A 286,317-nucleotide genomic window follows, 5' to 3' on the forward strand; every position below is an offset into this window, starting at 1 on the left:
TTGTGCTTCAGTGTATAAACATCTAGAGAACTCTTGCATGTAACGCACCCAGATACCAGAAGGATGTCCACCTCACGACTATATTTGTGCAAAACTGGTATCTTTGTAGAACTAGATGGTATGCGTACTGATCTTCTTTCAACACCTTCATATGGAAAGTAAACAAAGCAAATATGACAAAACAGAAAGCAAATTAATAAAATGAACAAAGAAGTGATTTTTTTTTTCTTTTTTTTTTTGCGGTACGCGGGCCTCTCACTGTTGTGGCCTCTCCCGTTGTGGAGCACAGGCTCTTGGACGCGCAGGCTCAGTGGCCATGGCTCACGGGCCCAGCTGCTCCGCGGCATGTGGGATCTTCCCAGACTGGGGCACGAACTCGTGTCCCCTGCATCGGCAGGTGGACTCTCAACCACTGTGCCACCAGGGAAGCCCAGAAGTGATATTTTTTAAAGACATTTTTATTGCCAAGGTAAACCCACATGTACCAAAATCTGTTTTCAGAATTTACCTTTTCAAAAGAGGGGGGATGACTGAGAATGAGAATGGTTATCCCAGGTTTTAGATGAATGTATAATGTATTTATAATAAGAGAAGAAATATTATGGACATATATATATATACATATATGCAAATATATACAAAAAACTAAAAAAGTGGAAATATTAGCATCATTAGACTATGTTCAGTGATGATATGGTATTGCTATTATAATTGTAATTTTTTGTATGTTTTAAATAGTCAAAGTAAAAATACACTTCTAAGTGAAGATTACTCAGTATTATGGATTTGTCCAAATCCATTTAATCATTCCCGTAATGATGGATGCTGAGGTAGTATCTAGTTCCCAGTTTAAACCCTCGGAGCTTTGGGGAAAAGCTCACTTTTATGAGCTCACATCATCAAGAAGTACAGCATCCCTTCGTTTTCTACACAATCAACTAATTTCAAGTTTGCCCTCTCATGATGCCAGGAGGGAAAGAAGTTCTAATATGTCCCTCAGAGATCTATTCTCACCTGAGTTAGGTTACAGTTTGTGGGTTTTCCAGACCATGGAGGACATGGTGATTACAGAGAGAAGGTCATATTCTTGAGTAAAATACTTTTTTTCTGGAAGAATTCAGCAGACATGTCCACCACCTAGTGCCCATGGTGCTTCCATAGGCAGTGTGGAGCTTGGAAACAATCCTTCACTTAGTGGAGTATAGAAGATAACCACTGCCCACAAGAAAAACAACCTCCATGTGGGTTTCCAAGTGGTTTTTCCTTCCCCCTGCTTTAGTTTTGCCTCTGACAGGATGACCTCCTTATTTATTGTTCTTTAAATTGCTGTGATCTGCATCCAAAGAAAGGAGGACTGGTCAGGTTCAGAATGCTATCTTCTTCCTGCTGAAGCTCAAGCCCTGGTGAGCTTTGCAAAGTTCAGAAGAACCTGAAAATCCTGGAGGGTCCTCTTCCTGTGGATCAGGATTCAAAAAAGTTTGTACCTTTTACTGACAATCTGTGGATGGCAGGAGTTGACCTAAAGGCTTCTTGAGGTTTCTGTATATTGCTGGTGCGGTTGGCTGAGGGCATGAGGTGGTTCTCCAGCTGACTCTGTGTGGTGTGGCCACCAGTCTGTCTCAGTAGGTCCCTTTTTGAGGATCCCGCTCTGCAATCAGAGCCTGGCAGCACTCATCCCACCACTGCAGAAAGTAAGATATGTCCACCTGGCTCACATCCTGTGGTGGTGGTTTTTTGTGCTCAGCTTGAGGCTGAGAATAGTCTTCCAGCTGCAGTACTCCCATGTCAGTCTGTTCTTGGTGATCCTGGCGTTCTTGGTATTGGGGCCAGAAGGGGTACTGAGTATCTGGGTCTCCTCTCATAGTCAGCAGTGCTGGCACATAATTCCCAAGTGTTAGAGTAGAGGGAGAGTTCTCTCCTCTCTGCACAGCCTGCATGCCCTTGTTCATGTGTTCAGTATGTGTATATATGTACATATGTGTGTGGACACGTATATATGTGCATATGCATAAGTATGTGTGTTTATGTATGTATATGTATACATATACATACATACAAACACATAGATTTAGGTCATAGCACATTCAGCAATCAACTATAGATGAAACTCTGGCTAAAAAGGCATATGCTTTAGGATCCACCCTTCAATTTCAACGATGGATCAGGGAACAAGGTCTCTTGATGAGGTTGACATTTTCCTCCTATTAATCAGTGTTTGCACAGGAATACATACCTTGTAAACGTGTATAAATCTGAAGGATTAATAAACACAGATAAGTGTTTATGAGGGTCATTGTGCTGATAGACCTATGAACATGCTTCCTAGTCATGAGCGTTGAATGTATACGGAACCACTATCCCCATAGCTTAGGTAGAAGAAGGTACTAATGAGGGTGCTTTTGTTCCCCTATTTGACTATGCCTGTAGATTTTTTGGGGGTGTTAAAAGTGGGGGAAGGAGAGATGGGCAGGATATCTAGTTGGCAGAGGCCAGGAATGCTGAAAAACACTATACCTGGCATGGACTGCCCCTCCCAAGAAAGAATTGTCTGGCCCAAAATGACAGCAGTGCCAAGCTTTAGAAAACCTAACGAGAGTGTTCTCAAAATAGACATTAATTTTCACATTTTCCCACAGTTTTGCTGCTGGTGATTCTGAATAGATGCACCACTGACAATTTGATTAGAAAATTCTTCCTTTTGCAGGAATGTGACTTGCAATGCCAGGTGTTTACTATCCCAGGCCTTTGTCCTTGATTGCTGTGGTAATCTAGGTTAGTCAAGGTTTTCCAGCAACCACTCGGGGTAACATCGTTTAATGGGTTAGGGATATTTGCTGCCATAGACATAAAACTTACTTGAATTCTCGATTCTGGAATGCCTGTTTGGCTAGTGTTTTCCTGTTTGCAATATCAAAGAATTGGTTCCTCTTGAAGGCTTGAACTAGAATGTTTGATTGAGATCTTGGAACCGATGTGTGGTCTTGTGTGGCTCCTTTTGGTAAGTATTCTAAAAGAGAACGCAGGGACAATAGGGTTTTTAGGACATTTTTGCATTCAAGCTGGAAACTCAAACTTGGGAAGATAGTGCTGACCTCTTACTCCCTCTGAATCCCCCTGAGATGACAGAAGAGGAGGATGTTGCCCTGCTCAGAGCAGCAGGACCAAAAAGTCCAAAGCCTTTCTTGCTCAGAACCCGTCTGTCCCAGCCACTGTGGGACCATGCTTATATTGATGACCTTAGGTTACTCAGAACAGGCTGTAACTGGCTCCAAAACTAAGGATTCTTTGTGGAGAATTTGGGCACAACATGCAGAATTGATTCCCCTCTCAATGGGACCCACTAATGAACTGCATTTGGACTGGTGGGTTCTTACCTTGAGTATAAGGCTGAGGCTGGTTCTGTCCATGGGTTTGGTCTTCCCCTAGGAGGAGCTGAACCCCAATCGGCTCTGTCTTGCTCTGTGGTTTTTAAACCAAATCTGAGTGGGAAAAGACGACGTGAAAGTCATGTAACTCAGTCTGTGTCATTCCAAATATCAATGCAGTTAAACAAAACGAATTGATCAACTGCTCTTGGGATAATATCCCTAAGAGAAAGACGATGTATTATCCTGGGATTGATGCTATTATTAGCATACAATTCAGGATGGTATACAATCTGCTCTCAACTCAAGTTAGCATTTCTTGTATGGTCATCCTCAGGGTATCCAAAATAAATTTCCCTGATTTAAGAAAAACAGTGTAGTTCTCTCGAAGGAAGTCAATCAATCTCTCTCTCTCTCTCTCTCTCTCTCTCTCTCTCTCTCTCTTTCTCTCTCTCTCTCTCCCCCTTGTGTTGTATCAACTTTTCATTAGAATACCATTTCATAATACACAATACATATGGGATTGATCTTAGAAAAGAATTTCTTTATGTAGGGCAGTAGAATTAGCCATAGTCAAGAGCAGGGCTAACTCACCTACACTTTTACTTATTTCATCCCATAGTCAGCAATAGATAATGAAACTCCTAGGGACCCCATATATCTTGCTTTAAAACTATTATCACTAACATAGCCAATTGTATTCTGCTTGTTTCCTCATTACTGGAGTTGACATTGCAAGGTGCTTTCAAAGTATTTCTGAGTGTTTTATTTTGATAATTTGATAATTCATGGTAAGATTAGGGTGTCAGTTATAACCAATATCTGATGTAGTACTCATATCCCAGGCATTGTGCTAAAAGGTTATATCTACTCTTTAAATTAATTAATAAAAATATTTTCCAATAAGAAGTCTTAAGCCCAAGTGGAAACTGGAAACTAATGAGTAAGTTACTGAACACAGTTGCAGAAGCAACCTCATCCTACATTGTTTCCTGGACTTGCCATCCTCCACCTCAGTTCAAATGGGCCTAGTACCTCTCATGCAGCTAATCACTAGATAGTCCCCCAAAGTGCACTTTATTCTGGGATTTGGGAAAACTGTTTCCTACACCTAAAACAAATGCATTAAGAAAAGGGGAACTTTTCTTCTCCCCAGCGTCCCCTCAGACTGATGCCCTTATATATAGTGACTTATTGGAGACTATTTTTTTTTTTTTTTTTTTTGCGGTACGCGGGCCTCTCACTGTTGTGGCCTCTCCCGTTGTGGAGCACAGGCTCCGGACGCGCAGACTCAGCGGCCATGGCACACGAGCCCAGCCTTTCCACGGCTTGTGGGATCCTCCCGGACCGGGGTACGAACCTGTGTCCCCTGCATCGGCAGGCGGACTCTCAACCACTGCGCCACCAGGGAAGCCCCTGGAGACTATTTTTGATAACAAAAATCTGAACTCATTATTCTCCTCTGAAAGCACCTTTTTTATTGACCTTTATTGATTTCAATACTGTTTCAGTTGGTATAATTGTATTATTTACAGCTATCTTTTTGCTGACGAAGAAATCCAGTTTATTTTTATTTTTACATCAGTAGTTCTATTCAAAATGATACAATATGGGATTTTATTTCATACACTCCTGTGTATGAATCACTTTTCAGATATTAGTAAAAAAAAAAACTAGCTTGAGAATTTACATGAGTGCTTACCCCACAGTTTCCTCATAATTATATATTAATCATTATTCTGCAGTATATATTCCAGTACTTGATACCATAGCATTATCATAGTGATCCAATTTCCTATAATCTCTAAATCTCAGAAGTTGATTTAACTATCTCCTATTGGAGAGCCTCAACCAGTATATTCTTTTCTCCAAGAGTGAATGCCCCCAACCAATTGGTAAAAGAAGTAACAGTTTTCTACCATTGGTAAAAGAGGTAATTCTTGTTTTTATTTTGTTTTAAATATTATTTAACAGGAAAAACCTTTAGGAAACATACCCAACATAAGAGAATCACCTGCCAGTGCTAAGCTTGGCCTTTCTCTTTACCTGAACCTGACAGATAATGAAATAGAAACCTGATACTAACCTGAATTTTAGATTCTGGAATGCCAATTTCCTTGGCCAGTTGTTTCCTGTTAGCTTTTTCAGGGTAAGCGTCATGTTCAAACCATGCTTGGAGGATATTCTTTTGACTCTGGTTGTAAATAATCTTGCCTTGCCAGGTTTCTTTTTGTAATAGTATGTCTGATGAAGAGAAAATGGGGAGAATTATGAAGGATATGTTTATGGATTAAAAACTGGGTGAGCATGTATCTTACTTCAGGTTGAAAGTCTGTAAATCCAATGATTATTCTGTATTTTTACTTTAGGGATATACCTAAAGTCATTCTAAATTGGAGACATGGGAATTCCCTGGTGGTCCAGTGGTTTGGGCTCCATGCTCTCACTGCCAAGGGCCTGGGTTCAATCCTTGGTTGGGGAACTAAGATCCCGCAAGCAGCCCGGCGTGGCCAAAAGAAAAAATTGGAGACATACAGGTCAAATATATATATAATAGAAAAAATGACAGTCTGTCATCTCTGAGTTACCAAAGGAAGAAGTTACTAGAAATCCACAAAATTACATGCAAAGAAAATAGGAGTTAGGAAAATAAATGGAAATAAATGAAACAAGTAAAACATTAAAACAAAAACAAGAAAAACATTAAAAGGATAAATTAAATACAATACACAAAACTGATACTTTATGATAAAATACATTTAAATAAATATAAAATGTTAAATTATTAGATATAAACTAAACATAAAATATTATGTATTCCATATATATTTTTCTCCATTTAAAGTGTTAACTTTAAGACTTTTGAAAACCCACATAATGGGACTCACGGCTGTCTCTTAAATTTGAAATTGCATTCTCTCACTTCAAAGCACCCATCAATCCCCTGATACAACTTATCACTGCAAAACAGCCCCTGCTTCAACAACCTATTCCTCTAATCATAATTGGGATTTTACTTTTTATAAACTCTGGAAAATAAACAAAGCATGTGGCATTATCAAAGAAGAGAGCAAAACACAGATGGGAATTTACCACTTGCAGTGCTGTTCAAATCCATCTTGGGAAGAGGTATCCAGATTCTGCAGAGATGAGTGGACAACTAAGCAAGACACAGGATTTATAAAACACCCAGAGCGACCCACCCATTTCTTAAATACCCTCCTATTTAATCCCTTCATTAAATATTTAACACTTTTCAGAAGAGAGTTGAAGTAATCAGGTTAAGAGGAAATACAGATTCTACCAGATTCTAATTTTGCATCTATTATAATATCTCCCCAAATATGACTTAGAATCTGTGCTTTCTACTTTACATAGTACATATGTATGTATCAATATATATTATAATATATGCTTTGTTCTCTATAATTTTTAGTACTCCTGTTTCTTAATTATTTTGGCTTGATGATATTATTTTAATATTAGATCGATATTCCTATTCACTTTTAGGCTCCCTGTTTTCCTTAGCCCTTACTGAAACAAATTTCTTTCCATTATTGTTAGTATGGTTTATGTGTTACCTTGGCTATTCTATATTCCACAGTTATTAAAAAAAACACTGATCTAGGTGTTGCTGTGAAGGTATTCTATAAATTGAATTATATAATCAGTTGGATTTAAGTAAAGGAGATTATCCTCGATAATCTGGGTGGGGCTGATGCAATCAGCGAAAAGTCTTAAGAGCAAATCTGGGTGCATTCCTAAAGGAAAAGAAATCACGCCTATGGACAGCAGCTTCATCTCCTGCCAGAGACTTTCAGCCTGCCCTTCCAAAGGGCCTACCCTAGAAATCTCATTCTTGCCTAGCCAGTCCCCACAATTGTATAAGCCATTTCCATTTAATAAATGTCTTTATTTGTGTATGTGTATGTATGTATGTACACACACAAGTATGTATATAATTTCACAAGTTCCCTGTGTGACTTGAGTTCAGAATGCTACTGATTCTGTTTCTCTGATTGAACACTAAATGATACAGATGTTGGTACTGAAACTGAGCAGGACCCTGTGGGGCTCATTGTCTCAGGTTTTATGGTAATGGGGTTAGTTTCCAGGTTGTCTCTGGCCAGTCATCTTGATTGGCCCATGTTTCGTCTGACTCAGGGTCCTTCCTGGTGGCGCACCCATCTCTCAGTCAAGATGGATTTCAGCGTGAGGGCTTCTGGGAGGTTGGCAGGACACATCGTCTCCTCCCTCCTCCTTTTGGCCCCTCCTGAATTCTGGTTAGTTGCACTTCATTCTTTATCAGGACCTCCTATTGTGAGACAACTCAGGTAAGCGGTTATCATACCTGGCCAAGGCGGGCAGTTTTGGTCAACGGTTCCCTAACAGACGAAAAGTTACAAATACCAGCTATTACCATGTGACCATTTGTATAAATGAGGTTATACTAATTATGAGGATTGCATTATGAATATGTTTGTATAAATATTAACAAAATATTTTGCTTTCCTCCTGCTCTTATTCCCTGATGATCCAATATAAGATGTATTAATAATAGTTAACATTAAATCACCGTATTTAAGGGGCATCAAAAGAGAAGTATTCACATCAGCCAAGGATGTTGCATCCTCTTTGGGGAAAGGATTAGCATGTTTCTCTTGTAGGCATGATAGTTGCACCATATTAGGCAGAAATACCACTTTGTTATTATCTTTATTTGGAAATTATTTATGGTTTCAGGAGATGTGTATGGTTTCCAGGTTGACAAGGTATGGACAGAGCTGGTCAGTTTTGTGTCAGTATGGCTAAGCTACAGACCCTAGTAATTCAAACACTGACCTACTTGGAGTTTCTGTGAAGGTATTTTGTAGATGTGATTAAAGTTCATAATCACTTGACTAAGGGAGATTATCCTATATAATCTGGGTGGGCCTAAGTCAATCATCTGAGAGGCCAGAAGGACCGAGTGAAGGCTTCACTGAGAGGAAGAAATTCTGCCTATTGATAGATGCATCAGCTCTTGCCCAAGAGTTCTAATCTGCCTTACGGATTTTAGACTTGCCAAGGCTTCTTTGCAGTCAGGTAAGCCAGTTCCTTGCAATAAATCTCCACATACACACTGATTCTGCTTCTCTGGTTGAATACAATCATCTGATACAATTATTAAATTATTTACTTTGAAGTGATGACTTTAACAAGAAAAAAATATATATGTGGATTTGTCATGGGGCTAGACCATGGTGATGGAAAAATTTATTGAATCCTGAAAAGATGGCAACTGTAAATTTTGCTGCTGTAAATTTTTTCTGGTAAACGTCAGCTGTGAAAAACTGGAAGGCAGGAAATGCGACAAATATTCTATGCCTTGACTTAAGGACAACAGAATATCTCTGTCAAGACTCATGTGCTCTTGGCTACTATTGCCTTGGGAACAGCTAGAGAGAAATGAGCTCAGAAAGAAATGTGTTCCTTAACAGGAAAAATGGAAGGGGATAGAAAGATTGTATGAACTGCAAGATAACGTGTACAGGCAGACTTTGTATCATTTATATGAGGAAATACGAACTTGGAGACATATTTTCTAACAAAAAGTTTACACAGTTAAAAAAAAGCAAAAATAAAACCTGGGTTGTGGCTTAAAACCTTTGGTTTAAAGCAGTGATTGCATTATAACTTCTACCAATCATTCTTCTATTATTTAAGACAGCATTACTATAAACTGCCACCAGAAAAAAAATGGTATGTGCTTTTGCCACAGACACTGATAAACTCAAGATATTTAAGATGAGAAACAGAAATATTAGGCACAATGAATTGGGGGATGGGCTAATTGCACCTGGAAATAGATATAATTAGATAGGTTAATTCATCTTTAATTGTGTGTGTTTTTCTTTGTTGACATATATGTGTGGGATTACCAGAAAATTCACATGCTTTAACTAAAAGAAACTTAGCTTGGATAAAAACAATATTTTGTGAACTGCACCCCCTCATATTATATCCAGATGGTAAAACCCTCAAAGAGGTATAGCCTCTATAGCCCTACAAATGAGGCCAAGCAACATAGAAGACATCCAAGTATCTGGTGTAAGGACTTCATCTAGGATCAGACATTGACCTAACTAGGGGGAAAAGCATTCTCAGCTAAAGGGAGCTCTTCCTCAAAACATCCCCCCATCTGAATCTTGCTGTTGCTACGTTTCAATGGGTGCAGTGTCCCTCCTCTTCTTCCATATCATGGCAGGATATTACATTGATCCAGTCCATGTTCCAACTAGCTCATAGCATGGGCTTTTGTTCTTTGATATTTTGATGAGGAAGAGTTATATCTGGATCTTTCAGCTGCTTTGAGTGTGAATGGAGGTGTTGGGCTTTGAGTCCTAACTGTGTTTGGAAAAATCTTTCATACTGTGCCTGGTGGAGAAGGGTAAGATTATTCTGTGTACTTTAGGGGTAGAAGCCAATAATTTTGACCAAATAGATGGACTGCAATATAAATAAATAAATAAATAAATAAATAAAAAAAAATTTAAAAAGTCATTTCTTTTTTTTAAAATTTTATTTATTGATTGATTGATTTTTGGCTGTGTTGGGTCTTCGTTGCTCTGTGCGGGCCTTCTCTAGTTGCGGTGAGCGGGGGCTACACTTTGTTGCGGTGCGTGGGCTTCTTATTACTGTGGCTTCTCTTGCTGCAGAGCACGGGCTCTAGGCACATGGGCTTCAGTAATTGCAGCATGTGGGCTCAGTAGCTGTGGCTCACAGGCTCTAGAGTGCAGGCTCAGTATTTGTGGCTCATGGGCTTAGTTGCTCCGTGGCATGTGGAATCTTCGTGGACCAGGGATCGAACCCGTGTCCCCTGCATTGGCAGGTGGATTCTTAACCAGTGTGCCACCAGGAAAGTCCCGTGCAATATATTTTATTTATTTAAATAAATTTTATTTATTTATTTTGGCTGCGTTGGATCCTCGTTGCTGCCCACGGGCTTTCTATAGTTGCGGGAGCAGGGGCTTCCCACTGCGGTGGCTTCTCTTGTTGTGGAGCACGGGCTCCAGGCACGCCGGCTCAGTAGTTGTGGCTCACGGGCTTAGTTGCCCCGCGGCATGTGGGATCTTCCCGGACCAGGGCTTGAACCCATGTCCCCTGCATTGGCAGGCGGATTCTTAACCACTGCGCCACCAGGGAAGCCCCCGTGCAATATATTTTATAGGGACTGAATATTTCATGGCACCAGCCCAATCAGGCCATGTCTTCCAAAAGGCTTATACTTTCCAAATTGTTGATTTCAGTCTTTGCCTTGTGATTTCTTTCAGCCAGTGAAATATGAATGGATTTAATGAGGCAGCCTGTGCCATCTCTGAGCAGAATCCTCCATCTTTGGGGCCATCATTCTCTTCTCACTACCATGCGCCTTCTTGGTCCTAGATAATGATACCATTAACCTGAATCCCAGAAGGATGAGTGAGAAATAGGTGAGTCATTAGTGTTTAAGGTCACGTATTACAATGACATAATTGAGACTAAGGTGATGGATATACAAATTTGCTTTTTGTATCTTTAAGTTCTATGACCAGAGTTGTCTTTTTTTTTTAAAAAACAATTATCTGAACATTTCCAGAAACCCATTTGTTATAACTTTGTTTAATAGCCTCCCCCAACCCTGTTTTTTTCAACTGCAGTAAATTTTTGTGAAATTTAGAAGGGCATGAAATCCATTTTCTAAATGAAGAATTCCAAGGGACTTGTCCTTGTGTCAGGTGTGAAGCCTAAGGAGGTACCGTACATAGGACAGGACCCACCATGATGAAAATCATGGGAAGTGTTTGCTCATGTGGTCATCTGATGTGCAGAAAATGAAGGAATCTCTTGGATTTAGGGGATAGAGACTTGGGATGTTGCCTACGTGTGGGAGAAAAGAGTGAATCTGTCCAAGTGTTTCCTTAATCCTGGAGAAGATGTTTATTTGTACTTTAGGAAGAAAGTAAAACAATGACTTTTCTGGATTTAGTTACCTAGATTCTAATCTATTTGTTTATTAAAAAGTGAAGACCAGGGCTTCCCTGGTGGCGCAGTGGTAGGGAGTCCGCCTGCCGGCACAGGGGATGCGGGTTTGTGCCCCAGTCCGGGAGGATCCTGCATGCCGCGGAGCGGCTAGGCCCGTGGGCCATGGCCGCTGGGCCTGCGCGTCCGGGGCCTGTGCTCCGCGGCGGGAGAGGCCACAGCAGTGAGAGGCCCGCGTCCCGCAAAAACAAAAAACAAAACAAAACAAAAAATATCTCAGAAACATCCATTCATTTCGAAGTTATTCACTTTCTTTTCTTTTTTTGAATTTTATTTTATTTAATTTTTAAAAAACAGCAGGTTCTTATTAGTTATCCATTTTATACATATTGGTATATATATGTCAATCCCAATCTCCCAATTCATCACACCCTCCCCCCTGCGCCACTTTCCCCGCTAGGTGTCCATACATTTGTTCTCTGCATCTGTGTCTCAATTTCTGCCCTGCACACTGGTTCATCTGTACCATTTTTCTAGGTTCCACATGTATGTGTTAATATACGGTATTTGTTTTTCTCTTTCTGACTTACTTCATTCTGTATGGCAGTCTCTAGATCCATCCACGTCTCTACAAATGACCCAATTTCGTTCCTTTTTATGGCTGAGTGATATTCCATTGTATATATTTACTGCATCTTCTTTATCCATTCATCTGTCGATGGGCACTTAGGTTGCTTCCATGTCCTGGCTATTGTAAATAGAGCCACAGTGAACATTGGGGTGCATGTGTCTTTTTGAATTATGGTTTTCTCTGGGTATATGCCCAGTAGTTGGATTGCTGGATCATATGGTAATTCTATTTTTAGTTTTTTAAGGAACCTCCATACTGTTCTCCATAGTGGCTGTATCAATTTACATTCCCACCAACAGTGCAAGAGGGTTCCCTTTTCTCCATACCCTCTCCAGCATTTGTTGTTTGTAGATTTTCTGATGATGCCCATTCTAACTGGTGTGAGGTGATACCTCATTGTAGTTTTGATTTGCATTTCTCTAATAATTAGTGATGTTGAGCAGCTTTTCATGTGCTTCTTGGCTATCTGTATGTCTTCTTTGGAGAAATGTCTATTCAGGTCTTCTGCCCATTTTTGGATTGGGTTGTTTGTTTTTTTAATATCGAGCTGCATGAGTTGTTTATATATTTTGGAGATTAATCCTTTGTCCGTTGATTAGTTTGCAAATATTTTCTCCCATTCGGAGGGTTGTCTTTTCATCTTATTTGTAGTTTCCCTTACTGTGCAAAAACTTTTAAGTTTCATTAGGTCCCATTGTTTATTTTTGTTTTTATTTCCATTTCTCTAGGGGGTGGGTCAAAAAAGATCTTGCTGTGATTTATGTCTAAGAGTGTTCTTCCTATGTTTTCCTCTAAGAGTTTTATAGTGTCCAGTCTTACATTTAGGTCTCTAATCCATTTTGAGTTTATTTTTGTGTATGGTGTTAGGGAGTGTTCTAATTTCATTCTTTTACATGTAGCTGTCCAGTTCTCCCAGCACCACTTATTGAAGAGACTTTCTTTTCTCCATTGTATATCCTTGCCTCCTTTTTCATAGATTAGTTGGCCACAGGTGCGTGGGTTTATCTCTGGGCTTTCTATCCTGTTCCATTGATCTATATTTCTGTTTTTGTGCCAGTACCATATTGTCTTGATTACTGTAGCTTTGTAGTATAGTCTGAAGTCAGGGAGCCTGATTCCTCCAGCTCCATTGTTTTTTTTTTTTTTTAACATCTTTATTGGAGTATAATTGCTTTACAATGGTGTGTTAGTTTCTGCTGTATAACAAAATGAATCAGTTATACATATACAAATGTCCCCATATCTCTTCCCTCTTGCGTCTCCCTACCTCCCACCCTCCCTAGCCCACCCCTCTAGTGGTCAGAATGCACCAAGCTGATCTCCCTGTGCTATGCGGCTGCTTCCTACTAGCTATCTATTTTACATTTGGTAGTGTATATATGTCCATGCCACTCTCTCACTTTGTCACAGCTTACCCTTCCCCCTTCCCATATCCTCAAGTCATTTTCTAGTAGGTCTGTGTCTTTATTCCCTCTTACCCCTAGGTTCTTCATGACCACTTTTTTTTTTTCTTTTTTAGATTCCATATATATGTGTTAGCATATGGTATTTGTTTTTCTCTTTCTGACTTACTTCACTCTGTTTGACAGTCTCTAGGTCCATCCACCTCACTACAAATAACTCAATTTCATTTCTTTTTATGGCTAAGTAATATTGCATTGTATATATGTGCCACATCTTCTTTATCCATTCATCTGTCGATGGACACTTAGGTTGCTTCCATCTCCTGGCTATTGTAAATAGAGCCACAGTGAACATTGTGGTATATGACTCTTTTTGAATTATGGTTTTCTCAGGGTATATACCCAATAGCGGGATTGCTGGGTCATATGGTAGCTCTATTTGTAGTTTCTTGAGGACCCTCCATACCATTCTCCATAGTGGCTGTATCAATTTACATTCCCACCAACAGTGCAGGAGGGTTCCCTTTTCTCCACACCTTCTCCAGCATTTATTGTTTGTACATTTTTTGATGATGGCCATTATGACCGGTGCGAGATGATATCTCATTGTAGTTTTGATTTGCATTTCTCTAATGATTAATGATGTTGAGCTTCTTTCATGTTGGCAATCTGTATATCTTCTTTGGAGAAATGTCTGTTTAGGTCTTCTGCCCATTTTTGGATTGGGTTGTTTGTTTTTTTTGATATTGAGCTGCATGAGCTGCTTGTAAATTTTGGAGATTAATCCTTTGTCAGTTGCTTCATTTGCAAATATTTTTATTGATCTTTGCTATTGTTTCCTTCATTTCTTTTTCATTTATTTCTGATCTGATCTTTATGATTTCTTTCCTTCTGCTAAGTTTGAGTTTTTTTTGTTCTTCTTTCTCTAATTGCTTTAGGTGCAAGGTTAGGTTGTTTATTTGAGATGTTTCTTGTTTCTTAAGATAGGATTGTATTGCTATAAACTTCCCTCTTAGAACTGCTTTTGCTGCATCCCATAGGTTTTTTTTTTTTTTTTTTTTTTTGCAGTACGCGGGCCTCTCACTGTTGTGGCCTCTCCCATTGCGGAGCACAGTCTCTGGATGTGCAGGCTCAGCGCCCATGGCTCACGGGCCTAGCCACTCCGCAGCATGTGGGACCTTCCTGGACCAGGGCACGAACCTGTGTCCCCTGCATCGGCAGGAGGACTCTCCACCACTGCACCACCAGGGAAGCCCTCTTTCACCATCTTGAAGCTACTTGATTTGTGACCCGTGATGTGTTCAATTCTGGAGAATGTTCCATGGGCACTTGAGAAGAAAGTGTAATCTGCTGTTTTTGGATGGAATGTCCTATAAATATCAATTAAATCTATCTGGTCTATTGTGTCATTTAAAGCTTGTGTTTCCTTATTAATTTTCTGTTTGGATGATCTGTCCATTGGTGTAAGTGAGGTGTTAAAATCCCCCACTATTACTGTGTTACTGTCAATTTCCTCTTTTATAGCTGTTAGCAGTTGCCTTAGGTATTGAGGTGCTCCTATGTTGGGTACATATATATTTATAATTGTTATATCTTCTTCTTGGATTGATCCTTTGATCATTATGTAGTGTCCCTCCTTGTCTCTTCTAACATTCTTTATTTTAAAGTCTATTTTATCTGATATGAGTATTGCTACTCCAGCTTTCTTTTTTTCTGGTACGCGAGCCTCTTACTGTTGTGGCCTCTCCTGTTGCAGAGCACAGGCTCCGGACGCGCAGGCTCAGCGGCCATGGCTCACGGGCCCAGCCGCTCCACGGCATGTGGGGTCTTCCCAGACCAGGGAACGAACCTGTGTCCCCTGCATTGGCAGGCAGACTCTCAATCACTGTGCCACCAGGGAAGCCCCTGCAGCTTTCTTTTGATTTGCATTTGCATTGAATATCTTTTTACATCCCCTCACTTTCAGTCTGTATGTGTCCCTAGGTCTGAAGTGGGTCTCTTTTAGACAGCATATGTATGGGTCTTGTTTTTGTATCCATTCAGTGAGCCTGTGTTTTTTGGTTGGAGTATTTAATCCATTTATGTTTAAGGTAATTATTGATACGTATGTTCCTATTACCATTTTCTTAATTGTTTTGTGTTTGTTTTTGTAGGTCTTTTTCTTCCCTTGTGTTTCCCACTTAGAGAAGTTCCTTTAGCATTTATTTTAGAGCTGGTTTGGTGGTGGTGAATTCTCTTAGCTTTTGCTTGTCTGTAAAGCTCTTGATTTCTCTATCAAATGTGAATGAGATCCTTGCAGCGTAGAGTAATCTTGGTTGTAGGTTCTTCCCTTTCATCACTTTAAATATGTCATGGCACTCCCTTCTGGCTTGTAGAGTTTCTGCTGAGAAATCAGCTGTTAACCTTATGGGAGTTCCCTTCTATGTTATTTGTCGTTTTTCCCTTGCTGCTTTCAATTTTTCCTTTGTGTTTAATTTTTGTCAATTTGATTACCATGTGTCTCGTTGTATTTCTCCTTGGGTTTATCCTGTATGGGACTCTCTGTGCTTCCTGGACTTGGGTGGCTGTTTCCTTTCCCATGTTAGGTAACTTTTCGACTATAATCTCTTCAAATATTTTCTCGGGTCCTTTCTCTCTTCTCCTTGTGGACCCCTATAATGTGAATGTTGTTGTGTTTAATGTTGTCCCAGAGGTCTCTTAGGCTGTCTTCATTTCTTTTCATTCTTTTTTCTTTATTCTGTTCTGCCACAGTGAATTCCACCATTCTGTCTTCCAGGTCACTTATCCATTCTTATGCCTCAGTTATTCTCCTATTGATTCCTTCTAGTGCATTTTTCATTTCAGTTATTGTATTATTCATCTCTGTTTGTTTGTTCTTTAATTCTTGTAGGTGTTTGTTAAACATTTCTTGCATCTTCTCGATCTTTGCCTCCATTCTTTTTCCGAGGTCCTGGATCATCTTCACTATGATTATTCTGAATTATTTTTCTGGAAGGTTGACTATGAAGGTTGTTCATTTAGTTGTTTTTCTGGGGTTTCATCTTGCTCCTTCATCTGGTACAAAGTCCTTTGCCTTTTCATTTTGTCTGTCTTTCTGTGAATGTGGTTTTCCTTCCACAGGCTGCAGAATTGTAGTTCTTCTTGCTTTTGCTGTCTGCACTCTGATGGATGAGGCTATCTAAGAGACTTGTGCAAGTTTCCTGATGGGAGGGACTGGTGGTGGATAGAGGTGGCTGTTGCTCTGGTTGGCAGAGCTCAGTAAAACTTTAATCCAGTTGTCTGCTGATGGGTGGGACTGGGTTCCCTCCCTGTTGGTTGTTTGACCTGAGGTGACCCAACAGTGGAGCCTACCCAGGCTCTTTCGTGGGACCAATGGCAGACTCTGGGATGGCTCACACCAAGGAGTACTTCCCAGAACCTCTCCCACCAGTGTCCCCGTCCTCACAGTGAGACACAGCCACTCCCCGCCTCTGCAGGAGACCCTCCAACACCAGCAGTGAGGTCTGGTTCAGTCTCCTGTGGGGTCACTGCTCCTTCCCCTGGGTCCTGATGCGCACACTACTTTGTGTGTGCCCTCCAAGAGTGGAGTCTCTGTTTCTCCCAGTCCTGTCAAAGTCCTGCCATCAAATCCTACTAGCCTTCTAAGTCTGATTCTCTAGGAATTCCTCCTCCCATTGCCTGACCCCCAGGTTGGGAAGCCTGACGTGGGGCTCAGAACCTTCACTCCAGTGGGTGGACTTCTGTGGTATAAGTGTTCTCCAGTCCGTGAGTCACCCACCCGGCAGTTATGGGATATGATTTTATTGTGATTGCGCCCCTCCTACTGTCTCATTGTGGCTTCTCCTTTGTCTTTGGATGTGGGGTATCTTTTCTGGTGAGTTCCAGCGTCTTCCTGTGGATGATTGTTCAGCAGTTAGTTGTGATTTTGGTGCTCTCACCAGAGGGAGTACATTCACTTTCTTTGTTCAGTCAAATGGAAAATGACATCAGTATAAGGAACATCACTTTATTTATTGGCCAACAGATACTATATATGATTCTATATAAGTATTAATTATAAACTTGGAAAGTATTGCCCTAAAAGAATATGAAAATATAATATTTTATCAATCACTAATGTAATATTGGTGTTAATAAAACATTTTAAATTCCAAATTAAGTTTCTATTAATATTTTAATAGTACTACATATTTATTATATTTATAAAATAGATTTTATGATTAGAGAAATAATAATTATTTCATAATCCAGTATCAATATTATAAGCCCAGAGGATATAATGTTAAGAAAATTGAAATTTACTGTATGTTTACCATTAGAACATTAAATTATAATTCATGTTTAACTTTTGTTAATTATTTACTCATTAAAATTATAATTATTATATCATTTAAATCTACCCTTCTATTCTTCTAATGCTTTAACATCATTCTGGTTTTCCAAGATCTTCATGCTACTTTCCTCTTGATAAAAATCAACATACCACTGAATTCTGCTGTTCTAAAATCTGAGGCCTCTTGCTGTCTGGGTGCTTCAGGAAGACATGTAAGTAGGTTTTAATATATTAATTATATTTTATTCAAAAAATTATCACTTTAAAAAATTGAAGTATAGTTGATTTACAATGTTGTGTTAGTTTCAGGTGTGCAGCACAGTGATTCAGTTTTATATATATATTTTATATATGTAAATGTAGGGAATGAGAATGTAGATGTTCATCAGGGTTACAGTAGGTTATATATATTTTATATATATATTATATATATATTTTTTCAGATTGTTTTCCCTTATAGGTTATTGCAACATACTGAGGATAGTTCCCTGTGCTATGCAGTAGGTCCTTGTTGGTTACCCATTTTATATATAGGAATGTGTATATGTTAATACCAAACTCCTAATTTATCCTTCCCTATATTTTATTTCTGACATTCAAATTAAGAAGTTCAAATAAAATGTGAAATCCCCAAGAACAGAGACTTTAATACAGTGAAACTGAGTACACGTGAAATATATTTCTTCTTATTCAGTCCTGGGGTCCTTTTCAGAACTGTTTCATATGCATACAATCATGACACACTAGCAACATTTTCCCAGGAATAAATTGGTTAAGCTGCCATGGCTGGGATGCTAATGACCTGGAAGACAATTTCAGATCCTTGGGTAATATTACTTTAGGCTAAAACCTAGAAAACTTGACATATGTAGCCAAAACCTTCGTAATGGTATTTAGACCTTAAGATTTCCTTTACTACCAACTTTTATGTCAGATCACATATTCTTATCTCTAACCTTGTATTCATTATAGCACACACTTCACATTGAGAAATAATCAAGTGTAGCACTTTCTTAATATTCCTAAGGATATAACACATTATGTATATGAATATGAATATAGATGCATGTATATTTATTTACAGAACACTTATATATCCTGATAATATTCTTGTTATTTTGTCTAAGAAAAATACCACTTGCCTTTCTGAAACCTGATGTGTCCTAAATATTCTATCAGTTGGAAGGAATACAAAACAAATAGTCTATCCAAATAATCAACCTTCGATTCTAAACTCTCTCCTCTTTTCTAATTTTATTTTTCTTAATTATTCACACATCTTCCATTTTACTGAGGAAGTACAAAAGTGTCATTAAAGAGAAGTCTGTCTGGAGAATTCCCTGGCAATCCAGTGATTAGGACTCAGTGCTTCCACTGCCGTGGAACGTTCAATCCCTAGTCAGGGAACTAAGATCCCACAAGCTGCTCGGCACAGCCAAAAAAAAAAAAAAAAAAAGGCTGTCGCTGAAACTCAGATTCCAGATTTTGTTTTAAGGTTCCATGGTTAGTACAATTATTTATTTAACAGAAAAAAGGTTTTTTTGTGCGTTTTTAGAACAAACCATGAAATCATGCTGAATAGCTTTCAGTTTACTATGGAATGTATATTCATTTGCTACATGCCTTTCCCCCACAAGATCCAATTCTAAGACATCCCTAAGTTGGAGTCAACCATAATTCAAAATTCATAAACTTATGCCTATTACATCAAGAGGAATAAAAACCACAGTTATAAGAAAGACAAAATTGCAAATAGGATAAAAAAGAGAATGGTGGACATAGTGCCCAGAACAGTGTGCTGAGAGACAGATTTTTGCTGGGAGGTAATTTGCCTGGACCCGAGTTGGGCTTGTCCTGGACACCATGAAGTCACCCAGGCACATTCGACATTGAGGGACACTTCAGGTAAATCAATACTCAGCAATGTGTCCAGGGGTCAGATCTCATCTTGGGTCATGTCAGGGGAGCAGAGGGCCAGGGCCAGCCTATATGGGAAACCCGTTTAGGTGCGGGCTGCATCAGGAAGCCTCTAGGCAGAGACATCCTAGAACATCACCTAGGATGAAAATGCATCAACTGATGGAGACCCCATATACTTGGGTTAGTTGGGGACATATCTGCCAAACTCAAAAGCATTCATGATTCAATGTGATCAAAGAAAAACTTCAGTTGTATGATCAGGCAAAATGTCATGATACAACTAAAAACTAACAATGCTTCTTTGGCTGTGGGGGGAGGGTGCTTTCTTTGGTTTACTATTCCCACCCCCACCCCAAATAATAACCGTGTGACAAAAAATAATAAATTGTTGACTGAAATAATCAACAAACAATCTATAAAAGGAATAGAAAAGAGTTTTATTTGAGCCAAACTGAGGACTATAATCTGGGAGATACAGATTCCAGAAGCACTTGAATTGTGCTCTGCTGGACTACAGAATGGGGGAGGCTTATAAAGGCAAAACTCACAAAACTACGTAAGTTGTTTGTCAAGAATTAGGACTGAAGCTGGCAAGAAGTAAGGGTGCTTGTCAAGTAAGGATTGGTTGGGGTCTGAAATAGTTGTATACGTACAAGTGAGGACCTTGAGACCACAAGGTTGCAGCCGGCAGCTGCTAGCAGATATTGTTTTGAGAACGGCTGGTGGTGTCCTTGAATTCATCCAGTTCAGAAATTTCGAGTTCTCAGTGATGCAGGAACTTGTCTGAAACTACATCCACAATGGCCACCTGGCTCTAGTTTGGACGCCTGAACCACACTTACTCCATTCTGATTTTTGAATGCATTCTTTTCTTTAATGGTTAAAGCAGATGTACTGTACATGTTCGATGGGCCACAAAACAAGCTACTCTAGTTAGCATAAAGTTCAAGTTAAATCATGTGAAAGACAGAATGACTTCCCCATACCTCAATATGTGAAAATTTTTTCCATCAAAACCAAATAAGAGACACTTTGAAATTTTATTTTTTAAAGTAGAATTGATAGTAGTCTCACTCACCCGTGGCCAAGGTCAGAGACATGCACTACTGCATGCTTTATGCTCTTCTCCACAAGACCAGGAAGTGGTCTGTATTCTGTTAATTTGAACAACAAAATACATTTATTCCTAGATTCCACCACCTCATTCAGATCAGCCATTCTGAAGGACCTCAGGTCGTTGGGAAGGGGGCCTGCTATAGCCCAGCTGGTGTAGATGGTTGTCTCTGCCTGTGACATGGATGACCTGGGCACCGACAGTGCTGTGAGGTTTGAAGGGCAGCTGGCTGCACACAACCTTGCTTACGTCTCATGGCAGTCTGCAGTGGCGAGTGGAAAATGATCCCGAGAGAGGTAGGGGTTCCCAAGGCCCAGTCATGGCAGGCTGGTCTTCAGCGGGGGCTTGTGCCTCCTGGACCATGTGCCCTTGCTCTGTCCTGGTGGAAGGCAGAGTTCTAAACAGTCTGTGAACATCAGCTCCAACTGTCACTGGGTTGGCCAATCAGTGGCTGAGGATGGAGATGGCCACTGGGAAGTGGGGGAGGGTCGACAGCTTGGCTGAGGTCCTTTCCATTCCCAAGACAAGACTTGGGGTGGCGAGGGAGAGGTGAAGGGCATTAGAACAGAGATGGGAATCAGCGGGCCTAAAAAAATATTTTCATCATCATAATTTGGCCTTGGGCTGGCTGGGTTTGGAGGGTGAAGAATCTCAAGGTTGAATCTGAGTTCAGAGTCCTTCTTATGCATCACAGTGACTCTGTTTCACCTACATTCTCATTCACTAAAGTGTGCACCCTGAAAGGCTGGTTTTGAGAGATGTTCATCAGGGTTACGGTGGGTCGGCAGTGGGTGGGGGGCATGGAATAGGGTGACGTAGGAAAAAAATTGTGAAACTGGGTGAAACCTCCCATTCCATATTGGTAATATGGAGTAATATGGTAATATGGAGTAATATGGAGTAATATGGTAATACGGTAATCTTTGTGCAGAGCTGTATTCTGAGGCTGAAGGATGAAGGTGGCTGAATCCACAGAGCAGGTCTCCTCCATGCTGTTTATACACTAAACACAGGATGGATAGATGGGTACGGAAGGAAGTAAGGCTTGGACTCTAAAAGTTTTCACAGACTACTTTCTTTTTGAACCAAAAATAACTTAGTTAACTATATTAGTCTTATAACTAGAGTCAATCCAGTTCTTGGGACACAGAAGTAAACATTGTCTTTCAAATCTCTCTAGTCGTCGTAAGGCCACTCACGATAAACTCTCACTAGTTACGGGACATTGATAAATATCCATCACCAAAATACTGTCCTTACACAGTCTAGCTATAGAGGAAAAGAAAACAAGGCACTCACCAAATTTACTCCCTAATGAAATCCATTTTTGAAGCACCATCTTAGAAATTATAATTCTCAAGCTTCAACTTGAGCAAATGTACAGTTACTTAGCAACAGTGGTGAAAACAATGGTAAGAAAGTCCAAAATTGCATCAAAAGAGAGAAGAAAATGTGTCTCTAGACTAAATAGTACTGACAAAAATATTCTCTCTGTGCTGCCCAGAAAGCAGATAATATGAGGACAAATTACCCGTATAATTCATATTTTATATAATGAACATTTACAAAACTCTACCCTATACGTTATAATCGTATTAATTCTCCATTTGAGACATTGTGTGATCACTTAAATAATAGCAGGAAAGCAAAGAAAAATTATTTCAGAAGAAAGACAAAGTTCTTGCTGTGTTTCTGATTACTTTAGTGGCCTTGTTAACAAGAACAAAGATACTGTCATTATACCACCTACAAATAGAGTGCCAAGAGAACACTTAATTTTGAGACTCATGTTGAGGAATCTATGGTTTTAGAGTACTGAGGATCACAATCCTATCAAGTTCCCACATGGAGCAGTGGGTGTTCTGCAGGTCACCAATGGCTGGAAGTGAGACAGAAACATCTCCACACTCTGAACTTGAAAAGAGGCTCAAACTCAAATGTGGTGACATCAGATGGTGCCACAAATTAGTGAATGTGAGTGTTCAGGGCAGCGCAGTGGTGGGGGAATCACTCACTGACATTTATCTGCTATCATTTTAGAGAAGTCCCCAAGTGTTTTATTCTAATACTACCTAAGGTATCCACTCACATTTGTTTCAATAGTAAGCTTCAAATGTACAGAAAGTATCTCCTAGGGGACTAGTTGGGATCACGTATACAGAAAGTATCTCCTACGGGACTAGTTTTGTCCATGTACAGAACATATCTCCTAGGGGACTAGTTGGGATCACATGTGTTAGTGAATTTCCCAACATTTCTCTACCTCTCATGCTGAGCCAGAAATGCCCCCTCCACCCCTGAAGTTCTTGCCTCACCCCAGGGGCAGTTCTTGCCATGTGCACTCAAAGCTTCCTGCTGAACCTCTCTCCTACCATGTCCCCATTGATGGCTGAATCTGCCCCTGAAGAGTGCGCTCCTGTGCTTCCCACCTGCACACACCTGGCCCCAGCTGATTTATTCTCCGTCCCTCCTCCTGAGTGAATGATGCTTACCATTTCCCTCCAGGAAAGATCCTCATACTCTCAACACTTTGAAGCAGTCTATAAGGCAAACACAGTTTAAACACAGGCAAAATGTTTTTGAGTGTGGGAAGTGAATAGGATTTGGTGGTAGAGGTCCCAGATTCAATGCCAGGTATGTCATTAGCTTAGTTTGTGATGATAAAAAGAGCAGCTTACACGAGGGTTTACCATGTGCCAAGAGTTTTACATAACTTCATCTTATTTAACCTGTACAACAACCCTCAGCTAAGCTAAGAGTTGAGAAAGTCGAGGGGATGAAGAGTTACAAGAATATGTCCTGAGTACCCAGCTAGGAAGGTGCAGAGGTGAGACTGGTCCCCAGTCTGGTTTTAGAGCCTGAGCTGTACACCAACTGTGAATACTGTGTGATCTGGAGCTTGTTTGAACCTCGGTTTCCTCACCTCTGCGTACAATACAATTCCCTTTCTCGAAGATAGCCATGAGGGGTTATATGGCGCTTTGTGCTTCGTTGAGTTGTTCGCCCACAAACATTAGTTACCACACTCAGGGAAGACCTGGTGACTGCTGGTACTTTCCTGCCTCCTCGCTAGGGACTCTCCAAGCCAGTGAAACCGTCTAGGTCCCCAAGGTCCTGTGATTTTTCCTTTACCACAAAAGCACCCAAGCTCTTTGCTGCTCAACTGTGGTTTAGGAGTCCAGTGGCCACCCCACCATGACTTTTTCCTTAGCATCTCTGTCCTCTTTTCCCACAACCTTGGGATTCCCAGCCATCTCCATGACCTACATTAATGTGGAGTCATAGAACTCACTGTTAGGGGTGGACCTCAAAGAGGCTGGCCCATCACCTGTACATGAAGGTGGGGCAGTCTGTAAGACAAAGCCAGGGTTCCTCAGGGGATGTGTGGGCAGCGGGAAACAGCAGGGTCCCAGGTAAGGCTCTAAGGAGGCATCTGCAGGTGTGTGGGTCCTGCACTGGGAGGCCCAGAACGGCCTTACTCTGAAGTTTAGACAGATTTGAGGTCTCAGGTCTTCTCACTGGATTCACTTTTTTCATTTCTTACTCAATTCCCCAGGGCCTTAATGAATGCCTCACATGTGCCAGACAGGAGAGAGGGCTCAGCAGGAGTAAGATATCTGTCTTAACAACCTTTACAATTCAGAGGAAAATGCAGACAAGGAACAAACATGGAAGTAAAATGATTTCAGGGAGGATGAGTGCTATGAGGCCATGTCTAGGGCAGAGGAGTAGAGAGGGATGCAGTAAGCACAGTCACTAGCCCTTGGTGGTTGGGAAATGGCACCTTAAGAAGACAGGAGCAGAACTGGTTTCTATATGGAGGAGGCAGCCACCCACCTGTCTGGGGAAGGGCGTTCTTGGCAGAGGAAATAGCCAGTGCAAGGCTCTGAGAAAAAATTGACCTTGACGTATTAACGGAACATTAGGAAGCCCTCCCCTGATGGAAGGCACAGTTGTAAACTGTCCATGGACATCGGTTCTAACTGTCACTGGGTTGGCTAGGCAGCCACTGAGAGGATGCAGGTGACAACCCTGGAGGAGCAGGATTGGCACCTTGACCTCTGAGGTCCTTTCCAACCCCAGGTCCAGACTTGTGGTGAGGACAGGTGGTGAAGGACAAAGAAAAGAGAAGGGGATCAGGGTCCTGAAAAAAATCTTTGTTACAGTCATATTCTTGCCATGGGCTGGCCTGGCTGAAAAGTGCTGGGTTTGACCTGTGAACTGGGTAGGGGCCCAACTGGGGCACATTTCAGAGTTAGGATTAAGGTTATGTCTTAAGGATCGTCCTGGGGAGTTTAGCTTGAGCCTTAGGATTAAATCTAAGTTCAGTGTCCTTCTTACGTATTTGGATAACGCTATTTCTTCTACACCAAACTTAACTGAAACGTGTTTTTTGAAAGGCTGGTTGGAGATGTTAATCAGGGTTATGGTGCTGCTAGGGGGTGGGTGGAGAACATTGCCTCCTGAGAGTGAGAAACTGGGCTGCCTCTGGAGGAAAGCACCCACTCTGGGCTGCTAATCCAGGGCCAGAGCTCCATTCTGAGGGGGAAGGGGGAAGGTGGCACAGCTCACAGGGGCCATTAGTACAAAACTATACATGATGACAACATGGTGGATCAGCTCTACCCCAATAAAAAGTAAAAAAACCCAAACAAAACTACATGTGATAAATGCTGAAGAAAGGGATGCTGGGCCATATAAAACGTTTCACGACCTACTTTTTCTTAAATCAAAAATCAGTTTTGTTAAACATATTAGTGCTGTAACTAGAGTAACTCAGCTCTTGTTACATTGAAATAAACTTTGCCTTCTACATCTTTCTAGTTGTGAGTCCACTCATGTAAAATCCTCCCTCAGTGTTCACGTTACGGGGCCCTGTTAAACAGAAACAACCAAAATTTTGCCCTTACTTAAATACTAGCAATAAAAATAGAAGAGAAAAAGAGCTAAATCATTTTAGAAAAAAGAAAATTCTGTGTTTCTGATGATTTTAGTGGTCTTTTGGTAGCCACAAAATACTGTCATTATACCACCTACAAATAGAATAACAAGGAAGGACATCCAAGAGTCACATGGAAATAATCTACAGTTACGGAGCATTATCTAAGAATTACAATCCTATTAAGTTCCCACATGAAGCAGTTAGTGGTCTGTGGAAAGCTCTGCAGGTCACCGATGGCCGAGAATGAGGCAGGAACAACTCCACACTCTGAACTTGAAAAGAGGCACATACTCAAATGATGGTGATACCAGATGGTGACACGGGTTGGTGGATGTCAGGGCTAGGAGCGAGGCAGAGCGAGCACTCACTAGGCTTCAGCTGTTATGTTGCAGAGAAGCACACACGTTTATTTCCAGTGTTATACTACTGACTTTACTACCCTCTCACATTTATTCCCATAGTTCCCTCCAAAAGGTTTTGCCCAGTTCCAGAAAGAATCCCCACTGTGGTTCTAATTAGGATTGCATTTGCTAATTCTGCTCCCATTGTTTCTTCCCCACTCACAGTGAGCCTGAAATGACCCCCTTTACCCTTGGTTTCCCTTGTTCTTGTGATCTGAACTCAAGGCTGAACCCCTTTCCCACCTGTGCCCACTGATGTTTGGATCTGCCTCTGGAAAGATGTGCTCTTACGCTTCCAAGCTGCACAGACCTGGCCCAAGCATGCACATGCTCACAATCTCTGGGGGCCCTCCTCCTGAGTAAATGACCATTTCCCTCCATGAGAGGTCCTCTCACCCTAAACATTTTGATGCAGTTCGCCAGCCCGTAAAAGTTTAAACGATAAGCAAATGGGACTTAATCAAACTTACAAGCTTTTGCACAGCATAGGAAACCAAAACCAAAATAAGACAACCTATGGAATGGGAGAAAATATTTGCAAATGATGTGACTGACAAGGGCTTAATTTCCAAACTACATAAACAGCTCATATAGCTCAATATCAAACAAACAACCGAATCAAAAAATGGGCATAAGCTCTAAATAGACATTTCTCCAAAGAAGACATCCAGATGGCCAAAAGGCATGTGAAAAGATGCTCAACATCGCTCATTGTTAGAGAAATACAAATCAAAACTACTTTGAGCTATCACCTCACACTGGTCAGAATGGCCATCATAAAATGTTTACAAATAATAAATCCTGGAGAGGATGTGGAGAAAAGCAAGCCCTCTTACACTGTTGGTGGGAATGTAAGTTGGTGCAGCCACTATGGAAAACAGTATGGAGGTTTCTCAAAAAACTAAAAATAGAGTTGCCATATGATCCAGCAATCCCACTCCTGGGCATATATCCAGACAAAACTGTAATTCAAAAAGATACATGCACCCCTATGTTTATAGCAGCACTATTCACAATAGCCGACATGGAAACAATGTAAATGTCCATTGACAGATGAATGGGTAAAGAAGATGTGGTACCTATATACAGTGGAATATTATTGAGCCATAGAAAAGAATGAAATAATGCTATTTGCAGCAACATGGATGGATCTAGAGATGATCATACTAAGTGAAGTAAGCCAGACAAAGACAAATATCATATAACATCACTTATATGTGGAATCTAAAAAAATGATACAAATGAACTTATTTACAGAACAGAAATAGACTCACAGACACAGAAAACAAACTTATGGTTACCAAAAGAGAAAGGAGGGGGAGGGATAAATTAGGAGTTTGGGATTAACAGATACACACTACTATATATAAAATACATAAACAACAAGGTCCTACTGTATAGCACAGGGAACCGTACTCAATATCTCGTAATAACCTATAATGGAAAAGAATCTGAAGAGAATATATATCTATATCTGAATCACCTTGTTATACACTGGAAACTAACACGACATTGTAAATCAGCTGTACTTCAATTAAAAAAAATAATTGGGAAAAAAAAAGCGTAAACAGAGGCAAAACAGCTTTTCAGAGAGTGGAAGATGAATGGGATTTGGGGATGGAAGTCCCAGATTCAATGCCAGTTATGAATGTGATGATAAAAGTAGCAACTTATTTTACCATGTGCTAAGAGTTTTGCCTAAATTCATCTCATTTAACCTGCATGTCTCTGTGTTAGAGTTGAGGGATTCCAGGGAACGGGTTTAAGTTTCTGAGCTGATAACCACCTCTCAGTGTTTCATAATTTGGAGCTTGTTTGAACCTGTTTCCTCATCTCTGTATGTAACCCTTGCACTAGAGGGGAGCCATCAGGGGGGCTTACAGGTGATGAAGTAGAAGACAGCATGGAGCTCTGATGAAGGTCTGTGCTTTGTGACTTCTCGCCTCGCAGATATTAGTCATGACTCCCAGGAGGACCTGGGTGTTAAACGCTTGCAGGTCCCTCCTCGCTAGGGACTGACTGTCCGAACCAGTGAAGTAATCTGGGCCCCTGAGGCCCAGTGGCTTTTCCTTTACCACAAAGGCACCCCAGCTCTTTCCTGCTCAACCCTGCGGTACAGGAGGCAGTGGCCACCCCACCATGTCTCTTTCCTTAATACCACCTCCCTGTTTCCCTGCAACCTGGAGCTTCCCCTGCCCTCCACATGGACCGTGTGAATGCACAGTCTTTGGCCTGAAACCCACTCGTGAGAGAGGAGCAGTTTCTGGGACATAAGCTTTGTTCCTCTGGGAACATTCAGGTAGTGGGAGCAGCTGGGTCCCAGGTCAGGCTCCAAGGAGGTTCTGTACTGGAGGCCCAGAATGGCCTTACTCTGATGTTTGGGCAGATCTGAGATCTCATGGGTCTTCCCACTGGACTCATTAATTTCTTGCTCAGTTTCTCAGATCCTTAATGAGCTCCTGTCATGTGCCAGACAGGAGAGGACTCAGCGGAAGTAAGATAATCTCTCTGTCCTATTGGCTGTTTATAGTGCAGAGGGTGATGCAGAAAGTAGACGTGAATAAACATGGAAATAAAACGATTTCAGGAAGGATGACTGCTAGGAGGCAGTAAATAGGGCAAAGGAATAGAGAGGGGCAGATGAAATGCCATCACTAAGCTACAGTGGCTGGGAAAGGCCACCTTAAGAAGACAGGATCAGAATTGGTACCTAAATGAAAGATGGAGCACCCACCTATCACTGGAAAGGTGCTTCTGACAGAGGGAATGACACAAGTGAGCTTGAGATGCTAATGGAACAGAAGGATGGCCAGTGGCTGTTAGGAGGGGCTTGGGCATGTACATGCCTGGAGCAGGCCATGCACCACCTTGCGGGGGGGGGGGTCATGGAAGCATGGATTTGAGTCTCAGTGTGACTTGGAGGCATTGATGGGCTTTCAGCAGGGTGGTCTCATGGTCTCATTTAGGGTTTTATTTATTTATTTATTTAATTTATTTATTTTTGGCTGTATTGGGTCTTCATTGTGGTATGCAGGCTTCTCACTGTGGTGGCTTCTCTTGTTGCGGAGCCCGGGCTCTAGGCATGTGGGCTTCAGTAGTTGTGGCATGTGGCCTCAGTAGTTGTGGCTCGTGGGCTCTAGAGTGCAGGCTCAGTAGTTGTGGCACATGGGCTTAGTTGCTGCACGGCATGTGGGATCTTCCTGGACCAGGGCTTGAACCAGTGTCCCCTGCATTGGTGGGCGGGTTCTTAAGCACTGTGCCACCAGGGAAGCCCTCATTTAGGGTGTCTAAATGTTCCACTGACTGCACAGTTGTGAAGGTGAGAAAGCTCAGGGAGGGAGTGGTGAGGGTTGACTCTGGCTTCTGAGGTCCTTCCCAATCCCAAATCCAGGCTTATGATGGGGCGGAGTGGTATAGCACACAGGACAGGGACAGGCAAGGGAATCAGGGGTCCCAAAAAAACCTTGTCACCTTCATAATTTTGTCTGGGGCAGGGCTGGGTGAAGAGTGGCTGGGTTTGACCTGTGAACTCAGTCAGCCCTCCCTTTCCCCCGAGGGCAGCTTTCAGGGTCAAGGTTAAGGTTGCTTGTAGTCAACACCCTAAGGAGTTTAGGTTGTGGAGGTTAAAGCAGCTGTGGCTTCAGTGTTAAATGTGATTCACTTTCACATCAGGTACAACACAATCCTAAACATTATAAACCTATCAGGTCTGTTTTTCTGACTGCAGTGAAGCTTTCCCAGTTTGGAGACATTTCATATGAAATTTAAGGGCATCAATTATTTCATATTCCTCAGTTCAGTTAGTATGCAGTTGGTTTCTTTTTTCTTCAAGAGTTTTTAAGTAAGTATTTAACTCAGTCACAACAGTCATAGTCTTCAAAACTCCCTTTGATTTGTCATCCATGTGGTCTCTGTTTTCTGGTGAACTTGTTACATCAAACTGCAAGCTCCCACCATCCATGTATCTTTTCCAGGAGCAGAAGCCCAATCCTCCTTCTTCCCTGAAGTTCACCCAGAAGCTTGATCTGGCTTTTTAAAAAAAGTTTTGTAATATCTTTTTATTCTGTATAGTAAATGTGCTCACTCTTTTCACTCATTCAGCTTCTCTTGAAAACAGTGTTAGGCTTCCTTGAAGATGAGACTTTTCCTTATAGAGATACCTGAATTTCTTCTTCATTTGCCTGATGGATTTTGAAGGATGTAACAGGAGCAACGACTTGCATTTTGTGTGTCCTCTGCTGTGCCTTGTTAAGGACCAGATTTTTCTGGTAATGCCAGCCATTAGCTCAACTTGTTTTACATTTTGAGATTTGTCCTCTTTTGGTAGTTTTTGGAATGTCCACTTTACACCTAAGAAAAGGGTTAGATGTTTCTAGGTCTTTATTCATGGCTTCTAATTTTCTTATTACTGATACTGTGGTCTCCCAAAGGGGTTCCTCCGAAGTTGACTCATGCCCTTCAAATTCATTTTCAATTAGGCAAAGCGTAAAGATATGTTGTCTTTCCTCCAGAGGGGCAGAGTCTCCAGTGTCTAGTTTGTCTCTATTTGAATGAAGAAGTCAGACCTTGATAATTCCGACCATGACCATCTCGACTGCCATCAAATACAGCAATGAGCGGAGAGCTAGGCCTGGTCTGAGGTCCCCTGATAGTGTCGCCACTGCCCAGCTCCACATCTCCTGGACCAGCAGGACACACAGCATCACAGATACTGCAGCACTACCTCATGTCCAGAACGCTGCTGCTCACAACAGACTTCAGAGAATGTTGAGAGCATTGTGTCTGGAACCACACCAGTGCCTGGCAACCAGGCAGACCTCAGCTGAGCTGAGGGAGAGGGACAAATACAGTAATCCCTGGCCAATGCTCTTTTTTCAAACAGCTTTATTTAGGTACATTTTACAGATAAGAAATTTGCCCCTACCAAATGTATGATTCAATGATTTAAGTAAATTTACTGACTGGTGCAACAATCAGCATTAATATGCTTTAGAACCTTTCAATCACTGCACTAAGAACCCTCATGTCCAATATTTCCTGACACTTGTTCTTCATCTCCTTTCATTTCTTTTTTTAAAAAAATTAATTAATTAATTTATTGGCTGCGTTGGGTCTTCGTTGCTGCATGTGAGCTTTCTCTAGTTGCGGCAAGTGGGGGCTACTCTTTGTTGTGGTGAGCGGGCTTCTCATTGCGGTGGCTTCTCTTGTGGAGCACAGGCTCTAGGCACGTGGGCTTCAGTAGTTGTGGTGCATGGGCTCAGTAGTTGTGGCTTGTGGGCTCTAGAGCACAGGCTTAGTAGTTGTGGTGCACGGACTTAGTTGCTCTGCAGCATGTGGGATCTTCCTGGACCAGGGCTCGAACCCGTGTGCCCTGCATTGGCAGGCGGATTCTTTTTTTTAAAAAATAAATTTATTTATTTATTTATTTTGGCTGTGTTGGGTCTTTGTGGCTGTGCGCGGGCTTTCTCTAGTTGCGGCGAGTGGGGGCTACTCTTCCTTGTGGTGTGCGGGTTTCTCATTGCGGTGGCTTCTCTTGTTATGGAGCACGGGCTCTAGGTGCGCGGGCTTCAGTAGTTGTGGCTTGCAGGCTCTAGAGCTCAGGCTCAGTAGTTGTGGCGCACGGGCTTAGTTGCTCCGCGGCACATGGGATCTTCCTGGAGCAGGGCTCGAACCCCTGTCCCTTAACTGGCAGGCGGATCCTTTTTTTTTTTTTGTGGTACGCGGGCCTCTCATTGTTGTGGCCTCTCCCTCTGCGGAGCACAGGCTCCAGATGCACAGGCTCAGTGGCCATGGCTCACGGGCCCAGCCGCTCCGCGGCATGTGGGATCTTTCCGGACCAGGACACGAACCCGTGTCCCCTGCATCGGTAGGCGGACTCTCAACCACTGCGCCACCAGGGAAGCCCGGCAGGCGGATTCTTAACCACTGTGCCACCAGGGAAGGCCCTGGCAGGTGGATTCTTAACCACTGCACCATCAGGGAAGCCCCTCCTTTCATTTCTGATCCTGTCCCTCCTTGGGAGAGGGGGCTTCAGGCTGAGGTGGGAATGAGGGAGGTGGGAGCACAGTCAGGACCTGGCCCAGGACAGATCACAAACTCAAGCTCTCTTGCCATCCCCTAGTGCCCGTTGTTTCCACACTCACCATCTCCACGCAGAAATATGCTTTGTCTTTACATGGGACATGGCTTTGTTTGGAGCCAGGGCTGGTCACAGCACTCAAGCCAGGAGCCTGATCTGGCTGCTTGGACTGAGCTGGTTCCAGGCAGGGGAGGTGGAAATCCACGTGCACCCAACAGCTTAGCCAAGGGTGAGTGACCCTGCACCAAGGACACAGCTGCACCATCACACCGTGAATGAGAGTGCTGTGGACACTAGCCTGGCTCACACTCCCCCCTATTCCAAAGATGAGCAAACATAGGCAGGCCCTGGTTGTGGGAGGTGGCAGCGTGGACTCTACCCTCTGCTGCACGGGGGGGACGCTGGTGGCAGAGTGCGGCTGCCCCTGTGCAGTCTGAATGTGGGGCTTTCAGGGTCCTGGGCTGCTGGGGACCTACCTGCCAGCCCCTGGCTTCTCCCCTCACTGGGTATCCTGACTTCAGACAATGCATATAACATTTTCCTGGAGACCTTTTCCTAGCAAGGCAAAATATATATAGATGAAGTCCAATTTTTTACATTAAAAAAAACCTTTGTACTCTTTGTATTGTATTTAAGCAACCTTGCCAACCCCAGGATCACTAAGATTTTTGCTTATTTTTTTAAAGATAAATTTATTTATTCATTTATTTTTGGCTGCAGTGGGTCTGCATTGCTGCGCACGGGCTTCCTCTAGTTGCGGCGAGCGGTGGCTACTCTTCGTTGCAGTGCACGGGCTTCTCCCTGAGGTGGCTTCTCTTGTTGAGGAGCATGGGCTCTAGACATGCGGGCTTCAGTAGTTGTAACATGTGGGCTCAGTAGTTGTGGCTTGCGGGCTCTAGAGTGCAGGCTCAGTAGGTGTGGCGCTTGGGCTTAGTTGCTCCGCGGCATGTGGGATCCTCCCGGACCAGGGCTCGAGCCTGTGTCCTCTGCATTGACAGGCGGATTCTTAACCACTGTGCCACCAGGGAAGCCCTGCTTATGTTTTCTCCTAGAATTTTATAGATTAAGCTCGTAAAATTGGTCTATGACGCAACATAATTTTTGTATGTGGTGTGAGATTAAGGGTAGAGGTTTACACATATATTTTATTATTTCAATACCATTTGTTGAAAGATTATCCTTTCCCCATCAAATGGCCTTCGGACCTTGGTGGAAAATCAGTTTATATGTATGAGTCTATTTCTGCACTCACTAATCTGTCCCATTGATCTGTTTGTCTATCTGTACACCAATTGCATGGTTTTGGTCACTGTGGCTTTATATTACGTCTTGAAATCATGTGGTTTAAGTCCTCTGACTTTGTTCTTCCTTTTCAAAACTGGATATTATTCATCGGCATTTCTCAACCTTGTCTCTATTGGCATTTTTATATAGGATCATTCTCTGTGGGAGGCATCTTAGACAGTGTAGGATGTTTAGCGGTTTCTCTACCCACTAGATGTCAGTGGCATCCTTCCCCACCATGACAATCAACATGTCTCCAGGATGTCAGCATCATGGCAGAGTAAGATGTCACTCGTTTTTGTCACCGCCTCCCCCCTAACAACAAAGATTTGGCATTCATCCACAGACAACTTGCCTTTGTGGGATCTGTGGGATCCAGCACCATATGCCAAGTGACCCAGGAGGCGTCTCACCCACCTGTGCATTGGGTAATAGGCACACACACCTTAGTCCTGGTCATGGACCCTGCAGTGGCCTGTGAACCAGCTCCAGCCCTTCTGTGATTCAGACCAGGGAGCCTCTAAAAGACATTGAAAAGAGAGCCTTTGTGGAAGTCTGAGTTTCCAGAGGAGAAGTTCCAGCACACGGTTGGAGGGGAAACAAGTTTGGATGCATTGGAGTGGATAAGAGGAATAGCTTGACTCTGCCTACATCTTTCCTTCCCCAGAACAGCACAGCTTAGGGCCACGAGAAAGTTTCTTGGCCTGTGATCTCCCGCGGAGGAACACAGGACACTGCCGAAGGGTCCTCTTTCACCTCATCAAGAAGGCTGAATATGGGCTACGTGACTGGGGGTGGAAGAGGCTGGGAGAGTGGCAGAGAGGACTCTCAGAGGGCATTAAGGGATGCGGATCGTACCAACTGCATCGCAGACTCCGTCAAGAAGACAGCTCATGAGCTGCTGTGAATGCCTCACCCGCGGATACCCCCAACTGGCCCATGGCACCCCCAGCGCTCTGCGTGCCTTGCCCACACACACTCTGAAGAGCAGTTTCAGGTTTACAGAAAAATTGAGCACAAAGAGTTCTTATAAAGATGCAATTTATAACATATAGTTTCTTCTATAATTAACATCTTGCGTTAGTGCTGCACGTTTCCTACAATTGATGAACAAATATTGATACATGATCAATAATGAGTCCAGGGACTTCCCTGGTGGCGCAGTGGTTAAGAATCTGCCTGCCAATGGAGGGGACATGTGTTCGATCCCTGGTCCGGGAAGATCCCATGTGCCATGGAATAACTAAGCCCGTGCACCACAACTACTGAGCCTGCGCTCTAGAGCCCGTGTGCCACAACTACTGAGCCCGCATGCCGCAACTACTGAAGCCCGCGTGCCTAGAGCCTGTGCTCCGCAACAAGAGAAGCCACCGCAATGAGAAGCCTGCGCACCGCAACAAAGCATAGCCCCTGCTCGCCGCAACTGGAGGAAGCCCGCGTGCAGCAACAAAGACCCAACACAGCCAAAAATAAATAAATAAATAAAATGGTTAACTTAAAAAGAAGAAATAATGAGTCCACTACCCACCCCCACCCCATACTTGCTCTGTGGTCTGTCTCTGGTTTCACAGAGCCACTCTCCTCTATTGCCTGTTGTTCAGTGTCTTGCAAACCATTATGTGCTATATTTTGTCTTCTTTTTTTTCTTGGTAGAAGGGAAAATATGTTCCCTATTATTCCATCATGGCCAGAAGCTAACCTCCTATTTATGTACAGTAAATCCCCTACATACGAACCTTCACGTTGCAAACTTTCAAAGATGCTAACCTGTGTTCGCATGTCCAACCACGTAAGTTAGTTCATGTGTCTGTAAGATTACTATGAGACAAAAAATGTTTTCTTTCTTTTTTTTTTTTTTGCGGTATGCGGGCCTCCCACTGCTGTGGCCTCTCCCGTTGTGGAGCACAGGCTCTGGATGCACTGGCTCCGGACGCACAGGCCCAGCGGCCATGGCTCACGGGCCCAGCCGCTCCGCGGCACGCGGGATCCTCCCGGACCGGGGCACGAACCCGCGTCCCCTGCATCAGCAGGCGGACTCCCAACCACTGCGCCACCAGGGAAGCCCTTTTTGTATTTTTTAAGATGTATTATTTGTGTGAAAAGTGTTTTAAACCTATTGCAGTGCAGTACTATATACCCAATGTTAGTTGGATACCTAGGCTAACTTTGTTGGACTTCCAAACAAATTGGACTTACGAACGCGCTCTTGGAACAGAACGCGTTCGCATGTAAGGGACTTACTGTACTTAGCTTTGAAACAGTGAAACAGAATTATTTTGAGTTAATGTTTTGAAGTCTACCACTAGGTGGCAATGTTATACAGCTGAGATGCTTTTCAGAATCAGCAGAGCCCAAAGCATTTCTAGGTTCTTTTAATACGGTATAGCACAGGGAACTCTACTTAATGCACTGTAGTGTCCTAAATGGAGGGGATATATGTATAGGTATGGCTGATTCATTTTGCTGTGCAGTAGAAGCTAACACAACATTGTAAAGCAACTATACTCTACCTCAGAGGGCTCCTGTCTTTGCAGGGGTGGGAGACACAGATGTGGACCCCTAATGACAGCACAAGGCAACGTGCTTTGTAACCCTGTCAGGGGGAGTCTGAGAAGCTTCACAGAGTAGCTGACCATCCATCAGTGTTCAAAAGATGTGTAAGCTTTCCACTTGAGAAAGGGGCAAATAACTGTCTATCCCCAACAGTGCAAATGTGACATAAAGTAGAAGGAGAGAGGTGCTCAGAATATCATGACAAGATCAGGGAACACTGAGTGAATCCATGAGAAGAGTGGCAGGAAGCAAGAATTAAAAATGGGCTTGGGGCCACTTTGTGAAGCGCTAAATTTACTACAATAAGAATTTGGACTATACCTTTTAGCCGGTGGAGATTAAATGACAATTTTCGATTAAGTGATTGATATGAGTAAAAGGGTGTTTTAGACTAGAGTCTCCAAACTCTTTTGAATGAACAGACTTTATAATAAAATATTGGTTTAGTAAACATCCAATATATTTATATCTAGTTATTTATGAATTATACCTATGTCATACATTCCATGCAATTGTATAGATTACAAAATATACACAAAACTGTGACACTTGTGCTAATAATGAAATTGCATTGGCAACTTAGAAATTTTTGCAGATAATGTCAGGTCTGATTAGATCACTGTTTTCTGCCATAATGAGGCTAATTTAAGTGGAATCGAAGACATTTTAGTCTTGGCGTTCTCTTGTTCACTTCAGAAAATGCGAACATCTTGGTGAACGTCCACTATTTCTTTGAGCCTGGCACACTGCACATGCAGCACGACCATCTTATATATAAACTGAGCAAGATTACTCTCCCAAGTAAATATTAAAGGTCTAATTTCTGTCTTATTTATTAGTATAAAACAAATGCTAATGGAGATATACTATTTTATTTGCTCCCCATGGACCATTCTATGCACGCTGGGATTCATGTGCCCTTTCATAGGCATTCTGGGTTGGGTGGCTAAGACTGCAGCATGAAGAGATAACAGAGTGTAGGCAGGAGCCCAGCACACAGACACCATACCTGACCTTGTCTGTTGATAATGAATTAGACTCAATTAAGACTGAGATAAATAGTTACAGTCCAGTTAAAAAAATATATGTATTTCATTTCGACCTCTTGTAAATGAACAAAGCAAAGACATTAAAAAGAGCAATTATGGGGACTTTCCTGGTGGTCCAGTGGTTAAGACACCACGCTGCCAATGCAGGGGGCCCGGGTTCCATCCCTGGTCAGGGAACTAGATCCCGCACGCTGCAACGCAGATCCCACGTGCGGCAAGACGCGGCGCAGCCAAATCAGTCAATCAATGGATCAATCTTTTTTTTAAAAAAAGAGCAATTATGTTCTAAACAGTTCTGGTATCACAAGTGAAGATGGATTAGAATTATCTCAGAAAGAAAACTTTGGGACTGATTCTCAGGCCAACACCTGAGAAAGGACAAGGTGCTTTAGCTATGAGGACACAGCTAGAAGTTGGCAGTCTTCAACCCAGAAGAGGGCCTTTACCAGAACCCAACCACTGGGGCACCCTGATCTTAGACTTCCAGCTTCTAGAACTGTGGGAAATGAATTTCTGTTAGCGATAAGCCACTCAGTCTGTGGTATTGTTGTTGTAGCAGCTCAAAAGGAGTAGGACAAAGAACAAAGATAAACTGGAGTATTTGACCTGTGTTATCTGCCACTGCGTTGTAGAAGATGCCTGAGAAGACTTGAGTTGGCACCCGTCTCTCCATTTCTTTGCCATCCACTAGTCCTTCAGGTGAATGTGGCTTCTTAACTCAAGATACTGAGTTTTCCAAGTGTAGCAAGGAGTATCACACGTTCTGCTTCACTTTTTTCTTTTTTAATGAAGGTTTTATTTATTTATTTATTTGGCTGTGTTGGGTCTTCATTGCTGTGCATGGGCTTTCTCTAGTTGTGGAAAGTGGGGGCTACTCTTTGTTGCGGTGTGCGGGCTTCTAATTGTGGTGGCTTCTCTTGTTGTGGAGCATGGGCTTTAGGCACGTGGGCTTCAGTAGTTGTGGCACGCGGACTCAGTAGTTGTGGCTCATGGGCTCTAGAGTGCATGCTCAGTAGTTGTAGTGCATGGGCTTAGTTGCTCTGCGGCACGTGGGATCTTCCTGGATCAGGGATCGAATCTGTGTCCCCCTGCATTGGCAGGCAGACTCTTAACCACTGCACCACCAGGGAAATCCTCTGCTCCATTTCTGCAGATACCTTTCTTGTATGAATTTATAAACTACTGTTGGTAAATTGCATCAACTACATGGAAGATATTACATAAATTCAGAGAAGTTTCATCTCAATATCATGTGAAATATTAAAATAGATGTCTTTAAAGTAATGATTATAAATAATTTATACCTAGACAATTTGCAGCTAATTTTCCCCTTCCAAATTGCATTTTGACCTTGTTAATTTGTTGATTGGAAAATTGCAACACTCTATGACATAAATCACAGCAAGATCCTTTTTGACCCACCCCCTAGAGAAATGGAAATAAAAACAAAAATAAACAAATGGGACCTAATGAAACTTAACAACTTTTGCATAGCAAAGGAAACCATAAACAAGACGAAAAGACAACCCTCAGAAGGGGAGAAAATATTTGCAAGTGAAGCAACTGACAAAGGATTAATCTCCAAAATATACAAGCAGCTCATGCAGCTCAATATCAAAAAAAACAAACAACCCAATCCAAAAATGGGCAGAAGATCTCAATAGACATTTCTCCAAAGAAGATATACAGATTGCCAACAAACCCATGAAAGGATGCTCAACATCACTAATCATTAGAGAAATGCAAATCAAAACTACAATGAGGTATCACCTCACACTGGTCAGAATGGCCATCATCAAAAAATGTACAGGGCTTCCCTGGTGGCGCAGTGGTTGAGAGTCCGCCTGCTGTTTCAGGGGACACGGGTTCGTACCCTGGTCTGGGAAGATCCCACATGCTGCGGAGCGGCTAGGCCCGTGAGCCATGGCCGCTGAGCCTGCGTGTCCGGAGCCTGTGCTCCGCAACGGGAGAGGCCACAACAGTGAGAGGCCCACGTACTGCAAAAAAAAAAAAAAAAAAAAAAGTACAAATAATAAATGCTGGAGAGGTTGTGGAGAGAAGGGAACCCTCTCGCACTGTTGGTGGGAATGTAAATTGTTACAGCCACTATGGAGAACAGTATGGAGTTTCTTTAAAAAACTAAAAATGGAACTACCATCTCACCCAGCAATCCCACTACTGGGCATATACCTTGAGAAAACCATAATGCAGAAAGAGTGATGTACCACAATGTTCATTGCAGCACTATTCACAATAACCAGGACATGGAAGCACCCTAGGTGTCCATTGACAGATGAATGGATAAAGAAGATGTGGCACATATATACAACAGAATATTACTCAGCCATAAAAAGAAACGAAATTGAGTTATTTGTAGTGAGGTGGATGGACCTAGAGTCTGTCGTACAGAGTGAAGTAAGTCAGAAAGAGAAAAACGAATACCGTATGCTAACACATATATATGAAATTAAAAAAAAAAAAGAGGTTCTGATGAACCTAGGGGCAGGACAGGAATAAAGATGCAGATGTAGAGAATGGACTTGAGGACATGGGGGAGGGGGAAGGGTAAACTGGGACAAAGTGAGAGAATAGCATTGACATATATACACTACCAAATGTAAAATAGATAGCTGGTGGGAAGAAGCTACATAGCACAGGGAGATCAGCTCGGTGCTTTGTGTGCACCTAGAGGGGTGGGATAGGGAGGGTGGGAGGCAGACGCAAGAGGGAGGGAATATGGGGATATATGTATACATATAGCTGATTCACTTTGTTATATAGCAGAAACTAACACAACATTGTAAAGCAACTACACTCCAATAAAGATGTTAAAAAAAAAGCCAAAAGTAAATAAATAAAAAATAAATAAATTTCTTTTTAAAAAAATTTATTTATTTAATTTATTTATTTTTGGCTGAGTTGGGTCTTTGTTGCTGCGTGCAGGCTTTCTCTAGTTGCAGTGAGCGAGGGCCACTCTTCGTTGTGGTGCGCGGGCTTCTCATTATGGTGGCTTCTCTTGTTGCAGAGCATGGGCTCTAGACGTGCGGGCCTCAGTAGTTGTGGCTCACGGGCTCTAGAGCACAGGCTCAGTAGTTGTGGCGCTCGGGCCTAGTTGCTCCACAGCATGTGGGATCTTCCCGGACCAGGGCTTGAACCTGTGTCCTCTGCATTGGTAGGCGGATTCTTAATCGCTGTGCCACCAGGGAAGCCCCTAAAATAAATAAATTTCTACCAAAAAAAAATTGCATTCCACTTTTTACTTCTGAGTATGATGGTGATCTCAACAGTTCAGTGGGATACTTCAGAATTCACAGTTCTTGAATTCTGTCTTCCAGATAAAATCGCAAGTGTGGTTTTTCTCAGTGTGAGATATCAGAATAGGGGCTAGTCTTTAGGCGGATACCTTCTGAAAGCTGAAACAGGATAGAGCTACGTGTGTACCAAATCTAACGGGAGACTTTTGGAAGCAGATCCCGGAGTAAACCTGATGTGAGTTGAATGTTTTTATTGGGGCACTGATTCCTTACTTGGTCTTCAGGCCTCTGCTACTTGAGTATTTCATGTTCCCACAGTGTTCTCCGTGTAGGAGCTCCACTGGTTTTTGCAGGGGCAGGATGGCCTGATGAGCTGAGCATTCTCTCTTCACTTCAGTGAACCTTTGTGAATTGTCCTGCCCTGTCACTTCCTGTCTCATTATTCAACTGTATTTTCTCCATAGCACTTAGCAGTATTTGAAGTCATCTTACTCACTCAAGCTATGTGTATTTTCTCTCTCCTCTCACTAAAGTATAAAACTGCATGAGAAAACAAACAAACAAACAAAAAACTGCATGAGGTCAGGGGCTGTGTTTTCCTTCTTTATCATCCTGTCACCAGTGCCAAGACAGGGCCTGGCACAAATTGAGTGATCGATACAAAACCATTGGTTATGTGAATGCATGAATGTGGGTAATAGTACCTGATGTCATGTACATTGTCATCATCAATATAAAAAAGCATTTATTCAAGTAGTACCTATGGTTAACAATACATTATTGTGCATGTACGTTAAAATATGTTAAGAGGGTAGATCTCCTAACCCCCTAAATTGATAACAAACAAATAAACAAGAAACTCACAAAAGAACACAAAGAAAATTTGGAAGGTGAAAGATATGTTTAAAGCCTTGGTTGTAGTATCACAGGTGTAAGTATATGTCTGAGCTTATCAAGATATAAATATTAATGAAGTGATGTTTTTGTATATTAATTATATCTCAATAAAGACTAAGAAAAGAATCATTTATTAAGCAGGACCACAGTGTTGCAAAATCCCAGTGGGCTCTGTGTGTGTGTCTAGGGTCAGGCCTTGCACAAAAGAGGCTGAAGCCAAGAAAGACCTGATTAAATATAAACTTGTTACCAACGTTGCTCATGGATAATGTCAGTGGTTTCCTCCATATTTGAAGTCATCTCATAATGAAAATCTCTGGATAGTTCAGTAAATAAACCCCTTTGGGTAAATACTCCCATGGAGCCGCCTTAAACTGAATACAAACCTTGCTCTATAATAAACAGCTTTGGAGGCAAAGAGCTTTGAATCTTTCGATTCTCTAAGATTCATAATCAGAGTAAGAAACTTTTTTTTCATAGAAACAAGGATATACACAAAGTAAAATTTTTTTTTATCAAATTGGGATTAAGTGTTATCTAACGCTAATTTGGAGAGTTAGTTAAATTTAATTGACTGATACGGGTAGGATAGAATGGTAGTAATTATTGGACACGGTATTTAAATTTCATGACTTGAATTTCTTATGGCTTCTTTCCACGTGAGAATTACCTTTGCAAATACGACATAATAGAAAGGTTTTCAGAAACCTTTTACTTGCGTTTTCTCTCTGAGTGTGTTGATGTTGAATTCAGGCATTGGTGACTTAGAAGGGCATAATGAGAAGATGAATGTGCCTCAAACTTAGAAGTTTCTCCAGCTGCTGACTTTGTTCTTTCCCTCAGGCTGAATGAGGTGAATATAGAATATCTTACCGTTGAATAATTCTGATTGTTTTTAGGCAAGAATTTTTCTGATGTTATAAAAATTGTGATCTAAAAGGAACCTTAAACTTCAGTTCATTCTTTTGATGTATTTTGCCCAAAGCATGGTGCCAGGACCTGTTATCTCAAATAGACAAAAAATATCTTTCTAATTCACTCCTACATTGAAAGATCCTCATGGATTGAAATTACTGTGATGTATCAAAAGTTAATATGTTTTGGAAATAAAATAAAATCACATGTCAGGAAAGGAATAATGATAACAACGGACCAGCTTATTATGAAGCTTAAAATGAAAATGCTTTATTGGCAACACTATTGGACTTTGGAAGGATTGGGAATATGTGTCAAAACCAGAGAAGCCACAGTGCTGGTGTCCTTATTCATTCTTATTGATGTAGCTTGTTTGCCCCATGTTTAAGGCCAATCTTTTGGAATCAGTAGCAATATTTGGTTTAATTGTGTGTCTTGTTTCTTTGTTGTTGTTGATATGTAATTAACATACCATAAAATTTATCTTTTAAAAAAATTTATTTATTTATTTGGTTGCACCGGGTCTTAGTTGTTGTGGCTCATGGGCTCCTTAGTTGCAGCTCATGGGTTCCTTAGCTGCAGCTTGCTGGCTCCTTAGTTGTGGCACGTGGGCTCCTTAGTTGCGGCTCATTGGCTCCTTAGCTGTGGCAGGCGGGCTCCTTAGTTGCAGCTTTCAGGCCTCTTAGTTGTGGCACTCAGCCTCCTTAATTGTGGCATGTGAACTCTTAGTTGCAGCATGCATGTGGGATCTAGTTCCCTGACCAGGGATGGAAGCCGGGCCCTCTGCATTGAGAGTGTGGAGTCTTAACTACTGCACCACCAGGGAAGTTCCACAATTTATCATTTTAAAGTGTACATTTCAGTGGTTTTGAGTACATTGATAAGGTTGTGCCACTATCATGACTAACTCCAGAATATTTCATTAATCCAGAAAAGATGAAACTACTAATGTACTTTCTGTCTCTATGGATTTGCTTATTCTGGATATTTCACATAAAATGATATATAATGTGTGCTCTTTTGTGTCTGACTACTTTCATTTAGCAAAAACTTTTCAAGATTCAGCAGCAAGTATCAGTACTTCAATCCCTTTCATTGAATTGTATTCCACTGTATAGGTAGTTATACCACATTTTATTTATCCATAAGTTGATGACCATTTGCTTTGTTTCCGTTTCTTGGCTATTATGAATAATGCTGCTGTGAACATTTGTGCACAAGTTTTTGTGTGAACATTTGTTTTCATTTCTCTTGAGTATATTCTCCTAGGAGTGGAATTGCTGTCATATGGTAGCTTCAGGTAACCTTCTGAGGAATAGACAAACTGTTTCCCACAACAGCTGTGCAATTTTTCATCCCCATCAGCAATATATAAGGATCCAATTTCCCCACATCCTTGTCAACACTTGTGATTTCCCATTAAAAAATATATATATATCCATTTTAATGGGTATGAAGGGGTATTTCATTATGGTTTTGATTTTTATTTCGCTAATGAATGATGAGCACTCATGCTTATTTGCCCTATCTATCTATCTGCTTATCTATTTATCTATCTATCCATCCTACCTATGTATCTATCTAGAGAAATGTCTATTTGAACATTTTCCCATTTTTTGTTTGGTTTATTTGTCCTTCATTATGAATTATAAGAGTTCTTTATATATTCTGGATACTATATCCTTATTAGATATATGATTTGTGGATATTTTCTACTGTGGGTTGTATTTCATGATGGTGTCTTTTGCTCCATCTGGCAATAGGAATGCAGACTGTTGGTTTCCAAGGCTACTGTTGAGATGGGCAGTGGAGGATGGTACTAGGGCAAGTTAAAACACCACAAAATAAGCTTTCATGACTGCTTTCATGACTATTTAGCCATTTTTCTTTTTTTTTTATAGATTTATTTATTTTTATTTTTGGCTGTGTTGGGTCTTCATTACAGTGCATGGGCTTCTCATTGCAGTGCATGGACTTCTAACTGCAGTAACTTCTCTTGTTGTGGAGCACAGGCTCTAGGTGCGTGGGCTTCAGTAGTTGTGGCTTATGGGCTCTAGAGCACAGGCTCAGTAGTTGTGGCACACAGGCTTAGTTGCTCCGTGGCATGTGGAATCTTCCTAGACCAGGGCTTGAACCCGTGTCCCCTGCATTGGCGAGTGGATTCTTTTTTTTTTTTTTTTTTTTTGCGGTCCACTGGCGTCTCACTGCTGTGGCCTCTCCCGTTGCAGAGCACAGGCTCCGGACGCGCAGGCCCAGCGACCATGGCTCACGGGCCCAACCGCTCCGCAACATGTGGGATCTTCCCGGACCGGGGCACGAACCCGTGTCCCCTGCATCGGCAGGCGGACTCTCAACCACTGTGCCACCAGGGAAGCCCACGAGTGGATTCTTAACCACTGTGCCACCAAGGAAGTCCTTAGCCATTTTTCTTGAACAAATGCTCTTTGGGTTACTACAATTTTTTGGTTAGTATCCATAGGTCTGAAAAAGTTGATTCTGACAAATTTTTCCAGTTTTTTTCATTACTTTTACGAAGGGATACATTTTCAGAGGCTCTCATTCTGACATTTTCACTGATATCACCTCAATTGCATGACTTGTATTACAGTGGGATGACTGCTTTGCCTTTGGTTTTTTCATACACACTTGTCCAGTCATATGGATGCCATGGAAAGATTGACTCAGGCTTCTTCTAAGTCCATCACCATGGAACTCCTCGTTGAATATCATCCTCTTAAACTTTTATGATTTATAAATTTTGGGAGCTATAAACAGCCTTAGAGATTGGCTAGTGGATTGATCCTTTTGTTTCACACACGAGAAAACACATGAGCACCCCTTGTAAAGAGAAGGGAATTGCCTGGCTTCTTCCTCTAGTTGGTAGTTGAGTCTAGAGGAGAACTGAAGTCTTTAAACTGCAGGATAGAGCTATAACAGAAATACTCAGTAAAATCCTTGTTTGCAATTCTCCTGAGTCTTATCACCCAGTCTTCTCTACATTATTTCCCTTTTGTGTGGGCATTCGGCCCAGTCCCTGGGAGACTTTGAAAATAATGAGATACCATAAGGCCCATGCATAGCCCCACAGCTATTCTCATGGACTTGGTTTTAACCTTGGTATTATTTGGGGATTATAAAAATTCTTAGTCACCAAGAAGCAGCCAGCAGTTTGAGCTATGTGAAACCTGTGTGATAGGGGATACATTTCTGTCTAAATTTCCCTGTTCATTACTGCATCAAATAACCTCAAGAATGGCTTCTGTATAGTCAAAGAGAAAACACTGGTTTCAAAATAAAAGTTTTGGGCTGAAGTGTAGATATATGAATGTACATTGAAAGCACTTGTTTTTAAGGTCCTTAAAGCCTTAATACTGATTGGTGTTTATATTAGTTTGCTAGGTTGGCCATACAAAGTACCACAGACTGGATGGCTTAAGCAATAGAAATTTATTTTCTCACAGTCTTGGAGGCTAAAAATCTGAGATCAGTGTGTCTGCAAGATTGGTTTCTTCCAAGACTTCTCTCCTTGACTTGTACATGACTTTCTTCTCCCTGTGTCTTCACATTGCTTTCCCTCTGTAACTTCTTATTATAATAAGGACACCCATCACATTGGATTAGGGACCACCATAATGACTTCAACTTAATTATCTCTTTAAAAACCCTATCTCCAAATAGAGTCACCTTCTGAGATACTGGGGATTAGGACTATGAATTTGAAATCTATGAATCATTTTCTTTCCAAAAAAAAAAAGAATAGGGTACTAGCAAACAACATACTCACCATTCTTAAACTGAAAAAACCAAAAAAAAAAAAAAAAAAAAAAAAGGAAAAAAATGGAGGAGAATATCCAAGGACTGTGGGGACAGCTGCACATATGTAATGGGAGTAACGGATAGAAAAGAAAATGAGAAAGGAGTAGAAGAAATATTTGAAGTAATAATGCTGACAATATTTCAAATTAATGACAGGCACCAAATGACAGAATCAACAAGCCCAGATAGCACCAAGCAGGATAAATATCAAAAAGTTTATACCTGTTCATATCATATTCAAACGACAGAAAATCAAAGTCAGGAGGATGGGGGACTAATCTATAGAGGAAGCTGTATAAGGATTACATCGGACTCCTTGTTCAGAAACCATGCACACAAGAAGAGAATGTAGTGAAATTGTTTAAAGTGTTAAAAAAAATATCCACCAACCTAGAATTTTGTATCTAGACAAATCATCCTTCAAAAGTGAAAGAGAAATATGGACTTTCTCAGATAAAGAAAGCTGATGAAAATTGTTGACAGTAGACCTGCCTTACAAGAAATGTTAAAGGGAAGTTCTGAGAAGGAAAATGATGTAGGTCAGGCACTCAGATGTACATAAGGAAAGGGATTGGATCAGGGAAGGAATATATGAGGGTGAAATAGGATCTTTTATTTTTGTTATTCTTAATTGATCCAATAGATAAATAGCTGTTCAAGTAATAGCAACATATTGGGCGATTGTAGATAGGGATAAGTGAAGTGATAGCAGTGTTATAAGGGATGGGAGGGGGAATTGAGAATATTCTGTTACAAGATACCTGCAGTACTCATGAAGTGGTATAGTGTTACTTGAAAGTGGATTTGGATTAGTTGTAAATGAATACTGTAAATTTTATGGCAACCAGAAAAAAAATTTTAAAAAGAAGTATAATATGTTAGGAGGGCAGAGAAAATGGAATCATATAAAATGCTCAATTAAAACCAGAGAGGCAGGGGCTTCCCTGGTGGTGCAGTGGTTGAGAATCCGCCTGCCAATGCAGGGGACACGGGTTTGATCCCTGGTCCGGGAAGATCCCACATGCTGTGGAGCAACTAAGCCTGTGCACCACAACTACTGAGCCTGTGGTCTAGAGCCCGTGTGCCGCAACTACTGAAGCCTGCGCACCTAGAGCCCGTGCTCCGCAATGAGAAGCCACCGCAGTGAGAAGCCTGCGCACTGCAACAGAGTAGCCCCTGCTTGCCGTAACTAGAGAAAGACTGCGTGCAGCAGTGAAGACCCAACACAGCCAAAAATAAGTAAATAAAATAAGTAAATAAATTAAAAAAAACCCCAAAAAACAAGAGGGGCAGAAAAAGAGGGGAAGATTAAAACAAAGGAGCAATAAAAAGTGCAACAAATAGAAATATGGTAGATTTTAATCCACCTATATCAATAATCACTTTAAATGTGAATGGTCTATATATACCAATTAAAATAACAGGAATTGTCAAAGTGGATAAAAAAACAAGGCCCATCTACCTATTGTCTATAAGTAAGCCCTTTAAAATATAAAGATGCAGATAAATGAAGAGTAAAGGGGTATAGAAAGTTATACCATCTTAACATCAATCAAAACAAAACTGGAATAACTATGTTACTTTTAGGCAAAGCAGACTTCAGAACAAGGAAAGTTATCAGGGATAAAAAGAGGTATTACATAATTAAAACAGGGTTGATTCTCCAAGAAGTCATTAACAATCCTTAATATGCATGTTCGTAACAATAGAGCATCAGAATACATGAAGTAAAAAATGGATAAAACTGATCACTACTGATCTCATGGACAATAAAAGGATAATAAAGGAATATTATATATAACTCTATGCCCACAAATTTGATAACTTAGATAAAATGGACCAATTGGACAGAAACTACTGAAACTCAAAAAGAAATAGATAGTCTGAATAGGACTATATATATTAAGGATTTTGAATTACTAATAAATAAAATTCCAAAAATGAAAGCAATAGTTCTAAATGATTTCACTGGTGAATTTTACCAAACATTTAAAGAAGAAATGACACCAATTCTCTGCAACCTCATCCAGGAAATAGAAGCAGAGGGAATACTTTCTAACATATCCTGTGAAGGTAGCATTACACTAATCCCCCAAACCAGGTAACAACATTATAAGAAAGGAAAACCAGAGACCAGTATCACTTCTGAACAAACATGCAAAAGTCCTCAACAAAATATTAACAAATTGAATCCAACAATGAATAAAAAATTATACATCATGACCAAGTAGGATTTGTCCCAAATATGCATGGTTAAAATCCCCAAAATTTACAACACAAAAGCTGGTGAGAATGAAGACAACAGAAACTCTCATTCATTGCTAGTATGAATGCAAAATGGTACAATCACTTTGGAAGACAATTTGACAGTTTCTTACAAAGTTAAACGTTATCTTACCATATAATCCAGCAATCAAACTCCTTGGCATTTACCCGAATGAAAACTCCATAAACACACACACAAAACCTGCACAGAAATGTTTATGGCAGTTTTATTCATAATTACCAAAGCTGGAGGCAATCAAGATGTTCACCAATAGGAAAGGGATAAACGTTGGCACATCCATACAATGGAATCCGTATTATTCAGTGACAAGAAGAAATGAACTATCAAATCGCAAAAAGTTACGGAAGACTCCTAAATGCATATTGCTATGTGAAAGAAGGCAGTCTGAAAAGGATACATATTTTATTATCCACTATTTGTCACTGTGGAAAACTACAGAGACACAAAAAACTATAGAGACAGTAGAAAGATTAGTGGTTACAGGGGTTGGGGGGAAGGGAGGAAAGATGAAGCACAAGGGATTTTTAAAAATTTATTTTTGGTTGCATTGGGTCTTCGTTGCTGTGCGCAGGCTTTCTCTAGTTGAGGCGAGCAGGGGCTGCTCTTCGTTGTGGTGCACAGGTTTCTCATTGCGATGGCTTCTCTTGTTGTGGAGCACGGGCTCTAGGTGCGTGGGTTTCAGTAGCTGTGGTGCACGGGCTCAGTAGTTGTGGCTTGTGGGCTGTAGAGTGCAGGCTCAGTAGTTGTGGCACACGGGCTTAGTTGCTCTGTGGCATGTGGGATCTTCCTGGACCAGGGATTGAACCCGTGTCCCCCTGCATTGGCAGGCGGATTTTTAACCACTGCACCACCTAAGTGTGGGAGGGGAGTATATGGGGACTTTGTATTATCTGGTGGATTTTTCTGCAAATCTAAAACTGCTCTAGAAGTAAAGTCTATTAATTATAAAAAAAACCAAAAATGCATAAAAATATGTCTGATTTCAATTTGCCTATAAAGTACTCAGAAATCCTTTTCATTGAAACAAATTTCAGTTTTGAAATAATCACGTTGTCCAAAAGATGGTGCCAAAGACTTACAAAGATATCTTTTTTTGGTTATGCAAAAGAGAGTTAAATAATGAAATAGAATTAATAGAATAAAAAACCAGAAGGTCCTAACATGAGTCAGCATGCATGACACTTATTTACATCTTGCCAACGACTTTTAGCCTCCTGCTTTAGGACTCAGATCCATTGCCTTTGCTCTTTGGTGCTGCTTCCTTGCTGTATACGAAGGTGAATTTGCCCTGACAATGCACAGCAGTGACTTGCACTCCATAGGGACCGGCAGGAAGCTGGGCTAGCACAAATACATTTGGACCTGATTTTAAACATGTATATGTCAAATTTAAATGAGAGTTTTGCAAATTTATAAGTTTTTTTCAGTGTGTAACATTTTCAGATATAAATTTAAAGACACTTTTTACTTATTACTATCAGGTCTTCCATTGACAATAGCCTTTAAGACTTCATTCTTGAATTTCTCTCTTCGTAGGACCCTAAGTCAAGGAGCCTATAATCTGTGACTAAGTATAAATGCACCAATACAATTCATTCTTCAAGGTATTTCTTGGTGAATAATCTTTCAAGGAGAGAATCTCTTTGTTAAGGTGATAATAATATCACACGTAAACCAAGGTTCTTTTTTGTTATATTGCCTTTTTATATTTTCAAAACATCTTTATTTTTTGTTGGTTATACAAGTGTAAAAAAATGGTGTAAAAATACACTTATCTATTGTCCTTATTATTGTTTGGATTTTACAAATTGCATTTTAATGATGTCACACAGTGTCTTCTTCTGTCTACTCTTTTTCCAGAATATTAATAATTATATTGAGAAGCTTGATTTGATTTAGGTTTGATATTATTGGCAAAAGTATTTTTTAAATGGTGTTATGTATTTTTGTCATCAGGTACAAGGTGTCTGGTTGTCTTCTCTTTGGGACTGCTTGAAGTCATTCATGACCATTGCCTGTCTTCGTTAGGAGTTTGCAAATGTTCCTATTCAATCATTTCCTCTTCCTATAGTACTTGGAGTGATTCCATAGAGAGAAAAATTTCCTAATAAAGTATCTGGTGGGCTTCCCTGGTGGCGCAGTGGTTGAGAGTCCACCTGCCAATGCAGGGGACACGGGTTCGATCTCTGGTCCGGGGAGATCCCACATGCTATGGAGCAACTAAGCCCATGCGCCACAACTACTGAACCTGCGCTCTAGAGCCTGGGAGCCACAACTACTGAGCCTGCATGCCACAACTACTGGAGCCTGTGTGCCTAGAACCCGTGCTCCGCAACAAGAGAAGCAACCACAATGAGAAGCCCGCGCACCGCAACGAAGAGTAGCTCCCACTCGCCATACCTAGATAAAGCTCGTGTGCAGCAACGAAGACCCAACACAGCCAAAAAAAAAAAAGAAGATAACCAGCAAGGACCTACTGTATAGCACAGGGAACTCTGCTCAATATTATATAACAACCTAAATGGGAAAAGAATTTGAAAAAGAATAGATACATGTATATGTAAAACTGAATCACTTTGCTGTACACCTGAAACAATCACAACATTGTTAATCAACTATACTCCAATATAAAATAAAAAGTTAAAAAAAGAAAAAAAAAGAAAAGCAGATTCAATATTTAATTTATTTGCTTTATTTACCAGTTTTCAGAAAAAAGAGTTGATTCCTTAGCATTTTTTAAAGGTGACTAATGAAGGTTTTACTTTTTTCTGTTTTAGTAACATTTCAAACTCATGAATTTTTAACATTTTTGGAGTGTTTTTATTCTTTGCAGTTTAACATATCTGATGTATTTTTATTTTTATCAGTACTTTGGTCAATTGGAGCCTCTTCAAATTGACTCCTCTGTTCTTGTGATATAACCTCAATATAGAAATCCCTCCTTATCCATGGGGAATACATTCCAAGGCCGCCAGTGTTTACTTGAAAACACGAATAGTACCAAACTCTCTGTATATATATGAAATGGAGCAGGACCCTATGGTCCTTCCCCCCACCCCCATGTGCTCCGCTTGCCTTTTGTCTGTGGAAAAACTTTAGCCAAAGAATAAGTTTAATCAGAGAAGTGGGAAAATGCAGAAACAAAGGAAAACAGTCTAACAAAGCTAAATAATAATACTTTAGTCATTAAGCACATTTAAGGACCTTTAGTTCCTCCTCAAGGGCTATAGATAATATTCTGAGCCACATCCTGGGACCTGTCCTGTAGATACTGACACCCCCACCAGGTGGAAGAGGTTAACTACATGATGACCAGACTGTAGCCATGACATAAGCTGCCACAATTCTGAGAATTGGCCTCAAGAAAATGGGAACAAACCGACCCTGGAACTGAAGATTAATAGTATCAATACTTAAAACAATCAAGATGACGCTGGTCAGACCCCTGCATGACCAATTTCAAGATGATTGTCAGAGCTGACTGTGATGTTTCTGCATGTAGCCCCCTCCCTCAACCTATAAATGCTCTTGCCCACTGGTTGTAGTTGGGGGGAATTGGCCTTTGGACAGGAACCTGCCCTTCCCCCACCAGTTGCTGGCATCCAAAATAAAGCAAACTTTCCTTTCCACCAAACTTGCCTCTTTATTGGCTTTTGAGTGGCGAGCAGCCAGACCCCCACTTTTGGTCACGTATATTATACTATGTTTTTTCCTATACATACATACCTATGATAAAGTTTAATTGATTAATTAGGCACAGTAAGAGATTAACAACAATAACTAATAAATAGAACAATTACAACAATATAGTGTAATAAAGTTATGTGAATATGGTTTCTCTCTCAAAATATCTTTTTTTCCTTTTTATTATTTATTTATTTATGGCTGTGTTGGGTCTTCGTTGCTGCACGCCGGCTTTCTCTAGGTGCGGGGAGCGGTGGTTACTCTTCATTGCGGTTCATGGACTTCTCATTGCAGTGGCTTCTTTTGTTGCAGAGCACGGGCTCTAGCATGTGCACAGGCTTCAGTAGTTGTGACATGCAGGCTCAGTAGTTGTTGTTCGCGGGCTCTAGAGCGCAGGTTTGGTAGTTGTGGTGCACGGACTTATTTGCTCTGCAGCATGTGGGATCTTCCCGGACCAGGGCTCGAACTCGTGTCCCCTGCATTGGCAGGCGGATTTTTTTTTTTTTTTTTTGCAGTACGCGGACCTCTCACTGTTGTGGCCTCTCCCGTTGCGGAGCACAGGCTCCGGACGCGCAGGCTCAGCGGCCATGGCTCACGGGCCTAGCCGATCTGCGGCATGTGGGATCCCCCAGGACGGGTGCACGAACCCGCGTCCCCTGTATCGGCAGGCGGAATCTCAACCACTGCGCTACCAGGGAAGCCCGGCAGGCGGATTCTTAAGCACTGCGCTGCCAGGGAAGTCCCTCAGAATATCTTATTGTACAAATTTAATGCCTTTTCCATCTTAACTAAGCACTTATCACACACTGTGGCCATAACTTTTGCAGTTTGAGGTGCGACTGCAAAACTAGCACGAATTTCTTTTTCCTCTTCACAGTTTCACAGATATAAGATTCATTCTTACCGTAGATCTTAGCAACCTCAGCATAGGATTTTTTTCTTTCCTCATTAACTTGAGACACCTTTTCACTTAAAGGAAGCACTTTGCAGCATCTCTTTGGCATATCTGAATTGCCAGCACCACTACCTATTGCGCTTTTGGGCCATTATTAAGTAAAATACGGGTTATTTGAACACAAGCAATACTGGGGCAGTCGATCTGATAACCCAGATGGCTACTAAGTGACCAGCATAGGGGAGAATATGCTGGACAGTGGGGGTGGATTCACATTCCAGGTAGGATGGAGCGGGATGGTGCGATATTTCGTCATGCTACTCAGAACGTTGCACAATTTAAAACTTATGAATTGTTTATTTCTGGAATTTTCCATTTAATATTTTTGGACTATGGTTGACCATGGGAGTAACTGAAATCACAGAAAGTGACACCTTGGAGAAGGGGGGACAACTGCAGTGTTAGAAATCTTTTTTGCTTGCAGCTATGACAAAAGATTATCTAGTTTTGTATATTTCCTGCCCTGACCTGTAATTAGTAATTTTTTCCAAGATGCTTTAATTTTTAAATTAAAAAATAACACTTACTTACATTTAGAGAGCAAAACCTGGGTGCTAGAGGTGTTTAGTCCTACCGGCTTGATCTTTGTCTCCAGATTTTTTCAATGGACAGCTCTTAAATTTGACAACAATCATGACCCAGTTTTTCATTGATGCCTTTATAGTAGTGGCATGATATGAGTTATATATTCTTTTCATTGATGTCAGTGGTTTATGTCAATTTAGGGAAAAATTAATAAGAATTTACATAAATGCGATTGGTCAAGACCATTTTAGCCTAAGGAAAGATCATGAACAAAAGCACGGTCTGTAAACGAAGAATCCCATGTGGATAGAATTGTTTGTACAGGTAGGACAGTGGTGGATGTTAGAGCTAGGAAAGTCTGTTGGCGCCAGGTTGAGAGATGGGAGGAAGTGCCAGATGCTGCTAAGTTGCTCAGCATAGAGCATCATATCTTAAATTACGGAATCAAAGACTTGTTAATACATCCCAAAGAATATGAAAGGAGTAAATAATATGATATGGTAGCGTTACAATGAGACAAACTTAGGTTTGAATCTTAGCTTTGCCACTTACTGGACAAGCTAGAGCTTAACTTTATGGAAGTGATGGTGAACCACGTGAAAACATTTGACTAAACAAAAGTTGACGGTGTTCCCAACTACCTATCACAAACTTACATCTTTTTACCTGGACTTCATATGTGCCCACGGGCACAACACTACCACTTCAGCAAAGGGAACTAAAAGGGGGAAAAATCAGGGTAGAAAGAGACAGCAGTCATTTAATTATGAATAAAATATCTTACATTTGCAAATTGTACAACATTGGACCACGCGGACACATTGCTAGAATTCTCTCAAATAAGGGCCCCTGAAAGCTCAGTCTTATTCGTTTTGTGGTAAATCAATTTTGAGCATGAGGAAAGTAGAAGAAAGCGGAATTCTGTCTGAGTTGGTTTTTGTGAGGGCAGCAGAAATCCCGGAGCATTCGAGGAAGCCTTTGGAAATAGGGTACTTCCTCCGGAGGCACAAGAAAGTTTCTACCAGGCTGCCTGGCCCTGTGTTGCCTCTCAATTTCGCAAAAATAAAGAAAAGAAATCCCATGAATTTTCTTACCTTAGAGCTAAACCTGTCAAGAGAAAATCTTTGTGAATGTTATTCTATATGCTGATGTATACAAAAAAAGGTTCACTTTAGATCTGACCTTGATTGAATTTTGTTAAGTATGGCTTATCTTTTCTCTTAACTCTTTTTGTAGTGACTGAGCTAAGATGTACCTATATTTGTGCTCAGTGCTTTGGGCTTCACAGACAAGATGACCCGAGAGATCATAAGAATTTGAGAGTAAGAAGAAGCCAAGACATCTTTAATACAATACCCTCATTTCATAGATGAGGATACTAAGGCCCCCAAGAAATTGACAATCTTATTTATTTAAGAGGACTAAAAAAAAACTTGAAATAATTAAATATCAATATACAAGAGTATAGGATCCAATACTCTATTTTATGTGGATTATATATGCTCTAGGAATCCAAAGAGAGGAGAGATCCATTGTGGTAGAAGTAGATGGAGAGAGCTAAGAGCCTTGACATTTGCTGAGTATATAAAGTTTGCAAGAGGCTTTATCAGTGTGACCTTGAGTCTGATATTTGCTCAGGAGATTTAAGAATAGGAGGAAAGTGGTTCACAGAACTGGGGAGGCTCAAAAGCAGAAATTGTGGCTTGTCTGGAAGATGGTGGTAGGAGCACTGGGAAGCACATTTGGAGAGAAAAGAAACAAATGAGTGAGAATGAAAATGTCATGAATATGGACCTTGATATCCAGTAGAGGCTAGCAACCACTGGATGGACAAGTTAAATTTGTATTTTAGAAAGAATAGCCCAGCAGTTATAAAATCATACTGCAGCCACTGATAGCCACCCTTGAAAAGCTCCCAGTTCTGCAATATGAGAGTTAGTTATTGACTGTCTTTTAACCATGCTTGAAAATTGGAGGAATCTTTTAAAGATTTCTATGGTTTAGTATCTTTGAAATTACATGCCATGTGACAGAGTAACTTGAATATATTTTAATTAACAAAAACAGCATGTAGATTCACTCTCAAGAATAATAGCCTAGCATGTATTGAGCGTCTTCTATGTGCCAGACACTGTGCTAAGGTTTCTACTTCCATTTTCACATTTTACAGATGTGGGAAGTGAAGCTTAGGGAGGATACTGCTCATTTCGAGTTACACAGCTAGTATGTGCTGTGGCCTTCATCTGAATTAACATCTCCCTAATCTCAAAGCCCAATGCTCTTAAACCTATGTAATAGTACTCCAATCCCCATTTATTCTGAATTATTTAGGAAAGTCATGGTTACTAGTCTTCAGATGATTTGAGACAATCACATTATTTAGTTTAGTCTCTAATTAGTGCCATTTACAATTTTTCTGATATTCCTCTGGAAAGTACATTACTATTCTAGAGGTCATCCATATTTCTTTAAAAATAATCATTGGCCCAGTTCACATGCGTTAGAAATTTACATCACTACCTAGTGTTATATTTGTGGCAGGACTTTATGATTTTCAGATTAAATAGGTTAGAATATAATGCTTCTGCCATTTGTCCATCCACCTGCCCATCCATCCATCCATCCGTCCACCCAACATTTGTTGAGTGCCTGACGTGAGTTAGGCACTGACTGGTACCTGCATTGTCACTTCTTTTTGCACTGTTGTTTTCACTAGCTAATAAAACAAAAAATCTTCAAATCTCTGTAACTTCCTGCTCACATCCCAGATCTGTGAATCTCCTCTTAAGCTGTGACTCTTTCTATCTCTTAAGACCTCCTTGGTGTCTTTTACTGGATCCTTTGCATTTAGTTGGCTAGGTAGTGAAGAGTGAGAGTGTAGAGGATTGAGCACCTAGTACTTAACATCTGAGCCCAGAAATGGCACACATCACTTTGGTTCACATTCCATCACATGGTCCCTAGCTGGGCCACCTCTTCCCACCAACTTTGCACTATGAATGAGGAACGTGGATCTCTGTTGGTCAGCCCATTACCTCTGTTCAATTGCTGTCAGTGCTAAAGAATGTCTATGGAAATGTTTAGTAAATTGTGAAGTTGTTTTCAATATTTTACATTGTTATTTCACAAATATGAATGAATTACAATGGAAAACAAAATAAATTTATTGAGACTGACTTGACACGTGGTGAAAAGAATATCTTTTGTACCATCTAATCCTTCTTCTTCTTCTTCGTCTTCTTTTTTTTTTTTTTTTTTTTGCTGAGCCGTGGGGCATGTGGGTTCTCATTTGCCCAACCAGGGATTGAACCCATGCCCCCTGCAGTGGAAGTGTGGAGTCTTAACCACTGGACTGCCAGGGAAGTCCCTAATCTTTCTTCAGTCTTGTTAGATTATCAGCATTGTCTGGGCTCCCTGTCTATGGCCAAGTTCCACTGAAGGCCACCCTTGCAGAGATGGGGAGAGGGGAGGTATATGACCCTTGTCACATTCCTCTTATTTATTCTATTTTGAAAGGAACCAAAGGGGCTGTGATATGTAATTTAAATGTCCATGTTTTAGAAGCTGCAATTTGTTTCTTTGGGAATCAGGGTTCTTGTACTTTCACTCTTGTTTTTAGAGATGAAACGATGGTTTCTTCTAGCTTTAATATTCTCCAATTACATTAAATGTATAAAATGGGTATGTTAATCCCCAGAAGTTTTTTCTGCCTTAAGTAAAATAGGTAAATTGGGAATATAGATTTTTTTTGGGTGGTAGCTTGGGCAGCATTCTGATGTTGTACCTTCTTCTAGATCAACTTCCTGCCTTGCCCTGCATTTTCAGTGGAAGTTGATTGGAGAAAATAATGATCTCCTTTTAACTCTTTTTTTTTTAAAAAAAATTATTTATTTCTTTTTGGCTGCCTTGGGTCTTCGTTGCTGTGCGTGGGCTTTCTCCAGTTGTGGCGAGCGGGGGCTACTCTTCGTTGCGGTACGCGGGCCTCCGACTGTGGTGGCCTCTCTTGTTGCAGAGCATGGACTCTAGGTGCGCGGGCTTCAGTAGCTGTGGCAAGTGGGCTCAGTAGTTGTGGCACAAGGGCTTCGTTGCTCCACGGCAACGAAGATGTGGGATCTTTCCAGACCAGGGCTCGAACCCATGTCCCCTGCATTGGCAGTCAGATTCCTAACCACTGAACCACCAGAGAAGCCCCCTGTTATCTCTTTAGGTTAGTGGCATGTCCATTTCAGGTGCCATTTCAGTTAATGGGTTTAATCATGTACTGGACACTAAGATTCCTTGACCTGTGGGCTCTGAAGTGATAAGGTGAGAAGCATTGATGGTGTGGATAATAAGATTGAAAATAAAGAAGAAAAAAATTAATTTGACTTCATGGCCTTGGAGAAAACACTTGACTTTATTATTAAAATGATCAAATACCAAATGTTGGTTATCAGAGTACCATGAACAAGATCACCTAACAGATCTTGTCCTTATCCCCAGAGAACTTACATCTCAGAGATCATAAAAACAGACTAATTTAACTATTGTATTAATTGACATTTAAAATAATATGCTAATTGCATAAAATAATTTTAAATACAAAATTTAAATGATTATACTATAACTAGTAGACAGGAACGTTCACTGATCAGCTTTTGACACTCTAATTTAAATCTTAATATAAAAATTTTGTTTGGATGGTTCAGAAATGTAACCAGAGCTTTCAATCATTTCTCCCTGTGTTAATATATTTATGCACATTTTAAGAACAAGTCACAAACACTTTATGTTTTGAGAATTATTATCCTTTTAGATTGTCAGCACCTGGTAACAGCATGTTGATTGGTCATTTGTCTCTCAAATACTAAAAAAAAACCCTATATATATGTATCAGTTTTAATTGTATATAACAGTTTGTTGTAGCACACTGTTAATGTATGTTTTCCTCAAACTCTAGGGGCTCTCTTATACTTTCAGCCAATGTGAGCTAGCCCATATTTTTCTCTATTTTTATGTTCTAGAACCATGAGTGGTACAGTGCTCTTAGCTTATGAGTGCCCTACTACTCTATACAGATGATGTAGTTTTTCTAGCTGATGTTGTTAAGAGCTATTTACTACATAGTGACCTTCTTTCTGCAATTTATTTTGTGTCCTCATGGACATTTTTGACAGACAAAGGCTGGCAAAGCTGTGTAGGTGATAGAAGCAAACTTGCCTCAAGGGGACAAAGGATGTTATCACAAACATTTAGTAGAATGTAATGACCAGAATTTAGCGACTAATGGAAATAAACATCACTGCAATGTAGAGGGATTAGGTCACAATTTGGACAGGCACCGGGAGGAATCTGTGGAAAGAGGCATGACTTGATTCCAGGGAACTTGGATTGGCTTTGCTAGGGGTCCACACTAGGAATGCATGTCCACAGGACATAAGCACCATGGTGGGGCTAGCGCTGGAGCTGGGGCTGAATTTGAAAGACGTGCTAAACCTATGGGGGACAGCTCAGCATAGCCCAGAACCCATTCTGGCTCCTCTTCTTCAATCTTTGTAAAGAAGGAAACGTGTCCCTCCAGGAGTCCTGTAATGAGCATGTTTACAGGCAAGAATTGAGTGACAACAGTCCCCTTCTCCCCAACAAGAAGAGCTGAGAGTGATGATTTTACAGTATTTCCTCTCATCAAAGTAACACAGGCTTGTCTCTCGCTTCCTGACACAGAAAATTGCATTTTGTCACCCATTTGTCAGTTCTTAGAGATTTGAAGATAATTAAAGAATATTATAGCAGGTGACAGCTGTTGCCGAATGCCGTGTTGCTAGTTCTTCTGCTTGTTGGATGCCCATGAATCTTGGATGATGATAGCTTGGTGCTCCAGGTTTAATTAGCTGGTTGTTTTGAATCTGTCTGGGCTCTCAGGTGTGGGGTTAGCAGGCTTGCAGCTTGTTGAATCTGAGCTGTGCTCATCACTGACTGGGGGACCTGGGTCTGACCAACTCACGAAAGGGCCACATAGGGGTGTCCTGACCTTTATCAGACAAAGGCACCAAAGGGATAAGGTGCTTTCTAGGAAAGGCTACACAACAGCATCAAATGCTGATTGGTTTCCCGGTGTTCTTGCATCAAAGCATGCTTTAGATTTTGAAATTTATTTTCTGATTAAATCTCCTTAAGGCCATCTCTTTTATTATAAAGCACAGCAATCATAATCCCTTTGGATTTATTTCTAGGTTAATTTACCAAAAGTTCCCTGACATGCAAGAGAGAGCTAAATGGTCTCGACTCTGGCTTTTGGTAGTATAGAAAATTTCCTTTCTTTTCCTGGAGGATTTGAATGCTATTACACTACCTCAGAGAAACTACAAACACTGCTGGAAGCTCCGTGCTTCCTTTCTTTTTCACTCTCTCTAGATAGGAATGAGTTTCTATGTGTTTCAACAATTTGTTTATTAAAAAAGTATATTTAAAAAATCTCACATGATTTTAAGTTTACATCCCCAAATCATTATTTGTTTTTAAGCTCATCTCAAAACACAAGAGTAGTTTCAGGAAAATTTAAAACATCCTTAACTTATGCAAAAAGTTCTTTCCCAACAAAATACTCTGAATCATTAAAATGAACACAGTAGAAGTGCATCAATTTCTAACTTAGAACAATAGTGAAGGGTTCTGCTTGTGGAATCTATAGATAGTCCCTCAGACCGGACACATTCTTTCACCCCTTTTCTTACACTACATTATGCCCTTTCCTTGAATCCCTTCTCCCTTCTGTACACAGATCAAACTCTGCTCATTTTTTAGCTCATGGCACAGAGGCCACCTCTTCTTTGAAGACTCTTCTGAATCTACTGAGCAGGTCTCAGCCCTCTTCCCTTGGTTCTGCTTCCTGTGTTCTTTGCATGCATGTACACTCAGAATAGAAGCCATCTATGCACCTTACCATGTACATTAACATGACTTTATTATCCCACCGTCTTTGACTTTAGTATTTCATGAGACTCTTTCCCTGGAGGATACAAGCTGTAAATAAGTTTACTTTTCATTCCAAGGACTCCCAGAGAGTTCCATCAACTCATTAATAGAAAGCATCCATGGACAGTTTACACTAGACTCTTTGAATCCCTGCCTCGAAAGTCTTGCATTGCTATGTCCTTAACTATTACTAATCCTAAACTCTTATGTCATGATTCCTGCCCAGTCGTAATCAAGCCTCCACATTGTAAGACCTGCTTTAAACCAGACTTCAAAATTTCAATAAATATACCGACTTTGTCCTTCCCTCTCCAGGACATTATTAAGACCCTGCTGACCTAGTGTCCTCCCTTACCATGGTAAGAAATTAACTGTGCTTTGTTTTGTTAGTAGATGCTTTGGTGATAGTTTGGGGAACCAGGATTTGACAACATCATTGTCCAAGTTACCGTGTCTTCTACTTGATTGTGCCTCTCTTTTCCCGGTTTACCATGAGCTCTTTACCTCCTGCCCTGCCCCACCTATCATGGGGTCTTCTGTCAAACTCAGAGCATGAGAAAGAAATACGCGTCTTTTGGAAAAATGGACTTAGTGAAATAGAGAGGAAGTTAATGTCCTGACATACAAAAAACATCTTGCTTGACCAGACTCAGACTTCTCTGGTGCTTTTCCAAGTCCTCCTCAGACTGAGTTTTAATGATCTCCATGTTCTGGCTTCAATTCACCCATCTATCTGTATTTCCCACACATTTTCTACTCCGACAGAGCATTTCTTCTCATTGATCCATGCTCCTATGCACCTGCACATATTCATGTATTCTCTTCCCTGTGCCAGGAATGCCTTTGTCTCTACCTGATGCTAAACCTTGTCCCAAATTTAAGGCTGAATTAGGTCTAAATTCTCAATGTACTCTTTTCTAACTTCTTCACTATACCGTATTCTCTCTTTTCACTTTTATAGTACTTGTTTAGGCAGCACCTCACTATTTTTTCATTATTCTCCCATAACTGATGTTTATTCAGTTATTTTTGATAATTTCAATTCAGGCATGAGATCCTGTATTTATCCATTCACTTTTTATTCAACTAATGTTTATGGAAACCCACTATGGCAAGGTACTGTGACAGGTACTTGGGATGCAGCAACGATTAAGACAGAGTGACCTTATGCATTCTTTTTGGATCCCCAGTTTCCTTATCACAGGACCAAGTAAGACATCAATGCATGATTAATTCTTTCTGATAGTTGCAATCCCTCCAGGCCTTCTTCATATTCATCAAAGCATTCGTAGACCCATAGAGAGGCTGGATCAATATTTTGTACACAGTTTTATTGCATATTTTATCAACCTTGCTAAAAAGAAACTTACTGTAGAGAAACCTAACATCAGTTCTCAGCGACTACTATAATTGCTGACACATTTTGATTATCTGGAATAATAAGAAACAGAACAAAAAAGGTGAAATTAAATCAACCTAAAATGTATAAGCTGTTACGGGACTGTGAAAGTTGGCTGCTGAGGGGTGCAGAGAGCACCAGGAATGGGCAGGGGGTAATTAGTAGGACAAACCCAAGGCTGTGTTGCCTTCAATGAAGTGGCTAAGTCTCCAGAATATTGTCCTTGAGGGAACGACTGAAGAGAAGAGTATTGTGAAACTGAGGATAGTCATCAGTTAGATCCACTAAACGTGTAAGCTGCCGTCACTGATCAAGCTGGCTTTAATCGTTGCCACAAAAAGCTTGCATGTCCTCCAAGCCTCATGTAGCTTAAATAATAAGATGCTTGCCCCAGTTGTTTTTTGGGAACTTGGAGTCAGCTGTGTCCAGTTTGAGCTCGAGATGGTTAAGACTAGTTGGGACCACCAACCCTCCAACTGGGCATTCGTGAGTGTCTGATTGGTGACCTTTTAACATCAGAGGGCCCAAAACTCCACCCTCAGAGCATGCTAACTCTGCTATTTTCTGAACACGTGTCCCATGAAGAAACACGTAGCTTAGTTGTGCCTGCACAGGAGTACCTCATCTTTTTCTCATTTCCAATCACCATTCCCCACATTCTCCACACCTCAGCTATATCCCATAAATATCCCGAGCCCCTCACCTTGGTGGTGGGGGGGCAGATTTGAGATTTGTTCTCCCATCTACTCGCTTGGCTGCCTTGTGAGAAAACCTTTTCTCTGCTGCAAAGTTCGGCATCTCAGCACTCAGCTTGCTGCGAGCAGGGCAAACAAACCTGGTTTGGTAACACCAGCCAGCAATGGCGTTCCACAGGGTGCCTTCTCGGGATTTCTAGGTGGTGGAAATAGTTGTAGTGAGTGGATGGTGCAGATTTCCCACCGGTATGTCTTCTCTGAAACAGTGCCTGATGGTACACATGTAAATTCTAGGCCCTGGGAGACGGGAGCAGACAAGAGTGTAGTGGGAGCTGGCTGGGTATGTTGTTGGAAATCTATCCATTTGAGAGCAGGAAGGGAGGAAGAATCTAGACCCTCTTGGGACAGATTATCAGTCAGGAAAAGAAGGCAGAGCTGTATTTCTTAGAAGTTGATTTGGAGGGAATGAAGGGAATGCTCAGTAATCAGGCTGTGTCCAAGGCTTTCCTGTCCTGGGGAAGCAAGACTACCTGCAACCTCACAGGCATGGTGCGCCTGCGTTTATTTCCACATATACAGCCAGGCTTGGCAGAAGTGGCTCCATCTCTGAGTCGGGCGGGGGTAGAGCTGCGTGTCAAGGGTTCTTCATACCCGGGGCAGTGCTGAAGGAAGTCGACGGACCTGGGGTTAGCTGGCACTGACCTTTGGAGCAACAGTTTAGTACCTTTCTATTTTTTTTCTCCTTTGACACTACTACAGTAGCTTATGTTATTTTGTCTTTCTTTGTCTCACATAGAAGGTAGAGGAATTCATTAGTCGTGAAATGACTCAAAGCAAGAAACAAAGATCAAATATGAAGGAAAGCAAGGTGAATAAATACAAATACATTGGATAGCCAATTCTTGAACATTCGAGGCAAAAAAGTCACGGGAATTAGTTTGAAAATGAAGTGGCAAACTGATGAAAGATCAGGTGGTTTCACCAGAATTTGGATTAGTCTCCGTGTGTGTACTCCCCCTCCCCTGCAACTTAGAAACAGAGTATTTAATTTAAGGAAAAATAATACATAGTGGAGATCAATATACAGTCATTGAAGCAGAAATTGTTGGAGGAAAACAGTGCAAATTGGAGTATTCAGAAGAAAATCAGTATTACAATTCTACTATCATTGTATATGAACCTATTAAAACATAATTGGCAACTTTCATCTACTAGAAATTGTTCTCTCTTACAAACAGGTATTGGCACAAATTCAGACACGTTAACTATGTTCCAAGTAGTGTTAATGTATTTTTTCTCATATCCCCAATTACTACAGCATATTCACTTTGATTTAAAAACCCAGAACACAGCTTAATTCTAACAAATAATTTAATTTAAGAAAACTATTTATTGAATCCTACTAAATTGTATTTTTTCCATAGAGTACTGCCATATAAAGTTGAATTATCAAACTTAGCTTCCTATTATATCTAGCCTTTTGCTTCTAGGACTTTTCTACTCTTTTATCTGAAAGAAACAATCCCACCTCAATTTTTTTATTGAACATATTTTACCTATAACTGATCAGAACACAGTCACCCTAGAAGCAGATTTATTTAGAGGACAGATACTAATCCAGTTACTGAGAAATTAAACTGTTGAATCAGTATTTTTTTTGGCTGCACCGCGCATCTTGTGGGATCTTAGTTGCCTGACTAGGGCCCTCGGCAGTAAGAGTGTGGAGTTCTAACCATGGACCACCGGGGAACTCCCTGATGAATCAGTTTTTAATCCTGATAAACTCTTTAACACATGTCGGCAGTGTCTGTAATTTTTTTTCTTGAGGTCGTTCATATTGTCAATATCTGCGCTATCTGTTTTCTCTTAGTGGAGATAGACTCTGATGAGGTGAAATATAAGGTGTTCCTGGAGAGACTACGCTCTAGTTACAAAGCAGAAGAATGGTCACCGCAAGCCCTTCCTTCTATTTTTGGCAGATGGCTGTGAGATCTCATAAACAGTAAGAACTACCTGTGACTTGATTTCTCCAGCTCTTAAAACGGGTATAACATGTATCAAGATCCATCTTGTGCTGATAGAAACCTGCAGACAATATGCAAGATTTAATTGACAATTTCTGTAGAAATTGTTCCCAAGTTTTGATGAAGATATTCTATTTCAAAATTTTATCCTTTTCTCAGATAATAAAACTGTGATCCTTAAGTGAGCTTCAATACAAAGCTTATTTTTATAAGATAAACTCCCACATAGCCTACATTTAATATAACTTTAAAAATAAAACTTTGTTCAAGTGAATAATTTTCTGTGGAAATCATGAAAAAGAGGCTTTTCAAAATGACTACTAAAATAATTATTACCTTTTGAGCTAATATAATCATAGTGCTACTATGGTATAAAATGAAAAAAAATTGTGGCAAAAGCAATAATCATTTGTGCTTCCAATAATCGATCTAACAAAGATTTTACTAATGGAACAAAATGATTTAGAAAGTAGCTGCTTTAATATCAATCTCATTATTATTGCCATTGTTATAACAATAGTACATGCATTAACTAATAAATATGGCACATGATAGGTGGAGGAGACATTCTCTGGATGATGCAAAATGACTCTTCCAACACCCTTGGGTCATAATCACAGGCAGGCATAGTCTAGCTTTTAACTATCAGAGGATAACATGGGCTCCCTTTTGAATTGGTTAGTGGCATGGTATTTGGAGAGTGAAAGAAGAGCATGGATGACTACTTGGTTAGTTTTAGAATGGATTCATCCACTTGGAAGGGGAATGGATTAGGTGACTTGAAGAAAAAAAATCCCTTCAGATGTTGATATTCTATCATTCTAGCCTTTTTGGAAAGTAATTCATAGATTTGATCCCGGTACCTCAGGACTTTATATGCTATAGTAGACACAGAGATATGTACACATAAGATTGTTCACCCAGCGAACCTAATACATTTTCATCAATGCCTTTGTGGTTATGATGCTGCTTTTAAAAATACCAGCAAGTAAAAAGCAAGACTTATTCTATCTTGGTCTGTTGCCACAGTCCATGTGTACTGCGAACATGGCTGCTGTTGTTACTGTCAGTGTCAGCTGGCGTGGGAAGGCCTAGACGCTCTGCCTTGGAGGTGAGAGACAGGAAAGGAGAAGCCAGGACATTGGCCGTGGCACAAGTAATAGTCATAAACTCCCTGATCACTCTCTGCTAGTTTTGATTAAACTGAGTGTTGATAGATTGATTCAGGTTCCTTCTAAACTTTCAGGACATCTGCTGCCGCCAAATGTTAGTGTCTCAGAGGCATTATGCAGTAATAGAAAATGGAAAACTGAAACTCTTCTTATTTCATATCCGGGAAGAGCAAGTAGATTTTATCTTTAACTTTTGTGCCTCCTACCTCTAAAACGTCATTAAGTGCTATCTCGAAAAGGGCTTTTATTTATTTCCCACCATTATTAGAATACAGTGTAGAATCATTTACCAATAGGCCAAGGTCATTAATTTTAAAAAGTTCTACGCCTCCTTATTTCTTAAAATCGCTAACTGCCAGCACTGTAGACTGGGAGAATGGAAAGAGAGAGGATTTTAAAGGAAGGTGGATGCTGTTCAGACTCCATGTCTACTGCTTACTAAATGTGGGACCTTGATAGAGTTAGTCTTTCTGACTCCTGTTTCCTCACCTATAAAATAAGGATACTACAACGTAGTTTATGGTGTTGTTATACTTGACATACAGGCAGTAGTAAATAAATGGTATGGAATGTGGGATTTGTTGTAGGGATTTGACCTTAGACAATTGAGAGATTGCATTGAAGAGTTTATATACAGCTCTTGCTTCTGTGTGGGACGCTGCAGCTTTAAGTCAGCAGGACTGGCAATTGGGAAGAAAGATGGACAAGAAGTAGGGGAGAGTAAGCACAAACTGGAAACTAGAGGGATGGCCTGGAGCCCTCAGAGATGAAATGGAACCCACAGGGGTGTCTCACTGCTTCCAGGCCTCCCACTTCGATGAGATGGATGACTTGCTGGGGCAGCTGGCACCCTTCAGCACAGAGCTAAAGAGGCACCTAGTACAGGAGTGGGAGGGGCTGGAGGAGCCGTGGCCTGGTTGTTGCTTCATTCCAAGGTGAGCCAGCAGATTAGTGACAATGTGTGTGAGCTGCAGTCGTGCCTGGTGCCTTACAGTAGCCTTCTGACTATGAAACGAATGTAGTGGCTGTTTCCTTCCACCTTCAAATCTCATGTAAAATGTCTCTTGTGGCCCACATGAGTCTAGAACTATATAGGGAAGGGCATTCTGGCAGACACAGTTCCAGTGAGCCGAGTTGACACAAAACAAAGCCACCATAGTATCTGTTGTTATTAAGAATTCTTCCCAGAAATTCTCTTAATCACTCAGCTCATTCTAATACCTTGTATGCAGTTACCATTCCAATTTCTCATAGTACTCAGAACGCCCACAGTGCAATCTCTGCCCTTCAATTTATCTCTCTATCAGTGGTTCTCAACCAAGGTGATTTCGCCCTGAGGGGACATTGGCAATGTCTGGAGACAATTTGGGGCTGCCATGACAGGTGAAGAGTGCTGCTGGCATCTAGTTGGTAGAGATCAGGGTTGCTAAGTGTCCAATAATGCACAAAGAGGCCGTCCCATAACAAAGAATTATCCAGGTCAAAACGTCAATCGTGCTGAGATTGAGAAAGCCTGGTGTGCAGTTCCCTTCTCATCTGTCCCTAATATGTCTCAGGAAGAAATTACTCACTTCTAAAGTCAGTTCCTTCACCTTTGCTTTTTTTATTGCCATCGACTCTTCAAGAACCCCCTTCAGTCTCTTCTCTCTCTGTTTTTAACCTCACAGACTTAACAGATTTAACAGATTAAAACAATCACATTTGCTTTTCCCCTTAGCTCTTGGAAATTACCATGCATTTACCACCTCCTTCTTTAATTAGCGAACCCTCTAACTGAAGGATCCATGTTGGTTACTCATTTCCTCCGTACCTCTAGCCACCTGGTACCTCTCAGCAAAACTCTTTTAAGTTAGTAATGAGCTTATTCTGGCCAAATTTGTGGATTTTTTAAAAAGCAAAATTAATTGACTTTGCAGTTCATTTCGTTTCATTTCCTATATATACTGTCCTTAAATTCTCTCTCTTATCCCCCACTGAAATCATCATGTCAATATCATAACAAAACATCTGTAGTCAACATCTCCAATGACTTCCAGGCTGGTAAGTACCATGGACACTTCTCATCCTCTTCTTACTTACCTTCTTAGCAGTACTTGACGCTTTTTTTTTTTTTGGCCACGTGGCACGTGGGATCTTAGTTTCCCAGCCCCGGATCGAACCCATGCCCCCTGCAGTGGAAGCGCAAAGTCTTAACCACTGGACCACCAGGGAAGTCCCAGTACTTGACACTTTTGATCATTCCTTTTTTGAAGCGCTTTCTTCACTTGACTCAGCAGAAGTCCACACTGTCCTGGTTTTTCTCCTATCACACTCCTTCTCAGTCTCCTCTGCTGCTCTCTTCTCCTCTTCTTGACCTTATAATTTTGGAGGCTCCCATGACTCACTTTTGAAACCTCTTCTATTTTGTATCTACAGTCCCTTCCTGATGACTTCCTCCAGCTTCGTGGCTTTAGATATTATCTGTATATTGATGACCCCAAATTTATTTTATTTTATCAAAAAATTTTTTTTGTTGAAGTGTAGTTGATTTACAATGTTGTGCCAATCTCTGCTCTACAGCAAAGTGACTCCGTTATACACATACAGGCATTCTTTTTTAAAAAATTTTTATTCATTTATTTTTATTTTTGGCTGAGTTGGGTCTTTTTTTTTTAAAGGTCTTTATTGGAGTATCATTGCTTTACAATGGTGTGTTACTTTCTGCTTTATAACAAAGTGCATCAGCTATACATATACATATATCCCCATATCTCCTCCCTCTTGCCTCTCCCTCCCTCCCACCCTGCCTCCCACCCCTCTAGGTGGTCACAAAGCACCGAGCTGATCTCCCTGTGCTATGCGACTGCTTCCCACTAGCTATCTATTTTACATTTGGTAGTATATATATGTCCATGCCACTCTCTCACTTCATCCCAGCTTACCCTTCCCCCTCCCCGTGTCCTCAAGTCCATTCTCTAGATCTGCTTCTTTATTCCTGTCCTGCCCCTAGGTTCTTCAGAACCATTTTTTTTAATATTCCATATATATGTGTTAGCATACGGTATTTGTTTTTCTCTTTCTGACTTTTCACTCTGTGTGATAGTCTCTAGGTCAATCCACCTCACTACAAATAACTCAACTTCATTTCTTTTTATGGCTGAGTAATATTCTATTGTATATATGTGCCACATCTTCTTTATCCATTCATCTGTCGATGGACGCTTAGGTTGTTTCCATGTCCTGGCTATTGTAAACAGAGCTGCAATGAACATTTTGGTACATGACTCTTTTTGAATTATGGTTTTCTCAGGGTATATGCCCAGTAGTGGGATTGCTGGGTCATATGGTAGTTCTATTTTTAGTTTTTTGAGGAACCTCCATACTGTTCTCCATAGTGGCTGTATCAATTTACATTCCCACCAACAGTGCAAGAGGGTTTCCTTTTCTCCACACCTTCTCCAGTATTTATTGTTTGTAGATTTTTTGATGATGGACGTTCTGACTGGCGTGAGGTGATACCTCCTTGTAGTTTTGATTTGCATTTCTCTACTGATTAGTGAAGTTGAGCGTCCTTTCATGTGTTTGTTGGCAATCTGTCTATCTTCTTTGGAGAAACATCTATTTAGGTCTTCTGCCCATTTTTGGATTGGGTTGTTTGTTTTTTTGACATTGAGCTGCATGAGCTGCTTGTATATTTTGGAGATTAATCCTTTGTCAGTTGCTTCATTTGCAAATATTTTCTCCCATTCTGAGTGTTGTCTTTCTGTCTTGTTTATGGTTTCCTTTGCTGTGCAAAAGCTTTTAAGTTTCATTAGGCCCCATTTGTTTCTTTTTGTTTTTATTTCCATTTCTGAGGCAGGCTTTCTCTAGCTGCGGCGAGCGGGGGCTAGTCTTTGTTGCGGTGCGCAGGCTTCTAATTGCAGTAGCTTCTCTTGTTGTGGAGCATGGGCTCTAGGCACACGGGCTTCAGTAGTTGTGGTATGTGGGCTTCAGTAGTTGTGGCTTGCAGGCTCTAGAGCACAGGCTCAGTAGTTGTGGCGCATGGGCTTATTTGCTCCACAGCAGTGGGATCTTCCTGGACCAGGGCCCGAACCTGTTTCCCCTGCATTGACAGGCGGATTCTTAACCACTGCACCACCAGGGAAGCCCTACATTCTTTTTTAATATTCTTTTCCATTATGGTTTATCACAGGATATTCAATATCGTTCCCTGTGCTATACATTAGGACCTTGTTGTTTATCCATTTTGTATGTAATAGTTTGCATCTACCAACCCCAAACTCCCAGTCCATCCCTCTCCCTTTCTCCCTCCCCCTTGGCAACCACAAGTCTGTTCTCTATGTCTATGAGTCTGTTTCTGTTTTGTAGATTGGTTCATTTGTGCCATATTTTAGATTCCACATATAAGTGATATCATACGGTATTTGTCTTTCTCTTTCTGACTTACTTCACTTAGTATGATAATCTCTATTTGCATCATGTTGCTGCAAATGGCATTATTTCATTCTTTTTTATGGTTGAGTAGTATTCCATTGTATATATGTACCACGTCTTCTTTATCCATTCCTCTGTCGATGGACATTTAGGTTGTTTCCATGTCTTAGCTATTGTGAACAGTGCTGCTATGAACATAGGGGTGCATGTATCTTTTTGAATTATAGTTTTGTCTGGGTATATTCCCAAGAGTGGGATTGCTGGATCATACGGTAATTTTATTTTTAGTTTTCTGAGGAATCTCCTTACTGTTTTCCATAGTGGCTGTACCAATTTACATTCCCACTAACAGTGTAGGAGGGTTCCATTTTCTCCACATCCTCTCCAGCATTTGTTAATTGTAGACTTTTTAATGATGGCCCTTCTGACTGGTGTGAGGTGGTACCTCATTGTAGTTTTTTGTTTGTTTGTTTGTTTTGTTTTTTGGGGTACGTGGGCCTCTCACTGTCGTGGCCTCTCCCGTCACAGAGCACGGGCTCCGGACGCGCAGGCTCAGCGGCCATGGCTCACGGGCCCAGCCGCTCTGCGGCATGTGGGATCTTCCCGGACCGGGGCACGAACCTGTGTCCCCTGCATCGGCAGGCGGACTCTCAACCACTGTGCCACCAGGGAAGCCCCTCATTGTAGTTTTTAAAATTAATTAATTAATTTTGGCCGCATTGGGTCTTTGTTGCTTCATGCGGGCTTTCTCTAGTTGAGGCGAGCAGGGGCTGCTCTTCATTGCGGAGCGCCGGCTTCTCATTGCGGTGACTTCTCTAGTTTCAGAGCACGGGCTCTAGGCACGTGGGCTTCAGTAGTTGTGGCACGTGGCCTCAGTAGTTGTGGCTTATGGGCTCTAGAGCGCAGGCTCAGTAGTTGTGGCGCATGGGCTTAATTGCTCCACAGCATGTGGGATCTTCCTGGACCAGGGCTTGAACCCATGTCCCCTGCATCGGCAGGCGGATTCTTTTTTTTTTTTTGTGGTATGTGGACCTCTCACTGTTCTGGCCTCTCCTGTTGCGGAGCACAGGCTCCGGACGCGCAGGCTCAGCGGCCATGGCTCACGGGCCCAGCTGCTCTGCAGCATGTGGGATCTTCCCGGACCGGGGCACGAACCCGTGTCCCCTGCATCGGCAGGCGGACTCTCAACCACTGTCCCACCAGGGAAGCCCCTCTTTGTAGTTTTGATTTGCATTTCTCTAATAATTAGTGATGCTGAACATTTTTTCACGTGCCTACTTGCCATTTGTATGTTTTCTTTGGAGAAATGTCTATTAAGGTCTTCTGCCCATTTTTCAATGGGTTATTTGTTTTTTTGTTGTTGAGTTGTATGAGTTGTTTGTATATTTTGGATGACCCCAAACTTATAGCTGTAGTCTGGACCTAGGTGCTGATCTCTGGAGTCCTATATTCAATTACCTTCCCAGAATCTCCACTTGCTTTTCCCAATGGAAATATCAACCTATTATGCTAAAAACTGGGCTCCTGGTATTTTCCTACATCTCAGGAAATGTCAACTTTATCCTTCCAGTTACCGAGACCCAATGCTTTGGAATAATCCTCAACCCTCTCTCTCACAAAGTGTATACACTCAGTCAGAAAATATCATCGTTTCTGTCTTCAGCATACATTTAGAATCCAACCACTTTTCATCGCTTGTAGTGGTAGACCGCCACATGTACTTCGCAGATCAATGCACCATTATCTCTCACCCAGATTGTCCAGTCCCCCAACTGTGCTCCCCTTCACTCATGCTTAATCCCTTCCCCACTAACGAAAGGTTCTCCAGCCAGACTGCTGGACTTCTTTCCAGAGTATGCTTTTGTAACAGTGAGTCTCCTAATTTTAACATCTTTTGCAATCTGGGCAGTCTGGGAATTTCCCAGATCAACAAGTCCTGTTCCTTTTGGCTTAGTGATTCTTTCCTCAATATGTCTCTTTCCTCTAGCATTTTAGTACAAGCAGCAAGGAGAAGCCAGACTGTATCTCAAGGCTATGCTTGGGAATCTCCTCAGCTAATATCTGAATTCATCGCTTATAAGTTCTTGTTTCCCACAGAACTGTAGGTCACAATTCAGTGAATTTCTCTGCCGCTGTATAACAAGGATTGCCTTTCTTCCATTTTCCACTAGGATGTTTCTCATTTCCTTTTGAGACCCTTGAGCAGCACCTTTAATGTTCACATTCTACCAGTATTCTGTTTGTGACAATATACTTATTCTCCAAGATGATACAGGTTTCCTCTTTTGTGCTTCTTCCTTCTTCCTGAGCTCACAGCAGCATTGTCCTTAATGCTTATATTTCTGTCAGTAGTTTGTTTAAAGCAATTTAGGTTTTATCTATCATGTGCCTCAAAATTCTTCTATCCTTTGTCCATTACCAACTCCGAAGCCACTTCCACATTTTTAGGTATTTGTTACAGCAGTACCCCACTCCTTGGTACCAAAATCAGTACTGGTTTCCCTTGGCTGCTGTAACAAGTTACCACAATCTTGGTGGCTTAAAATAACAGAAATTTATTCTCTTGTAGTTCTGGAGGCCAGGAGTCAGAAATAAGTATCACTGGGTCAAAATCAAGGTGTGGGCAGGGTTGTTCTCACCCTGGAGGCCCTAGGGGAGAATAATTTCCTTGTCTCTTCCAACTCCTAGTGGATTCTGGGCAATCCTTGGCTTGTGGCTGCATCACACTAGTCCTCAAGGCCAGGATCTTCAAATCTCTCGCTGCTCTGTCTTTACACTGCCTTCTCCTCTCTGTGTGTTGAATCTCCCTCTGCCTCCCTTTTCCTTGGGTAAGGCCAATTAGCAAACACAGATGATCTATGATATCTACCGACCCAGCTTTTAAACTCTCATGCCCATTGTTTCGGTGGAGTTGAGTTCAGACTGTCTCTCTTCCCTATTTCAATAGCCTTGAATAAAGCCTTCCTTACCTGCTTAACTTTGTCTGATGCAATTTTTGCCTTGACAGTGGTTTCAGATACTAAACATCACCCTTTAATCATTTCCATCAAGACTCTCCAATATGAATGCAAATGTGACATTACTTTTAGAGAAACTTATTAAATAACACTTTATTTTCATCCCCCCTAAATTATGGCATGTTAATGCTAAGAAAAGCATGAGAGAATATGACTCTTGATCCCCTCTTGCTGGATATGTCCTCTTTTACCATCTCATTTTTATAAATTCCCTGATCAGTAACCTCGTTATGCTTATTTTTCCTCATTTTCAGCTGTTAAATGGTAATTAGAAAAAGATAAATATGTGACTTCCATGCAGATATAAAATGAATAATTATTAAAGATTTTATTTAACTCGTGAATCAATGAGGAAATCAAGTAGATGTTTAACAGTTCAAAAGAAAATCCTGGCTTCTCCACAGTGACGGAGGGAGGTCAATTAACTCTCTATGGACAGTGCAGATTTGTATAACTATAGATAAGAATTATTTTTCACTGCTATCAGTTATCTATAATTTAAAGAGATATAGAATAGCTGCCATAGAATCATAAACAGATAATATGGAGACATGCTATAGATAACACATAGTTTTTCCTTTGAAGCACAAAATTTTCCCTCCAGAGCCTTGATTCATTTTCCACTGTTGACAGAGCTGCAGTATGAAAGTGCTGGAGAACTGTGAAAATTTCTCAGCATTAGGGTTTGGATAACTGTTTTATTCATAACAAGAAAGGGATACAAGGTTAGAGTATTTTCAACAGAAGCAGCCAATGAGCCTGAGAAAGGATTTAGTGAAAGGACTGTTACATTAAAGGAGAATGAAGTTCAGACTCTCAAGATGGAAGGGAGCGTCAGCTTTTGTGCTACTGATACGTAAGGAAGGAGAAACATCAATTTGATCAGAGTGCACAAGATTTTTTTATATTTGAAATGGAACTGGCCTGATGGATAGCCCCTGAGCCCTTTGAACCTCTGAAGTATGATTTTGCTTACAGACACCTAGGACCAAGATAATTGAGCCAGACAGTCCTGGGATGAGTCTGCAAAAGCCTGGGCAGAAGGTATGCTCGAAAGGGAAATTCAGTGGGCATGAGATGAAAGGGTGTTAAAGTGTTTGGTGGTTCATCATGACCCCAAAAGTCCTCAATGCCAAGTTTCATCAGCCCTGAGTGATCTTTGCTCTCACTTTGGTGTGCAACGTCATGTGGCATAAAGTAGTCATTGTTAAATGTCCTGCATCTTAGGGACAATAGGAACAATATGCAAATTAACCATGGGTAATGTTCCTGCCCATATACAATTATGGGTATTTAAAATTTTTAGATGCAAATTAAACCCAAAGTTCCTTGCAAATAGTGCCAGTTTTCCTCCAAATAACATGTTGCAGAGATAGAATAATTTACCATAAGCGCCTGTACCAGCAACAGTAGCTTGGCACATATATAGATGCTATTCAATCAGTGTGTGTGGTATTGACTGATTTGAAAAGCATCCAAGAACAGTTTCCATTTTTCTATGATAAAAAAAATTTGATGCTCAGTTATTGAAAAAGAAGTGCTGACTTCAAACAGAGTGGTTTGGCGTTGTGCTACTAACGTGCATACTAACTATACCTTCACTTTTCCATCGTGTTCGTATATGTTAAATGTTGTTTACATCCTCTCCTTACAGGGGAACCAAAACATAGAACACAGGAACACAGCAGCAGCATAAATGTAAATAAACATGCGTTATTTCATGAAAAAAAAATCCAGCCTGGGGAAACCTCTCCGCATGCTGTAGATGTTGGGTTACCTGGAACCTCATAGTCTCCAGATGTGTTTGTAATCATATGTATAATGTGCCTTGATTGCTAAGTAATAGGCCTATTGAAATGGGCAACATGGAAATAAAACACACTGACCTCTGATTATAGAGACTCTATGAACTACTTCTTATAAACCACAAGTGTATACAGAACGGTGGTTTCAAAGTTGATCTACTGTAGCAGTTTCTGCTCTTTCTTCTCTTCCTCTTCCTTCATGTGGACGTAAGTAGTTTGTGGAGAGTGGAATAGGAGATAACACAATACAAAATTAAAAAAAAACAAACTAATACAATGTGAAATATTGAAAGAGAATATTCTAAACATGCAAGTGATTACTTATCTGAATTTGAACCACAGTGAATAAACAAATCCTTCAGAAAATAGGAACACATTAGGGTACATTTTGAAACCAAGACTGGAAGATTGTATATCAAATTATGCTCATGGTCTTTGGGTGGTAGCTGTTTTCTTTAAAATAATTTATTGTAATCTACTTTATAAAACTTAATTAAAAACTTACTTTTATTTATTTATTTATTTTTTGGCTTTAATTTTTATGATTTTTAAAAACTTCTTTATTGGAGTATAATTGCTTTACAATGGTGTGTTAGTTTCTGCTGTATAACAAAGTGAATCAGCTATACATATACATATCTCCCCATATCTCCTCCCTCTTGCGTCTCCCTCCCACCCTCCCTATCCCACCCTTCTAGGTGGACACAAAGCACCAAGCTCATATTCCTGTGCTATGTGGCTGCTTCCCACTAGCTATCTATTTTGCATTTGGTAGTATATATATGTCCATGCCACTCTCACTTCGTCCCAGCTTCTCCATCCCCTTCCCCCTGTCCTCACGTCCATTCTCTACATCTGCGTCTTTATTCCTGTCCTGCCCCTAGGTTTTTCAGAACCTTTTTTTTTTTCTTTTTTAGATTCCATATATATGTGTTAGCATACGGTATTTGTTTTTCTCTTTCTGACTTACTTCACTCTGTTTGACAGTCTCTAGGTCCATCCACCTCACTACAAATAACTCAATTTCGTTTCTTTTTATGGCTGGGTAATATTCCATTGTATATATGTGCCACATCTTCTTTATCCATTCATCTGTCGAGGGACACTTAGGTTGCGTCCATGTCCTGGCTATTGTAAATAGAGCTGCAGTGAACATTGTGGTACATGACTCTTTTTGAATTATGAGTTTCTCAGGGTATATGCCCAGTAGTGGGATTGCTGGGTAGTATGGTAGTTCTATTTTTAGTTTTTTGAGGAACCTCCATACTGTTCTCCATAGTGGCTGTATCAATTTACAGTCCCACCAACAGTGCAAGAGGGTTCCCGTCTCTCCACACCCTCTCCAGCATTTATTATTTGTAGATTTTTTGATGATGGCCATTCTGACCGGTGTGAGGTGATACCTCCTTGTAGTTTTGATTTGCATTTCTCTAATGATTAGTGATGTTGAGCATCCTTTCATGTGTTTGTTGGCCATCTGTATATCTTCTGCCCATTTTTGGATTGGGTTGTTTTTATGATATTGAGCTGGATGAACTGCCTGTATATTTTGGAGATTAATCCTTTGTCAGTTGCTTCATTTGCAAATATTTTCTCCCATTCTGAGGGTTGTCTTTCTGTCTTGTTTATGGTTTTCTTTGCTGTACAAAAGCTTTTAAATTTCATTAGGTCCCATTTGTTTACTTTTGTTTTTATTTCCATTTCTCTAGGAGGTGGGTGTAAAAGGATCTTGCTGTGATTTATGTCATAGAGTGTTCTACCTATGTTTTCCTCTAAGAGAAAAACTTACTTTTATCTTTGTTAAGACGGACATTTAAAAATTTTCATAATGAGGCACAAAAGTTACAGAAGGCTTTTGAAATCTGTGCTGAAGTATCATTTCCAGTTTTGCTTTCATAATACATTTATATATTATATAATCATAAATATGTATGATATATATGAGTTTTAATACTTTTTATTCTATTGAGTGACTTAAAAATATTTTTATACCTTTATTACTTAATATATTGATGTTTTGTGATATCTTAAAAAATATTCCAATGTAGTATTTTAGATTTATAGTTTAATTCCAAATAAATTATACATACATCCATGGAATATATATGTTTATAAATATAGAATATGTATATATAATTGGAAGATATTCATACATGCATATTTGTGTATAGAGAATCATGTGTATGTATATATATAAAATCACTTTCTTCTTCTGTTATATATATAAAATCACTTTCTTCTTCTGTTATTAGGCATTAGTTTGATTTAAATATATTTATTATTAAGAGTAATGTTATATAAACAGAGTGATGTGACTTTATATTCTTCTTCTTCAATATACAGTTTCTTTTCACTTATTCAAGTATGTAATACTTTTCAGATAATCATCTGAATTTTTACTTCATAAAGGATGCATTCTACCTTAATTGATTCTTAAGCAACCAAAAATCCTTGAACACTTTCTGAATAAGTAATCTATCTATCCCATTATCATCTCAAAAGAAACCAGTAATACTTCTCCCACATATTCTATTATTGTCAGTTTTTATTAATCATACTCTAGACCATTTGGAAATTCTCATTTATCTGTTATTTTAAAATTAAATTCATTGCATTCTTTTTCTCAGCTTTTTATCAAGTTGATACAGAGCTCAGCTATGTGCCTCTCTAGTTTCTGCTAGAAAGTATAAGAGGATGACAGCAAGAAGAGTTGGTTTATTTATTGCAGGATCTTTAGGAGAGCATATTATGAAAGGCAGAAAACACAGCAACCAGAACTCTGGTTTCTAAGCCAAACTCTGTCAGATGGAAAGCCCTTGTACACAGCAAGAGATGTATCTGATGAATCAGCAGCTGAGCTGAAATGAGGCTTGAATAGACCAACTACTTGAGGTAACTCTTTATTAGCCCTCCCTGTTAAGAAATGATAATATGGGACATCTAGCTGTCGAGAAGTCTCTAGACCACTTCAGAAACTCCCTTCCCATATTCAGTGACTCATCCTAAATATAGGCTTGCCTTCTATCTAGTTGAGATGAGAAAAGAAAAGGAGGTTCTTATAGCTTTGACTTCAGTAGGTTATAAAAAAGGATATCAATAGGTTATCCTAGTAGGAAGTCTCCAGTTCCCTGAAAATCTATAAGAAATAACATTTAAATTCATTGAATTTATCTACCCCGTATAGAACATTGAGTTTAATGAGCCATTAGTCTTGTTTTGGAAATAAAGGAATATCTCTCCCTTACAAAGCTTTTGTAGAAAACTGTTTTCCTATGTGTCCACATATGAAAATCCAGATTTGAGATTCAAATAGAAGTGTTTCTTCCCTGGATACCCAGAGACTCACCGCCTTTTACAGTGTAACTCTGAAAGTTTCTGCTTCCTTCCTGAAGGCAGCACTCTTGTCTGAGCAGAACACATGTTGGCAACTGACGGACACCTTAAAGACTCCCTTGACATATTTGACAGAAAAATCATACCAGCCCTTTGGTAGAGAGAAGGGGAAAGTCATTCTAGCAAGAGAATGACAGCTATTTTGATCAAGGGGTTTGGTGTTTGATCTCTGCATGTATCTGCTTGGATCTGAAGAGGAGAAAGTGTATGATGAGAATGTTGGGAAAGCAAAGGTCCCAGGATTGTAGACAGACTTCTTCAGATATTAGTAAACTAATTTTTACTGAAAATTAGAATAGTGTAATCATAAAGAAATAAATCCCCAGGCAAGAAACATGTCTCTTTCCAAGATTTTTGTGTTCAGCTGAGCCACAATTAACTCTGAGGTGTCCAATATTGAGGAGTGAGGGTCTTTTCCTCTTAGAGTTAGTTATACTGATAGTTTATTTAAATTTTTAATCTAATTGTGGGTTATAGAATTTGGGGAGAATGGGTAGTCTTCCATACTAGGGAAAATATTTTGCAATATCCCCAAAGAGCAGATATATCACCAAACTTAACTGAGGAACTTGGAAATGTAGAAGAATATCTAAGCAAACATGAGATCCAACACAAGACAGAAAAACTGCCTTTATCTGCCAAGGAAATTAGGTGAGGTCATCTTAAATCCTTGACAGAAAGATGTTCTTGTGGGTAAAGCTAGAGAAAAAGCCTATTCACAAAAAAAGGCCATGCCATGCAGTATTATTTAGCTCTCCTTGTCTGGTGGAATATTTGAATTTATCATGTTGAATTTTCCCTTATCTAATATGAACAATTATAATAAAATTTCCAAGGAGGAGCTCTGAGTCCAAATATCATTGTTTAATAAGTCTTTGTCCAATAACAAGTAAATTATCACTGTATTTAATGTTATATCAGTTTGAGTTTTAAAAAGCAATCTGAGGGCTTCCCTGGTGGCGCAGTGGTTGAGAGTCCGCCTGCTGATGTGGGGGACGCGGGTTCGTGCCCCGATCTGGGGGGATCCTGCATGCTGCGGGGCGGCTGGGCCTGTGAGCCATGGCGGCTGGGCCTGTGCATCCGGAGCCTGTGCTCTGTGGTGGGAGAGGCCACGGCAGTGAGAGGCCTGCTTACTGCAAAAAAAAAAAAAAAAAAAGCAATCTGAAAGTTCCTTTAATTGAAGAAGTATATGCAGATCCATTTCTTCCAGTCTCACTGTGGAAAACAAAATCTAGAAGCATATTGTACAAGATTCAGAATTTGCATAATTTTCATTAGCAAGTAGTTTGCAAGTTTCCAAGAAGGAAGGGGGATGTATTTTCAGTGTGTCCTCCACAGAGAGTTTCATCAAGATAATAAGTAGTTGATTTAATTTTTAATGTATTCAATTTTTAATTTTGTAAAATATAAATTTATTTATTTATTTATTTTTGGCTGTGTTGGGTCATTGCTGCACGCGGGCTTTCTGTAGTTGCAGTGAGTGGGGGCTACTCTTTGTTGCAGTGCACAGGCTTCTCATTGCGGTGGCTTCTCTTGTTGCGGAGCGCGGACTCTAGGCACCCGGGCTTCAGTAGTTGCAGCACGCGGGCTCAGTAGTTGCGGCACATGGGCTGTAGAGGCATGGGCTTCAGTAGTTGTGGTGCATGGGCTCAGTAGTTGTGGTGTGTGGGCTCTAGGGTGCGTGGGCTTAAGTAGTTATGGTGCACGGGCTCACTAGTTGTGGCTCGTGGGCTCTAGAGTGCCGGCTCAGTAGTTGTGGTGCATGGGCTTAGTTGCTTTGTGGCACGTGGGATCTTCCTGGACCAGGGCTCAAACCCGTGTCCCCTGCACTGGCAAGTGGATTCCTTTTTTTAAAAAATTTAATTTAATTTACTTTATACAGCATGTTCTTATTATACAAATTAGTGTATATATGTCAATCCCAATCTCCCAATTCATCCCACCCCCCCGCCCCCCACTTTCCCCCCTTGGTGTCCATACGTTTGTTCTCTACATCTGTGTCTCTATTTGGCAGGCAGATTCTTAACCACTGCATCACCAGGGAAGTCCTTGATGTTTAATTTTTAATGGTATTTTCAAATTTGATGTTAAAAATTTAGAAGTGTTACTTAAAAAAAATTGAAATATAGTTGATGTATAATATTATGTTACAGGTGTACAATAGAGTGATTCACAATTTTTAAAGGTTATACTCCATTTATAGTTATTATAAAATATTTGCTATATTCCCTGTTTTGTACAATATATCCCTGTAGCTTATTTTATACCTAATAGCTTGTACCTCTTAATCCCTTACCCCTGTATTGCGCCTCCCCACTTCCCTCTCCCCACTGGTAACCACTAGTTTGTTCTCTGTATCTCTGAGAGTCTTCTTCTTTTTTGTTATATTCACTAGTTTGTTGTATTTTTTAGATTCCACATATGTGATACCATACAGTATTTGTCTTTCTCTGTCTGACTTATTTCACTTAGCGTAATGCCCTCCAAGTCCATCCATGTTGCTGCAAATGGCAAAATGTTATTCTTTTTTTACGGCTGAGTAGTATTCCATTGTGTGTGTGTGTGTGCGTGCGTGTGTGTGTGTATATATCTCTTTATATATCACATCTTCTTTATCCATTCATCTGTTAATGGACATAAAATTGTTACTTTTATTTATTAAAAAATTTTTTATTATTATTTTTCAGTGTTGTGCTGAAAACGTGATTGTTGGTTGAATAATGAATGGGGAATGGGGACAAAAGAGGACATGGAGATAAGACTCTTTCAAGAGATTTGGCTGAGTGGAGAACAGGTGGACAAAAAAGCAAGCCCTTTTTTTTTTTTTTTTTTGAATTTTTGAATTTTATTTAATTTATTTTTTATACAGAATTGTTACTTTTAATATGATGTCTTCAAATGGCGATGACATTGGGTGGAGAATAGACTTAGCATAGGAAACATTTATTAATCAATTACTATTTTAATAATAATAAGATGAATAGCATTGAGGTCATCCACTGGAGTGAAAAAAGTTAACTTATTAATAAAAAATAAACAAATGGGGCTTTCCTGGTGGCGCAGTGGTTGAGAGTCCGCCTGCCGATGCAGGGAACACGAGTTCGTGCACTGGTCTGGGAAGATCCCACATGCCGAGGAGCGACTAGGCCTGTGAGCCATGGCCGCTGAGCCTGCGCATCCGGAGCCTGTGCTCCGCAACGGGAGAGGCCACAACAGTGAGAGGCCCGCATACCGCCAAAAAAAAAAAAAAAAAGGAAACTTGCTTGGCAAACAATATGATTTGAGTTGGAAGACTATTTTCTTATGTTAGAAATCAATAAACTAGTTCTGTCCAGTAGAACTTTCTACAATGATGGAAATATTCTATAATACAGTGGCTACTGAATACTTAAAATGAGAATGGTATGACTGAAGAAGTGAATTTTATTTTTCACTTTTAATTAATATAAATTTGAATTTAAATAGCCACATATGGCTGCCATATTAGAGAACACAGCTATGGACGGTGAAAATTAAGACACTAAAAGAAGGTTGGATCATTAGATGTTTAGAAGATTATTTACAAATTGCCATTAGAAAATGCCAGAGTGCATTAATGAGAGTACAAATAAGGCTGAGAAATGATGACATTCTTTTTTTCTTTTTAAAACATCTTAGCATAGAATCTGTATGGTATTTCATGATTATCAAATCTCAGACCATCAACCAAGAAACATGCTATACAAACATTTTATTTTTATTTTAAATTAATTAATTAATTTAAAATTTTGGACAGTCATAGAAATGGTATCAGTGTCTCGCCCAATGTCCTCTTTCCAATTCTGGCTTATTCTTTTTGGACCATGTTAATGTCAGAATCTTTCTCTTGTCATTCTTTGAACCCTCAGAGTCTGACAGAAGGTCTATCACGTAGGGGCTGGAATTTGTATATACCGAATTTATATATACTGAATAGTTGAAAGTGTGTTAGTTGTCTGTGCGTTGCCCAGTCTATGGTTCTTCAAGGCAAGCCCCTCAACATCTGTCTCTAGCACAGTGAATGGTACAGAGCAGGTAGCAGTAAATGCTTGTGAACTGACTGCTAGACTTTGTACCTGTTTATTCCTTTAATTCTTATCTAGAAAAGCTAAATGGAAATTATATGTATGATACGAATATGAATATATATAAAAATGCTTTCACTTTTGTGTGAGCCAGAAAAGTTCAGTTGGAATCTCTCCCCTCTGTTGACTTCCCGGCTTAGTCTTCTGCATGTTAAATGCTAAATTTATTGCTAAGAGCTATGAGTCTTATGCGCTTGGAAGAAAAGTGGATTTTCTGGAATGAATACATAAAGTCTAAGGAAATGCATACCTTTAAAAATGTGACTTGCAAGTTGCCTCCAGTTAGAAGGAAAAGCAGCCTTGCCCATCATTGAATTGACCCTTTATAGTGAAGCAGCATCTGCTTGGTCATCTTTTCCTTAGTCCTTGGCATACCTCTCACTAGAAAGGGCTTTCTCTTCTTTTCTTATTATATTTTTTGAGGTGGTGGCATGGACCGGCAGAACTCTCAGAAAGAGGTTGCTGGCTTTAGCCTTGTAGAAATGAGCAGCGAGGGTGGCCCAGTACACTGAGATGTGCCAACGGAATGTTGTCTCAGGGCTCTAGTTATGTGGGGGATCCTCACCTTGTGTGTCACGCAAAATTCCCTCATGCCCTCTTGGGGCTCTTGGGGGGCATTCTACTCTAGAATCTGAAATAACAGGACGACCTTCTTGTGAAAGGAAGGGAGGACAGTGACTGTCGAGCGGCTGCTCAGCTTCCTTGCGGGTTGCACTCATTTTAACCAAGTTGAACTTTGGTTGGTTTTTTCATAAGTAATTCTTTGAAGAATTTGAGAGCTATGGTTCTTCTGTGTGCTGAATGCAATCCAGAGTGGTTTGATTTAAAGAGAATGTCAGGGACTTCCCTGGTAGTGCAGTGGTTAAGAATCCGCCTGCCAATGCAGGAGACCCGGGTTCGAGCCCTGGTCCAGGAAGATCCCACATGCCACGGAGCAGCTAAGCGCGTGCGCCACAACTACTGAGCCTGTGCTCTAGAGCTCACGAGCCACGACTATAGAGCCTGTGTGCCACAACTACTGAAGCCTGCATGCCTAGAGCCCGTGCTCCACAAGAGAAGCCACCACAGTGAGAAGCCCGCGCACTGCAATGAAGAGTAGCCCTGGGGCTTCCCTGGTGGCACAGTGGTTGGGAGTCCGCCTGCCGATGCAGGGGACGCGGGTTCGTGCCCCGGTCCGGGAGGATCCCACGTGCCGCGGAGCGGTTGGGCCCGTGAGCCATGGCCGCTGAGTCTGCGCGTCCAGAGCCTGTGCTCTGCAACGGAAGGGGCCACAGCAGTGAGAGGCCCACGGACAGACAAAAAAAAAAAAAAAAAAAAAAGAGTAGCCCTGCTTGCTGCAACTAGAGAAAGCCTGCGCACAGCAATGAAGACCCAATGCAACCAAAAATAAATAAATACATTTATTAAAAAAATAAAGAGAATGTCAATGGTTGGTCATTTCCTAAGAATCAAAGGTGCTTTATCCCTGTGCTTTATGTGTTCTGGTGGCCATAGAAAGCATAGGTTGTTCTAGAATCACTTGCCCTGAGAGAAGCCAGCTGCTGTACCAGGAGGACACTCAAGCAGAGTACAGGAGGTGAGGTACTAGACTTCCTGCAAACAACTAGTAGCACTTACCATCCATGTTAGCGAGTCACCTTGGAATTGGTTCTCCAGCCCCATTTAAGCCTTCATATTATTGTAGTCCTGGCCAACAAGTCATCTGCAACCTTATGAGGGACCCTGTGTCAGAAATACCCATTCAGGTTGTTCTGAATACCTTACCCACTAAAATTGTAGATTTTCCACTTCTTGTCATGTTGAAGTAAGCGGTACTAGATTTGTCTTCTTGCTGTAAAGAATTTAAAAACTGGAAAAACGTATGAAATAACAGTTTTCATAAATTGGGCAATAGGCAGTGAAGGACTGTAATCCAGGGAAATGGAAAATAAATGATGTGAACACTACAGTTGATCTGGCTACAATCACCTGGAAATCCTTAGTGGACCATGGCATAGGAAAGGCTAACCCAGGCAGAGTTCAGCATTCTCACTGAGTTGAGAAGACAGAGATTAGAGTTTTGGGAGAATGAAGTGGGTGGAATTTGCAGGGCAGAGTACTAGAGAAGAGGGAATCCTATAGAAAATGGTTCCAGAAATCAGAAGAGGAGTCCTCTTGAATCTGTTGCTGAGTACTATGTAGGATGAATATGTATATGTAGGATGAAACTCCATGAGGCAACACAAAGAACAACAACTTTAGAACTCACGCAGTGCTGGGAGACAAGTTCCATCCAGCCAGAGTAGAGAAATCTCTTTGAAACCTGGGTGATTATTCAATAGAGATGGCTGAAAGGTTAGGCCTTAATAGTGAGGCTAACTTAGTCCTAGAATAAAGGCTAATTCAGCCCTAATAAAGCTTAAAAATAGACTGATCTGAAAGTTACTCAACTGCTTGCCCAAATTTCATCGCTCAATCTGACACTCAACAACATATCACTTAAAATCTAATAAAAAATTATGAAACATGCAAAGAAATGTATACATATTAAAATCAATATATAATCATATTATCCATAATAAAATGTACAGTTATATATATTTTATATAGGTGTGTATATAAACATATATACATACATGTATATGTGTGTATATATATTTTATATATAAAACATTATGGTTAACTAAGAGAAAATTAGGCAATAGATATGTACTTAGAAATAGCAGAGGTGATGAAATTAGCTCAAGGGCTTTAAAACAGTTATTTTATTTATTTATTTATTTATTATTTTTGAGTGTGTTGGGTCTTCGTTTCTGTGTGAGGGCTTTCTCTAGTTGCAGCAAATGGGGGCCACTCTTCATCGCGGTGCACGGGCCTCTCACTGTCGCAGCCTCTCTTGTTGCGGAACACAGGCTCCAGACGCGCAGGCTCAGTAGTTGTGGCTCACGGGTCTAGTTGCTCCGTGGCATGTGGGATCTTCCCAGACCAGGGCTCGAACCCATGTCCCCTGCATTGGCAGGCAGATTCTCAACCACTGCACCACCAGGGAAGCCCTAAAACAGTTATTTTAAATCATTATGTTTAAAATCTTCCCTTTAGACATAATTAGGAAAGGAATGGAAGATATAAAAATAAACCATGAACTGATGAACATAAAAAGACAGTATACAAAATGAAAATTTTACTGGATGGAACCAAGAGCAGCCATTGAAAAGGGAAAGATCAGTGAACCTGAAGATATACAAAAAGAAATTGTATAAAATGAAGCACAGAGAAAAGTAAACACATAAGAAAAGAACAGTGATTGGTCTTAGTGATTTGTGGGACAATATCAAATGTTCTAAATTACATTTAATTGCTGTTGTGGAAAATATGGAATCAGAAAAATTTCTAAACAAACAATGACAGAAAAATTTCCAAAATTAATGAACTCTATAAACCCACAGATCTAAAAGTTTTCAATGAACCCAGCCAAGCTAGGTAAATACAGAAAAAGAAAACAAATGGAGCCACATCATAATAAAATTTCTGGAAACCAGTGCTTAAAAAAATGTCTTAAAAGCAATCAGAAATAAAAGATACATCACATATTGGGCAGAGAAGATAAGAATAATTTCAGATGTCTACTCAATAACTATATAAGTCAAAGGACAATGGAATTGTTAACTTAGAATGTTAAGTTGGCCAAAAGTAAAAAATGAAGGCAAAATCCTTTTTAAAGACAAATATGTATAGGATTTGTCACCAGCAGACCTGTACTACAAGGAATATTAAAGGAAGTTCTTCAAGTATAATAGAAACAAGAGCAGACGGAGAACTGTATCCACACAAAGATGCCAAAAAAAATGAGTGAAATTGATGCACAAAATGATGGTGATTCCTCACTAACAGTGACAGAAGCGGAAACTAAAACAACTGATTCTACTTTTATCAGTGAAGTATTGTGATATACATTTACTCTAATTGAGTAAAGCACAAAATAGGTACCCACGAAAACGAAACAACAACAAAAAGAGTAAGCATGCACTCACTGAATTCAGACAGCATGAGGAGAGTGAAAAGTGACTGGAGGGCTTCCCTGGTGGCGCAGTGGTTGAGAGTCTGCCTGCCGATGCAGGGGACACGGGTTCGTGCCCCGGTCCGGGAAGATCCCACATGCCGCGGAGCGGCTGGGCCCGTGAGCCATGGCCGCTGAGCCTGCGCGTCCGGAGCCTGTGCTCCGCAACGGGAGAGGCCACAGCAGTGAGAGGCCCGCGTACCACAAAAAAAAAAAAAAAAAAAAAATGACTGGAGAGAGAGCCTACCTACAGGACACTCCTTCTGCCAGTTCAGTCTACTCATCTACTCAAAGTATTTGCTGAAAAATGACAAAGCTTGGAAAGTTTCAGAAATAAATGGGATATCTGAGTTTTTACTCCCCCCCGAGATGAGACATTTTCAGGAGAATTCAGTTGCTACTATGCTCTCTCTACAGGGTATGTGGTATGCGGTATCTATGTATGCTTTGACTTTTTCTTACTCCTTTGGTTCAATATCTCTTTTAATTTTTTATTTAAAAAATTTAAAATTGAGATATACTTGACATATAACATTGTGTAAGTTTGAGTACCACGTGTTGATTTGATACATTTATGTATAGCAATGTGATCACTACCACAACATTAGCTAACATCCCTATCACATCACATAATTACCATTTCTTTTTTTGTGGTGAGAACAATTGAGATCTAGTCTCTCAGAAACTATGAAGTTTATGATACAGTATAGTTGACTCTAATCTCCATGCTGTGCATTAAATCTCCAGGATTTATTCATCTACTAGTTGCAAGTTTGTACCCTCAAACAACTCTCCCCAATCCCCCCACCCCCTAACCCCCACAACCCAGCTGCTGGAAACCACCATCTTACTCTCTGTTTTTAACAAGGTCGGCTTTTTAAAATTCCACATCTAAGTGATATCATACAGTGTTTATCTTTTTCTGTCTGACTTACGCATAATGCCCTCACATTCCATCCATGTTGTCAAAAATGGCAGGAAATCTTGCTTGTGTAAACTGTGTCCATCAAGCTCCTTCTGTGATTGGTTTTCACACTGTGTCTTGCTGTTGTTTGTAAGTATTTCCCCTGTCCTGTCTGGACAGGATACGTCCATGTTGTCCAAGAGCCCTTCAGAGCTCTTTAATTAATTAACAAGATTCATAAATCTTTTCAGAGTTGCCTAGCAACATAGCACTCACTCAGCTCTCCACTGACCTGGGCAAGAGGTGGCAAGGGCAGGAAGGAGCTAGCCCACATACAAGGTCCTTTCCCTCTTGATCAGCACCGCTTATTAAGGGCAACTACTTTTTTTTAATATAAATTCATTTATTTTATTTTTATTTATTTTTGGCTGTGCTGGGTCTTCATTGCTGCGCGCGAGCTTTCTCTAGTTTCTCTAGCAGCAAGCTGGGGCTACACTTTGTTGCAGTGCACAGGCTTCTTATTGTGGTGGCTTCTCTTGTTAAGGAGCACGGGCTCTAGGTGCGTGGGTTTCAGTAGCTGCAGCATGTGGGCTCAGTAGTTGTGGCTCCCGGGCTCTAGAGTGCTGGCTCAGTAGTTGTGGCACACGGGCTTAGTTGCTCAGCGGCATGTGGGATCTTCCCAGACCGGGGCCCAAACCCGTGTCCCCTGCGGTGGCAGGCGGATTCTTAACCACTGTGACACCAGGGAAGCCCTAAGAGCAACTAATTTTCGAGGAAAGATGAATATGAATTAGGAATACTGGCTTAACTATCTCTCTAGGAAGAGAAAATCCATTTTGATAAGAAGCCTGTATTTATAAATACTAAATTGAAATATTTGGTGGTAGTTCTAGATGTGATATTTTCCTGGTGATTTCTAAAGACCACAACAGGTATTTAATAAGCTTCAATCATTCCAGACACTTTCCCACAAGCTACGTGGAGAATATGAATCAGGCGAGTCTGCTGGGCACAGCTCTTGTTCTGGGGGTGAGCTTCAGAATGAGATTATTATTGCAAACAGAGAGGAAGGAGTGGAAAAGAGCTGCAACTGGAAATGATAGTTTCTTGAATAGGCTAATCCAAGGTGCATGATGTCGCACATATGCAGTCAAGCGTTAAATGTTTAGATTTCCCTACTGTGTAAACACGAAGGAAAATCTCTTTATGTGGTAGCAATGATGCCGTGATGTCTCGTTTTGTGACATAACAAACCCACTGGGCTGACACACTCATGGCTTCAAGCACTCCTCCTCTGTTTGCAGGCGCCTCTCAGCTCCCAGCTCAGAGCTTACAGTTGATCAGAGAACGGCAGCACAAAGCCCCTGGGTGGTAGCTCCTTGTCCAGCCACTAACTAATGATGTCCAAAACCAACCTTGTTACCTCTTCCCCCAGTGCGGCGGCTCCTGTTTCCGGTCACAGGGGTCACAGAAGTCTCCTTTGATCTCTCTGTTTCCTCTTGCCCCACCTCCTGCCTTTTGTTTTACAATGTGCCTTACCCAAGGAACGCTTCCCATTCCTACTTCTATCCCCCAAGGCATAAGTAGTGTCCTTACACTTGGATTATTACATCCACGCACACCACTGGTGTGTGTTTGTGTGTGTTTGAGGTGTCTCCATCTAGGCTCTTGTGGGTAGACTCTGAAATGCCCTTTGCTTTTCCTACCTAGCTTAGGCGTAGGTAGGAAGTGCTAGGCACAGCAGATATACAATACCATGAATTAAATAAACTGCCATGGAAATATGAAGACCTGCTCAAAGCAACTCAGAATATTTAAGAAAAAAAATTATATGAGAGAGAGAATTGCTGTTAATACAGATCTTAGAAAAGGTGCTCTTTGCCTAGTTTGGTCCACCCTGGGTACCCGTATCTCACTTTATCATAGATAACATCCACTGTCTATTTTAAAAAGCATGGATGAAGTTTTTAATGCAAGATTTTATGATGATGTTGAAATAATTTCTTTAGAGTTTGTGAACCTTCTTACAATACTAATCATAGTAATAATTATCATGTGTAGAGAATTTATTCTGAATCTACTTATACTTAAAGTTAACTTGATGAATGATTAAAAAAATTTGTCGGGACTCCCTGGTGGTCCAGTGGTTAAGGCTCCGCGCTCCCAATGCAGGGGGCCCGGGTTCAATCCCTGCTCAGGGAACTAGACCCCACATGCATGCCACAACTAAGAGTTCCAATGCTGCAACTAAAGATCCCACATGCTGCAACTAAAAGATCCCAAATGCCTCAGTGAAGATCCCGCGCGCCACAACTAAGACCCGGCGCAGCCAAATAAATAAATATTTTAAAAAAATTTGTTTATACCAATGTCTTTGCTGATCTATAATATGGATCACAAAATGCTGATCCTTTACTTGTTAGCTCAGGAAACGTTTCAGTTTGGCTTGGCCCTGCTTCTGTCTTCCTCTTCTAAAGACTCTTTTCTTGCATTAAGAGGCAGAAAGCGTAGCTTACTGGTGGATTCAGATGGAGAACGTATGCTACATTGTGCTGCTTTGCTACTCTCCCTGTGACTCTACTAGCTGAAGGATGCTGCTTTTTTGTATCACGTTATAGCCACAACTATGCACAACAAATTTATTGGTGGAGAAATTTTACTTAACATTTATGGAGAATTATTTAAAGCAATCACAGCCTTAGATTAGTTGATTCACTGTAATACTGTTCACAGTATTTTGTAATGACTATCAGTGATGTGGTGTGGCTTTGAGAGGTGTGTTTAGAGTTCTGTCCAAGTTGCAGCTTGAGATGTAGGGGTGAAGGATCAAGGTTTAGAGGAGTCAGAATGGCTACTTCTTATTTTTTGTTTTTAGGAAGGCAGATTTGGATACCTGTGTCTCTGAGTCCTCCCCAGTAAAGGTTTTCCGTGACAGCATCTCTGTTCATTTCATTTTCTTTAAGGAGGAAGGTGGAGGAGTCACAGAGTCTCAATTCCTTAAAATTGAGGACAACATAAAACATAAGGAATGGAAATATTTTCTCAGAGGTGGAGAGAATATCTTTGAAGAGTGAGGGAGTGCTCTTCTGACTCAATGTGTACCGGGAGACATTTTCTCCTACCCAACTTGCCACAAAATTCTCCTTCTCACTTAACCGTTAACCGTTTATCAGCTGATGGTGGGATTGTAAGTCTAAACCTATTTTATACTCCTGCAAGCTATGCAAAGCATTGCACAAGTACAGGTGGTCATTTTTAAAAGAAAAAGGAGTTAATAGAATTCTTGACTCCCATTAACATATTTTATACATTTATTTATTTATTTTTGGCTGCATTGGGTCTTCATTGCTGTGCGCAGGCTTTCTCTAGTTGCGGCGAGCGGGGGCTACTCTTCGTTGTGGTGCGCAGGCTTCTCCTTGCAGTGGCTTCTCTTGTTGTGGAGCACGGGCTCTAGGTGCACAGGCTTCAGTAGTTGTGGTGCACGGGCTTAGTTGCTCTGTGGCATGTGGGATCTTCCCGGACCAGGGATTGAATCCATGTGCCCTGCATAACCACTGCGCCACCAGGGAAGCCCCCATTAACATATTTTAATGCTCTACCTTTAGTCAATAGGTTTTCCTTAAGGTTGACTCAAATCCTTCTTGCTGGAATAGAAAACAATTATCACTGGTCATAGATTAGAGAAGTGCCAACCAGCATATATATCTGTGACTATATATATGATGTATACATTTTAGGCTGATTAATCCTCCTTTTTTCAGCCCTCCATTGCCACTTCAGAAACTCGTGTTAATCTTTCTTATAAATAACATCTTGCGCTTAACACCATGTCTTTCTTTAAGTTATCCGCATATCACACCCGTTGTTGGGCTGTGAATTGGAAGAGAGTCTGAGTCATGAAGTCATTCTGAGCTTGCGTTTCTCAGAACTCCCCAGGTTTTTCCATTCTTTGTGTCTAAAGCCATTTCCCCATCTCTTATGTTATATCTGTACAGCTTTTTTTCTTCCTAAAGAGATTACATCCACATCTGTTTCTATTAAACACCATTCTGCTTATCTCTCCTTTTCTCCAAATTGTCAAGGGCGCTTCTTTCTTCTTAATTCTATGTCCTAGCCCCATCTCTGTGGAGATTTATCTAATACCTGCACTGAGGAAATATCTTATTAAAATGTAAATAGATTGTCAACATCCCAAACACATTCGAATCATCCAAATTTGGCTATTTATTTGTTGGGTTCATGTTTCTATTTCTTAAAAAAAGTATTTAAAAATAAATAACAACTTTAATTAAATGTGGTTATTACATGGTAGGGGGCGGGCAAGACATTTGGAAGTTAATGTATAATTGTTATTATGGAATAGTTATCTGAACAATAAGATTAAAAATTTATATTCCTTTCCTTACATTTTAAGGAAAAGAGCCTTTCATATTTGTTTGAGAAAAAAAATGTTTTAAATTTTCACACCTGAGCATTTTGTCCTTTTTCATTGCTTTAAAGGACTCTGAATCCGGTTTTGACACATGCAGAATAGAAGTGTGTCTTCTCTCCCGACTCCACTCTTGTGATGCATGTCTTCTATTAATAGCGATAAAATTTTGGAAGTGAGAACTTGAGACTTGGCTCAAATTGCTTCAGAAATATGGCTGGTGAAACTCCAGTATTTAGTTTATATGACAATTTTCAAGGCAGCACAAAATTAATCAAGTGATATGACTCCAAACACTGTGAGTGTTAATTAATGGATGGTCTACAAAAATAATTTGGAGATAAAAAGGCTATACAATGGAAAAGTATTAGTATAGTGATGACTGCTATACTAATAAAAGTCATATAGAAACTATTTTTATAGCCATCTTTTGCTCTTTCCAGTGCTTTCATTCTCCTTATCTAAGAGCTCATGTCATACTGTACTTGAATCTCCAGTTATCCAGGACTTGGCTTCCTCTGCTTTGGAACCTGTGCAGAAGATGAGTAGTGACTGTAGAAGGGGCTGGTTGGAACCAGGGCTGAGGATGAGGACGCTGGCAAGCTGCCACTCAAGAGAAGATGCACGGAGTCTTGCAGATTAGAAACAGACTACAGCAGGAGGTAAAAATGTGAAATAATTTACATATATATGTGTGTGCGCATGCACACAGTCACACAGACAGACACACACACATACAAAACCAGTGAATAAAGCAGAGTATTCTCTGAAGAAAACGAGAAATAGAACATCCCAGAAGTCAACAAAGACACAATTTGTTCACTCATTTGCTCTCTCATTCCTTCATTCTTTCAGTATTTATGTAACCCCTACTCAACGCTCTGCACCGAAGAAGACATTATGGGAACAAAATGACCAAATATCTTTAAGACACTAGAATTAATTGGAGGTACTAATTCCATATGTATAAGATTAAATCATAATAAAAAGAAGCCAAGGGTTTAATGTCTTTAAAATGCTGCAGGACACTACTGGGTCCATGGAAAAAGCTCACTCATTTCTGAAGGAGTTTTTCTTTGTGGATTAGCTTGTCTATAAAATGAAAAAAGGCAAACACACAAAGTGAGACCGTGGGTGATTGTTCCTCTTAGGACCACGTCTAGTAACATTCCCAGAATTGAATCTCCTGGGATCAATCACTAGAGACATAGGCGAAGGCAGTGAAATAATGGAGTAATTTGTATATTAACTTCTTTCCAGCTACCAGAGAAATGCAGCAAACCAGTTTGTGTTTGATATGTAAAATACATGATTGAGAATAGTAAAAGGGAAATGAAGCATTACATGGATTTCACTAGCTCACAGAAAATGAACTTCTCAGTTCCTGTTTACCTGCTGTATCCGTTTGTTTCTCCAAACTTGCTGCATCTCTGTAGATTGTTTAAAAGGTTAGCGGCCATGACCCCGATATGACAAAGAGATACCCAAGGATGTGGATGCCAGCAGTGCATGAATGCACATAGCAGGAAAATATTTAGGCTTTAAAGGTGGAAACACCAAGACAGTGTATTAGAGTAAAATGTTTCCACTAGTTCAACTGAGGGAGAGTTTGACAGCTTTTTTTCTCAGACTAATGAGAGGAAGGATGTTTTCTTTATGTGGATGGGGTGGTTATAAATGAATATAATGTCTCCCCAAAATGAGCATCATTTTGAGCATCATGTATTCCATTCACACCAGGGGAACTGATTTATAATTACCTTAATGGAGCCTGGAATTGAGATAAATGGATGTTCACATCCCATTTTCTTCTTAGGACATGAGTACATTGGGCACATACCACCAACAACTACTGTACAGGGTACAAGTGAGGTTTGCTTATTTCAGCTTGCTTGTAATGGATGTGCATTTCTAGGCCACTGATTCCAGCACAGCAGTGTTCATGGCAAACAGTGTATAAAGGGGGATTTAAATACAGGACAGCCAGCATAACTGGATGGACTCTGCCTTGGTCTGCTTGGGTGGATAACTGTAAATGAAGCCTGGGCATCTCCAGGTAGCGTCCTGGCTAATGAAAAATACACTTGTGTTTGGATTTACTGATATCCAGGTACATTAAGCCAAACATATACTGAACTGGCACACAGAAAAACACATCTCTTATGAACAGCAAGAGAAGGAGTGACTAAAATGTCTGCTTTAGTTCTGAATTCTGTTTCCAATTTTATTATGAGGGAGTCTGTTAGCAAAAAGATAAGATTTAAGATTGAGATCTTCCAAGTAACGTTAATTACCTATCTATCAGAGCGTATCATCTACGAGGTGCTGTTAGCGGTTTGACTGAGTTGTAGGAGCATATACTTTACTTATCTTTCTGGGTTGGTTACGTGCAGCCATGGTGGTATTTGGACTGTTGACACATGATTTGTAAGAGGATTTAGTTTTCATTAAACTGCAACATGAGTACTGAAATGGAAATCTAATCTTAAAACTAGTACAGGACAATTTGCAAAAACATCTTAAAACATGAGTATGGGGAATCTTGAAACGTTAGGAAGAATACTTTTCCTGGTATCAGGAAAAAACACTGTAGGAAAAGCAGGGTCATTAGTAGCTGATTTGCTGAGCCAAATCAGGCTTCGTGACATGTTTATGGTGATCCAAAGAGTGTTATTTGCTAAGGGTGCAAATCCTATCCTTGTATTGAACTCTGAAGCCAGTGCTGGAATATAAAATAGATATCTTATTCTTTAGTCCTGGAAGGAAAATTCGGTATTTTTAGGTATTATTGATTCTAGCCTCTATATTGAGTTTATAAAGAAATCAAGGACCTGAGAGTCTGCAGCCTGTTGTTGCAGGGTCACTCAGGGCAAGTTGGTTCTTAAGGTATTTAGAAACCAGTTAGATACACACACATACACATGTGCACACACACATGAATATATGCATATACATATATGTGTGTATATACATATGTGTATATGTATGCACGTGTGTATGTTGTGTGTGTGTGTGTGTGTATGTAGTGCTTTGAATGAAGTAAAAAAGCCCTGGAGTTATGGCTTCAAAGGCAGTCTCTGTGCTTTAGCCCACAGACATTGTGCAATCTTGGGCAAGCTCGCTTGCCTCGGGATATCATCTAGTTGTGAGGAACCTGAACTCAGTCTCTGATATCTTCTCTGCTAACAGTGTAGGGCCACCGTACCTTGTCCATGGGCATCTTCCACATCCGTGTGTACACTCACTCCTTGGAGACCTCAAGGCTTTCCAACACCACATGTAAACTGACAATTCCCAACTTCTGCCCCAAATTCTAGGTCTTCTTGACGTTTCTACTTGGATGGCAAATAGACATCTTAACCTTTCGGTCAGAAACTGAATCCATCCTCCACAAACAAACAAACAAATACCTAGTCCCCCAAACCTGCTCTTTCAACAGGCTTCTCATTTTAGCATATGGAGATCCCATCCTTCCAGTTTCAGTGCTGTAAGCCTTGCTGCCCTGCTTGTCTCCTCTCCCTCACAGCACACATGCAATCCATTAGCAACCCAATTAGCTCTATTTTTCCAACTACATCAAGAATCTGACCCCTTCTCAGTACCTCTTCCATTAACACCTCAGTGTGAGTACCCTCATCTGTTTCCAGAATTACTCCCACTGGCTCCTGATTTTTCTCCCTCCTTCCTCGCTTACCAGCCACCTAGTATCTATTCTGATCATAGCATACAGATGCGTTTAAAACACAGCTGGGTATGAGGGGCTGTTCCCTCTTCTGACTTTGCAAATCCTAGAACTTTTGGACTCTATTACCTTTTTTTCCTTCTTACAAATGTAAATTCTTTTCTGAGAATTTAATCTCTTAAAGCACTTTGTGAAATGCATCCAATAATAACCAACTCATGCTTTTAACATTCTGTTTTCCAATTACTTTCTGTAGAGCTACAATATGATGAGGTACATGAATTGTCTCAAAAACTGTGAGACATGATTGTTTACCAAATAATTTGCTATTTCATAATATGGCTTGCCATCTTTCCAGTTTGTAATATAATTTTCCTTACTGCTTATTCTCTAAACCAAGGCTCTACTAAGATTTAGATTTTAAGGATTTTAGCGGTGACCCCTGAAGAACCAGATGAAAAGCTAAGCAATCCCCAAATTCCAATGGCCTAAAAGAGCAAGCATTTATTTTTCATTCACACAAACTCCCACTGCAAGTTTGGGACGCTCCAGAGCGACTGGCCTCCATGTCACGGCTCAGCCTGGCACCTTCACAAGCCCTGTAGGCAGCAAAAACTGTTGGAAAGATGAGCTTCAGAAATTAAGTTCTTCCACCAAGAAGTTACACAAACAAGCTCCCAAACCAAACCCAGACAGCTGGTTCTAATTTCTAAGGCTTGGAGAATAAGGTATCAGAGAATGTCTGCCTCAGAAATCAACTGTTTTCACTTTATTTTGATAATCACAAATGAGTGTAAAGCCATATGAATTGACTTTTTATCTTCCTGCCTAATATCAAAGTGATTTTCTTGAAAAAAAATTCTTTTTGCCTCATTTTTGGGTCTGAGACTCTAAAGACAGAATAGCCAGCATGCTATGAACAGGTAAGGTTTTCAGTAAAACTTCAATAATCCTCTTAGAGGGAAAATGTGCTAGGTTATTATGGTTTGAACTCTACTCCAAGGTAATTCATGCCAGTTGTTAGCAGAACCTAAAAGTAAAACTACTGTCGGCCCCTCACCCGAACCCCTAGGCTGTTACTGCTGCAGTGTCTTTCTCCATTCTTACCTTTGTTTTGCTTTTTTTGAAAGGAAACAGCATCTATTTTTAGCTGCCAACTACCTCACCTCTCTTATCTTCTTAATGTCCTGCTGTCCTTTTGTTATTCCAACAAAGACTAACTGTGGTTTCTATAAGAACTTTAGTTACATTTGATACCAGAAAGCAGCCATGTCCCTCTCAATGTATGTATTTATACATAGTTGATCTAGCATTACCTGCAAACAAGTTATTTTGCCGTTAGTGAAATGTTTAAATCCAGGTGTTAGTCAAGGGAACTCTCTTTGCCAGGAAAAGAGGAACTGGCCGGAGCGACCAACCCCTTTAAAAATCTCTGTATTCCCTTTGATTTTATTCCTACTTGTATTGGGTTGGCCCAAAAGTTCATTCAGGTTTTTCTGTATCTTATGGAAAAACCCGAACGAACTTTTGGGCCAACCCAATACATTTGTAGTACAGAGGAGGAAAAATCAACACAAATGAAAGTGACTTGGTTTTGGACTGGTTCTCAATTCTATAAAAATAATGGATTTCTCCTATATTTACATGTTATTTACGTGTAGTGGTACAGAGTTCACAAGTTGTTTCAGATTGGTAACATCGACAAAGCTGGAATTAAAAATTGTGTTATCTGGCTTTCTTTTGTGCTATTTCCCCAAGCAATTTCCTAGATAATACAAAGTGAAGAGCATTATCTTTTTTTATCATGATCTGGTATTTATTTTGTCTCATTAAATAAATAGCTGTATTTGAGGCTAAGTGGTGCCGTTGGTTCCCCGCATGTCTGTAGCTACTTGAGGTTCCTTTTGTGTCCCTGCCCATGGGGCATCACACATGGATTCATCTGTGGACTCTTCAAATATACTCCCAACATTAAAGAGGAGGGATTCTTTGTACAAGTAACTCTTTATGAATTGGTAAATTTTCCATTATTCTCAATTGGTGGGAAATGCTTTAGCACCTTGGATAGTGAGTGTTCTTGTGGTTTCAGGATTTTACTCATCTGACTTCCTGCTAAGTTCAAGCATCAACTGGTCTTTCTTACCTTTCTCTTTTGCTGATCATACTCGCAGATTTGTTGTTTTTTGCCTTTTCCAGACTGTTTATATATATATATATGTATATATATATATATATTTTAAACTGGGAGAGAAGAATGTTATCTTTTTTTTTTACAGCAGGTTCTTATTATTCATCAGTCTTATACACATCAGTGTATACATGTCAATCCCACTCGCCCAATTCATCACACCACCACCCCCACACCCCCACAGCTTTCCCCCCTTGGTGTCCATACATTTGTTCTCTATATCTGTGTCTCAATTTCTGCCCTGCAAACTGGTTCATCTGTACCATTTTTCTAGGTTCCACATATATGCGTTAATATACGATATTTGTTTTTCTCTTTCTGACTTACTTCACTCTGTATGACAGTCTCTAGGTGCATCCATGTCTCTACAAATGACCCAATTTCGTTCCTTTTTATGGCTGAATAATATTCCATCGTATATATGTGCCACATCTTCTTTATCCATTCAGCTGTCGATGGGCATTTAGGTTGATTCCATGTCCTGGCTATTGTAAATAGTGCTGCAATGAACATTGGGGTGCATGCATCTTTTTGAATTATGGTTTTCTCTGGGTATATGCCCAGTAGTGGGATTGCTGGACCATATGGTAATTCTAATTTTAGTTTTTTAATGAACCTCCTTACTGTTCTCCATAGTGCTTGTAGCAATTTACATTCCCACCAACAGTGCAAGAGGGTTCCTTTTTCACCACACACTTTCCAGCACTTATTCTTTCTAGATTTTTTTTGATAATGGCCATTCTGACTGGCGTGAGGTGGTAACCTCATTGTAGTTTTGATTTGCATTTCTCTAATAATTAGTGATGTTGAGCAGTTTTTCATGTGCTTCTTGGCCATCTGTATGTCTTCTTTGGAGAAATGTCTATTTAGGTCTTCTGCCCATTTTTGGATTGGGTTGTTTGTTTTTTTAATATTGAGCTGCATGAGCCGTTTATATATTTAGGAGATTAATCCTTTGTCCGTTGATTCACTTGCGAATATTTTCTCCCATTCTGAGGGCTGTCTCTTCGTCTTGTTTATGGTTTCCTTTGCTGTGCAAAAGCTTTTAAGTTTCATTAGGTTCCATCTGTTTATTTTTGTTTTTATTTCCATTACTCTAGGAGGTGGATCAAAAACGATCTTGCTGTGATTTACGTCAGAGAGTGTTCTTCCTATGTTTTCCTCTAGGAGTTTTACAATGTCCGGTCTTACATTTAGGTCTCTAATCCATTTTGAGTTTATTTTTGTGTATGGTGTTAAGGAGTGTTCTAATTTCATTCTTTTACATGTAGCTGTCCAGTTTTCCCGGCACCACTTATTGAAGAGACTGTCTTTTCTCCATTGTATATCTTTGCCTACTTTGTCATAGATTAGTTGACCATAGATGCGTGGGTTTATCTCTGGGCTTTCTATCTTGTTCCATTGAGCTATGTTTCTGTTTTTGTGCCAGTACCATATTGTCTTGATTACTGTAGCTTTGTAGTATAGTCTGAAGTCAGGGAGTCTGATTCCTCCAGCTCCGTTTTTTTCCCTCAAGACTCCTTGGCTATTCGGGGTCTTTTGTGTCTCCATACAAATTTTAAGATTTTTTGTTCTAGTTCCGTAAAAAATGCCATTGGTAATTTGGTAGGGATTGCATTGAATCTGTAGATTGCTTTGGGTAGTATAGTCATTTTCACAATATTTATTTTTCCAATCCAAGAACATGGTATATCTCTCCATCTGTTGGTATCATCTTTAATTTCTTTCATCAGTGTCTTATAGTTTTCTGCATACAGGTCTTTTGTCTCCCTAGGTAGGTTTATTCCTAGGTATTTTATTCTTTTTGTTGCAGTGGTAAATGGGAGTGTTTCCTTAATTCCTCTTTCAGATATTTCATCATTAGTATATAGGAATGCAAGAGATTTCTGTGCAATAGTTTTGTGTCCTGCAACTTTACCTAATTCATTGATTAGCTCTAGTAGTTTTCTGGTGGCATCTTTAGGATTCTTTATGTATAGTATCATGTCATCTGCATACAGTGACAGTTTTACTTCTTCTTTTCCAGTTTGTATTCCTTTTATTTCTTTTTCTTCTCTGATTGCCAAGGCTAGAACTTCCAAAACTATGTTGAATAATAGTGGTGAGAGTGGACATCCTTGTCTTGTTCCTGATCTTAGAGGAAATGCTTTCAGTTTTTCACCATTGAGAATGATGTTTGCTGTGGGTTTGTTGTATATGGCCCTATTATATTGAGGTAGGTTCCCTCTATGCCCATTTTCTGGAGAGTTTTTATCATACATAGGTGTTGAATTTTGTCAAAAGCTTTTTCTGCCTCTATTGAGATGATCATGTGGTTTTTCTTCTTCAGTTTGTTAATATGGTGTATCACATTGATTGATTTGTGTATACTGAAGAATCCTTGCATTCCTGGGATAAATCCCACTTGATCATGGTGTATGATCCTTTTAAAGTGTTGTTGGATTCTGTTTGCTAGTATTTTGTTGAGGATTCTTGCATCTATATTCATCAGTGATATTGGTCTGTAATTTTCTTTTTTTGTAGTATCTTTGTCTGGTTTTGGTATCAGGGTGATGGTGGCCTCATAGAATGAGTTTGGGAGTGTTCCTTCCTCCACAATTTTTTGGAAGAGTTTGAGAAGGATGGGTGTTAGCTCTCCTCTAAATGTTTGATAGAAGTCGCTTGTGAAGCCATCTGGTCCTGGACTTTTGTTTGTTGGAAGATTTTTAATCACAGTTTCAATTTCATGATTTGTGATTGGTCTGTTCATATTTTCTATTTCTTCCTGGTTCAGTCTTGGAAGGTTATATCTTTCTAAGAAGTTGTCCATTTCTTCCAGGTTGTCCATTTTATTGGCATAGAGTTGCTTGTAGTAGTCTCTTAGGATGCTTTGTATTTCTGTGGTGTCTGTTGTAACTTCTCCTTTTTCATTTCTAATTTTATCAATTTGAGTCCTCTCCCTCTTTTTCTTGATGAGCCTTGGCTAATGGTTTATCAATTTTGTTTATATTCTCAAAGAACCAGCTTTTAGTTTTATTGATCTTTGCTATTGTTTTCTTTGTTTCTATGTCATTTATTTCTGCTCTGATCTTTATGATTTCTTTCCTTCTGCTAACTTTGGGTTTTGTTTGTTCTTCTTTCTCTAGTTCCTGTAGGTGTAAGGTTAGATTATTTATTTGAGATTTTTCTTGTTTTTTGAGGTAGGCTTATATAGCTATAAACTTCCCTCTTAGAACTGCTTTTGCTACATCCCATAGGTTTTGGATTGTCGTGTTTTCATTGTCATTGGTCTCTAGGTATTTCTTGATTTCCTCTTTGATTTCTTCAGTGAACTCTTGGTTATTTAGTAACATAGTGTTTAGCCTCCATGTGTTTGTGTTTTTTACATTTTTTCCCCTATAATTCATTTCTAATCTCATAGTGTTGTGGTCAGAAAAGTTGCTTGATATGGTTTCAATTTTCTTAAATTTACTGAGGCTTGATTTATGACCCAAGATGTGATCTATCCTGGAGAATGTTCCGTGCACACTTGAGAAGGAAGTGTAATCTGCTGTTTATGGGTGGAATGTCCTATAAATATCAATTAAATCTATCTGGTGTGTCATTTAAAGCTTCTGTTTTCTTATCTATTTTCATTTTGGATGATCTGTCCATTGGTGTAAGTGAGGTGTTAAAGTCCCCCACTATTATTGTGTTACTGTCAATTTCCTCTTTTACAGCTGTTAGCAGTTGCCTTATGTTTTGAGGTGCTCCTATGTTGGGTGCATATATATTTATAATTGTTATATCTTCTTCTTGGATTGATCCCTTGATCATTATGTAGTGTCCTTCCTTGTCTCTTGTAACATTCTTTATTTTAAAGTCTATTTTATCTGATATGAGTATTGCTACTCCAGCTTTCTTTTGATTTCCATTTGCGTGGAATATCTTTTTCCATCCCCTCACTTTCAGTGTGAATGTGTCCCTGGGTCTGAAGTGGGTCTCTTGTAGACAGCATATATATGGGTCTTGTGTTTGTATCCATTCAGCCAGTGTCTGTTTTTTGGTTGGAGCATTTAATCCATTCACGCTTAAGGTAATTATTGATATGTATGTTCCTATGACCATTTTCTTAGTTGTTTTGGGTTTGTTTTTGTAGTTCCTTTTCTTCTCTTGTGTTTCCCACTTAGAGAAGTTCCTTTAGCATTTGTTGTAGAGCTGGTTTGGTGGTGCTGAATTCTCTTAGCTTTTGCTTGTCTCTAAAGCTTTTGATTTCCCTGTCGAATGTGAATGAGATCCTTGCTGGGTAGAGTAATCTTGGTTGTAGGTTCTTCCCTTTCATCACTTTAAGTATATCATGCCACTCCCTTCTGGCTTGTAAAGTTTCTGCTGAGAAATCAGCTGTTAACCTTATGGGAGTTCCCTTGTATGTTATTTGTCATTTTTCCCTTGCTGCTTTCAATAATTTTTCTTTGTCTTTAATTTTTGCCAATTTGATTACTATGTGTCTGGGCGTGCTTCTCCTTGGGTTTATCCTGTATGGAACTGGCTGCGCTTCCTGGACTCGGGTGGCTATTTCCTTTCCCGTGTTAGGGAAATTTTTGACTATAATCTCTTCATATGTTTTCTCAGGTCCTTCCTCTCTCTCTTCTCCTCTGGGACCCCTATAATGTGAATGTTGTTGCATTTAATGTTGTCCCAGAGGTCTCTTAGGCTGTGTTCATTTCTTTTCATTCTTTTTTCTTTATTCTGTTCTGTAGCAGTGAATTCCACCATTCTGTCTTCCAGGTCACTTATCCATTCTTCTGCCTCAGTTATTCTGCTATTGATTTCTTCTAGTGTAGTTTTCATTTCAATTATTGTACTGTTCATCTCTGTTTGTTTGTTCTTTAATTCTTGTAGGTCTTTGTTAAACATTTCTTGCATCGTCTCGATCTTTGCCTCCATTCTTTTTTCGAGGTCCTGGATCATCTTCACTATCATTATTCTGAATTCTTTTTCTGGAAGGTTGCCTATCTCCACTTCATTTAGTTTTTTTGGGGGGTTTTATCTTGTTCCTTCATCTGGTACATAGCCCTCTGCCTTTTCATCTTGTCTATCTTTCTGTGAATGTGGTTTTTATTCCACAGGCTTCAGGATTGTAGTTCTTCTTGCTTCCACTGTCTGTCCTCTGGTGGATGAGGCTATCTAAGAGGCTTGTGCAGGTTTCCTGACGGGAGGGACTGGTGGTGGGTAGAGCTGGGTGTTGCTCTGGTGGGCAGAGCTCAGTAAAACTTTAATCCGCTTGACTGCTGATGGGTGGGGCTGGGTTCCCTCCCAGTTGGTTGTTTGGCCTGAGGCAACCCAACACTGAAGCCTACCTGGGCTCTTTGGTGGGGCTAATGGCAGACTCTGGGAAGGCTCACTCCAAGGAGTATTTCCCAGAACTTCTGCTGCCAGTGTCCTCGTCCCCACGGTGAGCCAGAGCCACCCCCGCCTCCGCAGGAGACCTGCCAACACTAGCAGGTAGGTCTGGTTCAGTCTCCCCTGGGTTCACTGCTCCTTCCCCTGGGTCCTGGTGTGCACACTACTTTGTGTGTGCCCTCCAAGAATGGAGTCTCTGGTTCCCCCAGTCCTGTCAAAGTCCTGCCATCAAATCCCACTAGCCTTCTAAGTCTGATTCTCTAGGAATTCCTCCTCCCATTGCTGAACCCCCAGGTTGGGAAGCGTGATGTGGGGCTCAGAACCTTCACTCCAGTGGGTGGACTTCTGTGGTATAAGTGTTCTCCAGTCTGTGAGTCACCCACCCAGCAGTTATGGGATTTGATTTTACTGTGATTGTGCCCCTGCCACCGTTTCATTGTGGCTTCTCCTTTGTCTTTGGATGTGGGGTATCTTATTTGGTGAGTTCCAGTGTCTTCCTGTCAATGATTGTTCAGCAGCTAGTTTTGATTCTGGTGTTCTCACAAGAGGGAGTGAAAGCACTTCCTTCTACTTAGCCATCTTGGTTCAGCAAACCATACTTGCAGTTTTAAAATTAATAATTTGACAGAACTGACCAAAAGCCACTACTTATTCACACTAGAAGGATTGAATTATTAATTTTTTTATTGTATCAAATAGAGGTAGGAGTCAGTTCTCTAAGAAGGACAATCCTTGAAATTCAGGTTAATTTATTTTGAAACTTTTCCACCAGGTAATTCTGTACTCTTGGGCAATTTACTTTACCTTTGTGTATATATATCTTTATTAGATGCATGGAGTGTTATACCACACAATACTTAATAATGCATAAACAATATATTCAATTTTATTTTCACTTCTATGGAAAAGGTATCATATAATCTTAAGATAATCCTATGATTAATATCTTTTCTAAGGCAAGGTCAAAAAGAAGCTTGTAGGTGATCCCATGAGTGGCCATTCTGCGAGGTGTAAGAACAAAGCCAAACACTTCTGGTGTCAGTTTCCTTGTACCTGTGCTAGAGAATCTGCTCAAATGATAACATTTTCTGGAAAAAAAACATCAATTAGGATTCAAGGTTAAATATACCATTCATTAGAAAATTGGACCTCAAGTTTTAATTTTAAAACTTACTTAAAGGATATGTGCAAAATATATTAGTTCAGAATTAAAAAGATGTTGTTATGACTTCTATTCCCAGGAATGATGTAATAGACACAGCAGGCAAGTGTGTCCATTGCAAAAAGAAATGCCTAATAAAATAAAAAAATTTTTTGAAAATATCAGAGAGCTGTGGAGGCACAGGTATTAGATGAACCAAAATTCCATGGAGGAGAGAAAGTAGCAGAGGTGAGGTAGTGATCTCCAGCTTTTTTTTTTTTCCTAATTTGGGGGAGGGGCATTTCCTGATTCTGGGTGTGAACTGGGAGCTTACACAGACAGAAATCCTATCTTGGGGGAGAGAATAAACAACAAAGATTTTCCTGGTCATGCAGGGCTGATATAACAATAACAATGTCAGGCATTTTTTCCATGGAAAATTTGCACTGATTCTTGTATATAATGGCAGCTAGGGGTCTTGGTCAAAATGTTTTGAGAGGTAGAATGAAACATCCTGCAGCCTTGAGGTATGTAGGGAATAAAGATCCATCTGGGAGAAAACACAAAATTGGTCTTTCCAGTAAGATTTTTGGGGGCAGATTTTGAAACTAGTAGAGGTGGGAGGTAGAGGGCTGGACTGGAAACTCTGAAGGCAGAGATGGGTCTCTCACAGAGCTTTCCAGGGCTGAGGAAACAGAGACCCTTCAGGCTAGCAAGTGGTATTTATTAGTTTCATTGAGCATTTTGATTCCTAGAGAAAGGACTTCTATCATTATAATTCTACTTAAAGCATACCTTAAAATATTTGATTGCATGTGCATAGTGAGACTAATTTTATAGAGAACTTCCACATTATTTCTTTTGTTTGAGCCCTTCTAACCTTGTCTGATATGTAGTTCTGGGGTAATTATGCTGATTCCGTACAGGAGGAACCTGGGGTTCAGACAGTTTAAGAGGGAGGCTCAGTAATAAGAATGAGAGCTGGGCTAGAATGCAGGTGTTTTGACTGCTCATCCAGTGGCCATACATTATAGACATCTAGGCAACTATTTTAACCGGTTACTCAGGAACTCTTAGCTGTACTTTATATATATATATATATATTTTGTTTGTTTGTTTGTTTGTTTGTTTGTTTTAGCTTTTGGCTGCACTGCGTGGTATGTGGGATCTTAGTTCCCCAACCAGGAATTGAACCCGTGCCCCCTGAAGTGGAAGCACAGAGTCTTAACCACTGGGCCACCAGGGAAGTCCCTCTTAGCTGTACTTTAAATTTCATTGTGCAAATGGACCATTTTTGAATAACTGGTATTTACAAAAGTTGATCCTTCACCGGCAGTTACAACAAACAAACTGTTCAGAGCCACTGGGATCAATATTATTCTCCCTTGGAACTTGGATTAAATAAACTGGTATTGAAGATGAGAAGGTAAAAAGCATGGGGGCATGAATTTTGGTTTCAGGATACCAATTACAGCCAGAGTTTCACAGTGAATTATTTATATTTCTGTCACCTGAGGACTTCCAGAGGGCAATTGGGTTAATTCACATACTGTAATTCTCCAATTCTAATAAACTGTGGAGAGTTCTTAATTGGTAATTAGAAAATGATTATACCTTTTCAGTAAAAGCCACATTTCTTTGACTATATTGATGTGATTATGCAATTACATTTCAAATTAGCTTGAATAATGTTCAACACAGGAATCCTAATTCCGGTCTGATCTGCCAGGTAACTTTGGCATGGGCAGATTTATGGGTGTCCTGAAGCATAAGCACACTGTTCCTCGTCCCCACGGTGAGCCAGAGCCACCCCTGGCTGGTTGAGTGGTTTCTCAACTCATTCTAGTGTTCTTTGCAACACGTGGGGTGGCAGCAGGGGTTTAATTTCACTGTTCAGTCTTAATTTTGTACATAATTCCCTTTTAATTATGACTTAAGTCTTTAATTTTTATGGAAACCAAGTGGCTCTATTTCAATATTATTTTCTTTTACTTAATAAGAACATACTAAGAGGGAAGAGATATGGGAACATATGTATATGTATAACTGATTCACTTTGTTATAAAGCAGAAACTAACACACCATGGTAGAGCAATTATACTCCAATAAAGATGTAAAAAAAAAAGAACATACTGTAGTTAATCAAGAAATACCTCTAATGTACATTTACAATGATCAGACCAAGAAGGAGAATTTATTAATAATAATAATAATAACAATAATAAATTGGTTATTCCAAAATGTAACAATCCACATAAATACAGCTCTGGAGAGTTGATAAAGAGTAGAGATTTGATAGAGTTCAAACAGTAGCACTTTTGAGAATCTAAGAGGATGAGAACCCAAATGGGGACATTGGGATAGTAAGTTTTAGCGTTGCCCAGGTTAAACTGGGATATGTGGTAACCCTAATCATGGTTATGTCTATGTATGTGTAATATATGGCTTTGTGCTACATAGACCTACTTGTACCTAAGTGAAAAAATCAACATATATGCCTTTCTGTATATGCATTCGCTTCAGTGGCTACTCTGTGCCAGGTACACTGGGAAATGGATATACTGAGTTCAATGAGACTCAGCCCCAGGGCTTGCAGAAACCGTATCTTGTGAACGTGGTAAATCCTGAGGGAGAGGTACAGATGACTGAGGTGGAGGAGCGTGTGTGTGCTGGGGGCAGATGCCGTCAACGGCTGTACTTCTCCAGCCAGCTCCACTACATCCCTGCCTTAGTCTTTGATGCTGATGTTTCAAACTGGTATAAACACCTCACACTGGCGTTTGAATTCGTTTGTTTCTAACATTGTATGGGCGTATCAGGAAAATGCCTCTAGTTTTCAAAAGGACGGGACTGGGCATGTATGATTCATTTAAAGCTGCACTGTCCACTACAGTAGCCACATGTGGCTATTTAATTTAAATTAGTGAAAATTAAATCAGATTAAAAGTTCTGTTCCTCAGGTGTACTAGTCACATCTCAAGTGCTCAGAAGCTGAATGTGGCTGACGGACACCAAATTGAACAACACCACGTGGAACATTTTCTTCATCTTAGAAGTTTCTCTAGGAGAGCACTGATTTGACGAATCCCACACCTCTAAATGCACATAGTAATTTCCTTTCCCCTTTTATAGCAGCATGTTTAGACCATTGCACATTCTGCCAAGAGTCTGTGAAATGCTTTCATTCACTCATTTACTGATATAGCACATATTCATTAAGTACCCAATATGTGCCAGACACAGGAATGAAGAAGATAGAAAAAGGACATGCATGTTATTCTCATTTAATTAAAACAATTTAGGTATTGTTAGGTATTGTTAAAACAATTTAGGTATTCCAATGATTAAGCCTTCTAACTGGGAAGCAAATTAATTAATGTTCAGCTTCCTAACATGGCACAATTGGGAAGTAACAAATACAGCATAAAATATGGGCAAGGAATGTAAAATAGGAAAGTATAGTGATCAGTGATGTCAGAGCACCTCTACCATTGCTTATTGATTTTCTTCTTTCATTTTCTGAAAAACTATTATTTAATAACATCAAAACTCAAGAAGATGACTGAAGGTTATAAAAAAGTGTACCTGAGAGTAACTTTCAAATGAGGTAAGTAGGCAGACCCAGAAAATTCACAAGAACATTTGAGCAACATAGCAATTAATGGATTATAAGCCATACAAGATAACATCTGCAAAGACACAGCAAATTATGGTTTATGCAGGCTTTTAAAATTAGTGATAAAGAAATATAATCACGTACAATTACCCTTTCAGACTCTGATGTCAACTTTTACATTCAGTGTACTAAAAAGGCAAAACAAAACCTGGCTGTATTTGAAGAGGTAGTTAGTTTGATCCTGTGGTGAGAAGAGATTATGGTTCCAAAATAGCCTGCCCGTCTGGAGGATTTACCTAGGATTTAAGGGCATTAGTGTGGAAAGCTAGGGTTAAACAGTAGAATGAGTTGCCTAGGGAAGGTTAATCTACTTCCTGTTTCTCAAGGTCACTTTGCTGAGAATAAGAGTGGAATTGGACTGAGGGTTGTTTGTAAGATGGCATGAGAAGGGAACAGGGTCTGATATGTCAGCCATTTCCCCCAAACTCCATGTGAGATCAATATACCTTTGATTTAAAAACCCTCGCCATCTCTTCTCAAAGCCAAGTTATCTACAGTATTGATTTCCCAGGTATTGTCAGGTTGGTTTCCTGAGACCATGTCTTCTGTGAGTTGCCTCAAAGCTTCTCCTTCTCTGCTGTTAGCGGGGACTTCCATGCCATTAAATGCAATGATACTTCTTTAGTCTACACCTCCCTCCATCTTCAGGGAACACCTGCCACTTAAAGCAATTTCCTCACTTAAAGCAATCTCTCCTTCTGGCATCCATGGCACCACACCAGTTTGACAACTTCCCATTTTATTCTAGCTCCACAGCTATCATCTTGATTGGAGACACCAACAACTTTGGGCTACTGCCTCCTCCCTGCTCCACCCAGTTGTCACTCTTGTTGTAAATTATAAATTTATAATATAAATTTGTTCATAGCATTTTCCACTAAGAGCCTCTGGTGACTTGCCATTGCATTTAATTAATTAATTAATTAATTTTTGGCTGCGTGCGGGCTTTCTCTAGTTGCGACAAGCGGGGGCTACTCTTCGTTGCAGTGCACGGGCTTCTCATTATGGTGGTTTCTCATTGTGGAGCACGGGCTCTAGGTGCCCGGGCTTCAGTAGTTGTGGCACGTGGGCTCAGTAGTTGTGGCTCACAGGCTCTAGAGTGCAGGCTAGTTGTGGCACCGGGCTTAATTGCTCCGCTGCATGTGGGGTCTTCCCAGACCAGCACTTGAACCCGTGTCCCCTGCATTGCCACGCAGATTCTTAACTACTGTGCCACCAGGGAAGCCCTCTATTCTGTTTAACTGGAATATTTTTCTATCTTTGTGCCATGCCACATTGTCATAATTAATATAGTTTTATAATGAGTCTTAATAACTAGTAATGTGAACACTTCAACTTTGTTTTCAAAATTGTCTTAGGTATCTGTGGACTTTTAATTCACATACATATTTTAATATCAACTTTTCAATTTCCACAATATAAAAATACAGCTGGGATTTTCCTTTGGATTGTGTTGAATGAATATATCAGTTTAGAAGGAATTATTATCTCTATAATATATTGTCTTGAAATTCATAGACATTTGTCCTGTTTGTTTAGCTCTTTTATATTTTCTCTCAATAATGTCTTTAGTTTTCTGTGAAGAAGTGTTGTATGTATTCTGTTAGGGTAATCCTTAAGTATTCTTTATGCTTTTGTAACTATCACTTAAAAAACTCATTTTCTACCTCTTCCCGGTAGATAATAATGAAACGTTTTCATTCTGACTTTAATGAGCAATTTTGCTAGGTTTGCTTATTCATTTTAATAGTTTTTCTGTGGAATGTTTTTGGATATGCCAGATGAACAACTGTGTGGTCTGTGACCAATCATAGGGATATTTACTTTTCCATTCTTTATGCTTTGGTAGTTCTTTTACTTACCCACATGCGTAGCCAAGGACCTAAACTATTACAATGTGGAAGAGAAGAGGTGATAGAGGGTGTTTTGTCATGTTCCTGATCTTAGGAGGTGAGGTTTCAATATTTTACCGTTAAGTATGATGTTTGCTGTAGGTATTTTGTAGATGAGCCTCAACATCAAACTAATGTTAGATTCTTTTATTTCTAGTTTGCTAAGTTTCTGTAATGAACTTTTTCAAGTGCTTTTTCTGGCATCTATTGAAAAGACCTTTTTTTTTTTTCTTTTCTTCTTCCAGTGTGGTGAATTGTTTGGCTTTTCTTTCTCCCTCCCTCCCTCCTTTTCTTCTTTCTTTCTTTCTTCCTTCCTTTCTCTTTCCTCCCTCCCTCCCACCCTCTGTTTCTTCCTCTCCCTCTCCCTTCCTTCCTTCTTTCCTTCCTCCCTCCCTTCCTCCCTTCCTCCCTCCCTCCCTCCCTCTCTCTTTCTCTTTCTTTCAACTGTGGGAACAACGTTGCATTCATGGATTGTGATGCATTCCTGGATCCAATTCAATGGATTGTGATGTATTTATTACCTTTTTAATATATCGATGGCTTATATTGAAATCAGTTTTGCAACTATGCTCATGATGGTTATTAGTCTGTAATTCACTTTTCTTGCAATGTCCTTTCATAAATTGGGGGTATATGTCCTTATTTTGGATTAAAAAAATCCTTCTGACCTGTGTATCACATGAACTATCAAATGCCTGAAGGAAAAGGGGCCCAGAATGTTAAGTTCACTTCTCTGGGCTTCATTCCTCTCCAGTAATGTGTTCCTTGAGTCCTGGCTGCTTTGGTAGCTCTCTGATATCTTCAACCTGAAGTTTTCTGTATTTTATTCATCTTTTAAAGATTTTCTTGGTGAGAGGTTCATTTTGCCACAGGCTGGCCTACCATGGGAAGTGAAAGCCTCCCTCATTTTTAACCCCCATCTCCAGTTCTTGCTATTTTTCACAAAGGGCAGACAAATCAAGAATTTTTCAGCTTGTGTGTTACAAGTATTCATTAGAGACTTGTAGACTGCTGTCTGTGCTCACCTTCTCATGGTTGAATGCTTTAGGAATGAAGAAGAATATTTACTGAGACAAATGCTTCTGTCAGCTTGACAATGCTCTTTTCAAACTGGGTGCCTCTCAAAGCAAGCTCTGCATGGTTCATTACCCCTTTGCTGCCCTACCCTCATCTTTAAAGATTTGCTTTAGATGATGCTAGTCTGCAGAGGTTTCTGTTTTCTGGTATATACAAGTTTTAGTTGTTTTAGAAGTCTTAGAAAAGTTAAGAAACATGTTCTTCATAGTGAAGAATGCTTATTTTAATCTTGATTAGAATCTCTTATAAACCTGCCCTGGAGGGATTTCTTTGGGTAAAATCTGGTTAGATGTTAAATCAGGCAGAAAGGCACACACACATACAAACTAATTCTAAAAGGTGAAATCAAATTTTAACAAATAATATTTTCACAGGGAATGATGTCAGCAAGATGGCAGAATAGGAGTCTCCTGTTTGTATCCCTACTCAGCAATAATAAGTTGGCAGCCATCTTGGACAGAAGTACCTTAGTGGGGGATTTGGGATCCAGGTAGGAGATTGTTAAATCCTATTGGAGCCCAAGCCCAGTGAGGGCTGTTTTGAGAAGGCAGATCCATGCCCAGGCTGCTGAATTGCCAACTGTGGTCCCAGCTAGACCCAGAAACAGCTCCTTCCCCTGTGGATATTATATCTCGTTTTGGCCGTGGTCCTGCCACCAGCACAATTTGTTACAGAATCCAGCAGGAGTGATGCCTGCCTGTGCCTCAGGTATACACTAATGGAACAGAATTGACAGCTCAGAAATAAACCCACATGTACACAGTTAATTCATAACTGACAAGGGAGCCAAGAATACTCAATGGAGGAAGGATAGTCTCTTCAATAAATGGTGTTGGGAAAACTGGACAGCTACATGTAAAAGAATGATATTAGAACACTTCTTAACACCATACACAAAAATAAACTCCAAATGGATTAAAGACCTAAATGTAAGACCAGACACTATAAAACTCTCAGGGGGCTTCCCTGGTGGCGCAATGGTTAAGAATCTACCTGCCAATGCAGGGGACACGGGTTCAAGCCCTGGTCTGGGAAGATCCCACATGCCGCGGAGCAACTAAGCCCGTGTGCCACAACTACTGAGACTGTGCTCTAGAGCCCACGAGCCACAACCACTGAGTCCACATGCCACAACTACTGAAGCCCATGTGCCGAGAGCCCGTGCTGTGCAACAAGAGAAGCCACCGCAATGAGAAGCCCACACACCGCAACAAAGAGTAGCCCCTGCTCACCGCAACGAGAGAAAAGCCCATACGCAACAATGAAGACCCAGCGCAGTCAAATATAATATAAATAAAAATTTTTAAAAAAGAAATACTTAAAAAAATAAACAAAAAACAAACTCTTAGAGGAAAACATAGGAAAAACACTCTTTGACATAAACCACAGCAGGATCCTTTTTTGACCCACCTCCTAGAGTAATGAAAATAAAAACAAAAATAAATAAATGGGACCTAATGAAACAAAAGCTTTTGCATAGCAAAGAAAATCATAAACACGATGAAAAGAAAACCCTCAGAATGGGAGAAAATATTTGTAAATGAAACAATGGACACAGGGTTAATCTCCAAAATATACAAACAGCTCACGGAGCTCAATATCAAAAAACAAACAACTCAATTAAAAAATGGGCAGAAGGGCTTCCCTGGTGGCGCAGTGGTTGAGAGTCCGCCTGCCAATGCAGGGAACACGGGTTCGTGCCCCGGTCCGGGAAGATCCCACATGCTGCGGAGTGGCTAGGCCTGTGAGCCATGGCCGCTGAGCCTGTGTGTCCAGAGCCTGTGGTCCGCAACGGGAGAGGCCACAACAGTGAGAGGCCCGCGTATGGCAAAAAAAAAAAAAAAAGGCAGAAGACCTAAATAGACATTTCACCAAAGAAGAGATACAGATGGCCAAGAGGCACATGAAAAGATGCTCAACACCACTAATTACTAGAGAAATGCAAATCAAAACTACAATGAGGTTACCACCTCACGCCGTTCAGAATGGCCATTATCAAAAAATCTAGAAAGAATAAATGCTGGAAAGGGTGTGGTGAAAAAGGAACCCTCCTGCACTGTTGGTGGGAATGTAAATTGATACAACCACTATGGAAGTTCCTTAAATGACTAAAAATAGAATTACCATATGATCCAGCAATCCCACTACTGGACATATACCCAGAGAAAACCATAATTCAAAAAGACGCATGCACCCCATTGTTCATTGCAGCACTATTTACAATAGCCAGGACATGGAAGCAACCTAAATGCCCATCGACAGGCAAATGGATAAAGAAGATGTGGTACGTATATACAATGGACCATTACTCAGCCATAAAAAGGAACGAAATTGGGTCATTTGTTGAGACGTGGATGGATCTAGAAACTGTCACACAGAGTGAGGTCAGAAAGAGAAAAACAAATATCGTATACTAACGCATATATGTGGAACCTAGAAAAATGGTACAGATGAACTGGTTTGCAGGGCAGAAATTGAGACACTGATTTAGAGAACAAATGTGTGGACAACAAGGGGGGAAAGAGGCAGGGGGTGGGAGTGGTGATGTGATGAATTGGGTGATTGGGATCGACATGTATACACTGCTGTGTATAAAATGGATGACTAATAAGAACCTGCTGTGTAAAAAAATAAAATAAAATTCAGAAGTTCAAAAAAAAATCAAAAAAAAAAAAAAAGAGACATGTACCACAATGTTCATTGCAGCACTATTTACAGTAACCAGGACATGGAAGCAACCTGAATGTGCATCCACAGATGAATGGATAGAGAAGATGTGCCACATATATACAATGGAATATTACTCAGCCATAAAAAAAAATGAGATTGGGTTATTTGTGGTGAGGTGGATGGACCTAGAGTCTGTCAGACAGAGTGAAGTAAGTCAGAAAGAGAAAAACAAATACTGTATGCTAACACATATATATGGAATCTTAAAAAATGGTAGTGATGAACCTAGTGGCAGGGCAGGAATAAAGACATAGACATAGAGAGTGGACTTGAGGACATGGAGGAGGGGGAAGGGGAAGCTGGGGTGAAGTGAGATAGCATCGACATATATACACTGCCAAATGTAAAATAGATAGCTAGTGGGAAGCAGCCGCATAGCACAGGGAGATCAGCTCCGTGCTTTGCGTTGACCTAGAGGGGTGGGATAGGGAGTGTGGGAGGGAGGCTCACAAGGGAGGGCATATGGGGATATATGTATGCATATGACTGATTCACTTTGTTGTACAATAGAAACTAACACAGCATTGTGAAGCAATCATACTCCAATAAAGATCTATTAAAAAAAACATTTTAAAGTAAATTGTATTACATTTAAAAAAATAAATAAAACACAGGTTGGCTTTTTGTAGTTTTCACTGAGGCTCAAATCAGGAATGTAGGAAATGTAATTTAATGCATAAATGTATCCCTTAATCTCTCATCTTTGATACTTGAGTTTAAATCTCAGAATCGAACTTCAGTTATTGAATGATAATCAGCCTTTCTGGCTTTTCCTTACTGTCAACTTCTACTTTCTATTGACATTTTAATCTGTTGCTTTACTGAAGGCCTTTTCAATAAGTGTGAGTATCCTTCATAAGCAAAATTGCCAGATTTAGAAAATAAAAATAAAGTGTAAGTATATCTTATGCAATATTTGAGAGCTACTTATATTAAAAATCTGTTGTTTATCTAAGATTCAGACTTAATGGGGCATCCTGTATTTAGCTGGCAATCCTATTCTTAGGGCAAGAAAAAAATAAAGTTGAAATTGCATTTTTCATAAGTAGTCAGAAAACAAGGAGACAGATATTCTGGCTGAGAATTTGGTGTTTTCTATAGATTTTCTTTGTCCATGTCCTCGCTCACACTTTTGTGAGCTACTCTTCATGATAATCTGTACTAATGATAGTACAGATTAAACAGATGATAATCTGTTTAATTTGTGGAAGAATTTTGTCAATGTGAGAATTTAAACATGTTCAATTTATAAGACTTCTTTTCTCTTTTTTTTTCCAAATGAACAAATCAAAAATTTATTCTAGACTGTTGCTCATACACTGCCACATTCCTTCTGTGTGGTCTGGACCAATCTATAGCTAACAAGTGACCAAATAGAGTTGCATGATAAGACAGACTTCTTTTCTCTATTTGAATACCCCAATTATAGGCCAAATCCAAATTTTTTTTTTTTTTTTTTTTTTTTTGTGGTACACGGGCCTCTCACTGTTGTGGCCTCTCCCGTTGCGGAGCACAGGCTCCGGATGCGCAGGCTCAGCGGCCAGCTCCGTGGCATGTGGGATCTTCCCAGACCAGGGCACGAACCCGTGTCCCCTGCATCGGCAGGCAGACTCTCAACCACTGCGCCACCAGGGAAGCACCCTAAAATCCAAAATTTTACATAGTATTTGGTATATATTTTATGAGGATTAAATACATCATTTATGTCAGACGTTACATTCCAACCTGAAGATTCAGATTTCCTGAATGGATATCTGCACAGGCCTTCTGACCAAGTCCAGAGATCAGTATTCATTAGGGAGAAGTTCAATGGCATAGAAGAAAGGGCACTGAGAATTAGGATATTTATATCCTGATCTTGGCATTGCCCCTGGGAAAGTAGCATCAATCTTGTGTCTCTGTTTCTCAATCTGTTAAACGAGGCAATTGGACTACATCTGCATTTCACAAAGTGCTCTAAGAACTGTCTTTGTAACAGTGCTTCTGGGGTCAGGAAAATTGTTAAAAAAACTGAATACTCCATGGGGTATTCAAACTATAATATTAAAGTTTATATATATAATACCTAATATATGTAATATATCATAACATTAGATATTACATATGTTATATGATGCATATAAAATCTAATATTATAATATTAAAGTTTATATATAATATTTATTATATATTATATTAAATATATATTCTATTAATATTATAAATTTATAAAAGTATACATTTTAGCAACCACGAAGCTCTGAGAAGCATGTGGGGTCAAAAGAACAACAAACCACAGACAATACAAAGTTTGCATTCTGCAAACTTTTTGACTACAAAGCCTCTTCTGAGAAAGCTGTTAGCATCATATGGGCCACCTGGAGGATACTGGATTTGATGAGTATAATATCCTCTTCAGCTCCAACATGCTATAGATATCCTTAGAAAGATCTGGCTTTGGTGAAATGCAATAATGGCTCATCTTTCAGGAAGCTGAGGTGCTTTGGCTCAAACTGTGCAAACAGTGAGGAGACCTGGAATATTCACAGTACGCAGTGACAATAGGGAGGCTGGTGAGCCTCTATTTTAAAATTTTTAATTAAAAAATTTTTTAAAAAATTAATTTATTTTTGGCTGTGTTGGGTCTTTGTTGCTGTGCATGGGCTTTTTCTAGTTGTGGCGAGCGGGGCCTACTCTTCGTTGCGGTGCGCGGGCTTCTCGTTGTGGTCGCTTCTCTTGTAGAGCACAGGCTCTAGGCGCGAGGGCTTCAGTAGTTGTGGCTCACGGTCCTTTTGTTTTATTTATAGACAACATCGACACCATCGCCAGCATCTTCTTTGGCTTTTAGGAAGGCTGCATTTATTCAGGTGTAATCTTCCCTTTTCAATTTTATTTTGATTTGATTTGATTTGATTTGACGAGGGTGTTGTAATGGGAAGTTTTGTGTTAAAACAGAGAGAGAACACAATTTAAGTTTTCTGAAGGAGTAGTGCCTCCCTTTTTTCACCTCTCAACTCCTGGTCTGTTCTCCTTTGAGTGCTCTCTTAATGCCTCGCTGGGGCCTCAGAAATTAAAATGTCACTTTTTTTTTTTTTTTTTTTTTTTTTTTGTGGTACGCGGGCCTCTCACCGTCGTGGCCTCTCCCATTGCGGAGCACAGGCTCCGGACGCGCAGGCTCAGCGGCCACGGCTCACGGGCCCAGCCGCTCCGCGGCACGCGGGATCCTCCCGGACCGGGGCACGAACCCGTGTCCCCTGCATCGGCAGGCGGACTCCCAACCGCTGCGCCACCAGGGAAGCCCAAAATGTCACTTTTATTACTATTATTCTGATTTTCTAATTTGGGATATTTTCTCAATTCATATTTATGTCACATATGAGTTTAAAAAACTGAGCTCTTTATTTTATAGTCAAAATCTTAAGTCTTCTGGCTTTTGGCAGAAAATCATCAGCTTTTTAAGTTACTCATGTGGCTTCTGAGAAATGGGGCTGCTGTGATTGATGTCTCGGCCGCAAAATACCTAGTCTGTTTAAAACATGGTAGAGAGATGAGGAAGCACGTGTGTCCACATTGTCTTATGAGCTGAATTAGATCTCCTAAAATTCACATGTTTAAGTCTTAACCGTACCTAAGAATGTGACTGTATTTGGAGATGGGGTTTTAAAAGAGGCAATTAAGTTAAAATGAGGTCATTAGGATGGGTCCTAACCCAATATAAGAAGCAGAAATTAGGACAGAGGCACATATAGAGGGAAGACCATGTGAGGACACAGGGAGAAGGTGGCCATCTACAAGCCAAGGAGAGGGGCCTCAGAAGAAATCAACCCTGCTGACACCTTGATCTCAGACTTCTAGCCTCCAGAATTGTGAGAAAAACTGCTTTGTTGAAGCCACCAAGCCTGTGGTATTTGTTAATGCAGCCTGAGGAGGCTAAAACACACAGGTATCCCTGGAAGCAGACTCTCACCACTTCCCATACACAGGTGAGATTGTTGCCTGGAAAATGTAATACTTTTGGTCAGAGAAATGTTCACCTGGTTTCTCAACTCCTATGCTGATGTAATAATATTGGCAATATCTTTAGCACGTTTCCTAGAGGGGATGATCAATGAATAAGTAACTTGATAAAGAAATAGCATCCAAATAAACGGGTGTTTCTTTTCACAGACGCCTTCCACTGCCCATGGGAACAGTTCTTCTCATCCCTTTTCTGACAAAGGAATATCATAGAGACAAAATTGAAAAATACTTCCCCATGTGAAGGAGCTTTGGTTCAGCTGCAGAGCTAAACTCACATCTGCACTAAATTGGAATTGGCTGTGAATGATTACAAATGAAAATCTGTTGTTGCTGAAGGATCTTATTTGCAACAAAAGACAAGAACAGGTATTTCGTAGTGTCACTGTGTTCTAGTATGTGGTCTTTATACCTGGGCTCCCGATTGCTTTCCTGTGCCTTGTTAAATTTATTGCTTTTCTGGACCTTGTACAAGAAAAATTGCTTTAAAAAACGATAAGCTCTGGGCAGTATGACAAACTCCTGTATATACTTTTACCTTTTCTTCTGAACTCATTGAATTTGTGCATTAAAAAATTACCATTATTTGTTAAAAATTATATTAAAAATTACCATTCTCCTCCCTTTTGCCTAAACATATTTAGTCTCTTATTTGAATTACCTTTATATCTTTGTTTCAGAATTTAACTTGAACTTATATTAAACCTTTAATCAAATACAGAAATGATTCTTTCCCCTTGACTTAATGTTACAAAGTACTTGTCTTAGCATATAGGAATTGCACACATAATTGTAGTTTTATCTAGATCTCAGTCTTTGGCTCCATTCTTATTTCTGTATCTATCCATCCAGGAACAAAGAAAATGCAACATACAATGCAGTATTAGAACTTCAAAGGAAAACAAAATGCATGTTTACAGGTAAAGAATCCTCCAAAAATTCTAGGGTTCGGTAAAAATTCTCTTCCAAACCTCTTAGCAAGCCCAGTGAGAAAGAAAACACATTTGTTTTCAAATTGTAAGTAAGGAAAAAAAATGTTTTTTAACCGTATGACCTTAGGCAAATTAAGTAATCACCCTGTGCCTCCGTTTCTTCATAAGCTTAATAAGAATGATAGAAGTAACTTCGTTATATAGGCATGTTATGAGGATTAAATCAAATGTGCCAGTATTAGCAAAGCATTTAGAACAGTGGCTGGCACAAGGTAAGCACTATTTGAGTGTTTTAAAAATAAAACAATAAAATAAATGCTAAGGAAAATTCTCAAGGAATGTAAAGTTTCACCCAGTACCTAATTTTAAAGGATAGTTCTCGTTGGGAGCTTTGCCTTATCAACAGGAGAGTAAGAGAGACAAGGTAAAAATGTTCACTTATGACTTCTTTGTCGCAAACACGTTTGTGGGATTTGTGGAATGTTTTCTTGACTCATCCCTCAGTAGGTGCTGAGGACAGAACGTTGAAATCAGGGAAAGCAATTTTGCAGCAGGCCAGGATAATATGTTCTGAACATGCAATGTTCTGATGATCGGGCTTTAGCTCTAGATTATAAAGAAATGGATGGACGCATTTGCTTCCAACAACCATTTATAAATATCTCTTTTCTGGGCTTCCCTGGTGGCGCAGTGGTTTAGAGTCTGCCTGCCGATGCAGGGGACATGGGTTCGTGCCCCGGTCCGGGAAGATCCCACATGCCGCGGAGCGGCTAGGCCCGTGAGCCATGGCCGCTGAGCCTGCGCGTCCGGGGCCTGTGCTCCACAACGGAAGAGGCCACAACAGTGAGCGGCCCGCGTACCGCCAAAAAAAAAAAAAAAATCTTCTCTTCTCTGGGCATTTTACAAGTTGTGCAGTGGAAGCATGGCGTTACAGTCTCTGCTAGGGCTTCACATGAAAACACTGTGTCCTGCTGATAAAGCCAGGGATTCAGTGTAGCAGTTGCTGGTCAATAGCAGACACACCTGCTTTCATATCACTGGCTATGCCAGTGGCTGGCTTGTGACCTCGGGCAAGTTATTCCACTTCTTAGGATCCTTGGTTTCACAAGATGAGCCATTGCAATCTCAAAATAGTGCTTTGAGAATGAAGGAGATTATGCACGTGTAGCATGGACACTGTGACTGATTGCATAGGAGTGATGACAGGGGGGACTCTGACTTCTCTTAGTTTGGTGACTGTGTTGGGCCTCAGGCTCCTCATCTGCAAATGGGAAAAGTAATAGCACCTTTCTCACACAGCTGTTGCAAGGTTTAAATGCAAGAGCAAAACACGGTGATTGGCATATATTAAGGGTTTCATAAAGGTTACCTGTTATGCTTTACTCAATCTTATACTAAATACTGCACATACTATAGTCTAATTGAAATTATACTAGGTAAAAATGACGTGTTTTGGGAACAGAGTTTTAGAAAAGAATTTTCAACATTGTTTTCACAAACAAAATGCAAGTTAATTATGTAAACCTTTATTATTATAGAAGCAGTACTTCTATAAGAAATGCCATGCAAACAAAAATATAAAATAAAAACATACATTCCCACGGCACAGACATTACCGCAGTAACACTCTAGTAACACTCCACCTACATTTTCCCTAAGAATATATGGGAGTAATATTATGTGTCTATCTATATTTTTAAGACATTTTTGTGCAGTTTTAGGGTCACAGAAAATTAAGATATAGAGACTTCCCATACGCCCCCTCTCCCAACACAGGCATAGCCTACCTCACTATCAAGATCCCCCACCAGAGTGTGTACATATGTTACAACTGATGAACCTATATTGACACATCATTATCAACCAAAGTCCATAGTTTACATTAGAGTTCGTTCTGGGTGTTGTACATTCTATGTGTTTAGACAACTGTATAATGACGTATCCACCATGACAGTATGATAGAGAGCATATGATAGAGAGCATTTTCACTTCCCTAATAAACCTCTATAGTATTTTTAACCATAGTGATCATACTGTACACATTGTTTTATGATATGCTTTTTTCAGTTAACTATCTTGGTCTCTACAGATGAGTAAATTTTATCTCACCTAATATCTGAAACATAATATCATAATATCACAAATATCTGAAACATAAACTATAAACTATTTCCAAGTGTTCCAGTTATATTTTTTATAGCTGGTTTGTACAAATCACTATCCAATCCAGAACCACGTAAGTGCTTGTGTTTCAATAATTGTTTTTTTTTTGCCATGAAAATTTCTTTTTTTTTTTAAACATCTTTATTGGAGTATAATTGCTTTACAATGGTGTGTTAGTTTCTGCTTTATAACAAAGTGAATCAGTTATACATATACATATGTTCCCATATCTCTTCCCTCTTGCGTCTCCCTCCCTCCCACCCTCCCTATCCCACCCCTCTAGGTGGTAACAAAGCACCGAGCTGATCTCCCTGTGCTATGCGGCTGCTTCCCACTAGCTATCTATTTTACGTTTGGTAGTGTATATATGTCCATTCAATAATTTTTTATTTGTGTTTTGAACAGCTCTATTTCAGTCTAATTTATATACAGTAAAATGCAAAGGTCTTAAGTGTACAGTTCAGTGAGCTTTGACACCCCTATAAACCTATGAAGCCAATGTGGGAATAAAGATATAGAATATTTCATCACCTTCAAAGCTTCTGAGTACCCTGTTTCAGTCCATTGCTCCCCAAGAGGCAAGTACTCTTCTGATATCTCTCATTGTAAGTTATTTTTTGATTGTTTTTGAACTTTATGTAAATGGAATGATTTGGTATTTATTCCTTATGAGTCTGGATTCTTTCACTAAACATAATGTTTTTGAAATACATCCACGTTGTGGGAATTAATAGTCCATCCTTTTTTAATTGCCAAGTAGAAATACTTCACATCAATAGACCGTGGTTTGTTTATCCATTCTCTTGTTGTGGTGGATTCAATAATGGCCCCCAAATTCTGTGACATTCCTCCCACTGAGAACTGAGGTCTGTGTCTCCATCCTTGAATCTGGGTTCTGTGCTTGTTGACAATAGAAACTGGAAGCTTCTACTGCCTGTTTCTTGGGGCACTTACTCTTGGAATACGATGACCATACTGTGCAAAAGCGCATGCAGCAGTATGGAGAGGCCCAGGCAGAGAGGGACTGCAGCCTCCAGCAGTATTCAATTATTAAAACAATTGTTTTTTTTAGCTCGATAATTTGAATTTTATTTATTTTAAGTTTACAGATCCGTCATAAAATCCACTATCTCTAAACTCATTCGATTTATCTTTTTCTTTCAATTATTTAACATATTTATAACAATTGTTTTAAAGTCTTTGTCTGTAGATTTCAGAGTCATTAGTAAGTCTTTAAAAAAATTATTTATTTTTATTTGGTCGTGCCAGGTCTTAGTTGCGGCAGGTGGGCTCCTTAGTTGTGGCATACGAACTCTTAGTTGCGGCATGCATGTGGTATCTAGTTCCCTGACCAGGGATTGAACCTGGGTCCCCTGCATTGGGAGTGCGGAGTCTTAACCACTGTGCCACCAGGGAAGTCCCAGTAAGTCTTTCTTTATTGAATTTCCTTCTCTTGATTATGGGTCAATTCACCTGCTTCTTTACGTGTCTTATAAACTTTTATTGTATACCAGTCATTAAAGAACAGTCATAAGTGAAATATGATGATTTTACTTCTTTTCTCTATTCTCAGAGAGTGCAAGAACTTCCTTCAACCAGGCAGCCAATACCAGGTCTATTCTTTATTTTTTTTTGCGGTACGCGGGCCTCTCACTGTTGTGGCCTCTCCCGTTGCAGAGCACAGGCTCCGGACGCGCAGGCTCAGCGGCCATGGCTCACGGCAGCCGCTCCGCGGCACGTGGGATCTTCCTGGACCAGGGCACGAACCCGTGTCCCCTGCTTCGGCAGGCGGACTCTCAACCACTGCGCCACCAGGAAAGCCCCCGGGTCTATTCTTTTAGATTCCACTTACTTCAATCTGGGTCAGAGCTGGATTACAATTGCAGTTAGTTTTAGTTTATAGCTGATTCAATTATAATTTAGGAGATCTCACTTTGTCCTTCAGCTCAACCACCAACTTACTTTATTTATTATTAATTAATTAATTTTAATTAACATTTTATTGTAGTAACATTATATAAATTTATATGTACAACATTGTATATATTATAACATTATGTTTCACATGTACAACATTATATTTCTACTTCTGTATACACTATAGTGTGCTCACCACCCCAAATTTTTAATTTAATTTTTTTATTGAAATATAGTTGATTTACAATATAGTGTTAATTTCTGCTGTACAGCAAAGTGATTCAGTTATACATATATATATATATTCTTTTTTCAATATTCTTTTCCATTATGGTTTATCATAAGATATTGAATACAGCTCTCTGTGCTCTACAGTAGGACCTTGTTGTTAACCTCCCACTCCATCCCTCCTCCAACCCCTTCCCCCTTGGCAACCACAAGCCTGTTCTCTATGTCCGTGAATCTGTTTCTGTTTCATTGATAGGTTCATTTGTGTCATATTTTAGATTCCACATATAAGTGATATCATATGTCTTTCTCTTTCTGACTTACTTCACTTAGTATGATAATCTCTAGTTGTATCAATGTTGCTGCAAAAGGCATTATTTCATTCTTTTTTATGGCTGAGTAGTATTCCATTGTAAATATGTACCACATCTTTATCCATTCATCTGTCGATGGACATTTAGGTTGTTTCCATGTCTTAGCTATTGTGAATAGTGCTGCTATGAACATAGGGGTGCATGTATCTTTTTGAATTAGAGTTTTGTCTGGATATATGCCCAGGAATGGAATTGCTGGATCATATGGTAATTCTATTTTTAGTTTTCTGAGGAATCTTCATACTGTTTTTCATAGTGGCTGCACCAACTTACATTCCCACCAACAGTGTAGGATGGTTCCCTTTTCTCCACATCCTCTGCAGTATTTGTTATTTGTAGAGTTTTTAATGATGGCTATTCTGACTGGTATGAGGTGGTACCTCATTGTAGTTTTGATTTGCATTTCTTTAATAATGTTGAGCATCTTTTCATGTGCCTATTGGCCATTTGTATTTCTTCTTTGGAGAAATATCTATTTAGGTCTTCTGCCCATTTTTTGATTGGGTTGTTTGCTTTGTTGTTGCTGAGTTGTATGAGCTGTTTGTATATTTTGGAAATTAAGCCCTTTTTGGTCGCATCATTTGCAAATATTTTCTCCCCTTCAGTTGGTTGTCTTTTCATTTTGTTTATGGTTTCCTTTGCTGGGTGAAAGCTTGTAAGTTTGGTTAGGTCCCATTTGTTTATTTTTGTTTTTATTTCTATTGCCTTGGGAGACTGACCTAAGAAACAATTGGTATGATTTATGTCAGAGAATGTTTTGCCTATGTTCTCTTCTAGGAGCTTTATGGTGTCAGGTCTTATGTTTAAGTCTTTAAGCCATTTTGAATTTATTTTTGTGTATGGTGAGATGGTGTGTTCTAACCTCATTGGTTTACATGAGGCTGTCCAACTTTCCTGACACTACTTGCTGAAGAGACTTTTTCCCATTGTATATTCTTGCCTCCTTTGTTGAAGATTAATTGACTGTAGGTGTGTGGGTTTATTTCTGGGCTCTCTATTCTGTTCCATTGATCCATATGTCTGTTTTTGTGCCAATACCATGCTGTTTTGATTACTGTAGCTTTGTAGTATTATCTGAAGTCTGGGAGAGTTATGCCTCCTGCTTTGTTCTTTTTTCCTCAGGATTGCTTTGGCAATTCTGGGTCTTTTATGGTTCCATATAAATTTTAAGATTATTTGTTCTAGTTCTGTGAAAAATGTCATGGGTAATTTGATAGGGATTACATTAAATCTGTAGATTGCTTTCAGTAGTGTGGTCATTTTAACAATATTGATTCTTCAAATCCAAGAGCATGGGATATCTTTCCATTTCTTTGAGTCATCTTCATTTTCCTTTATTAATGTTTTATAGTTCTCAGCAAATAAGTCTTTCACCTCCTTGGTCAGGTTTATTCCTAAGTATTTTATTTTGGGGGATGTGATTTTAAAAGGTATTTTCTTTACATTCCCTTTCTTATATTTCATTGTTAGTGTAAAGAAATGCAACTGATTTCTGAATGTTAATCTTGTATCCTGCTACCTTGCTGAATTCATTTTTCAGTTCTAGTAGTTTTTGTGTGGAGTCTGGGGTTTTCTATATATAGTATCATGTCATCTGCATATAATGACAATTTTACCTCTTCCCTTCCAATTTATTTATTTATTTATTGGCTGCGCCAGGTCTCTGTTGCAGCACGCAGAATCTTCGTGGCAGCATGTGGACTTCTTAGTTGCGGCATGTGGGATCTTTAGTTGTGACATGTGGACTTCTCAGTTGTGGCATGTGGATTTCCTACTTGTGGCATGCATGTGGGATCCAGCTCCCTGATCAGGGATCGAACCTGGGCCTCCTGGACTGGGAGCATGGTGTCCCATCCACTGGACCACCAGGGAAGTCCCCCCTTCCAATTTAAATACCTTTTATTTCTTTTTCTTGTCTGACTGTTGTACTTGTCTGACTCCAGTACTTTTGTGTACACTATAGTGTGCTCACCACCAAAAATCCATCCATCAACATGCAGTTGATTCCCTTCACCCATTTCACCCACCCCACCCTTCCCCTCTGGTAACCACAACTCTGTGTGGTTGTTATTTTTTGGTTTGTTGGTTTGGTTTGGTTTGTTCATTTATTTCTTTTTGCAGTGACATGGATGGACCTAGAGACTGTCATACTGAGTGAAGTAAGTGAGACAGAGAAAGACAAATATCATATGATATTACTTATATGTGGAATCTAAAAAAACAGTACAAATGAACTTATTTACAAAACAGAAATAGAGTCACAGATGGAGAAAACAAAGTTATGGTTACCAAGGGGGAACGGGGGGGAGGGATAAATTGGGAGATTGGGATTGACATACACACTACTATATATAAAATAGAGAACTAATAAGGACCTACTATATAGCACAGGGAACTCTACTCAGTACTCTGTAATGACCTATATGGGAACAGAATCTAAAAAAGAGTGGATATATGTGTATGTATAACTGATTCACTTTGCTGTACAGCAGAAACTAACACAACATTGTAAATCAACTATACTCCAATAAAAATTAATAATAAAAACTTTAATTTTTTTATAGCCCACATATGAGTGAAATCATATTATATTTGTCTTTCTCCATCTGACTTATTTCACTTAACCTAATACCTTTAAGGTCCAGCCATGTTGTCACAAATGGCAGAATCTCATCTTTTTTTTTTTTTTTTTTTGTGGCTGAGGCGTATTCCATTGTATATATATGTATCACATCTTCTTTATCCATTCATTCATTGATAGACACTTAGGTTGTATGCTTACCATAAAGCTCCTAGAAGCAGTACGCTCTTTGACATGGGTCTTAGCAATATGTTTTTTGCATGTCTCCTCAGTCAAGGGAAACAAAATAAAAAATAAACAAGTGAGATCTAATCAAACGAAAAAGCTTCTGCACAGCAAAGGAAACCATTGACAAGGTGAAAAGACAACCTACTGAATGGGAGAATATATTTGCAAATCATATCTCAGATAAGGGGTTAGTATTCTAAAATATGTAAAGAACTCATACAATACGATGACAAAAAACCAAACAATCCAATTAAAAAATGGGCAGAGGAGCTGAACAAACACTTTTTCAAAGAAAACGTGCAGATGGCCAACAGGCACATGAAAAGATGTTCAACATCACTAATTATAAAGGAAATGCAAATCAAAACCACAAAGAGATATCACCTCACACCCCTTAGGATGGCTATCATCAAAAAGGAAAGAAATGACAAGTGTTGGAGAGGATGTGGAAAAAAGGAAACCCTCCTACCCTGTTGGTGGGAATGTAAATTGGTGTAGCCACTATGGAAAACAGTATGGAGAGTCCTCAAAAAATTAAGGATAGAAGTATCATTGGTCCAGCTATTGTACTTCTGAATATTTATCCAAAGAATATGAAAACTCCTATTTGATAAGATATGTGCACTCCTATGTTAATCACAGCATTATTTACAATAGCCAAGATAGGGAAACCCCCGATGTTCTTTACTACTGTTGCTACAACTAAGGGACAAATTAATCCTTTTGATTTTCCCAAGTTTGAACTTGAAAGCGTTTGATTTTTAGCTTAGTTGCTTATGATTTACTTACGGATTCAAGTTTTACAGAGTCCTGGGATCTGAGCACCATGAAATGGCCAAAAAATTTTCTGTCTTTTAGCTAGCCCTGTCCTCATAATTATTTCTGCTACTTTCTCAGAAAAATTCCTAGCGTGTGGGAGATTGGAGATATGTTGGCCTGAACAGTTCTTTTTGTATTTGAGCTATCATAGATTCTGTCTTTTGCCTGTCCTCACTGTTAAAACCTGCTGGTTTCTCCTAATCCCTCTCCCTTCCATCTCTGGCAAGTTTGCTTGGAATTTGCAAAGTCAGATTGGAATTTGCTGCTAAGTGTGGAAGCATCTGCGGCTCTTTGCTTGTCTTTCTGTAACATAGTTCATTAAACCTTCTTTGCTTTTTTGTCACGGCTCTTTGATAGCTTTATAGAAAAGTAATTTTGTTTTTCTTGTTGTTACCATGGAGATGATGGTCTTTTGCACTGTTCTACATCCTAATCAGAAACAGAACTCCGTCAACAACTTTAAAGCTTTTTTTCTTTTCTTTTTTTTACATTTATTGTGCACTTTATTTCTATTATTATTACATTGTAATATATAATGAAATAATTATACAATTCACCATAATGCAGAATCAGTGGGAGCCCTGAGCTTGTTTTCCTGCTACTAGATGGTCCCATCTGGGGGCGATGGGAGACAGTGATACCTGACGTGTGTTGCTTATGTCCAGTCTACTCTGTGATCTCGTTTTGGTCGCTGTCACTGCAGAAAACCCTGCTTCACAAGGATAGGACGTTGGAAATGGAAGCAGGCTTTTCAGTGCTTTTGTGGCAATCTCAGGATATTCTGCCTGGACTTTAATCCAGAACGTATGGAGATTTGAAGTTGTCTCAAACATACTTTTAAGGCCACCGTCATTTGGGATCTCAAGCAGTTGATCCTCTTCTAGCACAGACAAAATCGATTCACCTGGCTTATTCACAAATGGGTCATGGATCCATTCCTTCCCAGTTCAGGGGTCTTTTGTGGTTGGGAAGTAATGCTCAAACTCTTTTGAAAGCTGAGATAGGTGAGTAGTTTTGAAGGTTTCATGGCTTTGTTGGATAGCCAGTAGCCACATTTTATACAAAGTGGGCTTGGGTAATGTGAATCACCTGTTGCAATGAATTTAAGTAGGACCTTTGGTATTTTCTTGTAAATGCAGATTTCTTTTAAATGCAGTCTTAGAGTCTTCTGCTGTCTCATCATTGGGTCTTTCCCCCTTTTCAAAGAAGCTCTCCAGAGACATTTGTTTTTTACTCATTTTGGCTAGGGTTAGCTTGTGGGCTTACCAAAACTGACTGAGACAAGTGCACAGTGTGGGAAAGAGGCGCGGACAGAGGTGGTAAATAAAATAATGGGCGGGCTATGCATGGACTAAAATAAGTGTCCAATTCTGACTTAAAGCCTGCCACCAGATGCAGCTGTACTATTGAAGTACATCAACTCACTTGCCACTATAAAGCCTGCCAACAGATGCAGCTTAATTGTCACTTGACACTCACTGATAGGGTTTTATTTTTTAACATCTTTATTGGAGTATAATTACTTTACAATGGTGTGTTAGTTTCTGCTGTATAAGAAAGTGAATTGGCTATACATAAACATATATCCCCATATCCCCTCCCTCTTGTGTGTCCCTCCCACCCTCCCTATCCCACCCCTCTAGGTGGACACAAAGCACCGAGCTGATCTCCTTGTCCTATGTGGCTGCTTCCCACTAGTAAAGCCTTTATTATTTTCTGATTTTAGACTTTGGGATCAGTTCTGTGATTTATAAGGTTTGTATTACAGGATTCCTTTACATATTAAGCAGAAAGTAGAAGGGTATTGGGCATGTAATTGGAATTTCTGAACTACCAAATCTATTTATTTTTTTTGTGATTCTCTGCATGTTTTTCACAAGGGAGAAAGTGATTGATAGTGAGGTATCAAGAGACACATGCGAAAGGCACAAATCCCTTTTTTTTTTTTACAGTATGCGGGCCTCTCACTGTTGGGGCCTCTCCCACTGCGGAGCACAGGCTCCAGATGCGCAGGCTCAGCGGCCATGGCTCACGGGCCCAGCTGCGCCGCGGCATGTGGGATCTTCCCGGACCGGGGCACGAACCCGTGTCCTCTGCATTGGCAGGCGGACCCTCAACCACTGCGCCACCAGGGAAGCCCCACAAATCCCTTTAAAGTAGGTAAAGGATAAAGGATTTAACAGCATGGTGATGGCTATACCAAGTTGGAGACTCAGGAGTATTCTTCCCTTTGGAGGGGCAGTTTCCACAGCCTTAGACAATAATGACACAGCCTGTATGTGGAGAGGCGCTCCATAGGCAGGCAGGATTTTTCAGGAAGCGCAACCTGGGTCCGAGAGGAAGGCCATTCTGCCCCTCTGGCCTTTATGTTCCTGTGACTATACAGAGAAGCACCTGTCATCCTAAGTCTGTGTTGTGTGTTTACCTGCTGCTCTGGGGAATCAGGAGAAACTTAAGTTAACTCTGTTGGTTGTCCTGGGATGTCCATCTTTTATCACTTTGGGTGCATTTCAGTCCTAGCACCCTTCTGGGAACATACAGCAGGCTGTACGGAATTAGAGATTGATTTTTATCACTCCTGGGATCTGATTATCCCACATAGAAATGGGCTGAAGGACTTTCTTAAGTCGTATCTTGACACAAGTAAGAAATTTACAGTCTCTTAGCATCTAATGGTACATATTAAATACGTGAAGTTTTTGTATACATCATAAACCTGCAAGAAATAAACTCTATCAACATCAGATTTCTCACAAATAAAGTGCACTTAATAATAATAAACTCACTGCTAGTGATGGTAAAGGTAATAGATGAACTTGCCTTGAAAAATGTAGAGTCCTAGTCATATTGAGATGGGAGGAGATTTCATAGGGCTTTTGGATTTGGGTGTGACACAGTGATTGTGTGACCCATTTGCAAACCCTCTCAGGTAAAAAAAGGTTTTAGGTGATTGTAGTAATAGATTTGGCTGTTTCAGGTTCTGAGATGTAGGGGGAAGTTCCTCTCTATTCACAAGGAGACACTGAGTATAAGGGATGGAGAAGCAAATGCAAAGAGAGAAAGGGGAGAAATTTGATTTGGTCCAGATTTGGCCAAAGTTTCTGAGGTATTATGGTGTTTTACTTTATGCTTTAAGTAATTGGAAACTATAGAAGGATTTTAAGAGCGGAGCTTTATTTTCTCTACTTTTTCCTGAGACTGTACTCTTCTCATTTGTCTTGTACCTGTGCCACATCTCTTCTTTCTGCATCTTTCAGTAGAACATTTTAGAGCTAAATTAGCTAGGTTTAAATTATGTTTAATATTGACAAATGTTTGATATTGCTATTGCTTGAGATTTGTATATTTACACGTCTATAATCCGTCTTCAAATCGTTATTTTCTAAAGTTGCATTGAAATGCATCGGTTTTGAAGGAAGACATACAAATAGCCAAATGGTATATGAAAAGGTGCTCAACATCACCAGTAATCAGGGAAATGCAAATCAAAACCACAATGAGATATCACCTCACACCTGTCAGGATGGCTATAGTTAAAAAAAAACAGGGGGGCCGCCGTCAGAGCCGCTATCTTGTGGGAGTGAAACCAGCGCCTGCGTCGGGGTAGCAGCTGCGCCGCCGCCGAGGGTTTCTCTGGCCCGTGTTGCTCCCATGGGTCTACAGCGTGGGGCATATCTTTGCAAACCTCTTCAAGGGCCTTTCTGGCAAAAAAGAAATGTGCGTTCTCATGGTGGGCCTAGATGCTGTGGGAAAGACCACTATCCTGTACAAACTGAAGCTGGGTGAAATCGTGACCACCATTCCCACTCTAGGCTTCAACGTGGAAACCGTGGAATACAAGAACATCAGCTTCACTGTGTGGGACATGGGAGGCCAGGACAAGATCTGGCCTCTGTGGTACCACTTCTTCCAGAACACACAAGGTCTCATCTTCATGGTTGACAGCAAGGACAGAGAGCCTGTGAATGAGGCCCGAGAGGAGCTTATGAGGATGCTGGCAGAAGACGTGCTCAGGGATGCCGTTCTGCTCAGAGTTTGCTAACAAACAGGACCTCCCCAATGCCATGAATGCAGTTGAGATCACAGACAAGCTGGGTCTGCACTCTCTGTGCCACAGGAACTGGTACATTCAGGCCACCTGTGCCACCAGCGGGGACGGGCTCTATGAGGGACTGGACTGGCTGTCCAATCAGCTCCAGAACCAGAAGTGAGCTGTACTCCTCTCTCCTCCCCTCTCACTCCCTCCTTCTACCCTCGCTTTACTCTCATGTGGCAAACGTGCCCTGGGGTGTGAGTGCCAGAAGCTGTCTCCATGGTCGGTCACCGTGTACTTCACCGCGCTGTAAACGTGCAGACGCAGCCTGCACCTGGGTTTTTATTTAATGTAAATAGCTTTTGTTTCCAATGAGGCAGTTTCTGGTACTCCTATGCAATATTACTCAGCTTTTTTTTTTTTATTATAAAAAGAAAACCAACCCATTGTTTAGTACTGAGAGGGGATTTTAGGCACCCGGGTCATCCAGGAGTCGCCGTGTCAGACAAGCCCGATGCTTCTCCTCCGGGCTTTAGATCTGTGTTGAGATCCATTTTGGTGGTTGGTTTTTAACCCAAACTCAGTGCATTTAAAAAAAGTTACAAGTAGGGCTTCCCTGGTGGTGCAGTGGTTGAGAGTCCGCCTGCCGATGCAGGGGACACGGGTTCGTGCCCTGGTCCGGGAGGATCCCACATGCCGCGGAGCGGCTGGGCCCGTGAGCCATGGCCGCTGGGCCTGTGCGTCCGGAACCTGTGCTCCGCAACGGGAGAGGCCGCAGCAGTGGGAGGCCCACGTAGCACAAAAGAAAAAAAAAGTTACAAGTACAAGATAAGGAGAACACTTGAACACACAGAAGGGAGAAATGTGCCTAGTGTAGGTTCTGCAGTAATGGCCTGAGTCCAGTCCACTAGTGGTCTGTTTCCCATTGGGAACATGAAACGGGGCAGAACCAGCCATGATCCATTCTGCATGGTCACAATAGGGTCCATGTGATTTGCTCTGTCTTGGGTCATCCCACACCCCATAGCGTTTGTGCTTGCATCTGTGCTTCTTACATGGCCGTCCAGGAGATGGGCTGGAGGCTGCAGCAGCCGCTCTCAGACCCCTTGGAGGATCCCCAGCCTTTTCTTGGGTCAGCATGGGCACTTAGGTTGGAATGTTCTGGTTTGAGCGGGAGCCCTGCAGTCCCCTTGCTTGCCTGCTCTGGTCTCTCTGGGGTCTCACCAGCAGGAGCGCGGGTGGTCATCCTTGAGCCCCAGCCCTTCGGAGCCCCTGTCTACATGTGCTTTCACTCCCTCAGCCTGCAACGGTCAGATTTGCCATTGAAAAATAATAACCTCTACTTTTATCTTTTGTATTTTGATAAACACTGAAGAAGCTGGAGCTGTTAAACTTTATCTCGGGGAAAACCTCAGAACTGGTTTATTTGGTGTTGTGGAACCTCTTACTGCTTTCAAAACACAGTTAGTAATCAAGTGTTTTGTATACTTGTTTTCAGTTTTCATTTCGACAAACAAGCACTGTAATTACAAGCTATTAGAATAAAATCTCTTAACTAAAAAAAAAAAAAAGAGAGGGGACTTCCCTGGTGGTCCAGTGGCTAAGACTGTGCTCCCAACACAGGGGCCCAGGGTTTGATCCCTGGTCAGGGAATTAGGTCCCACATGCCACAACTAAGAGTTCACATGCTGCAACTAAAAAAGATCCCACATGCTGCAACTAAAGATTCTGCATGCCGCAACGAAAGATGCCACATGCCAGAAGGAAGATCCTGCACGTGGCAATGAAAATCCCGTGTGCCCGACTAAGACCCGATGCTACCAAGTAAATAAATAAATATTTTAAGAAATATTAAAAAAAATTAAAAAAAAGAAAAACAAACAAAAAACAAAAGATACGTGTTGGGAGAATGAGAAGAGGGAACCTTTGTGCACTACTGCTGGGAATGTAAGTTGGTGCAGCCACTGTGGAAAACAGTATGCAGTTTCTCAAAATAAATTAGAACTACCCTATGATCCAGCAATATCACGCTGGGTATATGTTAAAAGGAAATTAAATCAGTATTTCGAATAGAGATCTTCACTCTTACGTTCATTGTAGCATTATTCACGATAGCCAAGACACGGAAGCAACCTAAATGCAATCAAAAGATGTATAGCTAAAGAAAATATGGCAAACACATGAAATGAAATGTTATTCAAGCTTAAAAAAGAAGGAGATCTTGCCATTTGTGACAATATGGATGAACCTGGAGGGCATTATGCTAAGTGAAATAAGCCAGACAGCAGGAGAAATACTGCATGATACCACTTACAAGAGGAAAGTAAATCATAGAAGCAGTGAGTTGGAACTGTGGTTGCTAGGGACTGGGGTTAGGGAAAATGGGGAGGTATTAGTCAAAGGGTACAAAGTTTCAGTTATACAAGATGAATGAGTCCTAGAAATCTACTGTATAACATAGTGCCTATAATTAACAACACTGTATTATATACTTAAAAATTTGGTAAGAGGATAGATCTTATGTTAAATGTTCTTATCCCCAAACAATGATAAGTAAGGAGGGTGTGAGGAAACTTTTGGAGGTGATGGATAGGTTTATGGCATAGATTGTGGTGATGGTTTCATGGGTGTATACTTATCTCCAAACTCATCAAGTCATGTGCATTAAATACGTACAGCTTTTTGTATGTCAATCATACCTCAATAAAGTGGTTTAAAAATGTGTTTCTCTTGCAATCTGCTTTGCAGCATCACCAGATCTACCACCTGTGGAAGTATTTCAAGTGCTCTGGCTTCTGAGAAGTTAAACTCTGATATGTATACTAATTCAGGGACTGAAAACAGTAATAACTACATGTTGATCCACATACATAAATACATGGTTATATAGAGAGGACATTGTTAGACGCGGTCAGTTACTTGGTTAGTTCCTCACCTCCAGGAGGTTTCAGTCTGTAAGAGACTAATGCGAGCTATAACCTGGGTGAGTCACAAGTGGAGTTGGGGGCTGTTAAGTTTTGCTGCAAATGAATCCTAGGGTATATCTTCATTCTTTTGCAAACGCGTCAAAACCAAAATTGTACAGGACAAAATTTAACAGGCAAGGAAGACTTTATTCAAGGCTGTTGCAAAGAGGAGAAGGGCCAGAACTAAAGTCTGAACTTAACTCTGCTGAAATAAAGGGTGGGTGAGTTTTGAATAGCTGGGGAATGGGGGGGATCATAGGCTGTCTGTATTTGCTAATGGGTCTTTCCCAAAGGAAAAGTAAACTTTCTCTTATGTTCATGACAGAAGGTAGTTTTACAACTTGGAGCAAAGTGCTCATGGAAGTTGGGCTCCTACCCTACCACAGAAACTGGGAGATTGGGGGGCTTGATGTTATTGTTTCAAAATGATGGCTCCCAGCTCCTGGAGGAAGATATTTCTTGAAGGTACAAGGAGTTAGAGGCTTTTAAAAGGATTTACATATCAAATAGGCAAAGAAAGAATTTATAAGTTTTCTAAAGAAAATCCTCTGAGGAAAGGGAGGTCAGGGTCTATAGTCTGGAAGAAGCCCGACTAAAGTTTCTTCAAGCTGGACCTCTTGGTCATCTGCATGCTTGAATGTTTTATGTAAACCACACTGTGGCCACATTTTATGTTAATTCAATGATAAGATGATAACAAAACAGCACTTGATAAAACTTTACGGTTTGCAAAGCCTTTTCTCATAGGCCATTTCTTTTTATTTTCACAGCCACCCCATGAATAGTATATACTTGTTATATCCAATCTCTATATGAGAAACTTGGTTCTCAGCAATATTAAATGAATTAACAGAATCATGTAGCTGGCGAAGGGTAGAAGAGGTGTTTTAAAGCATCTGACTCCTGTGCCCTTTCCAACCCATACTTCTTATTTAAGGGAAATCTGTGATAAAATCTGTGCTCTTCTGAAAAACAGAGGAAGCAGTTGGTCTAACATTATATATTTTTTTAAATGCAAGATTTCTGGGACTTCCCTGGTGGTGCAGTGGTTAAGAATCTGCCTGCCAATGCAGGGGACACAGGTTCGATCCCTGGTCCAGGAAGATCCCACATGCGTGGAGCAACTAAGCCTGTGCACCACAACTACTGAAGCCTGCGTGCCTAGAGCCCGTGCTCCGCAACAAGAGAAGCCACCGCAATGAGAAGCCCGTGCACCACAACAGAGAGTAGCCCCCGGAAGAGTAGCCCCTGCTGTCACAACTAGAGAAAGCCAGAAAGCCTGCGTGCCGCAATGAAGACCCAACGAGCCAAAAATTAAATAAAATTAAAAAAAATTCAAGATTCCTGTGTTTTATTTCTTTAAATTGTATTAATATAATAGAGAAGTAAAATAGAGAAACTTGTAAGATAAGTAGAGTCATGTCAATTCTCTATTAAAAATTAGTTTAATCTGTAAGAGTATTATTTAGAAAAGGTAACTAATGAAAACCAATTTTTACTTGCCATAAATATCTATAGCTCAATGATTTCTTCTTATGCTCACTAAACATGTTTCCTAGAGTTTTTGAAGTTTCTGTCCTAAAAATATTTTATGGGATCGGCCCTAAAATTTTAGCACAAACAAAGGAAGATGGAGACTTTTAGTTCAGGTGTGAGTTTTAATTTCATGAGCTATTTAACATCTTCCAAATGGAATTTCTCAGTGGCCAGAATCAAATACAAAGGTTTTGTCATGGTTTCAACTTAATTTGAATATGATTTGGATGACAGAGAGAAGGCCTTCTCTAAACAGTACTCTCTAGACCCTCTTGATGTATTTGCATCTGTTTTCTAAGTGTGTCCATGTTCACCGGCAGTGCCAGGTCACTCTCTATACAATGCAGTCATGGCCTCCACAGCCCTCCTCCCCTTTCTGTGTTGAGCATGTTCTCACTTGAGATTTTCTACTGGTCCTTTATACCTACTCTTCTTCATTCTTCTCTTTTGAAATTTATTGCAGTTTTAATTTCCTTCCATGGTAATGGGATATCTTTTATGACTGTGCAGATAAGTGCTTTCATGTGGAGAAACTCTTCAACATTCCTGTTGGTCTCCAGATAATAGCTTAGAAGCGCTATTCATGGAGGTTCTTAACTATGTCAATAGTGCAGGACACCTTGTCATCTTTTTTACAGGGTCTGATGGTGTTTTCAGTTCCTACAATACAGGTTTGGAATGTTATTGAGGCAAACGGTTCTGCAAGCTTTACAATTAGGTACAGAAGAGGATGTCATCTATCATTACAAAGGTTGGTTGAAAAGAGAGGATGGGGCAGGTTCATTATGTACAGTATTCTGGTTTCATTATGAGGATAAACGTTTGGAGCTGAAAGGTATCATCTAGTGGCTCCATTGCAGTGGTGCTCAACTGGGGGCGATTTCTCTCTCCCTCTGGGACACTTGGCAATGTCTTGAGTCACAACTGAAGGGGTCATATTACTGGCATCTAATAGGTAGAAGCCAGGGACACTGGAGAACATCCCTCCATGCACAAGAAACCCACCCCCCCAACAGAGAGTTATCCAGTCCAAAGTATCAAGTTCCAAGGTTTAGAAACCTTGCATATCAGCTCTATTTTAATACTACTATTTTATTATGCTATTATAAGTAGTACTCTTCATAGTACTTTTCAGTATCTAATATTTTTCTTGTTTATTTATTTTTCCTGGTGTGTTTCTCCATCTTGCCTGTGTTGGCCACCCCCATTTCTTCATCCCACTGACCAGTGCTCAGGAAGATTTTCCTTATCAGATAATGTACTTATCTCTGTTTCATTAAGGTTTGGTTCTGAGGTTTTATCTTGTTCTTTTGATTGGAACATATTCTTTTGTTTCTTCCTTTTGCTTGACTCTCTGTTGCATTAGATAAAGCAGCTAGACTTAAAGGAGTGGCCTCCTGCAGGAGATGAGCCTGATCGTTCAATCCTGCCTCACCCTTGTCTCTCAAACCTTAGTGATTGTCCAAACAGCCTATTTTATTTTTAATGGCTCCTAGTAGATGAGGGTTTGCCAAGACCAGTCTGTGTTACAAAGTGGGGGAATCTCAGTCAGTACCTAGATTCAGGCTGATTGGAAGCCAGACCCTCAGGCAGTAGATTTTAAAATATGCAAATATAAACAGTGCTGTGGGGCCGAAAGCATAGGCCCCATGGCCACCAGAGCCAGGTGATGTAGAGGTGTCCCCTGGAGGCAGCCTCAAAAATCAGGGCACACTTTGCGATGACCTAGAGGGGTGGGATAGGGCGGGTGGGAGGGAGGCTCCAGAGGGAGGGCATATGGGGATATATGTATACATACAGCTGATTCACTTTGTTGTGCAACAGAAACTAACACAGTATTGTGAAGCAGTTATACTCCAATAAAGATCTTAAAAACAAAACAAAACAAAACCCAGGGCACCAGATGTAAAACTGGGGCACCAATCCAGAGTCTGAAAATATTAAATGAAAAATTTCAGACATAATTCATAAATTTTAAATTGCATGCCTTTCTGAGTAGCATGATGAAATCTCATGCCCTCCTGCTCTGTCCCACCTGTTATTTACCTAGTAGCCCTCTTGGTTATCAAATCAACTGTTACTGTGTTACTGAACCACATTTGGGTCCGCTAGCCCATGCACAGTAAAGCCAATCTACTGATACCGGGTTATGGTGAAGGAAAGTGCCCTGTTTACTGTAAAGAACCAGACAAGGAGTCCAGGACAGCTAATGTTCGAAAACACCTGAACTCCCTGATGAGTTTCAGGGGCGCATTTTTAAAGGCAAGGTGAAGGAGAGGACACTCAGGGTATGTGATCAGCTCAGGCACAATTCTCTGAAAGGTTGATGGTGAGGTAAGAAGGTGATGTCACAGGGGTTAACGTTGTTAATCCCGAGGCTCCAGTAGGTCTGGGGGCTACATGCTCATCATGGTCATCAAGTAGTTAACCTCTTCCACTTGGTGGTGGTTTTAGCATCTGTAAAACAACTCAGGAAATGTTCATCTGATACTGTTATTAGGTACTTCACAGAGGACCCAAAGCAGGGGACTTGGGGGTAGGGGTAGGGGTCTTTCCCAGGAAGGCCCCGTAGGTCCTGCTTGGTTACCACAGCATCACAGTGCTTGTGTTCAGGAAAACCTTATTTTACTTATCAATGGCCCCAAAGCGCACGAGTAGAGATGCTGGCAATTCGGATATACCAAAGAGAAGCCATAAAGTTCTTCCTTTAAGTGAAAAGGTGAAAGCTCTTGACTTAATAAAGGAAAAAATAAGTTAAGTGCTGAGGTTGCTAAGATCTAGTAAGAACAAATGTTCTGTCTATGAAGTTGTGAAGGAAAAAGAAATTTGTGCTAGTTTTGCTGTCACACCTCAAACTGCAAAAGATACAGCCACAGTGTGTAAGTGCTTAGTTAAAAGACAGAAAAGGTATTAAATTTGTACAACAAAATATTTAGAGAGAGAGAGAGAGAGAGAGACCACATTTATATAACTTTTATTATGGTATATTGTTATAACTGTTGTATTTTATTATTAGTTACTGTTGTTAACCTCTTACTGTAACTGTAAGTTAAACTTTATCAGAGGTACATATGTGTAGGAAAAACTTTATACATAGTGTCTCGAACTATCCTTGATTTCAGGCATCCACTGGAGGGGGGAGGTCTTAAACCAGGGGTCCCCAACCCCCGGGCTGTGATACAGGTCCACAGCCTATTACAAACTGGGCCGCACAGCAGGAGGTGAGCAACGGGTGAGTGAGTGGGTGAAGGTTCATCTGCCACTCGCCATGGCTCCCCATTGCTGGCATTACTGCCTGAACGAATCCTCCCCCCGAATCTGTGGAAAAATTGTTTTCCACAAAACCAGTCCCTGGTGCCAAGAAGGCTGGGGACTGCTGTCTTAAAACACAGTCTCCACAAATAAGGGGGATCTACTTATTTCCTTAGATATCCAATATTTTTTCATGCTCTGTAATGGAATTCATTTTAAACTGCACTTGCAAATTTTTTGGTGTTGGTGTATGAAAATACAATTTTTGTCTCTTCATCTATCCAGAGACCTACCTAGCTAAAATAATTTACTAATTCTATTAGTTTGTATGTAGATTCTTTTGACTATTTTTAAATATTCTCGTAAACTGCAAATAATAAAAGTTTTACTTCAAAAAAAAAAAAAAAGAAAGAAACCCCAAACAAACGGAGCATCAGATGTAAAGCTGGGGCACCTGACCTAAAACCAGGCACCTGATGAAATCCATGACACCTGACGTGTTACTTCTGTAAACCTGTGATCTGTCGTAAAACTGGGGCACTTGTTGTAAACCCCAGAGGCACGTGACGTAAAACCGGTGCGTCACGTAAGCCCGGTGCCTCGCGTAAAGCCGGCGCCTGACGTAAAACCGGGCGTCTGACGTAAAACTGGCGCCTGACGTAAGCCCGGGCGCCTGATGTAAAACCACGACACCTAACGTATTACTGAGTGCCTGACGTAAACCTGGGACCTGCAATAAAACTGGGGCACTTGATGTAAACCCCGGGCACTCGACGTTAAACTGGGAGCCTGACATAAAACCGGGCGCCTCTCATAAGCCCTACGCCTGACGTAAGCTCTGCGCCTGACGTAAAACCGGGCGCCTGACGTAAAACCAGTGCCTGACGTAAAGCTGGCATCTGAGGTAAAAACCGGGTGCCTGGTATAAAACCCGGCACCTGTCGTAAAACTGGGGCACTTGACGTAAATCCACGGCACCTGACGAGAAGCAGGGGCAACAGTTGTAAAGCGGGGGGACCAGATGTAAAACCCAGCACCTTGTGTCAAACCGGGCACCTGATGTAAACCTGGGCACCAGACTCCCCAGGCGCCTGACATAATGCTGGGGCACCAGAGGTAAAACCGGGCGTCTGACATAAAACTGGGGCCCTTGACGTAAAACCGGGTACCTGACACGTGTGAAAACTCCCTCCTGAGAGATCCTGACCCTGGAAGGAGGGCACAGAGATGCTGCCTGCCAGCCTCCTTCGCAGAGAACACCAGCAGTCTCCCAAATGTGTTAAATCAGAGGCCTGCCCCTCAGGCCGGTGCTTCAGGACCAGCAAACAGAGCCTCTCCCCCAGCCGTTGGGGCATCCCCGGAGGCGGCTTCCGCGCTGGACCCAGGGCTGGTGAGTCTGAGCGCGGGCCTTCTACAGCTGTCTCTCGGACTGTAGGGCAGGTATCGTGAAGTGACTGGTTTTCAAAGCTAGATGTTTTGGGGGCTCATGTCTCAGGTGCAGGTCTTAAAGGTTGGGGGTGTCCCATGTGGGGTTCAGAGCCTTCACTCCTCAGGGAGAAGCTCAGGGTTTGAGCTCCCTCCTGTGACTGTGGGTTGCCGCCCAGGGGCGGTCCTTATGGCCCTCCGCGTCTGGCCTCTCCCACCTGCTCCTTTTCTCCTTCGCCTGCGGCGTAGGCGCTGCTCAGCCAGGTTTCAGGTTTTTTTTTTTTTCAAGAGGAAATTGTTCCATATGTAGCTGCAGGTTTGGTGTGTAGGTCACCGGCTTGGACTGGAATCTCCTTAGTAAGATTTTCCTGAACGTTCTGTGTTCCACTGCGGTTATTTCTTTTAGTAGGAAACTGAAACCAAAAGTGGGCCAAAAGATTGTAGTACAAGATAGGGGCATTGGTATCAAGATATTGGCATCTTGATTGACAAGCCAGCGTCCCATCCTGCTGGTGTTTTGATCACTTTAAGGAGGACAGTTTCGTCCACTGGTTTGTGTTTAAACACAGAAGTGAAGAGAAACAGGCATCTTCTCTTCTGTATCCCTAATGTTTCAAGAGAACCTCATATTTCTTAGATTTTCCTGATAGCATTAAATTAGATGCCTGATACAAGAGAACTATGCCTGATTCTCGAGTTTATTTCTCTGGAACACGTCACGTCCTCTTAGTGGTGATAGGAAAAAATAACTTCAGGAAAAGACTTCGGAGCAACCATAGAGTATGTAAATATTTATTCTCAGGGAGTCTAGATAAATTGCTGTAAGAAATTTATAGAAATGGTTTATATATATCTCACAATTTCATTTGTCTTTTTCACTTTAATTAGACCTCATCTCTGCTAATAAGCCTTTGCTTGACTTAGACTTTTGGTGACCCCCTACTTCATGGTGAATTCCTGGAATTTCGCTAATGTCCACTTAGGAAGTGCTCATTTTTCCACTTAGGAAGTGCTCTCTGTATATGGGGAGCCGGGGGGGGGGGGCAAGGTATAGAATGGATAGATATTCTCTTTGCATTGACTTCATGGTAGGTCAGTGCCCCTAATCCCTGTGTTGTTCAAGGGTCAACTGTATATAGTCTGTAGATTCTCACGTTATTAAAGAAAATAAGTTTGAAACAATACTAAAGCGTATATATAGCTTTCATTTGCGAGTTTATCGGGCAGTTACTGTATTTTTTTAATGTAATCTCTATTTTAAATATGACAGATTTTGGGTTCATGAGAACTCCATAATATTACATTTAGCAAAGGTGTCCACTTGCCTTTGGTGTCCATGAAAGAAATGAACCAAAACATCAGCTAATGGGGCATTTGTGATATCCATAAGGTGTTGAGTGCTTGTGAGAAGGAGTAATGTTGAGGAAGAAATAGAGGAAAAAGGAACGAGTGGTCTTTACTCTCCCCCTACTCTTCTTTGCAAAGCATTGCATTTTCACCTTCGTTCAACTTCCCTGCACTTGTGTACATGTTTGTTTTTCCTACTGAATTATAATATCCTTGAAAGAAGACTTAATTCATCTTTTTTCCTCAAAGCACTTAGCAGTTCTCCTTGAACAATTTCAATAGCTCAGGAGCAGGAGGTAACTTAATGATTTGCTATACTTCATCTAAATGATGAGCATGCTTTGTAAACCACCGCTGTTAGTGACAACATTAGGTTATCATGGTAATCATCTAGATAATTAGGTTATCCTGATACTCTCAGTGGGTTGAATGGTGGCCTGCAAAAAGCTGTCCGAGAACTAATTCCCAGAAACTGTGAATGTAGTCCTATTTGGAAAAAGAGTCTTTGCAGATGTAATTAAGCTAAGGATCATGAGATGAAGAGGTCATTCTGGATTAAGTGGTCTCTAAATGCAGTGATAAATTTCTTGTAAGAAACACCTGTGAGAGAGATTAGACAGAGAAACAGGGAGGAGGGGAGGAGGCAATGTGACCACGAAGACAGGGACTAGAGTGATACAGCCACAAGCCGTGGAAGAACATTGTTGGCAGTCATCAGAAGCTAGGAGAGACATGGAATGGATTATCAACCTGGAGCCTCTGGAGGGAGTCCACCTTGATTTCAGACTTTTGGGCTGTAAAACTGTGAGAGAAGATATTTCCGTTAAGCTACCAGGTTTGTAGTAATTTGTTGCTACTGCCCTAGGAAACTAATACAACTTAGCTCTGGACAGTCCCCCAGAGACCACCCTCCCTGTATCTGGAGAACCTGGGCTGTTAAATGGAGCCACTGACTTCCTGATGTTCTTTTATTAAATGCTTCACAGCCTCAGGCTGGAGGGCTCCTCCCCAGCATAGATTCTGGGGATAGAGGGAACGTATCTTCACTTAAAACAAGAAACCAATAGCTGCTACACTACCCAGGGAAAGTTGAGGGTAAGGGAGGGGAAGTACTGCTCTCACAACCTCCTGCTTTTTGAACAGTCTTCTAGAACCCTACTTTCATTGCCTTTTGAAATTTAATCCCTGTAGAGAGATAAGGTGCTCTTAGACAACAGAGACTTTCAAGATAACATCTGAACACATTTATGACAGTGTCACAGACGAGAAAATCATAGGGAAGGAAGTATTTGTATGTAGACAGATGCTTCTTGGAGGAAGTAAGTTTAGAGCCGGACTGTGATAAAAAATAGAGGGTTTGAGTAAGTGGCTAGTGGAAAGGAAGGTATTTTAGGTGGCAACACAGAAGAAAGAATAAGCAGAGGAGATGAAAACTAGTGTTGCTTGAAGGAAAGATCATCAGAACCACATTGAATGCTAACTAGGGTGTTCAGTTACCATTGGAAGAATTTGGGTTTTTTAATCTAGAGGTCCGTTGTGGTTTGGTGAGCAAGGTAGGCCTCGCTTGAGAGGCTGCAAGCCTTTCAGGAGTTATCACTGGTGGGGTGGATGACGCTGTAGGCCCCCTACAAGTTTCCTCCCTCAGCAAATCTTTCTGACTTCTCCAGTCAAGCATAAGTGCCCTTTTCTCTGCTCCATGCATAACTTGAACACTGCTGTGGAGTATCCCTCCTACCCCCATGTGGTTTGGATTCCTTCTAACTCTAAAAGGCCCCAAGGGAAATGTATTCCCATTATCTAGCACTGGACCTGGCTTCCAGTAGGTACTCTAATACCATTTCTTCTAAACTCAGTGAATTTCAGGGGGGGACTCCTATAGAGGATTCAAGACCCGGATTCCAGCTCTTATAGCTGTTGTCTTCTCACAGCCAGGAGCTGTACAAAAGGATTTTTAAAAATAATTAATTAATTAATTTTTTGGCTGTGTCGGGTCTTCGTTGCTGCGCGCTGGCTTTTCTCTAGTTGCGGCGAGTGGAGGCTGCTCTTTGTTGTGGTGCTCGGGATTCTCTTGTTGCGGAGCCCGGGCTCTAGGTGCACAGGCTTCAGTAGTTGCGGCTCGTGGGCTCTAGAGCGCAGGCCCAGTAGTTGTGGCGCATGGGCTTAGTTGCTCCATGGCATGTGGGATCTTCCCGGACCAGGGCTCGAACACGTATCCCTCCATTGGCAGGCAGATTTTTAACCACTGCACCACCAGGGAAGTCCCCAAAAGGGTTTTTAAAAAAGTGATTTTCACACTTGGGCAATATGACCATAGTGCCTAATTCAGGAAGACACTCTTTCACGTTTTCAGTCTCTGCACATGGCTCTCCCAAGTAGAAAGCATGTCTTTACTGGGTTAATGTAAAGTTCAGAGAAAATGTGTGGTTAAAGGACAGGGAGTTGCCAGTGTTTGTTGAGGACCTGATAGTGTACTGAACACTACATTTGAGATTGAAAATCCATCAACCAGTACACATTTTGTTTTTTATTTTGTAGTTCCTTTCTTGTTATATATATATATATATATATATATATATATATATATATATATATATATAGATAGTCGTTTTTTTTTTTTTTTTTTTTTTTTTGCGGTGCGCGGGCCTCTCACTGTTGTGGCCTCTCCTGTTGTGGAGCACAGGCTCCAGACGCACAGACTCAGCGGCCATGGCTCACGGGCCCAGCCGCTCCACAGCATGTGGGATCTTTCCGGACCAGGGCACGAACCTGCGTCCCCTGCGTCGGCAGGCGGATTCTCAACCACTGCGCCACCAGGGAAGCCCTCTTGTTTTATATTTTTTGATCAGTGTCCCAATACACTTTATATTTGTTGACATTTCTATATATGTTATACTTCAATAGAGCATTTCACTTAAAAGAAACAAATATGAACCTGATGCTATGTCTAGCCTATTGTTATTGATCTCAAAATAATGGGACAAAATAGTTTACAATTCCTTATACTTACATTACATTACTTTTAGTAATTGGATGAGAAAAAATATTTGAAAGAAATTGAAGGGGGCAAAAAGCAATATAATTTGATTTAATTACCTTTTAATCAAAGTAATTGATTAAATTACCTTTTAATCAAAGTAATTGATTAAGATTATTCCCAGATCAGGAGAGAGCTCTTTTCATGATAAGATTCCTGCAAAGTGTTAATGACTACCAAAAAAAAAATTCCAAAGTGTTTAAGACAATATGATTTGACAGGTTTTGGAGAGATGAAAAACATTCTTTTATAAAAGAGAAAAATAATTCAGAGTAATCTTAAGATAGTAGACTTGCATACCTAGTTTGTAATGGCAATTTGATTTAGATTGAGTATAATACTTATCAATGGAATAAATATTTGCTATGCAAAAGAAAGTACATGAAATGGAAGGGAATGAGGTATCAACTTTGTTTTAAATTAATCCTAAGATATTTGAGGAAAGGATAATTAGCAGTTAGACTTGAAGATATGGAAGCAATATGACAAAGCCAAAATAAGTAAGCAATAAAATAAATGACAGTAGAATGTTTCCTAAAATAATTACCTGCATATATTGCTTTCTGGAGAGACAAAGCAAATAAAACAAAATCCCAGATGCCTTCATTCAATGTATATTCAAGTCATAAAACCTTAAAATCTGGGTTAAAGGTCATAAACCTTTGTAAAGTGTGACTTAAGAAATGTTATTAAAAACCAAGCAGTTGCTGAAAGAATTATATGGAAATTAAAAAAAAATCCTTGAGAAATCCCTTTAGACCTCTCAGAAATACACAAGCATACACACACACGCGCACACACACACACACACACACATATATGTAAGTGAATTGTGTCTGAAATAACAGAGAAGATATTTAAAGGGCCATAACTATTTGTTAGAATGTAAATGTAACGAGTATTACAAATATCTCAAGTTACCCGTGTGTAGGACTACCTAAGCACTCCACATCCCCTGTGTCTGCTTGTGATAAGGCATTCACATGAAGACAGTCAAGGCTTTTGCTTAGCATCTCTATAAAATAAAATTACCAGGTTTTCTTGAGCCTTTTACACATTTAATCTGAATATTCCCAGTGACTAAGATGTGTATGAATGAATTAGTTAAACTGTATAAGTGCAGGACAGTTCTGGCTATCACATTCAGAATCTTCACCTGTAAGATATTTTAGGAGAACACTTTTTTCATATTTTCTTTCTGTTATTTATTTGAAGAAGGAAGAGAAAGGAGGAGGAGGAGGAGGAGGAGGAGGAGGAGAAGTGGGGGAGGGAAAGCCAGAGAACAGCAAGAGAGCTATAGTCAGATCTGGTTGAAAAGTGTAGATCCCTGGGCTCCACGTCCAGCTTCCTGAGTTAATAAAAATCTTTTTGGTGGTTCTAATCATCAGCAGAGTTGGGGATAACTGGGTTAGAGAATACTGAGATTGTCCATAGGTTGATCCTCCTGGGCCCTAGTCTACAAGGGTCATATCAAGTGTTAAGGAGATTGTGTACTGGTGTCCCCCACAGTGCTTTCCATGCCTCACTCCAGAAGAACGAGGAGCATGGGAATCTCAGACCCACGGTCAGGACATTTGGAGGAATATTTTGGAATAGAGACGGCTTCCTCAGGTCCTACAATTATAACAAACTCATGGAGAACAAGAAATGTGTCTTTTCCAGCTTTACCTCTGGTGTTCACCAGGGTGCCTAGTGTGAAATACCTGATAGTAAATGTACTGATTTTGATGCATTATGCAGGCTTTGTGGGTGGCACCCAAGGCTAAGTTCTTGTAGAGAACTTGATTCGTTATGTTACCATTGCCGATAAGAAGCCCATGATGCAGGAATTAGAATTATTTATTTGTTAAAGATTACTTATTTATTTATTTATGGCTGTGTTGGGTCTTTGTTGTTGCGCTCGAGCTTTCTCTAGTTGCGACGAACAGGGGCTACTTTTTGTTGTGGTGCATGGGCTTCTCATTGCAGTGGCTTCTCTTGTTGCAGAGCATGGGCTCTAGGCACGTGAGCTTCAGTAGTTGTGGCATGTGGGCTCAGTAGTTGTGGCTCGTGGACTCTAGAGCGCAGGCTCAGTAGTTGTGGCACACGGGCTTAGTTGCTCTATGGCATGTGTAATCATCCTGGAACAGGGCTCAAACCCGTGTCCCCTGCATTGGCAGGCGGATTCTTAACCACAGTGCCACCAGGGAAGTCCAGGAATTAGATTTAAAATAAATCCATCTACACTGTAAGAGCATTGGTTGAAGGGAGTGACTATTTCTATTATGCCCTCACTGGAACATGCAAACTTAATGGTTTCACAAGGAAGGGAGAAGTGGAAATGTCAAATGTAGGAAAACAGGAAAATACAATTACCTTGTCAGCTTTCCTAATACTGATTGTGGGTGGGTAGCAAACAATGGCTAATATCTCAAATCCAGGAGAAATTAAACCATATCTTTCAGTAGAATCAAACAGGAGATATCTATATGGTCAGATATGTAGCTTAAAACAAAAAATTTTCTGTTCAACTTTAATTAAAATAAAACAAATTTATCTGAGAGAGGGCTCTCACAGAAACAATCACAAAGTAAATTTCTCAAGGAAATGTGGTAATCTTGAAATGTCTTATTTGTTCAAAAAAGAATTGAAATTTATAGTCCACCTCTATGAGAAATTACAGTATGATTCAAATGTTTTAATATGCTTAAATTAAAGGATTCTTATTGCTGTGACCAGTTTTTATTTGGGACTTTATTAAATACTCTGTAATGTAAACAGAGAATAATCTCAGTTTGAGTGTTTTGGTTGCCATAAAGGTACAGCAAAAGGATTCATAGAAATTTTTGTATTTCACAAGAGTAATTTTGGGACCCCATACCTTTGTGCAAAAAATGGTAGGTACTAGCCTGTACAGTATTCTTTGTACCTTGTAACATATGGCAAGACATCTGATTTAGAGTCCAAGAGTGTTACATTTTAGACAAGGTAGCCTAGTGTATAAACACATTGTTTCCATAAATTTCACACTGCCTTGTTATTCTGGCACCTGCTGTTCCAAGAAAGAGGAAAGCTGAAGGAAATAAAACTCAGCACAAAATAGAGCAGCACTTGAATGGCAACTGCTGGGATGTACAAAGAGGAGACACAAAATGGGAAGACAAGATGCATTTTTTTTAAAGGTGGGGTAAGATCTTATTTTCAGTAGAATATTATTGTATTTAACTGAGAAACAATTGAAGTGAACAAGGTGAAGTGAAATTTGAGAGGAAAACAAAAGGGCTTTAATTGATTTTAGTTCACAGACTCTTAGAGCTGGTGTGGATTTTATAGAATCCCAATCTTGTCATTTTATAACTAAGGAAAGTAAGGCTCAGAGAGGTTGGTGCCTGAAATTCACATGGTTCACATGATTGCTGGTGGAATTCTTTCTGGAACTGTAATTTATTTTATAAACTAAATGCCCACTTATAAATAAAATGCCCACTTCATTTATTTATATACGTATTTTTTTCTATTCCTGGAGGAAACATGAAAGCATAATATTCACAAAATGTTCGAGTGATTTTGGATGAGTGACATGCTGGAAATCAGAGCTCTTCCTTGAGCAACAAGTGGTTTGTCTAAGTGCACACTGAGGCTCCAATCCTTAGGCCCTGTGGGGAGAGGGCTCTGTCCTGTGGCCACAGCCCTGGTAGCAGGGACATGGGAAACTGCTGGGCTCCCCAAAGACTTCCCTATCTTACTCCTCCGTCATCTTACAGGCATAGAATCTAAGGGCCTCCCTGGGATGCTGGAGATTCTTGCAGTATAAGCTGGTGGTAGAAACCCTTCTGAAAATGTTCTTGAGAGTGAGAGGTTGCAGATTCTGACTAGGTGTTCAGCATCCACTTGTGGAACTTGGATTGAGTCCCTGGAGTTGTGGGGCTTCTTTCCCCGGGGTGGCTGAGTCACTGAGAAGAACACAGGCTTGGAGTCAGAACATCCTGAATTTGAATTTTGACTCTACAAAGGGACCATCTTTGTGACCATAAACAGACACTGAAATCTCTGTATCTCTATTTATTGTGAGGGAAAAGACATCTGGCTTATAAAATTCCCAGTAATGGCCTTCTCTGCCAAACAATGAGGAATCAAACAGTAAATTTAAATATTTCCCTCCGAATTTCTGAAGATATTTCTTTGACTCAGTGCAGAAAGTGATAGCACTAACTTTTTCTTTGTTATCTAATTTGCAGACTTGGAAGTAAGGACACTCAAAATCCTCTTGGATGACTCACATAATGAGATGATAGCAATTTCCTTGAAAACATTAACTATTAGTCACTATATAAATAAGTTTTAAATATTGACTCCACTGATCTTCCCATCCTTCTTTCTAAATACCAATCCTGGCTTGAATGCTGTTTTTAAGATATATAATGGGCTACAACAATTGACAATACTCAGACAAAGAAAGGGGTGGGTGGTACACAGGCAGAGCTGCAATTCAGCCAGCGTGGAGGTCAAGGTTCTGTGGAGGAATGGAGGTTACTGATTTTTTAAAAAATTTTATGGAGATATACTTAATATGCAAAGAGTTGCATGAATTTAAATGTATACATTTGATGAGTTTGGACATATGCATACACCTGTGATAACCATCACCATAAACAAGGTAATAAACATATCTATTAGTTCCAAAAGCACTCTTGTATTCCCTTGCTTTATTATTCTTTGTGGTAAGAACACTTTGTGTGAGATCTACCCTGTTGACAAGTTTTTAAGTGCATAGTACTGTATTGTTAACTATATACTCTAGAGTTTTATATAAGATGAATAAGTTCTAGAGAGCTGCTGTATAACTTAGTGTTGTATGATTTTTAAAAGTGTGATTTTTCAGTACAGGGTGTTTTGATTAGGTGGGTTGATCCAAGCATAACGTTCTAGGAGGAAAAGAACATTGAGTGTTGTGGCCTCAAATTAAAAAAAAAAAAAAAATCACTAACAAAAAATTGGCAAGAACCTTAGATAAAAACAACTATAACAAAAAAAAGAATGTTACATAGTGTATAAATTACAGCGAAAAAGTAATATCTTTTATAGTTTTATTTACATTATAAATGTTTAAAAAGTGATATTAATGTTTCTTGATATTTCCACAGTTCCTTTCTACCAAAGGATAAAAAAATGTACTTTCACGATGTTCATCATTCATTCAGCTTCATTCATTGAACACCTACAATATGGCAGAAACTATTTGACCATATGATGAATAAAATGAGCACTTTAAATGTTGAAGTAAAACACGCTGGTAGGTTAGAGGGAGACAGTAAACAAGCACATAACATGCTTCCAGGCACTGAGAAGTATTATGAAGGCAGATAGAGAGAGGAGCCCTGGTCTGTTTGAGATAAGCAGGTCAGCAAAGGCCTCCCTGAGGAGGTGACGTTGGGGCAGAGGCCTAAATTAAGTGAAGGAGGGAGCCACCTGGAGTTCTAGGGGAAGAGCATTCCATGTACAAGGAACAACAGTGACAACAAAAGGAAGCATTTATTTTGCAGATATGAAGGAGCACATCAGGTACCCAGAATAGAAAGAAGGCCAGGTGATCCAAAAAATGGAGAAGGTGAGAGAGTAAGGATAGGAAAAAAACTGTAGGCCATGGGTTTTGTTCTGAATGTAATGGGAAGCTGTGATGGTTAATTTTATGTGTCAACTTTGCTAGTCTGTGGTGCCGAATTGTTTGGCCAAACACTAGTCTAGATGTTGCTGTGAAGGTATCTTTTAGATGGGATTAACATTTAAATCAGTAGACTTTGAGTAAAACAGATTGTTCTCCGTAATGCAGGTGGGCCTCGTCCAATCAGTTGAAAGCTTTAAGAGAAAAGATGGAGATTCCCTGAAGAGGAAGGGGTTCTTCCTCCACACTGAAACATAGAAATTTGCCTGAGCTTCCAGCCTTCAGACTCAAGACTACAGCATCAGTTCTTGCTGGAAATTCCAGCCTGCTAGCCTACCCTGCAGGTTCTGGACTTGCCACCTTCCACAACTTGATCAGTACATTCCTTAAAATAAATCTTTCTCTCATCTCTCTCTCTTCATATATATATAAATACACACACATACACACACACACACACACACACACACACATACACATACACATACATACATACATACATCATTTTGGTTCTGTTTCTCTGGAGAACCTCGACTAATATAGAAGCCATCTGACTTACTTGAGCAAGGGCATGGTATGGTCTGATTTACATTTCAAAAATCACTGTTACTTCAGGGAGGGAGACTGACTCTTGGCAGCAAGAGGGAAGCAGAGAGACTAGCTAGAAGACTGTTCTGGTCCTGTAGGTGAGACCTGACAGCGGCCTGGAAGTGATTAGAGGTCGCTGGTTTTGAAAAATATTTTGCAGGCTTTTTAAACAGATCAGATGAAGGGTGTGAAAGAAACAGATAAATCAAGGCTTACGTGTTGGGTCTGAGCAACTGTGTGAAGGGTGTGCTATTTATAAAGATAGTTCTGGAAGCCTGGATAAGGAACAGGTGTGCAGAGGTGGAAAAGGAGGGGAGGGAAGATGTATTAAGGATCCAGAGTTTTATTTTGAGCACATTAATTTCATGTTGCCTGTTTGCTGTCCAAATGGAAACATCAGTTAGAGCATTAGATGCAGGCATATGCTGCTGTACAGTGGTAGTTAAGAGCACAGTCTGTGGAGCCAGAATGTGAACCTCACTGTCTTGGTCTTTTAATCTTAAAAATGGGATGATAGACATACATTACTGATGTGACATGAGGATTAGATTAATCAACATGTGTAAGCTATTAGAATGTGCCTGATGATCACAGAAAAAGTTATGTAAATGTTAGCTATTCTTATAGTCAGGGTTTTATCTTTCTGGCTCATCAAATAAGTTCCTAGATTGAGGCAGGGGCCTGGGGAATGTCTCCCAAGCATCCTGCTTTGTATAGTTTTTGATTACTAGCTCAAAGAGGTCAAAACACAAACAGGAATTGGATGCCAATTGTTTGTCTTCCCTTTGCCCGGATGGCAAGCGCTTCTGGAATGATGACATCAGAAAACTGTGCTTTAATAAAGCACACTTTTCTACCTGATTGCAACATCAGCTTGTCTGATGCAGCCCCACTTCCCCCAAATACCTCCTTGCCTTCTATGCTTTCTTTCTCCATTGCATATCACACCTTCTTATATACTGTACATGTCACACTTATTTGCTTATTTTCTGTCTCCTCTTGGTAGAATGTAAGCTCTAGGAGGGCAGGGATTTTTGACCATTTTTGTTCACCTGGAAGAGTGCCTAGCTCAGTCAATACAGGAGGAGTGAATGATATTTCCTAGTGCTTATTGTTCCCTTTGTTTCTTATTCTATTTCTTCACATATTTTCCCATGAGAAAGGCACATCAAAAAGAAGGTTGCACATTAACATGATTCTCTGGACCTTTATGATTTGTGCAGAATGTTAATTTTCATTGAAACAAACCTCATCTATGAAATGGAATTTCAGAGGAGGCCTCTGATGGCAGTTTCAGTTTTGACTTTGGAAATCAATTCTGGAATTGACATATAGTCTCCTGAAAGTGATGACACTTTTTTGCTGTTGGCTGTCCGCTCCGTTTCCCTGCCAGTCTAAGTGTGGGCAGTAATACACTCCAGTTGCAGATTCTGATCACAGGTTTTTGCTCAGCAATGCTTGTCGATGAGAGGCATTGAGAGCCGTGCTGAGTGGAAGTTGATACATGACCAAGTCAATCTATGACTTGTGAGTCTTATTGTAAGTCCAAGACACTGTATTGATTCTGTAGAATGGGCTGGAAACTGACCATCATCTCACAGAACACTCTAGCTTGCTCCTCATCTGTTTATTCCCAAGGGAGCATTTGCATCACGCAACTTTCTTCCAAATTCATTAACTTCTGTTTCCCTTTACATTCCATTGTGATTTTACCCTACGTATGAAGAGTGGACAAATGGATGTCTTTATTTAGCACAAAAGCATCGGTCCTGTTTTAATGTCAGCTTTTCAGAGGCAGTTAATTTTATCTTAGTGCATGGTTTTAGTACACAGATACTGTTTCCTTGGACAAACAGGCATTGTGTCAAAATAAATTTCATTTGACCTTACACTTCTTGTGCCAGCACTTATTATCACCCTTAGCATATTGTATTGCAGGTAGTCTTACAAAATATTTTTAAATTATCCTGATCAAATTAATCTTAATATTATAGCTGTTGTCTCGTTTCTCATTGTGATTGTACCAACCAGCACATCATGGCACATAGTTGGAGTTCAACAAATGATGGTTGAAGTGAGTTAAATATTAATTCCTGAGGCTGCATGGGAAGGGGCATTGCCATTGTGCTGCTTTCAGATTTCCCTTTTATCTATAGAATGAATGATAGGCTGAAATAGGACTCCTCATCAGCTATTCTCTTTGTCCTTGAAAGTGGATGTAGACTGGACCTCAAGGAAAAAAACCCGTTTCTGAACTAGGTTACGATCCTTTTGTGCCTCTGAATTCTAAGCATGTTTTATGTCATTGGAGGATGGTTATTCCAATGAATGACTAAAATTATAGAACATCCGTTCTAGCTGGAAGGAAGCCTCTAATTCTGCTAGAGAATGTTCATTATATAGATAAGTAGTGGGGACTGAGAATTTAGGGACTTACTTCAGACCTCAGAGCTGTCAGCTCATGTGGGAAGGAAATTCATAGCTCCTGTGCTCTACCATGATATTAGACCTTGATTTGGAGGTAGTTACTTGATTTCCTGGGCATTTATCTAAGGCAGAACATTCTGAACAAAGCCTGCATTCTTTTTCAGAGATGACTAGATGCTGCCACTGAAGCCAGCCAGGCAGGGAAGTTAGTCTGTGAGTTTGGTTTCTGCAGAACACATGCTGAATCACTTTCTCATGGCTGTTGGTACTCAGAATTGTCCTACCATCACCCAGGTCTTTGCTGTTGCTGTTTTTAGTTCACCTGAGGGGGGAAAAATTGAACTGAGCAACAGAAGATACGTGGACAATAAAAAAAAAAAATCAAATAAACATTTTCCTCCCCTAAGGCTAAAAGGAAAGAGAAGGATTCAAATAAAACCTTCTAAGAATAATGATTCATTTATAATAAATGTCATATCCCTTGCCTTGGCTCTATGATGTCATTACTATTATTTATATAATATTCTGGACTGTGCAACCCGCACTGCTGATGCTGCTTCAAAGGGTGGGGTGCCTCACAGCTACTGTTATATGTCAATATAGCCATTTTATTTATACACAAATGAATGAGCTTATTATATAGTATAAGTGATAAGAGCAAAGAAGAAAAATAAGGGAGGAAAGGAGGAGAGGTAATCTTGATGATAGGTGAGTAGCCTTAGACAGCCATAGGGATTTATTTTAAATACACTTTCCAGGTTTGCAAGTTATGTCCTAAACAGCAGCGTACGGAACAGATGCAGGCAAAGCCACCAGCATTAAGAAAATGGGGTCACAGCTATGGAGACGAGACATTCGCCCCTTTTACATGCACTTGGTCTTAATGCAGATTGTGCAAAAATAAATGAATACATAATCAGACCCCATTTTCTTTAACTGAATTATCATTTATTTTTATTAGTATCTAGAAAGGATTCAGACATAAGAAAGAATATCTATTATCTTTATTTTTCAATACAAAAGCCAAATCGTTGTACGTGATTTTAATAGATTCAAGTGGTAGATCAATTAACAAATTGTTTAATTTAAATCTATTTAACTTAAAGAGGAATCCTTCCTTCCCCTTGTTTTTGTTCATTTAGTCATTAATATATTTTTTTGGTCTTAAATTGATGTCATTTTGAAGCACCTTTCCTGGACGTGATCAATACTAAGAGTTATTGCTATGTTCTCTCACCTTTTTCATTTTATGATAACATTAATGGTTCACAAAAGGGCTGTATTTTGCAGGTGTTGGGCATGAATATTGGAGAATATAAATATAGAATTGGATGCTTTGCAGAGACTCTGCAGCTGGAGGGATGACAAGGCTGGTCTTCACTGAGGAACAGAGTCTAAGTGACACCATTCAGGTGTCCACCAAATCTGAGAGGCTAAAAATCCAGTGCAAGTGGAAATGATAACCTTTGTGCATGTGACAGTGACTTTCTCTGCATGATAATGGGGAAGAAGAGGAGAGAGCCTAAAAATACTGCAGCAATAAGACATTCAATATATGGACCTAAAGACCTTCTTGCAATGGTGTGGTAGGCAGAATAATGGCCCTCTTAAAGATGCCCATGCTCTAATCCCTGGAGCCTGTGAATATATTACCTTCCATGGCAAAAGGAACTTCAAAGATGTGATTAAGGGTATGTACCTTGAGATGTGGACCTTATTCTGGATTATTCAGGTGGACCCAGTCTAATCTGGCTTGGTCACAGAGAGAAGCAATGGAAGAAGAGGGAAAGATTCAGAGTATGAGGAGGACTCACCATTGCTGCCTTTAAAGATGGAGGAAGGGGGCAATGAGCCAAGGAGTGTGGACCTCCTATGAGGCTGGAAATGGCCCTCAGTTGATTGCCAGGAGGGAAACAGAGATCTTGGTTCTACAAATACAGGAACCGAAACACTGGTAACCTGTATGACCATGGAAAAGGATCTTCCCCTAGAGCCTCCAGAAAGGAACACAGTCCTTCCAATACCTTAATTGTAGCTGGATGAGACCCATATCAGTTGTCTGACCTACAAAACTGTAGGCCACTATGTTTGTGGTTATTTGTTAGAGTGGTGATAGGAAACTAATATAAATATTGGCGAATGAATGAAAAACATTAAGAGTGGAGTCTTCTTTGGGTCCATCAGTTTCAGCACTTGGAACGAGCTGCCACGTGGAATAGGCGAAGCTGTATTTGCTCTTACATTTGAAAGCACCCATTATTGACAGCTCAGGCAAACATTCAGGTCAGTTAAAATAATGAATAAAGGGCACATCTACACAAGAGTCAGACTTGTTATATGTTACCACAGAAGATAACTTCATTTTCACACAGGCTTAGGAGATAGGAGACATAGCTTTTTTGTTGAGGTCTTAAAAAATAATTTCCAAATTATTTTGGTGAACTATTTCTCTTTTTGTTTCTGGGTAAAGGGTCAACTGAAATTGCTCAAGCTTCTTATAACAGTCAATCATTTGTCATGGAAAAATGATGTAGCCAGCAATTAGGTCAAGTTTTATACCAACTTCTTTGCTTTTTCTCTGCAATTAATTGAATCTTTTATAATATCAGTGCTTGAGTATATAGTTGACCCTTGAGCAGCCTGGGGGAATCAGGGGCGCCAACCTTCTGTGTAGTTGAAAATCTGTGTATAATTTATAGTCAACCCTTCAAATTCATGGTTCCTTCACACACACAGCTTCTCTGTATATATGGTTTCGCACCTTCTGATTCAACCAACTCAGGTGGTGTAGTACTGTAGGACTTACTATTGAAAACAATCCACGTGTAAGTGGACCTGTGCAGTTCAAACCTGTGTTGTTCAGGGTCAACTCTTATCTTTTTAGCTCACTTACTTTTGGTTCAACTTCTCTCCTTCTCCCTGGCCGCCTTCTTAGGGCTCCTTGAGCACCAGCTACTTGTTATTAGGACCCTATGTTGGGGATCCTCCTGAGCATGGAGAACTCTATCCATGTGTACTCAGGACTCACATTGAGATGTAACATGGAGGCACAGGGGCGTTCTGATGGACCATGCCTGGATCATACCTAGGTTTAAATTGTATTGAAATTTCACTAGTTCAAAATATGATTTCCTTTTTTCAGAATTCAAATTGCTCAGAGAGGCAGGGTCTGAGTCCATAAAAATTATACATATGCAGACAGGCCTTGTGAGGTCCATCCTGCATTGATATAGACTCCTTAATAGGGTTAAACTGTTGTGTTTGTGCCTGTGTGTTGTTTTGGGTTGTATACAAGCCAGTCAGATCTTTTCCTCCTTAGCCCCAGGCAGAGCATTTCAGACCTGTTGTGGACTGAGTCGTGCCCCTGCCCCCCAATTCTTATATTGAAGCCCTAATCCCCAATGAGACTATATTTGAAGATAGGGTCTCTAGGGGGGTAATTAAGGTTAAATGAGCTCATAAGAGTAGGGTTCTATATGATAGGACTAATGTCCTTATAAGAAGAAGAGATACTAGAGTTCTCTCTCTCTCTCCCAGCACTCACAGAGGAAAGACCAAATGATGACACAGCAAGAATGAGGATTTTATAAGTCAGGAAGAGTGATCTCACTAGAAACCCAATTTACCAGCACCTTGATCATGGACTTCTAGCCTCCAGAATTGTGAGAAAATAAATTTCTGTTGTTTAAGCCCTCCAGCCTCTGGTATTTTGTCATAGAAGCCTTGGCAGATTAACACAAGACCACTTCAGGAGTCTGCATTTCATCCTGGGAAGTCCTTGAGGCAAATTAAGCCTGGGACATGTGGCATCGTCCATTTTACATTTGAAAGCAAATATCTCTGGCTCTTGTGTAAAAAATGACATGAAAAAGGAAGGAAAGAATGGAAGTGGAAAGTTAGCTGAGAGGCTACTGTACTGGTCCACGCAAGAGGCAATGACATTCTTTAAGATTTGACGATGTAAAGCAAAAATGACAACTCTAAATTGTGCCATTTATAACATATCCTACTTGTGCAGTTTATAACACATGAAGATAGAATATGTATCACAACAATAGCCAAAGAGTGGGGATTTAAGGTTAATAGACTTACACTTGAAAATTTATACATTTCATGTCAGATGGTACACTATTAACACTGAATTGATTGTGATAATTTTATTATTCATAATGTAACCTCTAAGTTAACATGAAAAAGGTGCAAAGATATATAGCTAAAAAGCCAATAAAGTAACTTAAATGAAATACTAAGGGTATTTCATTAGCTCAAAATGAGGCAGAAAAGAAGGTATAGAGAAAAGAAAAACAGATGAGACAATTAGAAATCAAACAGCAAAATGGTAAACCAAAAATCAAGCTATATCTAAAGTTATATTCAATGTAAGTGGAATGAATATGCCAGTTAAATGACAGAGATTGTCAAGCAGGAGGAAAAAAAAGAAGCAAGATCCAATTAAATCCTATCTACAAAAACATACTTTAATTATAAAAACTAATAAAGAGTGACAGCAAAAGGATGGGAAAAGATATGCCATGCAGACAATAAACATGAGAAAGATGCAATAGCTATATTAATATTAGACAAGATAGACCTCAAGACAAGAATATTGATAAAGAGGGACATTTTTTCATGAAAAAATGCCAGCTCATCACAAAGACATAACAATTATTAATACATATGTGCCTAATAATAGAACTTCAAAATACATGAAGCAAAAATAGTTAAGATTAAAGGGAAAATAGATAATTGCACAATCATAGTTGGAGATATTCACGTCATCTTAATAATTAATACAACACTTAGACCAAAAAAAATCAATAGAATGGATGACATGATCAGCACTAGCAACCTCCTTGATCTAACTGATGCTTAATAAAACACAATGTTCTATAACTAGAATACACATTCTTTTCAAGTGGCATGGAACTTTCAAGATATATAATATACTGAGCCATAAAATAAATCTCAAGAAGCGTAAATCGGCATCCCTATTTGGAAGTACCTATTAAAGCTAAACTTACATCTACCCTGTGGACCAGTATACCTATTCGTAGTGCATACCACAGAGAACTGAATCCACCAAAAGACAAGTACAGGATTATCCACAGCAGTGTTATTCAAAATATCCCAGTCCTAAAAAGCAGCTAAATGCCCATCCACAGGAGAATGGAGACATTGTGGTATCTTCATATAAAAGAATGTAACAGAAAGAAAAATGAACTTTTGCTACACAGGACAATATGGATGAGTCTCACAGATGTGATGAAAAACTCAAGAATCCAGTTGTAAATCTAGTCAATAATGTATGATTTCATTTATGTGAAGTTCAAGAACAGGCAAAACTAATCAACAGTTATAGGAGGCAGAAGAGTTGGAGTAGCTGTTACTTCTTGGTATGGTAGATATTGCCTGGGAAGGACACATGGGAACATTCTACATGCTGACAACATATGTCTTATACAGGTGGGAGTTAAGGCCACTTCAAAACAACTGACTGGTCTGGTTCAAAAGGCCCAGCCTTCACCCCATAAAACCAACTGTATAAACGATATGAGTCATAAGGACCTTGGTTTTCCAATCAACATTCCTAGGAGATGATCCCCAAAAGTAGAACTGGTAGGTCATCTCCACCCGTCCCCCAATGCATTATTGCCAAATCTGATGACTTGAACTTTGTGCTCCCTTGGAAAGAAGCTTGCAAACAGGTGGTCCTTGTACCAACTATACAAAGAGATTTTCTTGAGGAGATTACTGATTGAATCAGTCCTGCAATGAGACCTTTTGATTGACCTAAAAATACAAATTGTTTAGAACTCTTTTAGAAGCACTTACCATAAACTGATATACTGATTAATCTTTGAAATGTGGCCTTCGATGGGCAAAACTGTTTGGCCAGTTGAAGTTCTTGTGAACTTGTGAAAAAATGTTTGTCTTTGAAAGCATTTCCTACTTTTCATATCTTTCCTTCCATTAGCTGCCTCTTCCTGACTTCCCTCCCTGTTATTGCAGTAGGAAGCATCTCTTCACACGAGCCCAGACATGCTTGGGCAGCCTTGCATAAAAACTTTTGATAGAAAGGGATCGTGCATTGTGATTTTCCCAGGGTGCCATAGCTTTAGGGACATCAAGTAAGTGTCATATACATGGACCTGTGTTAGAATAGCATGTGCTAGTATAAGAAGTGTAGGAGTCAGACCTCAGTTTAAGCAGTGGCTTTGGTACTCAGTAGCTGTGCAATGTTAGGCAAGTTACTAAAACTCTCTGAGTTTCAGTTTCCTTGTCTGTAAAATGCAATTAATGATCATTGTCTCATAGGATTATTCTGAGGTTAAACATCTAGAATGGTGTCTGGCATATTGTAAGGGCTCAATAAACAATGGTATTTAAAAAGATATTTATTTATTTGGCTGCGCCCGGTCTTAGTTGCGGCACGTGGGATCTTTGTTGCGGCATGCAGAATCTTTATAGTTGTGGCATGCCAACTCTTAGTTGCGGTATGTGGGATCTAGTTCCCTGACCAGGGATCGAACCTGGGCCCCCTGCATTGGGAGCACAGAGTCTTAACCACTGGACCACCAGGGAAGTCCCAACAATGGTATTATTATTTCATGATGATGATAATGCTGCTGCTTCTGCTGACATTAAATTTAGTGGTATTCTGACCTCTTCCCTCTATAAATATAGGCAAAAACATCACACAGTTATGTATAATTAATGAGTTCTTTTGCTCCTTACTTTCTGGATAATGGGGCTTATCAATTCTTCATAAGGCACTTTGGATTCTGGAGCTAAAACTCTAAAGAGGTCTAATGACTAAATAAAATTTAAATGCCCTTAGTACTTTATGTAATTATCACAGAGTGCCAGAGTGATATTTGGAAAATAAATAAATTGAGTTGGCTATTTTGTTCTCTTTAAGATTTCTATGAAGATGTTAACAGACGGAAAGCCAGTAAAAATACTGTATGAAATTTATTTTTGTTTTAATTTTTTCAAATCCCTTGTTGCTTAGCACAGGAGGATGTGACTGTAAGAGAGTTTCGGCATAGTTCATTAGCTTTTAGAATAAGAGCTTTGTGAATTACCTAATTACACTCAACCTTGGTGCTCTTGACATTCTGCACAATCACTGTAGAACAGTTCATGTGTGGCATGTGTACCCTATAGTTTAATCTGACACAGTCATTTTTTCTTAATGAATCGGGAATTTAGGGCCCATTGTACAAATAATTGGCTTGGAAGTGGAAAGCATTTTTCTCTTCTTAAATAACAATATTGCACTTATACAGTGTAGACTGGGAAGGAGCTGGGAAGAGAGTACAGGGGACTGTTGTCAAATAATAAAATGATTAATATATATTTGTGATTAACTTCCCACTATTATCATCGGTGAGAGAGAAGATGGAGTGACAAAGAGAAAATGGTATGAATTATATAGGTCTATTTGAAAGAAGCAGGAATTTGATTCAAGTGAAACAAGGGCTATGGTTTATTTATTATTATTTAATCTGTGCAGGAAACTAAGTGTTTTACATATATTCTCAGATTTAATCCTTCGATGCCTCTGTGAGGAGGTGCTTTATGGAAAACACCATATTTTTTCATCAAGCATTTATTGACCACTTATGTGCCAGACATTGTGCAGGACATTGGGACTTCACCAATGGCTAAGACATGTTTTCTGCAATCTCACAGAGAGGGTGGATCACCAATCTGTACATGGAAAAAATAGTGTTTGTAATAAGTAGGGAGAGTAAGTATAAACAAAGAAGTATCAGTGTTGATTTCTAGGCATAACTGATTTGTAGATAGGCATTCTTAAAACAGTCACTATATCACTTTAGAGTTGGAAGATTTCCCAGGGTTTAAGGATTGTAGGGCAGGGATGACTCAAACCTCATTTACTACCAGAGATTTGGCACTTGGGCAAGGTGTTGTGCTACAGCATGTGGAGTGCACAGCCAAGCCCAAGGAGAGGGATCTGGAAGATGATGGCCTGCACGTGCGTACCCGACTCTCTTTTCCTCACAGCTCCCATGCGGGATCCACCCAGTGCATGCAGATGGTGCCTCGAGGGTGTGTTTCTGGTGGTGAGATTTCCTGAGATGTTTCTGAAAGAGGGCAGGTGCAGGGGACTTGATTATCTGGAGTGATGGCCCAGGCCTCTGCTCTGCCAACAGATGGGTTAGATCTTAGAAAGAGCTGCCACTGTCTGCTCCCTGTGGCCTCTGGTCCTTGGGATGGGCTTCCTCATTGTTTAAATCTGCACAGAGGTACAGAACACCTGGCCCAGGGGCCTGAATCACAACATTTCCCCCTGCCTGGAGGGGCCATCTTGTGTCCTAACAGCTCCAGGGAGTCTTTCTGTCTTTGGATACACATTAAAATTTCCAAAAATACCTATGCCTGGATGCTATGCAGACCATGAAATGAGAATAGCTGTGACTGTGGCTCAGGTACCAGTATATCTTAAAATGTTCTCAAGAGCTTCTAAGGTATGGCTACATTAGATTGCAAATGACTAATTTAATATGACTCAGGATGAGCACACTCACTAGTTAAAAAAGGTGATTAACCTTGAGGGAAAACCAATGGAGAAATAACATGGGGCCTTAACACAGAATTAAACTTTCAAGTAGTTGAAATGGAACAACAACAAAAAACTACTTTCTGAAAGAAAAAATTCTGGATTTCACAGTACAGTTAAAGAATTTAAAAAATACATCACTGGGTGAGAACTTAATTATTCTCTTTGAAAATCTAACGGAATAAGTAGCTTACAAGACAGATAAAAAGAAATGGAAGTCAGAAGTGAAAGATAATTAACTGATGACTAAGAGGGAAGAAGAATAAATAGCGGATAGATAATAATGAAAGAAATAATAGAACCTTTTCCTGAGTGGAAGAATGACTTAAATGTAAAATTTAGAAAGGCTCAATGGCTCCCAAATAGCTTTGAAATTAAAGGCCTCAAATATCAAGTGGGGATATAGGAACATATAATTGATTATATACTTTAAGGTCAGAACTCTAAGGATCATTTTCCTCTTAGGAAAAATATTTTTTTTGGGAGAATGCAGGATTCAATATGCATGCTACCCATCCATTTTGGATAAGAAATTATTCAAGTATAATAGAAAAGTGTTGAGGGTAATATAGTATGAATATGTGATGGGGGTGGTTGGCTAAGTGGAGACAGACTGGGAGTAAAAGCATTCTAATATTTTCACTTGGTGCCAGGGAAATGCAGTGGGCAAGGAAACTGCCTTGGTTGGCTGCGTGACTACTTAATCTAGCATTATCAATAGAGGAATGTAGGTTTCATCATAACTATTAGGAATGGATATATAACCAGTGTTGAAAACTATGGTTATCTTTCCAAAGTAATCAGGCATATGGCTGGAGGGTATGAGGAATAATACAAAAAAAAAAAAAAAGTTGCCAGAAAGAGTAAAAATGAGAACAACAAAGATAAAAATGAAATGATAAATAAATCAAATGAGATTAAAGTATAAGAATAAAACCAAATATATACATTATCACAGTACATGAGAAATACTGACATAATAATAATTATTTCATAATACTGAAATAATTTGCATAACACAAGTCAGAAGCTCTTGTAGGAGGTTAAAATGCAAAGTGCACAAAGAAGATCGAGTAACTATTGGTACAATCAAGACGGTATTTACTTGAATGCACTGAACGTGTGATGAAGCTCTAAAAAACAAGAATGACTTGGACCAAATAAAATGATAGTAGCAGTAGGTTTTGATATAACCCGTTAAAAAATTTTAGTGATCAGTGCAATAAAAAACAGGCTACCTTGCATTTTACTCATGTACTTAAAAGCTCAAAGCAATGTGTTCTAAAGAAGCATTTTAGCTATGTGCAAAAGCAAGCATTATTTTTTGATTAACAGGCATGAATAAGACCATAAAATAATAAAAATGTAGAGATTTTTCAGGTCACGTTTCTAATTATGGCCAATAAAACTAGAAACCAACACTACAATTACTGTACAATTCTTAATTACTTAAAATTAAAACAAACCCTCAATTAAAGACGAAATTTAGAATATCACAAATTATCTAGATAAGTAAATACCAAAATATCAGTTTATATCATAGCTTATGTGACATAGCCATTGCTTTATTCAGAAAAAGTTATTAATGTTAAAAGAAAGCCACATGAAAATATGACTAAGCAACTAGAAAAAAGCATGGTACAATATATGAAAGGATGAAGGTAGCAATAATTACTGATATAAAGGATAAAATTAGAGAAACAGAAGAAGTATATACATACACTTACAATAAACAATGGAATATACGTACAATGGAATATATATGCAATGGAATATTACTCAGCCATAAAAAGGATGAACATTTGCCATTTGTGACAACATGGATGGACCTGGAGAATTTTTATGCTTGGTGAAATAAGTCAGATAGAGAAAGATAAATACTGTATATTTTCACTTATATGTGGAATCTAAAAAATAAAATAAATGAACAAATATAACAAAACAGAAATAGACTCACAGATACAGAGAATAAACTAGTGGTTACCAGAGGGGAGAGTGGTTGGGGAGGGGCAAAATAGGCAGAGGGGTGTAAGAGGTACAAACAACTAGGTATAAAATAAATGTTACAAGGATGTAATGTATAATACAGGGAATATAATCAGTATTTTATAATAACTTTATATAGAGTGTATTCCAGAAAAATAACAAGTTACTATGCTGTATACCCCAAACTAATATAATATTGTGAGTGAATTAAAAAAAGAAATAGAAAAAACATATAGTTGAAAGAATAAATATATGCCAAAATATGGGCCTTTAGAAAAAGCAAACTGCCGGCATGTTTGATTATGGAAAATATGAAAAGATATAATAATTAAAATATATATTCAATAATTAGATAATTGTAAATACACAATATAAAGCATAACTGACAATACCACAGACACTGAAAAAATAAACAATTTATAAGAGAATACTATTTGTATTTTTTCTGAGGATCATATTTTCTTGATAACTGGTTTCTTGCTTATTTCAATATTCTGATTGTATTTGTTTCACCAACAGTCTTTCCCATTTGGTCAGAACTCAACCCTCATCACTGTTGGCACGTCCATTTAAGTCTGACTACTCACATAGTGTTTATAACTCTTCCATTTTCAAACAGTACTGCTTTTTGTCAGTAGAGGAGGGTTGTTTATCATGACCACCTCCAGTCAATGTCTAGTAAGGAGAAATTCACCTAGCAGAGGTGGCTTGTTTGTTTGTTTGTTTTCCTGAACCAACACTACATGCATTGAGAGACTCCCCATGACTTCTGTTGCACCAGCTAGACACAAGAAGGGCCCTCCCTATTGTCAGCTTTTGTTCCTGAAACTCAGCATTGTCTGGCAGTTCAGTATCAAGTTTTTAGACCATTGCCATTGAATTGGTTTTATTGAGCTGGTTGAAATGTATTTTATTATATTAGGAATGAATTTCACTATGCTATTGTATTATCCATGAAAATGCAGTAAAGGATCTTCAACTTAGTCACTTCATCTTTAACAACAAATGCATATAAATGTATGTACTACCTCTTGTGTATAAAAACCAATGTCTCAACATTAAGCCTCCTGGGAAGTGATTAGAAATGGTAATAGTAACTCCTGGTGGGACATGACTTGAAAATTGACATAGAAAGTGTCTAGAGTCAAAGCGCAGAACCTCTGAATTAAACTGGGTAAAAACAACTGCTGATAAAAATGCCCAACATTGGGTATTATCATTTAAAAGTTGCCATTTTGCAGAAGAACTGAATAGACATTTTTCCACAGAGGAAATACAGATGGCCAACAGGCATATGAAAAGATGCTCAACATTGCTAATCATCAGAGAAATGCAAATCAAAACCACAATGAGATAGCACCTCAATCCCATCAGAATGACTATCATTGAAAAGAACACAAAGAACAAATGTTGGTGAGGATGTGGAGAAAAGGGAACCCTTGTACACTGTTGGTGGGAATGTAAATTGATGCAGCCGCTGTGGAAAACAATATGGAGGTTTCTCAAAAAAACTAAAAACAGACCACCATATGACCCAGCAATTCCATTCCTGCATATATATCCAAAAAATACAAAAACATTAATTCAAAAACATACATGCATCCCAAGTTTATAGCAGCATTATTTACAACTGCCAAGATATGGAAGCAACCTAAGTGTCCATCAGCAGTTGAACAGATAAAGAAGATGTGGTATACATACACAATGGAATACTACTCAGCTATAAAAACAACGAAAATTTGCCATTTGCAGCAACATGTATGAACTTGGATGGCATTATGCTAAGTGAAATAAGTCAGGCAAAGACAAATACTGTATGATGTCACTTATAATGGAATTTAAAAAAATGTAACAAACCAGTGAATATAACAAAAAAGAAGCAGATTCACAGATAGAACAAACTAGTGGTTACCAGTGGGGAGAAGGAAGGGGGGAGGGGCAATATTAGGGTAGGGGATTAAGAGGTACAGACTATTATGTATAAAATAAGTTACAAGGATATATTGTTCAACATGGGGAATATAGCCAATATTTTATAATAACTATAAATGGAGTATAAATGGAGTATAACCTTTAAAAATTGTGAATCACTATATTGTACGTATATAATTTATATATATTATACATCAACTATACTTCAATAAAAAATTGCGGTTTTGTTATATTTGAAAAAAATTTTCTTTTTCCATTTTCCCCCCTACCTTTTCCCTGCTTACTACAACTCTCTAGGCCTCCAATGCTGGAACCAGGTCTTTTGGTTTAAATAGGTGTTGTACAAACCTCCTTTCCATTGGCTTGCCCACACAGAGCTTTATATGCACACCCAAAGCAAGCTTTGATAATGTGCTTTGGCTTGTGTCAAATAAGAGAAAGAAAATGGCTGATAGCTTCAACACTTTCTAACTGAACTGTGATTTACTTCCACTACTCTCTACAGTTTGACGAACAGATATTATAATATCTTAGTATTATATTAAGATTATAATACTGACTTTGTTTACAGAAATATTGTAACTCAAACTTTTTTTTTTTTGCGGTACATGGGCCTCTCACTGCTGTGGCCTCTCCCGTTGCAGAGCACAGGCTCCGGACGCGCAGGCTCAGCGGCCATGGCTCACGGGCCCAGCCACTCCGCGGCATGTGGGATCTTCCCGGACCGGGGCATGAACCCATGTCCCCTGCATCGGCAGGCGGACTCTCAACCACTGTGCCACCAGGGAAGCCCTCAAACTTTTTTTTTAGTTGAAATATGGTTGATGTACAATATTATGTTAGTTTCAGGTATACTGCTTCTCAGGCTAGAAACCACAAAACACAGAAATAACTTTTAAAATTGTGAATTTTAATACTTCTACTCTGCAACCTATGTCCAATGGATCTTACTTTGTGTTTTTCTTTTTTCTATTCCTCCAAAACAAGGAATTAAAACAACCTAGGTAAAATGAGTGACAGAGTGTATGATTTTAGTTCATCTGCTGTCATCTTATTCTAAGTTACGTGTTTGAATTTTGTATTACTGTTTGTGTATTTATTCTTATGTATATACAAAGAGACAAAGTTTGTTCTGTTGAAAATCCTTGAATTTGTAACTTAAACCTTGAATTATGACAGATAAAATTATCTGAATTGCTATAATGCACTTATCACAAAGCTCTGTTTCTCTGTGCAGCAGGATGGAGATGATACAAAATGATATTTATTATTTAGAGATGATGTAGCAAGCCAAAAAATATTTAAACAAATACATATATTTTCAGGTGCTTAAATAAAAAACAAATACTAAGCTGAAATGTTTGATAGTCCCAGAAGCAATTTATAATGAATATATTTAATGTCATAGGCTTTACTCCTACTTTACATCACTAAAGTTCATGTAGCTTGATCTTAAATTTTGTGGAAAGGTTTGTAATCCTTTAAGCTGTTCTTGTGTCATCTTGATCCTTCCCAAGGAAAGGAAATTAGGTTGTTTAGTGTCTTTATAAAACTGTCATACATTTATATATTTTTCCTTCAAAGTAATAGCAATGATCGTTTATAGAATGCTTTCAGGTACACATAATCCTGAGGATTATTCTGATTTAATGACTTGATAAGAACATACATCTATCTAGTAACAGAGCTGGAACTTCTGAGGAACTGCTTTGGGATTTAGGATACAAAGTATTTATAATTTCATATTTTCATGAATAAATTAGATAAGCTGTCACAAGAGTGATTATGCACATATGGGAATCATCAGGCCCTTATTGCTTTACTGCCTTTCATACCCAGCTCCAACTTCTTCTTCAGTTCAACTTCAGTTCTTCTTAGAAATACTGTTCACTTTTTTTTTTTTTCGGTACGCGGGCCTCTCACTGTTGTGGCCTCTCCCGTTGCGAAGCACAGGCTCCAGACAAGCAGGCTCAGCGGCTATGGCTCATGGGCCCAGCCGCTCCGCGGCATGTGGGATCTTCCCGGACCGGGGCACGAACCCGCATCCCCTGCATCTGCAGACGGACTCTCAACCACTGCGCCACCAGGGAAGCCTGCTGTTCACTCTTTGATTGGTTGTCCTTTCATCATGTTTACCTGGCAAAATCCCAACCATGCTTCAATATAATTGTCTATCTTATTTAAACGTACTTACTGCTAGGTTGCCTACCACTGCTGGCCACAGATGTTAGTACCTATCAATTCATAATCTCTGTCCTTACCAAGGGTGAAGAACTGTATCATGGAAATACTATGGGTGCCTTTTCTCTCTTCCCTGACTGTTGATTTCCACTCATACCTTCTTGTTTTTCAGCATTTGATATTAGCATGACATAAACCTAGGAAAGTATTTTAATTTAAACATATATCTTTAACCTAATCTTGGAGCTAATAATTTGAAAAGTACACACTTTCTACAGAATACAAATAAAATATATTATTATGTAAAGCTTCTATCACTAAATAATATAGAACACAAATCAACTTATCTCTAAATTGACAAATGAAATAGTTTCACAGACTATGTTCCTGAACATTACTGCCTAGAGAAATATTCTAAAGTGCCATATGTTTGATTACTTGAGTATATTTTTATAAAATGGAAATTCATTGATTCCCATCAGATGGAAATTAGAAAGAAAGTCAACTATTTAAAATCATCTCATCAATTTATTTTATCTGATAATTTAAGCAAATATATACTCACCAATTTAAATATAAATACATTTGTATATATATGATTTGCTAAACTCATTATGCAGTATGATTTACTAAACTTATTATATTTTTATAAATATGTTTTCAATTTTCTTGAAAAAAGCTGCGACTAGTGTACCTGCCAAATGTTGTAAAGGTAGTGTAATTACTTCTACAAAATGAAGAGAATATGCATTTAGAAAATCCTAAAGACACCACCAAAAAATACTAGAGCTCATTAATGAATTTGGTAAAGTTCAGGATACAAAAATCAATATACAGAAATCTGTTGCATTTCTATACACGAACAATGAGCTGTTATCAGAAAGAGAAATTAAGGAAATAATCCCATTTACAATTGCATCAAAAAGAATAAAATACCTAAGAATAAACCTACCTAAGTTGGTAAAATACCTGTACTCAGAAAACTATAAGACACTGATGAAAAAAATTGAAGATGACACAAACATGTAAAGATACTCTGTGTTCATGTATTGGAAGAGTTAATATTATTAAAATGACCATACTAAGCCCTGCGGTGCCAGTGACAGAGGGTCAGGTGCTGCTGCAGCCTGCCCGGCTGCCTGCCGCCTGCCAAACACAAGCCGCTGCCACCCTCCCCAAGGAGATCCTGTGGCTCCTGGAAGATGGCGGAGGAGAAAGATGTGGAGGTCACCTTCCTCCCAACAAATACATCTACATGTGGAACAACTCCTGCAGAACACCTACTGAACACTGGCAGAAGACCCCAGATTTCCCAAAAGACACCCTCAGGCAACCTACATGCAGAGGCCAAGCCAAATCCATAGGTGAACCCCAGAAGCAGTGCAAACAAAGAAGAGAAAGGGAAATTTCTCCCAGCAGCCTCAGGAGCAGCAGATTAAATCTCCACAATCAACTTGATGTACACTGCATCTGTGGAATACCTGAATTGACAACGAATCATCCCAAAATTGAGATGATGGACTTTGGGAGCAACTGTAGACTTGGGATTTGCTTTCTGCATGTAATTTGTCTCTGGTTTTATGTTTATCTTAGTTTAGTATTTAGAACTTATTATCATTGGTAGATTTGTTTATTGATTTGGTTGCTCTCTTTTTTTTAATGTATATATATTTATCCTTTTTCTCTTTTTGTGAGTGTGTAGGCGTATGCTTCTTTGTGTGATTTTGTCTGTATAGCTTTGCTTTTACCATTTGTCCTAGGGTTCTGTCTGTCCGTTTTTTTGTTTTTTCTTAGTATAGTTTTTAGGGCTTGCTATCATTGGAGGATTTGTTTTTTTGTTTGGTTGCTCTCTTCTTTATTTTTTATTACTTTTTAATTTTTTTATTTTTAATAATATTTTTTAATTTTAACAACTTATTTTATTTTATTTATTTATTTTCTTTCTTTTTTTCTCTCCCGTTTTTTTCTGAGCTGTGTGGCTGACAGGGTCTTGGTGCTCCAGCCGGGTGTCAGGCCTGAGTCTCTAAGGTGGAAACCCCGAGTTCAGGACATTGGTCCACCAGAGACTTCCTGGCCCCATGTAATAGCGAACGGCGAAAGCTCTCCCAGAGATCTCCATCTCAATGCTAAGACCCAGCTCTACTCAACGACCAGCAAGCTACAGTGCTGAACACCCTATGCCAAACAATTAAGGACCAAACAAAAAATGATGAACAACACAATAGGTGAAATTAAAAATTCTCTAGAAGGAATCACTAGCAGAATAACTGAGGCAGAAAAATGGATAAGTGGTCTGGTAGATAAAATAGTGGAAATAACTCCCACAGAGCAGAATAAAGATAAAAGAATGAAAACAATTGAGGACAGTTTCAGAGACCTCTGGGACAACATTAAATGCAACAACATTCGAATTATAGGGGTCTTCTCCAAGAAGAAGATATAACAGTTGTAAATATTTATGCACCCAACATAGGAGCACCTCAATACATAAGGCAAATGCTAACAGCTATAAAAGGGGAAATTGACAGTAACACAGTCGTACTAGGGGACTTTAACACCCCACTTTCACCAATGGACAGATTATCCAAAATGAAAATAAACAAGGAAACACAAGCTTTAAATGATACATTAAACAAGATAGACTTAATTGACGTTTATAGGACATTCCATCCAAAAACAACAGAATACACTTTCTTCTCAAGTGCTCATGGAACATTCTCCAGGATAGACTGTATCTTGGGTCACAAATCAAGCTTGGTAAATTTAAGAGTATTGAAATCGTATCAAGTATCATTTCCGACCACAACGCTATGAGACTAGATATGAATTACAGGAAAAAATCTGTAAAATATACAAACACATGGAGGCTAAACAATACACTACAAAATAACAGATCACTGAAGAAATCAAAGAGGAAATCAAAAAATACCTAGAAGCAAATGACAATGAAAACATGATGACCCAAAACCTATGGGATGCACAAAAGCAGTTCTAAGAGGGAAGTTTATAGCAATACAATCCTACCTCAAGAAACAATAAACACATCAAATAAACAACCTAACCTTACACCTAAAGCAATTAGAGAAAGAAGACCAAAAAACCCCCAAAGTTAGCAGATGGAAAGAAATCATAAAGATCAGATCAGAAATAAATGAAAAAGAAATGAAGGAAACAATAGCAAAGATCAATAAAACTAAAAGCTGGTTCTTTGAGAAGATAAACAAAATTAATAAACCATTAGCCAAACTCATCAAGAAGAAAAGGGAGAAGACTCAAATTGATAAAATTAGAAATGAAAAAGAAGTAACCTCTGACACTGCAGAAATACAAAGGATCCTGAGAGATTACTACAAGCAACTCTATGCCAATAAAATGGACAACCTGGAAGAAATGGAGAAGTTCTTAGAAAAGCACAACCTTCTGAGACTGAACCAGGAAGAAGTAGAAAATATAAAGAGACCAATCACAGGCACTGAAATTGAAACTGTGATTAAAAATCTTCTAACAAACAGAAGCCCAGGACCAAATGGCTTCACAGGCGAATTCAGTCAAACATTTAGAGAAGAGCTAAGACCTACCCTTCTCAAACTCTTCCAAAATATAGCAGAGGGAGGAACACTCCCAAACTCATTGTATGAGGCCACCATCACCCTGATAGCAAAACCAGACAAAGATGTCACAAAGAAAGAAAACTACAGGCCAATATCACTGATGAACATAGATGCAAAAATCCTCAGCAGAATACCAGCAAACAGAATCCAACAGCACATTAAAAGGTTCATACACCATGATCAAGTGGGGTTTAGAGGCATGGAGGGAACTTACCTCAACATAATAAAGGCCATATATGACAAACCCACAGCCAGTATCGTTCTCAGTGGTGAAAAACTGAAAGTATTTCCACTAAGATCAGGAAGAAGACAAGGTTTCCCACTCTCGCCACTATTATTCAATATAGTTTTGGAATTTTTAGCCACAGCAATCAGAGAAGAAAAAGAAATAAAAGGAATCCAAATCAGAAAAGAAGAAGTAAAGCTGTTATTGTTCGCAGGTGACATGATACTATACATAGGGAATCCTAAAGATGCTACCAGAAAACTAATAGAGCTAATCAATGAATTTGGTAAGGTAGCAGGATACAAAATTAATGCACAGAAATCTCTTGCATTCCTATACACTAGTGATGGAAAGTCTGAAAGAGAAATTAAGGAAACACTCCCATTTACCATTGCAACAAAAAGAATAAAATATCTAAGAATAAACCTACCTAGGGAGACAAAAGACCTGTATGCAGAAAACTATAAGACACTGATGAAAGAAATTAAAGATGATACCAACAGATAGAGAGATATACCATGTCCTTGGATTGGAAGAATCAACATTGTGAAAATGACTATATTACCCAAAGCAATCTACAGATTTAATGCAATCCCTATCAAATTACCAATGGCAGTTTTCACAGAAGTAGAACAAAAAATTTCACAATTTGTATGGAAACACAAAAGACCCCGAATAGCCAAAGCAATCTTGAGAAAGAAAAACGGAGCTGGAGGAATCAGGCTTCCTGACTTCAAACTATACTACAAAGCTACAGTAATCAAGACAGTATGGCACTGGCACAAAAACAGAAATATAGATCAATGGAACAGGATGGAAGCCCAGAGATAAACCCACGCACATAAGGCCACCTTATCTTTGATAAAGGAGGCAAGAATATACAGTGGAGAAAAGACAGCCTCTTCAATAAGTGGTGCTGGGAAATCTGGACAGCTAAATGTAAAAGAATGAAATTAGAACACTCCCTAACACCATATACAAAAATAAGCTCAAAATGGATTAAAGACCTAAATGTAAGGCGAGTTACTATAAAACTCTTAGAGGAAAACATAGGCAGAATGCTCTATGACATAAATCACAGCAAGATCCTTTTGGACCCACCTCCTAGAAAAATGGAAAGAAAAACAAACAATTGGGACTTAATGAAACTTAAAAGCTTTTGCACAGCAAAGGAAACCGTAAACAAGATGAAAACACAACCCTTACAATGGGAGAAAATACTTGCAAACTAAGCAACTGGCAAAGGATTAATCTCCAAAATATACAAGCAGCTCATGCAGCTAATATCAAAAAAACGAACAACCCAATCCAAAAATGGGCAGAAGACCTAAACAGACATTTCTCCAAAGAAGATACACAGATTGCCAACAAACCCATGAAAGGATGCTCAGCACTAGTAATCATTAGAGAAATGCAAATCGAAACTGCAATGAGGTATCACCTCACACTGGTCAGAATGGCCATCAACAAAAAATGTACAAACAATAAATGCTGGAGAGTGGGTGGAGGAAAGGAAACCCTCTTGCACTGTTATTGGGAATGTAAATTGATACAGCCACTATGGGAACAGTATGGAGGTTCCTTGAAAAACTAAAATAGGAGTACCATACGACCCAGCAATCCCAGTACTGGGCATATACCCTGAGAAACTCATAATTCAAAAAGAGTCATGTACCACAATGTTCATTGCAGCTCCATTTACAATAGCCAGGACATGGAAGCAACTAAGTGTCCATCGACAGATGAATGGATAAAGAAGATGTGGCACATATATACAATGGAATATTACTCAGCCATAAAAGGAAACAAAATTGAGTTATTTGTAGTGAGGTTTGTGGACCTAGAGACTGTCATACAGAGTGAAGTAGGTCAGAAAGAGAAAAACAAATACTGTATGCTAACACATATATATGGAATCTAAAAAAAAAAAAAAGGTTCTCAAGAACCTAGGGGCTGGACAGGAATAAAGATGCAGACATAGAAAATGGATTTGAGGACATGGGGAGGGGGAAGGGTAAGCTGGGACAAAGTGAGAGAGTGGCATTGACATATATACACTACCAAATGTAAAATAGATAGCTAATGGGAAGCAGATGCATAGCACAGGGAGATCAGCTTGGTGCTTTGTGTCTCCCTAGCGGAGTGGGATAGGGAGGATGGGGGGGAGATGCAAGAGGGAGGAGATATGGGGATATATGTATATGTATAGCTGATTCACTTTGTTATACAGCAGAAACTAACACACCATTGTAAAACAACTATAATCAAATAAAGATGTTAAAAAAAAATACCCATACTGCCCAGAGTGATCTACAGATTCAGTGCAATCTCTATGAAAACACTAATGGCATTTTTCACAGAAGTAGGAAAAATAATTTTAAAATTCGTATGGGAGGACAAATGACCCCGAATAGCCAAAACCATCTTGAGAAAGAACAGAGCTGGAGAAGTCATGCTCACTGACCTCAGACTATACTACAAAGCTACAGTCATCAAAACAGTATGGTGCAACTTCCCTGGAGATCCAGTGGTTAAGACTTTGCCTTCCAATGCCGGGGGTGTGGGTTCGATCCCTGGTAGGGAGCTAAGATCCCACGTGCCTCACAGCCAAAAAACCAAAACGTAAAACAGAAGCAATATTGTAGCAAATTCAATAAAGACTTTAAAAATGGTCCACATCAAAAAAATAGTAAAAAACCAAAACAACAGTATTGTACTTCCACAAAAGCAGTCACATGGATCAATGGAACAGGATAGAGAGCTGAAATAAAGCCAGATATTTATGGTCAATTAATCAATGACAAAGGAGGCAAGAATATACAATGGTGAAGAGGCAGTCTTCAATAAGTGGTTCTGGGAAAATTGGAGAGCTATATGTAAAAGAATGAAACTAGAATATTTTCTAACACCATATACAAAATCAACTGAAAAATAGATTAAAGAATTAAATGTAAGACCAGAAAACATAAAAATCCTAGAAGAAAATAGGCAGATCACTCTTTGACATAAATTGTAACAATTTTTTTTTGAATTTATCTCCTAAGGCAAAGGATACAGAAGCAAAAATAAATGGGACCTTAATTCCACTTAAAAGCTTTTTAAAGCAAACCATTGACAAAATGAAAAGGCAACCTACTAAATGGATGATAATATTTGCAAATGATATGACTGATAAATGGTTAATATCCAAAAAATGTAAGCAGCTTATACAACTCAACATCAGAAACTCAATTAAAAATGGGCAGGAGACCTGAATAAACATTTTTCCAAAGAAGACATACAGATCGCCAACGGGCATATGAAAAGATGCTAACATCACTAATTATCAGAGATGCAAGTCAAAACCACAATATCACCTCACACGTGTCAAGATGGCTATCAACAAAAAGACCACAGAAGGCAAATGTTGGCAAGGATGTGAAGAAATGGGAACCCTGGTACAGTGTTGGTGGGAATGTAAATTGGTGTAGACACTGTAGAAAACAGTATGGAGATTTCTTAAAAAGCTAAAAATAGGGCTTCCCTGGTGGTGCAGTGGTTGAGAGTCCGCCTGCCGATGCAGGGGACATGGGTTCGTGCCCCAGTCCGGGAAGATCCCACATGCGCGGAGCTGCTGGGCCCGTGAGCCATGGCCACTGAGCCTGCATGTCCGGAGCCTGTGCTCTGCAACGGGAGAGGCCACAACAGTGAGAGGCCCGCGTACTGCAAAAAAAAAAAAAAAAAAAAAAAAAAAGCTAAAAATAGAACTACCATATAATCCAGCAATTCCACTCCTGGGTATATATCCAAAGATATGCACCCCAATGTTCATAGTGCATTATTTGCAATAGCCAGGATGTGGAAACAACCTAAGTCTCCATCAACAGATGAATGGATAGAGATATGGTATATATATGTATATGTATAAAATAGAATACTACTCAGCCATAAAAAAACAGTGAAATTTTGTCATTTGCAACAACATGGATGGACTTGGATGGTATATTGCTAAGTGAAATAAGTCAGTCAGAGAAACAAATACTGTATGATGTCACTTGTAATTGGAATCTAAAAAATAAAACTAGTGAATATAACAAAGCAGAAACAGACTCACAGAACGAACTAGTGGTTAGCAGTGGGGAGAAGGAAGGAGGGAGGGTCAAGACAGGGATAGGGGATTAAGAGGTGCAAACTACTATGTATAAAATAAATAAGCCACAAGGATATATTGTATAGCACAGGGAATATAGCCAACTTTTTATAATTATAAATGGAGTTTAACCTTTAAAAATTGTGAATCACTCTGTTGTACACCTGAAACTTATATATTATACGTCAACTATACCTTAATAAAAAATAAAAGAGAGGGGCTTCCCTGGTGGCGCAGTGGTTGAGAGTCCGCCTGCTGGTGCAGGGGACATGGGTTCGTGCCCTGGTCCGGGAGGATCCCACGTGCCGCAGAGCGGCTGGGCCCGTGAGCCATGGCCGCTGAGCCTGCGCGTTTGGAGCCTGTGCTCCGCAATGGGAGAGGCCACAACAGCAAGAGGACCACGTACTGCAAAAAAAAAAAAAAAAAAAAGAGAGAAAATGCATCTGAATTGGTTTAAAACATATTGTAAATATCCTTATCTCAGCTGTGAGGTGTCAAATGGCAGGTGACTGAGACTCTTGTGTAGATTTAAAGCGTCACTGGTAATTACCTTTACCTCTGCTCTTTAGTTTTTCATATGGATTTCAATTATGGCCTAGTGTTTTTTCATTTCAGTCTGAAGAACTCCATTCAGTATTTCTTATAGGACAGATCTGCTAGCATGAACTCTCTCAGTTTTGTTTATAAGGGAGTGTCTTAAGGCATAACATCAACACTCAGTAGGCATTTTGTAATGCTACTTAGCCTTCACTGCTTGCTTGTGTGTAGCCTCCAGGTTAACCAGAAGTGAAAACTTAGGATGTCGTCAGTTCTTTCTTGAGCGTGTGCATAGCCCTATCTACGGATATGGCCTTCTAGATTTCCAGAAATGTGTTGGAGCTTTTCAACCCATCACTCCTGTGGACATTTCATTCTTAGCTTTTCCTTTTTTTCAATTATTTATTTATTTATTGGCTGCTTCAGGTCTTCGTTGTTGCACACGGACTTCTCTCTAGTTGTGGTGCGTGGGCTCCAGAGCACGTGGGCTTTATAGTTGAGGCGTGTGAGGTCAGTAGTTGTAGCACATGGGCTTAGTTGCACCATGGCATGTGAGATCTTAGTTCCCCGACCAAGGATCGAGCCTGCGTCCCCTGCATTGGAAGGTGGATTCTTTACCACTGGACCACCAGGGAGGTCACCCTTAGCTTTTCCTTTTAAGCTTAATGATTAGCCTATTGTTTGTCTGAATTTTATCTACTACCTCAGGCATTCATGCTATTAAACAGTTGCCTCTAATTGTCTTTGACAAATATTTCTACTCCCAAGTCCCCCTCCCAGTCTATTTGCACTGAGTGAGCTCTGAGTCAGTGCTATAGACTGAATGTCTGTGTCCCCTCCCCCAACACCCAAATTTGTATGTTGAAGCCTAATCCGCAAGGTGATGATATTTGGAAGTGGGGTCTTTGGGGGATAATTATGAGAGCAAAGTCCTCATGAATGGGATTTGTGCCCCTATAAAAGAGACTCTAGAGCAGGAGTCCCCCACCTTTTTGGCACCTGGGACCGGTTTCGTGGAAGACAAGTTTTCCATGGATGGGGGCGGGAGGGGGGATGGTTCAGGCGATGGGAGGGATGGGGAGTGATGGAGAGCGGCAGATGAAGCTTCACTTGCTTGCCCACCGCTCACTTGCCCACCGCTCACCTCCTGCTGTGCGGCCCGGTTCCTAACAGGCTTCGGACCAGTACCGGTCCACGGCCCTGGGGTTGGGAACCCCTGCTCTAGTGAGCTCCCTCACTCCTTCCGTTGTGTGAAGACAGCGAGAAGACTGCTGTTTTTTGAACTTGGAGGCAGGCTCTCTCTGGACACTGAATCTGCTTGTGCCTTGATCTTGGACTTCCCAGCCTCTAGAACTCTGGGAAGTAGATATTTGTTGTTGAAGCCACCAAGCCTATGGCATTTTTGTTATAGCACCCTGAGTAGACTAAGAAAGTCAGTTAAAATAAAGACAACTTTGCAAGTGGAGTCTTCCAGGGAACTAGCAGACTCATTAAATAATAAAAACTGTCTTGAATGGGGCTTTGAAGGAGCTCCATTCTCCTTCCAGTTACTGCCAAGCTGTTGATTTTCATGTAATAGTTTTCAAGACTATCTTGAGCTGGTACGAGGGAATGGGAATAGGGCAAGTTAAAAATGCCACAAAGGTCCTGTTATTGAGATTTAGCAATTTTCCTTGAAATAACACTCTCCAGATTGCTGCATGCCATTGGTTAATTCCAGGGTTCTGAACTGTTGATTCTGACCATTAAAAAAAAAGTAGTCTTCTATGGAGGAGAGGATTTTTGGAGGGTTTTACTCTGTCATTTTCACTGATGTCACCTTTTCAGTTCCTCTTTGATACTTATTTTGATCAAAGTGAGATGGCTATATTAACAGTATTAAAAATGTACCAGTTAGACGCTGGTAAAAGGGGCACTGCCCCTCTTTTATTCCCTAATATGTGCACATATTTTTCACTGAGGACATGCCCATGGTAGCTTTATACCATATCAGTTGGTTATTGTTATTAAAAACAAATGGGCAAAAAAGAAATAAATGGCAACAATGACTGAAAACAGAGGAGGGTTAAAATCAAGTGTGGCTAGTCTGTAGACTTTTTATTTATTTATTTGATGTATTTATTTTTGGCTCTGTTGGGTCTTCATTGCTGTGCGCAGACTTTCTCTAGTTGCGGCGAGTGGGGGCTACTCTTCGTTGCGGTGCACAGGCTACTCATTGCAGTGTCTTCTCTTGTTGTGGAGCGCAGGTTCTAGGTGTGTGGGCTTCAGTAGTTGTGGCTCACAGGCTCTAGAGCGCAGGCTCAGTAGTTGTGGTGCACGGGCTTAGTTGCACCACGGCATGTGGGATCTTCCCGGACCAGGGCTCGAACCCATGTCCCCTGCATTGGCAGATGGATTCTTAACCACTGCGCCACCAGGGAAGTCCTCTGTAGACTTTTAAAAATGGCTTTACATAGTTGGTGCCATAGTGAATAAAGCACTGGTGTCAATATCAGGCATCCCTGAGTGGGAATTCCAGGTTTACAGTTGTTTCCTTTGCCTGATTCTGTGTTTCCTAATCTGTAAAGTGATACCATAGACCTCCCAGGGCTGCTCTGAGTATTAGGTACAGCGTAAGTCTGTGTGTCACATGACAGGGATTCAGTCAAAAGAAGCTGTCATCAACAGAAAGGATACTAATTAATAATAACTACTGTTCTTATGTCATTTTTATATCATGCTTATAGAGACATAACTGAGCACTTTTCCAAACTAGATTAAAAAACTCAAAAGATGCTTGTAAGTTTTGTCCTTCAACATGTGTGTAGATTGTGTAGAGTTCTGGGAGTTCATGTTGGGGGGTGGTAATTAAATGGAAGAAAACTACTTCATGAAGGTACTATTTTGAATTTAAACACATGAGTGTGGGTGAATAGGGAGGGTAGGTGTGACTTGTGAGTGACATTGTGAATGAGTCCATGCATCCCAACGTACAGGAGAAGAATGGTGGGGCCCAGGGATTTAAACTGGTTAAGCTAAGCCACAAAGAGGAAAAGGCAGATATGGGACAGGTGAAGTGAGGACAAGGAGAGAAGAACGACAAGGGTGAGAGAAGAGAGCTGATCATATGTAGGAGGAGACAGGGAAGAGCGGATAAACTAAAGAAGTAAAGAGAATTTAATGGCTCATTAAGAAAATAAGAAGCAAAGGAGGGAGACGTTGAGGTTCCTGGTGGAAAGGAGAAGATAGAATCTCTTGTATTTTTGGCTTCAGCATTGAATATACTCTTATTTCTCCTCTCAATTTAAATTGAACTTTTTCTTTCCCTTTAGAGATGGCAGAGTAACTGTAGCAAAACTATTGTAAACATATGGTATGCGTTAATGTGTCGTTTGCCTCCTCAATATGAATTTAGTATGACCATTAACATTTAACTGCCTAATTTCTCAATCACCATTGAAAAATTAGAGCTGCATCATTGCCACCCTACTACTCACCATAATAATTTTGTCATTTCTAAAAGCATTTAATCTTTACAAAATGATGCAAATCACTTGCCTTTTGTATTACTATAACTTTTGGCCTATACTTATATGATTTATTTGTGAGCTAAGTGTCTCTATAAAATAAAAATCACACAGTTAACAATGCTTTACATAAAAATAAAGTTATATTATCTAATTTTTAGGATATTTTTTCCTTTATGAGATTGTGTTTAATTGCCCTTTTAAAATTTTTTTTTAAAATTTAATTTTATTTTTTTATGCAGCAGGTTCTTATTAGTCATCAATTTTATACACATCAGTGTATACATGTCAATCCCAATCGCCCAATTCAGCACCCCCCCACGCCCCCCACCGCTTTCCCCCCTTGGTGTCCATACATTTATTCTCTACATCTGTGTCTCAAATTCTGCCCTGCAAACTGGTTCATCTGTACCATTTTTCTAGGTTCCACATATATGCGTTAATATACGGTACTTGTTTTACTATTTCTGACTTCACTCTATATGATAGTCTCTAGATCCATCCACGTCTCAACAAATGACCCAATTTCTTTCCTTTTTATGGCTGAGTAATATTCCATTGTATATACGTACTGCATCTTCTTCATCCATTCGTCTGTCAATAGGCATCTAGGTTGCTTCCATGACCTGGCTATTGTAAATAGTGCTGCAATGAATATTGGGGTGCATGTGTCTTTTTGAATTATGGTTTTCTCTGGGTATATGCCCAGTAGTGGGATTGCTGGATCATATGGTAATTCTATTTTTAGTTGTTTAAGGAACCTCCATACTGTTCTCCATAGTGGCTGTATCAATTTACATTCCCACCAACAGTGCAAGAGGGTTTCCTTTTCTCCACACCCTCTCCAGCATTTGTTGTTTGTAGATTTTCTGATGATGCCCATTCTAACTGATGTGAGGTGATACCTCATTGTAGTTTTGATTTGCATTTCTCTAATAATTAGTGATGTTGAACAGCTTTTCATGTGCTTCTTGGCCATCTGTATGTCTTCTTTGGAGAAATGTCTATTTAGCTCTTCTGCCCATTTTTGGATTGGGTTGTTTGTTTTTTTAATATTGAGCTACATGAGCTGTTTATATATTTTGGAGATTAATCCTTTGTCAGTTGCTTCATTTGCAAATATTTTCTCCCATTCTGAGGGTTGTCTTTTCGTCTTGTTTATGGTTTCCTTTGCTGTGCAAAAGCTTTTAAGTTTCATTAGGTCCCATTTGTTTATTTTTGTTTTTACTTTTATTACTGTAGGAAGTGGATCAAAAAAGATCTTGCTGTGATTTATGTCAAAGAGTGTTCTTCCTATGTTTTCCTCTAGGAGTTTTACAATGTCCGGTCTTACATTTAGGTCTCTAATCCATTTTTTTTTTTTTTTTTTTTGGCGGTACACGGGCCTCTCACTGTTGTGGCCTCTCCCGTTGCGGAGCACAGGCTCCGGACACGCAGGCTCAGCGGCCACGGCTCACGGGCCCAGCCGCTCCGCGGCATGTGGGATCCTCCCAGACCGGGGCACGAACCCGTGTCCCCTGCATCGGCAGGCGGACTCTCAACCACTGTGCCACCAGGGAAGCCCTCTCTAATCCATTTTGAGTTTATTTATTTATTTATTTTTATTTATTTATTTTTTTGAGTTTATTTTTGTGTATGGTGTTAGGGAGTGTTCTAATTTCATTTTTTTACATGTAGCTGTTCAGTTTTCCTGGCAACAATTATTGAAGAGGCTGTCTTTTCTCCATTGTATATCCTTGCCTCCATTGTCATAGATTAGTTGACCATAGGTGTGTGGGTTTATCTCTGGGCTTTCTATCTTGTTCCATTGATCTGTGTTTCTGTTTTTGTGTCAGTACCACATTGTCTTGATTACTATAGCTTTGTAGTATAGTCTGAAGTCAGAGAGCCTGATTCCTCCAGCTCCGTTCTTTTCCCTCAAGACTGCTTTGGCTATTTGGGGTCTTTTGTGTCTCCATACAAATTTTAAGATTTTTTTTCTAGTTCCATAAAAAATGCCATTGGTAATTTGATAGGGATTGCATTGAATCTGTAGATTGCTTTGGGTAGTATAGTCATATTCACAATATTGATTCTTCCAATCCAAGAACGTGGTATATCTCTCCATCTGTTGGTATCATCTTTAATTTCTTTCATCAGTGTCTTATAGTTTTCTGCATACAGGTCTTTTGTCTCCCTAGGTAGGTTTATTCCTAGGTATTTTATTCTTTTTGTTGCAATGGTAAATGGGAGTATTTCCTTAATTTTTCTTTCAGATTTTTCATCATTAGTGTATAGGAATGCAAGAGATTTCTGTGCATTAGTTTTGTATCCTGCAACTTTACCAAATTCATTGATTAGCTCGAGTAGTTTTCTGGTGGCATCTTTAGGATTTTTTATGTATAGTATCATGTCATCTGCATACAGTGACAGTTTTACTTCTTCTTTTCCAATTTGTATTCCTTTTATTTCTTTTTCTTCTCTGATTGCCGTGGTTAGGACTTCCAAAACTATGTTGAATAATAGTGGTGAGAGCGGACATCCTTGTCTTGTTCCTGATCTTAGAGGAAATGCTTTCAGTTTTTCACCATTGAGAATGATGTTTGCTGTGGGTTTGTCGTATATGGCCTTTATTATGTTGAGGTAAGTTTCCTCTATGCCCACTTTCTGGAGAGTTTTTACCATAAATGGGTGTTGAATTTAGTCAAAACCTTTTTCTGCATCTATTGAGATGATCATATGGTTTTTCTTCTTCAATTTGTTAATATGGTGTATCACATTGATCGATTTGCATATATTGAAGAATCCTCACATCCCTAGGATAAATTCCACTTGATCATGGTGTATGATCCTTTTAATGTGTTGTTGTATTCTGTTTGCTAGTATTTTGTTGAGGAGTTTTGCATCTATTTTCATCAGTGATATTGGTCTGTAATTTTCTTTTTTTGTAGTATCTTTGTCTGGTTTTGGTATCAGGGTGGTGGTGGCCTCTATTTGCCCTTTGTATTTCTAGGTTCATATCAAAGCTTTTAAGGAATTACCATCTACATGTATATGGTAAAATACCTAAATCTTTCCATGCTTTGTTTAAATTGCTTCCATAAATCACCAAGAATAAATTCTTACTGTGTGCACAGGCATAATTCATTATTCAGTGGGAAAAATTCCTATGAAGCTGAAGATTTTTGTGTGCTTCTTATTATAGAAGGATATATGATCTTTGAGTGATTTCCACCTTGAATAAAAACACATTAGGAAATGCACACACATTCATAATAACATGCAGAATCATCTATTCTCTGTCTCTCTTTCTCATACACTCACACATACACATTAGTCCACAAACTCACATGCATTCACACTCAACTGCACACATCCACACACAGTATTCACACTCCCAAATGCATATGGAGGTATAGTTAGTTATTTAAAATGCATTGTGAAATTTTTCTATTTTATTTGGCATATGGAGAACTTTTCTTTTTTCACTGTAGTATTTTCAGTAATATTGAGGGGTAAAACTTCTGCGATTTAGTTCCCTTTGAACTTGGATACGAATAAATAGAACTATTTATGTATTTAATTTTTATTTAGTTTTTGTTTTCTTAACTGAAGTATAGTTGACATACATCATATTGGTTCAATGTTTATGTACACTATGAAATGATCACCACAATAAGTCTAGTAACCATTTGTCATCATACAAATTTATTACAATATTGTGACTAGATTCCCTATGTTGTACTTTTTATTCCCATGACTCATTCATTGTATGACTGGAAGTTTGTACCTCTTTTTTTTTTGTACCTCTTAATTCACCTATTTAACCCAACTCTCCACTCCTCTCCCCCTGGCCACTACCCATTTGTTCTGTATATCTTTGAGTCTGTTTTTGCTTTGTTTTGTTTGTGCATTTGTTGTTTTTTTAAATTTCACATATAAGTGAGATCAGAAGGTATTTGTCTTTCTCTGTATGACATATTTCACTTAGCATAAAACCCTCTAGATCCATCCATGTTGTAGCAAATGGCAAGATTTTATTCCTTTTTATTGCTGAGTAATATGCCATCACACCACATCTTCTTTATCCATTTACCTATCACTGGACGCTTAGGTTGCTTCCATATCTTGGCTATTGTAAATAATGCTGCAGTGAACACAGAGGTGTGTATATCTTCTTGAATTAGTGTTTTCATTTTCTTTGGCTAGATACCCAGGATTGGAATTGCTGAATCATATTGTAGTTCTATTTTTAATTTTTTGAGGAACCTCCATACCATTTTCCAAGTGGCTGCACCAGTTTACATTGCCACCAACAGTGTACAAGTGTTCCTTTTTCTCCACAATCTTGCGAACACTTGTTATTTGTTGTCTTTTTGATAATAGCCATTCTTACAAGTGTGAGATTATATCTCATTGTGGTTTTGATTTGCATTTCCCCAATAGTTAGTGGTATTGAGCATCTTTTCATGTGCCTTTTGGCCATCTATATCTTCTTTTGAGAAATGTGTATTCATGTCCTCTACATTTTTTTAATAGGATTGCTTGTTTGTTTGTTTGTTTTTTTGATATTGAGTTGTATGAGTTCTTTGTATACTTTGGATATTAACCCCTTATTGGGTATATCAGTTGCAAATATCTTTTCCCATTCAGTAGGTTGCCTTTTTGTTTTACTGATGGTTTCCGTTGCTGTGCAAATCTTTTAAGTTTGATGTAGTCCCATTTATTTATTTTTTTCTTTTTCTTTTGTTTTCTTTGCCTGAGGAGACAGATCCAAAAATGTATTGCTAAGATTGATGTCACAGAGTTTAGTGCTTATGTTTTCTTCAAGGATTTTATGGTTTCAGGTGTTACATTTAAGTCTTTATCCATTCTGAGTTTGTTTTTGTATATGATGTGAGACAGACAATTTTTTATGTGTGTCTGTCCAGTTTTCTTAACACTATTTATTGAAAAGACTCTCTATCCCCCATTTTATATTATTGCCTCTTTTTTCATAGATTAATTGGGCATATAAGCATGGTTTTTATCTGTGTTTTATCCAGTGCCATACTGTTTTGATTACTGTAGTTTTGTACTATAGTTTGAAATCAGAAAGCATGATACCTTCAGCTTTGTTCTTCTTTCCCAAGATTGCTTTGGCTCTTTGAGGTCTTTTGTGGTTCCATACAAATTTTAGAATTATTTATTCTAGCTCTGTGAAAAATGCTGTTGGTATTTTGACAGGAATTGCATTGAATCTGTAGATGCTTTGGGTTGTATGAATATTTTAACAATACTGATTCTTCCAGTCCATGAGCATGGTGTATCTTTCCATTTTTTAATGTCATTTTCTATTTCTTTGATCAATGTCTTACAGTTTTAAAAGTACAGGTTTTTCATCTCCTTGATTAAATTTATTCCTAGGAATTTTATTATTTTTGATGCAATTGTAAATGACCTTGTGTTCTTAATTTCTCTTTCTGATACTTTGTTATTAATATATAGAAACACAATGAATTTCTGTATGTTATTTTTGTATCCTGTAACTTTACTGAGTTCATTTATTAATTCTAATAGTTTTTTGGTGGAGTTTTTTTAAAAAATTTATTTATTTTTGGCTGTGTTGGATCTTCTTGCTGTGTGCGGGCTTTCTCTAGTTGCGGCGAGTGGGGTCTACTCTTTGTTGCAGTGCACGGGCTTCTCATTGTGGTGGCTTTTCTTGTTGTGGAGCATGCGCTCTAGGTGTGCGGGCTTCAGTAGTTGTGGCCTGTGGGCTCTAGAGCGCAGGCTCAGTAGTTGTGGTGCACGGGCTTAGCTGCTCCATGGCATGTGGTATATTCCTGGACCAGGGCTCAAACCCGTGTCCCCTGTATTGGCAGGCGGATTCTTAAGCACTGTACCACCAGGGACGTCTGGTGGAGGTTTTAGGGTTTTTCTCTATATAGTATCATGTCATCTGCAAATAGTGACTGTTTTACTTTTTTCCTTTCCAATTTAGATGCCTTTTATTTATTTGTTTTTCTGTATGATTGCTGTGGCTAGTCTTCCAATACTATGTTGAGTAAAAATGGCAAGAATGGATATCCTTATTTTGTTCCTAAACTTAGAGGAAAAGCTTTTAGCTTTTTACCATTGAATATTATGTTAGCTGTGGTTTTGTCATGTATGGTCTTTATTATGTTGAGCTATGTCCCCTCTATAGCCACTGTGTTGAGAGTTTTTATCATAAATTGATACTGGTTTTTGTAAAATGCTGTTTCTGCATCTGTTGAGATGATCATATGGCTTTTATTCTTCAATTTGTTATTGTGGTGTATCACATGGATTGATTTGCAGGTGTTAAAAAGTCCCTGCATCCCTGGGATAAGTCTCACTTGATCATGGTGTATGATCCTTTTAATATATTGTTGAATTTGGTTTGCTAGTATTTTTTGAGGATTTTTGCATCTATCTTTATCAGGGATATTGGCCTATAATTTTCTTTTCTTGTGATATCCTTGTCTGGTTTTGGTATCAGGGTAATGTTGGCCTCATAGAACAAATTTGGTAGCGATCCTTCCTCTTCAATTTTTTGGAGTAGTTTGAGGAAGATAGGTATTCAGTCTTCTTTAAATATTTGGTAGAATTCACCTGTAGAGTGGTCTGGTCCTGGTCTTTTGTTTGTTGGGAGTTTTTTGATTACTGATTCAATTTTACTACTAGTAATTGGTCTGTTCAGATTTTCTGTTTCTTGCTGATTTGGTCTTGGAAAACTATATGTTTCTAGGAATTTATAAAATTAAATTTTATGCATTTAATTTTGAAATATACTAAATGCTCCTATTCATACCAACCCTTAATTTTCTCTTTAGGTGTTTGATTAAACTTAAAAGGATTTGGGGCAGAAATGCACATATAAAGTTATAATTTTAACCTTTCCCTTCAAGACATGGTAATTCATAAATTTCAAAAAAAAAAGAGTTAATAGTCATCAGTGAAATATAACTCCCATTAAGATTATAGCTAAAGTCACAATGGTTCCACATGATGCTTTTCCTTCTACTGGTCCTTATGTAGTAGGTTTTTATTTCATGAACATTTGTTCCACATCTAATTTAGACAAGTATATGGCATGTTCCAATTGCATCCAGCCCAGGGCAACTGAACAACTGAACAGGTGTGTGGTAGCTATGCCTGCATAACCTTGTATAACCCTACCATCATCATTTTGGGGAAACCAGTCTATATGTGAAGGAATGTGTAGAAATCACATCAGCCCCACCTTGGCCTCTTTGTTAAGAAATAGAGGTCTGAACAGGTCCAGCAAACTGTAATGAGGGGTGGTTTTCTGATATTCTGCCATGCTTTGCACCCAGGCCACTGAAACTTGGGCTGAAGCAGAGAGCTCAAGGAAACTACCTATTGTGCTCTCTGACATTTGAGAATTTCAGAACTTGAGCTTCTTGGAACCTAAACCAGATTTATCAGACCAACTTTCTCTGAATGTCCCTTTACAGATGAGAAAATTGAAGCCTAAAGATAGGACACAACCTGCCTAAGCTCACAAAAATAGTTTGTGTCAAAGCCAAGACTATAAAAAAAATCTAGTTCCTAATCCAGTGTCTTCCATTACCCCTTGAGGATTTCTGATCACCCATTACTTGGGTAATTCGCCTGCTGTTGCTTCTTTTCTACTAAGTTATGAGTACCTGAATAGGGTGAATTCAATCAAGCACATTCTATAGACCTGCATTTTTCTTTCCTCCAAGCTCTTGTCTCTTGTTTTTTAGCTTGTGCCTGAATGTGAGTGATTTGTCAATACCCAGGCCTGAAGTAATCATATCAGATTCCTATTATTTTTAATTACTAGTGATTCACCTCTGTTAGAAATAGCCTTTGAAATTGTGTCCAGAAGCTCTTCTGTTATCCTATTTTAGATTGTAAAAAGTGGACATCATGGAAAGGAACCCTCCAGTTTCAAAAGTATGCAAATGATAATGTTGACCCCAAATGAATACAACATGAGAACCTGGTTCACACTGTATATTTTTAGAAGAGAGTATATGCTCAATGTTTTTATAATTCGTATGAGCTTTGTAAGTAACTTTATGGGATTATGTAGGTTGAGATTTTCAACCAAAAGGATTATTTGAGCAGGTATTAGCATCCGTGGTGAGGATGTTGTCAACCTGTTAGCTGACTGGAATCCAACCCATTCAGTGGTAGAGCAATTAAGTAGCCTTGATTTGATCTTTTGTTCTACTTGAAGACTCTTTGTTTATAGGCATGGAGGGTATTGGTGGTTTAGAAGATTTTTATGAAGATATGTATAGTATGAAGTAGATGAATTAATTAATACTTATTATTCAGAGTAGGAGTTTTGGTTTTAATTTAATTGTGTAGGTAGCTGTTTTATACCTATTTTAGTTTTCCTTCCTTTTTTTTCCTGGTTGTTAATATAGGATGTGAGAGGGAGTTGAAAAAATTCCTGAAATCAAACACAATTTCTAGGTGGCTTATTCCTTTCCTGTGGACTTACTGTTAATCCTCTTAGTCATAATCTCTTCAATTGAATATATAGCACCATTCTCCTAGTTGAGAATGCCAAATATCATTTCAAAGTGATTAAAAACTGGGTGATAAAAAATTCCAATAAAGTTCTCATTTTATGACTATTTCCTTGGATGAATTCCTAAAGATGAAGAAGCAATAATAATGTGTGAGCACTTAATATTAAGTATTTAGACTTCAATAATTTGATATTAATATTTATAAAACTTTATGGGTAACATAGCTAATATTTAATGAAACGATCTCATTATGTTAGTATTATTAGATTGACTGATATAGTAGTAAAATATCAATTATGCATTTTTCTCATCGATCCTTGACAAGTTTTTGTATAGAAACATAACTGATGGGATGGATATTTATAGACTTTGGAATTGTTCCAGTATGAGATTTAATAGAGGCTTTGGGACTTATTAGCAATGAGAGCTTCAGAAAGTTAATTATACTCAGAAACTTTTTCCTTACCTAGGAAATGATCATGGTAATTCCTGTCTTGCCTAATTTTTTAAAGTATTAATGGTATATTGTATAAGCGCATAGCATAATAGTTTGACTGTAGTGATAATAATAATGAATAATAATAGTAACAATAAGTTCATCACTATAATGAACAAGCTAAATACAGTATGAAACAGCTAATATTGTCCTTTTAAAAATATGTTTCTATTTCCAAAATTTCAGAGTATTTTATTTATCATCTTTCAGTAAAAACCAAGGTGTTTAAGTAGACTTGCTTTATATTCTAGGAATTAAGATGAGGCAGGAGATGAAGTTCACTTCAAACAAAAGTCCTAATGAATGTTTCTCAAAACCTTTGTAAAAATTGCACAGTTAATTAGGTGGCTTAATTTCATTGCTAGAAGCACTGATGCATATTTCATTCATTTTCAGCTTTTTCTTTTTCAGAGCCAGAATGAAAATATAATAATTGCATAGTCCATGATTGGCCAGCTGCTTTGCAGTTCTCTTATTGAATATTTTCTGCTGTATCTTTTTGCCAGCAATGGATATCAAGTAGATAACATTAGTTGAGAATAGATAATATATTTTTGTTTTGACATAATTGCTGTCCCTTTAATAGAGTATGAGGGCTATCGGCAGTGTTCACTACCTCGGTATTTGCAAAAACTGAAGATGATAAAAAGTCACATCCTCAATCCTTTTCATGAAGATGCAGCCAGTTTCACCACATTGATTTTGTAACTCTTTCTCTCTTGCTTTGAGCCTGAAGCCTTTGTTGATGGAGGAACAACGGATGCTTATCAGACGTCTCTGCCTCTGTCAAGTTCTTTACCCTCACAGCCAGTGTCACTCAAGGGGCCTCACATTCATCTTCTTCCTACCCTAGCCCCAATAGAGCAACAGCAACTATCAGGCAGAGGAATATTCCAGAGAGAGTTTAAACCTATATTTAACAGTATAGCCCAGGGCTGGTAGTCATCACAGATTCCTGTAAAGGAACATCTCAGGTGTCCAGGGTGCCCCGTCACTTCTTCTCATGACTATCTGACACACATCATGTGTGTCACTGAGAGCAAGGCAAACTTTTAAACTATTGATAGATGACTGGGGAAGAAGGATTGCATTCGTTTGGTTTCCTACTTTTCCATTCTTGACAGATTAGTCTTGCCTCATTGTTGAGAGTTTAGCTAAACTATTCCATACATCCCTGCCTTGGCATCCATTCTGTGTGGCCAAGTGACCTGCGAGGGCTTTGGACTGACTCTCGTCCCTCCCCCAAGCACATGCCACAGATAACAGCTTGCAGAGTCACAAGTAAATGTGAATTCCTGATAAGGCTCCTTCAGTGGCCCTTGTAATAAACATTCTCCCCTGCCTCCCAGGGCCTTGCCCTTGTGTGGCCCCCTAGATAAACCCCCCTGAGAAGCTTACCAAAACCTTTCTCTTTTTGGTTTGAATTGACTAATCTGGCCTTAGCCCAGGAACCCCAAAGCACTCCACCTGTGGACCCTAATAGAGGCATGTGTCCTAGGTCCTGCAGGACTCTCTGCCTGCATCCTGCCTTGACCTCCGCCTGTGGCCCCTCAAGACCTATCTGTACTTCCTCCAGGACCTGTGAGTAGTAAATTCCTCTGTTTCAATCCCCTTATAGTCTTTTGTTAAGACTCTCAGTTCAGTTCAGCATCTGATATCCCAGGGCTCTACTTAACAAATGTTAATTTAATGGTCACAACACCGATGAATCCTAAATGTCTGCAGTAATTATCCAAGTGACCCCCTAACCGAGACCAGTGGAGTCCAGCCAAAGAGGTGCTTACGATTCCTTTCCTGCAACAGGAGACCATATAGCCCAGGCTGTCAACCCCAGGCAGCAGAACCCTTACATGTTCAGTGCTGCATCCTCTGGCAGCAGCAGGTTCTGGTATTCTTTTTAAGTCTCCCTACTACCTGCCACTTCAATCGCTCTCCTTCTCTTATGAGCTAGTACATGTGTGTACACTCACACCAACTCCCACCGATCCTTCATAAACACACACGAAGAGACATTTGTCTGCAAAATAACCACCACTACTTCTTAGGTTTTTCCTGTCTCCTGAGTCTTTAGCCAGGTCTCTAGTCCATGGGTTGATGTTGTTAGCATTTCCCAGGACTCCACTCTGAACCATCCTCTGGTTAGGGATCAAGTTTGCTTTTGATGCCTGCAACAGCTCTGCTCCATACTCGTGAAATATGTGGTAGAAATTAACTACGTAAACTTTCATCTGGCTCACTCTGATCCAGCCATCTTCAGGGTTTATGTTTCTGGATTGGATTTGAGTTTTGTTGCAAACCTCAGATTTGGTGGGATCATTAAAAATATTTCTCGTCTTTTTCCCTGTGGGTTTTTTTCCCCTCTCGTATTTATAAAGGGGAGCTACATCCTACAAAGAGGAGGCGTTTAGGGTCTTCTTGTAAGACAGAACAGAAATCTAGTAAATTATTCCCCTTAAAATTTCCACAAATGAATCAAAGTGTACAATATATGGACATGGAGAGCCTCAGTAAGACCAACAAATTCAGGCAGCTTTCCTTGAAGCATTGAGCCAACCATCATTTCTTCAACTGAGTTTCAGATAATGTTTTCGCTTACGTTTTGACATCATGCTATGTGGGAAAATATGTATATTTAACCCCAGAATCATGCTTCTGAGCTGAGATATTCACAGTATTGGAGGCAGATGGGCTGACTGAAGAAACAGCAGCTTCTGTTCTTGGGGTCCCACTTGCTCTGTGGCATCTGTTCAGTGAGAGGAATGGAGAGTGGATTGCCAACACTTGCTCCTGTTCTTTTCTTCAAACAGCTCACTTGAATTTGAATAAGTCAAATGTACAAATGACAACAATCCACTGTTCTTTTGCACAGCTGGAGCCTTACCCTCTGCATTTCACATGGCTGCTCATGGCATTAGGAGCCAATGGTGAAAGTAATGACCACCATTTACTGAGTATTTGCAAAGTGTGTCTTGTATGCCAGCCTACAGAATGTAACATTTTAAAGAGATGGAAGTTGAGAAAGTAATAAAAATGGTTTTCTATTATATTTACAATGAAATGACTGAAGATTGGAGGGTTAACAAATCTTTACAAGCAGAAGCATTTTGAGCCATATTGCTTCTCGTTCTTTGTATGAAGAGTATTCTTTTTTTACTTGTTTCTGTCATCTATTTTCTATTTTTCCAGCTTTCTCAAGAGCTAGGACTTTGGTAATATTGTGAACTGCAAGGTATTGTTACATTACATGCTTTCTTCATGTAGCTGCTTGGTTTCTGAGCTGGTTTTTATTTATTTATTTACTATTTATTTATTTACTATTTTTATTTATTTATTTACTATTTATTTATTTTTTGGCTGTTGGGTCTTAGTTTATTTATTATTAGTTTATTTATTATTTTGGTGTTGGGTCTTAGTTGCGGCACGTGGGATCTTTTGTTGTGGCATGCAGGCTCTTTGTTGAGTTGCGCGGGCTTCTCTCTAGTTGTGGCATGCAGGCTCCAGTGTGCATGGGCTTAGTTGCCCCGTAGCATGTGGGATCTTAGTTCCCTGACCAGGGATTGAAGCAGTGTCCCCTGCATTGCAAGACGGATTCTTAACCACTGGACCACCTGGGAAGTCCTTTAGCTGTTTTTTAAAACTAGGTGGTTGGTACTTGCCGTCTTGGGACCTTCACATAGTATCTTGAAGATTTCCCCATTTTCTAGTGTAATACCATTTCCCCTTGCAAAAAAAAGGTTTTTTTTTTTGTTGTTGTTGGGGCTAATATGAGTTGCTCTTGGTATAATTTTAATGGGTTTCTTTCAATAAAGATCTTAGTTTTAAGCTGCCTGGATGGGCAGAGTGACACTTGGTGTTACCTATTTCTTAGTCAGGGGTTTAATAGAGAATTTATCTTATTTCCACTTACTGTGATAAATCACTTATTCTGCTTTTTAATTTTATAAACTGTATAATTTCTGTTTTAATATTTCTCTGATATGCTATATGGTTTTTGTTGTCTTTGTTGTGTTCATCCATTTATAATAATTTTGAAGATTTAGGGAATATGTTTTAAATTATTTTGATGTTGGGGCTTCCCTGGTGGCTCAGTGGTTAAGAATCCGCCTGCCAATGCAGGGGACACTGGTTCGAGCCCTGGTCCGGGAAGATCCTACATGCTGCGGGGCAACTAAGCCCATGCACCACAACTACTGAGCCTGCGCTCTAGAGCCCGTGAGCCACAACTACTGAAGCCCGTGTGCTACAACTCTTGAAACCCGTGTGCCACAACTACTGAAGCCTGCACGCCTAGAGCCTGTGCTCTGCAACAAGAGAAGCCACCGCAATGAGAAGCCCTCGCACCGCAACGAAGAGTAGTCCCCTCTTGTTGCAACTAGAGAAAGAGAAAGCCCGTGTGCAGCAACGAAGACCCAACGCAGCCAGAAAAATGAAAAAAAAAAAAGTTGGGGTCTTCACATGACCTTTAAAAACAAATTATTTCAATGTTAATTGTTGTAATGTTAAATTATGATCACACATACACTTATCTCTATATCTTTATTGATGTTTGTTTTAACTTTAAATTTAAAGAAGTTATATGGCAGAAATTACATGATGGCTTCCAATTTATCATTTTATAGGTAGACAAGTTACTCTTGGCAAACTGAAGACTAACAGCTACTCTCTACCAGAATAACTGGCACCAACAGAGTTGATTTTCATAATGACCTTTTAAAACACACTTTTCAAATTTTCATGTTTATTTTGATTTCTGTTAGTCTCAGGCTTAAAAGTAGACAGCTTTTAATTGAATTGATTTCCAAATAATAGACACTTTTCTAAATATGGTTAGTAAACAACCTCTAAGCCAACAGCACAATTTTATAATAAAACATTGACTGTTATGTACTTTCAGTAATTAATTTACACTCTGATTCTTTAAGTACTTAAAAGTGCATATTCACCTTTTTACAGTAACCGTGGGGGGGCTATTTAGCATATTGCAGCAATAGTGTATTAAATATTATAAATGAGAATGTGCCAGAAAGACATTTGTAATAAAATAGTATCACAGTCACCTTTTCAGAGACACAGGATGTATACTGCAGTGAATTTTGTGAAAGTTGGCAATTTAATATAGGATGTGGAAATTGGCTTTAAATTCAAAGGTACATATATACGTATGTGTGTGTATGTATGTATATGTATATATGTTTTGTGTATGTATATATACATATATAATATATTTAGAACAAGAGTGTATGTGGACATTATAATAATGTGGAAATTATTATATGATCATATAATAATAGTAAATAGTTGCTCAAAAGACTAATATTTGCATAATAAAGGGAAAGATAATGTGCTCAAGAAAGTGAGTCTCAACCAAAGTCAGAGAGAACATCCTGAATTTTGAAGGACAGTGTTACTATCAGATCTTGAAAGGAAGCTTCTCACCTTCTTTTCAATTATGCCAGTCACTTTCCTAGGAATAGATAGTGATTAAGTGTAGAACTTATTCTCTCCATAACATAGAAAGTTCATGGGTGTGTGTATGTGTGTGTGGTCCTGTGTTTTAATTAAGAACACAAATATGCAAAGGAAGTATGAATAATAATTCCTTGATACTTTCTCCTGATGTTTAACTCCTTGCCATGCTGCTGATCATTATGAGCACTGGTTCTTTATGCCAGGCAGTGGTGAAAAGCTGACATTTCCTATCAGAGGTCTTTTTCATGTTCTCCTACATCTTTCCATAATTCTGTAGCTCTGCTTAGATCTTTTCCCCCAGTAGCATGATGGTTTGCCCTCTGAACCTAGCATCTGATCTGCAAAAGCCATGAGGCTCTTTTTTATGGACAAAAGTTCAGCTTTCAAAGAACTCATAGGAGAGGTTAAAAAAAATACACAAAAATTATCTGTAATGGTAAATTAAATGTAGTAAGTGCAACAGAATCCAGGAAGGCCAAAGAAGAAATAAAAAATCTACTGATGCAAGTAAAAGAAATCTTCATGGATTATTTGTGATTAATCTTAAGGACTGGGTGAGATTTCATGCAAAGAAATGCACAATGGATATGCAAGGAAGTGGAAATGCTAATTGGTGGAGACAGAAATGCCTGATGATTATTGCATCCAATTTGAATAATGTCAAGGGAATGTGAAGATGAGTTACAGAAGAATAGACCAGAAAAGTAAGGCAGGTCCATATTGTTTTCATGGAATTAGTCTTTCCCAACTGGAGTTCCACAAGAGAATTAGGCCTTACATAAAATAAATTGAGTGATTATTTTCTCAATCCTCCCAAAGTTACTACATAGCTATCACCAGTCTAAATGCATAGGAGGGAAGTTAATTCATTACATAGAATTGGTGCCCAGAACATTTAGGTTTAATTCTCTCTGGGAACCTCCACTGAGAAAGGCTCATCTAGACTCTAAATAATAAGGAAACATGGAAAATATGTGAGTTAAAACTGTGTCTTGATACAGCTGTATTTTGGGAAAACTTAACTGACAATAGTATTCAGAATAGTTTGAGGAATGTGAAACTAAATATTATTGGAGTTTATGTAACATGAAAAATAATGAAAGAAATGAATATAGTAATCAAAAAAAGGTGATGAGGGCTTCCCTGGTGGTGCAGTGGTTAAGAATCTGCCTGCCAATGCAGGGAACATGGGTTCAATCCCTGGCCCGGGAAGATCCCACATGTCACGGAGCAACTAAGCCCGTGTGCCACAATGACTGAGCCTGCGCTCTAGAGCCCGCGAGCCACAGCTACTGAAGCCTGTGCACCTAGATCCCGTGCTCCGCAACAAGAGAAGCCACCACAGTGAGAAGCCTGTGCACCGCAACGAAGAGTAGCTCTGGCTCACTGCAACTAGAGAAAGTCCGCACATAGCAACGAAGACCCAACACAGCCAAAAAATTTAAAACAAACAAAAAGGTGATGATGCAAAAGATTTATTACTTCATTCATTTAAAGCAAAGATATATTAGATACCTACTGGATGTCAGGTATTGTGGCTACTATGATGACTAGAAATAGATCTAGCCATTACCACCTAATGGGGAGTCAGACATTAAGCAAATGAGTACAAATCCATGTAAATTCTTAACAGATAAGTGCTAAAAGAAGGGAAGTTTCTCAGTACATATAACAGAGACATAAAGTCTACTCTAGCAGTGTTTATGTACTTGGGAGGAGTGGATAACAGTATAATAGAATGATGCTTTTTTGTATATGGTGAGTTTGGAATTTATTTTATCATTAGTGGGAGACTAATGGATATTTTAAATCGGGAACTAAAATTATAATCTCGTAACCTATGTCCAATGGTCATTAAAGCCATTGCTTTATTCTTTCATTCCAATCCTTACTAAAGAATACTTTTGTGAAAATTGTAATGATTTAAAAAATATTTATATATTTATTTATTTTTGGCTGAGTTGGGTCTTTGTTGCTCCTCACGGGCTTTCTCTAGTTGCGGCGAGTGGGGGCTACTCTTCGTTGTGGTGCACGGGCTTCTCATTGAGGTGGCTTCTCTTGTTGCAAAGCACGGGTTCTAGGCGTGTGGGCTTCAGTAGTTGTGACACGTGGGCTCAGTAGTTGTGGCTCGCGGGCTCCAGAGCTCAGGCTCAGTAGTTGTGGCGCACAGGCTTAGTTGCTTCCCGGCATGTGGGATCTTCCCAGATCAGGGCTCAAACCTGTGTCCCCTGCATTGGCAGGTGGATTCTTAACCACTGCACCACCAGGGAAGCCCGAAAATTGTAATGATCTTTGCATAAGGGTATAAACACAAACAGGATTTTTCCTCTTTGTAGGTTGTACCTGTATAATTGCTGCATTTATCTACTCTGTCTACATTCCATTGTTACTGTAAAACAGACTCTACCCAGGCATGCCTGAGTGAATTTCTCCTAGTTGACAAAGAAGCAAAACTACTCCTGGACCTCAAATTAAATAAAAATAAATGAAGAGAAACTAAAATGAAAGAAACGTAATTTTTAAAATGTTTAAGTGGTTATCATGAATCTGCTATTGAAGATATTGTCAGGAATGTTACTTATTCTCCAATACCTTTAGGTCCTATGTGAATATTTCCAGTAGTTTCTCAGTTTTAAAATTGAGACTTCTATCCTGAATTCAAAGAAGTTAAGGAACAATTTTGATGATAAAGCATAATTAGTTATACTTGTTTCCTTGGATTAGAGGTCCTAATTTTCTTGTATTTTATTGATCATATTGTATCCATGTCTCAGTTTGCTGCTTCAGATAGAGAACTTCTAAGTTAATGAGTCATTATGATTAATCAGACATTTCCCTTTCTTAGTATCTAGTTACTTGAGTCTCTGTATGATACTTGAATCTGACACTGTGTGGATTAAGCAAAGATGTTAGCCTTGTTTCCTCTTTACTAAACAGGCCATAGCATGAACAAGCTTTATGGAAATGAAATTTATTATGAAGAACAATGAGCATTCCAATCTCATTCTTGCTATTTATATTTTCTATCAAATCACAAGTGTCTTCTGGGAAGAATCAGTAAAGCAGACTTGGAGTTTTTTTTTTTTTTTGCGGTACGCAGGCCTCTCACTGTTGGCGGCCTCTCCCGTTGCGGAGCACAGGCTCCGGACGCGCAGGCTCAGCGGCCATGGCTCACGGGCACAGCCGCTCCGCGGCATGTGGGATCTTCCCGGACCGGGGCACAAACCCGTGTCCCTTGCATCGGCAGGCGGACTCTCAACCACTAAGCCACCAGGGAAGCCCAGACTTGGAGTTTTTGAAAATGTGAAAGTCTAGCTAAAAATGTGTAGGTAAATCTATATCTCAAGACAGGAGATAAGCCATAATTTTAGCTTTTATGGTTGTAAGCATTATGAAATAAATGTCCATAAAAGTCTAGACTAAGACAGAGGGATTTGGAAAAACAAATGGCTGAGCTGCTTTTAGTAAATCCTGGTGAAAGTGACAAAACTGCTAAAGAAAGTGTAAACAAAAATCTGTAAAAGATAAAGATTTATACGGGACTATGGGATTTAACTAGATCTAAACACATGAAAGCTGTGTTATCCAATATGGTAGCTAATAGCCAGCTACTGTATTTAATTGTTGTCCAGATTTTCTCTGTGACAGTAATCTTATTCTGATTTAGGAGCATTGTTTTATGGCTGTCTTACCCGTACACTACACCCCTGGCCTTAGCTGTCTCCTTGACTCGCTGCCAGCAGAGTGCAAAGGCGGAGAATCAGAGTCTCAGGAAGAGAAATAAGCTAAGGCTTACATCGTCTGGTGCCATACCTTCCATTAAAGAAAACCGTTGAGTTCTAGAATCATTCATTCCATCCTTAGGCAAATACAAAGTTTTCTTTTACTAAGTTAGAATCAGTTCATTAACAGTGTTCCTAATTCTGTCCTCCAGAGCCATTGTGGGACATGTCTAGTCTTTCTTTTTTTTTAATTAAGTTTTTTTATTGGAGTATAGTTGATTTAAAATGTTGTGTTAGTTTCTGCTGTACAGCAAGGTGAGTCAGTTATATATATACACATGTATCTGCTGTTTTTAGATTCTATTCCCATATAGGCCATATTGAATAGAGCTCCCTGTGCTGTACAGTAGGTTCTTATTAGTTATCTATTATATATATAGTATTGTGTGTATGTCAATCCCGATCTCCCAATTTATCTCTCTCACCCGTTCCCCCTTGGTAACCATAAGTTTATTTTCTACATCTGTGACTCAATTTCTGTTTTGTAAATAGGTTCATTTGTACTGTTTTTTTTTTTAGATTCCACATATAAGCAATATCATGATATTTGTCTTTGTCTTACTTAACTCAGTATGACAATCTCTAAGTCCATCCATGTCACTGCAAATGGTATTATGTCATTCTTCTTTATGTCCAAATAATATTGCATTGTATATATGTACCACATCTTCTTTATCCATTCCTCCAATGACATTTAGGTTGCTTCCATGTCCTGGTATTGTAAATAATGCTGCAATGAACATAGGGGTGCATGTATCCTTTTGAATTATGGTTTTCTCTGGATTTATGCCCAGGAGTGGGATTGCTGGATCGTATGATAGTTCTAATTTTAGTTTTTTAAGGAATCTCCATACTGTTGGACATGTCTAATCTTTCTTCTGCTCAACATTTCTTAAATATTTAATACAAATACCATAAAATATCATCAGTTTTTACCTAGATGGGGCGACATTATTAGACACCATCCCATACATGAATAGTTATTGCCTTAATAGTAGTAACTACCTATATTGAATAAATAATCACAAAATCATGAACTATGGATTTTATGTACATTATTTCTAATGCATACAAGGGTAATATATATCTGCAGCCAACAAGATTATTACTGTTGTTTTCCAAGTTTGGCAGTTGACAGGAGCTGTCACCTTATTTAAGGAGCACAAGCTGACCCAGATTCAGGTCTGACTATAAATCCTTCGTTCCACACTCTTTTATATAAATTGCAAGCACATGCCTTATTATTAGCTATATTATTCTGAGTAAATTGCACTATTCAAATCTGTTTGTCCTTTTAAAGCAGTTGATTTTGGGGGTTGTGGAAATAACCAGTACAATCCTCCTTTGGAGAATGTAATTTTGGGGAACAGTTTTAAATCAGATTTAAGAGTCAGATTGCTAGAAGAGGCAGGCCTCTCTAAATCTCATCTAGCATGGGGCAGAGTGGCCTTGTCAGCACTCAAGAAAGAATGCACTGATGCATCTTCATACTCCCCAAATCTTCAGTTGAGTCTAAGGAATGTTTAATTATAAAGTTTCTTATGACCATATATTTCTGTAATTCAAGAACTGTAAACTGGGGACTTCCCTGGTGGCGCAGTGGTTAAGGATCCGCCTGCCAAGGCAGGGGACATGGGTTCGAACCCTGGTCAGGGAAGATCCCACATGCCGTGGAGCAACTAAGTCCGTGCACCACAACTACTGAGCCTGTGCCAAGAGCAGGGGTCCCCAACCACCGGGCTGCAGACCAATACCATTCCATGGTCTGTTAGGAACTGGGCCGCACAGCAGGAGGTGAGCAGCAGGCAGGCGAGTGAAGCTTCATCTGCTGCTCCCCATTGCTTGCATTACTGCCTGAAACATCCCGCACCCTCCCCCTGTCAGTGGAAAAATTGTCTTCCAGGAAACCGGTCCCTGGTGCCAAAAAGTTTGGGGGCCACTGCTCTAGAGCCTGCAAGCTACAACTACTGAAGTCCACACGCCCTAGAGCCTGCATGCCTTAACTACTGAGCCCGCGTGCTACAACTACTGAAGCCTGCACACCTAGAGCCCGTGTGCTGCCAACAGAGAAGTCACGGCAATGAGAAGCCCACGTACCACAGCAAAGAGTAGCCCCCATTCACTGCAATTAGAGAAAGTCCACATGCAACAATGAAGACTCAATGCAGCCAAAAAAACAAAAAAAACTGTAAACTAATGAGCTAATGGTAGAGATTTAGTACTTTTCAAGTGTATATATGTATATATGAATGATATATACAATATATATGTATGACATACATGATATATGCAATCTACACAAGATACATATGTGTATGTATATGTAATATATTTTTAACCACAAAGAAAAAAAGTACAAATTTATAATTATAAATAAAAAATACAGAAATGTTTAAAAATAAATTTAGGGACTTCCCTAGTAGTCCAGTGGTAAAGAATCCACCTTACAATGTAGGGGATGCAGGTTCGATCCCTGGTCAGGGAACTAAGATCCCACATGCTGTGGAACAACAAAGCCTGCGTGCCACAACTACTGAGCTCGTGTACCTCAGCTAGAGTGCGTGTGCTGCAAACTACAGAGGCCATGTGCCCTGGAGGCTGCTCGCCGCAACTATAGAGAAGCCCGTGCACCACAACGAAGAGCCCATGTGCCACAACTAAGACCTGATGCAACCAAAGATAAATAAAAATAAAAAATATATATACATTTAATATCATCTTTTCAGTACCCCCTCACCCAACACAGCCTTTTAACAATTTGTAAGAATATTTCTCTAAACCATTCTCTGTGTTTACACATATTCTTTTCCTATTCTTTCATTCTTTTATTTTTCAACAAAAAAGTTTAAAGTCTGAAACTCCTGGAATTGATTTCTACAGTTCCATTGAGAGCTTGTATGATAGCTTGTTCAAGTAACAGTTGCTTTTTTTTTTTACATCTTTATTGGAGTATAATTGCTTTACAATGGTGTGTTAGTTTCGAATTTATGGAAATTGTTTATTTTGCAAAAAAATTTTGCAAGCCACACTTTCAAAATAATCGTGGACATGCCCTTTCCCCCCAAATTCTCTCTATCACAGAATACCATAAATATATATATATATATTTGCGGTACGCGGGCCTCTCACTGTTGTGGCCTCTCCCGTTGCGGAGCACAGGCTCCAGACGCACAGGCTCAGCGGCCATGGCTCACGGGCCTAGCCGCTCCGCGGCATGTGGGATCTTCCCGAACCGGGGCACGAACCCGTGTCCCCTGCAACGGCAGGCGGACTCTCAACCACTGTGCCACCAGGGAAGCCCCCATACCATAAATATTTTAAACTTCGGCTAATCTGTTGAGTGAAAAAGTATGTCTCATTCATTATGTATAATTTGGATGCCTAGTGATACTGAAAATCTTTTCGTGTTTAATGACCATTTGTGTGTCCTTTTTTGTGGCTTGCCTGCTAATGTGCATTGCTAAATTTTCTATTGCTTTTTATTTAGTTTACTCTTATTAGTTAGAAAGAACTTTGTGTACATTAAAGATACTATCTTTTTGTTTGTCATGTTCCTAGTCTGTTGTTTATCCTTTGCTTTTGTTTATAGAGGTTTTGGCAAATGGTTATTTTTATGTCCTAAAATAGGGTTATCTTAAGAAAATCCCCTCAGGTACATGTGATGGTTAGTTTTATGTGTCAGCTTGACAGGGCTAATGGATGTCCAGATAACTGGTACAGCATTATTTCTGGGTGTGCCTGTGAGGGTGTCTCTGGAGGACATTAGCATTTGAATTAGTAGACTGACTAAAGATTACCCTCACCAGTGCAGGTGGGCATTATCCAATCTGTTGAGGACCTGAATAGAACAAAAAGATAGAAGGGTGAATTTGCTTTCTCTGCTTGAGCTGAGATATCCACCTTCTTCTGTCCTTAGACTTTCTCAAGCATTTAGATTCCACTGGGACTTATACCATCAGCCCCCTGATTCTCAGGCCTTCAGATTGAGACTGAATTACACTACCAGCTTTCCTGGTTCTCCAGCTAGCAGACTGTGGGCTTCTTGGCCTCCACAGCAGCATAAACAAATTCCTATCCTAAGTCTCTTCTTATATATCTCTCTCTATCTATCCTATTTGTTCTGTTTTTCTGGAGAACATTGACTAATATAGCATGTTATAAAATTTTTCTCCAGAAAAATTTTCATAATTTTTACCAGGAGATTTATTTTTATACTTTATATGAGATTGGGGTTAAGTTTTCTTTAATTTCATTTGCAAAAAAAAAATGCTAGCTTTATATGATGCTTTGAAATTCTTTCCATATTTTCCTGTGACCTGGAAAGAAATAGTATTGTGTTACTTAAAATTCAGTAGAATTCAGCTATAAAACAATCTGGAGTGAGGTCATCTTAAAGGTAGTTTAATTAATGGTTTACTTTATGACTGTGTGTCTGTGGAGATTATTTGTCTCTTGAATCAAATTTCATAGTTTTCCTCAGGATTTTAATTAGTGTCTCACTGTTGCTCTTACATCTTAAATTCCTTATGAGATTGTATATTTTTCATAAACTCAACTTTATATATCTTCAATTTCTTTCTTTTTCTTAAGTCGTATGATAAAAGACTATCTACGCATTTCCTAAACCTAGTCATGATTGTGTATCCCATTAACTGTATACCTTGACATGTCATATTCTACTGTGGCAAATTAACAGGTGTTGGAAGGCATGGCAGTTCTCCTGTGTGCTCAGAGTGGGTAAGCTTGTAGACTCTAACCCTTCTGCTATGGTTTGGGGAGGATGCCTCTCTGCTCTCTTTTTCTAAGGGGCCACTGCTATGTCCCAGATGCAGGCTTTGACTATAACTGCTACTTCCTTCCACCAGGGACTACTAGGGTTTACCAGTAGCCGTTCTAAGGAACACAAGAAGTAGACAGACATCTGCTGCCCATCCTCCAGAGATCACAAAGCTTCAGCCACTTGGGACCACTCATGAACATTTTCCCAAGATTGAGGAGAGGCAAACCTTTATCTTTCACTCCAGGTTCCTTGGAGAGGGAAGCCCATTCCCTTCCTTAGAGATCCCAGCAGGACTTGTGGCCTCTGATGCATCCTCCAAGGTCTACCAGAAGCATGCTTTCCTGGGTCTATCACCTTCTCTAGAGAGGGTATTGGGAAGGAAAGTACAGTGACTAGCATTCCATTATCCCAGAATCCCACAGAAATGACCTCAGCGTTTAGATGTATCTTGGTAAGAAAAGAAATCTTATGTAGTGGTCTTTTTTCTTTATTTTTCTCCCTTTAACACGCTTTGGAATCAAATGCAACCAGATTTTAAGTGTTTGCCTCCTACAAGTGTGGTAAATGTCAATTGAGAGAAAAGTGAACATTCTTCTATAAGGAACTTCAGAATTTCAAGGCTGACCCACTTGAATTTGTTTCTTAATAAGCTAAATCATGTTTTTCTCTCCTGCTACATGTCTAATCATAATCATATGAGTATTTTTCTGCTTTTCTAGATGCAGATTGCCCTGTACGTAGCATCTCTCCCTCTGAGGCCCCACATGTGTTCTGTCATCCTCTTGCCGAAATGCTTCTCACTTTTCCTAAGCATTGCTGCTATGGTCTTGAGTATCATTTCCTTAGCTCCATCTGTATATTGATATTTTGCGAGGATCTGTATGGATTCCAAGTAAGAATCAAGCTCAGCAGGCCAGCGTATTTAGTTTTTAAGAGAAAAGAAAGTAATCGATCAATTCCTATTGTAGTTCATTCTCTTCTTCCTCCCCACTTCTTATTCTACCCTCACATGCAGCTTTGAAACGGAATCACATTTCCAGGCGGTACAATTAAATTTCAGTCAAAAATTCCACTTACCAGAATGTTCACAATACTAATAGTGTTGTTAGAAATAAGACACTTGATTAAAAGGCGGCACACTTGTCTATATCTTTAATGTGCATTCCTAATGAGTCTTACCAGGAGGCTGATTCACATGAAAATGCACAGTTAGCTCATCCAAGTTTAATATACCATTATCTGCACGCAGGCCCTCTTTTCATTACCATTTGAATGCACTGTTTTCTCTGGAGTTTTGTGCAGGAAACAAATCCCTATATATGGCACACAGCTCTAGACTCTGGTTTGTCTGCATTTGCCCTTTAGACAAAAGGCCAAAACAGCGTGCTCTGTGGTGCATTAATTTTCAATCTCTGGCTATTTTTGAAATTGTAATGCAGCACATTTCCTTTTCCAGAGGACTTTAGTCAGAATACAATGTAGAAGTGAATATAGCCAAGAGATTTGTTATTCTGAGTGGTGGCGCACCATCTTTCCCACGTGAACTCCAGATAAAAGGGGCTGCTTTAAAGAGCTGTTGAAATCCAATGAAATAAAAAAGTATTTGAAAACTGATTTCACTAGTTTATTGAGTCTATAATACTATTTAGACTTTAGAGTCTGAGACAACCAGTTGCCTGCAATAAAAACTGAGAAAACAAAAGTTGTATTTAGTTCCTATGAAGGTTATCATTTGGACTTTCATTAATTTTCATGTTTCTGGTGTGCCACACTCCCACAATTCTATAAGCTTCCCTGGTGTCCAGAATTCCATTTAATCTGGAGCAAATGAAATCAATAACAGATTAAAAAGACTGTAAACATTGTAAAATAATTCCTTCCCTCTTTTTTTTTTCTAATTTTCAAGCATTATGTATATTTAGACCTTCAAAGAGAATTAAATAATTGGAAAAAGAGAAAATGTCTTTCTTATAAAGTAATTGATTCATTATTCAAGAGTAAGAACTATCATATAGGACATTTTACTAAGGATGAGGTCATTTTAGGATAATCCAAGTGGTTATTATTTTGCAGATATATACTTAGTAAAGCAAAGAGATGTGGCACACTTGAGGTGCACAAATAGACAAAACTATTTGCTTGTAAGGTGATGTTAAGAATAATTTGTTAAGGGTAAAGAGAACAGGCTTATTGGAAGGTGCATGACATATTAGAAAACAGATGATATTAGAGGTCATTTGAACCTATAGGATTGGCTTACAGCCTTTACAACTTCCTATCTTTGTTTATCATGCATTTTTCTTAGGTTCTCTGAGTCTCAGAATTCCTCTTTCCTATTCCCAGGAGCATCTGTAAAGATGGCATAATAACCCTTTGTGAAAGTAATAACCACTGTTGTGAAAACAGAGATAAAATTATATAGCATCTAGTAATAAACAAGTTCATAAAGGTTGCAAGATATAAGGTAAATAAGAAAAATCAGCTGTAGTTTTTTACACTAGCAATCAATAATTTGAAATGGGAATGAAGAAAAATTTCCATTTCCAATAGTATCAAAAAGAATAAATACTCAAGAATAAATTTTAAAAATGAATTACGAGACTTATACACTAAAAACTATAGAACACTGGTGAAAGAAATTAAAGAATACCCAAATAAATGGAAAGCTATTTCATGTTCATGGCTTGGAAGATTTAACATTTTTAAGATAGTAATGCTATCCAAATTGATCTACAGATTCAACACAATGTCTATCAAAATCCCAGCTGGTGTTTTGCAGAAACTGACAAACAGATCCTATAATTCATATGGAAATGCAAGGGACCCTGATAGCCGAAACAATCTTGAAAAAGAAAAACAAAGTTGGAGGACTCACACTTTGTAATTTCAAAACTTACCACAAAGCTACAGTGATTGACATTGTGATACTGGCATAAAGATAGACATATAGAACAATGGAATAAAATCGAGAAGGAAGAAAGAAATCTGTACATCTACGGTCAGTTGATTTTTGAGAGATGCCAAGAAAATTCAATGGGGGAAATAATAATCTTTTCAACAACTGGATATCCATTTGGAAAAGAAAGAATTTGGACCCCTACTTCACATCATACACAAAAATTAACTCAAAATGGGTTATAGATATTATACAGAATAAACTTAACTAGGAAGGTAAAATACTTGTACAGTTAAAACTATAAAACATTGATGATTAAAGTGGACACAAATAAATTGAAAGACATTCCGTTGTCATGGATTATAAGACTTAATACTGTAAAAATGTCTACACTATTCAACACAATCTATAGAATCAATACAATCCCTATCAAAGTCCTAGTGGCATTTTTACAGAAATAGAAAAAACAACCCTAAAATTCATATGGATCCACACAAGACCCAGAATAGCCTAAGCAATCTTGAGAAAGAAGAACAAAGCTGATAGCATCATAGTTCTGTATTGCAAAACTACAGCAATTTATTGGTACTGGTATAAAAAAGGACATATAGAACAGTAGAGCAGAATAGAAAGCCCCCAAATAAACCCACACATATATGGTCAACTTATCTTCTACAAGGGTGCCAAGATATACAATGAGGAAAGGATAGTCTCTTCAGTAAATGGTGTTGGGAAAACTGGATATCCACGTGTAGGAGAATGAAATTGGACGCTTATCTTGTAACACACACAAAAAAACAACTCAAAATGTATTAAAGATTTAAATGTAAGACCTGAAACTGTAAAACTCCTAGAAGAAAACATAGGGGAAAAGCTTCATGACATTGGTCTTGTTATTGGTTTCTTGGATATGATATCAAAAGCACAAGCAACAAAAGTAAGAATAGACAACATCAAACTAAGAAACTTCTGCCCAGCAAAGGAAACAATAAACAGAGTGGAAAGGCAAACTACAGAATGGGAGGAAATATTTGCAAACCATTTATCTGTTAAAGAGCTAATCTCCAAAATACGTAGGAAACTTCTAGAACTTGATTCCAAAAAAGAAAAAAAAAAAAACCCAAACAAACAAACAAAAAAACCCTGTTTAAAAAATGGGCTAAGGTTTGAATAGACATTTTTCCAAAGAAGACATGCAAATGGCCAATAGGTGTATGAAAAGATGTTCAGCATCTCTAGTCATCAGAGAAATGCAACTCAAAACCAGAATGATATATTACTGCATACCTGTTAGGATGGCTATTAAAAAAAAAACCCACAAAAAAGATCTTGCTGTGGTTTATGTCAAAGAGTGTTTTTCCTATGTTTTCCTCTAAATGTCTGGTCTTACATTTAGGTCTTTAATCCATTTGGAGTTTGTTTTTGTGTATGGTGTTAGATAATGTTCTAAGTTCATTCTTTTACCTGTAGCTGCCAGTTTTTCCAGAACCACTTATGGAAAAGGCTGTCTTTTCTCCATTGTACGTTCTTGCCTCCTTTGTCGTAAATTAGGTGACCATATGTGCCTGGGTTTATCTCTGGGCTTTCTATCCTGTGCCATTGATCTATATTTCTGTTTTTGTGCTAGTATCATACTGTCTTGATTACTGTAGCTTTGGAGTATAGTTTGAAGTCAGGGAGCCTGATTTCTCCAGCTCCATTTTTCTTTCTCAAGATTGCTTTGGCTATTCGGGGTCTTTTGTGTTTCCATACAAATTGTGAAATTTTTTGTTCTAGTTCTGTGAAAAATGCCAGTGGTAGTTTGATAGAGATTGCATTGAATCTATAGATTGCTTTGGGTAGTAGAGTCATTTTCACAATGTTGATTCTTCCAATCCAAGAACATGGTATATCTCTCCATCTATTTGTATTATCTTTAATTTCTTTCATCAGTGTCTTATAATATTCTGCATACAGGTCTTTTGTCTTCTTAGGTAGGTTTATTCCTAGATATTTTATTCTTTTTGTTGCAATGGTAAATGGGAGTGTTTCCTTGATTTCAATTTCAGATTTTTCATCATTAATATATAGAAATGCCACAGATTTCTATGCATTAATTTTGTATCCTGCTACTTTACCAAATTCATTGATTAGCTCTAGTAGTTTTCTGGTAGCATCTTTAGGATTCTCTATGTATAGTATCATGTCATCTGCAAACAGTGACAGCTTTACTTCTTCTTTTCCGATTTGGATTCCTTTTATTTCCTTTTCCTCTCTGATTGCTGTGGCTAAAACTTCCAAAACTATGTTAAATAACAGTGGTGAGAGTGGGCAACCTTGTCTTGTTCCTGATCTTAGTAGAAATGCTTTCAGTTTTTCACCATTGAGGATGATGTTGGCTGTGGGCTTGTCATATATGGCCTTTATTATGTTGAGGAAAGTTCCCTCTATGCCTACTTTCTGCAGGGTTTTTATCATAAATCGGTGTTGAATTTTGTCAAAAGCTTTCTCTGCATCTATTGAGATGATCATATGGTTTTTCTCCTTCAATTTGTTAATATGGTTTATCACATTGATAGATTTGTGTATATTGAAGAATCCTTGCATTCCTGGAATAAACCCCACTTGATCATGGTGTATGATCCTTTTAATGTGCTGTTGGATTCTGTTGGCTAGTATTTTGTTGAGGATTTTTGCATCTATGTTCATCCGTGATATTGGCCTGTAGTTTTCTTTCTTTGTGACATCCTTGTCTGGTTTTGGTATCAAGGTGATGGTGGCCTCGTAGAAGGAGTTTGGGAGTGTTCCTCCCTCTGCTATATTTTGGAAGAGTTTGAGAAGGATAGGTGTTAGCTCTTCTCTAAATGTTTGATAGAATTCGCCTGTGAAGCCATCTGGTCCTGGGCTTTTGTTTGTTGGAGGATTTTTAATCACAGTTTCAATTTCAGTGCTTGTGATTGGTCTGTTCATATTTTCTATTTCTTCCTGATTCAGTCTGGGCAGGTTGTGCATTTCTAAGAATTTGTCCATTTCTTCCAGGTTGTCCATTTTGTTGGCATAGAGTTGCTTGTAGTAATCTCTCATGATCTTTTTTATTTCTGCAGTGTCAGTTGTTACTTCTCCTTTTTCATTTCTAATTCTATTGATTTGAGTCTTCTCCCTTTTTTTCTTGATGAGTCTGGCTAGTGGTTTATCTATTTTGTTTATCTTCTCAAAGAACCAGCTTTTAGTTTTATTGATCTTTGCTATTGTTTCCTTCATTTCTTTTTCATTTATTTCTGATCTGATTTTTATGATTTCTTTCCTTCTGCTAGCTTTGGGGTTTTTTTGTTCCTCTTTCTCTAATTGCTTGAGGTGCGGGGTTAGGTTGTTTATTCGAGATGTTTCTGGCTTCTTAAGGTGGGCTTGTATTGCTATAAACTTCCCCCTTAGAACTGCTTTTGCTGCATCCCATAGGTTTTGGGTCGTTGTCTCCATTGTCATTTGTTTCTAGGTATTTTTTTATTTCCTCTTTGATTTCTTCAATGATCACTTCATTATTAAGTAGTGTATTGTTTAGCCTCTATATGTTTGTAGTTTTTACAGATCTTTTCCTGTAATTGATATCTGGTCTCATGGCGTTGTGGTCAGAAAAGTTACTTGATACAATTTCAATTTTCTTAAATTTACCAAGGCTTGATTTGTGACCCAAGATATGATCTATCCTGGAGAATGTTCCATGAGCACTTGAGAAAAATGTGTATTCTGTTGTTTTTGGATGGAGTGTCCTATAAATATCAATTAAGTCCATCTTGTTTAATGTGTCATTTAAAGCTTGTGTTTCCTTATTTATTTTCATTTTGGATGATCTGTCCATGGGTGAAAGTGGGGTGTTAAAGTCCCCTACTATGAATGTGTTACTGTCGATTTCCCATTTTATGGCTGTTAGTAGTTGCCTTATTGAGGTGCTCCTATGTTGGGTGCATAAATATTTACAATTGTTATATCTTCTTCTTGGATCGATCCCTTGATCATTATGTAGTGTCCTTCTTTGTCTCTTGTAATCGTCCTTATTTTAAAGTCTTTTTTGTCTGATATGAGAATTGCTACTCCAGCTTTCTTTTGGTTTCCATTTGAATGGAATATCTTTTTCCATCCCCTTACTTTCAGTCTGTATGTGTCTCTAGGTCTGAAGTGGGTCTCTTGTAGACAGCATATATAAGGGTCTTGTTTTTGTATCCATTCAGCGAATCTGTGTCTTTTTGTGGGAGCATTTCGTCCATATACATTTAAGGTAATTATCGATATGTATGTTCCTATTCCCATTTTCTAAATTGTTTTGGGTTCGTTATTATAGGTCTTTTCCTTCTCTTGTGTTTTTTGTCTAGAGAAGTTCCTTTAGCGTTTGTTGTAAAGCTGGTTTGGTGGTGCTGAACTCTCTCAGCTTTTGCTTGTCTGTAAAGGTTTTAATTTCTCCATCAAATCTGAATGAGATCCTTGCTGGGTAGAGTAGTCTTGGTTGCAGCTTTTTCTCCTTCATCACTTTCAGTATGTCCTGCCACTCCCTTCTGGCTTGTAGGGTTTCTGCTGAGAGATCAGCTGTTAACCTTATGGGGATTCCCTTGTGTGTTATTTGTTGTTTTTCCCTTGCTGCTTTTAATATGCTTTCTTTGTATTTAATTTTTGACAGTTTGATTAATATGTGTCTTTCTTCTTGGATTTACCCTGTATGGGACTCTCTGTGCTTCCTGGACTTGATTAACTATTTCCTTTCCCATATTAGGGAAGTTTTCAACTATAATCTCTTCAAATATTTTCTCAGTCCCTTTCTTTTTCTCTTCTTCTTCTGGAACCCCTATAATTTGAATGTTGGTGCATTTAATGTTGTCCCAGAGGTCTCTGAGACTGTCCTCAGTTCTTTTCATTCTTTTTTCTTTATTCTGCTCTGCAGTAGTTATTTTGTCTTCCAGGTCACGTATCCGTTCTTCTGCCTCAGTTATTCTGCTATTGATCCCATCTAGAGTACTTTTAATTTCATTTATTGTGTTGTTCATCGTTGCTTGTTTCATCTTTATTTCTTCTAGGTCCTTGTTAACTCTTTCTTGCATTTTGTCCATTCTATTTCCAAGATTTCGGATCATCCTTACTATCATTATTCTGAATTCTTTTTCAGGTAGACTGCCTATTTCCTCTTCATTTGTTAGGTCTGGTGCATTTTTATCTTGCTCCTTCTTCTGCTGTGTGTTTTTCTGTCTTCTCATTTTGCTTATCTTACTGTGTTTGGGGTCTCCTTTTTGCAGGCTGCAGGTTCGTAGTTCCCGCTGTTTTTGATGTCTGTCTCCAGTGGCTAAGGTTGGTTCAGTGGGTTGTGTAGGCTTCCTGGTGGAGGGGACTAGTGCCTGTGTTCTGATGGATGAGGCTGGATCTTGTCTCTCTAGTGGGCAGGTTCACGTCTGGTGGTGTGTCTGTGGCCTTATTATGATTTTAGGCAGCCTCTCTGCTAATGGGTGGGGTTGTGTTCCTGTTTTGCTAGTTGTTTGGCATAGGTTGCCCAGCACTGTAGCTTGCTGGTCGTTAAGTGAAGCTGGGTGCTGGTGTTAAGATGAAGGTCTCTGGGAGATTTTCACTGTTTGATATTATGTGGAGCTGGGAGGTCTCTTGTTGACCGGTGTCCTGAAGTTGGCTCTCCTACCTCAGAGGCAGAGCCCTGACTCCTGGCTGGAGCACCAAGAGCCTTTCATCCACACGGCTCAGAATAAAAGGGAGAAAAAGTAGAGAGAATTAGTAGAAGTATGAAGAAAGAAATAAGGGAAGGAAGGAAGGAAGGAAGAAAGAAAGAAGCAAAGAAGGAAAGAAGGCAAGAAGGAAAGAAAGGAGGGAGGGAGGGAGGGAGGAAGGAAGGAAGGAGGGAAAGAAGGAAAAAAGACAGAAAGAAAGAAGATACAGTAAAATAAAATAAAGTATAATAAAGTTATTGAATTAAAAAATACTTATTTAGAAAAAAAAGGGACGGATAGAACCTTAGGACAAATGTTGGAAGCAAAGCTATACAGAAAAAATCTTACACAGAAGCATACACATACACCCTCACAAAAAGAGGTAAAGGGGAAAAAATCATAAATCTTGCTCTCAGAGACCACCTCCTCAATTTGGGATGATTCGTTGTCTAAAGGAGGGAAGGAAGGAAGGGAGGACGGAAAGAAAGAAAGAAAGAAAGAAAAAGAAAAGTATAATAAAGTTATTAAAATTAATTATTAAGAAAAAAATTTTAAAGAAACCATGGACAGATAGAACCCTAGGACAGATGGTGGAAGCAAAACTATACAGACAAGCTCTCACATAGAAGCATATACATACACATTCACAAAAAGAGGAAAAGGGGAAAAAATCATAGATCTTGCTCTCGAAGCCCACCTCCTCAATTTGGGATGATTCCTTGTCTATTCATGTATTCCACAGATGCAGGTACATCAAGTTGATTGTGGAGCTTTAATCCGCTTCTCCTGAGGCTGCTGGGAGAGATTTCCCTTTCTCTTCTTTGTTCTCAGAGCTCACAGGGACTCAGCTTTGGATTTGGCCCTGCCTCTGCGTGTAGGTCCCTGTAGGGCGTCTGTTTTTTGCTCAGACAGGACGGGGTTAAAGGAGCCGCTGATTCGGGGGCTCTGGCGCACTCGGGCCGGGGGGGGGGGGGGGGCGGGGAGGGAGGGGCACTGCGTGCGGGGCGGGCCTGCGGCGGCAGAGGCCGGCGTGACGTTGCAGCAGCCTGAGGCCCGCCGTGCGTTCTCCCGGGGAAGTTGTAACTGGATCCCGGGAACCTGGCAGTGGCGGGCTGCACAGGCTCCGCGGAAGAGGGGTGTGGAGAGTGACCTGTGCTCGCACACAGGCCCCTTGGTGGCGGCAGCAGCAGCCTTAGCGTCTCCCGCCCGTCTCTGGGGTCCGCGCTTTTAGCCGCAGCTCGCGCCCGACTCTGGGGTTCGCACTTTTAGCGGCGGCTCGCGCCTCTCTCTGGAGTTCCTTTAAGCAGCGCTCTTAAACCCCTGTCCTCGCGCACCAGGAAACAAAGAGGGAAGAAAAAGTCTCTTGCCTCTTCGGCAGGTGCAGACTTTTCCCCGGACTCCCTCCCGGCTAGCCATGGTGCACTAACCCCTTCAGGCTATGTTCAAGCCGCCAATCCCAGTCCTCTCCCTGCGCCCCGTCCGAAACCGAAAACCGTGCCTCAGCTCGCAGCCCCGCCCGCCCCGGCGGGTGAGCAGACAATCCTCTCGGGCTGGTGAGTGCCGGTCGGCACCGATCCTCTGTTCGGGAATCTCCCCGCTTTGCCCTCCGCACCCGTTGCTGTGCTCTCCTCTGCGGCTTCGAAGCTCCCCCCTGCGCCTCCCGCAGTCTCCGCCCGCGAAGGGGCTTCCTAGTGTGTGGAAACTTTTCCTCCTTCACAGCTCCCTCCCACCGGTGCAGGTGCCGTCCCTATTCTTTTGTCTCTGTTTTTTTCTTTTGCCCTACCCAGGTACGTGCGGAGTTTCTTGCCTTTTGGGAGGTCTGAGGTCTTCTGCCAGCCTTTAGTAGGTGTTCTGTAGGAGTTGTTCCACGTGTAGATATATTTCTGGTGTATCTGTGGGGAGGAAGGTGATCTCCGCGTCTTACTCTTCCGCCATCTTCAAGGTCCCCCCTCAACAAAGCTATTTTTTGGCCAGCACTGAGCATGGACTGCCCTCTGGGTAAATCTCCAGTTACACTGAGTGAGAATTTTCCAGGATGTGGATTTTGGAAAATTTCCTTTTATGACATTAGTGATGAAAGTTATATCTTTACATTTACCAAAATTTCAGCTTCTGAGCTACCGTGCCCATTCTTTTCCCCTTCAAGTCCAAGTAATGGTGATCAAGCCTCCCTGAGTATCTGTCTTGTGGATTAATCCCAACTTTCTTTTGTTCCTCCATCATAGTCAGACATGGACTGATAAACCCAAAATAACAAAACGATTTTATGGTAAATGTGTTTGTGCTCATAGCTATGATCTTTTCTGCTTAGTACATATATTAGAAAAAATGTTAGTGCAAAAATAGGGACTATTTTATGATTCACAAATGTAGATGAGTTAGAATATAAATTGTATATTAAATGTTAACTCTCATGGTAAAAAATACTATTGAGAACAAAATAAATACACTAAGTGCCAGAATAAATCTGCTAAAGCATACATAGAACATCTAAAAGAAAACTATAAAACATTTACAAGAATAATTAAAGAAAGCTGAAATAAATGATGGGACTGGAAGATTCAATATTATAAAGTGGTATTTTCTAAAAAAATTATAGATTTAATCAACCTACCCTCAAAATTATTGATAGAATTTGACAAGCTGATTTTAAAATATAGCCAGAATTGCAAAGGAACATGAACAGACAAGAGTCTTGAAGAAGAACAAAGTTGGAAGAATTATTACCTTGTTATTAATTTGCCTTGTTATTATTCCTCTTGGCATGTGGCTTAGAAAGTCTTTGTTCCAAATGCCATGAGCATTACCTGCCCAGAGTGGGTGTGTTCTGTATATCATTTCTACATCATCATGTAATTTGGGAGATTTATTCGCTAACTGCTAACTTGAAGAGCATCATTTCTATACTTATGCAAATAATTCAAGAATTGACATCAAAATACATTTATAGGGGAATTATTAGCCCTTTTGATGCAGATATTTATATTTTATGACTTAGAATTTGCACTTTCTTTTCTAAGCTACCCCATTCTAAGATAAAAGATGAGGAGATGGTTCAAGATCCAGGAAACAGTTGTTTTCACAGTCATGTTTCACGGTGGTTTTATGGGCGTATACTTCAAACTCAGTAAGTTGTATACATTAAATATGCACAGCTTTTTGTATGTCAGTTATACCTTAATAAAGTGGTTTAAAATTATGTTTAATGGAATGAGAATAAAGATTTCTTTAGCTTATCAAATCATCCTTGGTCACTGAGCCAGGATAATTGGCTGAAGGGATAGGTTATATTCTTGAGAGGCAATATATTTGCCAACTAGAAAACCAGATGATATTAGTTATATGTCTTTATTATGCTTTCCTTAGCACTGATATGATCTGGTGGTAAACTCTTTGATTTATTTTGAGAGAAGTTTTCTCCTGTGAAAGTATTTCTGTATCGATGGAAAACAAGCCCTAATTTCTGCTTGTGGGTAGCTTGTTCCAAAGAGGGACATTATGATATCTTTTCAGTACAGTTTGAAAAAAAAAACTTGCAAAATTTTTTAAACAAGTGCTAAGGAGACCTAAAACCATAATCTCTGCTCCTGTGGGAAATGAAACTATTTTTTGTCTATTAGAAAAATAACATGTAGCTTAAGAGATGTTGCTTTTATGCTCTATAGAATGTTATTTATGGTTGATGCTTGGCTAAAGGAACACTTGTTCTTTAGTGAAATTATTTAAAAGTGGTCCTTGGATCCTTAGTGTTCTGCTGACGCACTTTGTAAGTCAGATCAAAGACTCTGCTCTGGTTATAGGGCTCTACAAGCACACAGGATTGGCAAATGCAGCACTAGGTTACAAGTCAGTTTTGACTTGAGGCTAGATCCAGTTGTGAGATTCCTCAGCATTGTTTCCTGAAACTAGCAATGAGTCTGGGATCACTGGGTGGGCAGAGTGGCTGATGGTTAATATACCTCTTTGTCTCCTACTCAGAATATAAGGAAGACCCCAGGAAAGTATGCAAGAGCTTGCTCATTACCTGGTGTGGGGACTTTATTACATACACCAAGATAGCTTTCCCAAGGAAGAGGAAGCATGAGTTCTATCTAGAAGAGAAATCTGTGACAACCACCAGCAGTCCCACATTTCAGTAATGGTCTTTCTATTCATCTGCATTTTAATTTGGGGGGTGTTATATTGTACAATATAATTTAACCCAATTAGATACAGTGATCAATATAGTTACTTTTAATATTCCTATTACTACTACATACAAATTTAGGAAAAGATTATTCTGTCTGGGTCAGTCTTGTTTATAGGGTAAATAGGTGTTGTGTATCAAATTATCAGCACTATGTAAAGTTGCCCTTTGTTCATATCCTCTTCTTTCCTAAAATATTTTTTGCCAGTGGAATATAGTGAATAGAGCTGATTATTTTATAGGAAGCACATAAAAGAATAGAAAGTTAATGGGACAAGGAAGGCAGACACATGTTATTGGGAAATTGAATAATAAAAATAGACATTTGGATAATTACAACAGATGGGCTTGACACAAAACACAACAGTGCCAGTGTAGAGACTGCTACATTTTCACAAACAGTAGATAGAACTGTATTTATTTATCCAAAACATTCCATTTATATATAGAGAGATACAAGTGCACCAAAGTTCATTTTTTTCAATACTGTACTTGCAGTGACCTAACTTGTATGTGTGTTTGAAAAGAAGCACTTTTATAAACATAGAATTTTATATAAATATAGCAAGTAATTATTACAGAAGAGTTGATAAATTTATAAAAGATTGTATCCTTTCAAAAGGTCACAAATATATGTATTCTTATACCTTAATGGCAACTGACTTCTATGTCCATGTCCAGTGTGCCCCTGGACTCTGCAGAACCAGTCAGTGGATTTAGTCTTGTTATCATTGCAAACCTGCTTGTCTTTGGCCCACTCTTTACCTTTATGTCTTCCTGACCATGTTCCTGGCTTTGACTGGGGCCTTGTGTTGACCTCCATTTTCTATTTACTTCCTCCTAACTCTTTCTCTGACTCTGAGCCACTGTCTGTCTCAACTCTGTTGCAGAGTAACTTGTGACTCTGTACTATTGTCCATTCCCTATTCTTTGGAGGATCACTGTGAATGGTCAACTTGGCAACTAAGGCATGAGAAGATTTCCAGTAACACTTGTTGCTTGTTAGGTTGGGTTTGGCAGTTAGGTCACTGATGATCCTAACAAGAGTGGTGTCTGTTGAGAAGTGGGGATTCAAGCTTGACTGGGGTGGATTAGAGGTTAGGAATTGGGGACGTTCTAGAGATAACTCTATTGAGGTGTCTTGTTGTAAAGGGGAACAAAAAAATGAGGCATAAGCTATAGGAGTATGAGTATATGTGTGTTATATATATGTGTATATATAATTTTATATTATGCTATTTTAGTTTAGTTTCATTTTTTCTTTAAGATTTTTTTTTTGATGTGGACCATCTTTAAAGTCTTCATTGAATTTGTTACAGTATTGCTTCTGTTTTACATTTTGGTTTTTTGGCCATGAGGCATGTGGGATCTTAGCTCCCTGACCAGGGATCAAACCTGCACCCCCTGCATTGGATGGTGAAATCTTAACCACTGGACTGCCAGGGAAGTCCCTTATTTCTTTTTAGGTAATAGAAAGTTACATGAGTTTGCTGAAATAAATAATCCAGTTTAAAGAAAGATAGGGAGTGAATAACCACATGAGTAAAGGGTTTAGGTTGGGTCCAGGAGGTGGAATCTAGGTACTAAGTAGGGGGAGGTATTAAGAATTCTGTGGGGGTATGGGGTACTTACTTCCTTGTGACAGGAAGGAAGAAGGAAACGTATTCAAGGATAGGTATATAAATTTGTTGGTGAAAAATCAGTATACTCATGTACGTTTACTTTCATTTTCTCAAGGAAATATGAGGCAAGAAAAATCAGTTGTGAGGAGGAAAAGTGAAAGGGTTTTGCCGGATAGGAAAATGTATGAAATATTCCTCTCAGGGGTGGGAAAGTAAGCTTACTAGAAAATAATAGGATTAGTGAGAAGTAACAAGTGCCAGTTTGCAGCTTGCAATCATGACTGTAAAGGGAATGCAATCAGCTGGGTTGTTGGTTGAGGTGCTGTGTGGATTGATATTAAGGTTCAGCAAATAAGCTGTGATTATTCCCAGGGAGAGTGAAAGAGAGTGAAGGGAATCAAGTCAAGGGCATTTTAAAGGAGTGATTAAAATGACGGACCAAGGAGCAGTGTTAGGGTGGGACTAATGGCAGTGGGAATGCCACGTCAATGGACTGGAGGTCTCAGGTGCTCGTGGGATGGGCCAGTGGTGGAGGCATACTTGAGCAAGTGAACTGGTGTGATAAGAAACTGGATGCTTAAAATCCACTTTTCAGAAATGGTGTCAAGTCTGGTGAAGACAAGATGCGAGGAGGTAGTGTGGGAGATGGAAGTTCGGGGAGAAGGAGATCAAAGTACCAAAAGTAAGATGTTAGCCCATCAATGTGGACACCTATAGTCATTGGGAATATTGGCAAGAAGTTGGGGGAATGAAGAAGACTCTGCCTGAGTTAGGACCTTCCTTCTTTAGTTAATGAAGAATGTCTAGGAGATTAGCAAGGAAGTGCAATGAGAAGAGGGTGTGGTGGGAATAGAGAGGATGCTGTAGCTGCAAAGATGAATGCTAGGAACGAGAGGAAAGCAAAGTGTGGGGTGAAAAAGGTCTGGGCAGCTAGGAGGACACCTGAATGAAGACTGGACTGGACTGAGCTATGCAGAGCATGTGACAAAAACCAGTTCCTGGTAGAGAGTGTTGCAGAGGAGTCCCAGGGAGGAGCTGGGTTTCAGTAAGAGAAAGCAGGTTAAAAACACTCTATAAATATTTCAAGGTTGAAGAAAGTTACTGATCACAGAGAGGATGTCGAGAGCAGTGCATTATGGAAGGTTTTGCAGGAATAGGTCAATTGAGAACTAGATTAGGGAGAGGTCAGCACATTGCATCCTCTCTCAACAATGTTTGTCCACGAAGTTGTAGACAAATTAGCTGCGTGGTAAGCAAAGGACAGTGCTGTTTCTAAGCTGGACTCTAGCTCCTTTATAGAAAGTTGGGTGTATTGTTAATATATCTATTAGAAAACAAACTTTCCTGAACTCCCTGGAAAATCAGCTCAGAACAACTACCATCCTACACTGAGATCAACAACTTCTGTAAACAGCCACTGTCCATTAAATGGTTCTAAATACTCATCGCACAAAACTATCCTCAATCTTGCTCACTGTCTCTGTTTCACTAATTGGAAATGGATTCAAGCCTGAAATACTTGTCTTCAACTATAGGGCAATGGCATGATAAGGATTCATTGAGACACTTGTAACATAAATACTTCAGAAAATAATGGGGAGGGCAGAATAATTTAAAGATGGTTTAGATCACTGTGCTAGCGATAGAAAATGCATTATTTTTTAATGGTTAGATCAACATTAATGTTTCAATCAACATTTTGTAATTACATTTCTTTTGGTGAAACAAAGCAGTAGGATTAAAAAAAAATGAACAAAGTAGCCAAGGCTCAGTTTTGATTTTATTTAAATTAAAGACAGACCTATTTTTTTAGCATTTTCTTATCAATCGTGTAGTTGCATATCACCCTATGTTTGCACTATGTATCTGATCACTGAATAGTAAATTAAAACTAAATGTATTATTATAATTTTCACACTTTTTTCATAGCTTTCTAAACTAATCTAGGGGAGGAAGTTAGTACTGATACTGTGTCAAGCAAGGAAAATTCCAAGATTTGTGTATAAAGTGGGGAGAGGCATTTGAAGGAATTGATATCTTTAAATTACTTTTAAATGTATTTACTTCATTAGAAAAGGTCACTTTCCCAATAGATTTAAAAAATAAAGATCACATTTGCTTCGGGTTAGTGGACAGGCATTTTGTAAAGCTGCAAAAATTTTGAATGTTTTCCACCCGTCTTCTCTCATGCCGCAAGTATGTCACATGAAAGATGAAATTCCATTAAAAAACGTAGTTATTGACTTGTATATAGTCACAGTTCAGAAAGTAGTCACAGTGTAAGATTTGGAAAGTCAGGATTTGAACCAGGTCTGTGTATCTGAAGTCAATGCATATTTTTCCTGCCACAACAAACTATGTCTTTATATAGATGACATAATTTTACAGCTCCACATCTTGATGTTCTAAACTCTGACTAAAAAGTTCTTCCCTGTCTTTGGCGAGTCTGTATTTTTATGCTTTTCGGTTCCAAGCATGTCTTTTTTTTTTTTTTTTGCGGTACGCGGGCCTCTCACTGTTGTGGCCTCTCTCCTGTTGCGGAGCACAGGCTCCGGACGCGCAGGCTCAGCGGCCATGGCTCACGGGCCCAGCCGCTCTGCGGCATGTGGGATCTTCCCAGACCGGGGCACGAACCCGTGTCCCCTGCATTGGCAGGCGGACTCTCAACCACTGTGCCACCAGGGAAGCCCACCTCTATATAATCTTTACTTCACAAATAGCTGCTTCAAAATGTTTATTTTGGTTCTCTCTCTTCCCATGGAGTCACTTTTCAGATGAAGTAACAAACTTTTAATCACTTCATATGACAACTTATGGGTCCAGTGATGGATGGAGAATGACCCATTCCTTTGTACTTGAATGGTATATACCTCAACAAAATCACACATCACTGCCAGTCATGGTCCTGTGTCTCACCCATAAGTAGAGGTTTATCATGAATACTATTTGCTTTTTACCTATATCTTAAGATGGTGAATAGAGCAGATTTTGTAACTATTCAGCTAATGATTCCAGGAAAAGCCCTTGGAACCTGCTATATTTCTTTTGAGAGAGAATTGAGAACTGAGCTTATATCTACAGTGTGTTCCCCCACAGAGCAGAATCAGAGCTTTTTAATGAAAAGAATTTATGGTTGTAAGAGCGTCCTATTGTGATGGGGACTTGGAGCTAATGCTACTGCAAATGTGGGGAGAAAGAGGTTTATTGTTGCCTAAAGCTTTGGAAGTAAATTGAGAGTGGCCTCACAGGAAGGCCCTACCATGAATGACCTGCTCTCTTTTATATTCTTGTCTGTTGCTGTTTCAGGATGTTGTTTTGTTATTGCTAAGAGTCAGTCCAAATCTGATCAACAGAGGTTTCTTGAGAGAATGTGGGTGTGCTTTTTATCTTTGGAATTATTCAGTTTATCTTTAAACTGTCTCTGAGTAATTAGTTTGATTTGATGCTTTAACAGAAAGTTATACTCAGAACTCTTAACAGAGTAAAAACTGATAACAGAAAAAAAGGAAAGATGATGAAAAATTGCTCTTTATTTTCTCATTTTTAAAGAGTAAAGAATGATAAATTTTATTTATCTTTATTTTTTTGGGTGCACGCATCTTTTTTTAAATATCTTTATTGGAGTATAGCTGCTTTACAATGTTGTGTTAGTTTCTGCAGTATAACAAAGTGAATCAGCTGTATGTATACATATTTCCCCATATCCCCTGTTGTGAAATTTTATTTACTCATAAAGTTATCTGTATATAGAAAACATATAGGAATATGGAAATAAACAAAAAGGTAAAAACCCCAAAAACAGTAATAATCAAGTATAGCATACTTTATATTCTCTGAAAAATATAATCACATGGCTTATGAACTTCTAAAAAAATATTTATTTACTTAGTTGCACTAGATCTTAGTTGCAGCATGTGGGCTCCTTAGTTGGGGCTCGCCGTGTCATTTCTTTTTGTTGCCCTTTAAAATAATGTATCATTCAGGAAAGCGTTGATAGCGTTGGGCCTGGAGAAATGAACAGTTTACAGAAGAAACACCTCCTCTCCCCATAACTCTGAGGTTTGCCAAACTCATCTGTGGGGATTTGACCAATCTTTAAAGATGGAACCCACCTTATTCAGTGTTTCCCCAATGCTCTTGTCAGAATTCTAGAGATATGTGGCTCTACAGAGTCACTCTGGTGAGCTGAGGGCAGAGGGAAATGACTAGATTTTCCTCATACCTTATCAACCACAACAGCATTTAAATAATTCATTTGTTTACAGTCTGGATCAAGTATTATCTAAAGAAATTTTTCACAGAAAAATAGAGTTTGAAAACTGTTGACTTGGTACAAAACATTCAACTTATGCTGAAACTAGGACACATGGAACATTTATATCTTTCTATCATCTATCTATCTATCTATCTATCTATCTATCTATCTATCTATCTATCTATCTATTATCTATCTCTCTCTCCCCAGTTACAAGCCAGTCCATGGCAGAATCAGGACCATGTATTTATTTATATCCTTTATCCATCTTTGCCTCTCTCCTTTCTCTTTATCCCTGCTTCTTGCTTTTCTCTCCTTCCCTTCCTTCCTTGACTTCATTCACCAAATATTGGATAAGCACATCCGTTTGACAGGCACATTGCTTGCCACAGAGGGAACTGAGATCTAGTTTAAAAACACAATAAACAAATAAGTCACAAAACAATATGGTGAGTGCTATAACAAAAATATGAAGGAAACCTTGAGCATAGGTGACTGGATTACTGTAAGATAAGTAGTTGCCTTCATGGTACAGTAGTTAAGCATCTGAACTATGCAATCAGGTTTACTTTCAAGTCTTCTCAACCACTGATTAGCTGTGTGACCTTTAATAACCTCCTTTATGTGGATTGCTTCATAATTCCTAGAGAAGGGAGATGCAATCAGACAAGCACTACCTCTTCTCCCTATTTATAAATCCATGGGAATGTCTGTCTACCTAAAGGAAAAAAACATTTTCCTATACTCATAGCGCTGTGACACCACATGTGATGGATTTTTTCCCCCACACCAACTGATTCTTCCACTCTCTGGACACCAGTTGGGTGTCCCACAATTCAGTTATGACAATAACAAGCTTGAGTTACTGCAGACCACGCAGATTAAGGACTAAGTCCCACAAGAGTGTCCCCACTTCAGATGCCAGTCACAAGTCCCAGGTTGTACCTGTACTTCTCACCACCCAGCTATAAATCATGGGTTCCCACAATCCCTGCCTCAGGCTTCATAATTTGCTATAATGGCTCACAGAACTCAGGGAAACATTTATTTACATTTACTGTTTTATTAGAAATGATACAAAAAAGGATACAGATGAACAGCCAGAGAAAGGTACATAGGGCAAGGTCTGGAAGGGTCCTGAGTAAAGGAACTTCTGTCCTGTGGAGTCGGGGTGCTCCACCCTCCTGGCACATGGGTGTGTTCACCAACCCAAAATTCTCCTAGCATCCTGGTTGAGGGATTTTAATGGGGGCTTCCTCATGTAGGCATGATTGCTTATTAGCTCAGTCTCTGGCACCTCTTCCCTCCTGGTAGGATGGGGAATGGAGCTGAAAGTTCCAAGCTTCTAATCATGCTTGATCTTTCTGGTGACCAGCCCCCACTCAGAAGCCCATCAAAAGTTGCCTTATTAGAACAAAGGATGGTCCTGTCACCCAGAAAATTCCAAAGGATTTAAGAGCTCTGTACAAAATGTGTCTGGAGCCAGGGACAGAGACCAAATATATATTTCCTATTATGTCAGAGTCTACCCTCTAGTCTCAGGCCATGGACCCCTTACAGCAGAATGATCTTGTCTTTCAGAGCTTTTACATTTGGTGTAGTATTTATAGAACAGATGTAGCAGTAGTACCAACGTGAATGTGCCTAAGGTCTGGAGAAGCCTGTTTGAGATAGGGATAGATTTAAAGAAACAACTAATTTGTCTTACAAAAGCATTACAGACATTTTTACATTCTTGTACAATTTAATTATTCTCCCCCCACCCCTTGATAGACTGCTGTTTATACCTTATGATAAGCTTGTACAGAACTATTTAGTGCAGAAATCAGCTAATGGTTAGCTTGATGCAGTTCTTCCTCAGGCCAGTCATTTTCCATGAGTGTTACATACTGAGGAAGCTTTAACTCATTCTCCCAATACATTTGACCACTGAGGTCAGTATTATCATAAGATATATTTATTGATACCTGAGGTAGTTGAGTCTTACCAACACCACCACTATTATACCATAATGGTATGATCATGACATCATTCAGTTTCATTACAGAGCAAATCAGTAAGAATATGTAAGAATCAGTAAGGTGTCTGCTTTTCCTTCCCAACAGAATCTACCATTGCCCGTATACAAGATATTATTAAAAACAAGCACCATTACAATTGGCCATGACTCATTTATGTCTGGGTTCCCAGTTAATTGAGGACAACCTCATTGCACAGGCTTGTACTGAGACTGGTTTCCATTTTGTGTTGTTACATAGTAGGGCTTAACTCCCGCCTATGGGGAGGACACAGTGGTGTTTAGAATAGTTTCTATTCCTACTAACTATATCCCAGGATTTGATTTTGACCTGTTCTGGGGGCAAGAGTAATCATAGCATATTGACGTAAATTATAGTAATTTCCCAGAGAATTTCCTTAAGCTTGGAGGGCCTTGATTCCCATAGGTGTTCCCCTTGAGCCTCAGCAGCTAGGATTGAGGGCCATTACCCCATGGCCACTTAAGCCTACATTTGTATTATAATAGTCAAGAGGCCTTGCTAGGTCAAAGTACAGGCTTTTTCCCAATGCTGAGTTCTAGTATCACCCAGCATTGTTTGTTGAGTAACAGCATCCACTTTAATATCCCTTAAACACACATCTCTCTCCAGCTACTGCCCATTTCTCTGCTCCTCCTGACAGCAATAGTCCTAAAAATATTGCTTAAAACATATACTCTTCATTTACTCATCTCACATTTCTTCTTAACTCTTAGTATACCAGGAAAGACAGTCATCGTCATTTATCATTGGGGTCTAATGGGCTATCATCTATTTAAAATATTTATTAGTTTTTTGCAAATAATTTAAAGAAGAAGAAAGGGATAGTGAAAATTACTATTCAAAATTGTAATAAGTGTTAAACATAGCAAACCTCTCTATATCAAGTAATTTCTGATACCTGCACCTTATTAAGGACTAAAGAATATTGTCATATGTTCTCTTAGCAAAAAGGCATGGTCCGGTTTTTGTCATAAAAAATTGTATGATGGCGTTCTTCCTTATTAAATAACTAATTGGATGAAAATACTGTATTTCTTTTTGTCCTTAGAAGTATATTGTTCACACAATGATTCTTGAGTTTGAGAAAATCATCTACATCATCTGAAGATTCATATATGATATATTTCACTTATATGATCAATTTCATCATCATTAGTGTCCAGAGTGCTGCTGTTCCTTTGTACTCATCTTTCTAATAATTGTGAAATGTCTTGTATATTTTCTTTGCCATTATAGGCAAGAAAAAAAAATCTGAATTCTCAGCTGTGTTCAATGAAAAGTAAAAACAGGCTACAGAGATTGTCCAGTTTTCTAAAAAGTACCTTTCTGAAAGATGATGTAGTACTTTGGGTAACAGAATAAAAAATTGGATGATAATTTATTTTACTATCGCATTATCCTTTTAGGTGAGTTTAATATTCTCCCATCTTTCTGTTTTATTCTTTTTCTTAGCATACATGGGAATAATTGATAAATAGTAAAGAAATAAATTCTAGGATTATGAAGTATCAAAATGTTCCTAGATATAGGAAACATAAGATCACTAAGATCCCATCATATACCTTAGATTTATAAAAGGTCAAATTCAGTACGGTAATTAAAATGGAATGGGTTTATTCTATTAAACAGGAACTTTTTGTTTATTTTTGGAAAATCTCTAAGACTAAAAGTAATGAAATGTTAATCTTCACAAACAGAACTGTTCAAAAGAGGAACTTAAAAGTGAAAATTGGATCCAATGGACTCTGATTGTACATTGATTAGCCCACTCTTATCAAGCTCTCTACCCCCCACAAATACAATAAAATCATCTTTTTAAGATCATTAGTAAATTAAGTCTTGACAAAATGTGTAGTCAGTTTTGAGTTCTCACTGTAATGAATCTGTTCAAGGTCCTACATAGATGACTTCATCTTCCCCCTTGAAACCCTATTCTGAATGACTTCTGTAACATCACACTCACCTAGTAGTTTTCTTCCTATTTCACCTGCTGCTCCTTCTTAATCTGCTCTTACTCATCCAGTCTGAGCTTTGGAGGACTTCTAGTCTCTGTTCTCAGGGTTCCTCTCATCTACTCGCTTTTTTGTAGATTATCTCACCCAATCCCATCTGTAGGTTAGGGAGTCTTTCTATAGATATGCTGTATTTCATATTGCTCACAATGAACTATTGCGTTGCCCTCCTCCAAACTGACATTCTCAATCACTGTGTCTGCCCTATCTTAGCAAATGGTACCATCATTCATCTGTTGCTTGGTACAAACACTTACAAATCATCCTTGATTATTAACAGTAAGCTCAGACATCACAATCTTCAAAATAAATTTAAGATATAACTTTTACCATCTTATGTATAATAACTCTAGTCTAAGCCACCATTGTCAATCACCTGGACCACTGTACCAGTCTTCTGAATACTCTCCAATCTTGCTTTCCTGCAACTTAGTTTTCAACCAGCAGCCAGAGAGAGTTTTCTAAAGATAGTCTTACATTATATTACTCTCTTGCTTAAAACCATTTAAGCACTTCCCATTCCAAGCTTTAGATGATCTAGCTCTTATCTACATCTTTTCTTTCTTTTCACTCTTCCCATTATTCTGTTCTCGAGGCACATTGGCCTACTTTCTGTTTCTCAAACACTCAAGAGAAAACTTTGTCTTTCTCCCACATTGAAGGAAGAATGCCACAAGAGGTCATCGCTATTTGAACTCGGAGTCGTTATCTCCCATTCTGCCAGAATGATGAAAGCTCCATATTGTAGGACTGTAGTTCATAATTTCCTTGAAGCTAACCGATATATAGCACTATTCCTCCTCCTTTGGGGGAAAATGGAGTTTGGGAGGGATGTGGCCAGTTTGGGGTTATCTGTGAATTATCTGTGTTGTAAATTAGAACACATATCATCGTACATATAGAAGTCCATAGAAGTCAGTAGAAGGCAGATGTCATTCGTTGTTGGTTATGAGAACCAGAGGCCTGCTTTTTTTTTTTGCGGTACGCGGGCCTCTCACTGTTGTGGCCTCTCCCGTTGCGGAGCACAGGCTCCGGACGCGCAGGCTCAGCGGCCATGGCTCACGGGCCCAGCCGCTCCGCGGCATGTGGGATCTTCCCAGACCGGGGCACAAACCCGTGTCCCCTGCATCGGCAGGCGGACTCTCAACCACTGTGCCACCAGGGAAGCCCCAGAGGCCTGCTTTTTGAAGAAGCCTTACCAGCAGGGAAAAATAAAACTTATTATACATACATTAGTATTTTTAAGTCTTTTTTTGACCATAACGTACTATAAGATGTACATCTGGTCCAATCATATTTATATACATAAATAGGCATATGCAATTGAAACAAAAATTTCACACAACCTACACTTACCCTTAGAGTATGTGATGTTATTTGATATTTTCTACAATATTCTGTTTCCATTGAAAATTGAATTCTGGTTATAACCCACTAAGTTGTTTTCATAACCCATTAATTAGTCACAATCCACGGTTTGGAAAACAACACCATTGTATCCACAGGTTACCATGAGAGCAACAAAGAAAAGCATCTAAATCAGATGGGAGGTTCAAAGGTTTCTCAGAGGATTTCATATTTCCTGGGAAATAGAGGATGTCCACGATATTGAAAACAGAGTTCTATGTGCTTTCAGTAATAAACTGAAAAACAAGGTCCCCAAAAGAACTTGTATTGAGACAGTATGTGTAGGTGATAGAATGAATAAGAGAATGAGGGAGTTCAGATATAACTATAAAGCACACATGCCATGCTTAATTCCTATTAAAAGTAATTCACAATTTGAGACAAGATCAAATGTCTTTCTGACCACAGAAGACATATCATGTCTGTAAACATTTATCAAATGATTAAGAAATGCCTCTAAAATTTCCAAAACTATATTACTTTTCACTTGTAGGAGTGATTATAATACTTACATATTATTAGTCTATATCCTAGCACATCAAAGCACCACTAAAGTATTAAATCTGCAATATGAAGGCTAAGGACAATAAGAATAATGCTACTAAGGATAATAGTAGTAGTTGCTAAAATTTTCTGAGTGCTTTCTACCCTCAGTATCCATTTTGGAATTATCTCTTAGTGAGCTTGACTTACCATAAAAGTGGACTGTAACTTTCATGGGATTAGTTGTTCCACTCAGACATTGGATTGTTTTGCATTTAATAATTTTTCTATAAAAGATACCTGAAACAGTCTAGTGGGAAAAAGCTGAAATACTGACTGAAATACTTGAACAGTAAAGCTTATCCCAGGTGAAATAATGAACCAATTTTAACAGCCCCATTGTGGCGGGTTTAACTTTTCTGTCTCACATGGGGTTTTGAGATGTTTTGTTTTATTTTTATGTCTTTGTTATGGTCTAGGAGAAGAGACTGGTTTTCAATAATTGCTATACCCCTCCTTCACATTCAGGTCCCCTCCACGCCCTTCTAAGGTCACAATGTTTCTTGTAAAATTTCTCTTTAGAGAACATAGCATGAAAGCAAGAGACAGGTTTATTTTCCTGCCAGCTAGCATGAGAGTTCCTTGTAGGAGAGCTGTTCCTATGTTCAGAGTGGCTTCGGCTAGGATCCTCAGAGGCAGAGCCTGAGCTTCTAGGGCTGAGATCCACCCATACCCAGGTCTCCCAGATGGAGGGATGCCATTTTGCATGAATAATTGTAAAGAAATGTGGTTTTCAGTGAGGAAATCCTGGAGGAAGCCAGGTGGAGCTAATGAAATAGAGCTCAGATGGAAAAAAAGGAGAGAGGAAGGCTTTTGGACACTTGGCTGAAGGGGATTTGGAGAATTACCTGAGGGGATTTCAAATTATTTTCTGTGAATATTCTCTCCTCATCTCCCTGTCTAGATATGTAATAAATTCCACATTGCCAGTGCTGTTCTGTGTGAGCTTGTTGTTTCAGGAAAGCTGTGCATTGTAGAAGGCATAGCCATGCCTGATGTGCAGGAGCAGTGCTTGTGATCTGGACTCATGCAGCAAGTGGAATTACCCTGAAGTCTCCCCCTCCCTTGACCTGCCTCACAACTTCTAAATCTCAGCTCTGCCCTTAGCAAGCCATGTGACCTTAGGCCAGATCTCCAAACTTAAGTTTCTCAATCTAATAATTTTAATGGAGGACCTAATAGTAATATCTGCATAGAGTTTTTCATATATTAAGTTGAAAAATGTATGTTAAATATTTAGGTACATAGGAGTTACTTAATAAAGTTGAATGTCCTTCCCACTTTTCCATTATTCTGCAGATATCTACTGGGCTCCCCGAGAGAAAGCATTTCTAAGCTCTCCACTGAAAAGATCCTTTCAGATTCTCAGGGCTCAGCTATAGTATACGTAGTGCTTTCCCTCTGCTCTTACTGTTTTCAAAGGGCCAGTTGGTGCTGTTGTTGTGTATTTGTTGTTTGTCTATCCAACCGTGTCTTCACTTTCTAATGGTACCCAGACTTTTTCTCTAGGCATCTATACTGGCCCCCAGATTATCTGTTTCTTGAGAAGCTGATCTCAAGATAAATGATGTCTTGATAAAGGAATAAAAATACAACCCAAGGCAATCTAATCACAGTGAATCTCAAGACTTTTTAAAAAAAGTTCTGTATTTTTACTATGACAAACAATGTGGTAACAAACACCTTTATACATTTATCTTATATATGTGTTTTTTAAAATCACAATAAGAATCCCCAAAGTAGTATTGCTAGTTTAAAAATGGGCATATTTTACATTTTAATACATATTTCTAGATTAATTCCCTCAGTTTGTAGCAGCTCACACTCAAGTAAACAAAGTCGGAGGATGACTTATCCTCATTAGCTATGAGTGTTATTGCCTTGTAAAGTTTGTGCTTATCTAATGGGTTAAAAAATAGGTTATTATATCAGATGGTCCCTGACTTACCGTGGTTGGACTTAGCGAACTTTTGACTTTAGGATTGTGTTAAAGTGGCAGCAGTTAGTAGAAATGGTACTTGCAGTTTTGAATTTTGATCTTTTTCTGAGATAGTGATGTGCAGTCTGATCCTCTCTTGTGATACTGGGCAGAGGCAGCTGCGGGCCACAGCTCCTAGTCAGTCACACAATCATGAGGGTGAACATGTGATACACTTACAACTATTCTGTACCCAGACAACCATTCTGTTTTTCATTTTTAGTACAGTATTCAGTAAATTACATGAGACATTCAACACTTTATTATAAAATAGCCTTTGTATTACATGATTCTGCCTAATGGTAGGCTAATGTAAGTGTTCTCAGCATGTTTAAGGTAGGCTAGGCTAAGCTTTGATGTTTGGTATGTTAGGTGTATTTAATGTGTTTTAGACTTAAAATATTTTCAACTTATGAGAGGTTTATTGGGATGTAACCTCATCATTAGTTGAGGAAGATCTGCACCTTTAAAATTTGTAATCATTGTTTTTTTAAAAATTGTAGTAAGAACACCTAACTTGAGATCTATCCTCTTAACTAATTTTTAAGTGCACAATGCAGTATTGTTAACTATAGGCACAAGGTTGTATAGCAGCAGATCTTCAGAATTTTATCCATATTGCCTAACTAAAATTTTATACCTGTTGAACAGAAACCTCATTTTCTCCTCCAGTCAGTCCCTGGCAACCACAATTATGCTCTCTGTTTCTATAACTATTTTATATATCTCATATAAGTGGAATCATGCGGTGTTTGTCCTTCTGTGATGGACTTATCTCACTTAGCATAATGTCTTTCAGGTCCATCTGTGTAATCACATGTGGCAAGATTTCTTTCTTTTTTCTTTTTTAGGGCTGAATTTATTGATATTATTGCTTTTGATGTTGTTCATAAGGAAAATAGAAACCTTGAATTTTCTGGTGTTGTGAACTTAGAAAGTGACACTCAAAATACCATTTCTACTTTTCCTTTCTTTTTATTTTTTTAATTAAATTAATGTCTTCAATTTAATGCAAAAGCACATTTTACTCTATAACTTAAACTTGTGTGTTTTGGGTAATTGGTTGTTTACATGATATTCCAAAACAGAAATATACTAGAATATTTTAATTGGGATGTAGTTCCCTACTATGATGTAATTTGATATTTTGTAGGATAATTACAATTCAAATATTCTATTCATTGCAATATATAAAATAATGTAGTTTAGTCTGCAACAGTTGCGTCTATTTTTTGAGACTTCTACTGTTTAAAAATATACACAATAAAGGAAGCATTTATATGCATAAAATGTACCCAGAGGGTTTTTATAACAGCATTTTATCATTTTGAATTTATAAAAAATATATTATTCTCATGCAGTGACCTCTTTAACAGGAAGATGATCATTACTGCTTCATTTTTGAAATAATGTTTAATATAGGCATTTTCCCATATATTGGCTGTACTACAGTAGACTATAACATATTTCAGATAGTTGGAACCAGAGAGTAAAGTTTTCCTTTAGCTATCTTTTCGGACTTTATGAAAGATCAGAAAAGAATGCACCTATTGATCATTTGGAGTCAAAATTATGAAGCTATTGACCAAGCTGTTTCCTCTGTGTGTGCAGCTCATGTCTATTTTTACTAAAAATGAGAATCATAGCCTCTTGAAGAAAAAAATAACCATTCTGCACTTACCTGTATTCATATATTGTATTTTTTTTATTGTACAAAGTCACATAGACATTGTTGTGATTTAAAAAAATTGCTGAAGGACATAGAAACATGCCAAATAATGTAAAGATATGTCATTTTGCCTGAATTGAAGACTCAGTATTTTGAAGATGCATTATATATCTATAAATTAAAGGATAATTTCAGTGTGGTCCCAACAAAACACCTAATAGATTTTTAAATAGAATTTGGCACGTTCCTTTATGAGAAGAACCACTGGTAAATTTGATTCTGTTAAGATAAATAATATATGAAAATGTGGTCAACAGAGTTAAATGTAAGTGACAGCAGAGGGTGGGGGAGATATCCTTTACTGTGTTAACAGATAAAAGAGTAACATCTAGAATTTCCAAAAAGAAACATTTCAAAAATTTAAGAAGAATATCCATAACACAATAAAAATAGACAAAGAATAGAAAAAGACAGTTCACAAAAGATGAAACACTGAAGTTCAGTAAATACATATGTATAGTAAATATATATTTCAGTCATATATTTTATAATAAAAATTAATTGAAAAATTTTCCCTAAATAGGATGACAAATTTTTATATAGAATGACAATTTAAAACATACTGCTAATATCAAGTAGGGTAAAGGTATATATCAGATATTTTGAATCCTAGTGGGGTTATTAATTGGTATAGACACTATGGAGGGAAGTTTGGTAGCATTTAAGTTTTAAATATGCATGCTTTATGACACTGCCATTCTTCTTTCTGATATTAACTTGTATGTCCAGCAGTAGGGCATAAAAAAGTAATTAAGGAGCAACCATATTGCTATGACTAGGAAGAGTTACAAATATGACATTTGTTGCAGACTGATTTGCAAGATATATTATGATAGGAGAAAAGCAAGGTGAAAATATGCAAAGTATTGCATTAAAATGGACAGATGAATTCTGTTTTAGTATAGGATGATGTGTGCATTCCTAAATAGTATAGAATGTCTTGTAGGACACACATCGCAGGGATAAGGGATAACAATGGTTTCTGAGACAGGGGAGACTGAGGTTGTGGGTTGGAGAAAACGAATTAATTTGGTTCACCTATTTTAACTTAAATATTGTTACAGAAATTTATTAAGTTATTAGCTGTGTAATTAAGCACTTATTATTAAAAGGAATCTACTAAAGTGTCTAGTAGTCTGGAATCAAAAAGATACAGCTTTGAATAGGGCTTATAAGCTGGGATACATCTTTTTAGATCAATGTAAAAACATTCTTTAGCTTCACTGAAGTAGTTTGCTGAAGTAGAATGTCATTTGAAGTTTAGAAGACTGAATTGAAGATTTCTAAAGATAAAATTTCTGATTTCTGATTACAGACCTGACCTACCTTAGGATAATTATTGGCTCTCTATCAAATCAGTGAGCAAGCACACTCCTTTGTGCTGCTAGTGTTAAGGACTGATTTGCACAATCTCCTTCATGCCTCTATCTAGTCCCCATTGTGAGGATCGTGATCCAAATATTTGGCATTAGGCAAAACCTGCTATTATGGGACAGACTGTAGAAAAAACCTCATTTGTGGAATAAAGTGATATGTAATGTAAATATGCCTATCACGTGCTCATGAAATGATTGTTTCCCTTCACAAACTTTAAGATTTTCCTGCTGCTCAAAGAAGAAGTGGAAGAAGAAAGAGGAGATGGAGGAGGAGGAGGGAAAGAGGGGATTGCATGTTTATTTTATGGAAAAGAACAGTACGTGGTTATTGGTTTTTATGGATGGAAACTGAATACTTATTAGAACATACAATTTTACACATGGTCTTGTGAGTTTATATACTGAGGAAAAGAATAAGACTCACCCTTAAAAATTTCCCTAAAATAATTAATTAATTCATTCTTTATATGTATCTTGTGTGCCTACACATACTGTCCTGGGTGGTGTTGAAATAATTGGGAACACACAGAGCTCCTGTACTTGTGTATCAGGGGCACATATAAGATATAAGAGATTAAATAAGATAAGATAAAATTAAAAAGTAAAGTTAAATACAAATTTTAAAAGCTATGGACAGATTAATTAAGGGCTCAGAGAAAAGTGCCAATCCTTTGGAAGAGTGGAGAGGGGAAGCACTCCAGGCAAAGGGAACAGCATGTGCCAATGCCTGGAGGTGGAAGAAGAGCTTGATATCTGGAAGCAGCTGAGAGAGGAGTAGTGTCATAAGGGCACTGTGTGCTTGGGTGGGGTGGGATGGAGTAGGCCCAACAGAGGAAGCTGGAAAAGTGACTTGAACCCACATAATGCAAAAAACATAAACCATGGTAGAAAGATGAATTTTGTTCTGAGTGCATTAGAAACCACCGAAGAATTTCTAGCAGTGATCCAGTTTGGATTCTAAGAATATCATGTTCCCTGATTATTGACCATGAAAATGTCAATAAAAAAAACTATCTTCATTTTTCATATTGCTTCAGAAATGTCTATTATTCCATGCACTGCAACATGTTGAACACATTTTTTCACTGAACTAACACTGTCCTTATTCATATATACAACGAGCATTCTTAGAAACATTTTTAAAAATTTAAATAAAAGTGAAAATTTTTTATTGTGGTATGAACACAATATGAGTTCTACCCTCTTAACAAATTCTTAAGAGTGTAATACAGTATTGTTAACTATAGTATTGTTAACTATACACAATGTTGTACAACAGATCTCTAGAATGTATTCATTTTGTATAACTAAATGTATTCATTTTGTTGAATAGTGACTTCCCCCTCCCTCCAGCCTCTAGCAAACATCCCTTTTCTCTCTGTTTTTATGAGTTTAACTCTTCTACATACCTCATATGAGTGGAATCATGCAGTATTTGTCCTTCTGCGACTGGCTTATTTCACTTAGCATAATGTCTTCCAGGTTCATCTACGTTGTCACATATAGCAGGATTCACTTTTTTTTTTTTTTAAATTTCATTTATTTATTTATTTTTGGCTGTGCTGGGTCTTTTCTGTGCGTGGGCTTTCTCTAGTTGCGGCGAGCGGGGGCCACTCTTCATCGCGGTGCACGGGCCTCTCACTGTTGCGGCCTCTCGTTGCGGAGCACAAGCTCCAGACGCGCAGGCTCAGTAGTTGTGGCTCACGGGCCTAGTCGCTCCACGGCATGTGGGATCTTCCCAGACCAGGGCTCGAACCCGTGTTCCCTGCATTGGCAGGCAGACTCTCAACCACTGCGCCACCAGGGAAGCCCAGGATTCACTTGTTTTTTAAGGCTAAAAAATATTCCATTGTGTGTATATACCACATTTTCTTTATCCACTCGTCCATTGATGGACATTTAGGTTGTTTCCCAATCTTGGCTATTGTGAACAATGCTGCTGTGAACATGGGAGTGAAGATACTTCCTTGAGATCCTGATTTCAATTCTTTCAGTAAGTGGGAGTGCCAGATCATACCGTAGTTCTTTTTTAAATTTTTTGAGGACCCTCCATGCTATTTTACATAGTGGCTGCACAATTTTACATTCCTACCAACAGTGTACAAGGGTTCCAATTTTGATAATAGCCATCCTATAGAGTGTGAGATGATTAATGTTGAACATCTTTTCATATACTTGTTGGCCATTTCTGTGTCTTCTTTGGAGAAATGTCTATTGAGGTCGTCTGTCCACTTAAGTTTTTTTTTTTTTTTTCTGTTTTTGCTGTGTTGTTGTAGGACTTTCTTGTATATTTTAGAAGTTAACCCCGTATCAGATATATTGTTTGCAGATATTTTCCCCATTTTTTAGGTTGTTTCAGTCTGTTGATTGTTTCCTTTGTTGTCCAGAAACTTTTTAGTTTGATGTACTCTCACTTGTCTATTTTTGGTTTTAGAATGCTGGTTATCTATGTGAATAAGTGCTGTGTTATTTCAGTGAAAGAATGTGTTTACCACACTTCAGTGCATGGTATACACTATGTAAAGACACATGTATAAAAGGTGTTTCTAAGGATCTAGTTGTATATGATGAATCAAGGTAGTGTTAAAAAAAAAAGCCAAGAAAATGTCTTTTTTTTTTAGGTAAAAACTATTGGGAATTAAGAGTTTTTGTTTGTTTGGATTTTTGATTGGTCAGTCCAAGAGAGTAATTATTAAGTAAAACAGAAGTAAGTAAAACATATTTTATTAATTTTTTGCATTTGGGGGCAGCTAAACCCTTAGCATAGAGATAAAATCTTTCAATAATGTTTTTGTCTCTCACTGTTGAGATTAAACTTTGTTCAATCTGGAACATGTGTCCTTAACTAGATTATCAAATGACACACGAATTTTCCCCTCAGTATTAGTTTCCACAGTGGTGATTTCAATATTCAATAAATGTATAACAAGACAAGATGCTCCATTAGAGAAAACAATTCTGTTCTCCATTGATGGATAAACAGTTTAGCATGAGATCGTTTGATAGTTTCTACCTTAAACTATTTGGTCTCTCAAGGCAGAGGTATTTTTTAGAGCCAGCCCTTGCACCGTGTCATTGTAATGACACCGTAAAACAGTTTCTTTTTATACTTTCCAATAAAACAGTGTGACATCTTAAATCTGAGTTGCTTTACTTTTTAAAGGGTGAAGAATACATGATTCCTTTCCATCCGCCTCCCTCCAGCAAGGCAATCATCAGGTACAAAGAAGAAAGCTCAGGGGAAACACATATAGATGGAGGGGGAATTGTTCACAGTCTGAGAAGATAAGAGACAAGGTGACAATAACCTAGAAATTATTCAAAGATAGAAGTTTAGGTTTTTCAATGGGTAAGGATAACTTAATGGAGGACACTTACAGACAGACACACTCTAGAAGTGGTGATCACAGCTACCGCAGAACAGGAAAGTTTGGGATTAGCCGTTGCAAGTGTAATGAGACTCTTTGTCCTGAAGGTTGAGGCTGGGTCCTGTTAAACGGATCAGGTTGGTTGGTGGGAAGAGAGGGAGAACCATAAAGGGAAATATGCAAGCAGACGGTTTCTGGAAGTTGTCTGTGTTCAACTTGAACAGATCTCTAAAATAATAGCCACAATTTCTCTTTAAAACTTCAATTTCGATGACAAACTAATGCAGAGAAACAAGAAGTCCGTCTATTTCCAGTTAACGATCACTTTCTTAAAGAGAAAGTATAACCTAATAAACACAGATAAAACAACTCAGAAGAGAGTCTGCATGTAAGATTGTTTACACATATTCTGGTAATAATTATGATTTTAATTAGCATTATTGTGTTGTGCCGTGTCAACTCCATTTTGCACTGAGTCAAAATAACTAAAATCTAACTCATCAGAAGGATCTAAGTCAGTGGAAGCATTTGAAGGCATTAGTTTGTCAGAGAAAATTTACTGTTTCTAATACATGGTCCTATCTTGAGTAGGCAGATCTCAGGTAGATGGTGATGCTAAAGTTTATAGTGGCTGTCTTAGTCTGTTTGTGCTGCTATAGCAAAATACCACAGTCTGGGTTGCTTAAAAAAATCAGAAACATTTCTCACAGTCTGGGAAGGTGGAAGTCTGAGATTGAGGTACCAGCATGAATGGGTGAGGGCCCTCTTTAGAGCATAGCAATGGCTATATCCTGATGCTGTAGCGAACATTTCCCTGTGACTCACTCAAGCCCATAATGAGAACCAGACTACTGATCTTTGCAGATAATCCACTGACAAATGTCTTCTCTGAATTCATATCTGAGCTGAAATTCCTAGGATTTTCTACTAGCAGTGACATTTTGCAAATATTACTTTAATACCTTGATTTACCTCTTTCTTCAGAGTATACTTCTATAAAACCTGCCCTCACTCTCTTTAACATGCATTTGCATAATGTAAACTGAAGATGGATATCCTAAATGCATACTAATGTGAAACTCTTTAGCTTCTATAATTCCTGAAATATAAAGCTGATGAACATATGAGGTCAAACCCTGTCTGCCTGGGTGTCCTTCCTCTTTGAAATTCCTAGTTACTGGGCTAAGGAACATCCTCATTCTCAGTGGAAATCTTTTTTTTTTGCGGTACGCGGGCCTCTCACTGTTGTGGCCTCTCTCGTTGCGGAGCACAGGCTCCGGACGCGCTGGCTCAGCGGCCATGGCTCACAGGCCCAGCCACTCTGCGGCATGTGGGATCTTCCCAGACCGGGTCACGAACCTGTGTCCCCTGCATCGGCAGGCAGACTCTCAACCACTGTGCCACCAGGGAAGCCCTCAGTGGAAATCTTGACACATGGATAGTTGTTTAATTATAAATATAAAATATATTACTATTTAAATTTTACAATTGTTTTAAACATCTTTATTAGGAGTATAATTGCTTTAAAATGGTATGTTAGTTTCTGCTTTATAACAAAGTGAATCAGTTATACATATACATATGTCCCCATATCTCTTCCTTCTTGCATCTCCCTCCCTCCCACCCTCCCTATCCCACCCCTCTAGGTGGTCACAAAGCACCCAGCTGATCTCCCTGTGCTATGCGACTGCTTCCTAATGGCTATCTATTTTACGTTTGGTAGTATATGTATGTCCATGCCACTCTCTCACTTTGTCCCAGCTTACCCTTCCCCCTCCCCGTATCCTCAAGTCCATTCTCTAGTAGGTCTGCATCTTTATTCCTGTCTTGGCCCTAGGTTCTTCTGATCATTTTTTTTCTCTTTTAGATTGCATATACATGTGTTGGCATACATTATTTGTTTTTCTCTTTCTGACTTACTTCACTCTGTATGACAGTCTCTAGGTCCATCCACCTCACTACAAATAACTCAGTTTTGTTCCTTTCTGTGGCTGAGTAATATTCCATTGTATATATGTGACACATCTTCTTTATCCATTCATCTGTTGATGGACACTTAGGTTGCTTCCATGTCCTGGCTACTGTAGAAAGAGCTGCAATGAACATTTTAGTACATGACTGTTTTTAAATTATGGTTTTCTCAGGGTATATGCCCAGTAGTGGGATTGCTGGATCATATGGTAGTTCTATTTTTAGTTTTTTAAGGAACCTCCATACTGTTCTCCATGGTGTCTGTATCAGTTTACATTCCCACCAACAGTGCAAGAGGGTTCTCTTTTCTCTATACCCTCTCCAGAATTTATTGTTTGTAGATTTTTTGATGATGGCCATTCTGACCGGTGTGAGATGATATCTCATTGTAGTCTTGATTTGCATTTCTCTAATGATTAATGATGTTGAGCATTCTTTCATGTGTTTGTTGGCAGTCTGTATATCTTCTTTGGAGAAATGTCTGTTTAGGTCTTCTGTCCATTTTTGGATTGGGTTGTTTGTTTCTTTTTGATATTGAGCTACATGAGTTGCTTGTATGTTTTGGAGATTAATCCTTTGTCAGTTGCTTCATTTGCAAATATTTTCTCCCCTTCTGAGGGTTGTATTTTTGTCTGGTTTATGGTTTCCTTTGCTGTGCAAAAGCTCTTAAGTTTCATTAGGTCCCATTTGTTTATTTTGTTTTTATTTCCATTTCTCTAGGAGGTGGGTCCAAAAGGATCTTGCTGTGATTTATGTCATAGAGTGTTCTGCCTATGTTTTCCTCTAAGAGTTTGATGGTGTCTGGCCTTACATTTAGGTCTTTAATCCATTTTGAGTTTATTTTTGTGTATGGTGTTAGGGAGTGTTCTAATTTCATTCTATTACATGTAGCTGTCCAGTTTTCCCAGCACCACTTATTGAAGAGGCTGTCTTTTGTCCACTGTATATTCTTGCTTCCTTTATCAAAGATAAGGTGACCATATGTGTGTGGGTTTAACTCTGGGCTTTCTATCCTGTTCCACTGATCTATATTTCTGTTTTTATGCCAGTACCATACTGCCTTGATTACTGTAGCTTTGTAGTATAGTCTGAAGTCAGGTTGCCTGATTCCTCCAGCTCCATTTTTCTTTCTCAAGATTGCTTTGGCTATTCAGGGTCTTTTGTGTTTCCATACAAATTGTGAAATTTTTTGTTCTAGTTCTGTGAAAAATGCCAGTGGTAGTTTGATAGGGATTGCATTGAATCTGTAGATTGCTTTGGGTAGTAGAGTCATTTTCACAATGTTGATTTTTCCAATCCAAGAACCTGGTATATCTCTCCATTTGTATCATCTTTCATTTCTTTCATCAGTGTCTTATAATTTTCTGCATACAGGTCTTTTGTCTCCTTAGGTAGGTTTATTCCTAGATATTTTATTCTTCGGTTGTAATGGTAAAAGGGAGTGTTTTCTTAATTTCACTTGGAGATTTTTCATCATTAGTGTATAGGAATGGAAGAGATTTCTGTGCATTAATTTTGTATCCTGCTACTTTACCAAATTCATTGATTAGCTCTAGTAGTTTTCTGGTAGCATCTTCAGGATTCTCTATGTATAGGGTCATGTCATCTGCAAACAGTGACATCTTTACTTCTTCTTTTCTGATTTGGATTCCTTTTATTTCTTTTTCTTCTCTGATTGCTGTGGCTAAAACTTCCAAAACTATGTTGAACAATAGTGGTGAGAGTGGGCAACCTTGTCTTGTTCCTGATCTTAGTGGAAATGGTTTCAGTTTTTCACCATTGAGGATGATGTTGCTGTGGGTTTGTCATATATGGCCTTTATTATGTTGAGGAAAGTTCCCTCTATGCCTACTTTCTGCAGGGTTTTAATCATAAATGGGTGTTGAATTTTGTCAAAACCTTTCTCTGCATCTATTGAGATGATCATATGGTTTTTCTCCTTAAATATGTTAATATGCTGTGTCACGTTGATTGATTTGCATATATTGAAGAATCCTTGCATTCCTGGGATAAACCCCACTTGATCATAGTGTATGATCCTTTTAATGTGCTGTTGGGTTCTGTTTGCTAGGATTTTGTTGAGGATTTTTACATCTATGTTCATCAGGGATATTGGCCTGTAGTTTTCTTTCTTTGTGACATCTTTATCTGGTTTCGGTATCAGGGTGATGTTGGCCTTGTAGAATGAGTTTAGGAGTGTTCCTCCCTCTGCTATATTTTGGGAGTTTGAGAAGGATAGGTGTTAGCTCTTCTATAAATGTTTGATAGAATTCACCTGTGAAGCCACTGGTCCTGGGCTTTTGTTTGTTGGAAGATTTTTAATTAGTTTCAATTTCAGTTGTTGTGATGGGTCTGTTTATATTTTCTATTTCTTCCTGGTACAGTCTCGGAAGGTTGTGCATTTCTAAGAATTTGTCCATTTCTTCCAGGTTGTCTATTTTATTGGCGTAGTGTTGCTTGTAGTGATCTCTCATGATCCTTTGTATTTCTGCAGTTTCAGTTGTTACTTCATGTTACTTCACCTTTTTCATTTCTAATTCTATTGATTTGAGTCTTCTCCCTTTTTTCCTTGATGAGTTTGGCTAATGGTTTGTCAATTTTGTTTATCTTCTCAAAGAATCAGCTTTTAGTTTTATTGATCTTTGCTATTGTTTCCTTCATTTCTTTTTCATTTATTTCTGATCTGATCTTTATGATTTCTTTCCTTCTGCTAACTTTGGGATTTTTTTGTTCTTCTTTCTCTAATTGCTTTAGGTGTAAGTTTAGGCTGTTTATTTGATATGTTTCCTGTTTCTTAAGGTAGGATTGTATAGCTATAAACTTTCTTCTTAGAACTGCTTTTGCTGCATCCCATCGGTTTTGGGTCATCGTGTCTCCATTGTCATTTGTTTCTAGATATTTTGGATTTCCTCTTTGATTTCTCCAGTGATCACTTGGTTATTAAGTAGTGTATTGTTTAGCCTCCATGTGTTTGTGTAAATTGCGTTTTGAGGTGGTGTGATGTTAAAGTTATACTGTGAGTTGGAGGGAGTATATTTTTTTAGAGAGGGAAGATGTATATGGAAATATTTGAAAGAAATATGAATCCTCCAGAGGTGTAGCTTCATGGGAGCTAAAGGCACATTCTGTTACACTGAATGTATTTTACTTACTGTCGTGCCTTCAGATCTTTGCTGTTGTTGTTTAAATATGTGCATTTCTTTTCTCCAATAGTCAGATCTCTTTCAAGCAGTTATTTTGCTGAAATATGCACTGTCTTTCTCTACTGTTCCAAGTTTAATGATATGCATTTTTCAAGATAGGCACCAGAGTCAAGATGCAGAAGTTCCAGAGTTGTTTGTTCTTTTCTCACGATATTAACCAGCCCATCTAATTGGGAGCAAACCTGGGCCTCACAAGCACTGTGATTCATCAAGCTGCAAAAAAGGGCCACATTTTTAAAAGAGTGTGGCTAGCCTATTAAGAGTACTTCAGTCAAATTTTATGATGCTTTAAATAAATGGATTTTATGGTTATTACTGCAGAGCTTATTCTTTTTGACTTAACTTGCAGCTAAATGTAATGCTTTCTCTCTTTTGTCACCCCAAGTTCTTTTAACATACAAACTACTCCCTGGGGATAGCATCTCAGATGGAGTCATAAGATAATTGTAACTTAATGGGACCCCAGTGGCCTTTAAAAGTTAATGCAACTAGAGCAATTAATGAAGCTTCTAAAGTAAAGGATGTAAGCCTGAGGATAATTTATGCACTGGGATGATCTAGCTCATTATTGGCATTATTTAACATTCCCCAGGCTCTCAAGTAGATCATGGCTATACATCCAAAAATAGGACAAGAAAATATTTTTGACTCCTATAGATAAAAAAAAATTCTTCAAGTTAGAAGAAGGAAAATGATCTTGAAAGGGAACATAACAACAAGTTGGGAGAAGGAAAGTTCTTCTTTATAAAAATTCAGCTAGTAAGTACATGGATGAAAGAGTGATAGAATTCTAAAGCTGCATTTTGCAATTCTAGGCAACAAGCACAGTAAATCTTAAAATTAGGGGAAAACTTGACTGGAAATTTTATGAGGACAGGCTAACATCATCTGAATTCACAGATAAATCTTAACATCATTATATATGGGGCAGCCAGATATCATGGAGTCTCAGTGATGTGAAGTAATAGGAAGTACAAAGCACCACATATGAAGTAGGTTTGTCAAAATACTTGAGCCTGACTATCTTAAGTCCTCCAAAGTCTTCCTGTCAATTTATAGGAAATAAAGGAGAGAGAGGAAAGTTAGTATACACGTCATGAGGAAGTAATCAATCCAGTGCAGAATGTGGGACATTTGATAGTGCATATTAATGGAGTAAATAAAACTTAAGGGTTATGGCAACTTAATACAATATGTGGACATTGAAGGATCTTGATTCAGATAAATCAAGTACACAGGAAATGTTCATGGTATTAAGAAATTATTGACTTTTAAAGTATGTTGATTGTTTAAAAATAGTCTTAGAGAAGCATACTAAGTATTTACAGTTGAAATGCCATGATGTATGGAATTTCCTTTAAAATATTCTGGCTAAAATATGCGGGCAGTAGTTGAATTAAGGCTGGCCATATGTTAAAGCTGGGTAATGGTATATGAGGGCTGATTAGAGTGTTTTCTGTATTTCTTGCTATGTTTGAAAATTTGCATAGTGAAAAGGAGAACATGAGTATTTCACGATAGACACAAAGATGATAAGTGAAAGAGTTGTACTTTTTATGTCTGAGGACTTGAAGACATGGTGACATAATCACATCAAGTCTGGGTGTCGTTTGGAGCCCATATAAAATTTTTAGACATTGTTCAGATACAATGAAAAGAAAAGAGGAGTGCTTCAATTTTGTGTTAAAGTACCATTCTGGTAAATGTATCTCACTCTTTGTGAATTTTACCTACCTGTGAGATGTACATAATACAATTTCCAAAACATATTACTTATAGTTGCTCTACTAATTTAAGCAAACTAAGAATTTTATTGGTTCTGATTGTTTTTAAATTTAAGTGTTATTTTATATTGGAGTATAGTTGATTTACACTATTAGTTTCAGGTGTACAGCAAAGGGATTCAACTGAATAACTATACATGTACATATATCCATTCTTTTTCAGATTCTTTTCCCATATAGGTTATTACAGTATATTGAGTAGAGTTCCCTGTGCTATACAGTAGGTCCTTGTTGATTATCTATTTTATATATAGTAGTGTGTATATGTTAATCCCCAACTCTTGATTTGTCCCTCCCCACCACCTTTCCCCTTTGGTAACCATAAGTTTGTTTTCAAAGTCTGTGAGTCTGTTTCTGTCTTGTAAATAACTTCATTTGTATCTTTTTTTTTAGATTCCACAAGTAAGATATCAAAAGATATTTGTCTTTCTCTGTCTGACTTCACTTAGTATGATAATCTCTAGGTCCATCTGTCTGATGGTTTTAATATTGTCAAAATACCAAGTTTTCTAAAACTTTTTTAGCAATGCTGAGGGAAAAAATGATCCCCCCTTCTTTTGCAAGTGGTAGTTTCCAACTTCTTTATTTAAATAACTTGTAATGACAAGTAAAATGATCATATTTGTTATACCTATTTATTTTGAAAATATTTTCTCATCCCTCACTCAGAGGTTGTAGATACAGAGTGATTTATTTTATTTATTTATTTTTTTAAAGGGATTTTGCTTTTTTTTTTATTTTAATTTATTTATTTATGGCTGTGTTGGCTCTTCGTTTCTGTGCGAGGGCTTTCTCTAGTTGCGGCGAGCGGGGGCCACTCTTCATCACGGTGCGCGGGCCTCTCACTATTGTGGCCTCTCTTGTTGCAGAGCACAGGCTCCAGACACGCAGGCTCAGTAATTGTGGCTCACGGGGCAGGCTGCTCTGCGGCATGTGGGATCTTCCCAGACCAGGGCTCGAACCCATGTCCCCTGCATTGGCAGGCAGATTCTCAACCACTGCACCACCAGGGAAGCCCCTGATTTAGTTTATTTTAAGCAAACCTTACAAAGTGCCGTTAAAACAATTACATCATATGTGATTTTATTCAGCGAAGCACCTGAAAAAGCACCAGTGTGAAACTGGGGAAACTGAGCTAATAATATTTAAGACCTGCATCATTTCAAAGGTGCTGAAAAGCAAGACAACTTGAATTTAAATAAGGCAGTCCCTAGTGTGTGCATGTGCAGAGGGCCTACCCTGTAGCACAAACGTTTAGCCACACATATCCTCTTCACAGATTCTCCCCAAAGCAATCAAATTCACATGGCGCCCTTTCTTTCTTCCTGTCTTTATCATTTCTCCACCTTCTCAGCCCCACAGAACACAAACTTTCTGTGAGTGAAACAACTACATTTGCCATTGCTAAGATTTCATCTACAAAACAGAATTCGTGATGTTTCATGCTGATGTCTTATCTTTATACATACACATATATATATATTTTAAATAAATTTTGTTTTGGTAAGAATGCTTAATATGAGATCAACCTCTTAGCAAAATTTTAAGTATACAATAAAATATCATTGCCTCCAGGTACAATGTTGTACAGCAGATCTCTAGAACGTATTTAATTTGTCCTGGTCAGTGCTGTTATAATTATGCCCTCTAGTGATCTAGGAGCAGTGTTGCTGATTGTTCTGATTCCTCTCTTGTTACGGACACTTCTTTGTACGGCACATGACCTATCAGATACACCTCTACAGGAACTCATCTCTTTCTGTTCTGCTGCCCTGAATGCCAGCCTAACTCAAGAGACTGTGTCTGATGTCCCACTTGATTTCCTTCCCAGCTTATTGCTGCTTTTAAGATTTTTGTTTACATCCATTTCTTGTTGTAAGTTAGACACACCAAACATCGGATAAAAAGGGAGAAGACAAATACTAGTGTCTCATGGATACCCTTGGTTTCTTTGGGTGATTTCAATTGCAGTGTTTTCCTACTTTAATGAGACCCAGTGTTCATGGGACTAGGGCGCAGCATAAAATGCAATGATGCGAACAAATTTGAAAGGCCAAACACCACAATAAAATTTGCCTTTGGGACTTCTAGAACTTTGAAGGAGCGTTATGGAACACTGTTGTGTTGAAGCACTGCAGGTCCCTGAGCAGGTGTGAAGTAGAGAAACATGGAAGGTCTCTGGATATTGGATCAGTACCAGCCATCGTTTTATGGAAAATGTCCAATTAAGTGATTGTTAACTTTTCGTGTGGAAGAAATCTCATGCACATTAAACTAATTCAGTGTTTTAGAGGAGAAAGAAAAGTCACTCAGGTACTGGAGATTAGATAATTCCCAGGTGGGTCTATTCATTTGTTTGAAGTCCCAGGTGGGTCTCTTCATTTGTTTGAAGCAGTGGCTCTTTCAAAGTGTGTTCTGGGGACCAGTAGCATCAGCATAACCTGGAAATTTGTTAAAAATGCAAATTATCGACTCCCACTCTAGACCTACTGATTCAAAAACTCCTCCATGGCTCCCAGAAATTTGTTCTCACAAGCCTACTAGGGGATTCTGGGGAATGCATGAATTTAAGAACCACTGGTTTAATGTATATTTTTCAAAACAAAGAGTTTAAGATTTTTCAATCCATTAAAATTTGTTCTTAGTACAGTAAAATCCTTTGAAATAATTCTTCAAGTCAGATAAATAGTCCTTTTTTTCCTTTCAAGATTATTAGTTAAAAACAATGAGGATCGTATTGGCTTGATAATTCTACTTATTGATGATAACTCAGAAAATATTCATATTTATTATTATTACAACTGTCACATTTTACTGTTTTGCTGACATTCAGCACTGTAAATGGCCTGATGCATAGCTTTAACACCTGCATATTTCTAAGGAAAACAAGCAAGGAATGCCTGTAGCTCCTCTGGGATCCATGGATTAATAATGAAACAAAAATTAGTCAGGAATAGAGTGTGAAGCTCAATTCAGTTTCAGATTCCAGGGGTGAATAGCAATATTTTCCCTCATTATATGAGACAGTACATGTAACATTCATTGCCTTGGCAAGCATACCAAAGGAGCTTAATGTTAGTTTTTATTATCCTAGTGCTCTTTAATACTATTCCAGAGAAGGCTGCTACAGGCCTCCCTGTTTATGCCATTGTGAAGCTTGACTAATTGACAAAAAGAAAAAAATAAAGAAAACTATTCAACAGCCCAGTTTCTCATATGACTATGCATATATAAGTTCTAAAGAGAACATTAGAAATTGGCAGTGTATTAAAAATAAATTTACTGTGACTAAGTTCAGTTAAACTCTATCCTTATGACCTTTCTGTCCTTAAGAGATGTCTTTTTATTATAAAGTGCTGTTGGTTGCTTAAAAGTTGGTTGCTTAATAACAGTCTTTGTCTGTTATTAATATAGTTACACCAGCTTTATTTTAATTAGTGATCTTTTGGTATATCTTTCCTCATCCCTTCGTTTTAGACAGTTTTTGTCATTTAAAACATATACCTGTAAACAGCATATAGTAAGGTTTTATTTCTATCCAACCTGAAAATCTTTGCCTTTTATAGAATGTTTTTTCCATTAACATTTAATTTAGTTATTACTGTAATTATTTATTACTAAGTCTACCTTGCTTTTTCTCTGTTTCCCTCTTCTCTTTCCTTGTTTCTTTTTCTCCACTTCCTTGCATATCTTTGGATTAATCAAGTGTTTTTGTTATTCCCATTCTTTTCTCATTTTTAGTAGTTATTAAGTTGATTGCAATATTTATCCTTGACTTATTAACATTTATTTTAAATGAATACCTTTTAGATTTCCAAAATGATGCAATTATTTTATGAGTTTAACTCCATTTAACCCCTTCTTGGGACTTTTTTTCTTGTTCCCCTTTCATGTTACTACCATTCTCTGTTTTGTCTTTGAGGGTATTTATTGTATTTATTTAAAATTCTTGGTCCATATGTTTCAATAATTCAGATAATATGTATTTTTCAGCTTTTGTGTTTCTTACTGTGTTTACATTGCTCTCCCCCACCCCAGTTTTATGGCCTGTGGGTTGCTTATGTGCCCCCCCCCCCCAATTATTAGCCACCCTGTCTGGTAGGAAGGGCTGGAGCAGGTCCTGGCCTGTGCCTATACCAGTGTGTTTGGACATAAGGGAATGGATGAGCTCCCCGATGGACAGCTGCAGGCACCATAGAACCGTTGTCCCCAATTCTGAAAGGCTGTCTCCCCAAGGTGAACCCTAAAGTTAGGGAGTAGGAACCTCCTTTGGTTTGGAGTTTAGGGTTTTAGACTAGAGAATGGACGAATCAATGGGAGATGGCAGCACAGTACCCCATATGTATTTTCATTGGTGCTCTGCTCTCATAGTGTTCTGATAACACTGGGATTCCTGATAGCAATGTCGGGTAAAGGTGGTTCCAAAGCACCATGTGTAGGGGAAGAGGTGAAGATGGATGGAGACTAAAACAGAGCTTCCAAAGTTCTCCTACAAGCTCTAGTCTCATGGTCTTCTGCCCAGGCTGTATCTATCAAAGCCCCCATACCTACCCATACCACACATACCCTCATATAGAGATACAGTACAACTCACAGCAATCTCTGATCTCCTCAGGAACGTCTCATAGTTATTTTGTATTTCTTCAAATCCATGCTGTCTTTTCATTCTGTAGTTTCTCCACAGAGACAAATCCATTGGCCTCTGCTAGGTCCCCATAGAGGCAAAACTGTTATTTCTTTTATGATCCCCTCCTTGCCCTTTTCTCTCAGCTCTCTTGTTGAAACTCATAGAATGGGCTCCTATATTTTGATAGAAAAGACTTGTGAATCAAAAACTAAGGCTGTGAATACATATTTGATATAATCATTTGCTCTGGGGAGATTATGTATTAGGACAGGGAAAGTCCCTCTTCATTCCCATGTCTTGACCAGGTTCCAAATCCAGAAATCAGAGATTGAAATCAAAGTGAGACCACTGATGTTCTTTTTTCTTGTTCTTACTTTCTGCTGACCAACTGGAGGAGACTGAGACAACCTCTGGATCATCCCAGAGAAGACACTGTGCCTTGCTGAGGTTCAGAGTGTGGGATGGGTCTGCCTGAAAGAGTTTCCTCCATCATAAGACACAGATGTAGCACTAAGTGGGGTGTCCAGGCTGAGAAGGCTTGAGAGAGTCATCAAACTTCCTGGGTTCTTAGTGTTGTCTGAGAGAGCAGTCAAATTTCTCCTTTGACATAGGTTGCAGGGGTAGCCTCCAATTTCTCCCAGCACACGAATTAGGGAGAGAGCTCTCCTTCCCTCTTGGGGGCAATTCATATCCAACAAGGGGAGGTGTTATAGGAGCAGGTGTCTTCTATCTCACCTTCTTCTTGACTTCCCTATTTCCAGTTCCACTCTTTGTGAAAACAGAAAAAAAGAAGTAGAATATTCAGTTATACTAGGAGACTCGGTTGCCAGTTATACCTTGTCTTCTTTGTTGATGCTTTGCTTTGAAGAATCTGAAAGACCTGCCACCCTTCCCATGAGGAGCAGCAAGGACCTGCTGCTGCCCCTTGGGTTATAGGTCTCAACGCTGACTGTGTACTAGAAACATCTGAGCAGCTGTAAAAAATAAACAGTGATGCCCAGCCTCATGACCAAAAACCCTGGCTTTAATTGGTCTTGTGTGGGCCCAGGACACAGATATGTTTTAAAGTTTTCCAGGTCACTCTTACACATAGATAGCACTGAGAACAGGACTTGAAGCTTCGCACTGATGGGATGCCAAAGGTTTAGATAAAGAGGAAGTAGGGGAGGGATAACGCAAAAAACAGCTTCCCAGAATTCCATTCAGAAGGTGACTTAATAGGAAAAATAATGCCTGGCCTCGACCTTGGGAACTAGATATTCACCGATTAATGAGTTCTGCATTCTAGAGCAACTTTCTTATAGATGTCATGGATTTCACCATTCCTTATTAATATATCTTTTCTTCCAAGTTTCCCTTCTCTCTTGTTACTGATGGTGATTCTCTTCACCACATCATCACAGCACTTGGCGATAGCCCACTTAGTTCCTGTTCATTTTCATATTGATATCCCCAGTAGGCAAGGGCATTCAAAGTTCTTACAACTTTATTGTACAGAAGAATTTACTCTGGGTTGACGACTACTGTCCTTGCAAATTTGCCTGCCCCCAATATTCACCATGCCTAGTAAGCAGATCATCTTTCTAGTACAAGTATCTATTCTCCTTGGAAGGAGTGGGGGCTTCTGAAGTAGTATAGAATTTAGGAAGTCCTCTGATTATTGTTGAATTTGCCATTTTTACTGTTTGGGGGATTTTAAATGAACCTAACTCTCTCAGCTTTTAGGATGAACAATTGATAGAATGGCAGTTTTGATCTACAAGTAGTTTTTCTTTTAGTAACTTCCATGCTCAGTTACATGGCAAAGGGGAATTAAGGTTGCAGATGGAATTAGGTTGCTAATCAAGTAATCGTAAAATAGATTATCCTAGATTATAATCACAAGGGTCTTCTAAGGTGGAAGAAGGAATCTGAAAAGAGAACCAAAGAGATGGCAGCATGAGATGAGCTCAGCCAGATGTTGTTGGCTTTGAAGATGGAGGAAGGCGACCACCAACAAAGGAATGCAGGCCTCCTCTAGAAGTTGAAAAAATTAAGGAAATGGACTCTCCACTAGATCCTCCAGAAAGGAAGGCAGCTGTGTGGATACCTTGATTTTAGCTCAGTGAGATTCTTTTTAAACTTATGACCTCCAGAACCATAAGATAATAAACTTACGTTGTTTTAAGCCACTAATTTTGTGGTAATTGGTTCTAGCAACAATAGGAAACAAATACATTGTTGTAAAGGATGAAGAAATTAATAAAAACTAACATGCAAATTAATTGAAGACCCTCATGATGGAATGACTCTAAATTTGCTAAATATTAATTTTTTAACAATATCTTGTATAAATATGAAATGACTTGGTGAAACAGAAGCATTCTTGAGAAAGAGGTTTAACTGAAGAACTAATTGCATATTTTTTCTTTGATACATAATTGCCTAATGGAAAATCCATTCACAAACTTTTTAGAAATAAGCATACTTAAAGGACTTGAAATGGAGCCATTTCCATTTTTCTGAGCATAATGTACTCAAATCCATTTTACTCCACAAAGGCAAGAGTACCTCTACCCTACCACAGATTTTTTAAAAAAAATGTATTAATCTGAGTAAAAGATGGCAAAGTAAGCATGAAGTCAATCTGAGTGTAAATGGTTTTAATTCATTTTCATGGGTGTCTGTTCATGGAAACTTTTTTTTTTTTGTATTTCCCATAAGGAAAAATGTTTTTAATAAAAAGGAAGAGAAAATAACAAGAATTTTCTGTACCAACTAATATGATTAGTAACAAGTGAAGCAACAAGAGGATGAAGCTGATAATTTAAAAATGCAGTGTTACCAGGGATCTGACTATTGCTAGCAGCCTGGTTATTTTTTGCATAGTTTTCATATAACTGTCCAAGCTTATTTGGTGACGTGGAAGTTTAGTCATTGCTGACATTGTTTGCAGGACTTTAAGAAAAATTCTTTAAAACAAATTTGGGATAATGAAGAATTTGGATGAAAGAAAACTGTGTAATAGATGCTTTCTCTTTGAGGTCTATTATAGTCACTCTGGCACCCAGCCTAAATCTCACTACCTTGCTTTGGATGTACTCAAAGAGAAAATGTTTCATTTTTGTGAAGAGTTGTCGGACACAGGAAAACTTCACCTTCAATAAGATTATTTCTAGGCACAGGAACAATTGAAGCACTGCTTCTTCAAAATCACTGGAATACACTTCAGAAGCCCTCCTTATAGAATACGTTTTAATTTAGATCTTATCACTGCTCATCAGAGCTTTTGTGTTCACCTGTCTTTTGTCTCCAAACGATGAGTAGAGTTGGCACACACAGACAATTCAGAGAGGTGTTCTGAACTGTCATTGTTTTGGAAGTTTTTATTCTTCTAAAGACCGTGGAAGAAAGATGCAGTAAAAGATGTTAGGTCAGACACTTAAAAGTTTTTTCTACGCTTAATTCCATTGTATGTTTTTTCTACCTGATGGTATCAATAATTTTATGTGAGGGCATTTTCTTTGATGAGGTTCACAGTTAGAGTACAGGATGTTTTATTTTGATGGGTGTAGAAGTGGCTGAGGTGGCAACATGTGGAAGAAAGCTTTCATGGCTTTCTAAATTTCATATGTTCTTTGCTCTCTATTTTTCAATTTCATCCAGACACAAATTTTTTATTTATGTGTGCTTGGTCCCAATTCTTCTTCAAGAAAGGAGCCCTGTGGGCCTATGATATTTCCCATAGAAATAAGGAAAATGTGACATATTTACTATTAACACTTCACAAGAGGCCTTCACCCAAATTCATTTGACATTAAATGATTTTTAATTACAGAATATGATTACACAGTTATGGTTTTAGTCTTCTTTCTTCACCAAATAAAGCAAAGGTATATCTTCACAGACTGCAAATCAATTTTCCATGAATTCATTGCTTTGAAATTTTCATTTTTCCTTTATCAACTCTTTTATTACCCTCTTGCATGATGTGGTTTATCCCCCTGGGAATATGTTTCATTTACATGTTTATAAGCATTCCCATTTTAGTTACCCTTGAAACAATTTTTTTTTGGTTCTTAATTTTTTTCTGTTTTATAAAATTAAAAATAGAACTGCCATGTGATCCAAGAATCCCACCTCTGGGTATATATCCAAAAGAGTTGAAATCAGGAGTTTGAAGAGATACCTGCATCCGCATGTTCATTGCATCAATATTCACAATAATGATGATATGGAAATAATTCATATGTCTTAACAGGTGACTGTATGAAGAAAATATGGCATATACACACAATGGAATATTATTCAGCCTTAAAAAAGAAAGAATCCTGCCATATACAACAATATGGATGAACCTAAAAGACATTATATGATGTGAAATAAGCCAGTCACAGTAGGACAATACTGCATCATTCTACGTAAATTCAGTATCTAAAATAGTCAAACACATAGAAGTGGAGAATAGAATGGTGGTTGCTGGGAGGAGGGAGGTGTCGTTCAAGGAGGAGAAATTTCCAGTTATGGAAGATGAATACGTCCAGAGATCTGCTGTACAGCATTTGTTAACAGTATGGTATTGTGTACTTTAATACAGGTTAAGAGGACGGATTTCATGTTCAGTTTTCTTAACCCCAAAACACAATGAAACAAGCCCACAAAAGAACGTAAGGACATTTTTGGAGGTGATGGATATGTTTAGTATTTCAACCGTAGTGATGGTATCATGGGTGTATGCATATGTCCAAACTCATCATGATGTATACCTGAAATATGTGCAATTTTTTATCAGTTATACCTCAATAAATGTTAATCAGCATTTTATTTATGCCTATAGAGACTTGCCAATCTTTTTTACCTTCTTCCTTGAAATCCTTTGTACCTCCAGATACATCTCCAGAGCTGTGTTGATTAGTTGACTGCACAAGTGTTTTGCAGTAAAGCAGGGATTATGTGTGCTTATTTGCTTCTCTCTACATCCACCCCTCTTCTGGAGGAATGGCCAAATGGAATGTTCCACAGAAGCTCTCTGCTTTGCTCTGTTTCTATTTCCTTTAATTTTTCTACAGGAAATTCAACAATCTCATCCTTAGAGAAGTACTTTCTATCTTACTTTTTAGATTCTTAACTTGGAATTTAGAACGGTTGTAAAAAGGTGTTTTCTAGATATTTCATTGTAACATATTTCACTAGTGAAAAGTTGGAGAGAATTTAAGCATTCACCAATAGAAGATTATTATATTATGACATAGGTTATGTTATTTTTATAATGCTGTATTTTTCATCTTGTAATTATTTTATTTTTTAGTTAATTTCTTTTTTTATAAATATATTTTTGGCTGCGTTGGGTCTTCATTGCTGTACGCGGGCTTTCTCTGGTTGCGGCGAGCGAGGGCTACTCTTCGTTGCGGTGCGCAGTCTTTTCATTGTGGTGGCTTCTTTTGTTGTGGAGCACGGGCTCTAGGCACATGGGCTTCAGTAGTTGTGGCACATGGGCTCAGTAGTTGTGGCTCGCGGGCTCTAGAGTGCAGGCTCAGTAGTTGTGGCACACGGACTTAGTTGTTCTGCAGCATGTGGGATCTTCCTGGACCAGGGCTTGAACCCGTGTCCCCTGCATTGGCAGGCGGATTCTTAACCCCTGCGCCACCAGGGAAGTCCCTCCTTTAGTTAATTTTTTTTGGAGTATAGTTGCTTTACAGTGTTGTGTTAGTTTCTACTCTGAAGCAAAATGAATCAGCCATGCATATACATATATCCCCTCTTTTTTGGATTTCCTTTCTATTTATGTCACCACGGTGCATTAAGTAGAGTTCTCTGTGTTATACGACATGTTCTCATTTGTTGTCTGTTTTATACATAGTATCAATAGTGTATATGTGTATAATGCTATATTTTAAAGTGAAAGAGAAGATTATAAAATGTTATAAATTCAATCATGTAAAGTGTATGATGTGTGTGCTTTGGGAAAAAAATGATTGGAAGGATATTGAACAAAATGTTAGCAATGATCATCTGTTGTGGATGGTGGGATTATGCATTTTATGTGTAATATCTACTTTCCTTTGTTTTTCTGTGATATATTATTTATTAAAAAGCAAAGTACATGTATTTCTTTTCTTGCAGTTACAACTTATTTCCACTTGGGGAAAAAGTCAGTTACAATTCACAAATTTAGCAATTACCTTGTATAGCATCTTGCTTTCGTTTGATAGATTCTCATATATAATCCTAACACCCCCTCCAATATTTATTGCTGTGTTCTTTATATCTAGTCCGTTTTCAAAGAAATACTTCTCTTCTGGGAAGCATTACTTTCTCTTAATATTTTAATGTAGACAAATATTGGGTTTTAAGTTTTCTATTGATTTACTGAGATTTTTTGCCTTATTAAAACTAGAATCAGGGCTTCCCTGGTGGCGCAGTGGTTGAGAGTCCCCCTGCCGATGCAGGGGACACGGATTCGTGCCCGGTCCGGGAAGATCCCACATGCCGTGTGGTCAGAGTTTTGTAAATTAAATATTACAAGAAATCAAACTCCTTCATCTCTACTTCTGCAGACCACGGGATGGATTTTTTTTTAAAATTGAAAGTCACAGAAAATCTCTTACAAATTCAGAATGTAATAGATTGGCATAGAAATGATACAATTCATCAGTGAAGATTTTTATACCTTAGTGGGATCTTTAAGATAATCTAGGAAAACCAGTTTATTTGAAAAACACAAGAACTCTGCTGCAGAGATGTAATCTATCCAGGATCTCATGACAATTACTGGCATTTAACAAATGATTATTGAATAGCTACTATGTGCCAGGCATTGTGCTAGATATTAGGAATTTTTATTGTTTCTATTTAGTTTTGAATTATTTCCAATTTCCTTATAGTTTTGACATTAGGAAGTATTTTTTTCCACTGTAAATGATCTCTTTACTCTCTGAAAACCTGTTACTGAATGTTAGCACAGTAATTGTTCACATTCTGTTTGTTTGGCGTCAGTGTTCTTTGTTATGTATTGTTTTCTAGTAGTTGCTTGTGTGTATGAAGTGTCTCATTACAAACACATAACATTTTATTTCCAAGTCCATGAAAATTAAAGGAATATACTTCTACTGAAGAAAACAAATAAAATGGAAGAATACAGGATAAAGAATTCTCATACATGCACACACATGCGCATTTGTGCTGTCTCAGCTCACTTCCCAGAGTAATCTCTACCACTGTTAACCTGGTGTGCACTCTTTTGACATTTTTCTTTGCATTTAAACATAGATATGTACCTGTTATAAGGTACATATTTTACCACACAATTTACTCTTAAGTTAAATCTTACAGATTTTTCAATGTCAGGCACATGAGCATATTTTTCTTAAAGACTGCGTAGTATTTCACAGAATGATTGGTAGAATAATCACATATTTATCTGCTTCCCAATTACTAGACATTTGGAATACCTCCATGGTTCACTGTGTTGAGCATATCTACTATGAACCTGCTTAAATCCATCTTTGTACAAAATGTGGACTTTTGTATAAATACATAGAAATGGAATCACAAGGCCAAAATGGGAACATTTCAGTAATATTGGTTTTTAAATTACTGCTACATTGCTCTTAAAATGGTAGAGCAGATTATGACAGAACCTTCTTCCTATTCCTTCATCCACACTGCATAGTATCAACCTGACTGAACTGCAACTTCTGTAAGAAGATTATGGGACCAAATACTCTCCTGTAACTGAGCATTGCTGGTTGGAATGTGTGTGTTGAAAGACTGGATTAAGTTCTTGCTATATAGTGGAACCACAGTTGCAAAAATTCAGTTGTAAGGAATGCTGCAGTACCACTAAAAGGTTTAAGATAAGTGGCACATCTATAGAATGGTTTTTAAGGGAGGGAGGGGGTGGTAGCTGTAGACTAGAAAAATAACATTGCCAGAAATTTTAGATAGGGTAGCTTTATTTTTACTCTAATCCTAAGTTTTTGAATGTCCAGACACAAGGAGAAGGATCCAAAGAAACAGACTGTCTGTATATTAGAATATATTGTTAGCTGAAATCATTTTTGTAAAACTCACTAGTAATTCATCTATCTGACGAAATTCTTTCAATATTCGAAAGTCAAGGCACTTCCCTCGTGGTCCAGTGGGTAAGACTCTGCGCTCCCAATGCAGGGGGCCTGGGTTTGCTCCCTGGTTGGGGAACTAGATCCTGCATGCATGCCGCAACTAAGAGCCCACATGCTGCAACTAAAGATCCCATGTGCTGCAACTAAGACCCAGTGCAACCAAAATAAATAAATAAATAAACAATTTTTTAAGAAAGAAAAAAGAGGTCAATACGTAAGTTTATTTTTATCAAGTAAGACTTCTGTAGGTGCTTATTTCGAAACTGCAGCCACACATGATTAGCAACAGTTACTCCAGTGTCAATTTTGAACACAAGTAAGAACAAAGTAATTTTTTGTACTTGATTTGTTTTGGGGGAGAAAATGCACACACACACACATACACACCCTACACTCAATTCCAAATTTCTTTTGGCTTTTACAGCAGTTTCAGCTTTCTGGGTAAGAACTGAATTTTTACTTTTCTCTTCTCACTTTGTCCTCACAGTTCCTGCCAAGTGAGAGTTCACATGCAGATGAACCAAAATCATCCTGCAAACCTGTCATTTCACCCATATTGTTTTCATAAATTTGCTACCCGCCTTGGTGCAAACATATGATGTTCTTTTTTTTTTTAAACATCTTTATTGGAGTATAATTGCTTTACAATAGTGTGTTAGTTTCTGGTTTATAACAGAGTGAATCAGCTATACATATACATATATCCCCATATCTCCTTCCTATTGAGTCTCCCTCCCATCCTTCCTATCCCACCCTTCTAGGTGGTCACAAAGCACCGAGCTGATCTCCCTGTGCTATGCAGCTGCTTCCCACTAGCTACCAGTCTCTTACTTCGTCCGAACTTACCCTTACTTCTCCTGCTGTCCTCAACTCCATTCTCTATGTCTGCGTCTTTATTCCTGTTATGCCCCTAGGTTCTTCATAACCACTTTTTTTTTAGATTCCATATATATGTGTTAGCATACAGTGTTTGTTTTTCTCTTTCTGACTTACTTCACTCTGTATGACAGTCTCTAGGTCCATCCACCTCACTACAAATAACTCAACTTCATTTCTTTTTATGGCTGAGTAATATTCCATTGTATATATGTGCCACATCTTCCTTATTCATTCATCTGTTGATGGACACTTAGGTTGCTTCCATGTCCTGGCTACTGTAAATAGAGCTGCAATGAATATTGTGGTACATGACTTTTTGAATTATAGTTTTCTCAGGGTATATGCCCAGTAGTGGGATTGCTGGGTTGTATGGTAGTTCTATTTTTAGTTTTTTAAAGAACCTGCATATGTTCTCCATAGTGGCTGTATCAATTTACATTCCCACGAACAGGGCAAGAGGGTTCCCTTTTCTCCACACCCTCTCCAGCATTTATTGTTTATAGATTATTTGAAGATGGTCATTCTGACTGGTGTGAGGTGATACCGCATTGTAGTTTTGATTTGCATTTCTCTAATGGTTAGTGATATTGAGTGTTCTTTCATGTGTTTGTTGGGAATCTGTATATCTTATTTGGAGAGATGTCTATTTAGGTCTTCTGCCCATTTTTGGATTGAGTTGTTTGTTTTTTTGATATTGAGCTGCATGAGCTGCTTGTATATTTTGGAGATTAATCCTTTGTCAGTAGCTTCATTTGCAAATATTTTCTCCCATTCTGAGGGTTGTCTTTTCATCTTGTTTATGGTTTCCTTCACTGTGCAAAAGATTTTAAGTTTCATTAGGTCCCATTTGTTTATTTTTCTTTTATTTCCATTTCTCTAGAAGGTGGGTCCAAAAGGATCTTGCTGTGATTTATGTCATAGAGTGTTCTGCCTGTGTTTTCCTCTAAGAGTTTGATAGTGTCTGGCCTTACATTTAGGTCTTTAATCCATTTTGAGTTTATTTTTGTGTATGGTGTTAGGGAGTGTTCTAATTTCATTCTTTTACATGTAGCTGTCCAGTTTTCCCAGCACCACTTATTGAAATGGCTGTCTTTCCTCCATTGTATATTCTTGCCTCCTTTATCAAAGATAAGGTGACCATATGTGTGTGGGTTTAACTCTGGGCTTTCTATCCTGTTCCACTGATCTATATTTCTGTTTTTATGCCAGTACCATACTGTCTTGATTACTGTAGCTTTGTAGTATAGTCTGAAGTCAGGTTGCCTGATTCCTCCAGCTCCATTTTTCTTTCTCAAGATTGCTTTGGCTGTTCGGGATCTTTTGTGTTAAAGTCCCCTACTATGATTGTGTTACTGTCGATTTCCCCTTTTATGGCTGTTAGCATTTGCCTTATGTATTGAGGTGCTGTTATGTTGGGTGCATAAATATTTAGAATTGTTATATCTTCTTCTTGGATTGATCCCTTGATCACTATGTAGTGTTCTTCTTTGTCTCTTGTAATAGTCTTTATTTTAATGTCTATTTTGTCTGATATGAGAATTGCTACTCAATCTTTCTTTTGATTTCCATTTGCATGGAATATCTTTTTCCATCCCCTCACTTTCAGTCTGTGTGTTCCTAGGTCTGAAGTGGGTCTCTTGTAGACAGCATATATATGGGTCTTGTTTATGTATCGATTCAGCAGTCTGAATCTTTTGGTTGGAGCATTTAATCCATTTACATCGAAGGTAATTATCAATATGTATGTTCTTATTACCATTTTCTTAAATGTTTTGGGTTTTTTATTGCTGGTCTTTTGCTTTTCTTGTGTTTCCTGCATGGAAGAGTTCCTTTAGCAGTTGTTGTGAAACTTGTTTGGTGGTGCTGAATTCTCTTAGCTTTTGCTTGTCTGTAAAGGTTTTAATTTCTCTGTCAAATCTGAATGAGATCCTTGCTGGGTAGAGTAATCTTGGTTGGAGGTTTCTCCCTTTCATCACTTCAAATATGTCTTGCCACTCCCTTCTGGCTTGCAATGTTTCTGCTGAAAGATCAGCTGTTAACCTTATGGGGATTCCCTTGTGTGTTATTTGTTGTTTTTCCCTTGCCTCTTTTAATATTTTTTCTTTGTATTTAATTTTTGGTAGGTTGATTAATATGTGTCTTGGCATGTTTCTCCTTGGATTTATCCTGTATGGGACTCTCTGAGCTTCCTGGACTTGATTGACTATTTCCTTTGCCATATTAAGGACGTTTTCAAATATAATCTCTTCAAATATTTTCTCAGTTCCTTTCTTTTTCTCTTCTTCTTCTGGAACCGCTATAATTCGAATGTTGGTGTTTTTAATGTTGTCCCTGAGGTCTCTGAGACTGTCCTCAATTCTTTTCATTCTTTTTTCTTTATTCTGCTCTGTAGTAGTTATTTACACTAGTTAATCTTCCAGGTCACTTATCCGTTCTTCTGCCTCAGTTATTCTGCTATTGATCTCTTCTAGAGAATATTTAATTTCATTTATTTTGTTTTTCCTCATTGTTTGCTCTTTAGTTCTTCTAGGTCCTTGTTAAACGTTTCTTGTATTTTCTCCATTCTATTTCCAAGATTTGGATCATCTTTACTATCATTATTCTGAATTCTTTTTCAAGTAGACTGCCTATTTTTTCTTTTGTTTGTTCTGGTGGGTTTTTACCTTGCTCCTTCATCTGCTGTGTGTTTCTCTGTCTTCTCATTTTGCTTAACTTACTGTGTTTGGGGTCTCCTTTTCGCAGGTTGCAGGTTTGTAGTTCCCTTTGATCTTGGTGTCTGTCCCCAGTGCCTAAGGTTGGTTCAGTGGGTTGTGTAGGCTTCCTGGTGGAGGGGACTAGTGCCTGTGTTCTCGTGATTGAGGCTGGATCTTGTCTTTCTGATGGGCAGAACCATGTCGGGTGGTGTGTTTTGGGGTGCCTGTGATCTTATTATGATTTTAGGCAGCCTCTCTTCTAATGGGTGTGGGGTGTGGTTGTGTTGCTGTCTTGCTAGTTGTTTGGCATGGGGCATCCAGCACTGTAGCTTGCTGCTTGTTGAGTGGAGCTGGGTCTTAGTGTTGAGATGGAAGTCTCTGGGAGAGCTTTCACCATTTGATATTACACGGAGCTGGGAGGTTTCTGGCGGACCTATGTCCTGAACTCGGCTCTCCCACCTCAGGGGTACGGGTCTGACACCTGGCCAGAGCACTAAGACCCTGTCTACCATACGACTCAGAAGAAAAGGGAGAAAAATAGAAAGGATAAAAAAAATAAAGTTATTAATATAAAAAATAATCATGAAAAGTGAAAAAAATTAAAAAGTATTAAAAAAGGCAAAAAAAAAAAAAAAAAAAAGGAAGAAAGGAGAGAGCAACCGAACCAAAAAACAAAGCCACTAATGATAACAAGCGCTAAAAATTATACTTAAAACAACAACAAGAAGAACGGACAGACAGAACCCTAGGACAAGTGGTAATAGCCAAGTTGTATAGACGAAATCACACGAAGAAGCATACACATACACACTCACAAAAATAGAAAAAGAAAAAAAAAATTATCTTCGCTCCCAAAGTCCACCGCCTCAATTTTGGGATGATTCGTTGTCTATTCAGGTATTCCACAGATGCAGGTACATCAAGTTGATTGTGGAGATTTAATCCACTGCTCCTGAGGCTGCTGGGAGAGATTTCCCTTTCTCTTCTTTGTTCGCACAGCTCCTGGGGTTCAGCTTTGGATTTGGCCCCATCTCTGCGTGTTGGTCGCCTGAGGGCATGTGTTCTTCGCTCAGACAGGACAGGGTTAAAGGAACAGCTGACTAGGGGGCTCTGGCTCACTCAGGCCGCGGGGAGGGAGGGGTGCGGAATGCGAGGCGAGCCTGCGGCGGCAGAGGCTAGCATGACGTTGCACCAGCCTGAGGCGCGCCGTGCGTTCTCCCGGGGAAGTTGTCCCTGGATGACGGGACCCTGGCAGTGGCGGGCTGCACAGACTCCCAGGAAGGGAGGTGTGAATAGTGACCTGTGCTTGCACACAGGCTTCTTGGTGGCTGCAGTAGGAGCCTTAGCGTCTCATGCCCATCTCTGGGGTCCGCCCTGATAGCCGCAGCTTGCGTCCGTCTCTGGAGCTTGTTTAGGCCGTGTTCTGAATCCCCTCTCCTCACGCACCCCGAAACAATGGTCTCTTGCCTCTTAGGCAGGTCAAGACTTTTTCCCAGACTCCCTCCAGGCTAGCTGTGGCACACTAGCCCCCTTCAGGCTGTGTTCATGCAGCCAACCCCAGTTCTCTCCCTGGGATCTGACCTCTGAAGTCTGAGCCTCAGCTCCCAGCCCCCGCCCGCCCTGACAGGTGAGCAGAAAAGCCTCTCGGGCTGGTGAGTGCTGGTCAGTACCGATCCTCTGTGTGGGAAGCTCTCCACTTTGCCCTCTGCACCCCTGTTGCTGTGCTATCCTCCGTGGCTCGAAGCTTCCCCCCCGCGCCACCCTCCGTCTCTGCCAGTGAAGGGCCTTCCTAGTGTTTGGAAACTTTTCCTCCCTCACAGCTCCCTCCCCGAGGTGCAGGTCCCGTCCCTATTCTTTTGTCTCTGTTTTTTCTTGTTTCTTTTGCCCTACCCAGGTATGTGGGCAGTTTCTTGCCTTTTAGGAAGTCTGAGGTCTTCTGCCAGCGTTCTGTAGGTGTTCTGTAGGAGTTGTTCCACATGTAGATGTATTTCTGATGTATTTGTGGGGAGGAAGGTGATCTCCACGTCTTAACTCTTCCACCATCTTGAAGGTCTCCCCATGATGTTCTTCTTAAGTTCACCTGAAAATTGCTTATTCAAGGCTTCATTTGGGAAGGTATAGATTTGAGTGTTGTCAGCAGTCCAGGGATATATTTGAATAAAGTCACACTCCCTAGATCCAGGGCAATGTCATCAATCACATGTGTGTCAGGGATTTGTTTTGTGGCCCCACAAATCTTTGGCTCCAAAATGAGCTAAGTCCCTCACTTAGGAATGGGGTCTGCAGCTGCACTTGATGGAGTCTATCAATTCCTAGATGACTGGAGCATGGGTTTTCCCAGATGAAGTTTGTACATGTGGATGTGTTCATTGAATGTATAGTTTTTTTCTAAAAGCCTTAAGTATTTCAGCAAAAGAGAATTTTATGTAAGAGAGCCATTTTTATAGGAAACTAAGGTTCAAGTGTAAGTAGAATATATGAAAAAATTTTATTCCTCCCCAAATTAGGTGTTTGAAAGGACACTGAAGGAAAGTTCCCAATATGGCCAGCAGTTCCAGATTGAGTGGATTTGTTCTAGCAGAAAAATTTCAACTATGAATGAAAATCACATTATCTAATAAAATAACTGTTTTAATTATGAAGGTAACACAATCCACACTAGGAAAAAAATGGAAAAATCTAGAAAAGGAAAAATTTCCAACAATATTGGCAAAGAACCTGTCTATATTCATTAGTATGATTTTTTTCTTCTAGTGTCATTTACGTCTATGTGTTTGTATAAAATCCATTTGTATATTATGTAATAATAATACTAATAAGTAATATTTATTAAGCACTCAGCTAATGTGTACATTCCAGTTATTTTCTCATTCAGTTCTAGTGAAAAATCTGTAATACATATATTATTACATTCATTTAATAGTCATGAAGACTGAAACTCAGAGTGGTAAATTTTCCAGGACATAGATTTTTGCAATTTGGTCCTTTACCTATGTGCAATTTTGCAGCATTCTATCTTTTTATCTGCCCTTTGCAATTAACATGATTATGTTACATTCATTGTCCATGTTGCTGTGTAGCCTTTATAGCAGTAATTTCTAATGAGTATGTTGTGTCCATTAAGTGCAAGTGCCTAAAACTGAACTATTCTAAGGTTGAAAATTGTAGTTACATTAAAAAAATTTGGCAGAGTAGTTTGTTAAATGTATTTGTACACATCATCTTTTCCATATTGTGGATTCTTTTCTTAGGATATATGTCCATGATTAAAATTTATGCCCCCAAAAGAGAAATATTAACATTTTCAGTACCCTGGATGTATATTATAAAACTGTTTTCCAAAACGGTTATATTGATCTAAAAATTTAGCAGTAGTTCTTGAGAGTAGTAGCTTTCCTGTACCTTTACAAACATCAATATAGTAATTTTAGCTTTTACAAGATGCTTGAAATAGAAGTTTACTGAAATAATAATAATTCAGATATTGTAGTGATGAGTAAAATAATGGGTTAAAACTCCTTACCCACCTCTCCCCAAAATACACTGCCTGAAATAATGAATGTTTACAGCTCCCTGTATTTGCTTCTAAGATACTTTCTATGGTACAAATTTGTATATCTATCTTTATCTGTCTGTCTCTCTCTCTCTATCATAGTGTGACATGCATTATTCCTATTTAGTTATCTAATTAGTTATCAAATAATGGATATCACACTACTTCATAGTGTCATATAGATATATTGTAAACTCAGAGGGTATGTTTCTATGCTTTTGCATTTCCCTGAGTGGTAAACTGCTTTTGACTGTTACGTGTGCATGCTAGCCTGTTTTGGGAGGCAAGGGGAGTCTCCGTTTTCCTGGGCCAGCCTTAGTTTTATGCAGATCCCTAGTCCCTAATTCTCAGGGGTGGGGTTTTCTCAATGATCCTGCCACTGCCCCTGTATTAGGAAACATCTAATGGACTGAGTCCAGGATGGTTTGCTACTCATTCCTTAAGGGAATTTTCTTTTTCCCTTGTTCCAATTTCCACAGCCACAGTGGATCTTTCACTCTTCCCTCAGGCATAGCATTTGTGGCCCTTTCCCTGATGGCTTAAATCTTTTGCTACCTAGAGAAGAAGGCACCAGGTAGTACTTTGTGTTTTTCCCCAGGGGCTGCCTCTCCCGTCTTCTTGGCCTGCAACACCAACCGAGGCTTTCTCCTGTTTTCCTCTTTTCCACTGCTTTGTCTTATGCACCTGGTGAGTCCTATGTACCTGATGAGTTCATGGAGAAGAGTCTCTAAGTGGGTGCAAAGTGCTGTGTGTCAGCAGCTCTTAGCGTTTCTATTCTCTTACAGTTGCTCACACTGGGCCTTCCACAACTGACTAAAAATTTAGTTGAACCCCTTTTACCCTCTTTTATGACGATCTCATCTTCCTCCTGCTGCAGCTATTAACAACAGTGCTGTCTGTCCTTTGATATTAGAGTAGTTGGTTATTCTATTACCACAGCTTTTGGATGTGTCCAAGAAACATTATAATTTTGTACATTATCCTGCATTTTCTTGTCATTAGGGTGGGAGTGATGTCCTTACCAGCTTTCTACATCTTGGACAGAAGCTGGAAATCTGTCTGCATTCATGAAGAACGTTTTACAGATAGCCCTGTAAAGTATATGTGCTTTTTTACTTGTTTACTTTCTTCCGACTGCCTTCAATGTTTGCTCTGCAATTTTTATATTTGGACTGTTTTCCTATGATGTTTTTGGAACTGTGTTCTTTCTTTCTTCATAATGTTGCCTCTTATCTAGAACTGGCTCAGTTTTCTACACTGTACTGCCTTTTTTTTGATTTATTCTTTAGTAATTTCTCCAGAGTTCAAAAATGTAATCTATAGCATAGTCAGTTTGGTAGGAGCTTTTGTGACCATATCAGAGAATTTCCTCTTACCTCAATCTTCAATTTGGGATCATGGTTGTCCACATACATGGGGAGTCTGATATGATTTAACCCTACTTTAGTGCTTAGTCCTGTCAACCTCTGTGCCATCAGGTCCCCCAAAACTAGTTCCGGCTGGTGTTTACCACCACTAAGGAGGGCTTCCTTTTAAGATTCATAGACTTTTGTAACTCTAAATATGCCCTCCTAGAGTTTCAGCAGATATGAGACCTGAGCTCCTCAGGTGATTCTAAAACCTGATCAATTTAAATTGGGAGTTTGGGATTGACATATACACACTACTATATTTAAAATAGATAACCAACAAGGGAACTCTGCTCAATATTCTGTAACAAACTAAATGGGAAAAGAATTTGTAAAAGAATAACTTACATGTATATGTATAACTGAATCACTTTGTTGTACTCCTGAAACTAACACAACATTGTTAATCAACTATACTGCAATATAAAATAAAAATTTTAAAAAACCCACTTAAGTTCTTATTCTACAGTTTTCCTGACCTCACTCAGTAGCAAAACCCTTCATGACAAATTGAATTTTAAAGGTTGTAGAGAATGTAGAATTGTGGAACACAAGGAAAAAAGTCATTCTTTTTATTTTATTTTTTTGCGGTACGCGGGCCTCTCACTATTGTGGCCTCTCCCGCTGCGGAGCACAGGCTCCGGACGCGCAGGCTCAGTGGCCATGGCTCACGGGCCCAGCGGCTCCGCGGCATGTGGGATCCTCCCGGACCAGGGCACGAACCCGTGTCCCCTGCATCGGCAGGCGGACTCTCAACCACTGCGCCACCAGGGAAGCCCAAAAAAGTCATTCTTGACAATGGGAGTAGCGCAGTCAAAGAAACAGGCAGAAAAGTAGGCTGAATGTAATTACTGCTGCATTACTGGAATATACCATGCTTGTTGGAAATTAGTTTGGGACTAAATTTTGGATGGTCTTGGAAGTCAAACTAAGGATACCAGTGTTCATTCTCTAGATAATAGGAACTCAAATAAGGTTTTTGAAATGAAGGGTAACATGATTAGTGCTGCCCACAAAAAGACTAATCTACTAGCTTGTATATCCCTGCCTGACATCCAGAGACTTGAAGTAGAAAGAATATTTGCAATATTCTAGGAGAGAGTAATTGTGTCCTTGAATGAGAGTTTGATCACTGGAATGTAAAGGTTGTGATAGATGTGAAAACTAATAAGGTAAAATGATCCATCAGTGGAAGAGAGAGGGCAGTGTTAAGGGTAGTACTGAGGTTTTAAATGTAAATGATTAAAAAACTAGGCTGTTGTTTACAGCAACTAGGAACAGCTTTGGGGAAAAGATAAAACATTTAATTGGGGTTAAAGTTCTTTGAGGGGTTGCTGGTACTTCCAATTGATTTTAAGACAAACTAGTCTAAATTAATTAATGCAAAAATGCAGTCCATCAGGCATGCAGACTTCCTATTTTTTAATAGTAAAATTCTGTAATTGAGATTTTCTCATCTAATCCAGGATACCCTGTGGATATATTGAATTAATTCTCCAATTTATTCATTTTGTATTTAATATGTAATATTTCACTTCATAATAAAAATTTGATCTTTCAAAGCATTTTCAAAACTTTACTTAATCACTTAAAGAATGAGTCAAGAAATTTGATTTACTTTCTAGTACAAAGTCCTAACACTAATTATCCTCTGGTTTCTTCTGTGATTATTTCTGACATTATGTTTTAATTTTAACATTATAATTTCCATTATTTTTAATCTGTATTTTAAAATAATTTTTGTCAAATTGTAATGTACATACAGAAAAGTGCACAAATAATATGTATAGACCTTGAAGAATTTTCACAAATGTCCTTCCATTTTACTGCCTACCTCTTCCAGAGGAAACAAACTTCTTTCACTTTTAGATTATTTTTACCTGAATGGAATCATACAGTATGTACTATTTCATGTATGGTTTCTTTCTTTCAAAGTTATGTGTATGCTGTTTTTCCATTCTGTTTCAGAAATAGTTATTTATTTTTATGAATTTGTCTAATCTTTATTGACATTTGCGTTGTTTCTGATTTGCAGCTATTCAAAGAATGCTGTTATAATGTAGTCATGCAAACCTTTCAGTCAATATATGTATGCATGTTTTGGGTTTATATTTAGATTTATGATTGTTGGGGGTGTGTGATAGGGTATGTGCATGTCCATCTTTAGTAGAGAGTACCAAACAGTTTTCAAAGTGGAAATGATGAGAGTTCCAGATTCTCCTCATCCTTGTCTGTGCTTGGTGGTTGCAGTCTTTTAAATTTCAGTCATATTGATGTATATGCAATTGTAAACTACTTTGGAATTAGTTTACATTTTATGGTGATTAAGGAGACTGAACACTTTCTCATATGTTTATTGACCACAAGTTATCCTCATTTTAGAAGAAGTTGCAAAAGATTCTTGCCCATTTACTTTTCTTTTTTGTACACAAGGAGTTTTATTACAGAATTTTAAAAAATGGAAGTGTAGTTGATACACATTATAATATAATTATATATAATACATATTATATATAATTATTATATAATAACATATATCATATAATTTACAAGTGTACAATACAGTGATTCACAACTTTTAAAGGTTGTACACCGTTTATAGTTAGTATAAAATATTGGCTATATTCCCTGTGTTGTATAATATATCCATGTAGCTTATTTTATACAAAATAGTTTGTACCTCTTAATTCCCTACCACTATCTTGCCCCTCCTCCCTTCTCTCTCCCCGTTGATAACTACTGGTTTGTTCTCTAAATCTGTGAGTCGGTTTCTTTTTTGTTTTGTTCACTAGTTTGTTTTACTTTTTAGATTACACATGTAAGTGATATCCTACAGTATTTGTCTTTCTTTGTCTGACTTATTTCACTAAGCATAATACCCTCCAACTCCATCCATGTTGTTGCAAATGGCACAATTTCATTCTTTTTTTATGGCTGAGTAGTATTCCATTGTAGCTATATGTACTACATCTTCTTTTCATGGGCACTTAGGTCGCTTCCATATCTTGGCAATTGTAAATAATGCTGCTATGAACATTGGGGTGCATGTATCTTTTTGAAATAGTGTTTGTGTTTTACACCAAGGAGTGGAATTGCTGAGTCATATGGTAATTCCATTTTTAGTTTTTGAGAAACCTCCATACTGCTCTCCACATTGACTGTACTGTTGAATATAATTTTTTGGTGTAAGGTATTTTTTTAGATAGCTTAAGGAAGACTTCTATTAGTATATAACAAGTTTTCTCATGAAAACATGAAAGAATGTTAAATCTTATCATATGCTTTCTTTGAAACTATCAAGGTGACCATACATTTTTATCCTTTATTCTGTTAATGTGATGAATTACATGATTTATTTTCAGATGTTAAAACCAGTTGTTCATTCCTGGAAATAATCCAACTTGTATATATTTCTGGATTATTTTTGCTAATATTTTATGTAGAATTTCATATGTATGTTTATGTTTTTGTCAGATTTTTGGTATGATAGTTATGTGGGTCTCATATAATAAGTTGAGAATTTTCTCTTTTTTCTATTTCTTTAGAATAGTTTTAAAAATAAGATCGATGTTAATTATTTCTTAAATACATGGAGAAATTCAATTATAAAATCATCTCAGCCTGAAGTTTTCTCTAACGATTTTCATTTGAGCTGCAATTCTTAACAGATATACATTACTCATATTTTCTGTTTCTTCTTACGCCAGATTTACTAAGTTGTGCTTCACTAGAAATCTGTTCATCATTTAATCTAAATTTATATAAAGTTGTTCATATATTTTTACTTTTCTTTTGTAGTTTTCATTCCTAATATTGTTTGGATTTTTTTCTCTTTGTGTTTCTCTCCAAAGTCTTCCCATGGAACTTACAGTTTTATTAAATTACTATTTATTTTATTAAACTATTATTTTTCGAACATTGCAGTGAAAATTTTTTCTTTGTGTGCTTTTCTTTGTGTTTCATTAATTTCTTATCTTATTTTTCTATTACCTTACTTTCATTGGATAACTTACTGAGTTGGATGCTTATTAGATCATGGAGTATGAGCATTTATTCTTTTTCTAAATATGCCTTAAGGCTATAAATTTCCATCGTAGAATCTTTACAAGTGTCCAAGAAGATTCAATATAATTATGTTTATTATCTTTCCATTTGACTGATTTAAAAATTATACTGTAACATTAACTTTGGCTCAAATATTGGGAGATTTTCTAGTTGTACTTTTTGTAACTTGTTTCTAACTTAATTCCCCCTGGTCAGAGATGCACATGGAATTGTTTCAGTCCTTGTAAATTTGTTGAGACTTACTATGAACAGTATATTATCAATTTTGAAAAATTCTCCACATCATCTTGGGAGAAATGTGTATTTTCTAGTTGTTGAGGATGGTGTTGTATATGTTGATGGGATCAAAATTTTAAAATTTCACTCTTCAAAACTTTTCTATCTTTACTGCTAATACTGGCTTCCCTTATTAGTTACTGAGTGCAGTCTGTTAAAATTTATTACTTTGTTTATATATTTCATATACTAGTTTATGAGGTACAAAAATCTTTCTGATGGATGGATTACTTAATCACAATAAAATATCTTATTTTTGTTTAAATTGGAGTATAATTGCTTTACAATGTTGTGTTAGTTTCTGCTCTACAATGAAGTGAATCAGCTATATGTATACCTATATCCCCTCCCTCTTCGACCTCCCTCCCACCCATCTAGGTTGTTACAGAGCACCGAGCTGAGCTCCCTGTGCTACACAGCAGGTTCCCACTAGCTATTTTACACATGGTAGTGTATTTCTGTCAACCTAATCTCCCAATTCGTCGCACCCATCCCTTCCCCCCCGTGTCCACATGTCCGTTCTCTATGTCTGCATCTCTATTCCTGCCCTGCAGATTGGTTCATCTGTACCATTTTTCTAGATTCCACATATATGCGTTAATATATGGTATTTGTTTTTTCTCTTTCCAGCTTACTTCACTCTGTATGTCAGACTCTAGGTCCATCTAGATCTCTACAGATGACCCAATTTCATTCCTTTTTATGGCTGATGTTGAGCATCTTTTCATGTGCCTCTTGGCCATCTGTATGTCTTCTTTGGAGAAATGTCTATTTAGGTCTTCTGCCCATTTTTTAATTGGGTTGTTTGTTTTTTTGATATTGAGCTCCATGAGCTGTTTGTGTATTTTGGAGATTAATCCTTTGTCCGTTGCTTCGTTTGCAAATATTTTCTCCCATTCTGAGGGTTGTCTTTTCATCTTATTTATGGTTTCCTTTGCTGTACAAAAGCTTTTAAGTTTCATTAGGTCCTGTTTGTTTATTTTTAATTTCATGACTCTAGGAGGTGGGTCAAAAAAGATCTTGCTTTGGTTTATGTCAAAGAGTGTTTTCCCTGTAAGAGTTTAATAGTGTCCAGTCTTACATTTAGGTCTTTAATCCATTTTGAGCTTATTTTTGTGTGTGGTGTTAGGAAGTGTTCTAATTTCATTCTTTTACATGTAGCTGTCCAGTTTTCCCAGCAACACTTATTGAAGAGGCTGTCTTTTCTCCATTGTATGTTCTTGCCTCCTTTGTCATAAATTAGGTGACTGTGTGTGGGGGTTTATGTCTGGGCAATAAAGTATCTTATTTTTTTCCTTAATAATCTTCTTGCCTCTAAGTTGACATTTTTCTATTGATATAGCTATATGAACAGTTTTGGGCAATGTTCATATTATATATCATTTTTTTATTCTTTTACTGTGAAAATCTCTTTATCCTTGTATTTAATGCATATCTTATTGTTGTGCTTTGTTTCATTTAGCCAGTCTCTCAAACTTTCTTTTAGGAAGTATGTAGTACATTTATATTCAATTGAATTACTTATATATTTTAGATTATACTTAACATTTTACTAATACTTTTTTAACGTGTAGTAATTTTAGCACTTAAAATTTTTTGTCTGCTGGTGAAAAACTCTGTTTTGTCCTTCTGGAGCTCTTTTCATTTTACTTCAGTTTTGTAGGATTTTTTTTTCTTAGGTGTAGCTATATAAATTGAAATACTTTTCTTTGAGCACTTTGATGATGCCATTCCACTGATTTCTAGCCTTCACACTTTCTATTCAAGTATTAACTATCAGGCTTATTGTTGTTCCTTTGAGGGTGATGTGTCTCTTTTTTCCAGCAGATTTTAGGATTTATGCCTTGGTGCATGTTGAATTTTCCAGTTCTTTGAAAATGTGGAAACCTCTGCTGGTTTGCTCAGATTCTGTAGGTGATGTTCCTCAGAATCTGTAGATGATCTTTTCAGCTTTACCTCTTTCTGTCAGAGTTTTTACATCATTAGTGGACTAAATCTGCATATATGTGCCTGATGGATTTTTCTGGAAGGCTGCTCTAGCTATTCATGTGCTAAAATTGCTCAGGAATTAAAAATCCCCCAAAGCAGTCCTTAACTAATGCCTGGCAGTTGTTGGTATATAAATCTTTACAGTTCCCCCACCCTTGGGTAGGATAATCCTGGAGCATGTGTTTTACACCATTTTTTTAAAACTTGAGTTTCCTCTATACCATTAGCTAGTGTAATAATATATCTTTTGTTAGTTGCCATCCCTTCTCTGCATCACTTCCTCCATGTTAGTGTTCCTTTCACTCCCAGATAAACCAAATAAACCACTTGTGATAGAATCCTCATCTCAGGATCTGAGTCTACTCTAATCCCAGGAGATTAAAAAAAAAGACTCTTATGGCCCTCCTGTTTAGGAGGGTAATATAGAGGTCAGGTGATATATGGAGTCCTGGCCCAGCTCTGTCTCACTGTGAATTCAATGGTTCATTAGTGTACTCTAGTGAATTCCCCAGTCCCTCATTACTTAGTAAAGATACATATAATTTGGCATAATTCTCACATTGGCTGCCTGACTTATGGAGAAAGAAGTAAAATGTTTGGGAAAAACAAGTAGAATCCCCTAAAATTACTCCCTAGTCAAGAGACTAAATGAGAAGCCATAATGCGTCCTGAGAAAAAAGACAGATTTAGCGTTACCCTGTAGGCTTAAAGGATTCAGGGTTGGTGATCCCTATCATATTTCCATTCAGTTAACTAGTCTGAGCCCTGAATATCAATATAGTATGGAAAATTATGGGGAACTGCCATAAATTTAACCAAGTGGTAGCACCAATCACTATTGCATTTTTGCAGTTGTCAACATGGTGATAAAGGCAAATAAAATCTCAATATTATGAAAATGTTGGTGACCCCAAAGACCGCTGAATATCATAGGCACCTGCAAGGCCTAAGGACTAAGAGTGGGAGTAACAGAAGTGGTCCCTTTAACTGTTACTCCTCATGACCCACTTGAGGAATTTGGGCTTCAGTTTCCAGAAGAGAAAAGCTTCTACCAGGCTGCACAGCAAGAGATCCACAAAAACTAAAATTATAGCTAACCTTAGTCATTCTGGGCTCTCACATAGGAGTGCAGAGGCATTTAAAAAGTTGTTACATTGTCAGTGGAAATTGATCATTATTATCGTGAGAATATAGAGTTGCTGCTGCATGATGAAGGCAGGAAAAGTCACTGTCTTCCCCTATCTAGTAATTTATGAGAAATGGGTACCAGCAGAAAGCATGACCTAACAAGAGCATCGTAACCAGGGGCTCGAGCCTTCAAAGATAAGGATCTGCTTTATCCCAGATCATCAGAAGTACGGGCCAATTACATGGTGAGATTAAATGGTAGAATAGACATATAGTGAATATTGGTTGCAACCTTTGGATGCATGTCTCTTGTTTCACTAAAACTCCTGCACATGCATTTTTAAAAATATTTGACCTTGAAGAGGTGACAAGGTAGAGCAAACTTAACTTGAGGTGTGAGTTGTTTTGAGCATTACAAAGGGCAGACTACATGTAGCAAGTTGGCACCTTCTCAAATACCCTAAAGCTTATCGTATCTGTGTGCTCCAGACAAGTGACAACTGCCAGTATCTGTATATTCATGCTTCATGACTTGTTCTGGAAGGCTACTCTGCTGTACCCAAGGAAGGCTAGAAATGCTCTGGAATTAAATAACACCTTAGCAATATCTCTCACCCAATGCCTGATGGAAAGAATGTACAAAAACCTCAGCCCCGTCAAGCCTCAGATGGGATATATCTGAACATAGTATGTGCTTTACAACATATCCCAGAGTGACTCTAGTATTACGTTATGGCTGTCCCTTGAATCTTGCTTAATAGGGTACTCTTTATTGGTTGCTTCCCTTTCCTATATCAGTTCCCACTTCCCTCTCGATGTTCCTGACATCTCCCAAAATGAACTACTTACACTAAGATCTTTATGTCAGGGTCTGCTCAGAAAAACTCACAGTAAGACAGATTTGTAGCCACTACTTTTTGATAGGGTTTTCTGCCTCTTAGCCACTGCTTGGGGATTAGAAAGTTCCTTATGTGTAAAAGTACTTTTAAATACCTGGATTCTGGACCCTTCAAGTCCGTACTGATTTGATAGCCCTCTGATGCCTTCAAACAGCCTCTAAAAATGTATCTAGTTATTACAGTTGTTCTCCGGTGAGAGTTGGTCCAACATAACTAATAGCAGAAATCAATTTCTTTCATATATCCATATGTGAATCAAAGAAACTTTAATGAGAACTTAAAAAAGCAGTTACTGCCTTCTTCCATGACATTTTGAAAACTCAAGGAACATTTGAAAAATGTAACATCCAATTTTCTAGAAGCGAAAAGTCAAGCTCAAGGCATTCTTACATTATGACTCTTTCAATCACCTTTGAGTCTTTGTTTTCTGCCAATCTCTACATCTTTTGGATAGTTTCTTTGCTCTTATTTTATGAGAAAGGATTAGACTTTTAAATTTGCTATTGTTTTCATGACGTGTTCAGGGAGTGATTATCTGGCTTTTAAGGATCATACACTCATTCCTTTGGGGTAAGGGAGCAAGTATAAAACATTCATATTTCTCTTCATTTTCATTCCAGTAACTATATTCTAAAGGGGCACAGCATAGTGTTTTTTTTTTTTTTTTTTTTTAGCATAGTGTTTTAAATGGAAAGAGAAGTTAAAGGAATGAAAAAGTGCTTGTTTGAAGAGTTCACCATTAAGACTCCTTCTGTAGATTAATAGATCACCAGTCTCCAGGGTTAGCAAGTCAACCATTTCATTAAAATTAAATTTACATGAAAATATGGGGGAAATGAATAACATTTCAGTCTTTGTTGGTAGCAGGTCAAAAAGCCACATCCCCATTGAATTTGGAGCTCTGCTTTATAGTGACTTTTTCTATGACCTATTTTCCAGCTCTCATTTTATTGACTGGCTGAAGGCTTCTCCATGAACCAATTGGTTTCTTTGTAGTTTTCAGCTTCATGTATTCAGGAAGATGTGCCTATGAGCTGAGTTGTAAATATGATGCCTTAAGTGACGTGTCATTTAGTGAATGCTGTGAAGTTTGAGTGTTTCCTGAACAGTGACAAATTTTGCCTAATTAATTGTCTCTATATTAAGAGTTGGACACAGTGTCAGTATCATCTTGTTTGCTGATGTAAGGAGTGTCCCTTAACAATTACTTACATGTTGGAGGAAAAAAAAAAGAGGGAAACAGCTTATGCCTTATATATCATAAGGACTAGTCACAACTGAATGTTTATCTCATAATATTAAAAAAAAAAGAAAAACATGCCTAAATTTTCTTATCGTGTCAATTTGATATAGGAAAAAAGTTTGCTCTGTTCTCTCTGAAAAAGAATGTGAGTTGCTGAGATAATATTCATTTGCTTCTATGAGATGCCACTCAGAAGCCAAGGGGTATGAAAATATTACCTTACTCTTCTAGGTTAGGTATCAAAAATGCTTTTAGATTAATATCTAGCGTGCAAAAGCAGAGTAAGCTTGCCTATTATCTTAAATTCGATGTGCTCCTTTCTTACTTTTTTATATGCATCCTACTTAATCCTGGCATTCTCACTCTTGCTCCAAACTTCTCAGTTCCTTGCGATAAGGAGAGATGTACAGCAATCTTGATTATAGCTCTTGTCTACCACTGAATTGTGGGTGCTTGATTGGCACACAACTTGAAGCAATTTGAACTCGGAAGCAGAGTCCATATCAAATGCTTTAAGACATGGCAATGATTTTGTCTAAAAATTTTTTTGGTGGTGGTGATGATAAGGTAGCCATCCAAATGCAGCAAGCAGAGGTACCCAAAGAACTGTTCTGATAGATTTTTAAAAAATTTCCCTGTAATTTATTTAAACTAATGTTCAAGATTTCCTTCAAAAGTATAACAGAAAAGAAAATTAACATGTACCATCCTGTGATCAAGATGAATTTTTGTTATTTTTATACGATGTGGACCTGGAAGCAAGAGTCAGTGTAGCATATGCTACTCTCATTCCAAATAGATTTTTTTCTTCTCTGTTATTTACTGAATGCTAATAATGTACCCTAAGCACATTATTACCTTTATATTTCATGATCCCTTTAGGTGCTGCTGTTAATATTTCAATTTTACAAATAAGGACACAGCCTGTGAGTCTCAGGTCACATGGTTAGAATGTGTCAGAGCCTTCACTCAGGTTCTGCACCTTGAGTCCTTTTGTTGCCTTATGATCAAGAATATTTGGAATTTGTGTAAGGATTTTCTTTTCAGTCTACATATTATAGGTTTATGATGAGTTATAGTCATTTTCCTCACAGGCCCCTCGAAATGCTTAATTCCATTTCCAGTGTGAGGGCATCCCATACATGAGTACTGCCCCCATATTTGGTTCCTGCCTGATTTTCGTATCTTCAAGGGAAAATGAAATAAGAAAATGAGAAGTTTTGTAAAAGTGAGTAAGTGCTCTAGGGCATTTGTGGGATCAGAGAAGTGTATTAATACTCTAATCTACAGTTAGCCACCTATTTTTCCTGAGTACCACATGCTGGCATCAGTAGGATTTGGGGGATTTTCTGAGTTTTCCTGATTAGCCTAAAGCAGTGAAGAGGAGAGGGGAAAGTGACACATGAGCAGAAGAATGCGAAGGAGTGAAGTGACATGGCAGGGAGAGTGGTGTTGGAGAGGAGGATGAACAGAAAGGTGCATATGGAAGGGGGCAGCCCTGAAACACCTGAGCACTAGCTGGATCTCTGGCAGGCACCTGTTCTGTCAGTTACTCCATCCCGCTCTGGTGAGGAGGGATAGAATTCATCACGAGCTCCTTTTTTTTTCAACTTCCACATTTCTCTCTGGGGTTGGGAAAGGTGAGCAATTTGTTACAAATGCATGATGAATTTCATTAAGTATTCACAACTACTGTTAAAATCACTGGAGATCTGCAGAGTAGAACCCAACATGCCCAGAACAGATTTGACACACAGAGCAGAGATGTGAAATTTGCCAGAAATTAAAAGCTGTGCTGGTAAATTCGGGTCCTTTATGATTCTTCTTCTTTTTTTTTTCCTGAGCAGAACATGACTTTATTGAAATAATGACAGTTACATGTTTTATTAATGTGCTTTTTAGACAGCTTCATAACATGATCTCATCATAAAATTCTGAAGGTAATGGATTTATCATTCAATGAGTTAATGCAGTAGAAAGTGCTTTGTAGCCTGGAGAGTGCTAAATAAATATTAGTTATTGCAATCATAATCCACATGGCATTTTGTCTTATAGATTTGAAAAAATTTTTAAATGAGCTTTTTATTTTAGAACAATTTTAGATTTACAGAAAGACTGTGAAATAGTACAAAGAGTTTCCATATAACCCTATTTTCCCCTAGTTTCCCTTATTATGAGCACCTTAAAGTGGTATGGCACAATTATAATTAATGAAACAATTATGTTAGGTCCACATTTTATTCAGATTTCCATAGTTTTCACCTAATGTCCTTTTTCTGTTCCATGCTACCATCCAGGATGCCACTTTACATTTAGTTCTTATGTTTCCTTAGGATCCTCCCGGCCGTGACAGTTACTCAGACTTTCCTTGTTTTTGATGACCTTGACAGTTTTGACAAGTACTGGTCAAGGATTTTATAGACTGTCCCTCACTTGGGTTGGTCTGATGCTTTTCATATGATTAGACTGGAGTTATGAGTTTTTGAGAGCATGATCACAGAAGTAAAGTACTACTTTCATCACAGCATATCAAGGGTACATACTATCAACATGATTTATCATTCTTAATGCTCACCTTGATCATCTGGCTAAAGTTGTGTTTATCAGTTTCTCCACTGTAAAGTTTCTCTTTCTCTGCTTTTTCCATACTGTACTCTTAGGAAGGAAGTCGCTATGTGCAGCCCACAATTAGGCAGTGGGGAGTTATGCTGCAGTTCCTTCAGGGTGGAGTATCTACATAAATTATTTGAAGTTCTTCTGCTCAGGAAATGCCCCCCCCATGTATTTATTTATTTATTTAATCATGTACTTATATCCATATGGAATTGTAAATATTTATTTTTTACTTTGCATTATACTCCAGTACAAGTTAATTTTGCTCAAATTATTCCAGCTTTGGCCACAGGGGACCATTTGTTTTGGCTCTTAGGTCCTTTTGACGTACTTCCATGTGGGAGTGTGTGGATGTTTTTTGTTTTTTTTAAATTATTATTTTTATTTAGCACTTCTATACTTTCTGGCATTTAAAATATGCTCTAGGTTCATCTTGTAGATATCCTGCCCCAGTACTGGGATCAACTATTTCTTCAAAGAGCCCTGATTCCTTTTATTGAAGAACAGCATTAGAAACCAAGATATGAGTTATTTTGCTGCCAAAATGTCATTTTTCTGAGTTTTCTTAGCTGACAAGGCAAAGAAATATATGTGTGTACACTAACCCATGTATATGCACATATCTATAAATATTTTATATGTAACCATCTTCATGTACGTTAAGGTAAACATGAGTTCATGTTGGTGTCTCCAACTGGAATCCATTACCACACAGACTACCTCCTGCTCTTGCTTATTTGAAACATCTCATTCCAACAGTGAAAAACCTGACTCCCAACATTCATTTACTTAATGGCTTTATTATAGATTTCAACATTTATTATTTGTATGCTTCTTTTGTCCGAGAAGCAGACATCTAGATAGAATTAGACATGTACGAGGTTTATTAGGGGAAATACCTGGGCAGGAAGAAGAAAAGAGAGAGCAGGAGGAGGTAGAGAGAGGTTTTAGACCATGATTCAGGTCTCACACTTGTAAAAAGAGAAAGAGAAGAAAGGAAGGAAGGGAGGGAGGGAGGAAGGTCCTCGCACTGTGTGCAGCTCTGAGAAAGTCTCAACCAGGACGTTAAAGAGACACAGCAATTATTGCCCATTAGAGGAGATCCATGTAAGGCAGAAATGGCCTGGCTCCAGTGTCCTCACTGTGCCATCATTGGCTGAGAGCATCTTGGAGAGAGTGTGGCTTTGGTGTAAACATTACAGCAGATCTCAAGGTGTAGCCACTGGAGACTGCCATCCGCCGATGCTGTTCATTGCAGAAAATCTACAAAGGGAGACCTGAGCCAGGCATTTCCATGGCCATCACAATTCTCTCTCGTTATATAGGTCTGTTATAGGTTAAATTGTGTCCTCCCCCAAATTTATATATTGAGGTCCTATCCCCCAGTACCTCAGAATGTGACTGTATTTAGAGATAGGGCCTTTTAAAGAAGTAATTAAAGTAAAATAAGATCATAAGAGTGGGCCTAATTCCAATATGACTCATGTACATAGAAGAAGAGGAAATTAGGACACAAGCATGAAGAGAAGGAAGACAATGCAAAGACAAAGAGGGAAGATGGCCATCAAGTTGGCCAAGCAGAGAGGCCGCAGAAGAAACCAACCCCGCCAACACCTTGAACTTGGACATACAGCCTCCAGCATTGTGAGAAAATTTCTCTTGTTTAAGCCACCCAGTCTCTGGTATGTTGTTATGGCAACTGTAGCAAACTAATACAAGGTTCTAACATTTAGAAGTCTTTAATTAGGTGGAGCTTCAAGATGGCAGAAGAGTGAGACGTAGAGATCACCTTCCTCTCCACAAATACATCAGAAGTACATCTACATGTGGAACAGCTCCTACAGAACACCTACAGAACGCTGGCAGAAGACCTCAGACCTCCCAAAATGCAAGGAACTCCCCACGTACCTGGGTAGGGCAAAAGAAAAAAGAATAAACAGAGACAAAAGAATAGGGACGGAACCTGCGCAAGTGGGAGGGAGCCGTGAAGGAGGAAAGGTTTCCACACACTAGGAAGCCCCTTCGTGGGCGGAGACTGCGGGTGGTGGAGGGGGAAGCTTCGGAGCCGCGGAGGAGAGCGCAGCAATGGGGGTGCGGAGGGCAAAGTGGAGAGATGCTGGCACAGAGGACCAGTGCCGACCGGCACTCACCAGCCCGAGAGGCTTGTCTGCTCACCCGCCGGGGCGAGAGGGGGCTGGGAGCTGAGACTCGGGCTTCGGAGATCAGACCCCAGGGAGAGGACTGGGGTTGGCTGCGTGAACACAGCCTGAAGGGGTTAGTGCACCACGGCTGGCCGGGAGGGAGTCCGGGAAAAAGTCTGGACCTGCCGAAGAGGCAAGAGACTTTTTCTTCCCTCTTTGTTTCCTGGTGCGCAGGGAGAGGGGATTAAGAGTGCCCCTTAAAAGAGCTCCAGAGACGGGTGCAAGCTGTGGCTATCAGCGTGGACCCCAGGGACAAGCATGAGATGCTAAGGCTGCTGCTGCCACCACCAAGAAGCCTGTGTGCAAGCCCAGGTCACTATCCACACCTCCGCTCCTGGGAGCCTGTGCAGCCCGCCACTGCCAGGGTCCCGTGATCCAGGGACAACTTCCCCGGGAGAACACACGGTGCTTTTGCGTCAGGCTGGTGCAACGTCACAGTGGTTAGTGCCGCTGCAGGCTCGCCCTGCAATCCGTACCCCTCGTCCATGCCGGCCTGAGTGAGCCAGAGACCCCGAATCAGCTGCTACTTTAACCCCATCCTGTTTGAGCAAAGAACACACACAGAGCTGTACGAACAAAGAAGAGAAAGGGAAATCTCTCCCAGCAGCCTCAGGAGCAGGGGATTAAATCTCCACAATCAACTTGATGTACCCTGCATCTGTGGAATACTTGAATAGACAACGAATCATCCCATACTGAGGAGGTGGACATTGGGAGCAACGATATATATATTTTTCCCCTTTTTCTCTTTTTGTGAGCGTGTACGTGTATGCTTCTGTGTGTGATTTTGTCTGTATAGCTTTGCTTTTACCATTTGTCCTAGGGTTCTGTCGGACTGTTTTTTTTTTTTTTGTATAGTTTTTAGCGTTTGCTATCATTGGTGGATTTGTTTTTTGGTTTGGTTGGACTCTTCTTTCTTAATTTCTTTTTTTCTTTTATTACTTAAAAAATGTTTTTAAATAATTACATTTTATTTTTTATTTTAATAACTTAATTTAATTTTTGTCTTTCTTTCTTTCTTTCTTTGTTTCTCCCTTTTCTTCTGAGCCGTGTGGATGACAGACTCTTGGTGCTCCAGCCAGGCGTCAGGGCTGTGCCTCTAAGGTGGGAGAGCCAAGTTCAGGACACTGGTCCACAGAGACCTCCCAGCTCCATGTAATATCAAATGGTGAAGATCTCCCAGAGATCTCCATCTCAACACCAAGACCCAGTTCCACTCAATGACCAGTAAGATACAGTGCGGGACACCCTATGCCAAACAACTAGCAAGACAGGAACACAACCCCACCCATTAGCAGAGAGGCTGCCTAAAATCATAATAAAGTCACAGACACCCCAAAACACACCACCAAACGTGGACCTGCCCACCAGAAAGACAAGATCCAGCCTCATCCACCAGAACACAGGCACTAGTCCCCTGTACCAGGAAGCCTGCACAAACCACTGAACCAATCTTAGCCACTGGTGGCAGACACCAAAAACAACTGGAAATATGAACCTGCAGCCTGCGAAAAGGAGACCTGAAACACAGTAATTTAAGCAAAATGTGAAGACAGAGAAACACACAGCAGAAGAAGGAGCAAGGTAAAAACCCACTAGACCTAGCAACTGAAGAGGAAATACTCAGTCTACCTGAAAAAGGGTTCAGAATAATGATAGTAAAGATAATCCAAAATCTTGGAAATAGAATGGAGAAGGTACAAGAAACGTTTAACCTAGAAGGACCTAGAAGGACTATAGAGCAAAGAAACAGAGATGAACAACACAATAAATGAAATTAAAAATTCTCTAGAAGGGAACAATAGCAGAATAACTGAGGCAGAAGAACGGATAAGTGACCTGGAAGATAAAATAGTGGAAATAACTACTGCAGAGCAGAATAAAGAAAAAAGAATGAAAAGAATTGAGGACAGTCTCAGAGACCTCTGGGACAACATTAAATGCATCAATATTCGAATTATAGGGGTCCCAGAAGAAGAAGAGAAAAAAGAAGGGACTGAGAAAATATTAGAAGAGATTACACTTGAAAACTTCCCTAATATGGGAAAGGAAATAGTTAATCAAGTCCAGGAAGCACAGAGAGCCCCATACAGGATAAATCCAAGGAAAAACACACCAAGACACATATTAATCAAACTATCAAAAATTAAATACAAACAAAAAATATTAAAACCAGCAAGGGAAAAACAACAAATAACATACAAGGGCATCCCCATAAGGTTAATGGCTGATCTTTCAGCAGAAGCTCTGCAAGCCAGAAAGGACTGGCATGACATATTTAAAATGATGAAAGGGAAAAACCTACAAGCAAGATTACTCTACCCAGCAAGGGTCTCATTCAGATTTCACAGAGAAATTAAAACCTTTACAGACAAGCAAAAGCTAAGAGAATTCAGCACCACCAAATCAGATTTACAACAAATGCTAAAGGAACTTCTCTAGGCAGGAAACACAAGAGAAGGAAAAGACCTACAAAGGCAAACCCAAAGCAATTAAGAAAATGGTAATAGGAACATACATATCAATAATTACCTTAACTGTAAATGGATTAAGTGCTCCAACCAAAAAACATAGACTGGCTGAATGGATACAAAAACAAGACCCGTATATATGCTGTCTACAAGAGACCCACTTCAGACCTAGGACACATACAGACTGAAACTGAGGGGATGGAAAAAGATATTCCATGCAAATCAAAAGAAATCAAAAGAAAGCTGGAGTAGCAATTCTCATATCAGACAAAATAGACCTTAAAATAAAGACTATTACAAGAGACAAAGAAGGACACTACATAATGATCAAGGGATCAATCCAAGAAGAACATATACAATTGTAAATATTTATGCACCCAACATAGGAGTACCTCAATACATAAAGCAAATGCTAACTGCCATAAAAGGGGAAATTGACAGTAACACAATCATAGTAGGGGACTTTAACACCCCACTTTCACCAATGGACGGATCATCCAAAGTGAAAATTAATAAGGAAACACAAGCTTTAAATGATACATTAAACAAGATGGACTTAATTGATACTTATAGGACATTCTATCCAAAAACAACAGAATACACATTTTTCTCAAGTGCTCATGGAACATTCTCCAGGATAGACCATATCTTGGGTCACAAATCAAGCCTTGGTATTTTAAGAAAATTGAAGTCGTATCAGGTATCTTTTCTGACCACAATGCTATGAGACTAGATATGAATTACAGGAAAAAATCTGTAAAATATACAAACACATGGAGGCTAAACAATACACTACTTAATAACCAAGAGATCACTGAAGAAATCAAAGAGGAAACCAAAAATACCTAGAAACAAATGACAATGAAAACACAATGATTCAAAACCTATGGGATGCAGCAAAAGCAGTTCTAAGAGGGAAGTTTATAGCAATACAATCCTACCTTAAGAAACAAGAAACATCTCAAATAAACAACCTAAGCTTACACCTACAGCAATTAGAGAAAGAAGAACAAAAACCACCCAAAGTTAGCAAAAGGAAAGAAATCATAAAGATCAGATCAGAAATAAATGAAAAAGAAATGAAGGAAATGATAGCAAAGATGAGTAAAACTAAAAGCTGGTTCTTTGGGAAGATAAACAAAATTGATAAACCATTAGCCAGACTCATCAAGAAAAAAAGAGAGAAGACTCAAATCAATAGAATCAGAAATGAAAAAGGAGAAGTAACAACTGACACTGCAGAAATACAAAGGATCCTGAGAGATTACTACAAGCAACTATATGCCAGTAAAATGGACAACTGGAAGAAATGAACAAATTCTTAGAAACACACCAACTTCCGAGACTGAACCAGGAAGAAATAGAAAATATGAATAGACCAATCACAAGCACTGAAATTGAAACTGTGATTAAAAATCTTCCAAGAAAAAAAAGCCCAGGACCAGATGGCTTCATAGGCAAATTCTATCAAACATTTAGAGAAGAGCCAACACCTATCCTTCTCAAACTCTTCCAAAATATAGCAGAGGGAGGAACACTTCCAAACTCATTGTACGAGGCCACCATCACCCTGATACCATACCAGACAAAGATGTCACAAAGAAAGAAAACTACAGGCCGGTATCCCTGATGAACATATTGCAAAAATCCTCAAGAAAATACTAGTAAACAGAATCCGACAGCACATTAAAAGGATCACACACCATGATCAAGTGGGGTTTATCCCAGGAATGCAAGGATTCTTCAATATATGCAAATCAATCAATGTGATACACCATAGTAACAAATTGAAAGAGGAAAACCATATGATCATCTGAATAGATGCAGAGAAAGCTTTTGACAAAATTCAACACCCATTTATGATAAAAATCCTCCAGAAAGTAGGCATAGAGGGAACTTAGCTCAACATGATAAAGGCCATATATGAGAGACCCACAGAGAGCATCATTCTCAGTGGTGAACAACTGAAAGCATTTCCAGTAAGATCAGGAAGAAGACAAGGTTTCCCACTCTCACACTATTATTCAATATAGTTTTGGAAGTTTTAGCCACAGTAATCCGAGAAGCAAAAGAAATGAAAGGAATCCAAATCAGAAAAGAAGTAAAGCTGTCACTGTTCGCAGGTGACATGATACTATACATAGGGAATCCTAAAGATGCTACCAGAAAACTACTATAGCTAATCAGTGAATTTGGTAAAGTAGCAGGATACAAAATTAATGCACAGAAATCTCTTGCATTCCTATACACTAATGATGGAAAGTCTGAAAGAGAAATTAAGGAAACACTCCCATTTACCATTGTAACAAAAAGAATAAAATACCTAGGAATAAACCTACCTAAGGAGACAAAAGACCTGTATGCAGAAAACTATAAGACACTGATGAAAGAAATTAAAGATGATACAAATAGATGGAGAGATATACCATGTTCTTGGATTGGAAGAATCAACATGGTGAAAATGACTATACTAGCCAAAGCAATCTGCAGATTCATTGCGATCCCTATCAAACTACCGCTGGCATTTTTCACAGAACTAGAACAAAAAATTTCTCAATTTGTATGGAAACACAAAAGACCCCGAGTAGCCAAAGCAATCTTGAGAAAGAAAAACGGAGCTGGAGGAATCAGGCTCCCTGACTTCAGACTATACTACAAAGCTACAGTAATCAAGACAGTATGGTACTGGCACAAAAACAGAAATATTGATCAATGGAAGAGGATCGAAAGCCCAGAGATATACCCACGCACATATGGTCACCTTATTTTTGATAAAGGAGGCAAAAATATACAGTGGAGAAAGGACAGCCTCTTCAATAAATGGTGCTGGGAAAAATGGACAGCTACATGTAAAAGAATGAAATTAGAACACTGTAAAATTAGAACACTCTAATGAAATTAGAACACTCTAAAAATTAGAACACTTTTAGTTTGAAAAATAAACTCAAAATGGATTAAAGACCTGAATGTAAGGCCAGACACCATCAAACTCTTAGAGGAAAACATAGGCAGAACACTCTATGACATAAATCACAGCAAGATCCTTTTTGACCCACCTCCTAGAGAAATGGAAATAGAAACAAAAATAAGCAAATGGGACCTAATGAAACTTAAAAGCTTTTTCACAGCAAAGAAAGCCATAAACAAAATGAGAAGACAACCCTCAGAATGGGAGAAAATATTTGCAAATGAAGCTACTGACAAAGGATTAATCTCCAAAATTTACAAGCAGCTCATGCAGCTCAATAACAAAAAAACAAACAACCGAATCCAAAAATGGGCAGAAGACCTAAACAGACATTTCTCCAAAGAATATATACAGGCTTCCAGCAAACACATGAAAGAATGCTCAACATTATTAATCATTAGAGAAATGCAAATCAAAACTACAATGAGATATCATCTCACACCGGTCAGAATGGCCATCATCAAAAAATCTACAAACAATAAATCCTGGAGAGGGTGCAGAGAAAAGGGGACCCTCTTGCACTGTTGGTGGGAATGTAAATTGATACAGCCACCATGGAGAACAGTATGGAGGTTCCTTCAAATACTACAAATAGAACTACGATATGACCCAGCCATCCTACTACTGGGCATATACCCTGAGAAAACCATAATTCAAAAAGAATCATGTATCACATGTTCATTTCATCTCTACTTACAATAGCCAGGACGTGGAAGCAACCTAAGTGTCCATCAAGAGATGAATGGATAAAGAAGATGTGGCACATATATACAATGGAATATTACTCAGCCATAAAAAGAAATGAAATTGAGTTATTTGTAGTGAGGTGGATGGACTAGAGTCTGTCATACAGAGTGAAGTAAGTCAGGAAGAGAAAAGCAAACACTGTATGCTAAGACATATATATGGAACCAAAAAAAAAATGGTCATGAAAAACCTAGGGGCAAGATGGGAATAAAGACGCAGACCTACTAGAGAATGGACTTGAGGACATGGGGAGGGCATAGGGTAAGCTACGACAAAGTGAGAGAGTGGCATGGACATATATACACTACCAAATGTAAAATAGATAGCTAGTGGGAAGCAGCCGCATAGCACAGGGAGATCAGCTAGGTGCTTTGTGACCACCTAGAAGGGTGGGTTAGGGAGGGTGGGAGGGAGGGAGACGCAAGAGGTAAGAGATATGAGGATATATGTATATGTATAACTGATCCACTTTGTTATAAAACAGAAACTTACAAACCATTGTAAAGCAATTATACTCCAATAAAGATGTTAAAAAAATACTTAACAAACTAGCACATAACACACGTGTTCAATTAAAAATATAGATATTTTTTAAAAAGTCTATCTCAGACATAAAGTATTTAAGTAATTACAGGTAGAATGCTATGATGTCTGGAATTTATTTTGATATAGTGCATCCAAAAAAAGGAGTGTAGATGATGAAGAATGGCAAAATGATTATTACTGTGGAAACTGTTTTGAGTATATGAAAATTCATTATCCTCCCTATTTTAGTGTATGATTGAAAATTTACATAATAAGTAGTTTCAATATGTAACTAACTCATTACTATTAATTATTGATTAGTCTGCTGGGCACAGCATGCCAGCGTCTGTTTGGATTTAAAAATGTTAAATTTAGAAAACTACAACAGTAATGGCTACCCACTGAAAGTCAGGAGTTTTACGGTATACTTTATGTATGCTAGTCCCGTGGTTATAACACAGACCAATAAGGTAACTGTTATTGGCACTAATTTATACAGTTAGTAAACAGCTTAGTTTGGACTTGAACAGTAGCCTACCTGTTTCAAAAGCCAGAGTTATTTCCACTATACTTTTCCATTCTGCCACTGTGTCCCACAATAAGAACTACTTTTATTGTGTGTATATATGTGTCAAGCATTTTGTTGGGTGTCATATATCGTGAAGGAGGGTCAAATTTGAAAATAATACTTTTTATGCATCTACTGATACAGTCATACAATTGTTCTAATTTATTCTATTAAGGTGGTAAAATGTATTAATTGATTTTTAATATAACTATTTGCATATAATGTATAATTAACTGCACAAATTTAAAATTAACAGTTTATTAGATTTTAATATATCTAAGCACCCGGGAAACAATCACCACAATTGGGTTAATTACTATTTCTACCACCCCCCAGCCCCCAAAGTTTCCCCATGCTCTTTTATATCCCTTCTGCCCTCTCAAAACCCCGGCAACCAGTGATCTGTTTCATGTCACAAAAGGTTAGCTTACAGTTTTTAGAACAATGATCAGCAAACAATGGCCTGTGGGCCAAATGTGGCCCAACCTCCTGCTTCTGTAAACAAAATTTTATTGGAACACAGACGCATTCATTTGTTTACCTGTTCTGTGGGTCGGAGAACACAGCCAAAGTTTTGGCAATTCATAAGTCTCCCCTGG

At 39.0% G+C, this 286,317-nt stretch overlaps 1 protein-coding gene, 1 long non-coding RNA gene, 1 other non-coding gene and 1 pseudogene across 4 annotated transcripts; 2 read left to right on the top strand and 2 right to left on the bottom strand.

Moving 5' to 3' along the window:
* Positions 1–1,475: 1,475 nt before the first annotated feature.
* Positions 1,476–6,483, bottom strand: DUXB (double homeobox B). Its single transcript, XM_067718416.1, is given in 8 exon segments — positions 1,476–1,873; positions 2,234–2,252; positions 2,857–2,888; positions 2,891–3,007; positions 3,375–3,431; positions 3,434–3,479; positions 5,452–5,609; positions 6,459–6,483. Coding segments are annotated over 8 exon segments (708 nt in total). The 3' UTR covers positions 1,476–1,619.
* Positions 6,484–10,682: 4,199 nt separating this feature from the next.
* LOC137214479 (uncharacterized) lies at positions 10,683–135,116 on the top strand. 2 transcript variants are annotated; one of them, XR_010938926.1, is made up of 6 exons: positions 10,683–10,837; positions 17,845–17,945; positions 92,250–92,414; positions 117,646–117,864; positions 118,348–118,415; positions 134,756–135,116. It is a non-coding gene; the product is annotated as an uncharacterized lncRNA (long non-coding RNA). The 2 variants fall into 2 exon arrangements; XR_010938925.1 differs by lacking the exons at positions 118,348–118,415; positions 134,756–135,116 and having other exon boundaries at positions 117,646–117,865.
* Positions 129,532–131,395, top strand: LOC137215422 (ADP-ribosylation factor 1 pseudogene; annotated as a pseudogene).
* Positions 135,117–159,495: 24,379 nt separating the features above from the next.
* On the bottom strand, positions 159,496–159,568 carry TRNAG-CCC (transfer RNA glycine (anticodon CCC)). The gene has a single exon. It is a non-coding gene; the product is annotated as a tRNA-Gly (tRNA).
* Positions 159,569–286,317: the final 126,749 nt, after the last annotated feature.

This window comes from Pseudorca crassidens, chromosome 20 (genome assembly GCF_039906515.1).
Source record: "Pseudorca crassidens isolate mPseCra1 chromosome 20, mPseCra1.hap1, whole genome shotgun sequence".
In the NCBI taxonomy this organism is placed as follows: domain Eukaryota; kingdom Metazoa; phylum Chordata; class Mammalia; order Artiodactyla; family Delphinidae; genus Pseudorca; species Pseudorca crassidens.